Source organism: Choloepus didactylus, chromosome 8 (genome assembly GCF_015220235.1).
Source record: "Choloepus didactylus isolate mChoDid1 chromosome 8, mChoDid1.pri, whole genome shotgun sequence".
NCBI lineage: Eukaryota > Metazoa > Chordata > Mammalia > Pilosa > Megalonychidae > Choloepus > Choloepus didactylus.
The window spans coordinates 63,003,228-63,291,585 of NC_051314.1; the positions used below are offsets into that span (position 1 = coordinate 63,003,228).

Genomic DNA, 288,358 nt, shown 5'->3' on the forward strand with positions numbered 1-288,358 from the left:
CCTTCTTGGCCACTTGCCTTGTGGATGTCAGGCTTACTTAGCCAGCTCCCCAATTTGGCTAAGACAATTCCTTTTAATAAATAAATGAATAGATAGATAGATAGATAGATAGAAAAACCTTTTTCTAATGGTTCTGCTTTTCCAATTGAATCCTTGACTGATATATGAAATAAAAAAGCAATAATTTGTCTTACATGTCATTAAGCAGATTAAAATCTAGATGGCCATCAGCCTTCATTCATTTAATAGTAACTGTTCTAGGGTTGAGAAATAAGCAACAAACAGGTCAGGCATGGTCCCTGTCCTTAGGGAGCAGATGTCCTAGTTGGGAAGGCAGATGTTAAACAATAGTTACAAGGATAATAAGGGTAACAGAGAGTTGCCAGAAGGTGTAAGTAGGAGAACCTCTACAATCTGAGGTGTCAGGGAAGGGACATGAGGGCCCAGAGGAAAAGGTGAGAGAGCATGACAATGCATGAAACGAATTTAGAGTAACCTGTGTAGAGTTGTTCATTGTGTTGGAAGAGATGAGACTGGAGAGGTAAATCACAGAGGGCCCTCCGAGCCAAGATAAGGATGTCTGAGTTCATTTTGAGGGAAAATATTTTTATTTTAAAAAATCATCATGCTTTGGAACCCCATGATTCTTTTTATTTTATGGTGGCACAATGTGATTTCATTTTGAGCCTTTGCAGATCCCATGGTATTAGTGCACTTGCTCCTGTTCTTACTTATTTTTAGCTTTTTTCTAGAGTCCTCTTGTATAATCCATGACACTCTTTTATTGTGCAGGCATCACTTGGCTATTGTCAAACTATTTTTAACTCATTCTCCTGCCTTATGCTTTGAATTCTCATGGCACACCTGTTGAAGGCAAAAGAGAACAAAACCTGAACTCTTCACATTAATTTACCTGACAATTTCCTTGTCTCAATGTTTATTTTCTGTTCTATTAGAACTCAGAGAAAGGGCTTCCAGAGGGTGAGAAATCTGTGGGCCTCCTTATTCATGCCCTTCTGTTACCACCTGAGATGCAAGGAGCTCAGCCCTTCCTTAGGATATTAACCCTTCCTGTCTGCTAAGGGCCCTAATGCTCTAAGAATTTTCTTAATTAAGTAATTCAGCCACATGCCATCCTGGAGAAGTGGGCCAGTAAATACCATTAATCCCACAGGCTAGAGAGGTAGGAAAAATGGGAGTGGAGAAGCTAGAAGCTAGGTAATAAATCCCATCTCAAATCTTGAACAACGTGAGCCTAAATCCACTTTTTGTCTTCCTCTCCCACTCCTTCCCCCCCCTTTCCTCCCCCTTTTCTTCCCCTGTTCACGTCTACCCTGTAGCTCTCACCAGGAAAACAACAAGGTATAGAGGAGTGAGCCAGATTTTAAATCCAGAATGATTTGCTTTGGAAGTCCATTTCTTCATCTGTAAAATGGGGATAACATTATCTCCTTGTCAAATGACATGTACCAAACAACTAGCTTATTGGTTGGCATGTAGGGGGAGCTCAGTAAATATTGGGTATTAAGCATTATGATTTTGAGCAAGTGGCTCTTCTAGAGGGAGACAATTTAACAGCATAGCAGTTTATTTAGTTTACCCTTCCCTTTTGTACACATTTTCATTCAAAAAGTAAGAAGTATCATTAGGCTTAAGAGTGGTACCTGGTCTTTTAGGGTTCAAGTCAGGGATTAAGGTAGACTGGTCAGGTCCATGGGGAGTGATGACACTCTAGAACTTGTCCGGACTCATTTAAAACTGAATTGGAGAGTGGCCTACTGGCTGTGTCTGAGCAGCTCCTCCTCCCTCTCCCAAATGTAGGCTAACTCAGTAATAACTTGACCCATTTAAGAACTGTATGGGGACTAGTGTTCCTAACTGATTCCAGAATGTGACTTGTCAGGTCCACATCTAACCTCCTGATATTACAGATGAGGGGATGGAGACCATGAAAATGTGACTTGCCCAAGGCCATGCAGTGCCCACATCCCCTGAGAACCAGTCCACTGCCGAGGCTGCCATGCCAGGCGACCCATCTGGCCTCTCGGTGGTGAAATGGGGCCCCCTTCATCCTTTCTCCAGGTGCTTGATCCTTGTTTCTAAGGAACCGGTAGCTAAAACTGCAGGACACGGGACTAGGGCACTGGCTTTCAGTCCTGTCATAGTCCTCTCCCCACGAGGCGAGTGAGGACAGTGGTGATGTCTGATGTCTCCTCAGCTTGGTCAAGGCCTCTTCTGTCCTGCCGTCTGAACTTCATCACCAACTCTCAAACCTGCCATTCTGTGTTTTGCTTTAGGGTTTGCATGTGCTGTTCCCTCTGCCTTACGTACCCCTCTCCACTCACATAATTCCTGTTCATCCTTCAGATCTGAAGTGAGACATCACTTTCTCCGGAAAGCTTTCCTGACACCTCCCGTCTATGTTGGCTCAGCCTGGTGTAGGATTTCTTAGCATCCTGCACATCTTTGTGCCTCTCATCACATGTATAATTACTTGTATTCTGTATTCCTTGCCATGCATGAGGGCAGGGTCTTGGTCTGTCCCACCTACCGTTATTTTCCAAGAATCTAGCATAGGGTCTGGCACATTTTTCTTCATTCAAAAAAAAATTTTTTTTAAATTAATCAATCCTGTCTTTTAATGAGGAGAAGATCAGAGATGATGACGCATGCTCACTTGTGTTAACAGGCAGGAGTGGCCAGCATGGGGGGCAGATACTACCTTCAAACCATAGAAGTGGTCCAGGCACCAGCTGATGCTCCGTTGAAAGTATAAATGAGCAGGGTGGAGGGACTGAGCTTCAAAGCTGGCATCTGCTTTGTGTGTATGTGAGAATAAACAGTAAAAGGGCAGCAGAGGATATATAGGTTTGACTGACGGAAATACTTTCTGTTGTGATATTAAGGATTGTTAAAAACGGGACAGAATATAGAGGAAGGTTGTGGAAACGCCTTCCCTAGAGGATTCAGAAAACAGGCCAGAGTGCCATTTCAGCCGGTTATTTTGGGCCTACCGCAGGCAGCAGGGTAGACTAGACTTCCTCTTATGGTGCAAGTGTTCTATTCTCTGACCCATAATAAATAGATCTAGAGACGCGGTTGTCGACAAATACATAAGCACACACACGAGTGGGAAAAGCTTCCAGCCAGTCTCGTGGCTGTAAGTGTTGCTAATTCATTTCCTACATGCTTTCTGAATTCACCTTTTGCTTAGAAAACTACCTTAGTCTTTAAACATGGCTTTTCTATGAAGGACTTGTTCTATATTTTCAAGTGAGCACTGGAAGACATACCAATTTAACTCTTGTATTGACACGCACCTAAAAAAACAAAAGTGAGGAATACAAGCTAGGTAAGAGGATCAAAAAAATAACCTGCTACTCTGACAAAATTTTCTTAGCCTACAAAGAAAATGAACTGGAAGTTGATGGGTGTTCTAATCCCAGTGAGGAGGCTGGGACACATTTTCTCTTTCCTCTGGTTTCAAAGTGAGGGAAGGGAATGGTCTTGAATATGCAAATGAATCTAATTTAATTAACTTTTATGACCATAGCTCCTCTGAGATAACCACTGGAGCCAATTAGAGTCCATTAAAATTCACTCATTTCCCCGAAGCTTCATTGAGGCACCCTGGTCTTCTCCAAGGAAAACAAAAAAATGTGAAAAGATGGAATCAGAAACAACAACAACAAAAGGGTAAGTTGCTGCAGTCGCTCTGTTACTTGCTCTCTCTCACCAGAAGCTGCTTACACAGTCATTTGCTCCAGTTCGTCACCCGGAGCACAGCCCTGCAAGCAGCAGTGGAAAATAATTCCAGGTCAGTCATGTAACTGCTGACCCAGAGTTTATCATAAACTGCAGCTTTGAAAGGTAAAGGTAATGCTATTTCATACTTCCAGGTGTATACTCTATCCCTGTGAGGGTAAGGGAAGAATTGCCTTAGTCCTTTGCAGCCTGGTTGTGTAATATTCTTTCCTTTTTCTTCCCCCTGATTGCAAATGTAACACATACGTATTGTAAAAAATGAAAAGATTCAGAAAGGCTAAAATATGTTCACATCTAGGAAGAGCTGGGAAGGCTGTCCTCCCCAGTTTTGCTCTCTTACTAATGAAATATTTAGAGGACTATAAATGTCTGGGGGTGGGACGAGTAGGTTAGATAAGCATGTGGAGTGGGATTTTCACATTCCAGTTCCTTTCTTGCCTTGTAAAGCTATACCCCACGCTACTCACCTCTCTTGGTTCAAACACTGTACAATTATGTAGCGGCCAATGGTTTTCAAATCCTGTCCGCTGAACCATTCATTGTCAATTGTTAGGTAAACATGTGGTGAATCCGTCAACTGTCTGATGAGCCCTGCAAGTGCCTTGAGATGTGTTCAGCAAAGTGTGCAATTGGGTTTCTGGGAGCTGTTGCCTGCTAGTTCTAGGAATATTAAATGTCATGACTACAGTATGGCAATATTTCCATGACTTCGTAAAGGTGAGCTCTGTCTAAAACAATTATATTTTGGAGAGTGGGTCACAGTGCCAGCATTATGTGAGTATGTATTTGTGCAGGCTACTAATTGGGAAGCAGAGTTGAAGTTGCTGGAGTAGGTTTTCTTTTGTTTTCTTATTTTGTGTTGTTTCATTACGGAAGTTGTAGGTTTATGTTAGGGTTCATCGTTTGTGCTGTACAATCCTGTGTTGCTTTTATTTTTACAATTTTTATTCTAATAGCATATATAGAACCTAAAAATTTCACTTTTAGCCACATTCAAATATATAATTCAGTGCTGTTAATTGCATTTACAATGTTGTGCTACCCTCACCACCATCCCTTACCAAGATTTTTCCATCAACCCAAATAGGAACTCTACAATTTAAGCATACACTCCCCTTTCCCTACCCCCACCCCAGCCCCTGGTAACCTATAGTCTAGATTTTGACTCTATGAATTTGCTTATTCTAATTATTTCATATCAGTGAGATCACATAATACCTGTCCTTTTCTGTTTGGTTAATTTCACTTAAAATGATGTCTTCAAGGTTCATCCATTTTGTCGAGTGTATTAGAAGTTGATTCCTTTTTATACCTGAATAATATTCCATTGTATGTTTATACCACATTGTTTATCCACTTATTGGTTGATGGACACTTGGGTTGCTTCCATCTTTTGGCAATTGTGAATAGTGTTTGGATCCCTGCTTTCAATTTTTTTTTTCCAGGCTCATTAGCATTTTTATTTTTATTTTAATTTATTTTTATTTTGAAATAAATTAAAACTTACAGGAACAATTGCAAAAATAATACAAACCCCATGCACAGAACTCCAGCATACCCAAACCCCCCTCCACCGATGCCCCGATCTACCAACTTTAATATTTTGTCACTTTACCATTTCTTTCTTTCCCTCCCTCTCTTCCTCCCTCCCTATCTATCATCCATCATCTGTTGCTCTGTCTTCTGAACATATGAGAGCAAGTTGCACACATCCTTGAACAAATAATATAATTCACATATGCATTTCCTATGAACAAGAATATTCATTTATGTAATCACATTAAGTGTAGTTAAGAAGTTAAAGAAATTTAACATTGATATAAAGCTTACAGTCTATATTTCATTTTTTTTCCTTATGTCCCAATTGTGTCCTTTTGAGCCTTTTCTCCTCTATTCTTAGATCTCATCCAGGATCATCTATGGCATTTAATTGTCATTATCTATTTAGACTGTCTTTTTTTTTCAATTGTGGAAACATGTCTACAGCATAAATCTTTCCATTCCAACCCCTTCCAAGCATTCCATTTACTAAGGATTAATCATGTTCACAATGTTGCAATGCCATCACCTTCCCACCATCCATTACTAGAAATTTCCCTTCACCCCAAACAGAAACCCTACACTCATTTCTTATTAACTCCCCATTGCCCCTTCCCCCACTTCTTGTAACCTATACTCTACTTTTCATCTCTATGATCATATTCTCTGATACTTTCTTTGTGTTTACCATGGGGCTTAAATTTAAAATCTTAAGTCTAAAACAATCTTGTTTTCGTTGATACCAACTTAACTTCAATAGGACACATAAACTATGTTTCTATACTCCTCCATTCCCCCACCTTTATGTAGTTCTTGTCAAAAATTACACATTTTACATTGAGTCCAAAACCACTGATTTATCATTACACTTTATGTATTTTAGATCCTGTAGGAAGTAAATAGTGGAGTTACAAATCAAAAATACAGTAGTATGGGTATTTATATTTACCATGTGATCTTTACTGGAAATCTTTATTTCTTCATGTGGTTTCAGTCAATTGTTTAGTGTCCCTTCTTTCAGCCTGCACAATTCCCTTTAGCATTTCTTATAAGACTGATCTACTGGTGATGAAGTCCCTCAGCTTTTGATTATCTGGGAATGTTTTCATCTCTCTCTCATTTTTAACCACCAGGTGTTTGTGAATTTTCTAAGTCTCTGACGGTTATTGACTTCTATTTGTATTCCATTGTGGTCAGAGAATGTGCTTTGAATAATTTCAGTTTTTTAAAATTTATTGAGGCCTGTTTTATTTCCCAGCCTACAGTCTATTCTGGAGAAAGTTCCGTGATCACTAGAGAAGAATGTGTGTCCTGGTGATTTGGGATGTAATGTTCTATATATGTCTGTTAAGTTTCTCTATATCTCTCTCTCCTTTCTTTGTTTCTCTGTCAGTAGGACTCCCTTTAGTATATGAAGTAGGGCAGGTCTTTTATTAGCAAAATCTCTCAGCGTTTGTTTGTGAAAAATTTAAGCTCTCCCTCAAATCTGAAGGAGAGTTTTGCTGGATAAAGTATTCTTGGTTGGAAATTTTTCTCTCTCAGAATTTTAAATATGTCATGCCACTGCCTTCTGGCCTCCATGGTGGCCGCTGAATAGTTACTACTTAGTCTTACATTGTTTCCTTTGTATGTGGTGAATTGTTTTCTCTTCCTGCTTTCAGAACTTGCTCCTTCTCTTCAGTATTTGACAATCTGATCAGAATATGTCTTGGAGTGGGTTTATTTGGATATATTCTATTTGGAGTTTGCTGGGCATTTATGCTTTGTGTATTTATATTGTGTAGAAGGTTTGGGAAGTTTTCCCCAACAATTTCTTTGAATACTCTTTCTAGACCTTTACCTTTCTCTTCCCCTTCTGGTACACCAGTGAGTCTTACATTTGGATGTTTTATTTTTCTATCATATCCCTGAGATCCATTTTGATTTTTTCAATTTTTTCCCATTCTTTCTTTTATTCTTTCATTTTCCATTCTGTGGTTCTCGAGGTTGCTGAGTCATTGTTCAACTTCCTCTAATCTTGTACTGTGAGTATCCAGAATCTTTTTAATTTAGTCAACAGTTTCTTTTATTTCCATAAGATCATCTATTTTTTTATTTACTCTTGCAATTTCTTCTTTATGCTCTTCCAGGGTCTTCTTCATGTCCTTTATATCCTGTGCCATGCTCTCATTGTTTATCTTTAGTTCTTTGATTAATTGCTCCAAGTACTGTGTCTCCTCTGATCTTTTGATTTGGGTGTTTGGGTTTGAGTTATCCATATCATTTGGTTCTTTCATATGCTTTAAAATTTTCTGTTGTTTTTGGGCTCTTGGCATTTGCTTTACTTGATAGTGTTTGTGCCAGTTTGAATGTATTGTGTCCCCCAAACGCCGTTATCTTTGATTTAGTCTTGTGGGGCAGATGTTTTGGTGCTGATTAGATTTGCTTGGAATGTGCCCCACCCAGCTGTGGGTGATGACTCTGATGAGATATTCCCATGGAGGCATGGCCCCACCCATTCAGGGTGGGCCTTGATCAGTGGAGCCATATAAATGAGCTGACTCAAAGAGAAGGAACTCAGTGCAGCTGTGAGTGACATTTTGAAGAGGAGCAAGCTTGCTAGAGAGGAACATCCTGGGAGAAAGCCATTTTTGAAACCAGAACTTTGGAGCAGACGCCAGCCACATGCCTTCCCAGCTAACAGAGGTTTTCCGGACGCCATTGGCCATCCTCCAGTGAAGGTACCCAATTCTGATGTGTTACCTTGGACACTTTATGGCCTTAAGACTGTAACTGTGTAGCCAAATAAACCCCCTTTTTATAAAAGCCAATCCGTCTCTGGTGTTTTGCATTCCGCAACATTAGCAAACTAGAACAGTGTTCTTTTAGGATATGTAGGATTATTCAAACCCCAGTCTCTAATTTGTCAGTCTGCGGCTTGGTGGCTTACACTTTCTCTAGCTAACTGGCAAATCGCATCTGTGAGTCACCTATTCCCCTCAAGTTAGTTCTCCCCAACTTTGTCTTTGTGGTGTGTGGGGGTCTGGTTCTTGTGGGGTCCAATTGGTGCACCAAGTTTGGGTGTGTTGTTGGTGCTGTCTGTCCTGAATGTGGGGCATGTGTCTAAGTGGTTAGGGAGGCACGGCACCTTTAATAATCAAACTTCCCAGGTGTTCCTGGAGATTTAAGGCTGTTGCAAGAGTCTAAACCTTCATTTCAGTCTCACCACAGATTATCTCTGCCACTGATCCACAAGTCCTTGGTATTGGTGTAGGGTTCCTGGGATTTCTGAGTGGGTCCCTCTTCCCAACCATGCCCTTCCAGGGCCTCTGCTGGGGGAAGACTGTGCTATCTCACAAATGTGCTCTGTCCCTCAAGGGAGGCCCTAGGCTGCCAGGCCATGCAGTGGCGTTCTCAGCCTGCTGTAAAGATGGCTGAATGTGGCATGTTAATTCCCCCTTTTTGCACAGCTCTGCCTTCCCAGATCCGGGACAATTAGCTGTGGGTGCACAAAAGGCTATTGTTGATGCCTGATATTGCGGTGGGAGCACAGAGTTGTGGGAAACACTTCCTGTCACACTGGGTCCCTTGGTGTGGCGCTGGGCTGTGGCTCCGGCACTGGGCAGGAGCATTCCCAGCCTGCCGGGAAGATGGCTGCAAGAGGTTTGGTTTTTTTCTCCTTTTGCCTCACCTCTGCCCTCCTCGCTCTGAGACAATTAGCAGTGGGTCCACAAAAGGCTATCTTCCATGCCAGATATTGAGGTGTTTGCACAGCCCTTTCCTGCCACACTTCACTGTGTGGGTCTTGTTGCTGTATCTGCAGCTGCTTTTGGGTTTTTTTAAAAAAGAACTAGTCCACCTCCAAATGCTAACCCATGGTTTCCCTGCACCTCAGCATGGCTGCCAGACATTCAGCAGGTTCCCTCACTTGTTTCAGAACGCAAACTCCTGGTTTCACCAGGTGCATGGTCCCTGTGGATTTAGCAGACCTTGTCCAGCTTGTGCATCGCTGGAACTGGTGTTCTGGGTCATTTTCTGGCTTTTATCTAGTATTTTTCATAGAGGTGTTTTTTTGCCCTGTCTCTCCTAGCTGCCATCTTCGGTTCTCCTGCTTTCAATTTTTTGAGTATATTTCCTCAGGTGGGATTGCCAGGTCATATGGTAATTCTGTACTTTACTTTCTGAGGAACCACTGAACTGTCTTTCACAGTGTCTGCACCATTTTACATTCCCAGCAATAATGAATGAGTGTTCCTATTTCTTCACATCCTCTCTAACACTTGTAATTTTCCATTAAAAAAAAAAGTAGCTATTCTAGGGGGTATGAAATGATATCTCATTGTGGTTTTGATGTGCATTTCCCTACTGGCTAATGATGTTGAACATCCTTTCATTTGTGTTATGCCCATTTGTGTACTTCTTTGGAGAGATGTCTATTCAAGTCTTTTGCCCATTTTTAAATTGGGTTGTCTTTTTTTGTTGTTGAAATGTAGGCTTTCTTTATATGTTCTGGATATTAAACCTGTATTGGATATGTGCTTTCCAAATATTTTCTCCCATTATATAGGTTTTCTTTTTACTTTCATGATGCAGTTATATGATGCACAAAAGTTTTAAATTTTGATGAGGTCCCATTTATCTATTTTTTCTTTTATTGCTTGTGCTTTGGGTGTTAAGTCTAAGAAACCATTGCATACAAGGTCCTGAAGATGCTTCCCTATGTTTTCTTCTAGGAGTTTTATAATTCTGGCTCTTATATTAAGGTTTTTGGTCCATTTTGAGTTGATTTGTGTATATGGTGTGAGGTAGGGGTCCACCTTCATTCTTTTGCACAAGGACATCCATTTTTTTCCAACACTATTTGTTGAAGAGATTATTCTTTCTCAATTGAGTGACTTGGTACCCTTGTCAATAATCAGTTGGCCATAAATGTGAGGGTTGATTTCTGAACCCTCAGTTCAATTCTATTGGTCTATATCTGTCCTTGTACCAGTACCATGCTGTTTTGATTACTGTGATTTTGTAATAAGTTTTAGGATTGGTCAGTGTGAGTCCTTCAATTGCATTCTTCTTTTTCAAGATGTTTTTAGCTATTCAGGGCCCCTTACCTTTCCAAATAAATTTCATGATTGACTTTTACATTTCTGCAAAGAAGGCTGTTGGGATTTTGATTGGGATTGAGTTGAATTTGTAAATCACTTCGGGTAGAATTGACATTGTAACAATATTTAGTCTTCTAATACATGAACATGGGATGTCTTTCCATTTATTTAAGTCTTCTTTGATTTATTTAGGTCTTCTTTGATTTCTTTTAGCAATTTTTGTAGTTTTCTCTGTATAAGTCCTTTACATCCTTCATTAGATTTATTCCTAGATATTTGATTCTTTTATTTGCTATTGTAAATGGAACTTTTTTCTTGATTTCTTCTTCTGATTGTTCATTGCTAGTGTACAGAAACACTATTGATATTCGGGTGTTGATCTCATACCTTGCCACTTTGCTCAATTTGTTTATTAAACCTAGGAGCTTTGTTGTGGATTTTTTTCAGGATTTTCTGTATATAGGATCATGCCATCTATAGAGAGGGAAAGTTTTATTTCCTGCTTTCCAATTTGTATGCCTTTTTTCTCATTGTCTTACCTAACTGCTCTGGCTAGAACTTCCAGTACAAAATTGAATAACAAAGGTGACAATGGGTATAGTTGTCATGTCCCTGATCCTGGAGGGAAAGCTTTCAGTCTTTCACTACAACTAACTGCAACCAACTATGATGCTAGTTGTAGGGTTTTCATATATGTCCTTTATCATATTGAGGAAGTTTCATTCTATTCCTATTTTTCTAAGTGTTTTTTCTTAAGAATTGGTACTGGATTTTGTCAAATGCCTTTTCTGCACTAATTGAGAGGATCATGTGGGTTTTTTCCTTTGTTCTGTTAATGTGGTGTATTACATTAATTTATTTTCGTATGTTGAACCACCCTTGCATACCTGGGATAAATCCCACTTGAATATGTTGCATTATTCTTTTAATGTTATGTTGGATTCAGTTTGCTAGTATTTTGTTAAAGACTTTTACATCTATATTCACAAGGGATATTGGTCTGTAATTTTCTTTTCTTGTGATATCTTCACTTGGCTTTGGTATAAGGTGATATTTGCCTCATATAATGAGTTAGGGAGTGTTCCATCTCTTCAATATTTTGGAAGAGTTTGGGCAGGATTGGTGTAAATTCTTCTTGAAATGTTTGGTAAAATTCACCCATGAAGATATCTGGTCCTGGGCTTTTTCTTGGGGAGTTTTTTGGTTACCAATTCAATCTCTTTACTAGTTATTGATTTGTGGAGAACTTTCATTTCTTCTTGAGTCAGTGCAAGTAGTTTATTCTAGGAATTTGTCCATTTCAACTAGGTTATCTAATTTCTGGCATATAGTTGTTCATAGTATCCTCTTATAGTCCTTTTGATTTCTGTGGGGTCAGTACTAATGTTCCATTTTCATTTCTGATTTTAGCTATTTGTGTGTTCTCTCTTTGTTCATCATCAGGAGAATTTTTTTTAATCAAGTAGATTTAAGAACTCAAATTTTATATTACCTTTATTTAGTTTGTAAAAATAAAGCACTTAAATTCTAACAAAGGTACACAATTATAAAATAATTAGAAAGCAAAATGATAATACATGTGGAAAACAGACATAGACACTTCTTTGATGATAAGGGAAAGGAGGGAAAGATGTAATCACAAAACAATTGAAAGCAAATATTTTTTCACTAGTAGTTTCATCTGTCTTTTTTTCAAGCCCTTTAGCTTAACTTGTCCTGGGTTATATCATTTTTTTGCCTGGATTATTGCAATTTCAACAGCTAACATTAATCTTGGGCTTACTACATGCAGGGTACTATTTAAAGCAAATATCAGCTTGTTTTAACTCATCAATATTCTGAAGTTGATTGTGTCAGTTGGGGCAATTGAGTACCCTGTATCCATTATCTCCTCTTCTTGATTGCTAACGGAACTCTAATTTTGCTTGGGGAAGGCCAGTGTGTCCAACTAAATACTTAATTTGCCAACCTCAATCACTGGTAAGATGGCTCTGTTATCTGGTTTTGACAAATGAGACATAAACAGAAGTCTGCTGGAGGCTGCTGCAAAGCTTTTTTGCTTTCCTGATAAAGTGGGGCAGTCATGGCTAGAATATAAACTCTTAACCTACATTACTTCTTTCTGGTTGAGATATAAATGTGATGGCTGGAGCTGTAGCAATCATCTTGTAAACATGAGACAATGAGACCCAATGCTAAGAAAGGTTGAGTTGAAAGGTAGAAAGAACCTGGAATCTTGATGGCATTGTTGATCAGCTGAACCAACCCAAGAAAGTGTTTATTTCTGTACCATTCACATGAGTAAAATAAACTCTGTTTAAGCTAATGTTAGGTGAACATTCTGTTATTTGCAATTGAAAGCCTTCCTAATCCACTTTTCAGATGAGAAACTGAAAGACTAAGTAACTTACTAAATTTATATAACCTTTCAGTGGTGATATGTGGATCTAAACTCATACAGTCTGACTCTAGAATCTAGAGCCTACTCTCTTAGACATGATTCTATATCACATCCTCAATATGCTAGATTGCAAGGTCTACTTATGATTTTCTCAGGAAACTTGAGCTTGATTTTGAGCCTCCCTCTGACTTATCCTTCCCAGAAATGCCACTGCAGTATATCTAAAACTAGATCTCAGCTTCTCACTTTCTTGCTTAAAACCCTCAACATTTTTTTCTTCCTCTAAAAGCAGGGATGCGACCTCAGATGTTTTTAGAAGCAGATAACTAACATAATTGATCAAAGCAAGAAGATCCTAATAAAATCAATTGTGGTGGCATATTAGTCATCTATTACTGTGTTAACAAATTACCCCAAAACTTAGTAGCTTAAAATAACATTTATTTCTTACATAGTTTCTGAGGGTGAGGAATTAGGGAATGGCTTAGCTGTGTGGTTCTGGCTCAGGTCATTCATCAGGCTGCAGTCAAGATGTTTGGAGCTTCAGTCATCTGAAGACTTGACTGGAGCTGGAGGAACCACTTTCAAGAAGGCTTACTCATATGGCTGTTGGCTGGAGGTTTCAGTTCCTCACCATGTGGACTTCTGCTCACAAAATACTATCTAGTTTCCTCCAGAGCAAGTGATCCAAGGGAGGCAGAAGTCACGATATCTTTTCTGATCTAGACTTGGAAGTGGCATAATATCATTTCTGCCATATTCTGTTGGTCGCACATACCAACAAGGGGACTATACAAGGGTGTGCATACCAGAAGCTAAGATTTTGGGGGTCCATCTTGGAGGCTGACTGCCACTGGTAGCTGTTGCCTCAGCCAGTTGTTGCTATAGTGGATCACAGTTCTGGTATTGCTGGATTTTCCCATTTCTCAAATAAAGCCAGATATATAGATTTCTAAGCTAATTCTTGGGATGGTAAATGTTGGCTAAAAGTTTACAAAAATCCTTGCATGGGCCAATACAAATGTAATCTGGTTAGAGTCCATGTGCTATCAGTTTGCAACATCTGGGTCATAGCATGGAAGGCATATGTAGGTCCAGTTCCAATCCAAGTGGCTTCCTGGAGTGATATTTACAATAGGATTGTGAGAACAAATCCAGGCTTAACCAAGAATATGCACCATGATAACTTAGTAATGCCTGCCTTGGATGAGGGAGGGTAGATGATGACTTAAGTGCTTCAGATTGACAGACATGACCATATAATGTATTGCCCAAACTAAGACACTTTCGAGAGTGTAAGGGGATGCTATAATAATTACACTATAAATTGGGACTGGCCCTGGCAAGCCAGGGTGCATGATCACCATTTACATACTCCTTCATAGGATCACTTCAGTGTCCTCTATCACCTGCATCTCTGGTCATTAGGACCTCACCAGACCATCACTTCTCTCAGACCACATGGTGCACCTAAAACCCAATCGCCCACACTCCTGCTGTTCTCGTCATCTTGTCTTTTCTTCCCCACTAGCCTGTTTCCTCCTGGACTTCAGCTTTGTCAAGTCCCAGAAGAAGTGTCATCTTTCTTTCCATTGCCTTCATCTCCTTTCCTCCTTTCCAGGCAGACTGATTGTTCTTTCATCAGGGTTTTGTAGCACATTGTGCATACCCTTAATGCAGCATTTATTACAGCATGTGCATGACCCTAATCTTACTCATTTAGGAGTGTCAGTGCTATCTCAGTGCCTGGCACAAAGTAGTGTTTGATAAATATTGATATTTTATTTTGAATCTCATCTTCCCTCTTTTTCTCTAACCTCTGCAGTGGGAGAGGATTATGAACAGCGAAAATGCCAAGAAGGTAGTAAGAAGAAGGTCATGTAGGAACAGAGAAAACCCACAACTGGATAATTGGTTCTTAAATAGCTGACCATGAATTTAAATAGCTCTCACAGTAATTTCAGATTCTTTTTCTGTCCACTTCCAAGCAAATAGAAGCAGTTTACATTCAGAATGAGTCTCTCTTCATAGTTTGAATAAGTACTATCAACCGTGCTGTAGAGATTGGGAGTAGTTGGCTTATGTATGTGCTTTATAAAAGCCTTATCCCACAGAAGTTCGTAACTAAGCAGTGAAAATCAATCCCAGGCATACACAGGAGATGTAGGAAGAGTTATTCTCTTGTGCACACATCTAACACTTACTAATACTCATGTGCATTGTCTATAAACCTCAGGGGAAAAAAGAAACTGATGGAGAGCAATGCTATCTATAAACACTCATGAATGAAATTGAATTAAGAGATGTTAGAGGTATGGTCCCTATGGGGCTGTGGTGGGTTTCTGCTGGAGGTGGGTAGAGTTGATGGTAAGACACCGTTAGAATCCAGCACATCGTTGTTATGAATTCTAACCTTAAAATCTGAGGTGGGTTGGAGCAAAGGATAATCATGTGGTGCTTCACTTTGGTGGGCTTTCATTCCATCTCCTTCTGCATTAAAGACCCAGGAAACTTGGACCCAGTTCTGGCTCTGGTCCTTCTTGGCTGTGGGATTTGGAGTAAGTCACAACCTTTCTTGGAGCCATCATCCTCTTTAAGATGGGGCTACTAACAACACCTATTTCACAAGGTTAAAGGAAACAGAGTATGTGGAAGGACTTTGTGGGCTGTGATGAACTAAATAAATGGTAGTTATGACTATTATTAGGCTGATGAGCATGAGTAGTGATGGAGAGAGTGGGAGGAGGAACAGAATGGAGAACCATACTTAAGCCGCCCCCGGGCCTCCTCTGAGAAACACTGGTTTATCCTATGATGGCAAGGTTAATAATAATTCCCAGTAAAGCCTGAAGTATTTAGAAATTGGTCTGGGATAAGGTTGGGATTGCCAAGGAGGGTTGGTCCTGACATCACATGCTTTACACCTGTGGCTGGCAGTCAGCCTCTGGCTCTATTATTTGCTCTGGAAAGGGCGAGTCTAAATTGGAGTCCTCTTTCCTCTGTTTGAGCTGCTTCTGCAGAGTCCCATAGCGTTGATTATAGTTCTTACACTCTGCAACTGGCTTTTTCATTCCTGACTCACCTCCAGGCTCATAAATATCCTGCAGAAAACACAGAGGTTTTATAAGTTGCCTATCTTCTAACCTTGTGCCTTGCTGTGTCCTGTGTAATAGCAAGGACATATGTTTTCTTTCCTGCCCTATTATCCCTAAACCTATCCAGGAGCACAAACCTTGATGGAATACCTTCAGGTCTTTCATATGAGAAGTAGGAAAATGGAGAGTTTCTCAGCAGTTGTGTGACTGTGGATGATTTTCTCATCTACAAAAAGGGGGGATAATAATAACTAACTTGCAGGGGGCTGTGAGCGTCTACAAAAAATGTAAAGAAAAGCACCTGGTAAATGGTAACTGTCCAATAAATTTAACTGCTGCCAACTCTGCAATAAACTCACTGCCCTCCCCACTACATGGGACATGACTCCCAGGGGTGTAAGTCTCCCTGGCACCATGGGACATGACTCCAGGGGCTGAGCCTGGCCCTGGCATCGTGGGATTGAGAATGACTTCTTGACCAAAAAGGGGAAAAAAAGTGGAACAGAATAAAGTTTCAGTGGCTGAGAGATCTCAAATAGAGTTGAGAGATCATTCTGGAGGTTATTCTTATGCATTATATAGATATTCCATTTAGTTTTGAGTGTATTAGAATAGATAGAAGGAAATAACTGAAACTGTTGAACTGTAATCCAGTTGCCTTGATTCTTGATGACTGTATAAGTGTATATAGCTTTTACGGTGTGACCATTTGATTGTGAAAACCTTGTGACTGATACTCCCTTTATCCAGTGTATTGGCAGGTAAGTGATAAAATAAAGACAAAATAAATAAATCAATAATGGGGGGATAAGGGGTATGGGATGTTTTGGGTGTTCTTTTTTATTTTTATTTTTATGTTCTTTTTGAGTAATGGAAATGTTCTAAAAATTGATTGTGGTTATAAATGCACAACTATATGATGATACTGCAAGCCACTGACTGTATTCTTTGGATGGATTATATGGTGTGTGAATATATCTCAATAAAATTGCATTAAAAAGTAATTGGCAAAAAATTTAATTGCTGCTATTATTATTATTACTATTATTAATGATAATAACATAGAAGCATACAGAACAAAGCGGCATTTGAAAAGAATCCTGGAAATATTGGTTTATATTTATTCAAGAGGCTGTCTATCATACATCAGTATTTTTCATGAGTGATTTAGAAGAAAGTCCCACCTCAGAGGGAGAGGCAAGGCGTCAGCACGCACAAATCTAAGTAACAATGCGGTAGATGGAGGATGTTTCAGTAGACTGAAGAAATATCAAATAAGATGTTAAGTTGGACTGGTGTACACACCATGATATTTTTTAGTGGAGAAATGCTCTGGGTTTTACTCTATAGTATTTTGAAAATAGCTTTTCATGGTATTATATCATGACTGTGGAACATGACTAAGAGATGGCATCAGAAGCAACCAGCCCTGTATGTGTCAGCTTTTAGACCAGGAGACTGCAAATCTAGGGCCAGGATGTCTTCAGGGCTGGCCAAATACATACTACCCCGAGTTCACTCACCAGTGCTATAAACCCCACCCCTGGGAGTTCCATTTCTTAGTTAAAGGCCTTAATCCCTATTAAAATGGTAAAATCCTTGCTGTCATTGATCACTGACACATTTGTATGAGTGAATTTGGGTCCAGTTTGAAGGGTAAGCTTTCCTGGAGGAGAAGGCTCCTAGGGAAGCTGGGAGAAGAGCTGTCTTCCCCGTCTGACTGCAGAGTGGGAGAGAGGGATGTTTGGAAGCTGGGGCTGAGGAGGGACAACTGCTCTAAGACTGTCCTGTCCAGAGAAGCCCACTGGGCCATCTTGTATCCTCAGTGCAACTTTATCTCCTGTGCCCTTCTCCTGCAAGTTGGCACTGATTATACTTACCGAGAGGGAACATGGATTTTCTCCCTGATTCTTCTATTTGTTCTAGGAACGTTATTGGCAAGGAAAGAAGGCTTCGTGAGTGGTGGGAAACTGCATTTCAGGCCTATTTGTAAGACCTTGCATTTTGATGGTGTAAATTGTCTCCAGGGCTTTAAAATATTGAATAAAACAATAAAAAAGTAATAAAGAATTTTTTAATAGCCCAAGGTGGATAATAGAATTCTTCTTGTGGGAAAATTATTATGTAATGTTAAAAAATCATTCTTTTTCATAAAGATTTTTTTTTAAATGAAGAGGAACTAATAAAGACTGAATTAAGAAAAAGTCTACTGTTTGAATAATACATGATATTCAGGTTTCATAGGCTGTTGTGAATGATTCAAAGAGCTATACCGATAAAGATATATGAAAACTGAAAGTACATTTATTATCAAATTTTATTAATCACAGCCTGTAATTATCTTGTGTATTTGCTTACTGGTTTATTACTAGTATTCTAAGTACAATGAGGGCAAGGACCATTTTTCTGTTCTCCCTTTTTCTATGACTTTAGTTCAGTGATTGCCTGACATCTGTAAAATGACAAATTTATAATCCAGACTTATCCCCTGGCTCAAAATGACCCTTTTTCTAAATTCACTTTAAGTACTAAAATGAGGTACCTGAAGACTGTTAAAAAACAAACAAAACAACTCATCCTAACACGAAACTTTATGCCATAGATTACATTCTCCTGCTGGTCAGTCTCTATATTTTAACATCTGTCATTTTAAAATAAATTATTCAACATTATTAGATTACTTATAAATGACATCAATCAATTAGCACTGCAGGGCTGAGCCTTGGAGGACTTTTCTTAGGGACTAGATTGGTAAATCTCTTAACTCTTCATATTCCCTAGAAAGGATTAAAGCAATATGGGCTCCCACAAAGCTCCCTCTCTTGCCCGTATTGAAGATTTAATGAATTGTGCATGCTATTTGGGATGCCCCTTCCAAAATGACTGGGCAGGGGCAGAGGTATGGTTTGAACAAGAAGAATGAGACTGAAGCACCTCTACCACCCCACCATTAAAAGAGTTAAATCTGGTGAGTCCTTACATTTACATTTAAGGGCAGTGAATCAAAAACTCTGGTGCTGCTGGCTAAACACCGGCTTTTTTTTTTTTTTAATCATCATTTTATTGAGATATATTCACATACCACGCAGTCATACAAAACAAATCGTACTTTCGATTGTTTACAGTACCATTACATAGTTGTACATTCATCACCTAAATCCATCCCTGACACCTTCATTAGCACACACACAAAAATAACAAGAATAATAATTAGAGTGAAAAAGAGCAATTGAAGTAAAAAAGAACACTGGGTACCTTTGTCTGTTTGTTTCCTTCCCCTATTTTTCTACTCATCCATCCATAAACTAGACAAAGTGGAGTGTGGTCCTTATGGCTTTCCCAATCCCATTGTCACCCCTCATAAGCTACATTTTTATACAACTGTCTTCGAGATTCATGGGTTCTGGGTTGTAGTTTGATAGTTTCAGGTATCCACCACCAGCTACCCCAATTCTTTAGAACCTAAAAAGGGTTGTCTAAAGTGTGCATAAGAGTGCCCACCAGAGTGACCTCTCGGCTCGTTTTGGAATCTCTCTGCCACTGAAGCTTATTTCATTTCCTTTCACCTCCCCCTTTTGGTCAAGAAGATGTTCTCCGTCCCACGATGCCGGGTCTACATTCCTCCCCGGGAGTCATATTCTACGTTGCCAAGGAGATTCACTCCCCTGGGTGTCTGATCCCACGTAGGGGGGAGGGCAGTGATTTCACCTTTCAAGTTGGCTTAGCCAGAGAGAGAGGGCCACATCTGAGCAACAAAGAGGCATTCAGGAGGAGACTCTTAGGCACAAATATAGGGAGGCCTAGCCTCTCCTTTGCAGCAACCGTCTTCCCAAGGGTAAAACTTATGGTAGAGGGCTCAACACATCAAACCACCAGTCCCCTATGTCTGTGGTCATGTTAGCAACCATGGAGGTGGGGTAGGCGAATACCCCTGCATTCTCCACAGGCTCCTCAAGGGTAAACACCGGCTTTTATAGAGAAGTCTCTGCAGGGCCTCTACATATTGAAATGAATCATTGTCTCCTATATCAGTTTTGCTTTTCATTTGCTCATGTATTTCATCAGCTTTTAGAGGTGTTTGATCTATTGTACTTATTGTGACACTTATTTATACGTTGGGTTCTCTGCAAACCTATACAAAATAAGTCATTTGAAGACATTTAAGGGCAATTAGCATCCTCCATTGCCAAAGTGTTTGGTTCCACAGACACCTCTTAAAGTTTAGGAGGACAAAAGATTTGCTTTTTATTCCATCTCTAGATTAGGAACAAAGTTGTCCCAGTTTGCAGGGACTTTCCTGATTTTAAAACTGAAAGTCCCACATTCCTTGAACCTCCTCAGTCCTGGGCAATTCGAGAAGGTTGTCAACCCTATCCCTCATTTTGTCAGGAGAACTTTTATGAGAATTTCTTGAAACTAGAGCATGCAATTGATTTTGAGTCCAGCATTATGCTTTAAAGGATAATAAATCTCCATTATGTCAAAGAAACAAAAGTCAATAGGCAATAAAAATATACATGTTTTAAGGAATTGCCTTGTGCAGAGTTCTTTGAAGTCCAACCCTTTGGAACTGGTCCAGGATTTAGACATTGTGCCTCGTTGCTTTTTGGTCCCTGGAACTCAGGGTCAAGTTATACAGAAGCTGTGAAGAATTTCACTAGGCTAAACAGATTATACATTGGTTCAGAATTGATTTCAAAAGAACTGATAATGGTGACCATATTGCAGGTAGCAATGATGCCTTTTGATAGAATGAATTACTGCTGCAAAACAACCTTATAACAGAACCAGCTTTCTCTTCCATGCAAATGTGATTGATCTGGGCATTCGAAAATGCCCCTTTCATTCCTCTTAAATGTGCTCAAGACATGAATGCTGAGGGAAGAAAGTGCTCGAAACCAGGCTTGCCAGGGATTGAGGATACTGTGTCCATGGTTTGAGCACCCTACTCTGCTGTTGTACATGTTAATTCCTTGAACAATAATAAAGGACCCTCTGAATATGTCAATCTGCTTTTTCAATCCCTTTTTTATGATTGACACATAACTGATTCCTGGAGAGTGGAGCGCAAGGATTTGGGGTTCAGATAGACTGGGTTTAAATCCTGGCTCTGGCCAGTCCTAGCTATAAAATGTGGGCAGGTCTCTTGACTTCTTTAGGTCTCAGTTTTACCATCTAAAAATGGGTTTAATCATTCTTCTCATGACTGCTGTGAAGATTAAATAGGATGATCTATGCAAAAGTGCTTAGGAGGTACTGAGATTATCCTAAAAAGGACAAACAAACCCAATACTGTGATGATGTGTTCACTACCTTTGGGTACCCACATGTCAAAGGTGATCTTAAAATGCTGCTGGCTTGGTAAGTATTGGGCCTGAGGTAGAGAAAGCCCTTCAAAGTTGGAGTCAGGGTGTATGGGATCTTCGCTGGGCTCCTGCCTAACTACTCTTGGGCTTTGCTTTCCACTGAGCTGAAGTGGGGGAACTGCATTCACATGACTCCTAGAATCCCTCCCACTTCTAAAATTCCCCGTGTCTCTGAAGTCTGCAGCTTGTGACTCTGAGGCGTGTCTGCAGAAGAGCAGCTGTTGTACTGTTGGTCACATTCTATTCTACGGAAGCCACCACCCTGCATCTATGTGTTCTGCCTCAGGAGTGGTAGCCCCACGCAGCCCTACCGACCAGCCACCATGACCTCGCCCACCCTTTCCCCACTCCCCAGCCATAGCTATTTGAACTGGGGATGGTAACTGAACACACAGTGAGCCCCTTAGAGTCTCTTGCTGGACATCTGGAATTAGAATATAGAAATGTCTGGTTAATAGACAGTGATGCTGGACCTGGAAGGCCACCATGTGGGTGTCAGGAGGCTGAGGGCACTATTTTTTGGAAGCCACGATGGGTCATGTGAAAGCAGAGTAGAGGATGGCAATCTGGGGGTGGGTTTGTTGGGGAGAGAGAGGGAGAGAGAAATGAAATATGAGAGAAGCAGAGGGAGAGAGAGAACGTGGTGATGAACAAAGTAACTTCTTTGGTTTCATTCTCTGTTCCAATCCCCCACAAGTCCTGACTGGAAAGTTGAGTTCCATTGTTGACTCCTGTGAAATTTCCCTGTATTCTCTTTTACCTAAGCAAATGTTTGAGTATTTTCTGTTTCTTATCCCTGACCACACTCTAAGAAATATGGTGACATAGACTGCAAATTGATAATGTAGACTGAGTTTTCCAAAGGCAGAAAGTTTTTCTTGTTCATTTCTGCAATCTTCAGCATTTGGCTCAGCATTCTACACAAAGTAGGGGCTCAATGAATTAATATTGAAATGACCTGAAAATCACATATGTGTGTATGAATAGTGTTTTGATGGCAATTACATAAAAAGGTTTAATGATAATAGATGCTTATGTTTCAGGAAGCATTTCTCTGATCTTCTCAACTGGTCATCATGTATTTATTGCATACTGTCTACACTCTGTCTCCAGGATCTGCATGGGACATAGCCTACTCTAGGCTTTATTTGACAATGTCTGCTGAACCGAATGGTCCAGGATTGTTTCACATAGTGTAGTGATATAAAAAGAAATATGATTTGTGGTTGCTCTACAGAAGTAATTTGCAGTGTAGTTGGAAAGATACAAGAAAAAAAAAAAATCAAACGTGATTTGCAAGAAATTCCAAACAGTAGAGAGAACAGAGGGTCAGCGAGGTCTAGTATATTTAGAGAAGGTTTGTGGAAGAACAGGAAGTTGACTTAAGCCTTGAGGGCTGGGTAGGTTTGGGCATGACAGAGATAGGTGGAGAGGAGGAGGAGAAAAGGATAAGCAAAGACAGGGAGGCAGTAAAGAGAGTTTTGTAGTACTCACAACTTATAATTTAGTGATTCACATTAAGAAATGTAAGACAGAGTGTCAAGTATGGGAGGCAATGGAGCAACATGGCTGAGTTCTGACTCCGGACTTAAGATTTCCTGAGTTCAAATCCCAGCTCCCCCACCTTACCAGCTTTATGACTGAACAATTTGCTTAACCTTTCTGGGCCTCAGTTTCCTCATCTGTAAAACTGGAGATACTATAGCAGATAGGGATGTTGTAAGGATTAAAAGGGACACTATGTATAGAGTTCTTAGATTAGTGCCTGGCACTTGGTGAGCACTTAACCAATGTTAGTTGTTATTCTCTGTTGTTGTAATGAAAATCAGGTGTTAAGATTGAATTAAAAGGACTACCTTATTGATTTTGAGTGGCCACATCAAACGGAAAATCTCCTGGTAATTAAGAAGTCAGGTAATATCTGAATTGCAAATGAGTTTGTGGAGCACTGGTGGGGATTGGTTTAAGGGGGAAGGAATATTGAGTGTGTAAAACTGAGTGGAAGGCTTTGAGAGCTGGGAGAGTAGTCTGGAATTGGTCGACAACGGCTGGGGCATAATCATGTTTTCCTGAGCTGGGGAGTGATGTGATGAAAGTCAGAGGAGAGACAGGGCTAGGAGGTCCAGCAGGGACCAGTACTGGGGCTCTTATGCTAACTCAGCTGTTAGGTGATGAAGGCCAGGGACAGGGTTCTGGCTACGAGGATGAAACGAGGTGGGAAATCTGAGAGACTCTTCAAAGGAAAGGTGTCCACTCTCTGCACCTGTCCTGCCACCACCCTGGTCCAAGCCACCATCACGTCTCACTTGGATTATTGCAGCCTCCTCCTGACCTCTGTCTCCTTCTGGCCTGCAGTCTCAACACAGCCACGCATTTGCTCACAGCCTCTGTGTGTGAGCTGCTGTAACAAAGTTCCACAGACTGGGGAGCTTAAAACAACAGGAGTTTCTTCTCTCCACAGTTCTGGAGGCTAGAAGTCTGAGATTGAGGTATTGGCAGGGTCCTGCTGCCTCTGAAACCTATAGAGAAGATTTCCTTGCCTCTCCCTAGATTTGGTTGCCTAAGGCATTTTTTGGCTTGTGGCAGCCTAACTGCCATCTCTGCCTCCATCTTCACAGGGCTGTCTTCTCCCTGTGTGTCTTCATCTTCGGGTAGCTTCCTGCTCTCTGTGTCTGGGTCCAAATTTCCCTCTTCTTGTACGCACACCAGTCATGTTGGCTTGGGCCCCACTCTAATCCAGGATGGCCTCATTTAACTTATTGCATCTATTTCCAGATAAGGTCACATTCCGAGGTACTGGGGGTTAGGACACAATTCAACCAGAACACCTGCCAACAGTTCCCACCCCATTCAGAGGAAAAGTTGAAATCCTCAGTGGGACCTACAAGGCCTGATTTCTGGGGTGCAGTTACCTCTCTGGCTTTATCTCCTACTATCCCTCCACTTGTTGGACCCGTTGCCTCTCAGAAAATTTGCTTATGCCTGTTCTTCCCTTAAATATCTGCACAGCTAAGTCCTCCTCCTTCAAGTCTCCACTCAAATGTCACCTTATTAGTGACACCTTATTAGTCACTTTGACTACCCTTTTCACAATAGTAGACCTTCTCCACCTCAGTGCACACGGTCTCCCTTACCCTGCTCTTATCCCCGCCAATAGACGGACTGTTTACGTTATTTGCTCCTTGTCTAATTTCCCCACTGCAATGTCAGCTCTATGAGGGCAGATATTTTTGACTGTCTTGTTCACAGATCTATCCCCAGGACCTAGAAGAGTGGCTGGCATACAGTAGGTGCTCATTAAATATGCATTGAATGAAATGTATGACTAAAAAGCAATTAGATTCATGGTGTCAGCCATGGAGCCGGGAGACCCCTCAGAAGCTACTTCATTTGATCCTTGCAGTGACCTTACCAGGTACATATTGCTTCACTATTTTATGAATGACACAACTGAGGCACAGAGAGGTGAGGTGAATGGGGACTTGGAGCTGTTAAGTGACGTGATCAGGAATTGTATCCAGTTCCTCTGACACCGGCTCCTTGGCCAGTATTCTGAATAGCTGAGATGAGATGGGGAGGAAGGAGTCAATATGTTGTCAAGGTTTCTAGCCTCTGAGAAATGGAGGATTGTGGAACCACTAATGGAGATGGGAATGCTGGGAGAGAGGGCCAGCGTTTCAGAAAAAGGAGTTAAGTGAGGAGATGCTGCACCAAGTAAATATTCCAGGGGAAACACTGCTTTTAATTAGGGTGACTAAATAATATATTTTCCAAACTGGGACACTTCTGAGAGCGGAAGAGGGCACTGTTAATAATTAACCTGGAACAACAGGCATGAATTGGGACTGTCCCAGCAAAGGGGGACGAGTGGCTGCCCTGCACTGAGGGGTTGGGATGTCAGTGAGAGGTCATGGCTAGAGATTTAGGTGTTTCCCTTCTTGTTAGACACAGGGGAGGCCACAAGGATGGGGCATCTCATCAGGTAGAGGGAAGAAGAGGACGCCAAAGCCAGCTCTGAGACCCTCCCACAGATAGGAGTGGGAGGAGAAACAGCACAGAGACCAAGAGGCTGAACAGGAAGGAGGGGAAGTGGGTGGAGGCCGTATTTTGCAGGGCAACTTAAAAGTAGGTCAGCTGGAACTTGGCAACAGAAAGGAGAGAGATTAGAGAATCTCTTGCTTTTTGAGTTTGTAGCAAAATCTCCACCACCACCCCCAACAAAGTGCTAAAAGGCATTTATATTTAATTAAAGTAGATTAAAATTAACTTTGATTTGACAACTTTTTTCCTGCTACTCTCCTCATTATCCTTTGAGACTCTCTGGGGTGCCTTCAAAGGCTGGATTAGGAATGGGGGGTTTGTCAACCCTGCCTGGAAGTCACCTTCTCTCTCTGCCTGAGGTACTGGCCTCAGGTACTGAAAGCTCCTACATTTAGAGTGTCAATTGACAGTGATAAAATCTCAGCCCCAGTCGCAAGATGCAAAGGGAAAGGGGTTAATTTTGTGATTTCTTTGGGGTCAGAAGATTGTAAATTGAATTTCTGGTCCTGCATAGGTAATTCAGAAGACTGTAAATTGAGTTTTTGGTTCAGCATAGGTAATTATTGCTTGAAATCTGGATTTCTTTGGTAAACTAGAAATTTTGACAACTTTAGGATCAGTTGGAACCAATATTTTCCTCCCTCAGCCTCTTACTTTAAAGAAGGGAGGCGGGGAGTGGGGAAGGGACCCCAAGCAAAACAAAACTAAACTGAAAGCAAGCGAAACAACCCTAGTTCAAAACATAATTGCAACAATAGTTTTAATAAAAGTGCTGGTGAAGTAGACCAACCAACGAAGGTGTTTATCAGCTGGTGATCTGTGTTGTGGTTGTTACGAAGAGAAAGCTAGGTTGCTAATCACATTTTTGTTTACCCAGACATGGCTTGTCCAGTTGGCTCGAGCCAGTAGGAGCCTTTTCCAGGTGGAGAGTGTGTGTGAATAGCATGGTATAGGGTTCTCTGTTCATTAGGCAGTAAATTCACATAACTACGGCCCTGGAAACAGAATCTCTTCCTTGCTGTTTCTGAAAGTGAGTATTAATAGCTTTATTGGGTAGCAGCATCAGGCAAAAGATAAGCAGCAGGCCTTTCCCATCGTTTCTTTTTATCAGAGCAAAAGTGTTACTGGGCTGAAATTACTGTGGTACATAACTCCTGGAAACCAAAAGGAGACAAGTCTCCCAGGAACTCAAAAGCAACAAAATCATTAGCATTGAGCCAAAGCCCACTGGCATATATCACAGAAATCAAAAAGAAATAGAGGGCTACTCTGAGAGACAAAATACATGGCTCGAGCATCCTCCAGTCGGAGGCTAATCTCAGCAGCCGTGCACCGGTTTTCACAGAAGCAGTCCCTCGCAGCTGATTAGCCTATGTTGCCAAGGCAGACCTTGACAGAATGAATGAGGAAGCAGGAGTTTGTTTTGGCATACCACCCCACCTTTGTCCTTCCCTTCCCGACCCTGAAGACTGAGTCCTATTAAAGAGCTTATGTAAGGTTTAACATTAAAATGATAATTTGTTAGAGGCATATGGTGTGATATCAACAGGCTCAGTACTCCCCTCCTTTCCACTTTCAGCACCTTCTCTGCTCTCCCCTCCTCTCGTTCCCATCTGTTCTATTTCCACTGCTTTTCTTTTTCCTTCTTCTTCCTTCTCTGCCCATTCTTCCTTTTTTTTTTTCCTGAAAGATAAAACAAGGAGAGAGAGAGAGAAGAAAGAGAGAAAGAGAGGGAGAGAGACACCCAGGAAGGAAGGGTATCTGTAGATTGTAAATCTGTAAGATTTGTTGATCCCAGAGGTTTCTTTTTATTGCCAGTTTTGCTTTCAATTGTATAGGGTTGTTGGGAGGATTAAATGTGGAGTATTTAGCCCAGCGCCTGGCATGCAGTAGTGTCTCAATAAACGCTAGTTGTTAGTATTTAACATTTAAAAGTTTGCCCTTAGAATAAACAGCTTCAGATCTCGGGCATTCCTTTTGGGTGGGATTTCTTCTCTCCTCTTCTTCTGCAATCTTTTAGGGTGATTGCTTGTGTAGAGGCACACATGTGCATGCACTCCCCCGTGCCCCCCATGCACATTTTCTTTTCTTGTTTTACATAAGGAACACACTGCAGAGAGAAGCCCAAGCTACACCTTGGCTAGTAAAGTGGCTTTCAAAAAATTGTGACTGCCACGACTGCCACCCACATATACATCTAAATAAAACAGAAAACAAAGTTTCAATAAACAATACTTGTCTTCACTAATTATACTATTATGTACTGCTCTAGTCTATACTCTTTCATTAAAAAAATTCTGATTATCACACACTAAGTTAATTTCATGGCCATCATGGGTTGTTCACCTGTAGTTAGAAAATAATGGTCCAGCAGGTACATGGGGGCTTTGCTGGATCCCACTAGCCATGTCCTAACTCTCGGCCTTCCACCCCTACCCTGACTCTCCAGACTTGTCATATTCTCTACTCTTCCAGTTTCTCCTTCTTGCCTTTCAAGAAATAGCAAATTAGAAATGCCTTTTCTATCTTTTTCTTCCCCTCCCGTATCTCCCTTTCTTTTAAGAAAGGGCTATTAAGATGGGAGGGCTTTCTCCACTCCCTAGCAAGAATGATCATTCTTAACTGTTGCTTCCTGAATAATAATAATAATAACAGTAATATAACAATGCTAACAGTTATAATAATGATATCTAACACTCATTTCACTCCTGCTTTGTGCCAGGTACCCATCGAATGGCCTTACAAATTTTAAATCATTTTGTACTCATATCACCCTATGCAGTAAACTATCCTATAATTACTCTGTAGGAAGCATTACTTGCCCTTTTCTCCCAACATCTTGTCAATGTCAGGAAAACTTGCCCACCTGGGCTAAATATTAATTAAAAATAAATGACAGTACTTATATGGAACAAACAACTTGCTTTCATAAATCCTGATGTGGAAAGAACAGCTAAAGATGATGCCCACAAACCTAGAATCAGCAAATCTGAAGCTTGGCATATTGCTGTGCTTAGGCTGAAATTATTCTTAATAAATTGCAAACTTTAATCTGAAAACATACTATAAAAATTATGTAAGCATACACCCAGAGAAAATTCCTGTAGCATTTATCGTTTGGTCCTTATTTTAATGACTTGTTTATTTAATTTTTAGAAATTTAACAAGTAACATTAATTTTTCTCTGATTATAAAAGTAATACCAGGTTCACTGTTAAAACTCTGGAACAAGCAGTCAAACATGAAAATGAAAATAAAAATGACCCCAAATTCTACCACCCAAAGATAACAACTATTCACATTTTGGTGCAGTGTGAGTATGTTTAGGCCTTCAGAAATATTTCGTTTGGCCTTCACAGTGTTTTAAAATGTTTTGTTTTGTTTTTTTTCACATAAAAACCTAGATTTCCGGCATCTCTTGAAAAAATATCAAGATCTGACCACACTGAGTCCACATTCTTGCAGGCAACAGCTGAGTGCAGCTGAGAGCTGCCCCTTTCAGGCAGGGTGGGGCACACATATTTCATGTACCCATTTTCCCACTCCTATCTTTCTTACACTTTGTCAGCTTCATTCACTTGTTATTCTCATGCCCTGGTAGACATTTGAGTTTTCTCTCTTTTGGTTTTAAAAACAATTCTTTATCCAACATTTCAGGTCAAACACTGTACTTTTCCTGGTGGTAGTGGTGGCAAAGGGTGATGGGTAGGCAGGGGTCCCCCTGGCCCCTTGGTGGAGTAGATTGGGGAGCAGTGGTCTTTTACTCCTGGCTTCTGCTCTTTCTCCCTAGTATATCTGCAATTTAAACATGCTCTATAGCTGGAGGATTAATTTCTTTTAAGACCTTCCAAATCTATTCTGCATGCTATTTACATAACTTTGAACACATTCCTTTGAACTAATAATGCTGATTTTATTATGCTAAGAAAGTGCTTCCTTCTTCCTCACTTTCACACATTGCCCAACACTGAAGGGCACCACGCCATATCCAAACCACTTCTCCTCAATCCCTTGGTTTCTCCTCAGGACTAGGTCTTTCCATTTGACCCAACTACAATTACTTTACAAACATTTCCCCAGGTCATTAAACGTGATTTATGAAAACAAGTTTTAACGGCTGCATAATGTCATTATATGGATATATTACATTTTCTCAACCACCTTTTCTGAGTGAGGGCACAGTGGGAGTGGGCCCGTCGGGAGTGGATGTCCAGTGATGGCGGGAGGGCAGGCTAGGAAGTGGTGGACACAGGGTACAACAACCAGATTCTGGAACTGGTTGCCTTAAGAGGCAAAAGTCTAACATGAGCAGACAGTCCAAAAACTAGAGCTCCAAAATCAACAGGTTAAAGGACAAGTGGGGACCAAGATACAATGTTAGAAATCTGCAAGGAGATTGGGGGAGCAAATGACCAAGGAGTAAGGAAGCCAGTGGATTGGAAAAGTGAACCCATAGTAATTTCTGAGCAGGGGTGCAGTGTATATGCTGCAAGTTTTTTTTTTTTTTTTAAATGAGGTTCCCATCTCTGCTAAGTAAATTTAAAATTACTGAAGCAGCTTATGTAATAACTTATTTATCCATTCCTCTATTGTTGAAAATTTAGTGATTTTCCACTATTATAAATAACCTTGCAATGAAAATTTTGGTGCATAAAGCTATTACATTTCCAATTATCACTTTAGGATAGATTTGTAGAAATACTTACACTTTTTAAGATTATTGAGATATATTACCAAAATGTTTCAAAAAAGACTGCTCACATTTATGTTCCCATCAATAGTGTTTGTTCTGCTTGGACACCTTCAAATTAACTTGGTCACCCATGTAAATCTTCAAGTAAAAAGCTGCCACTGGCATCTGTACTCCATATATGGAATTTTTTTTAGGCCACCGACTTTCAAATGTTTTTTTCCATGACCCACAGTGAAGACTAAATTGTACATAGTGACTCAACACAGACATGTATATGACTGAGACAAAGATTTCACAGAACCGTCATTTATCCTTCCTCTATGTGATGTACTCTGGTAAACTCATTCTGCTCTAATTTTTTTTTGAAAAAGCTGGTCATGACCCATTAAATTGACTTAATAACTCTCTAATGGGTCATCACTCTCAGTTTGAAAGACACAATTCTAGGACAATTTCTGGGACAATTTTCCAGCTTGACTCCTTAAGACTTCAGCTTCTCTCTTTTCCTACCCATTTAACCCCCAGACTTCCATTCTTCACTAATCCCTTTGAAATGATGGCCTGTTTTGGATTTACTCTTCTGAATTTGACCATTACCACCCTTTAGACATTACTTCCAGACTCTGCCCTCAATGTTGAGCACCCAGTCACCACTGCACCTCATCCAACTTCCTCGGATCCTGTCCTGGGCTGGCATCATCTCTTCATGGCTCCTGCCTGACAGGGAGGGGGAATTTGATAGGGAAAGAAAGTTCTTGTCACATTGCACACAGCACTGCATGCCATCATTAAAAACATCTTGTTTAGACCACTCTAGATAGCCACCTGTGGGTGACTCCCTCATTTCCATCAGTCTTTGCTCAAATCCTACCTCCTATTGGGGATTGAATCATGTCCCCCACAAAAGGCATGTTCTGGTCCCAACCCCTGGTGCTGTGGAGTGAACCCGTTTGTAAATAGGGCCTTTGAAGATATCTGGTTAAGGTGGACCCACATTGAATGAGGGTGGACCCCAATCCAGTGTGGCTGAAGTCCCCACAAGCATAGGAAATTGGACACAGAAAGAGAAGCCATGGGAGAAACAAGAAGCTGGAAGACAAGGGAACCTGGAAGAGCTCCTCGGAGAGTCATCTCCTGACTAGCATCTGAAATAGAACCCCTCTCATTCTCTATCCCCTCATCTTGCTTTAGTTTTTCTTTTTAGGTCTTATTTAGTATCTGGGTATCCCCTGCTTGGAGTCATAGAATGTTAGATCAAGGAGAGTCTTAGAGGTCAGATCTGATTAAACTCTCTCATTTTACAGGGAGGAAATGCAAACCCAGAGAGGTGAGTAAGCATTTCTGGTGAACTAACTTACTCATGGCAAAGTTGAACTAGAATTCAGATCCTTAAATACTTCTCAGTTTCTCACTGGCTCATGTTACTATCCTAGTTCATGCTGTGGCCTTCATACTGAGGTCTTTGGGAGTAACTTCGTTCTATAATAAGCTCTCGGATGCACTGCGTTAGACTGAATTATACTCAGTAGTAAATAGTGGGCAAAAATGTTCTGATGTATTTCTCAATGGCACCATAATATATTTACACAGTTGAAAGGTATTTTTCCTCCTCAGATAGCAGCTCCAGCATCAGCACCAGTCCATGGGCCATGGCAGATCTTGAGGGATTGGAACTAGAAATTGTTCTGGGTTGGCAGGTATAGTAGATTTGGTGGTCAACCGGCAAGATGACACACTCAAGTGGGGAGTAGGAGGCGTGGAAAGAAGACAAGTATAGACTAAAACAGTGGTCATCATCATGAATTCAAAGAGTGAGCCTAAGTTCAGAGATGAAAAAAAGTTAATATTATTCTTCATTTTATACATAAGGAAACTGAGGCACTGAGAGGTAAGTAAACGGAGATACCACCCCAGTTCTGTCTGTCCCCCAAACCCATGCTCTGTCAATTAAACTAAACCAAAACCCATGCTCTGTCAGTTAAACCTAAAATGCTAGGTACAACAATCTAGAAGACCAACTGAGGTTGGCAGCCAGAAATTCCATACAGGCAAAGAGAGACTTGAGTTTAAGGGTTCAGTGGGGCACAGGGTTTGATGATGAATGGAACGAAAGGATGAAGATGGAGGCTTGTGTCACAGGATTTGAAAAAAGAGAGAGGGGTTACGTAGCAGCTCAATAGAGTACAAACTGTTGGTTCTGAGCAGAACCTTCAGAATAGGGGGTAAGTTTGGCTGATGTTCAGTGTTCTGCTGGTAACTTTTGCACCTGCAGCAGCTAAATCTTTTGGGGAGTTCTAGACACTCTTCCAAGCAGTACTTTTCCATCCCTGACAATCCACAGCCAAGGGGAAGGTATGAGACCCAGAAGTTAGCCTAAGTGGATGCTCCCTTTGGAACCTTAATCTGTCAGTGTGACAAAGAGATGGAAAACATTTGGAGCTCATTTATTCCACTGGCAAAACACTTTCTAGACCATTACAAAGTTCCTGCTATGTAAACCCTGAAGCAGCCTTACTTTTTGTCCTTCTTGGGGCCTGGTTCTTCAGCATTCCCTTTGATTTTATGAACTATCCCATATTTTTCTAGTAAATTCCCCTTTTTGTTTAAGTGAGCCAGAGTAGATTCCTGCCACAGACAACCAAGGACCTTAAATAACACTATGGGCAATCTGACTTGGGAGTCCCAACCACCTCTTCTGCCAAAGCTGTATGTCTTAGTTTGCCAGGGTTGCTATGGCAAATAGCACATAATGTGTTGGCTTAAACAACAGGAATTTATTGCCCTACAATTTTGGAGGCTAGAAGTCCAGGATCAAGGTTTTGGCAGGGCTTGCTCTTTCCTATAATTGCTAGCACTCAGGCAATCCTGCATCAATTGGTGATTTCTCTCTGTGTCTGCTTCTCTGGTTTCCACTGATTTCTCGGTTCTATTTCTGTGTCCAGTTTCCTTTGCTTATGAGGACTTTAGCAATATTGTATCAAGGCCCATCATCATTCAGTTTGTCCACACCTTAACTAATAGTATCTTCAAAGGTCCTATTTACAAACAGTTCACACCTACAGGAACATGGATTAAGACTTGAATATGTCTTTTGTTGTCGGGGACATGATTCAGTCCCCAACACTAAACTAAAGGGCATACCAATAAACATTTGTTGACTACCTACAAGAGTGCTAGTTGGTATGTCAGGGGCTAGCATTTATGTAATCTCATTTAACCCTCATATCAATACCTCAAGATGGAAATTGTTACTGAATTCTAGATGGAAATACTAGGGTAAATAAACTGCTCAAGGGCATATAGCTTGTAAGTAGCAGAGCTGGGATTTGAACCCATGTCCAGTAGCCTTTCAATAGGCTTGCCTGTTCCTTTTCCTTTTCTCCAACTACAATACTTCTGTTAGGAATATTTTATATCAAAAAAGTTATACTTGTTATTTGGAAAATCTATCAGCTATTAGGAAGATTTAGGGGCCAAAAAGTTTATTTTCAGTCAATATCATAGAAAGCAAGCACCTGAACAATAATAGACTTCCAAAAGATTTATGGAGTTATAGTGCTCTATGACGATAGGGATTAATCAATTTAACTTTCTCATCTTATAGACAAGAAAATGGAGGCCAAAGGATTTCTGGATTGTGAGCTATTACTGCAATTGCTATTTGTTGATAAGGAGGTTTAGATCTAAACCAATTTAGTTTAGTCACAAGACAGATGGGACTGTGCAAATTTTTATAGTTCAATTAAAATCATACAGCTGAAAGGAACCTCCAGGTTGCTTATAATAATGTATCCATCTGCCTCTCTCATGCGAGTTTAGACAATATCAGGAGGTCATCTTTTTCGTTGCAGCCTATAAATAAGGCAATTCAATCACCGTCTTTGTAAAGCATTAGTGTGTCTTTCACACCTCTCAATCTAACGTCAGTTTTACATATAAATTGTGGAGCACTTTATATGCCTATTTAAAAACTAATATATTCTATTTAAAGGTGTTTTAAATTGGTCAGTTGTTTGAAAATTAGAAGCAGCTTTTAAACTAAACTGTATTACTAAGCAATAGAATGGGGTTGTAGTGAGTAACCTCAAGAGTGCTTTCAGAATTGAAAACATCCTAAGCCCTAGGTTTCAAAAGTAATTATCAGGGGTGAAAGATGATTGGGTGATGGGCATGTATTTTTTCCAACCTGGGAAAAGATCAGTTAGAGGGGGTCTATACAATAAAGTCCAAACTGGTTAGGCTCATTTGAGGACCCTCCACAACTGAAATCAATGTAGTTTATAGAAAGCCTCTTTTATGTGAGCCACTGAGCTAAGAACTTGGAGAATACAAAGACAACCAGATACAGTCCCTGACTTCAAGAAGATCGAAAACTTGTTAGGGAAATAATGCAGGTACAAAAATTCCTCTAAAATGCACCAAGTGGAAAGTAGTATCAGGTCCAAGGAAAGGCACTGTAGGTAGTAGGTTAAGGCTACACCTGGCTAGCAGAATCAGGGAATGCTTTTGAGCTGTGTTTTGAAATGTCCCTATATAAACTCTCTATTTTAGGTCCTAAACATGCTTTGCATGCTCTTCTTTGCAATCCCCCTTCTTTGTCTTTCTATCTATTAAAATCCTAATCACATACTCACCTACTTATATAAAAATACTAAAAATGATTGTTTTACAAGGATGAGATTATTGGTAAATTTATTCTCTTTCCTATCTTTCAGTTTTTGTTTGTGAATGTGATTACATTACAGAGAAAAATGTTAAGCTATTGTAAGTATTTCCCTAGGCCAGTTCAAATCCTTCCTCCTCAGAACGATTCCTGACTACTGTATAATGTTAAATTTGAATTGGAAATATCAATATGAATGCCTGATTTAAAGGTAAATCACTGAAAGAGCTCAGAATCAATAACACCTTAGTAGCAATGAATACTCCTAGTACAAAGAACTTGGTTTCCAAATATCATTTTCCACTAAAATGAACCAGGGCTTTTTGAAGAAATTCTGGGGGTGGGGAACACAAGGTGAGCCTGGGCCATGGTATAGTGCCAAAAAGAAAGGAAGTGCTCTAAGACCAACAGGGGCCGATCAAGGAGTCAGCTTGAAGGAACTCCCTCTGGCCAAATTTGGGGAAATTTGGTCATTAAAAAGAATGACCATAGTGATTGAAACATTGAATAATAAAAACCTATGAGTCCATAGTGAAGAGAGAGAAAAGAAGGAAGAGGAGGAGGAGGAGGTGAACAAGCAGTTCATGACTCATTTGCCATCGATGGAGACTCTTACTTTGACAATTGGCATATAAAGGAAAGGAAGTAAACATGTAACTTATTTTTTTTAGGAGGAACTACAGATTTTCCCTGGGTGAGGAGGAAAAGATTCCCCCTGCCCCCAAGAATGCTAGATAATAAATATTTTAATTTGAACCATATGAAATTGCTGATATTCAACCATTCTTAATCTACAAACTTTCATGTGGTTCAACCAAATAAAAGGAGTGAAAGAACTAGAAAAATAGAAAAATCAACATTTTGCAACCCCCAATGGAATAATTGATTCAAGTGAGAATTATCAATGTATGCTCATTAGGTGAAAATTTGTTGGAGAACAGTACATTCCTATGGTGCCGTGTCTCTCCTTGCATCACTTGCTGATTGCAAAAGTAAAAAGTACCTTTACAGTGGTAAGATTTGGCTCAGGAGACTTGGGTGATGGTCAAACTTAGCTTCATTAATAATGAGATGATCTGACTTCATAATTTTCCAGATGTGATGCAGTATGAACTTCACAGTATAATCTATGAAGCATTCTTGCCAAAAATGTTTAAGCTGTGTATTGGTTACCCTCCATTTGTCCTTACACAAGCATTGGGTGCCCATCTCTACCCTTCTCTGTACCCCTGGAGGCTTCCTTCTCTCTTACTTTATCAGGCAGACTCCTTTGCCCTTCAGCTGTTGATTAGATTTGGCCAACAGGAGCTGTGGCAGAAATTTGGAGGCTGGAGAACAGAGATATCAGGGTATTTATTCCCTATCATTGCATTCTCTGCCTGGGTACACTTTTGATGGTGGCTGTGCTCCTTTTCTGACTACAGCTCCCGTTGCAGGTACCTCTTCCGAAGCCATAGTTCTAGAAGTGCTTCAGCACAACTCCGTCCTCTTGCTGCTTCCGGTCTAGGAGTGGTCCTCCCCCAGTGCTTCACCATCCCTGGTTGTGCCCCCCTCCCCAACTCTGTGAATTGTCCATCTTTGAGTGTACCATCTACTTCCAGTCAGGACTCTGATGATGCAAACTGAGCCCAATCAGGACTTTATTTTAACAGAACATCAAGACAAGAGAAACATGTTAAGCAATATCTTGTATCACAGTCAGACAAATCCAGAATTTGGGACAGTTTACAAGAGAGTTGGTTTGGTTTCTTCAAAAGGCCAATATCATAAAAAAAAAAAAAAAAGTAGGGAACTCTTCTAGATTGAAAAAGTTTAAAATAGACTAAAGAGACATAACTACCAAATGCAGTGTGTGAAACTGGTTTGCAAAAACTAGATATAAATCTTGAGGGGAACAGGGGAACAGTTGGGAAAATTTTAATATTGACTAGATATCAGATGCTATTAAGAGATTATTGCCCATATTCTTAGAAATGAAAAAGGTATTGTGGTTTTTAGGCAAATGTTCTTTTTCAAGAGGTACATGTTGACGTAATTGAGGGTCAAGTGTTAATGACTGCAACTTCCTTCAAAATGCATAGCAAAATATTTAGATAAATAGAGAGATAAGTCATATAGCAGAATGTTAATGGTTATTAAATCTAAGTGATGGGGATATGGGTGTTCATTGTACTATCCTTTCAACTTTTCTGTATATTTGAAAATTTTCATAATATGAAAAGTAGAGTGCATTAATAAAGGGAAAAACTTGTGATCACCTACCCAGGAATAATTTCTCCTTTTCCCAAATGCCTGTAGTTATTTATTTTTAACTTAATTAGAACTAAATTAATCAGAAGCTAAGAACTGAGGGCTGTATTTTTTTCTCTATATATAACTTACAGAGGCATGTATAAAAATTGTGTACATTTAAGCCTAAGGCTTCATGGCAAACATAGGACATATGTGGTCAGAAGTTTTCTATTTCTATTTTCATTAATGGAAGGGAAAAGGCACGAGAAACTGGATGGGATGCAGAGTACAGCAATTTAGACACTTTCTTGAAATTTTCAGAAAGCAGTTGTGAGGTCCCTTCTTGGTTGCAATGAAAGCCAGTGAAGACAGACCGCATGGAGGGTGATGCTTCACAATTCCCTAAAAAGTTTTGCAACCTCAGACCAGCCTTTGGAGGATCTGACTTCAAAAAGATTGAGGAGAATTCAGACTTACGGTCTACTCAAGCCAGAGACAAAGCTAAGATTAAGATTAATTTGAGTGTACCACTGAATAGGATCTAGTCCTGTATCTATTGAACTCCTGTTTTGAATTGCATGTCACCACATTAAAATTAATGTACTTCTCTTCCTGGATAATATTTAATCCTTTTTGAAGATAGATTTCCTTGTATGAAAGTATTATTGAGTGGAAACATATGAAATTTTTTATTCATTTGATAATGCTCAAAAGCAGCCAGGAATTTTGGACCACTTGGTTGAATTGCAGGTCTAGAACTTAAGAACCATTGCCCCTCAGTAATTTCTCTTATTGTGTTTTGCTCTTCTAGTGAGGTAGTCTTGCAACATCTCAGCTATCATAACCCACAGGCCCTGAAAACCTGCTGGATCCACTATGGGAGGCCAGGGCAGGGAGAGAGGTACAGAGTCAGCTGAGTGATGGCTCCTGTGTAAATGTGATGATTAGCCACCCAAAAGCCATCTCCCACCTTATTTCCAGAAAGAAAATTCTGAATTTTCAGGAACCAGGTGCGTATATGCGTCAGGGGGTCATGACAACCCTGTCCATTTGCCAATTTTTGATTAACACATGGGCATGCGACACAATTGGGCCAAGGAAACCTAAGGGGCTGTCTGTCATCTGTGAGGCTTCTAGAAAAAGTTCCTTAGCTCTTAAAAAAACCAAAAAAAGATGTATTTGGGAAAATAGATTCCTTCTGTCTTTAGATGTTATTAGGTGAGGATGTGATCCTGTTTTGTGCTGGTTAACTGGCTCTCCAAAAAACAAGAAGCCCTGATTTGGAGTGTTTGCCAATTTTTATTTCCAAGATGTAAATTCTCCCACCATGGAAGACTGCAAGCAACCAATGGCTCAATAATCCACTGGCAAAATTCCTGAATACTTAGCAGTCAGCTCTCAGGACTCTGTGGGAGACAACCCCAGCACACCACTGATTGCTGAGAGCTGCTGGGTCCATCTTGTGAGGTGGGGATGACAGAACAGAAAGACAGAAATATTCTAGGTCCTTAGTGACACCTGTGAGCCATGGAATTAACCAACCCTGGAATCTTCCTATGAATAAATGTACTTACTGTTTAAACCAGTTGGAGTTGATGTGTGTGTGTGTGTGTGTGTGTGTGAGAGAGAGAGAGAGAGAGAGAGAGAGAGAGAGACAGAGAGAGATATTTGGGCTTGATCTAGCTGGTACAGATATCCATGGGGTCCCATCTAGTGGAGGGAGGGGAACACCACAGCCAAAGTGTCCAGGCAGTGGCAAATTGAACACTGGAAAATGGAAACACTTATTGCACTGGCATCAGGAAAGGGGATGGGGGGAGGGCATTGTTGGGGGTGGGGGGAAGGAGCATCCGGTGTAAGAGGACTCTGGCCAGTTGCTGAGAGGAACAGGATGATGGCCAAGGGCCAGCCAGGCCATCAGTGTCTTTGCCAAGGAGGCTGAAGTTCAGGGCAACACTCCAGCGACAGCGGGTGCTGGGGTGCAAGTCAGGAAGCCGGGCAGAAGCCCAGGCCTAGGACAGGCTGCCCTGCCAGGTGCTCACAGTGCAGTGCTATGGGGTGGAGAGAAAGGGGGGCATGGGAGAAGGGGGCAAGGGAGAGAGAGACGTATCATTCTAGATTTCTAGACTATACTCATGGCTACCAATGCTAAAAGGCTACCAGTGCTAGTCAGAATTCACTCAGACTCTAAGCAGCTGAATCTGAAGGTTGGGGGTTTTCAGTAACTGCCATGAGTCAGGCTGAGAAATGCAGAAGGAACTGAAATCTTCTCCAAAGCTGCCTCAGCACATATTCTTGGTGGTGACAGAGAATTGCAGCCTACATTCCTTCTAAGACCTTAAAAAGGGACATCATTACTCGCCTCACCCTGTTACCTTCTCAGTCTCTGGGGTCCTGAAACTTCCATCTGAGGCTGATGTGTGGCTTTCTGAGTAGTGCTCTGTTCTCCCTCATGTGATGAAATCTGTTTGCCTGCCTGTGGCAGAAGCAATTTTGTTCCTGTTACAAAATGCCCCTCAGTGTGATTTCTCTGGTTACTCATTTACTCCCTTTTTAAAAATTTATTTTTCTATCCAACTGATAGTCTATCTACAGTCTCATTCTTCTTCAGCCCAGTCCCATTCACTGAATACAACCCAAGGAAGGACTTTTATAATTGAATTGTATAGAGGAAGTAGGTTCAGAAAGAATGAAAGCTGATGTGTCACATCATTCTCTGGGGATTTTTGGAGCATTATTTTCCTCTCTGACTTAGCTGGAAAACCAAAGGGCAGGAAACTTGGCTTCCTTTGCACTCCATTTCTGCTGGAAGTCATGGTTAGTAACTGTTATTTTATTCAGTGGGGTGAGTTCTGTGACAATTCATTATCATGGCATAATTAAGGATGGGATCAAGCAGGAGAGGAAACCTTCAAGACCAAAGTTCCCCCAAGAAAACGCTGCTTTTCTGCTTGTCTAGAAGAGTTTAAGGAGCTCCTTCAGAATTAGTGGGATGCTTTAGAGAGTGAATAAAAGGAATGCTCTTCCTTGAGAAACCCCATCATAAGTAAAGTCAAAAGACAATCATAAAAAGGAAATATTTGCAACTCATTTAATAGACAAGGGCTAATTTTCTTAATATGTAAAATTTTCTTACAAATAAGAAGAAAAAGACCAATAGCACAATAAAAAAAAAAAAAAAAATGGACAAATGGAATGTCCAGAGAAAAGGGAATACAAATGTTTCTTCAACATATTTAAAGTTTAGTTATCTCAATAATAAGAGAAACAGAAATTAAATTTATATGGGCTTAAACAATTTCCTCTGTTAGATCAGCAATGATAAAAAAAATAAATGACATCCTGTTGGTAAGAGTATGAGAAAACAGAGGAGAGGATTATGGGAAGATGGTGCAATAGGGAGCTCCAGGACTTAGTCCTTTTACCAGGACAACTATTAAACAGGCAGGAACAGTCTGAAACAACTATTTTGAAACTCTGTAGCCATAAGAACCCTGTACAGCATCCAGGGAAGAGTGGGAGGAAGAGGCTGATAAATTTTATTGCATCGTCTTTTTTGGTAAGTAACTCCACTTTTTACTGCCTACAGATCTAAAATGCAAATGCATAATAAGTAATGATAAATCTCTGGTTTTGGATATATAATGTACAAATATATAAGTGGTAATAAGTACAAAAAAGATGGGGGGGACAGAGGGGTATTGAAAAAGTATATGAGTATGCTATTGAAGTTAAGTTGATATCAAACCAAATATGATTGTTGTATATTTAGGATGTTAAATTTTAACCCCATGGTAACCACAGCAAAAATAGATGAAAAATATGTCCAGATAGAAAAAAGAAGGCACTCAATATTGTACAACACAAAAAGTCAAATAAATATAAAAATAGGCATTAATGGAAAACAAAAAGTAATAAGACATACAAGGGCTGAATAGCAAAATGGTAGAAGAGGGTCCTGCATTATCAGCAGTGACTTCAAATATAAACTCTGCAGTCAAAGGCAGAGATTGGCAAAATGGATAAAAAAGCATGACCCAACCATATGCTGTTTGCAAGAGACTCACCTTAAATTCAAAGATACAAGTAGGTTGAAAGTGAAAAGATGGAAGAAAATATACCATGCAAATAGGAAACAAAGGACAGTACAAACTGATAAAGGGGACAATTTGGTAAGAAGACGTAACAAATATAAATATATATGCACCAGACAGCAGAGCCGCAAAATATGTGAAGCAAATATTGATTTGAAGGGAGAAACTGATGATTCTACATGAATATTAGGAGACTTTAATACACCACTTTCAATAATAGATAGAACATCTAGTCAGAAGATCAATAAGGGTATAGAAGACTTGACTGAAACTCTAAACCAACTAGACCTAATAGACACATATAGAACACTTACCCAACCAAAACAGAATACACATTCTTTTTGAGTACACATGGGTCATTCTCCAGTACAGACCGTATGCTAGGTCACAAAACAAGTCTCAAATTCAAAAATATTGAAATCATACAATGTACATTCTCCGACAACAATGGAATGAAACTAGGAATGAATCACAGGGAGAGAAATGGAAAATTCACAAATATGTGGAAATTAAATAACATACTCTGAAAGGATGTGAGGAAACAGATACTCACATACTGACTGATGGGAAAATAAATTGGTACAACTGTTATGAAGAGTTATTTTGAAATATATTCAAAATTATGAATATCTTATCAAAACCAGTTCTAGGAATTTATCCCACTTATATATTCACACGCATAGAAAATAACATGTGCACAGGTTATACACTGCAGCACTGTTTGTAATAGCAAAATATTGGAAACAATCTAAATATCCATCATCAAGGGATTAAATAAATTATGGTATATCCATATAAAGAATACAATGCAGCCATAAGAAATGAGGATAATTTTTGTGTACACATATTGAATGATCTCCAAGATGTTTTGTTAAGTGAAAACTGGATTAAAAAAGAGGGGTAAAATAATAATTATACTAGATATACATAAAATATGTCCTAAAGGATGTCCAAGAAATTGATACTATTCATTACTTAGGTGGAAAGGAACTAGGTACCTGGGGCATAGAGTGGGAGAGAGCTTTTCTTTCTTTACTTTGTAACCATTTAGTTCTTCTTCAGAATGTATTACCAATTCAAATTAGTATGTAACAAATTTAAAAAGAGGAATGCTCTGATACCAATTAAATCCTAAATTACCTAATTTTACCCAATCTACACTATATCTCATTTTTTTCTTTCAACCTTTTTTTATTACTGAATTTAGTGGCTGTCCATTGTACTTTTCTGCAGTTTCCCTGCTCCTGCAGGTGTACACATTTTCTCTGCTTCTGACCTCAGTTAGCCTCTTATTTCTTCTGCAGGTGTCAGGTAACAACCCTTCCTGCTGGATATCACCATGTAGATCTCTTTTTCTATGTGCCAGAACTGGGACAATCACCTCAATCCATGCTTCAACACCTCCTCCCCCTAAAAGGACAGAAGTGAAGTCAAGGTTAGGAATTAAGCAAGAAGTTCGCTGTCTTTACTGGGTACCAGGAAATGGACAGAGTGAGGACTAGCACCCTATGGCCTGTGTGTTGCTAATGGTGGGTGAGTTTATTTTAAGAGTGGAATTGTGGAGAGTGATAACTATATCATGTGAGAGCAAGAAAAGTCCACCCTATGGAGAGAACTGGAGGTTTGGGTTCAAATTCTGGTTCTGCCACTGACTATATAAGTGATTTTTTAGGCAAGTTTTCTGAGCCTTACTTTCCTTCTCTATAAAACCAGTTCTATATTGGTTAATGGAATGTGGACTGCTAGCAGTCCATCAAAATCCATTTTTGTTTTCTTTTGTGATAATAGACATGTAGTTGGCCACAAGGCTCTAACATTACATTTCCAAGTCTGCCTTTCTGTTAGTTATGCCAAAAGACCAATTCCCTGCAAGTGGAATCTGGGTAGACATGTATGTGTCACGTATGGTTTTGGGACATGAGATATCTGGGCTTGCTTCCTACATGCTCTTCTCTCTTCCTTCAAGCTAGAAACCAGAGTAACCCAACTTTGACCTTGGAGATGAGGACAAGGCAGCAGGGGTGGCAAAGCAGTGACTTGGAAGGAACCTGGCTCTCTGAATGACCACATGGATCAGAGCTGCCTGCCCACCTGGAATGCCTGTTACATGAGAGAGAAGTAAAGTCAGACTTAATGGTAGAGTGTCCTTGTTACAAGCCTAGTCTTACCCTAACCCATGTAGTCAAGATTCTTTATGCTGCAACAAGTAGAATATCCAACTCAAATTAAATTAATAAATGGTATTCATTGGCTTCCATATATCAGAAACTTTCAGAAGTAGGGAAACCTTTAAGGTTGTTTGATTCGGTATTCAATGACATCATCAAAGAATTGATTTCTTCTTATCCCTTTGTTTTGTTTTTGCGGAGTTAGCTGTACCCTTAGGCTCATTGCCATCAAGGTGGCAAAATGCCTACAGCAGTTTCAGGCAACACATTAGCTCACCGCACCTTCCAGGAGGAGAGAGTGCAAGTGAGCGTCTTTCCAATACCTCAGCAAACTTCTTATTGGCCCAGATTTGGTCACACGCTTTCCCTGAACTGTGACCAGAGAAAGGGATTATACTGATCGATTTAAGTTCCAGTCATTTGTTCCATCCTTAGCAGCAGGGGCAGCACACTCCTTGAAAATTTATGGGTTGTGTGGAAGAGGAGTGGACACCCTAATCAAAATTGGAGCAGTTACCAAGATAAGAGGGAGCGGATGTGGGAGAGAAAACACCATGTCCTCTACAGGGATATAGTGGTTGTTTTAAGGATGAAATTGAATAAGACAAAACATATAAAGGGCCTAGCACAGTGCTTGGCCCATAGTAGATGCTCAACTCTTCTTTCCTAGATCTGGTTTGCTGTGCCACTAAGTGATAAAGGGTTAGAGAAGATTCCCTTTTCGAGTGTCTGGGGACTGTGTATTTGCTGAACCAGTAAAACAGGATTGTGATGTACATTTCAGTTTCAAGATTTCTGTCACCAGTAGCAATTATTGGTAGGAGTGGCCTATGGTTGGCATCACCAACTCATACTCAGCTCCCAGGAGAATGAATGAAAGAAGACTTGCCTTTCAGTCTTCCTTCCTCCATTGGTCATAGATGCTCACTGGTCCATTAACTTATAAAGACCTAGGTCTGAGATTCCTGCAGGGGCTGCCTGTCCAGTACCTTATGTTGCCCATGCTGCTTCAGGTAGAATGTCGGTTGAAAGATCTGTTTGGACCAGGTGATTGGCTTTTCTGCCTCCATTCACTTACTAGGGTTGGCATAATTCAACGAAAAGACTCCGGGCTTGGGTCTGAGACCTCACTTTAGCATCACCAGCTGTGTTACCTTGGGCTAGTAATTTAATTTCTTTATGCCTCAATTCCTTCAACTGTAAAATAGGGCCTTCACTCTTTTTCTACCAATCATTAAAGGTTGCTGTTTCAAAGAAATGATGGGTTTCTGAGCACTCTTAAATTAAAGGATTAGTAAGCCACAATAATGGAAATACTTTGCTGGTAAATAAGTTTCTCCATACTAAGGGCCAACCAACCTGGGGCTTGGGAAACAAAATCGGTTGAGAGAGAATAGGCCAAGGGGAATGTTTTTGTTCAAGGTGGCTGAATGGGGATAGGCCAGATTTTATTAACAATTATGTATTGATTGCTTAGGTGTGTCTGTTACAGGTATTTCATCTTTGTTAGCTGCTTTAATTCTTTTAATAGCCCCATGAGGTAAATGCTACCAGTTCTACGGATGAGGAAACCAAGCCTGAGAGTGGTTAAGTAACAGGACCAATGTCACGTTAGGAACTAGCAAAGCAAAGACTGGAGAGCTGCATCTGTTTAACCACTAAGGCAAGCAAGGCTATCATCAGATTTAGGCAGGAAAGAGGAGGCTTTCCCCAGGTGGACCAGCTTATAAGACAAGGAGACATTCATCCAGGAGCTTGTGGATGCTCTTTCATGGGTTTATTCATTCATCTAATCCACAAATGTTTAATGAGCAATTCTCAAGTAATAGGAACTGGGCTAAATGTGAAATAAAATGATGAATAAAACACAGTAAATGAGGGTTCAAGAAACATTCGTGCAGCAGAGTAACCTGTCAGACATTCCATCCATCCTCAGTTCAATCCCATTAGGAAAATTGCTCCTATTGCCTGGCCAGTATTGAAGTTTTAAACATTATGGTTCTGTCCAAATGAGCTGCTTACACTTCTTCCTGCCAGAGAATGGCATAAGTCCATAATAACTGTAGATCATATAACAATGATTTCATTTCAGAGGCAACAGCACAATGGTTTTGAAAAGGTAATAATTGACTATTGCTCTGAGATTATCTTATCGTCTCACAATGGTTATGAAGAGAGTGGGATTTTAAGAGGCCATTCAAGTAAGAGTGACAGAAGGAACTATTTTTTACTTTCCTCTGAATGACTCTCAAAGTAAACATTTAATTCAGAGCCCATAAAAGTCTGAATGAACTTCTGTGATAAATTCAAAGTCCTTAATGCTAAAGGGAGACTGGGTTATTGAACAATATGGAAAAGGAAAGGTGGGGCTAATATATATGTGGTGTGTTGTTTGCTTCAAGGGTTCCTGAATGGAAAGAGATGAGCTAGGTGAGACCCACAATTAAAATGACCTCTGAAATGATGTTTTGCATCTTAATTTAAAGGGACTGTACCCTTCTTCTTTGCCAGTATTGTGCGAATAAACAGCCTAGGTCTGAAAACACTCTAGTTTTACCTGCCCATATCAACAGCATTTGATGCACATTTCTTTTGAGGGGAGGACAGCACTTTAAACTCCTATGAAGAACCAGACATGTTAACATGTTACGTATTTTTGCTCATTTAACCCTCACTGCAACTTTGTGAGTTAGGTAGCAGTTTCACTATTTCACAAAGCTCCTTCTCCTACTCAGATTTATTGATTCATGCAACCAATATTTACTGAGTGCTTACTGAGTGCCAAGCATATTGTAGTTGCTGGGGATACAACAGTGAACAAAACCTACAGAAGTTCCCTCTCCCATGGTGCTTTTATTTTTGTGGGTGGAGTCTGAACTCAACAAACAAACAAACATCTCATCTGTGAGCCTTTGGAGATCAGTGTTATGGAGAAAGTAAAGAGAGGATGCGGGGGTCAAGAATACTCGGGTGGCAGGGATAGGGAGATTTTGTGAATTTATATAGGATGGTCACAGTATTCATTATCTATTGCTACATAACAAATCATACCAATACTCAGTGGCTTAAAACAACAAACATTTATTACCTCCCAGTTTCTGTGGGTCGGGAATCCAGGTGTGGCTTAGCCGGCATCTCAGCCTCAGTGTCCCTCAGGAGGTGGTATTCAGTGTGTCGGCTGGCAGTGTTAGAAGGATTCAGTTTGTTGCAGGCTGCTGGATGGAAGGCTGCTGGCTATTGGCTGGTGGCCTCCCTCAGTCCTTGGCCAGTGGACTTCTGCTTAGGGCAGCCCACAACATGGCAGTTAGCCTTCCTCAGAGCAAGCGAGTGAGAGAATGAGAGAGTGTGCCCCAGGTGGGAGCTAGTCTTTTTGTAACCTAATTTCAGAAGTGATGTCCCATCACCCTTGCCCACTGCCTAAGTCTATATGCTGGAAGCAGGTCACTAAATCCAACCCATACTCAAGGGTTGGGGATTACATAATGGCCAGAATACCAGAAGGTGGGGATCATTGGGGAACATTTAGAACCCGCCTACCACAGTCAGGGAGGCCTCTCTAATGAGATGGCATTTTAGCAGAAATGTAAAGGAGGTGAGGGAAGAAGTCGGAATATCTGGGAGAAGAGAACTGCAGACAGAGGGAAGAGCTCATGCGAAGGCTGAGGGGACAGTGGTACAAGATGAGGTCAGAAAGATGGCACTGGGTTAGCGAATGGAGAGTTTTATGTGGGCTATTGTGAGAATTTAGCTTTTACTTTGAGTGAGAAGAGAAGACTTTGGAGGGCTTTGAGCAGAGGAGTGACATGACAACTGATGTTTTAAGAGGGTCGCTCTGGTTGCTGTGTGGAGAATAGACTGGGGGAAGAGGCATTGGTAGAAGCAGTGGGACCAGTGAGGAGGCTATTGCAGTAACCAAACTGAGTGACAGCCATGGCTTGGACAGGACAATAATAGTGGAAGTGCCAAGGAGTGCTTGGATTCTGGATATGTTTCCTAGCAGAGCTGACAGGATTTGCTGATGGTTTAGATGTGGAGTGTGATGAAAGGGAGGCATCAATGAAAGGACTCCAAGATTTTTGGATTTAGCAACTGGGAGAATAGAGTCGCCTTTTATCAAGCTGGAGAATGCTGGTAGAGGAGCAGGTTTTGGCAGAGAAGATATATATCAGGAGTTTTGTACATGCTAAGTTTGAAATGCCTATTAGACATCAAGTGGAGATGTTGAGTAGGAATTGAAATTTGAGTCTAGAGCTCTGAAGAGAAGAATGAATTGTATATATAAATTTGGGAATTCCCAGCATTAATAGGGTATTTAAAACCAGTGGACTGGATGAAAATAGTGAAGGAGTGAGCTTGGATTGAGAAGTGGAAAGGTCTGTGGATCGAACCCTTGTTTTGCACCTTAAGGTTTAGGAATTAGGAAACTGATCAGCAAAGGAGACTGAGAAGGAATAACTAGAATGGGAGGAGGAGAAACAAGAGAGATTATTGCTCTAGAAGTCAAGTGAAAACATGTTTCAAGGGGGGAAAGGGTGATCAACTGTCAAATACTGTCAATAGATCCAGCAAGAAGAAGACTGAGAATTGACCGTGGATTTGGGAACATGAAGGTCATTGGTGACCTTGATGAGACCTTGTTTCAATGGAGAGGGAGAATGACAGGAGAATGAAGTAGAGAAGGTGAGAACTGATGCTCCTGTTTTTGACAATTGATTTATAGCATTACCGGCAATAAGTTTTCCTGGGGAACTTATTAAAAATATAATTTTTGGGATTACACTCCCGAATCTCTGGGGCTGTGACTCTGTGGTCTTCATTTTCTGTATGTACTATAGGTGATTTGGAGACACATTAATATATGAGCACCAATGTCTTACCGTATATAATTTGTCTTATAACTATGAAAGCTGCTATTTGACTTAAGATATTATGAATATGTTTCATTCTGTGTTACCCAAATGAAGTTATTGTGGATGATAGTTTGTCCTGGAGCCTTTCCTATTATTTGCCTTTAAACTTTTTTTCCCCTGAAGTTTTTAAGAAAACCTGAACAAGGAAATTTTACAGCTCCAAAGAATAGTAATAGGTAAATCTCCTTTCTATAATGGCTTCTAGGAACCACAAGAATTTTGAAATGTTCTGAATCAGCATGTTAGCTTCCTGAGGGATCTGGAAACTGAAAGGAAAAATTTATGCAGAATAGGAGGAATTCAATATTTTGTTGGTCACTGAAGTGCTTAATATACTGAGTTACTCCACCTGGAAAGACTGAGGAAATATTCTAGTTAGTAACTGACGGTGGGCTGGTAGCTCCTGGGAGTTCTCTGTCACTAGAGCAAAGGCTACACTGTCCAGCAGTATCTGGAGATTGTTGCTTTCTGATTTGAGACTTTGGCCCTAGGACCAGATATGTTTCAAAAAGAACAATGCAGTGTTGGAGGAACAGGGGTGGTTCAGTTCCAATTTAAACTTGTTTTTCCCTGTATTCTATGCAGAAAAGGGGCTTACTAGTAATTTAGGCTTTGGGAGGAGGGTGTTTTAAGTTGATGGTCCCTCTCCCCTTGATTTCCCTTTCTTTCCTTTTAGCCCCTTTCCAAGATCTCAACAGTTTCACCCATGTCTCTTCCCTCTGGAACCTTCAGCCTTTCTCACAAGAGAAGCTTTGACCCCCTTGGTCTTTTCACATACCTTGCAAACTCCAGGACCTTGATGTCCCAGAAGGGAGACAGATAAGGTGCAAACTAACCCCATAATGAAAATTCCATTTCCAATGTTTCTTTTAGTGAGAACTGCTACTGATTTCCTCCTTAGTTTACTTAAGAAGCAGGTGACCAATGACAAAATTTTTCTTAGAGACCACATTGCTAACAAAAGTACATAGAAATTATATTCCAGTTACTTCTATGTGTATTTATATTATCAATTGTGGCCAAGGCAATCTAAAATATGGAAGAAAGTAATGAAAATCACTATGAAAATGATGTTCTTAAGTCTAGTTGTGGGTGTATGCATGAACGTAAGTTCCTCCAATGACGTAAATGGGTCAAAGCAAAGGCATAAACAGACAAAAAACAAATACACAATATATATATCACAGAAAATCCCAGCAAAGTCCTGCAAATCCAGCAGCTCCTATGTAAACATTAACGATTGCCAAGACCCTAAACTTGTGTCTGTGAAAAAAGTTGATGAGGCTGGAGAGGATTGTTGCTAAGCTTGTATATGTTCTGTGAAGACAGATGGAAAAGCACCATCACAATTTTGAGACTGGAAAATATAAGTTGGGCAAAAATAGGATTCCCCAAGGATGTTTCCATGAGAAAAGAAAGTTACCAGCTGAGGAAGACCCTTCCTTCATCACCTTGAATATATGAACCGGCACCCGTGATATGCAGGCAATGAATGGTAACATCTGGAATCGGGGTCACATCTGAACATGTGTGCATCATTCATTAGAGTGAACACATATTTATTTAGATGGGAATGCTACATCTTTGTAATTTGCCTCAATTCTCTCCCCTCAATTTTGGAGCAATTCCCTTCTCCCGTAACACTTGTGCTTCTTTATCCTTTTGGGAAAAATCCCTGTGAAGACTTGTGATCTTTGAAAATGATCTTGTTAGTGTATGATGTCACAGCTGGTGGGTTTACAGGGTGGTTTGCATTATTAATAGCATTTTTTTCTTGACATATTTGAACTAAGTGCCTCTTTAACTCAATATGTTATGCAAAACAATGTTCAAGCTAACATCACTTGGTATAAAAATAACAAACAGGACCATGGCCCTGGTTCCAGCCAGTGGAAAGGCTTTGAAGTCTGCGCTGATTTAGTTGCTGAAAATCAGTTAATCACTCAGTGACCTGTTCAAATGGGCTCAAGTTAGTTTCTTTTAATAATATATGTGGTTAAAAAACACACAAAATTCTATTGTGTGTTATTTTTTGGTGAGTAGATTTGTCAAACGTTTCCCAAATGTACTTCTTCCTCTTAAAAGATGCAACAGTGACATTAAACAGACAGTAATTGTTGCATAATTAATGTGTGTAGCAGGTGGACCTGGCAATTTCAGTTTGGAATCCCTGCTCCTTAATCCTTAACTGCCTTGCCCTGTCATACTCCCACCACATCTCCCGTCATGCCCGAGAACCTCCCCCGACACTTGTAAATAGCATAGTGGACACAATTTAATTTGCCCTGGAGGGCAGGTCTTAAGTTTACTGCAGAGGGGTAAGGCAAGCACTGTCAGCTAAATACATGTGTGTGCTTCTGTGCAAACACACATTTGCTTCCTCAAACCTCATTCTCAAAGCTCTTTATTACCTGTTCAGTTCAATACACTTCCCTAACATTCTGCTTCCCCCACCAAACACATGCTTCTCAGTTTCTTTCAGTGTTCAGCTACTCTTCAGCAAGTGAAGGCAACCCACTCAAATGATATAAAAGGACTTTTACTTTTTTTTTTTTTTTTTGCCTCTCAGATCCTTTTACTAACACTAATCACATACCATATGCTTTCCAAGATACTGGTTTCCCTGCTTTTGTTAACTTCTCTCCTGTATCACCCAAGGTCAAGTTTCCTTTGTTAGGTACAGACAATACCACAGGGTAGGGAATGGAAGATAGGGAATGAATATCTGCAACCAATACTTCCTGCTTCCTGGGAAGCGTCCCTTTACTTGTGCATGTTGAGGGTGAGAGAGAAGGCTCTGTCAGAGCTCATCAGTCAACCTGCTCTTCTCAGGTATAAGCAGGTCTTCCTTTCCCACTAAGTTACTTCTCTGACTAAAGGGCTACATGAGATGGTCTCAATTTTATCTCTTCTCTAAGCTTTCTTCTTTTCTATCTCCTCCTACCAGCTTTTACTTTTTCAGTTATAATGAAAAGACCTGGTTTTGCTCTGTTGGTAACTACTAATATAACTTCAGGCAACTCATGCAAATAAATGCTCTAACCCTCAATTTCCTCATCTGTAAAAAAAAGAATATTAGAGTAAATAATTTTTAATGTTCCTTTCAGCACTGTAGTTCTTGGAGTTGAGGTAAAATGGCTTAAGAGAAAGATCTGCGTTGCCTCAAAGCTTGTCCTTGCTCAGCAGGATATGCCCTCTCAATCAGCTGGCACTTACTGTGCACCTACTGTGTGCTGGGCACTGTATCAGGTCTTTCCACACTTGGCGTTTCATTTAACTTCCATTGCAACCCAGGAGGTAGATGTTATTGTTATTACTAAAGCTGGTTTATAGATGAAGGTGCTAAAATTCAGAAAGGTTTAAGTAGCACTTTCAAGATCATAGATAGGGTAATTGGCATAGCTGGACTTTGGCCATCAAGCACATGCTGTTAATCGTTTTGCTACTATGCTTCCCAATAAGTCACTGGCTGTTTGACATTGCCTGTAACAAGTCATCTCAAAAAGTCAGTTCATAGCTGCCATCTTGGGGTCAGAAGTCTGGGATCCAGTCTTGGCTTCTTTGTTTACTGTGTCTTCAGCCACATTGTGTAGCCTCTATGAGCCTCAGTTTCCTCATCTGTAAAAGAAGAAAATAGTATCTGCCTCACAGCACTGTGGTAAATATGAAAAGATTTAAGCTGTGTGTCAGCAATTGCCAAGTTCTCTATCTTGCTTCTATCACTTAACTACTACTTGCAGTCTCAACCCCAGTCCAGGCACCAGGACCAATTCTGTCCTTGGTGGGAAGGGCTTTAAAGACCTCTGTGTCAATGCTGAAGAGGATTCAATATCAGTCATCATTCCTGCCACTCTGTGGCTCAGTTGTGGCAAGTAGACCTCTACCCTAAATGCAGCATGGTAGAGTTGCTGAGATGGACCCTGGGACAATATGGCCAGTGTTTTAACCTTAGCTCTGTCCTTATTCATGACCTTGAGCAGGTTACTGCACCTTTCTGCACCTCAGTTTTCCCATCTGTAAAAGGGAACCTTTAGACGGTTGTTATAAGAATTCAATAAATTTAATGATGTAACAGCGCCTGGTATATAGCATTTATTATTGTCATTATTATAGAACTTACTAGATTCATACTTTATAATATAAATGATGTAAATTATATACTTACATTATTATCAACATTAATCAGGTGCCTGCTTGGTTGTTAGAGGCCCTTCCTGGATAATTTGCCCATATTCCTGTCTTCCCAGGGATGCAGTCCTTCCTCAAATCACACACTGGGGCAGAATTCCTGCTACGGAACCCTTCCCTGAGATTTTGCTATCTGCTGAGGACCTCCTTGATATTGGCTGTCCTCCCACAGTCTGAATATTGCTTTCTCTGGTGTTTGCAAGTTCACGCTCTGACTGTTACTCCAAACCTCAGCAAGAGGCAGTTTGGTTATTTGGCTACAGACACCATCAGGTGTTTTCTTTGAAATGACAGGCTCACTTTGTGCATTTGTGAGAAAATATCTTCCAAATGTATAAATCAGAATAAGTTGTTCTTTCAAGTAAAAATGATGTTTTGTGAAAAAAGTGGTTAGTTCAGCTGGCAACTCAAAGAATAACGTGTTTTTCCTGGAGACAACCATACTACTTTGGGGTGCATTGGAGGTGCTTTATGTGAACTTCCCAGTTTGACACAAGGAACATTGAGAAGGCCTGCACTGAAGTGTTGAGATTTAATGAAATTAACACTCTTTAATGCTTCATCAGGGACATTCTTTTTTTTTAGATTCAGTTTTATTGAGATATATTCACATACCATACAATCATCCATGGTGTATGTGCTGGTTTGAATGTATCATGTCCTCCAGAAAAAGCCATATTCCTTGATGGAGTCTTGTGGGGCAGATGTTTTGGTGCTGATTAGATTTGCATGGAAATGTGCCCCACCCAACTGTAGGTGATAACTCTGATGAGATATTTCCATGGAGGTGTGGCCCCACCCATTCAGAGTGGGCCTTGATCAGTGGAGCCATATAAATGAGCTGATGGGCAGAGGGAGCTCAGTGCAGCTGTGAGTGACATTTTGAAGAGGAGCTACAGCCAAGAGGGACACTTTGAAGAATGCACAGGAACTGAGAGAGGAGCTTCAGATGATGGGACAGTTTGAAGACAGCCGTTGAAAGCAGACTTTTGCTCTGGAGAAGCTGTGAGAGGAAAATGCCCCAAGAGCAACCAAGAGTGACATTTTTGAGGAACTGCAGCCTAGAGAGGAACTTACTGGGAGAAAGCCATTTTGAAACCAGAACTCTGGAGCAGACGCCAGCCATGTACCTTCCCAGCTAACAGAGGTTTTCCGGACACCATTGGCCATCCTCCAGTGAAGGTACCCGATTGCTGATGTGTTACCTTGGACACTTTATGGCCTTAAGACTGTAACTGTGTAACCAAATAAACCACCTTTTATAAAAGCCAATCCTTCTCTGGTGTTTTGCATTCTGGCAGCATTAGCGAACTAGAACAGTGTACAATCAACTGTTCACAGTACCACAGGTGATGGTACCACCATATAGTTGCATATTCATCACTGCAATCAATTTTTGAACATTTTCATAAAGGACATTCTTAAGTGAAATTGACTTTCTCTTTTTACTTGCTGGGTTTTTTTTTTTTGTTTTTTTTTTTTTTACTGTGAGTGTGTGGTGGTAAAGAATATGATGACCACTGGGTCTAATTTGGTGCCACTGCCTTGATTTATTCCAAGGTACCAGTGGTTTGATCCACTATTACTTTTGCACAATCAGTTCAAAAGTCTGTGTAGTAAAAAAGGCAAGTCATTTTTTAGTATTATTATTAAAATAATTTTGATGTTAAGGACCCCCTGAAACAGTCTTGGAGACCCCCATGGCTTTGCAGACCACCCTTTGAGAAGGTGAAAGAGAGGAAATGAAAGGATCCAAGGTGAAAGAGTGGGCCTTGGTTTCTGACCCATGGCTGCCTGGGATCTTATGTCCTGAGTGAGCCCTGACTGTCCAGCTCCTGCCAGCTCTCCTGCTGTCCCTGTCCTGGGCTGTCCATGAGGCAATGTGAAAACATTTTTGGGAGCCCCAGGCATTGAGCCTATTTGCTTGCTCTACTTCTAGTCTCTGTAGTGCTGCTACCAAGGGGAAGGAGAAGCTTAAAACTATGTCTTTCTCCCTGTCCTTCTGACTATAAGGATTTAATAATGAAAATACTGATATATCTATATAAAATCTTCAAATTGCTGGATAAACTGTCTCAAAATAGAACTGACCAGAAATGTCTACCCTTCTCCTTGTGGTTGGAAAACGGCTGTCCCTGAAAGGGGGCTGAATTGATTACCTTGAACATTTTCCTTTCACATTCTATTTATACTGGAATGTAACAGAAGAGTTTGGGGAAAAAAAACACTGGCTGTATATGCTGTACATAGGATCAGCCTGGAGGACAGCCTTTCCTTAGCGTTACCACATGTAAATGGATCTGGAAGCTTTGAACTGTGAGCCGATTGGGCTCCCTTCCAAACTCCCGAGGCTTGTTTAATATAAAAACATTACGCTTGGCAACCTATATCAAAGGTCTAATCCCTTATTATGTTTCTATAACTAGCTTAAACAGTATGCATGATAACAGAAATATTTACCTGTGATAAATGATAATTAATAGGATTAAGTACATTTGGTTATTTCTGTTCCAAATATGCTGGAATAAGCTTTTTTTAAAATCTAAAATTCTGTTTTGCTCTTGGAGATTTTAGATAAGAAAATTATATGTTTTCAGAGCCATAAACTTTGGCAGATTTCTAAGAGTCCAAAACTGTGTGTGGGTTTGTTTTTTAAGTTTATCCATTTATTAAAATCATTAATTTATCAAGGGCCTATCCTGTGCCAAACATTGTTCTAGATATGGAGATGGAGCAGTGAATAAGAGAGATGCAGCCTCTGTACTCATGAGGCTTATAATCTAGAATGGAGGGCCAAAAATAACACGTAGAAAACTGAGCAAGATAATTTTACATAGTGACAAGCGTAAAGGAAATATCATAGGATGTGAAGATGGTGAATCACAGGAAGATGGAGTGTGGTAAGAGAAGGCCTCCCAGTGCAGGTGACATCTGAGCTGTGGGCTGAATGATGAGAAAGAGCCAACCATGGGAAGAGCCAAGCAGAAGATCATTTGAAGCAGAGGGGAGAGCAAGTGCAAAGGCCCTGGGGTGGGAATGTGTGTGGTGGTTGTGAGCAATAAAATGAAGGGTGGTGTGGTTTGAGTGCAGTGAACAAGGGAGAGAAGAGTACAAGGTCAGGTCAGATCATGCAGACTTGTAAGCCATAGTCAGCCTCCTGAAGGTTTTGAAATAAATAGACAACCACTAAAAGGTTTTAAAATATGGATTGACATGATCTGAGTTTTGTTTTTGAGTGGCCACTCTAGATGCTGTATGGAGGATGGATTTTAGGGAGGCAAGGATATAGCAGGGAGGGGAATTGGGAGGCTATGATGATGGTATGACTGGATGGTGGCAGTGAAAATGGATGAAGAAGGTGGGTTTAAAGATATATTTTAGAGGTAGAGTCAAAAGGGAGGCATCAAGGATGTAACCAGATTTTTTTTTTTTTTTCTCTTTGAGCTACTGGATGGAGGGTGAAGGCAGAAATTGAGATGGGTGTGTCTGGGAAAGCAACAGGTTTGGGAGCTGAGTTGGAGTTTGGGGGTGGGGTGGGGTTGAATGGCAAGTGCTTTTTGAGGATGGAAATGCCAATTTTTGTTTTGGACGGTATGTCAGGAAGAATTGTGTTCAACAGCAAGGATCTGAAAACCTGACAAACTATTTATTAATTAAATTTATTTGTCATTTGGCAAGCATTCCAAAGATAGGCAGACCTGGCTGGTACTGCAGCTCATGAATGCCACAGGGATCCCAGGCACATTCTCTCTCCAGCCTGGCTATCCTTAGCATGCATCTTTCATTCTGACTCATGTAGCAGGAGTGCTGTAGCTCTAGGCATAGCCTATGTCAGGAAAGCAGAAACTTTTTCAGAACAACCCAGCAGACCTCCACTTTTATCTCATTGACCAAAATTATGCCGTGTGTCCACCTCCAACTGTAAAGGAGGCCGAGCGTTTTAGCTGGGCACATTGGTTCACTGAACAAATTTGGGCATTTTTATAAAGAATAAGGGGCAAATGGGTATTGAGGAGGCAGGCAACCAGCAGTGTTGCCAGGGACACATTAAGTTTAAGATCCCTGTAGCACAAGCAAGTAGAAAAGTCAAGTAAGGTTGGAAAGACAAGCGTGAAGTTCAGAGGGAGGTCAGAGCTGATCATATTAAAGTGAAAGTCATATTTAAAGCCAAGCAAGTAGATGAGAGTACAGATGGAAATGTATTGAGTCTATATTTGTTATTGTGACCTGCCTTTAATTAATTTTATTAATTTAACAAAATTTTGATGGATACTTTCCATGTGTCAGGAATTGTTTCAGACTCTCAGGGCACAAAGATGAAGAACTTGTGTCTCTTGCTTTCAAGGAGTTAAGAGATAGAACAAAAAAAAATCAGCTTTGTTAAATGATTCAGCAGAGCACATATTAAAAATTAATTCATTTATATATCTTTATAGCATTATAACTGAATTATGACAGGAACTACTGCAGATTCACTTTTTAAGTGAGAATTTAAGTAATTTACTAATGTTAGCTTCACCTGTCTATGTATGCACAGTTGCATATTTTAATTTAGAAGTGCATCAAGATAAACTCAGATTTTTGACCATGATTAAATGCTAACCTTATTATTAGAACATTTGCTGCTAAAATTAACATAATCCTTTATGGAATCATTAAGTGAACTTTGAAATTTTACTAGGAAGAGCAGGAAATTACTTGTCAGATGACTGAGTTTTAGATTGGGACTGCATAATGGTTTATTGTAACTCAATTAACTAATGCTACCTATAGTTTCAGTTGGAAAACTCATGGGTGTCTCAAACTTATCATGTCCCAAACTAAGATCTTTATTTTACCTCCCTTCCCCCAAGTGTTCTCCCATATCATGTTTTTCTGTATTCCTTTTGAAGTTAGTGGCACTATTCTTTTGGCTCAAGCCAGAGCAATAGGTATCATTCTAGACAGGTCTGTCTCCCTCATTCCAGTTTATCAGTAAGACCAAGACTTTGTCTCCCAAATATTTCTTGATTCTGTTCCATGTCTCCATCTTGGATTATAATAATCTCCTGTCTGGACTATCAAAATAGCTTCCTAAATAATCCTTCCACGCCCATGCTTTCTCCAGTTATGCACCTTTAAAATTCATCTCTGCAGCTAGACTGATTTTACTAAGGCAAATTGCCCAATTCATTAGTCTTTTAAAAGCCTGACAAAACCCCTCCTGGCATTCTATAAAAATGGTTTCCTGGGTAAAATCATTTCAAAAATATTGGACTGAACTGAAATAAAGAGGTCCTTTTATTGCACGATTTGTCAGAGCCTTTGCTATGCTAATGTACGCTTTGTGAAGCACTAAGAAAGGGTGTAATTTAGGATGTTTCCAAGCAAAAGTCACAGGGGAGCTATTATTTTGAGGAACATCAAGTAACATCTCATGAAATGCATGTATGAACACTAGTACTTTATATTAAGCGGCTTAAGAAATTTGGTCTCCAGAAAGAAATTCCATCACTGTAATGTGGCATACAAGGCCTTCCATGATCTGGCCTTTATCTTCTTCATGAGCCTCATCTTCAATCACTTCCTAACTTGAACTTTGTGTCTAATAATAGCAACCACATCCAGTTCTTGTATACACTATGCTCCTAGTCACTTTGCACAAGCTCTTCCTTCTGGAACACTTTTCTTCATCTGGCTAACTCGACTCATTTTCAACTCTCAGCTAAGAGGCCTTCCTTGAATCTCAGAGCTAAGTGCTTCTCCTCTGAGTTCCAATTACCATAGCGCAGAAAATATAAACTAATCTGCTTTGTTTCATTCCCCACCCCCCACCCCACCCCCAGTTTACCTGGAGATAAAGACTGAGAGACCATGTTATGATGATGATGATGATAGCTAAGTTTGCTGCATACACCAGGTGCCAGGCGCTGTATATGAATCATCTCATTTAAAACTCACAAAACTCCCATGAGGTAGGTATTGTTAGTATCTTCATTTCATAGATGAAGAAGCCAGGGCTTAGAGAGGCTGAGGAACTTGCCTCAGGCTATACAGCCTGGGACTGATGGGCTGAGCTGTGAACTCCAGCAGCCTGACTCCTGAAGCTGCCCCTTCCTCCACTGTGCCTACAGACCAGCATGGTGCCTGGGAGTGGACACTCAATAAATGTTTGCTGATCTAAACTCATATATAACACATCTCAAAACTACTAGTGCTGAGGAGGTTGGACATGATGTCGGAAAGAGAAGCATTTGTTGTTAATTCTCATTTCCTGCAAAACTGGCAGTAGTAAGGGAGGGATGGAGGGACAGCCAGCTCATGCACCAAATCACTATGAGCTTTCTTGTTGTCTTGGACCCATGTTCCAGGGCAGCCAACCCCAGTTTCACATCTGTGTTAGTCTTTGCAAATTCAAAAGCAAGTTAGTGGACTATTAATCTTGCTATTTAATTGAGTAATATCTACTAAGTATTTTCATTCAAATCTCAATGGGAATTTCTAGTTAGAAATGAGTGTTAGGAATATTTTATCTCAAAAATAATTTCGCACATACAGTATGTCTATATGAGTTTGAGAGTGATGTTGAATACTCAATGAAATTTAATGAGTATAAATTGAGCACTTGTCCTGGGCCTAGTTATGAAATAAGTTTGTATAACACAGTTTCTGCACTTCAGAATTTTGCTGTATGATTTGGGAATACCTGAAGTATATTGTAGTAGGTCTCTAAATTGGTATTTTTTTTTAACAAAGAAAAATTCAAATATATTATTATGTCATGTTCTATGATGATCAAAAGCCATCATGACATGATTCTAATTTGAATTATGAGTAAGAAAAATGTGAGGTCAGGATCTCTGTAAGCCTTTTCTTTGCTTGCTAATTACATTTTTCAGAGGATAGAAACATTGAAAATGGAGCACTAGCTTATAAATGGTATGAAAAGGATTGGTACCTCCCATAAGATATGTTTTATGAATTTTGTTTACAAAATGCCTCTTCCATGTTAGATCAAGTATCTTTGTTTAGAATAAAGACATGTATGATTTTCTTTTCCAAATTAAGCTATAAAAGGGAATATACTTGCATTGCCTTTTTCTTCCTCTTCTCTTTAATTTGTGCTACATCATTTGGGATAAATGATTTAATCTTTTTATATCAGAAATCTTCCATGTCTAAAGGATTTCATTATAAAGGATATAATGTAGTTTCCTAGTCTCCCATTCGTTTTTCCCTGAGAAGTTACTAAGCATTTACTCATTGCAGATTGTAGCCTTAGATTACACCTGAGTTCTCACTGTGGGCACATCATTCTTTCTTCATAGTAAATTTCCACCTTTTTGCACATGTGGGTTTTCAAACACCTGTTAATTTACCTGGGAAAGAGCCGTAGACACCATCAGAGTGAGTAGATATGGTTGTTCCATTTTTCAATCTCACAAAGCTATTTTTGGAGTAATGTGCTAATCCTTGTATGAGTGAAGGGTTCAGAAAAATACCTGCTGTTGTGTTGTTTCTTTATTCTTGCGTTAGATCATAGCTTACAGAGAGAAATAAAGGAGTTTTGATTTTTTCTCCTTAACTAAATATTATAAAACTTTAAAGCTCAACTTTGAATAAGCTTTGCACATAGGTTAAATAAAATCCATCAACTCACAATATTTTTCCTGTTGCCATTCACTAGAGAATAATAGAAGCCTGAAAGAAGGACAGTTCTGTGAAAGTAAGATCTTAAATTTGGTTTGGGTTTACAAACTAATAGTCCCTTCCTGCCCTGCTCCCATATTTTTAGGCCCTCTACCTCTGGTCCCAAGGTAATCTGCAAGGCAGCTGTAACAGTTCATCAGAAGTCAGTGGTCTCCCCTCTTCTTTGTCCTCGCTATCTTGCTGGCAAATGTCTCTGTGGTGACCCAACTCTGCTTCCTGTTCAAACTGTATAAACGTTTCCTTTAATTCAATATCCAACTTTTGATCTTATTTGCAAATGTATAGTTTGTAATGCTTCCTCCATTCATGAGCTGATGCATTTTTCTCTTGCTAACTTTTCATTGTTAGTTAACCTTTTCGCTAAATGACATACAAGGGCAGAGGGAGAAGAGGCTCTTTGAAGCTTGTCCTACCTGTGATTTTTATGGGCCTGATATGGAGGCTTAGTGAGGCGGAGGCATGGCTTGGCTGATCAACACCCATTTCCAGCTCTCTTCACCCTTGCCTACCTCTACAGCAGAGAATGGAGAAGCTAAATATTCACTGTCCTAACATCTTCCATTACAAGGAGCAGCCATGTGACAGGGTTCTGGCCAAATGGAGCATAAGCAGAATTCTGTGGAGGATGATTTGGGGAAGGGCTTTTTCTTTCCTCATAAATGAGGCCAGAAGTTGCTGGCACTAATCATTTAATTCCTTTTGGTCTTGAAAATGGTTTTGACGTCTGGCTCTACAGCATCCATCTTGAGCCTTTGAGACATTATTATATAGTGGCTAACCTACTAAATGGTAGAAGAAACCTTGGCATTTATTATCTCATGGAACAACACATCATACAGAACTGCTGCCCTCCAGACTTCTTATATATGAAAAATAAATCCTTATGTAGTGGTTTTAAGATGTGTCCACAAATTCATTGACATTCCTCCCATCAAAAAGTATAGTCTAATTCCCCTCCCCTTGAATATGGGCCAACCTTTGTGACTTGCTTCCAACAAACAGAATGCAGTGGAATAGAATGCATGACTCCTGAGGGTAGGTTGTAAAAGGTGAGACAGTTTTTGCCTGGTTCTGTCTCTCTCAGGATGCATTCCTTGGGAACACTGAGCTGGCATATAAGAAGTCAGGCTACCCAGAAGCTGCCATTCTGGAGAAACCGTATGGAGAGACCACACAGAGAGAGATGCCTGCAGAGCCCCAGCTGTGCCTGTCACCAGCTGTCTGAGTGTTCCCAGCATGAACTGCCAAACATGTGAGTGAGTGAGTTTTCAGACAATTCCAGCCCCCAAGTCTTGGAGCTGCCATAGCTGATGTAAGTGTAGCAGACAGGCTTCCCCTATGAAGGCCTTCCCAAATTGCAGCTTTGTGAACAAAATATATGTTGTCAGTTTACGCCAGTATGTTTTGGGGTGGTTTACTATGCAACAATAGAAAACCAGAACCTTCTATTTGTTTATACCACTGTTAATTGGATGTCCTGTTACTTGCAGCCAAATGTATCCCTACCTGAAATACTTAGCAGTAGAGAAGGTTTAAAAAATAATGGGATGATTATTCATTCTATTCCTCTTAGTTAGGCCACGGTAATCAAATTGACTGTATACTGACATCACACTTTCCCACTAAAGTTGATGCTGATTCAGTTAGGCAAAGGTTTAATTGACAATAGGACTGGGCCAGTAGATATGTAGAAAAGGAGAAATTTTAGTTCACAGTGTCAGACTACTGTTTTCCTGCTCCTTTGGCATTTCAGTAACAACAACAACAAAAAAAACCAGTATCAATAGCAACAACAATATCAACTATGATTTGTTTAGGCCTTACCATGTATCAAACATACATATCTCTAAAATTCACAACCACTCTGTGAAGGGGGTATCATTATCCTATTTTGTTTTTAAATGAGGATGAGGAAACAGGCTTAGACAGGTATACAACTTACACAAAATCAGAAGCTAGTGAGTCACCAAGCTGGGATGTGAACCCTGATCCATCTGTCTCAAAGATTCTTGATATTGGTCACACTCCAAACAGCTTAAAATATGTCCATGGAAAATGGAACATGCTTAACCCAGACCAATGTGTGTAAAATTTTGAATTTCAGAATGGAGATCATTTGGTGCATGGGTTTTCTGGCCCCCTCAAATCATTCCACTCCGAACATACTACTTCCTAGCAGGTAAAGTTGGCCTGAGCCCCCAGTTTGACCAAACTCTTATCAGTGTTATTAATGTCAGAGGCTGTTTTCTTAATGAACTGCTCCTAGCATTTGACAGCTTTATTATTTCATTAACATTTGCAGGTTTTTAAAATCGATGACTATTTAATGCTATGTTTAATGGGCCAGATTCCTTGAAGAAAAATCCCATTAGTTAGTTCCCATTTTTAAAAGAGTCAATGGTCACTAATTATTGTTGGAATTTATTTAAAGGTTTTAATACAGAGTTTTCACCATAAACTCATTTAGGAATCCAGTATGTAGAAATTAGCAAGATTATTCTAGACTAATATTTGTTCACCAATACCCTTGCCTAACACCCTATGGCAATACTTCATTTTTGTACATATTAGAAATAATGTCTAGATATCACCCATTTTTAAGGGGGAATTATTTTTAAAGAAAGTCTCATAAAGTGTTAAAAGGATTTTTGCTCTTATTATTGAAAAACAAGAGGCATGGTAGGAGGAAGGAGGTAATGGTAGAAACTAAAATGTGTGAGAACTGTGTGCTAGTATATCTGCTTGGTACTTTACATATGTTCTCACGGCAACCTCTGGGCTAATTTATTATAGCTATATTTCAAGGGAGAAGATTGAGTCCCAAGAAGATTAAATAAGATAAAGCCAAGGTAAATTTGTGGCAGAGCCCCAAAATAATTTCTATATTTTTATTTCTAGTCCATTGAAATGGATACTTTATTAATTAAAGACCATATCTGAAATTGTTAGATGAGATTTAAAGATGACGAAGCCTTTTTTAACTTACTGAGTCAACTCAATTGCACAAAATCACTTCTAAATACATTTTTTTATACTTAAAGGTATTCTCATCTTTATTGATTTTTATTTTTTCTCTCACGTTTAGCTATTAGCAATAAAATCCCCAAAGACTTCTGGTATTCTTGAACTTTCTCCTCTTTTAAATTTTTGCTTAAATTCCTTTTCAATGCTCTATTTAAAATGATGACTTCCTTCTCCCCCTCCCAGGTAACCCCAAATCTCTTTTCTGTTTTTTTTCCAATAGTGCTTATCATCATATGTTTATTTATCTGTTTGTTTTCCTCTAACTGGAATATAAGCTCTCTAAAGGTAGATATTGTTGTTGCTGTTGTTGTTTTGTTTTGTTTAATATTTTCTATCTTCAGTAGTGCTTGCCACGTATTAGGCACTTAGTAAATATTTGTTGAATGAATGAAGGAATGAATGTTTTCCAAGATAATGATCATAAATCAAATCCAACTCAATGGACATGGATAGCCTTACACGGAAGATGCAGTATAAATTAAAAATGGAAATCTTTTATCCCAAAGTAACATAATCCTATTTGCATTGATGGAAATACCTAATCAGCTTAGCAACGTAGTCTGGGCAATTTACTCATCCCATAGCACTGAAAATTTAAATCTAATGAAACACTAGGTTTTACAAACTGTAACTCCTGAAAGCTGGTTGCACAAAAGCCAATTTCATTTTTGTGTGTTTATTTGCTCCATATTCAGATCCTTAAACTGCTGGCAAATTGACAGCAGGGTGGAGCAGCACATGTGTCATTGTGCTTATGATATGGAAGGGGTGGGTGTGGAGGCTGAGTTGGGGCAGCAGAGGAGCCCTTGCAAAGAGAAATTACATAAGTGGTATCATATGCAGAAGCAGCCTCTAGGGGTTAAAAATAACTGGGCAGGGAGTGTTAGCCTTTCTTGGATCTGACTCCCGGATTTACTATCCTTAAAGGTCGGTCTTATATCCCTGGGTGGGCTGGAGAGTGTTTAAGTGCTCAAAGTTCCTAACAGCAGCCCTGCAAAATAGCTTAAAGAGCCTGGGAATGTCTTTTTTATTTTTGTTTTTTTTTTGTCCCAAGACAGCAAGATGGTTCTTGCAAAAGTTGAACCAACATCTGAACCAGAGGCTGAAACCCAGCAGATGTTCACACCAGGCCTCTAATGTCACTCCCTCCAGTGTGGTTTCCTTAAACAAATAGGAAACACAGAAAAACAGAGAAGACAATGGCTTTTCCATTGGCAGCTCCAAAGCAGATTAAAACAAGCACTAATTTCCCATCCTATTCCTCATTTTCCTGCCTACTTTTTTAGGGAACTGAATTGTTGATGCTGTATCTTATATTCACGAGGCCTGATATTTTTATTTTTGTAAGCTGTGAAAAATAAGCTGTGACCGCATATCTACCCTGGTGTCAGGGTCCTTGGGAACAAGTATCATAATTTACTTGGCACTAAATCCCCATCTGGCACCTGACAAAATATATATAGTGGAAAGTCATAGTAACATTGTGGGAGTGGTGGGAGTAGGGGTGAAATTTAACCAAGTTTGGAAAACAACATAAATTGCGTATTAGATCTGCCACCTCCCCATGGTGACCCCAAGCCCTGAGCGCCCGAGTCTATCAAGAATCATTTTAGAGTCTTCACGTCACTAGGCAGGGGCAGGGTGCTTCTGTTGCTTGGCCATCTGTGCTCTGGATCTCACTTGATGACACCTCTGGATTATAACCCTTCGCCTCAGTCCTGGGTCCTCTGTTGCCCTCTCCTAGCCAAAGTCTTTCCTTTGGTTCTAAGATGCTTGTAGCATTTCTGCCTCATACACTTGGTATTAGCAGGTAATGCCCTTTATTCCACTGTCTCCTCCTAAAGTCCTGCATAGTCACCAGAAACCATACAAACAATCTTCCACCCATGTAAATGACTGTTTTATAGAAGTATTATCTATTCAAGCTGCAACTGACTCCTTCCAGAGAGAGTCCTGAGTTCTCTCATTCCTGGAGCCAGTATTTCTCAAAATGTCAGGATCATCTGGGATGCTTGTTAAAATATACAAATTCCTACAGAAATACAATTACCTACAGAAATAAAATACAGGGTCCTCAGAGTAGGGCTGAAAATCTGCATATGTAACAAATGTGCCATGTTACAAATATGTAATTTTTTACATATAATACATGTAAACATGTAATTACATAAAACATGTAATACACGTTACAAATATGCAACAAATGCTGCTGCTTCCATCTCAAGATGAGGGTCCAGAGAACTAGTTAAATTCATCCCTCCACACATCTGGTTTAGAATTTTTTCTTAGAGATGAGAATACCTTTTCACCAACAGGGCTGGGAAACCTTAGGAAAAGTCTGCCAATTAAAACAACTCTGACACCAGCCAACCCTCCAACTTCAGCACTCCGAAACAACTGAGCTTTGCTCCTTGGGGAAACTCGAGGCCAAAAACTCCACCATATCTGTCATCCTTATTGTCTTTGGCCATCTTCCCCAGGTCCCTTTGAGGAGCTCCTTGCCCAAGTTAGTTGTGCTCTCCTGTACCCTCAACTTTTTATTGCTCTTTGCCTGCTGTCCCTGAAAATCTTCTACTGCTCCCCTTGTCTTACTGCACCTCATATTCGCCCCACCCCACTCCCATTCCCTCTAGACTCTGGGACTTCCCCTCCATGATGGATCCTGTACCTGAATTCTGGCTCTCCTTGGGGATGCTCCTTTCCCATTATTATTCACAGAACTGGGGGATGGGGGCAAAGGGGTGAAGTTGGGAAAGAGGTGGAATACTCTAAACCAGGTGCCAGGAAACTTTTTCTGTAAAGCATCAGATAGTAAATATTTTAGGCTTTGTGGGTCTAAAATAGGCTCGGTAGCAGCTATTCAACTCTGCCATTGCAGGACAAAAGCACCCATAGACTATGTGTAAATGAGCACGGATATGTTCCAAGGAAACTTTATTTTTGGATATTGAAATGTGAATTTCAGATAATTTCCACATCTCATAAAATATTGTTCTTTTTCTGAATTTTTTTCCCCAGCCACTTAAAAATGTTAAAACCATTTTTAGCTTGAGGGCTGTACTTTAATGTACGTACAGTGTACTTAGGATCTTGTTAAAATGCAGACTATGATCCAGTAAATCTGGGGTAGAGTCTGAGATCCTGTATTTCTAACAGGCTGCCAGGTGATATCAATGTGGCTGTTCAGTACATTATACTTTGAATGAAAGTTACTGCAGTCATGCATAGGAACATCTCCTTTGTATGATTAAATAAATTAAAAATAGTTTAATGATATTGGAAAATGCTCATGCTATAGTTCACGTTAGGTAGAAAGAATGGAAAAAAATGGTAGTTGAGAGAGCAGGTTTTCAAACCAGACTCCCACTGACTAGCTATATGAATCTGGGCACATTTTTTTTTTTAGCCTTTTTCAGTTTCAGTTTCTGAACTGTAAATAAAGTAATAATCTTTGTCTCAGACAGTTGCGGATTTTTAACCAGAAAATGTGCTTAAAAGACAGCACCTAATAAGTACTCAATAAATCTGAGTCATTAATATTTTTAAATTATAAAAGACATTTTAAATTATAAAAGACATTAAACTGTATATATCAAATTAATAACTTTAATTTTCAATGCCTTGGGGGATTTCCTTGCTTTCTTTCTCAGAAACATTTGCAAGGGTCATACCCATTCATTCATTCAAGAAACATTTGCCGAGGCCCTACTTTTCCTGCCAGGCACTGTGCTTTGCTGGATCTGCCAAGATGGGTGAAACACAAGTACACATCAAACAATTTTAGCACAGAGTATGTACTATATGAGAATATTTGCAGCATGCTGGGGGAACATAGAGGAAAGAGCCTTGTGATGGTTAAGCGCATGCATCAACTTGGCCAGGCTATTGTTTCCAGGTGTTTGGTCAAGCAAGCACTGGCCTGACTGTTGCTGTGAGCACATTTCTAGACTTAAATCATCAGTAAGCTGATTTGCACCGATGGTTGATTGTATTTACAATCAACTGAGGAGATTGCCTTCAACAACGAGAGAAGCCTTTAAAGGGAGAACTAATGATTTCGGAAGTCAGAACAATTTCCATTTCTACCTCAGCCAGCCAGCTTCTGGGGAACTCATTGAAAACCTTCATTGGAGTAACCAGCTTACCGCCTGCCCTGTGGAATTTGGGCTTGCCCAACCGACAGCCACAGGAGCCAATTCCTACCAAAAAAAAAAAAAAAAAAAAAACCCAGAACTTATAATGTTTACATTATACATATATATACATATACACACACACTCTCACAAACATTGTCTGTCTGTCTCCTGTCAGTTCGTTTCCCTAGAGAACCCTGACTAATACAACATTTCACTCTGCTTTGAGGAGTGGGCAGAGGGATACCAGACAAGAAGTGACAAATAAGCTGGGCCTCAAAGGGTGGCTATGAGTTTGTAAATGGAGCAGGGTTCACACAGGCAGAGGGGAATGCTGGGAAAGTCCCGAGAGCCTAGATCCGGTGGGTGTGTGGGAGTGGCCAGGGACGAGGCACCGACCAATCAGAGCAGAGGCAGGCTTTTAAGTCATAGAGGTTTGCGCTGGCTGGGCGTCAGCCCTGGGAGGGCCATTATCCCTTTCTGAAAAAACATCCCGGCAATGACCATAATACAGCCAGGAGGGAGTCTGAGAAAAGACTGTGCCAGAAAATCTTCGACCACTTTTGCTGGAGTCACAGAAAGACTGGGGGGCCCTGGTGCAGAGCCAAGAATCTCCGGCCTCTGAGGCTTGCCCCTGAGGAATACAGAGCCTGGATGAGGGTTCTCTGTCTCCTGGACCCAACAACAGGAGGGCCAAAGGAAAGGGAGCTCTGTAAGTGGGTCTCTGGGAACCTACTTGGCTCAGTCATTGCAAACTAGTGTCTGTGACAAGTGGGAGACTCCACCGAACTGCTGGGGCTTGCGTGAGGACATCCCGGTGCCTGCCATCAGAGAGTTTGTCTACTAGAGGAAAGAGGATAGAAATCACTACATCACAGGGTAAAGGGAGTACAACTGAATTGAGGGAGGCAAAAACAAAGTCCCTACAGAACTTTACAGGAAGGAGGAAACGATCTTAAGGAGTGGGGGTGGGAGCCCCAGGTGAGCTCCACGGAGGGACCCGTATGTGAGATGACCTTAGAGATGTGCGTTTCTGTCTCCGAGTGTTCCCTTCCGGATCTCTAGTTTGTTGGGGAGGCATTTGGGCCCATTTTTATAAATAAATAGTTTGGGTCAGTGGCACTGGAACTGACAGTAGGTTCCTGACTTGAACTTTTAGTGCCCAGAAGGGGCCAAAAGCTGCCATCTGAGAGGGCCACAGGGAGAAACTTGCAATCAAGGAAGATTTGCTTGACAACTCCAGAATTGAAATTTAGAAACGGTTCCTGGCACTATCTCTTCTATTTTCCCTTCTTGATCCCTTGAGGGATTCTGTCCTCCATAGCAAGGCTTCTGAAGTAAAGGGTCATGTGTGAGACACAATGGGCCTAGCAACAAGGTGGGTAGGAAGGATGGTGGGTTTTTCATTTGGCGTGGTACATTTGGGTCCTGACTCACTGCACCCTAAGTGGCACAGTGCTGGCTCCTGCCCACTCTCCTCTCTGTTAATTCCTCCTTTCTTGGTGGTGTGGGATGGGCTTTTGCCCTGGTACCCTTTTAAACCCTGCCTGATTTTGAATTGATTTTTCTCCATCTCCCCTTCCCTAAATTGAGAAATTGATGTCTAGCCTTATCTGGGCCTGTCTGGTGACCCTGGAGACACCCAGCCAGGTTGCTTAGCCTGAAGGGGGGTGTTCCAGTTTGCTAATGCTGCCAAAATGGATTGGCTTTTTTAAAGGGGGTTTATATGGTTACACAGTTACAGTCTTAAGGCCATAAAATGTCCAAGGTAATGTATCAACAATCGGGTACCTTCACTGGAGGATGGCCAATGGCATCCGGAAAACTTCTGTTAGCTGGGAAGGCACGTGGCTGGTATCTGTTCCAGAGTTCTGGTTTCAAAATGGCTTTCTCCCAGGACATTCCTCTCTCAGCTCCTGTGCATTTTTCAAAGTGTCCCTCTTGGCTGTAGCAAGCTTGCTCCTTCTGTCTGAGCTTATATAGTGCTCTAGTAAACTAATCAAGGTCCACGCTGAATGGGCGGGGCCACACCTCCTTTGAAATTATCTAATCGGAGTTATCACCTACAGTTGTGTGGGTCGCATCTCCATGGAAACACTCAGAGAATTACAGTCCAATCAACACTAATACTTCTGCCCACACAAGATTGCATCAAAGATAATGGCATTTTGGGGGACATAATACATTCAAACTGGCACAGGGGGTTTGCACTTGGGACAGAAAGCTGAGAAGAAGATACGGAGGAGCTGTTCCCCAGACCAGCCAGTGGACCAGGCTTGGACTCAAGGGAGAGGGATCTGCAGACAGAAGCTGAAGGTGCTGTTTTCTTCTTTTTTTGTTTTTTTTTTAATAAGGAACTAACTCTTTTAGGTAAAGGGCCACAAGGTCCAGGTAAGAAAATGCTGCTCAGCCTGTATCTAGACATTGTTAATCCCTTATAGAGCTAGAGCTTAGAGAGTCCTGAACATGTTTCCTGAATTGTCTCAGCTTGGGTGTTCCCATAGTTTTGGGGAAAAGGGACATATTCCCTGCAATAACTCATTTCATGCTGTTGGGTCAAGCAAGCCCTGGACTCATTGTTACTATAAGGGTATTTTGTAGATGGGTTAGCATCTATAGTCAGTTGATTACATCTACAGATGATTGCATTTACAATCAACAAAGGAGATTGCCCTCAGTATCGAAGGGGTTCTCCTCATTCAATCAGTTGGAGGTCTTAAAGCCAGAACTGATGATTTCAGAAGTCAGAAAGGAGAATTCCTGCCTCAACATCAGCCAGCCAGCTTCTCCTGAGGAATTCAACTTCACCATCATCGGAGTTTCTGACGGGAGGCCTACCCTGTGGAATTTGGACTTGCCAGTCCCCAAAGTTGTGTGAGCCAATTCCTATTAAAAAAAACTCTTAATATTTACACACACACGTGCACACACACATATTTCCTGTTGGTTCTGTTTCTCTGTGGAACCCTAACACATTCCCCATAGAAGATAGTTTGCCACCTGAACAGTTGTAAATTGCACCCTAGGCAGGACAGCAGAATTCTTACGGAGGGCTAGCATGAGGCACTGCTCCAAACAGTTGCTTGCGTAACAAACATCACTGATGATGCTGGGATATAAGAACTTAAGGGGATTGGTGGTCAAAGATGGTGGCATAGAGAGGAGTGGAAGCTAAGTAGTCCCCCTGGAACAACTACAAAAAACCATAAATAACTAGTAAATAATTCAGAATAACTGCGGGGGTACAAACGAGACCGTCCACTCATCATACCAACCTGAATTGGGAGGAATTCCCGAGAACACAGCATAAAATCTGTGATATACCAAGGTAAATGCAGATGGAGGGGGATGGGGGAGGCATGTTGGACGCTTGACATTGGTGGTGTTGTCTGATTCTTTATTCTACTTTGATTTAGGGTTATTTTTCCTTTTGCTGCTTCCTAGCTGTCATTTTTTTTCCTCTTTCTTTTGCCTCTCTGCCTTCTTTGACTCTCCCTCCTGCCTTGTGGAAGAAATGTAGATGCCCTTATATAGATAGCAGTGAAGGTGGTGAACACATAAATGTATGACCATGCAGAGAACCATCGATTATTTACTTGGGATGGAATGTATGGTGAGTGAACAAAACCATATTAAAAAAAGAAAAAAATGGGTTGATGACAAAACCTCGAGGGCAATATACTGAGTGAAATAAGCCAGACACATAAGGACAATTATTGGCGGGTCTCACTGATAGGAACTAATTATAATATGTAAACTCATAGACATAAAATATAAGGTACCAAGATATAGGATGAGGCTTAAGAATGGGGAGTGGTTGCTTAGTATGAGCAGAATGTTCAATTAGGATGGACTTAAATGTTTGGAAATGAACAGGGGTGTCAGTAGCAAGATGTGAGAATAACTAACAGCGCCGAATGGTGTGTGAATGAGGTGGAAAGGGGATCAGAGTCATATATGTCACCAGAAGGAAAGTTGGAGGTCAAAAGATGGGAATGTATACAACTGGATCCTATGGTGGGCAATGTCCATGATCAACTGTACAAATACTAGAAATTGCTTCCACGAACCAGAACAAATGAATGCAATACAATTAGAAGTTAATAATAGAGGGTCATATAGGGAAGAAATATATACCTATTGCAAACTATATACTACAGTTAGTAGCATTTCAACATTTTTTCATAAACAGTAACAAATGTACTATACCAATACTATGAGTCAACAATTGAGGGGGGTTGGTTAGGGATAGGGGAGGATTAGAGTTTTCTTTTTTTCTTTTTTCATCTTTCACTTTATTTCTTGTCTGGAGTAATGAAAAGTTTCTAAAAATTGAACAAAAATTAAGTGTGGTGATGGATGCACAACTGTATGAGGGTACCCAGGGGCAAGCGATTGTACACTTTGGATCTTTGGATAATTGTATGGTATCTGAACAATCTCAATAAAAATGAAAAAAAAAAAAAGAACTTAAGGGGCCTGTTTGTGAACATGTGTGAGATATCCTTGGATGCCCCCATGCATAAGTGTGGCAGAACAGACTGTGAGCTGTTATTGTTAATATAACCTCATTTGTACCCACTGGCTGAGAAGGGCTGGAGAAATTTTGAGATACATTTGTAAATGCTTATATATACATCTGAAATTGATGTTGAAAGCATGTTCTAAGAAAGAACCCAGTCATAAAAACTCTGGGGCACACATAGGTCTCGGTGAACAGGTGCCACACTTAATCTGGATATGAATCAGCAAACCTGTAATTATTTCTCATAGTTTCCTAAACCACCTTTGTCAATAAGTAGAGGCAGGGCATGTGACTGGTCCATCAAATGGAGGAGTGCAGTAAGCTGGAATTTTACTTGTAGATGGTCTGTCTCCTCCACTAGACAGTATAATTGAGACTCTGCATTTTGTTCACTTCAGTATCCCCAGGGCCTAGATCAGTGCCTGGCACACAGTAGGTGCTCAATATTTGTGACTGAGTTAATGAAGGAACACCTGGGTTTTATGTATGAGATGGATGCCGTCTCTCTCCTTCTCCGTTCCTGTTACTTGGGTCCCTGGCCTACAGAAAATTACATCTCAGCGTAGAGACTGTGGGTGAATATCTGGGGCATTACGGGTGAGTATGTTGGTGTGGGTTTTTGTCTGGAGGCCCCGGCTCAGTAGACAGCTCCAAAGGCTCTGAGGGACTTTCAGAGAGAATACCGTGCAGTTCATTTTTCTTAAACATGTCATTTTTACCATTATGAAAATAACACATGCTTGTTAAGTAACGATTGGAAACTCTAGAAAGGTGGGAAAACTACCCGTAATCACTTCACCTGAACATAAATCCATCCTCCTTTTTCTCCTGGATTATTAAAACAGGTGTTAAACTTGCCCCCATGCCTCCAGCCTTGCTGTGCTCTAATTTAGTCACGGGGCTGGGAAGAGATCTTTCTGAAACACGAATCTGATCATGTCACTTCCCCCAGCCCACTTTTAAAACACTTCAAAGCCTTCCTGTTGTCCCTAGCGTACAGACTGCTCAATAGGGTTGGCTCTGCTTGTCTCTTCAGCTTCCTATCCTCCGAGCTCCTATCATAGGACACTGTTGCCAAATGGAATTTCCTTTAATTCTTCAAACAAGCTGCATCTTCTCCTGCTGCTTCTGGTCTTTTTCACAAGCTGTTCCCTCTACTTGGAACCCCCTCCATCTTTCTTGGTCCTATTCTTTCTCTTTTTTTGGACTCTGTTTCCCATGTTCATCTGTTTTTCATCTCTTCTCTCTCTGATTCAGAATTTGGATACTGTATTATTTCCCCTGAAATCCTTCACCAACTATTCTCCTCCTTCCTCCTCTCCCTACCAAATCCAAGTTTTGAGGTTTTCCTGAAACTTTCCAAAACCCACCGATTTCTTCTGTCATATGGCTTATCACACAGTATTTTAACACTTCTCTGTGAGGCCATCTCTCTCTCTCCCCAGCACACAGTCCAGCATCCGTTCATCAAATAGATCAAGAAATTTTGTCACAGTGAACTTAAATTGAACCATTATTTACATTTCAGAAACATTTCCTCCTAACCTTTGGTTTAATTACATTGTTGCTGTCCTTTTTATATAAATGTGATTCGATGATATAAATTTTATGTAAGTATAATCATATTATATAATCATTATACGAAGTATTTTCAGTTCTACTCAGTCTTCATACACATCATTTTTAATGACTGCATACTACTCCATCAAGTGAATGAACTTTGGTTTACTTAGTCTGTATTTTAGACTTAAATATTTTATATGTTTTTTGCCTTTTACAATTTATTAGTAATATTGTTATAAATAACTTTTGATACCTTTGGTCATAATGCTTTTTCATATTTTGAATTATATCCTTAGAATGTCAGAAGTGAAATTTCAGGCTCACTGGGCATTTAATGTTCATAATACTTATGTTCATAATACTTATTGCCCAATTGCCTTCCCAGAGGGTCACATCAATTTATACTGCCACCAGCAATTTATTTGAGTGTTCATTTCACTCATCCTCACCAAGCATTAGAAACTCAAAGTACATGCACCTCTCAGAGGCAACAGCACCAAGGACACGGGTGACCTTGGCCACTCTCCTGCCTTCCAAGGGCACTGTCTCAGTTTTAGCTCGTGCAGTGCAGGTTCCTTTCCCAGTCCTCATTCCACTGGGCTCTACAACCTTGAATAGGGTATTACATCACTCGGAGCATCTGTTTCCTCATTTTAGGGGAATGAGATAATCTTGAAGGCTGCTCTGTTTATTCTCTTTTAGACCCTTTAATTGGACACAAGGCAACCTTCACTGGCATTTCCCACTGAGAATTCTGTCAGTGCACACACACACACACACACATACACAGAGCTATGAATAATTTGAAGCCCACCTGAAGGCAATAGCCACTGAGACTATCTTCTCACACACCTCTTTTTTCCTGGTTTTCTGATTCATTTGCTCTTCCTATACGTTATAGCCTTTATTCTCACCCTCCCTTCCTACTTATTTCTCTCCCTCCCTTCTTTTCTCCCTCCCTCCCTCCTTCTTTCCTTCTTTCATCCATCCATTCATCCAATTGTTCAACAATTTATCAAGCACCTATGAGGCCAAGCATAAGTGTTGGGGAAACATGGAAAATTAGGCAGTAATCCCTGCTTTCATGGAGTTTATATTCTTATGAGGGGGAGATAGACTAAAAATAACAACAAACAAACCCATACATTAAAAGTTACACATTGTGATGGGCATTAGAAAGAAAACAGACAGACTATTTTGAATATTGGGAAAAATCTTTAGATTGGGTGATACCTACCTCCCTCCCTTTCTCATAACTCCTTAACTCAGTAAGGGGCTTGTTTTTCTCCACAATACTTCTTGCCCTCTGGTAGAGTATGGGAAAGAGTATTTCCTGGTTTGCTTGTTTATTGTCTGTGTCCCCCGATTTGAATGTAAGCTCCATGAGGGCAGCGGCTTTACTGGCCACACCTGGACCGGCCCACTGAAGGTTCTCAGTATTTGCCAAGGGACAGCCTGAGTGCAAGTCCTCTTGGGAGGTGTGGGGAAACTGTAGCTTCAGGATGAGGAAGAGTAGTCTGTAAAGACAGGTGCTGGGGTTCAGGCAGAGGAAACAGTGTGTGCAGAGGCTTCTGGGGAAAGGGCTGGAAAAAAGCCCAGTGCGGCTGGGTCAGAGTGAGCAAGGAGGACAGGAGCACAAGATGAGGTTTGGCAGGCGGGTGGGGGCACTATCATGTTAGGCCTTGTAGTCTTTGATCAGGGTTTGGATTCCATTCAAAGAGCAATGGGAAGCCGTTGCAAGCATGCTTTGATGGGACACTGGGCCATGCCTCCCTGCATCGGCAGAATATAACTAACTATACTGTGGGGCAAGGGGTGGGGGAAGGAATCCACATAGTGAGTTCATTTACATGATTTTGTCCTCACCCTGTGACCTACAATCTTCCTGCCGAGTGTGGAGGACCAGACCCCTTCCAAGCCTATTGTTTTAGGACCCTGTAATTATCAGGCTGCAAACATGTAACTACTCTCCCCTAGTCATCATGTTTCCTTATGTTTTGATACCCAGCCTCTAGTGGTTGACCCAGATGGGAAACCTCACTCCTGCAGAGTAGTCCAAAGTTGCCTTTTTTAGGATGACAATATATCTGAGGCATATTTGGTGATTTGGGGGAATGTCAGTTTTTGTGTGTGATTTCAACGTGAAAAGTGAAGCCACAGATTGCTCTTGAAATCTGTTCTTTGGCCTGATGACATAGAATTTTGTCCAGGCAGATTTATTTTTCCCCTGACCTGTTTAGGGTCTGGTTGAGAGTCTTGTTGTGAGGATTCAACAGTAGAGGTGACCCTCAAGGAAGATATCCCAAAGAGTGGGGCCAATGGAAAGGCCCTCCAATTCGCAGCCTTTGTCATCCAGCAACCCTTGGAGATGCCTTCTGCATGGCCTCTGACCCCTGAGGCTTTGGTGCCAATCCTTCAGCCATCCCAGTGATTGACCACAGCTCCCTGCTACTTGCACGGGCACCTGTCCCTTGTCTGGCTGCCATATTACTGGCCCTTTCCTTCCAGTCCACTTTATGACCTTCTCGCCTACTTGCTGCTTGGATCCCCTTTGTTTGCCTGTCCTGGAATGCCAGCCATTTGGATCCAGCATTTATCAGCAACCCTCAGTTAAGCCAAGCCATTAGGTGTCCCTGGCGGATCTATTTCCCTTTGTCCAGTCCTTGTCCTTGAGCAACACCTGGGAATCCATGGGATCCGCGGGACTGGAAGGTGTGGGATTAGTACAGAGTAAAACAGAAAGTGTGCGTGGACATTTGGGTAGCCTGCAGATTCAGGAGACTGTAACACGGGACACATTAGAGGCACCATTTCCCTTCTTTCTGGAAGAGATGGAGGGGGGTTGTCATTTTTTTTTTCCATTGTGAGGAAATGGCCCTGTATAGATTTTATTGTTGTAATTGAGTTAAATTTACAACAGACTTAGTCTGCCACATATTTAATAGAATACCTAATTGGTACTGAGTTGCATGGCAATTAGGAACACACTGTAAGCAATTTACTGATGTATTATTTCTTTTATTCAGCTAAACCACAGTTTGTTTTTCTCATCTCACTTTACTTCTCCAGCATCTATATTTGGCATCCATAGTATTCCCCGATAGTGCTGTATTAATAACATGTGATTGCATAGCACTTCGTAGTAACTATTATCCTGAAGGGGAAATTAGACACAGAGTCCAGACGGATAATTAACAAGTGGAAGAGCCAGTACTGGTGTTCTGACTTCAGCTCCTCATTCTTTCAACAACATGAGGTGCTGTTGCATAATCGCTCTCACCCAACACGCCCAAAGGTCTTAGGACCTCATTTGCCAAAGCTGGGGGAGTGGCTCAGGAAGGGTAAGGGCTTTCTTGCCCTAAAGGAGGATCTGAGCTCTAGATCCTGGGGGCTAGTGGTCTTAAGGCAGAGGGTGGGAGGGATGGAATCAAGTATAAAGGAAGTTGGGCTGTCAGCACAACCTCTGCACTAAAAAATGCAGAACAAGTTTATACCGGGTGGGTTTTATTATAATATCAGGAAGAAGAAGAAATTCTCATGCTAAAGAATGGTTCCTCTCACTTGCGTACTTCCCAAAGAGATATAGCATCTTATAAAATTAGAGAGAAAAGGCAGAAAGGAAAAAGAATATAAGGAATCTAGGCTCTGGGTATTGGAGGGGATGGAGGTGGGGAGAATGCCTTAGGAGGATGGGGAGCAGGTAGAGCAGTTAGTGGAAGGGTGTGTGTGTGTGTAGGGGAAGGGAGCTGTATTGGGAGATTGAAGACAGACTTCCTGAGGCAGAATGTTGCCACGCAATCCAGCATGTTACAAAAAGATTAATTTTCTTGTGAGTCTTTTCTACTTCAGAGTTCCACACCTATTCTTTTGGGAATAGGGTTTTTCTCCACTTGTTTCCTGCTGTGGAACTTCCATTAATTGGCTTGCCAAGGGCAGCGGGTCACACTATCTAAGATGGCAATCAGACAATTGCTTAGTGGCCACTGGAATAAGCAGCTTACTTTAGACAGATGGAACAGTGGTAGGAATTTGTACTCTACTTGGTGACAGTCAGGTGGACACTGTATTTTTCTTGGTCATTGAACCCACATACAACCACAGAGCAGGCGACAGCAAAGTGTGAAAAGATGATAAAGCCAGTTGAGCAATCTGTTCTTTGCAGACTTGGGAGACTCAAATGAAAAGCTACTTCCGAATAGGTCAAATGGATGCCCGGCCACGGTTGCTATGGTAACCAACAAACATGTTTGGCTTTGAGAAGCCCTGCCCTGAAGAGGATGATGGCTTTTTTAAATGAAATTTGTGAACTTCATCTATTTCTCCACTATTTATTTATTTTCAGAGTTGTTAACAGTAACAAATTACCTATTACCTGCATGCCTTTAACCTTTTAGCCATCAGTTCCATTAAAAAGAGGATAAAAATACCTGCCCTACTTACTTCACAGGTTTTGTGAAGATATATATATATATATATATATATATATATATATATATATATATATGAAAAGTGATTTGAAAATATTTAATGCATTATAGACATATAAAGGGAGCATAATAATTTAACTTCACAGTCCTTGGATAGAATATTTATTACAGATGACCAATGGGTTTTCTTTTAAGGGTTAACCCTAATTGAACGATAGTGGTTGCCTCTGTGTTGAGAAGGATTCCGAGGCTTCCAAGCTTAGTTGGCCATGGTGGCAAACATTTATGCCTGTTAGGAGTGCAGGAGGGAGGAGTGGCATCACATGCCATGTCCTTGCTATTTGGTTTAGGATGTTCTTCCATTGCTCCTTTCTGCTGCATTTGGAGGTTAAGCACACATTTTTGCTCTGTAGCTTGTTTGGTGCTGATCTGCTATTACTGATTCTTGGGAGGGAAGCTCCTGACATTCCAGGTTGAGACCAGTAATGATTTAAAACAAATAAAAACACAAACATTTTGATTTCTGTTGGTAAAAGTGATAGATGTTCATTACTGGAAATTTGACAAATACAGAGGATTGTACAGAAGAAAATAAGCACAGCCCATAATTCCATTATTCTTCAATAACTTTTAATATGTTGGTTACAGGTTTCTTGCCTTTTGATGGGAATGATTTTTTCAATGGTCACTGTTTATGTGCAAAGAGTGGACTGTAGGCAGGTGAGTGCAGGTGGCCCAATTGGTAGGCTCTTATAGAAGTCTAGAGAAGTGCTGGTGGCCTGGGCAGAGGTGTGGAGGTGAGAGGCGGTTGGATTTGGAATACCTTTTGAACATAGAAACAAAGGGGCTTGCTAATGGATTGGGTGTAGGTATGAGAGAAAGAGGGGATCAAAATGATGCCTTCCAGGTTTCTAGCCCCATTTCTGGTAAAACGATGATTCCATTTACCAAGATGAGGAATGATGGGATAGAAGCAGGTGTGTTTGAGTGTGGGGTGGGGGCATGGTGGTGGAAATCAAGAGTTCAATTTTGCAAATGAGAAGCCTATTAGACGCCTGAGTGAACATTTTGGACAGACAGTTGGATATATGTCAGGATCTCAGTGGGAGAGGATAGGACCTGAGATTTTAATCTGCAGATTATCAGCACAGAGAGTAAAATTGGGGCTGGTTTAGGGAGTTGAATGAAGATAGGGAGGAGTCTGAGGACTGAGACCCAAGCCCCTCCAAAATTTATTGGATGAGGAGGAGGATGCAGCCTGGGAGACCAAAGGAACCAGTGATGGGCAAGGAGGAAAACCTAGAGAGAGTGTGGTGATCTGGAAGCCAAGGGAAGTGGGCAGTTCAAGAGAAAGGAGTCCTCCCACTCTCTCTCTGCACAGAGAAATATTACATATATGTATTCCACATACATACACACATATTTTAAGTGAAAATATGTACATTTGTACATAAATATAATGGTGGTTTTCATTTATTTTGAGTGCTTACTCATGTCCTTGAAAATCCTTCTAAAATATTATTTTGAATGGCTTTAAAGTATTTCATCCTTACGGATGTAACTTTGAGAGAAGCATCCTCATGTGTACATTGTGTGTTTCCTTAGATTAAAATTCCTGAAGAGGAATTATTGGTGGACATGAACATCTTTAAGGCTTTTGACACATATTATCAAATTGCCTTTCAGAAAGGCTGTATCAAGGTTGTACACGCCACAAGTAATCAACTGAAACCAAGTATTACTATTAAAAAATATAAATGTATATTGTATATATAGCCAATTTGATAGATGAAAAATGCTATCAGTTTTTTTTTTCCCTGCATTGCATGCCTTTGATTAGTGAAAGTAGACCATGCTTCAGCAGAAGACTCCTGTGCAGTCTGGGTGGTGAGCAAATTGATCCATGCATCCAGACTTTAAGTATGAAAAAATGAGTGTAAATATCATTCAAGCCAGCCATTCAGGACAAGGGGGATGGGGAGGAAGAGGAAAGCTTGTTCTGAGCCAGTGTCTCGGTGAAGGGTGGAGTAGATCTTCCGTCAGCATTACAGAAGATGGTGTGGTTCCCACAACTCACAGTGCCTCCTCCCTTCCCGGCCCCACTTCCTGTGGGTCCAGCCTGGGAAAGGGCGTGGTCCCCGAGAGGCGGAAGCAGCTCTCCCACGTGCAGCAGCAGCTGCCCAACATCAGATAGGTGGCGGAGTCTCTGTTGCCACGTGAACAAAGCCCAAATTGCTCAACTACACAAGAAACATGAGCCAGAAGGACCCAGGCAGACTGCCCCACGGACAAGCTACACCCTTTCCTGATTGGGTGGAGCGTTTCGGTTCCTAAAAGCCCGCTCTCTGTGTACAGACCTTCTCTATACAGCGTCTCTGGGCATCTGTCCTGCCAACGCTGAAAGATACTGTGTGTTGTGAAACTGCAGCAGGGCATGGCAAATTTCTTTTGGTCTGCGGCATTGCAAGGGGCAGTTGATTACACCATACTGTTATGCTATAGATGCGGAAATTGCAGATACTGAAGTGATAGGAATCTTAACAATGTGTGGAACATAAAGATAGCCTGAAAATGGGGATCGTGGCAATCTTGTATGTTTCTCGCTTCATAACCATGCTGATTGGAATAAGAGTTCTTTAAACAAAAATGCAAACTCAAAAGCAAAAAGAAAGCAGCACAATTCTTTGCTTTTTCAATGGCAGAAAAACCTGTTTAATTTTCTATTGTAGCCAAGGAAGAATTCCTGAAAAAGTAAAACCATATAAATTAGCACCTGTTCAGAGGCCCCAAATCCAAAGGAAATCATTCTGTGAGAAGTTAGAAATGAAAATGGATATTTTTCAATAAAATAACACTGATACTCCATTTCTTCAAATGTTTTCTTAATTATAAAATAATGTTTTCATTCTAAATCATTCAAATAGTGCAGATCTCCATAAAATAAAAACAAGTCTTCTCTGACTCCCTCAAACCGCACCTCCACTCTCCAATAGTTTAGTATGTATTTTCCAGAGCTTTTTTCTATGCAATTACAAAATGTATATGAGCAGATATACATGCATATGTATAGCTTATCAAACTGTTAGCATATAGTTAGGGTTTAATATATATATATACCCAAACACATAATTAAAAAAAAAAAAGTGAGATTACACAATGCAAATTTTGCAACTTGTTTTTTAAGTTTTATTTAAACACATTTTCTCTTTGCCTCTTGGCAGGTAGTTTAATTTTACTTGTGCTTTATAAAAACAAAACACAAAAAATCTTTTTGAGCTAAGAACGATCAGATTCATTCATCAATCATTATTTATCGAGTGCCAACTATGCATCCAGTGCCGTTCGAGGTGCTGGGATACAAGAGTGAACAGAATGATACAAACCCTTGCTCTCATGGAATTGATATGCTAGTGGAGGGAGGTAGACAGTAAATTAAGTATAATATAGTGTTGGATATGGCGACATGGTGGTTAGATATGGTGGATAGAAAAGGTCTCACTGAAAAAGTGACATTTGAGCCAAGATCAGGAGTGGGAAGGGGTAGTGCCATGTGGATGTCTGGAGGAAGGGCAGCCCAGGAAGAAGGAACAGGGAAGTACAAGAGCCCTGAGGAAGGAGGTGTCTCACTTGCTCAAGAAACAGTAAAGAGGCAAGCATGACCGCACAACGATGAGAGGAAATGGTTGGGATGGATCATGTGGGCTGTTTGGAAGACTTGGACTTTTACTCTGAGTAGAATGGGAGGTCACTGGGGGATTTTGAGCAAAGCAGTCTTGTGATCTGATGTGTGTTTTAACATGCCCACTCGGCTGCTGTTGAGAGTAGACTCTTAGAGGCAAGGTCAGAAGCAGAGAAACCATTAGGAGGCTACTGCAACAATTCAGGGGAGTGATGATGAACTTTGGGCTAGGGTGTTGACGGTGGAGGTGGTGAGAAGTTGTTGGGTTCTGGGTAAATTTCACAGGTAAAGACAACAGGATTTGCTGATGGATCAAATGTGTCTGTGTGTCTGTGTGAGACAGAGGAGAAGCCGAGGATGGCTTATCAGGATGAAGCAACACATGGAGTGCTCCTAATGTGACCAATTAGTAAATAAAAGAAACAAAAACATGAGAGTATGGATGACAAGATAGACTAGAACAAGAGAACCCAGAGGACTCTTGTGGGCCCCTTGATCTTCTACATTTTGCCTCCACAATAAGATGTGCTCTGCCATGCATGTGTCTCTTCCATACTAACACTTCTCAACCCTCATGCTGAGAGGCCCCAGTGGCAGAGGAGCCTGAAAATGGTGCTTCCTCCCATTACAGGCAAGACATTGCATTAATGCCTGGTATTTAAAAAGAAATAATGTCAGTTTTGGATTCTGCTCCAAAATATCTATGCATTTGTCTTCATATATTCATTACTTATAACCCAGGAAAGTTGCTGTTGTTGTGTGATGGGTTCTTGGCATACACCATGAATCCATGAGGAGACACTGGTTTTGAGAAGCTCAGGTCCATGCCATGGCCAGCATATGCCCAGGGATGCCACCTCCACTGAAGAGCTCACTTATTCATAAACTGGCTGGTGCCCGAAGCACCCTCGGGACCGTGCTGTATTCCTTGTGCTGAGAGCAGCAATCAACAGTGTTGGGTTCCACACCTAACGCTCTTCTCACCAGCTTGGGCCTTTCTATCTCCATACCATTGTGCGGGCTCTTTCTTACAAGTGGAAATATATCCTTCTTCTTTTTATCTTTCAGCATTCTACCCATCCTTGGCTTTAAAGCTTGCCTCAATTTTCACATCATTATGATGGCTTACCTTACCAAAATGATAACATGCTTGGATTAATTCTTAGAGCATTTCTTTTTTATGGGAGACCTGGTGGTGTATGCTGGAAGAGCAAAGCTTTGGAGTCAGAAGAGCTGAGACTAGGAATCAGACTTATCAATGTTTTAATGCAGGCTCTGCCATTATCTAGCTGTGTGATGTTAGGCAAGTTTCTTAATCTCTAAGCCTATAAAATGGGATTAGAAGCAGGGTTGGTAGAATGATTAAAATGGTTCAGTGAAAAAGTAAACGTTTAACTCCTAGCACAGTGCATAGATGTTTGATAAATATTAGTTCTCCTTCCCCCTTCATCTTTAAATCTGTCACTTCTAATATTATGCCTTTTATGATTGCCATTTCAATTGTTATAGGTTCTATCTCTCTAACTAGACAATAAACTCTTATAGGTTAGAGACCACATCTTATATTTTTTGACATCCCCAAAAGCATCCATCATGGTACCTTGAAGGTGGTAAATGATAAATGTTTGCTGATGGATTGATTGATGGACTTCTTAACAAGGTTAAAGCTGAAGGACATACCACTCTCCAGAATCAAGCACATAGCAATGAGCTTCAGAAAGGAAAATGAGCCTCAGCATTCACAGAGGAAGGTCATTGCTTAGCTTGTCTGGGGGACATGCTGCTGATAGATGAAGGGGGAGCAGGGTGGCTCTGCCGTGTGGGCTGCAAACCCTGCTTGCCAGCTATAGAAATGGTTCCCCATCCAGATGGCGACATCCTGATAACCATGCCATGACCAAGTTCATTAACAAAGCATTACAACAGGCCGTCACAGTGGCACATGGATCGATTGACTGCACAGCTGTTATTGTGTGCTTACAAGGGAAATTAGGAGTAATTAATGGGCTGGGGATTAATAGCAATACTATATTGGAGTGAACGATTTAATTTTCTTTCTGGGTAAAGAAGGGAAGCACAAAGATTTCACCCAGTTGGAGGAGTTGTATCATGGGGCCATAGATATGAGCAACTGCTAAATTTCTTGCTTTACTTATAAAAGTATAATTTTTAGTTTCTACTTACTGTGCGCATGGTAATTCAAACAGTACAAAATCGTACTCTCTTGCTGGTGTCTCAGGCGTTCTTTTTAGGGGTGCCTTAGGCTTCTCTGTGCATGGGTCCATTTGCTAGAGGTGATTTTAAGAATCTGTGAACTCCCCGCCAGTGGCTGCAGCTGTTTGGTCCTTCACTGTATCTCCAGTGGCTAGCACAGTGGCCAGCTCATCCGGTCCATATTATATGGTCGATAATTATTCACAGATTGACTGACTAGATCTGTTTTAGTCAGTGGCTGGCTAGGTAGATGTTAGCAGTTTCGAAATGATTTGCATTAGCTTAGCATATCTTTATTGTGAATTAACCAAAGACATACAATTTGACATGTCTGGAGAACAGAGCATCTTAATTAATTCTAATGTATTGGTACAATAATTTAAAACCACTGATACAGAAACTGCTGGCTTAAATATTCTCCACTGACTGGAGGAGCTCGTTGGAAAATATGTACCACCTGAATTTAAATAAGGACTGGCTAATAAGAAAAAAGAAGATTAAAAAATATGTCAGAACATGTGCAAATTGGTGTGGTTATTAAAGTTGCTACTTTTGGAGGCTCTATACTTTTTTTTTTTTTAATTAGAGAAATTGTAGGTTTACAGAACAATCCTGCATAAAATACAGGATTCTAATACACCACCCCACCACCAATACTTGCATTGGTGAGGAAAATTTGTTACAATTGATGATAGCACTTTTTTCGGTAATTCTATTTTTTTAATTAAATTCAGTTTTATTGAGATATATTCACATACCATATAGGCATCTATGGTGTACAATCAACTGTTCACAGGACCATCATACAGTTATGCTTTCGTTACCCCAATCTACTTTTGAACATTTTCCTTATACCAGAAAGAATCAGAATCAGAATAAAAAATAAAAGAAAGAACACCCAAATCACCCCCCATCCCACCCCTATTTTAAATTTAGTTTTTGTCCCCATTTTTCTATGCATCCATACATATACTGGATAAAGGGAGTATGATCCACAAGGTTTTCACAATCACACTGTGACCCCTTGTAAGCTACATTGTTATACAATCGTCTTCAAGAGTCAAGGCTACTGGAATAGAGTTTGATAGTTTCAGGTATTTACTTCTAGCTATTCGAATACATTAAAACCTAAAAAGTGTTATCTATATAGTGCATAAGAATGCCCACCAGAGTGACCTCTTGACTCATTTGAAATCTCTCAGCCACTGAAGCTTTATTTCGTTTCATTTTGCACCCCCCTTTTGGTCAAGAAGATGTTCTCAATCCTACGATGCTGGGTCCAGATTCATCCCCAGGAGTCATATCCTGCATTGCCAGGGAGATTTACACCCCTGGGAGTCAGGTCCCACATAGGGGGGAGGGCAGTGAGATCACCTGCCTAGGTGGCTTAGAGAGAGAGGGCCACAACTGAGCAACAAAGAGGCCCTCAGGGGGAGACTCTTAGGCACAGTTATCAGCAGGTTTAGCCTCTCCTTTGCAGCAACAAGCTTCATAAGGCTCAAGTCCCAAGATAGAGAGCTCAGCATATCAAGCCATCAGTCCTCAATGTTTGTGAGAAATCAGCTACAATCCAGGGGAGGATTGTAACACTTTGCATTTTCCCCCAGTTCCTCAGGGGGCCCTGCATATATATTTTGGTTTTCTACCCAAATTACTTTGGGATGTGTTGTCATTTCACTCTAACCTATACAAACCTACCATATCTCACTTCCTGTTCCAAGTTCTATGTAATTGTGGTGCTTGAGGCTCTATACTTTTTTAATTGCCACATATTACTGAGGCTGTTGCTCCTTCTACTCATGTTACTATTACCTTTGATACCACTAGGACCATTTCTTGACACATGTGCAAGTGTCTTACATGCATTACCTCATTTGATTTCATAGCAACATTATCGGGTAGAAACTATTACCATCTTCATTTGGTAGATGAGGAAACTGAGGCACAGAATGATTTGGTAACTTATGTTCACAAAGTTAATAAAATAGAGGAATGGTGATTGAAGCCAAGCTTGATGCTAGAGCACATATTCTAATCAATACTTCAAAGGCACACCTCATTTTTGACCAGAAATGGAACATTCTGATTGATCACTCTTTCCATCATTTGCCAAATTTAGCTCCAAGTGACTTTTGGCTCTATTAAAAAGAATACTGTTTTACTGACACCATGGCTTTCCAAAAGATGTGTCCCTTGCTAATGCCAGTTTAAAAAGAGGAACTCCCAAATGGTTTGTATCATTAAAATGAGTTAGCTTCCAAAGTGGCTACTTTGAAAGGGATAACATCCATTTGTGGGTATATAAATATGTGTTTGCTTTAAAAGAAATCTGTCCTCGTATGTATTGTCACATCTCATTTGTTTCTTTTATTTACATAGAGGAGGAGTCAGGGAATTTCCTGCTATATAGACAGAAAATAACAAATTGCCCATATTTCTTCACATTTTATCACTAAAACTTTATAATCCAGATAGTCCTCGGCAAATCTGTAAATTATGCAAAATGTGTCTTGCCACATCCCCTTCTTTCAGCACTTCCCTTTAATTTTATTTCACCATCTACTCTCTCCTCTCCCCACTAAAAAGTTCCAAGAGTTCAGCGAGCCTTGAGAGTTTATGCAGAGCATTCAAGTTCAAGAACCCACCCTGTCCTACCCTTCTAAGTGCTCCTTTCATGTGTTCCAAAATTATCCTTCTCTTTAGCCATGTGACCAAAATCTCATTCTTACAGAATAACCGATAGCATGTAACTTATAGGAGAAAAGAGAGCAGCAAAAACTAATCTACATTAAGGTATAAATGACTGATTGTGCTAGCTTAACATAGAGACCCTGACAGTAGCAATGGCACTGAGAAAGAGGAGCTTATTAGGGTTGAAAGGAGAAACTCCTTTTGCAATGGGTACCGTTCTTGTGCTCCTGCAAAGATAGATCCTACACGGGAACACATCTGTCCTCCCCCAACTGATGAAAATCTTACATCTATGGTTGGACGTTATTCTATGATGACTCCAGAGGCCTACTTCTCCTTTCGGCATGTGAGAGGGGGCACTTATTTACCTTAGTTGGTAAAGGAGGGGGCTGTTGGTTACAGGTGTTGATGGAGGGTCGCTAAGTCTCCCAAGGGGACCCGAGGGATCCCTGGTGGGGATGTGTCCATGAGAAACACATCAGATTGTTTTTAACAGGGAAGAACTGAAAACCTTAAGCCGTCTTCAGCCTGTTGCCTCGAATGTGGCTTTCGACTTATAGAGTGTCTTCGGTTCTCTGACACAACTTTTCTGCTTAAATAATATTTGGGGAATGCCACCTAGTGGCGATAGCATTTGGTTCATGGCTCATTCGACGAGAGTAAATCAAACCCCAGTAAATCAGTCTCCTAGGCTTGAAAACATCATGGGAGACCATCTAGGTCATCCTTCAGCTTTGATGTAAGCAGACAAGTAAATCACCCTTTCTGTACATCTGAGAAAGAAAAGATGGGGCCGCACAAAGTCACTTGTGCTCAGAAGCCACCAGCTTCCAGTTCCCCAGTGAACTTTGAACTGCAGGGCTCCAGGCTCCCACTGGGCCTTGTATTCCACAGGCTTTTTGGCAATCCCGGCAACAAACGCTTGGAGACATTTAGTCCTGACTTCATGTTTGTCCTTGCCCTGACCTCATTTCCTCCCTCTCCCTGCCCCAACTTCTCTGCTGCCCCTTCCTCTCCTCCACATGCCCTGCCGCTGCGTTTAGTGCATTCTAGTGTGCCTAAGAATTGTCATTCAATTCCTTACTACCATAGTTTTCTTTTTAAATTTTACTTTTACTGTTTTTCCCTTGTTATAAAAGGATTTATGTTCAATGCAAAACATAGGTAACAGAAAATCACACACACACACACACACACACACACACACACACACACACACACACTCATTATCACTTAGAGATAATCATTGTCAGCATTTTGGCAAAAATCCTCACAACTTCTTTTCCTTATCTGTGTGTCTGTGTGTGCGTGTGTACCTTTTTAAAACAAAAATGATAAAAATGACTTCTTTTCACTTAATACAAGATGAGTATTTTCCTATGTCAATACATGACCTTCCTTTATATGATTTTGGAAACTGCATCATAAGATGTACCAGAATTTACTTACTTAATTACTGTTAAATATTCGGAAAGTGAGAATGGTAGAGAATATTTTAAATTTCATAGTCATATTCAATTCACACTTTATCAAGCTTCTTTTTGTGCTGTGCACCTGTGTGCAAGGCAATTTTCATATTCACAATCACATTTAACCTTCACGAGATCCTTATGAAGCAGGCACTGTGATGCCAGGTTACAGAAATGAAAATTAAAGGTTGGAGAAGTTAAGTATCTTACCCAAGATCACGTGGTTTGTGAAGAGGAAATGCAGAATGAAAACTTTGGTCTTTGCAGCTATACTCCCTCAGCTACCTACCCCCTAGGTCTTAATAGATATTGAGCCTGAACATAAATTTTCTGAGCATTCTTTCTCTTTGTTCTCAAGATAGGGCCAGAGAGAACCCCTAAAAGAAGGTTAATGTCAAAAGACATTAGAGCTAAGGTGGGGTTTGTGAAATAGGATATGAGAAAGTGGAAGGATTGCTGCCTGGAAGGGACTCCTAGATTTTCACAGCCCCAGGCATAATAATTGCTAAATGATCTGTATATGATCCAATTTTATCCTCACAACTACCCTGGGAACTAGACACTAGTATAACCCGTATTTATAGAGAAAATTAAGGTTTACAGAAATGGTTGGCCCAAGATCACCCTGCTGGTAGAGTGGCAAAGTCAGGATTGGAACCCAGTTAGCCTGATTCCAGAGCTGTTCCGACTGCTATACAAACTTCCTCTCCATATTAATATCATCTTAAGAATTTTATAGCAATGGAGTCACAGGTCCCAACCCTGGTTTAGAGGGTGGGTTTGAAGGAGGTTTAAGGCACAAAGGGGGAGAAAAAGAGAGATAATAGAAGACCAAAGTGAAACAAAGTGGGTGTGTGTGTGGGAACCCCAAAAGAATGCCAGTGGCAAGAGAAGGAACCAGTTGGGAAGACAGACCCACAGTCTTTGAAGCAAAAACTTTGGAAAGAAATGCTAAGCTGTTGAAAAGGTTGGAATTTCCACTTTTTGTTTTGTAAGCAATGCAGGAAAATATGAACACTTGCTAGAAATAGCCTTTTCTCCAGGCAATGCTATAAATTTTCCAAACATGGCTAGCTCAAAATATTCATCAAATTACTTATCATAAGCACCAATGAAACAGTATTCCTATCAATTATTTCACAAGTTTATATGGTAGCATGGAAAATTAACGGCAATATATCTTTTTAGACATTGTGTCCATTTGGACTCCTCCTTAGTTTTTTAATCTGTAGAATAAAATGGATAATAGGTCCTGCTTCACAGGTGTTAAAATTAATGAATAAATGCAAAGAGCTTGGGGAAAGATTTAAAGGGGCTCTGTTAGTATGCTATTATTATAGCCTCATTCCTATTCTGAAGTCATAATGCTCTGATGGTGACACCGTAGTCGTCACCATGGAAACCAATGATATATGCCTCTCTCCATCCTCGGCAGTTTCAGAGGTTGCCACAAAAATGATTTGCTCCCTCTTCTTAACATCTCTAAGTTCCTTAACTAGTGTGCAAATGCTTTCTCCACCCAGCTTTCCCTTGAATGTGTCCTTTTATCTCCACCTCCGTATTTCTTCTCTTGTATTACCCTCCACTCAGACCCATGGCTGAGAGTCTGGACTGCTCATCTTTCCATTTCTTTGTTCTCCTCTATCTTGCTCTTCCTCACCTCTTTGCATGTGGGAACAGACTTTGTTGCGTCGTCAAGTTGTTCCTTATCTCTATTAACTTCTGCTTGGAGACCCCCAGCCAACTTAATGATATTATCTTTGTTATTGCTGCCAATTACTGAAGCTTTGATCTCTACAGCATTTTGCTTCAATTATTAAGAAGTCATCACAGATAGATGGCTTTAATTGTAATTCCTGGAGACGGGTGAAATCAAATCAATAACACTAGTTATCTGTCTATGGGCTATCAAGTGGATATTATACCAGGTTGTCTCTATTAACATTTTGTAAATGAGTTTAATTAGATTTTTTTAAAAGTCTGATATTCTTTGTTCTCTTGAGAGGTGTTGGGCGTATAAAGACAGGATATCCTTATTACAATACTTAATCTGGAGCAACGAAGCATACTAATACCCTAATGAATATTTAAAATACAGTTTTCCATGTTACCAAGTAGCTTTCAGTCATCAAACCAATAGAATAAGGCCCAACACTAGAGTAGCAGAAAACTATTCTCTTGCAGCCAGTGGCCATTTTCAGTGTTGAATTGCCCCTCCCCCACCCCCTTTGGAGTCATTTAAGATGAAAAACAGGAAAAAAAATATGCTGATTTAACAGTCTTTCTATCTCCAGATAATCCCCTTTAAAATGTTCTTGCCCACTTTAGTTTCTCTTTTTCAGTGGGAGGTTAAGTGTCTGACATCTCCTTGCTGCAGAGTGACTGTGAATGTGTGGGAAGCACTACGAAACAGTGGACGTGGCTGGCTAAGCCTCTCTGACAGGGAGAAAGGACAGAGAGCCTGACTGTGAAGTGGGTGCTCTGGGAACAAGTCCTCCTGTCTTTATTGCCTCCCTACCTGCTTTGGTTCTGACTCGAGTTGAGGCCCGGTGAAAGTGGGCCTGATACCTCACTAAGTTCTAGATGGTCCCCAGTTGAGAGGGCCCATGGAAGCTGCCAGTCAGTACTAGGGTGCCAGCCACTCTTCACTTGCCTTGCTCTGGGGCTGGAGTTGAAGAGAGATTGGACTTCTGTCTCTGGCTTAGCTCCTCATCTCCCTCTATCCCCTTTCTCTCCACTGTCAAATGATCTCCCTCTCCCTGCTGGTTCTCAGATGTCGAGCTGAAGTCAGAACAAATCACTGCTTAGCTCTGCTGTACCCCAGCATTTCCAGGGAGTAGACAACCAGATGCCAGGCTGGCTGATGCCTCATTTAGTTCTGGGCTTTGTGGGTACAAAGGAAGTAGAATAAGTTGAATCCAAAGTTAAACCAAACAAAAGGACAGTAAACCTGCTTTGTGGTCTATATCTGCCCTTTTAGAATAAGGAATGGGAAAGTGGCAGCCCCCACAGCCCACAGTGGCCTGTTCTACTTTAACATTCCCCGTATTTCCCTCTGTCACTCTCATTAGAATGGAACCCTACAACACTCACACCTAAATTAGGTGCTTTACATCCATTACTTCATTGCATAAATACAATAAACTATTGCGGTGTTTGTTGTTGTTGTGTTCTTATTGTTCCATTTTTACAGATGAAGAAATGGAGATCCCATAATCACCTTGCAGTTTTGGGGGGGTGGAGCTCAGGGCTTGATACATATTGAAGGTTCAATGATGTTTGCTCTTAAGCTGAAATTTGATCAGTTCTAAGGAAAAAAACCCTGGATTGGCACGAAGGCAAATGTCTTCTTTAAGAATAAGGAAATATCGACTCATTACTAGTCTCTAGGATTCCTCTGGGGGCTACTTTTTTGTCTTTCATTCCACAGCAGATCAGTCTTCCTTGTTTCAGTGGCTGCTTGATTATAAAATCCCTTCTGATTACTCTGTAATGTTCAGCTTTGTTAGGTTCTATCTCAGTACACACCTATGTGTTGATCGGTATAGCTTGTGAAAAGGGCTCTGTGGTCAAATATTTTGAGAAATACTGGCTTAAATCAGGGAAGAGTTTTTTTTTTTTTTTTTTTTTAAATCTTTTTACTGCAGGGCTTCTTGCACCTTTAAACATGCTAATATGCATTGGGGATATTCAAAAGGGGGATATAAAGATTTCACCAATTCTAAGCAGTACTTTCCCCTCACCCTTTATCACCTCTGAAGCTAGGATATTTTTTATGGTCAATGACATCTTACAGAGACTGTTGGCCAGGCTGCAGTTATATCTGGGCATGTGTGAACTCGACCACAGCTCTTCCTGTTTTCATCATGTCAACTGAGTTAAGTACATTCTTAACATAATATATGTGATGTTTAATTGCTTTTTAAAATGTCTTCAGAAAGCGTGCACCATGATCTGGCATTCAAATGACAATGTATGGAAACAGAGCAGTGGGGTGTATATATGATATTAGAACAAAAATTCATCATTGCAAGGTTAATGACAATCTCATTTTTTCCTTGCGAAGCAGCAACCAAGTGCTTTATAGTCTTTAAAAAAGGAAGGTACCCAGCAGTTGAGGCTATGTTATGTATTCAGCAGGAACTGAGAGGGAAAAATAGAGATTCCTCTACTCTTTGTCTATTGATAAAGCATTATTATCTATTGATTATGCCTGCAAGATTTTCACTGTCTCCAGGTTACGAAGATTAAGAAAGAAAGCCACTCTTGGTGGAAGGCCAAAGCATTCCAAGTTTAATCCAAATAAAACTTCAGAAACAGCCAGATAAATACCCGCTACAACTTAGGCCATATATAAATTCTCTGATAGGATCCCTTGCCTTACAGGTTGCCGCTGCAGTGAAGGGGGAGCTAGTGCTGTTTTACATGAAGTTGGGGAACTTTTAGAAATGAGTCCACTTTGCACCTCTCTTCCCATCTTTTGACTAGCTACTGTTTGTGAGATACATTTCAGTGAACCAGATGGACTTGCTGATCGTGTCACGATATTCTGTTGGCTCAGCCCCTAGGGAAGAGGCAGGTGACAGAAGGGTTTAGGCAGCAAAAGGAAGCTGAGAACAAAAGGTGGTGTTATTGCTTGGAGCCACAGTGCTGTTCAGGTCCCTTCGGTTCACATTTCCCAGGCATGTGAACCCCGAGGATGTTTCGGTGCATTCCATCTCCTTAAGAGGCATGAACGGGCTTTTTTTCCCATGTGGGTTGCTTCCTGATATTTCTTTGGCCTTCCTGAGAACTGTCTGACCTTATAAAAGCTGCAAGTGAATACGACAACTATTACCTTATGGTAATTTAAGGAAATTATATCTTCAGGAGACAAGATGCTGTTCGGTTGCTATTTAGCTGTGCCAGTTGGGTAAGAAAGGGAAATGGTTCACAGCCCGGTCCAGTGGGACCAGTCAGGGGCTTGATTACACCTTGGTTCCAGGCTGTCTTGTGGAGCAAATGCCTTGGCATTAGCAGGTTCCAGAAGGACTGTAATGCTGACACAGTCCAAGTTTTAACTTGGGCATCGGCTCTTATGAAAGGGAACACACAGGCGGTAGACCAGTTGGACAGGGTCTCTTCTGTTCTTCACCCAAGATGGACAAAAGAAATGGATTCTACTGTAAACGTGTGACTCATAGCCCCAAAGAAAATCAGATGGAGATGGCTTATCTTTATGGCAGTTTGCTAAATGGCAGTTATTTAAATAAAAACAAAGGATACATTACAACTCCTTAGGGCTAAAAGAAATTTAACAAACTGAAAGAAAGTTCTAATGCCTTAAAATGAGTCATCTTTGGGTACAATAGCTGTGCCACACATATATTATGGTACAAATATATTGGTAATAAAATGTTGACAGGTTTCATTACACAAAGTTTATAAATCAAGCTTCTGGATTTATGCATCAGAGACACTCTTTGTTCTGGGAAGCTGCAAACTAGAAGGTACGTGATAAGAAAGTGCTAGGAAAGAGTCCAGCTGTTAGCTATTATCGTGTTTCTTTTGAACATATTGTACAAGGCATGCATAGTTACAAAGAGAGTATCTGAGGAGATTAAAAACCATGGTTACATTAATGCACACCTATCTCAGGGGAACTGCATTCACTTTTCTCTCACAATCTATGCTTCCTGCAACTTTTCTGCCCAATCTGGCAGCCTGCCTTTGGGATGTGCAGTGCCTCAAGTTAAGGCAGAACAGATGCTAGGGGCAAGACAGCTAATAATCTGCTTGATTGTCAGTTAAGGACGTGTGTGGCAGCTGAAGCATCCTCTTACACAAATATTTTGCTGGCACTATAATGACATACAGATAAGTGCTGGTTCAAAGCAATGTTAACTATCTTTAATATAATGAAATTTGAAGTCTTCTACCCATATGAAAATCACATATAAGCTTAGAGAAAATGTATTTGAATATCAGTGAGGTGGTATAAAACACTGATTATATTACAAGGTTTCTTAATTCCCATTTCATTTCACTGTGAGCAAAGGTTACAAGAACTTAGTAACCAGGTTTGCACAGCCTCCAAGTGACAACCAGGGCAGACACTCTAAAGGGCAAGCCTCTCAGTGGGCAGAATTTTCTGAGCTAACAGGCCACTAGTCTTCCCTCTATCACTAACAAAAAGCCAAGAGATGCAGATTCCTACTTAGGCCACAGGAAAAATGACTGATTTGTTCAACCCGGAGAGACTCACCACCTCAGTCTTCTGCTGGAGACTGGCTACAGCCTTTCTTCACACGGGGGAGGTGATAAGCGTTGGAAGCAAGAGCCCAGCTTTTGGGACTGTTGTTTTCAGTGTTAGAGTGCAGGGTTCTCGGCCATTGTGGGATCGCTGAGCCCCTCCATACTTTCTTCTAAAGAGTGAAGATCTAGAATTCAGGTAGATGCAGATAAGCTGTTATGGGGGGGGGGGGTTGACTGATTTTAAAAACAGACACAAGTTAATATAGCACTTTGTTATTCGCAACTGTTCTTCGTAATAAGGCAAAGGAGAATCACGTGGCTTTCAGAGTCCCCAAGTAGCACGCGTTTCCTTCTAGGGCAAGGGCAGTTGCCAATTTACAATTTCATGGTGGACTGATGGCTGTGGTTGGATGAGCTGTGAGAGCAATTCTGGTGGCCTCACTTATGACATGTGGGGGTGGGACCAGATGATTTTTTGGGTCTCTTCTGTGATTCATTTGGAATCACAGAAATAAAGAAATGACACATTGCATCTTTAAAAAAATATATGATCCCTACTTATTCCTTTCCCTTCACAACCCAGAAATATAGCTATTTTTGTGTCACTGAATGAGGGTGAGTCCTTTGATTATTTTCCTCGGGTTTTCGATAGATTAGTTTTCACAATATAATCTTTCTAGACTGTATTTTTCATTTCTTTACATATACCACATGTGAAGATTATTCTTGGTCAGTGATCAATCACTCTCTGGGCCTCAGTTTTTTCCGCTGTCAATGGAGACAATATTTCTAACTTTATAGAATTATTTTGAGGATTAAACTAATATATGTAAAGCTCCTTAGTCCTTGGCATATCGTATGGTGTTTACTATTATTATTCTCACCAAGGTTTTCTGAGCCTTTAAACTTACTTGTGGATTTTCTAGATGCAGAATGGGGATAGGGTCAGGCAGGGACACTGAAGTTGAGGAGATCATCACAACTTTCTAGGCCTTTATAATCTAATACACACAAAAAAGAGGCTTAGAATATTTGAAATGCCATGGAATATTATGCGGCAATAAGTTTTCTGGTTTTAGGTACTATAATAACTAGAAAGAATGAGATCCAGTGAGTTTTTGCACTTCAGGGAGAAGGCCTGAGGATGAGCTGGGCTGAGGAACAGGTAGGCTTGAGACAGGAGAGCATTCCAGATGAGAACAGAAAGCAGAGAGGCCAGAAAGGGCAGGACATGGTGCTGGGGCAGTGGGGAGTCAGAGCTAGCAAAGAAGGTGAGTGGAAGGAAATAAGACCGGTCAGAGATGAGCTGGATTATTGAAATTCTGGAAAGTTAGGCAGAGGATTCTTCAGCTGATGGGAATGAAAACAGGAAGGAGCTGAATGTTTCTGAGTGAAGGGGAGAACGACAGGAGGGGACTTAAAGAAGATTTCCTTGGTTGTGGGGGGACGCTCAAGCTCATGGAGACTCAGGGGAAGATTGTCTCTCTGGCTCTCTTAGTGTGAGGAAACAGCAACGAACTGGGGCATAGCAGACCGATGAAGAGGAAAGAAAAAGATTTACGTGGCATTTCAAAGAAAAATTGGTAGGAAAATAAGCAAGACCTGTCAGTCGACCGACAGGGTAAAGGAATTGAAGTAGCGGGTAAGCCAAAGATTATTACAGATGTCATGTTGGGAAAACTAGAGAACTGATTAAAAGGAAAGAGCAGCAAATGAGGAGCTTGGTAGTGAATAAATTGAGTTGGTGGAGATAGGTGATCTCCAGTAATGATAGCTAACATTTATTGTGTGTTTACTGTGTGGCAGGCACTAAGTGTTTTACACCTAGAAACGTTTACTCCTCATGGTAATTGTTTGAGGTGGGTATTATTGTGATCCCCATTTTACAGAGGCACAAGAGGTTAAACATTTTACAGTTGAACTGGGATTTAAACCCAGACCATCTGATTCCACCACTTTGCTTAGTTGCCTCTCAGGAAGTCCAAACACTGACAAGAAGTGAAGACTGAAAGTAACAGTTGGGAGTTATCAGGGCAGTGGTGTTAACTGCAGTTACGAGAAAGGACGAGCTTTCTGAGGGAGAAAGCATGTAGTTAGGAGAGCAGATGGCTGAGAATGAATCTGGGTTGGAGGGTGGGGGCAGGCAGTGGAGCTTCAACCACAGGGAATGGAGCAAAGCCCCAGTCAGGGTGAATGAGAGCAGAGAACAGCCACTGATTGGCCCTGAAAGAACTGGTTGGAGAAGGCAGTGGAGAGAAGTCAGGGTTAAGCAGTGAGAGCTTTATCAGTGACTGGAGGAGGAAGAGGCAAAGTTTTGTCAGAGAAATGAAGAACAGGATGTTCTGTATAAAGAGTTGGTCTTTTTTTTTTCTTTTTCCCTTCCCAAACAAGAGAGGTCTATACCTCAAGAAGCAAGAGGAAAGAGGGAGAATGACAGTGTGGAAAAGGAAGGGAATATGTGTCAGAAAAAAAAGATACTGCAGGAATCAAAAAGGGAGGGAATCAGCTCTGAGGTTTGACCATCCAGTAGTCCTCTCTTCACAGAGTAAAAGCTATTGATTCTCTCCCTTCATGACCCTGTTTTTTTTCCCCTCCTACACACAACCCTTTAGGAAAATTCTGTCTCCTGATCCATGAATCTCTAGGCCTGATGCCCTGTTGTCTTTATCACATTGTGTTGTAGTTTGAAGCTATATGAACCCCAGAATAACATGTTCTTAAATTTCATCCATTGCTGTGGATGTAGCCAGTTGTAAATAGGGCTTTTTGATGATGTTACTTTAGTTAAGGTATGTCCCACCTCAACCAGAATGGGTCTTAATCCTACTACTGGAGCCCTTTATAAAAGAATGAAATTCAGACAGAGGAAAAAACCCACAGGAAGAAAGAGGCTGGACATCAATGGAATGTGGAAGAGAAGGGAGAGACCAGGAGACACTGCCCTGTGCCTTGTTGTGTGACAGAGGAGCCCAGGATCACTGACAGCCAGCATCAGAACTCTGGTCTTCAGGAAGAAAGCATCGCCTTGATGACACCTTGATTTGGACTTTTTCCCAGCCGCAAATCATGAGTGAATAAAGTCCCATTGTTTAATCCAACCCATTTCATAGTATTTGTTTGAGCAGCCCAGGAAACTAAAATACCCTAGTATTTCTTTTGTCTTTTTATTGACTTCTCTTGGAGTCCCTGTTTCTTAAATTATGAGTTTTTCTCTTTCTTGGTGTGGTGGCCCGGGGCCCAGGCCCCCTCCTGTATGGCAAGTAGCAAGCCTGCTTTAGCCAAGGACAAAGATCAAAAAAGTAAACAATCTCCCCGGAGGGGCAAGAAGGTAATCACAGATGTAAAATGACACTGATGGTATCTTAGTCTTAAACATTAATCTTAAAACATCAGATCTTAGGCCCCTTTAATGATTATACAAGAAATCTGATGTCCTCATACTGTATGGAATGTCTTCGTTCTAAAATCATATATTGCTCCTTGCACCCCCCATCCCACCACGCCAAACCCCATTCCTTGTAAGTCCTAATAAATCTATGTCTACTTCTCTGCCTGGTGTGTTTTTTGGTCATGCAGCAGCACCAGCCTTTGCTCTGCACAAACCCAGTCTGGGCCCAACACTTGGTTTATGTCTTTGTTTTGATGGGTCACATCCTTCAGTAGCTTCCTGAGAACGGAAGGGATTGTTTTAGTTTTTGTGTGTTTGAAAAATATCTTTATTATATGCTCACTCTTGATTGTTATTTTGATTTTGATAGAATTACAAGTTTGAAAAATAATTCCCCATGCTTTTTGAGCATTATCTTCTACCTTTGAGTGTTGTCATTGTCTTATGCCAGTCTGATTCCTGAACCTTTGTATTTACCCTTGTTTTTTTTTTTTTTTTTTAATGTATCTTCTCTTCCTTTTCTAAATTCATGAGATTGAATCACAGATTTACATCTCTGTCTCAGTCTTTACTCTGAACTCCATCGACTCTTTGGCTTCTCTGCTGGGGTATCTTTTAGGCAGCTCAAATCAGTTCCTCTAGTAGTTTTTCCCTCAAAATCCATCCACCATCATAATCAGTTCCTCTAACAGTTTTTCCCTCAGTGGATGGCAACTCCATTCTTGTAGTTGTTTAGGCCCCAAACCTTGACTTTGTCTTTAACTTTTCTCCTCTCTCACATATGACATCTAATTCATCAGTAAATCTTGTCAGCCAGTTCTCTCTTTAAGATTTATCAATATTCCAATCACTTCTTACCACCTCCCCTGATACTACACTACTGTAAGCCACTGTTGGCATTTGTCTAGACTAGCGTGGTCTCCCTGCTCCTACCCTTCTCCCCTTACAGTCTATTTTCCTCCCAGCAGCAAGGGTACTTCTGTTATAATGTAGTTGTATCATGACACTCTGATGTTCAGAATCCTGCAATGGATTTCCATCTGTCTCAGAATAAAATCCAAAGTCCTTTTCATGGCCTACAAGGTTATCATCTACTATTTTCCCTAAAGCTTCTTTTGCTCAAGCTACACCCACATTATTAAACAAACCAAGGGTGTTCTCAGGGCCTTTGCATATGCTGTTCCCTTTGCTTTGTTTCATTCATTCAGCAAATATTTCTTAAGTGCCTCCTGTGTGCCACTTACTATTCCAGGCAGCTGGAATACTTCAATCAACCAGGCAAAGATCCTTGCTGTGCTTATATTCCAACATGTCCACCTATCTTGCTCCCTCTGTGCAAATGTCACCCTACCAGAGAGACCTAACCCCACTACATCACCATTTCATACTAGTTTATCCTGGTTTATTTTCCATAATAACACCTATCACCATCTGACATATCATGTAATCATTTCTTTGTTTATTACTTGTCTCCCCAGTAGGATGTAAGCTCTATAAGCTTACATTGCTTGTATTAATCTCTGCTGCAGTTCTATCATAGACCCTGGTGCATAGTAGGTGCTTTCAAATATTTATGAATGAGTTAATGCATGCTTTGGGTGAGCACTTTTAATTTTATTTTTTCTCTTTCTGGGAAATTTTCTTCCATTATTTTTTGGTAATTTCCTTCTCTACATTTTTTTTTCTCCTGTTTCCCTTTTTTCAAATTCCTATTACTGGAACTTCTTGATGATTATTTATTGTATTTTTAAAAATTTATTTTTATCATTTTTTTCTTTTTGATTTGACTTCCAGGAGGTGTCCTCAACTTTATTGTCTAACTCTTAGGTTAAATTTTAAAATTCTGCCACAATATTTTTAGCTCCTAAGAGCTCCTTCATATTCTCTCATTGTTCTCCCATTGTACTATTATATTGGTAAGATCACTTTATGTACAAGCTGGATTCAATAGGGCAAAGCAGAAATCAATTTTATTTTTTCCCATCTCTTTTTGTGAAATCCCTTTTCTTTATGCAATCTTAGCTAGTTCCCCAAATTTTCCAGTCACTCTTCATAGGAAAAAAATCCCTTAGTCTCTTAGTTAGAAGAACAGTCTCTTTTTAGTGATTTTAAAGTCCCCACAGAGTATTAAACTCTGATCCAAAGCTCCTTTTTAATTCCTTCTGTTTCCTTACCCCACTCTTACCCTTGTGCCTGACTGGACTTGGATAGCTGTAGTCAGGGAGAAGTGCATCATTGACTTCTTCTTTACTTCCTTGTTTCACTTCTTCCTTCTACTTCTCCTCTGCTTGTTAGATGTTGATTCTGACCTTTCCTGGGCTGAGCTGAGGAAGAAAAGGGATTAATGAAAAATGCCCCTTGTGGTTTGTGCAGTTTGTAATCTGATGATTTCCTCTAGAGGTGACAGATGCACAATTGTTGGCTCTTTCTCTTGAGAGATTTTTTTTTTTTTTGATGTCTGCCCACCTAGGAACTCTGGCAGAAGCTCCCTTGGCACAGCCACCCATGATCCTCCACTTAGTACTGGGACTTCTGGAAATCCACCTTTGGGTCACATTTCCCCTCCAGGCAATGCTCTCAGGAACTAACATGACCTAGGGTTGGTTCCCTCCCATCTGTCTAACTTGGCCCACAAGGGAACACATACATTCTTGTCCTACTGCTGGTGGAGTGTACTTTGTTCCTAATGCAACCAACTTTCTTCATTCTGCCATAAAACCATCAACTCTAGCACAACCTTTCTCCTTTGCGCCTCCCCAGGCAGGAATTAGATAATAGCTGTTCTGTTTCACAAAGTCCAGGGAGCAGTTCAGTTGTCAAACTTTCCAAATGGTTCCCTTGAAGCTCTTCTTACGAGGCCAGAGGTAATGGACAACAGATCCTTCCTTCTCTCTAAAAGGAGAGTCCAAAGGAGCCTTGTGTGGGGCACAGTGCATGGAAAAGACTGGAGAATTGAGGAATGTAGTTATTAATTTTTTCCACCCAGAAGAGGAAAAGAGACTTTCTGATAATACAGCTCTACGAACTACCTAAAGTTTACCTGCTCCTGAGGACAGCAGAAATGTCCCAGCTCAGCCCCAGTGGAGGCATGAGTGCCTGACACATCACTTGAGTTCTGAGATCTGTATCTCTTACCCACAGTACTATAGAAAAGCCAAAACTTATGCCTCTGGTACTCACAGCAACTGGAAGATAATATTAAAAGAAATATTATGACAGAAAATCAGATGCAGATTTTAAAGGGTTGTTAGAGAATGGTTGTTGAAAGTATGATCACGGGCATCAGGCAGACCTGGGTTTGAGTTTTAACTCTGCCTCTTAGTGGCATGTGACCGAGGCAAGTTATTTAACATCTCAGAATTTTACCTGCCTCCATATGTTAACAGTCACACCTGCCTTCTAGGTGTTAGAGTTGTTTGTGCTGCATTGTCTGTTGATAATAACCGCCATTCCTGTCAGAGGCTGCGAACTATCTTTTCCGGAATCCCTTTCGCATGAGACTCTGGGTTGGAGTTTGTGAATGAGACTTTGAGTCGGTGACTTGGAAGGCAGTAGTGAAGGGAGACCATTGTTCTTGGGAAAATTGTTGTCAAGACGGCTTCGTCTGCTGTGGGGGCTCACAGTCCTGTCTGTGAGCTCACTCTGTGGTTATAGCAGCTTCTCAGATTTCTCCCATGAGCTTCAGTTTCTCCACCCACACTCCAGGGCTTCAGCCTGAAGTCATCAGTGTCTATTTCCCCAGTCCCCCAGCTGCTGGTTTCCAGACGCTCATGCCCCCAGCTCCTCTCACATTCATGTGAGCCCTATTTTCTATTATAATAAATCCCTGATTCCTGTACTACTTATAGTGTCTGTTTTCCTGACTGGATCATTCTGATATACCATATAAAGTTTTAAGACATGTAGCAAGCATTCCAGAAGTATTATCTAATATTAACAATAAACATAATAGGTATTGTTTAGAATAAATTTGAGACTAATAATGTTAAACTATGTGAGTTCCACTGTTTAGGAACAGCAAAGAAGAGGAGTGGTACAAAAGGACACCATTCTTAACAGAATGCTCACATATTTACAGAGCTTTTCAATTCCAAAGTGCTTGCACATGCCTCATTGTGTTTGGCTAAGAGGAAACGTATTGGAAATGGACAACACTTGCCTTCTTAACAGTTAAAGCCCATGATCAAGAGAACAGCACAATTGAAATAAGAAAGGTGTTTACATTGTAAAGAGAACATTTATTTGAAGCATGGATTTGTTCCACTGGGTTTTCCCTCCACAGAAGAGAGTTAATTGCCCTCTGACCAGCATGCCCTCTTATGCTATGGGGTGAGGCCAGGATCACAAAGAAGACGTAACAAACCATAATGGCCGTCCAGTTAATTGCAGAGTTTACTTTCCCAATCACTTAATTGAACACACACTTTACGAAATGTACAATTGTTATTGTGCTGCATGGTAATTAGGCATAAATGATAGTAGCTAGCTTGTAAATCACTGTAATTGGAATTAATTTTTTGAGAGCCAACTTTTTTCCTCCTCTTTGTTCTCTAATATTGACAATTTTCCTTCATATTGTGCTTTATATTTATGCAGGTAAAAAGTCAAGTCTTGGACCCAATTCCTTAGGCCCAGCTCCTTCCCTCCCCCCACCACCTCCTCTCGCCCAGGGCTGGGATTTCTGTGCTCCTCTCCATCCCCAATTTCCATCCTTCCTTTGCCTGTGGCTTCAGAAGCAGAATGTCCTGCTAGACCCAGGATCCAGCTTTCCTAGCTGTTTGAATGACACTGACACCACCAGAATTTCTAGAAGCACAGGGATGTGGATGGTCTGCTCCAGGGGCAAAACAGAAGCATCCACTGTGCTATAGGGAAGGGTAGGAAAGACCAACCCTGAGAAAGGAAAACGCACAGTGAGATTCAGATGCTCTGTTTTGTCTCTGGGAATTTTGAGCTGAACTAAAGTTTGGACAGGTTTAAGATGAAGGGATAAGGGCTTCTTTCTAGGATACTGCCAGTGCTAGGGGTCAATTCTTTGCTAAAGCAGTAACCTGAAAGGAGGAGGCAGCGTTTGATGCAGGTCCACATGGCTAAAGTACTGACAGATACTCTCCTGTCTTCACACCTGAAGGTTTGGGGACTAAGCCTAGCCCTCAGGGGGGACAGAGGAATTTTTGTATATGACTACAATATTAAAAAAATTGACTGCTTAGTAGGAACAAGTTTACAGTGATGCACTGCTCCTACCCTGCTCCAAGGAAGGATGTGTTGATGCCGCTGCTGGCAGTGCCCTCTGCTGTCAGCCCTTTCACGGCTTTCTCCTACCACAGGCAGCCACCCTGCCCAAGGCCACACTCCTCCCAGGGAGGTCCATTTTGGCCTATGCAGGACAACTCTGACAGGGCTCCCGGAGGCCAAGACTCTTGTTAGGCCTGCCTTGCAACTGAACTTCTCCTTCTACTGGAACCTGCTTCCATCCTCTCCCTTCCATGGTGTTGATCCCGAGGGACCTTACTCATAAATACTGGGCACATTAAACTTCATCTCAGAGTCTGCTTTCCAGAGAACCCAGCCTGCAAAGAATCTGTTCTCCAGATCTCCAATATTTGTTTATTTCTTTATTTTGCAGTTGTCTTTTCTGCTATTCTTTTGACCTCAAGGGTTTATACTTGATTTACTCATTTATGGTCATTTTATGGAGTTTTAAGGAGGAATAAAGAAAAATGCATGTGTTTGGTCCACCATTGTCAGGGATAAATGGTAGAGAACATAATTCATTCTGGCTATTTAAAACAGAAAGGGTATTTTCAGGGTATTCAGTGATGGGGTAGATTTACTGAAGTAGCTTCAATTCTTCACTACTTCTTTACAATGTGACTTTGTAGCTCCTCCCATCAAGAGGTTGCATCCATTTCCCCTGGAATCTGGGCTGGCCTTTTGATTTGCTTTGGCAAACAGTGTAGTAGAAGTGATGGTTTTCTGGTTTGCTAATGCTGCTGGAATGCAAAACACCAGAAATGGATTGGCTTTTATAAAAGGGGGTTTATTTGGTTACACACTTACAGTCTTAAGGCCATAAAGTGTCCAAGGTAACGCATCAACAATCGGGTACCTTCACTGGAGGATGGCCAATGGTGTCCAGAAAACCTCTGTTAGCTGGGAAGGCACATGGCTGGTGTCTGCTTGTTCCCAGGTTGCATTTCAAAATGGCGTTCTCCAAAATGTCAGCATCAGCTTCCAACGGCCGTCTTCAAAATGTCTTTCTTAGCTACAGCTCCTTCTGTCTGAGTTTTCATAGGGTTCCAGTGAACTAATCAAGGCCCATACTGAATGGGTGGGGCCCCACCTCCATGGAAATTATCTAATCAGAGTCATCACCTACAGTTGGGTGAGTCACATCTCCATGGAAACAACCTAATCAGAAGGTTCCAATCTAATTGACACTAATATGTCTGCCCCCACAAGATTGCATTAAAGAATATGACTTTTTCTTATATGCAAACAGCACAGATGGTGTGCCATTTCTAAACCTAGGCTACAAGAGGCCTTGCACACTTTGCTCTTCCTCTTGGAACTCTTCCTCTGCCATGAGAACAATCCAGGCCAGCGTCTGGAAGATGGGAGACCACACAGAGCAGACATGAGTTCTCCTAGCTGATGTCATCTGAGTCCAGCCAGCCTCTAGATAACCCATCAGCTGACCACAAATGCATGAGCAAGCTCAGCCAAGAGCAGCAGTACTGGTCACCTGACCCAGATTCATGAGTAATAACACATAATTATTGGGCTTTTTTTTCCTTGGCTTTTTTAAAATTCAATTTTATTGAGATTGTTCACATACCATACAGTCATCCAAAGTGCACAATCAATTGCTCATGGTACCATCACACAGCTGTGCATCCATCACCACAATTAATTTTTTTCAATTTTTAGAACATTTTCATTACTCTAGAAAAGAAATAAAGACAAAAAAGAAAACTCAAATCCTCCCATACCCCTAACAACCCCCTCTCCATTTTTGACTCATAGTATTGGTATAATACATTTGTTACTGTTGATGAAAGAATGTTAAAATACTACTAACTGTAGTACATAGTTTGCAATAGATATATATTTTTTCCCTATATACCCCTCTATTATTAACTTCTAGTTACAGTGTCATACATTTGTTTTAGTTCATGAAAGAAATTTCTAATATTTGTACAGTTAATCATGGACATTGTCCACCACAAGATTCACTGTTTTATACATTCTCATATTTTAACCTCCAACTTTCCTTCTGGTGACATAAGTGACTCTAAGCTTCCCCTTTCCACCTCATTCACACACCATTCAGCACTGTTAGTTATTCTCACAATAACATGCTACCATCACCTCTGTCCATTTTCAAACATTTAAGTTCAACTTAGTTAAACATCTGCTCATAATAAGCAACTGCTCCCCATTCTTTAGCCTCTTCTATATCCTGGTAATCTATATTTCATGTCTATGAGTTTACATATTATAATTAGTTCATTTCAGTGAGACCATACAATATTTGTCCTTTTGTGTCTGTCTGACTTATTTCACTCAAAAGAGTGCCCTCAAGTTTTCTTCATCAACCCATTTTTTTAAAGATGGTTTTGTTCCATCCTAAGTAAATAATAAATGGTTCCTTGTATAATCATGTATTTATGCATTCACCACCATCATCACTATCTATATAAGGACATCTCCATTTGAAGAAGGAGGAAGAGACAAAGAAGGTAGAGAGACAAAAAAAAAAAAAAGAAAGAAAAAATGACAGCTAAAAAACAACAAAAGGAAAGATAGAATTAAACTAAAGTACAATAAAGAGTCAGACAACATCATCAGTACCAAGGGTCCCATACCCCTCCCTTATATCCCCCTCTTATAGGCATTTAGCTTTGGTATATTGCCTTTGCTACATTAAAGGAAGCATAATACAGTGTTTCTGTTAACTATAGTCTCTAGTTTGCATTGATTGTATTTTTTCCCCAATACCACCCCATTTTTGACACCTTGCAAGGTTGACATTCATTTGTTCTCACTCATGTAAAAACATATTTGTACATTTTATCACAATTGTTGAGCACTCTAGGTTTCACTGAGCTATACAGTCCCAGTCTTTATCTTTCCTCTTTCCTTCTGGTGTCCCACATGCTCCTAACCTTCCTCCGTCAACCATACTGACAGTCATCTTTGTTCGGTGTACTTGCATTGTTGTGCTATCATCACCCAAAATTGTATTCCAAACTTCTCACTCCTGTCTCTTCCTATCTATAGTGCTCCCTTGTAGAGCAGGTACGGTACGTTGTTCACAAACTTTGTCATTGTCTGTCAGAGAATATTTTAAGCTCTCCCTCAGTTTTGCCAGATATAGGATTCTTTGTTGGTGGTTTTTCTCTTTCAGTATCTTAAATATATCACACCATTTCCTTCTTGCCTCCCTGGTTTCTACTGAGAAATCTACATATAGTCTTATCAAGCTTCCTTTGTATGTGATGGATCGCTTTTCTCTTGCTGCTTTCAGGATTCTCTCTTTGTCTTTGACTTTCGATAATCTGATTATTAAGTGTCTTCGCATAGGTCTATTCAGATCTATTCTGTTGGGGTATGCCACACTTCTTGGATCTGTAATTTTATGTCTTTCATAAGAGAAGAGAAATTTTCATTGATTATTTCCTCTATTATTGCTTCTGCCCCTCTTCCCTTCTCTTCTCCTTCTGGGACACCCATGATATGTATATTCATGTGCTTCATGTAGTCATTCAATTCCCTGAGATGTTGCTCATATTTTTCCATTCTTTTCCCTATCTGTTCTTTTGTGTGAAGTATTTCAGGCATCTTGCTCTCCAGTTTCTAAATGTTTTCTTCTGACTCTTGAAATCTGCTGTTGTATGTCTCCATTGTGTTTTTCATCTCCTGTGTTGTGCCTTTCATTTCTATAGATTCTGCCAGTTGTTTTTTCAAACTTTCAATTTCTACCTTATGTTCACCCAGTTGTTTTATTTATATCCTTTATCTCTTTTGCCATATGTTCCCTGAACTTGTTAACTTGGTTTTTGAATTGACTTAGTATATTTCTTTGAAAATCTTTAATTGATTTTTTCATTAAAGTGAAACAATATCTCCACTGTATCTCAATTGAGTGTAAATTTGTTCCTTTGACTGGGCCATAGCTTCATTTTTCCTAGTGTAATTTGTAGTTTTCTGTTGTCTAGGCATCTGGTTTCCTTGGTTACCCCAATCAGATTTTCCCTGGCCAGAATGGGTTCAGGTCTCAGAATGGGGCTATATTCAGTGTCAAGTTTCCCTGAGGGTGTGTGTTAGAAGACTGACAGACTTTCCTGTGAGGCCTCTAGCTACTGTGCTTTTTCTAACCTGCTCAGCAGGTGGTGCTTATCAGCCTGTCACTCCCCACTGGTGTAAAGAGGTGTAACCCCTTTAATTCTTAGCTTAAGTTGTTTCTGGTTTAGTTGTTTTCCCCCAAGCCCTGGGGTCTGAATTCTGAAGGGAGGGGAGGCACTAGAGCTTGGCCCCATCTCCTTCCTCTTAGGGAAGATACACCCCTAGGGAGTTTTCTTCTGCATTTGAATTACTCCTTTGTCTCTCTGACTCTGTTAACTCCACCCCTGTCTGTGTCAGAGTGCTGCAAACTGAAAATTGCTGAGGCTTTCTCCATTGAGCCATTCAGGTTGAGAGAGAGAAAAAGGGAAAGAAAGCCTCTTTTCAGAGCCATTCCATGGCCCCCCAGTTTTGCCCATTGGCAAGAGAGAGCACCCAGTCTTCTGAGCTCCCTTTGCTGAGGCACAGGCATTTTCTGGCTCTCTAAGGTTAGTTGTCTCTAAAAGCCTCTGTATTTTTTCTTTAATTAATTTTTTTTCCATCAGCCCCACCTCTTCTAGTGACCTCAGGGTACTTTGCTGCTTGTTAGGGGTTTGTCTACGTTTGTAGCTTGTATTCAGCAGTTCACATCTGTTAATTAAAACTCCAGTTGGAGCTAGGTTGCACTATATTTGCTTGCTCTGGGAATGCAGCTTTCTCCCACAGCAAGGTCTTGCAGCTCAGCCTGCCATGGGGGGAGGGGGCTCCTGGTGCAGTTCTGCAGTTTTTACTTATGCTGCAATCTCAGCCATTCCACCCATTCCAGGTTGCTGTACGATGTGTGGACAATCATGGTTGTCCCCCAGCAGTTGTTCCAGATTATTTACTAGTTGTTCTTGGTTATTAGTTGTTCCTGGGGACTAACTAAATTCCACACTTCTTTTATGCCACCATCTTGCCCCCCCATCCTCATGATTATTGTTTTAAGCCTCTGCATTTGGTGGTAGTTTGTTACATGGCATTATTGTGGCAATAGACGATTGATACACATGGCTTAAGGAGTCATTGGGAAGGCAGAAGTAGTAGAACCTAGGGCCACATCAGAGAACAGACTTACTAAAGGAGCCTGCAGTCAGGAAGTTGTAGAGCCAGGAAACTGCCTGCTGAATTGAGGAGCCACTTGCTAAAACCACTGGTTCCAGAACCACATTATCTCAACTATGATCATGAAGCTGCTGATAAAACTGCTGACTCCAGCGACTCTAGCACCATGCTTCTGCTCCGCCATGAGTTACACCCTCACAAGATGCCTTGTGCTCTGCCTCTGTCTCATCAACTCCATTCATACAAGGGCTTCTGATCAATGGAATGGAAATTACACTGGAACCTCAGCTGCAAAGGGGTCTGTGAAATGTAGTTTTTACTTTTCCAGCTTCTGCAGTACATGAGAAGGAGGTTGGAATGGATTTGGAGTGAGTTAGTTCTCAATGTCTGCCACAACTATGATGAACTAAAAGAAGCATGATTTCTAAAACATATTTCATAGATAGTAATCAATGATACTGAACCAATTTCTTTAAATTTGTATACCTTATTTTACAATTGGGCATACCACTCTCCACACTGTGAAACATCGTTAATTCAGTTACTAGAAGTTGAGAAACCTAAGGATGAACAACATGGTACTAAGATTTCATGAACTTTTTGCCCCAGCAAAATTCATAGAAAAACTTCTAAGTCACTGAGGAGAGAAACTGCCTTTATGTTCTGAAAAACTCTTGGTCTCTTATTGATACTTGATATAGTATTACTATCAGAACAGTAATCTCTGAAGGGATAATGAGAGCATTTTGGTCTTGATCTGCAATTACTGAGGTGCATATACACTAACCAAATGGTAAAAGAACATTTCAAAGTCTATTTTGATGTAACTGTAGAGATTTATGAGGTTCTTAGGAAGGTTGGTGGGTAGTATCCTCTAATCTGGCCTGAAGACATGGCATGTGGATTTAAGTGGTCAGAGAATTAATGCTTGCAAATCTGCAGAGTTAACAATTCTAGAAAACTCTGTGTTCCTTTGGGTGCTTTTGTAGGAATGGCAATTTAAGACAACAGATAATCAGTGAAGAAAATGGAAGGCAATTCTTAAGATAACAGAATTATCATCAGTGAAGGTGTTAAAATGAAAGGAATTTTGTGCCCCCAGATTTTGTTACCCGTATCTTGCTCAGCTGAGGCACAACATATTTTATGGCATGTGAGGCTTGCAGTAGTTTATGCCTTACTAAGAATCATTTTAGTCAGCTTGGCCTTGTATGGAGAAGAGTCCTTCAGGCTCATGAAAAAAAAAACAATTTTAAAGGCCCTGTTGTCAAGAGAACCCTGGAGTTCCTCCAAAAGGTGCCCTACTGATCCAAAAGCCAGACACTCCTTTGTAAACAAAGGCATCCCGTGGCTAAAAGTCTGGAGGGAAAATTGCACTTGGCTCATCGGTAAGTCTTAATCACAGGCCCTGTTTATTCGAATCTTATTGAAGTAAATGTGAGGAATCAGCAATTTTGCATCTGAGACAGAATCCATTGATTTAATTTTGTCATTTTTTTTCAGTTGTGTGGTCAGAAATTTATTCATACTAGGAAAAAGCAATTAATAACTATGGAAAATGCAAAAGAAAGTGGTTGTCAGACGGCTTGCTTTTTGGGAAAGGCTAACTACAAGATTTACTAAGGAAAGCCCATGTTAAGTGAGACCCAAGAGGAAGTTACAGGGCTAAAGAGAGTGTTTAAGCTTAGAAACTGGAATTTCAGTTACTTTGTAAGGTATTTCCAAGAAGAGTACACATATGCAATTACAAGGCTGGTGTATCACAAAATTGATAAAACGGTGGTTCCTAAAACAGCTATTATTATAATTTCTGAAGCAGCAACGGGAAAAAAAGATAGAGAGAGAAGCTGAGCGCTCTAAGCATGACAGAGAGCAAGTAAGTTACCTTTTTGGGACCTGATCATGAGCAAATGTTAGTTAAAATCTTCCCAAGGAACTTCGGGCATGGATTCAGCTACTGAAGGCAGAAGAAAAGAGAAAGTGAAAGATCCTCTAGATCAGGTGTTTCCCAGGATGGAATTTAAAAGCAGCTCCTTTATCCTGCCTGCTCTTTAGCCCCAATCTTGGATCAAATTTTCTGGCACTAAACTTAAAAGCATCTTCAGAATATCAGGGTACTCACGGTTAGTCCCTTCCTTGCGTCCTTCTTTCTATTCATTACCTGTGCTCTTTCCTTTCCCCATTAGACTGTAATCATATTTGATGCCAGGGTCCATGTCTTACTCATCTTTGTGCCTTTATTGTCCAACAGTATTTTGATCTTATCAGGTATAACACATTTTTTTTGTTGTTAAATAAAAATAAATACAGACAGAAGCAAATACAATTCTTCCATGTGTCAGTTGCTACTGAGGAAATGTTGAGAGATTCTTAGATTGTGAAGTGATCAAGTTCTACTTTTAATAGAATGAGTACTATATGAGTATATTTATACTTCAAGGACAAATACAAGTTGCTTTAAAGGATTTTGGTGTTTTTGTCTCTGAAAGAAGCAACTGCCTTCTTGTGATACATGTAAATCAAAATGAATATTAGAGTCAATGGAAGGAGTTTTTTGATGTAAAGAGAATAGCCTTAACAATAAGTGCTATCAATACCTTGAAGTTTCCATATATTTATAAGTAAGCTGCTGCTTTGAATTAGTCTTATGAGTAAGGGAAAAAGTGCCTGTGAATGTTGCCATTATGTGACATCACATGACACCATTTTTTTCCTTTTCTCTCTCTTTTAAATCTACATGCTCTTTTATACCTTGCTTCTTTCTTTGAGATGGTTCCATAGTAGTTCTTTCTTTGAGATTGTCCCATATTAGTTCATAAAGAGATACTTCTTTCTTTATAAGGGTTGTATGGGTGTGTACAACTTAATATGCTATTGTCTTTCAGCTCCAATCATACCTTCTATACTCTGCATTGTGAAGCTTGGTCTGGGACTCTTCAAACCACGTGGCTGGCTCTCTGTTAGGTCTGTGACTAGAGAACATGAGAGAGAAACTGGAATGTTCTTTATTTGCTTGCTGTTTCTCTCAGCATCACTTTAATAATGACCTGTTACCCCACAGTGGTGGTAGTTTGAAAAATCCCTCTCTCCCTCCTTTCTTCCTTCCCTCCCTTCCCTCCTTCCTTCTTTTCTTCCTGTCCCCCTTTGTTTCCTTTTCTTTCTTTTTTCTTTTTGCATTCCTAGAACCTGCCCCATTTTGTCTCCTCAGAAGCACCATCACCAGCTGGGCAGTGACCCTTTTGCAGAGGGCTGACCATCTCTGTGAGGACTCTCCTGCAAACCTCTGAGTTCTAACACTTTTGGGCTCACTTAATAGAGGGTAACAGATGACCACAAGGGTTCAGCAGGTCAAGGAGACTTCGTGTATCTGTCCAGTACCTACGGTCAATGGATACTCAATAACAGCAAAAGTGGATGTGATCATCCACAGCAAGAGAGTCAGCTACGGTTGTGTGACTTATCGGTAAGTGGCAATGCCGCTGGGAACACTGTATATGCTAGTTTTACACATGTGACACATCCCCTTTGGGACTCTCCCAACACTTGGGTACTGGGTCTGTTTCCTGCAGTAGCAAAGGCTAAGGGCTGGCAAAACACAGGCGACAATTCTCAGCTACTAGTTTGTCTCTTTTTTCATTTCTACATCTTCGCCTCATAAACGGGTAGGCCTTTGTTTAAAAATAACAAAGTAAACTGCCCTTCTGTGAGCCCTTATAATGAGTCTTCAGCAAACCTAGATTATAGCTAAGGTGCTTTTACTATCTGCTGTTTGATTTTATTGTCGTTTATTCCCTACTCAGCAGAGCTCTATTGCAGCTATCATTGCTCTTATTTAGTCAGGGTATAGCGGTCTGCTCACTTATACTTATTTTACCTTAGCATTATGTGGTAACAAAGCTGTGTATACAACCAGAACTGTGTGTTTCTTACCCTGTAAGATCTGGGATGCCTTTCTGCGGAAGACTTTTATGTTCCATGGTGTCTCCTTTGCGCCATTCTTAATTTACACGACAGAGCTGCTGTCATCCCCAATTAACATTTATCAAGGGCCCCCTGGATGCCTGGCTGCATAGGGACTAATTAAATATTCTCTTTGTTTCAGATATCATGTAGCTCCTTCAAATGAATTTTTAAGTATCTCACTGCTGATGAAGAAGAACAGAGATATCAATTAGGATTCTGGAATACAAGTCTTTGCAGAAAATGCTTAAAGGAGAGCACCCAGGATGGGTGTTAATATTTGAAATCTTAATAGAGGGTGTACTTTTTTTCGTTCAACAAATGAGAGAAATAAAAGGCACTTGTATTCATTGTTCCCGGAATTCTGGGGCCTGGAAGCATTCTTTTCAGGCATTAAGCCTTCGATCATCCCATTTTCCTCTTCATTTATTCAAGTTCTTCAAATCTTCAGGGCTGAGTCTGAATATTTCTTCCTGAGGTGTTTTCTAATCCTCTCTGCCCTCAGGGATGACTCTCTCTTCCAAATTCCTGTAGCTATTATCATTTACACATCTCACCTGGAAACCCAGCACATGCTACACTATGCTCGGTATTATTGAATACACACATGTTCATTTTTCCAAACTATATTAGAGAACTGTCCAGACAATTTATTTCTTTCCCAGTCCTCAGGGTCAACACCGTGTTCTGTCAATGGTAGAACACCAGAAATACTTGTTGATGGTGATGGCCATAGTCTATTAAAATTAGACGGAATTTTATTTTTAAAAAAAGGGTAAGAGGAGAGACAAGCCTAAAGCTTTGCAAGCAGTGACTCAGGAGAATCTTTAATAAAAGTTTCCTAATATAAGTGCTGAATGTACATTTTTGGGGGAGCAGTAGGATTGGGGATAGAAAGAACATCATTGGGAGAAGACAGCAGTTTGTCTTCAAGATCCAATACAATTTTTTTTCAACCTGCCTAAGCTGTATTAATTTTTTGGCCCATCCCTTTTGATGTCTCAATAAGCAGTGTAATGTGGCTGTCCGTTGTAGGAACTGAATATTCAGAAGAACAGACTTGACATTTTCTTTTCACAAAAAGAACCATTCGGTTTCATCACACACTTTGGAATTAAGAACAAACCATCATGTTTTATGATATCAAGAAGTTCGGCTCAGCGAGGGCAAGCTCATTCCACCAGAACGCAGACACGTTGTTGCGCAGCAGTCGCAGTACTAAAAACCTTCCATCCCTCCCCAGGACGAAGCTCCCGCGTGGCCCCGCCCATCCCGGTTTCCCGAGCCTCATTGGTGGTTCTTCCGCCCGCCATCTCTTTTTAGACTCCTGCTTTGGCACGGGAGATGGGCGTCTCCCTTCCGGGCGCTGATTGGTGGAATTCTAATAACTGCACGGGAATATCCGAGTCTCTATTGGTCCTTAGGCTTGAGAATGGGCGGGGAGTGACAGAGCGACAGGGCTCAAGGAGGAAAACGCGGAGTGCGCCGGCGCGTAGTCTGGGACGCCGGGTTGAGGCTTTTGCTAGGGAACTTAGTGTTGTCGCCCCGCCCCCTCGGGGCTCTTTGTCCCGTTAACTGTCGAAGTGGCGGGGGCTCCAGCGCTGGGAGACATGCCGGTGCGCTTTAAGGTGAGGCCGGGGTCCCCGGGCCCGAAGGCGGCTGGGAAGAGCCGCGGCGGGGCGGGTGCCGGGCCACTCGGGCTGTCTGCGCCGCTGTCCTCTACCCGGCAGAGGCTTCCAACCCCGGAATCTCCCGAGGTCCAAGAAGGTGCTCGTCGCCTCGTACTTAGCTCTTGAGCTCACACAGACTTCCAGGTTGCCGTGTGAAAGCGTTGGATGGTATTGAGATAGGGTTATTTTGGGTGATCAGGGGAGTGGAGATGGGAGGAGGGCTCTTTATAATGAGAAGTAAATGCAACTTCAGATTGGGAAACATATGGCCCGTGTCAGACTAGTATTTAACCCCTCTTTCTTTTAAAACTTTAAAGTCTGTGTGTCTGTGTGTGTGTCTTAAAGGCTTGAGAAGTGGTTCCTTAGTAGAGGCAGGATATGAGAAATACGCTTTTTTTTTTGTTTTTCCATAATTGTGCATTTGCTTGTTAAACGGTTTGTTAAAAGTTCCAGGTAGCTGGTAGCTGTCAGGGCCTAGCCCCTTTCAACAAAACAGGTGACCACAGCATTCCACGAATCCTGTCTTATTCTTGTATCTTAAGGGGTTGTATCCAGAATCGGATGGGAGTTTGTTTTTCTTTGGTTGACATTGCCAAAATTTCTAATAGTACTAGGCATAATTGATAATCTTGTGTACTAGGTGAGAATTTAGATATGATGAGGATTTAGATTGTCACCCATTATCAGACATGAACTCAGGTTTTGGAATCAGCCAACCAGAGAAAGAAAGGGTAGCCTCTCTGAGTTTTGGATTCCTGCCAGTATCTGCCTGGAGTGCTTGTGAGCATTAAAGGAGATAAAGCATGTGAACTACTTAGCACAGGACTCAGTAAATATGAATGCTCACTAAGGAGCTCTTCTGTGTTTATCAATTTTTAAGGCTTTGAACTCTTTGGAGGTTCAGAAATTGTTTTTACTGATGTCTGCTTTACAACATTCATTAATTGCATTGTACTCAAATTGTACTTTGCATTACAGGGACTGAGTGAATACCAGAGAAACTTTCTGTGGAAAAAGTCATATTTGTCAGAGTCCTATAATCCTTCAGTGGGGCAGAAGTACCCATGGGCTGGACTTAGATCAGATCAGTTGGGTAAGTTGAACAAACTAATTGTCATTATAACTTGAGTAAACCTTGGTCTAACTTTGCAAAACCATTTATTCTAAATTATGAAGCATTAGTGTTGTTCACGTGACCTGGTTGACCCACTTATTTGTTTAACAAATAATTATTGAGGGTTTACTATGGGCCAGGACTGTTCCCAGCTACTAGGGATATAGCCCTGACCAAATCCCTTAAATATGGGGAGAAACAGACAGTAAACAAGTAACTCAGTAAATAAACAAGGAGATTTCAGATTGTTATATGAAATCATGGGGTAATGTGATAGATAACTTGGGGAGGGTTGCATTGGAGGAATACTTTATATGGGATGGACAGGAAAAGCTATTCTGAGGAGGTGACGTTTGAGCTGAAACATGAAATCTGAGAAGGGACAAGCCTGGAGAAGAGTATCCCCAAGGTCTTGAGGACGGGAAGCTTAGGTAGGTTAAGTAGTTTGTCCAATGTTCACAACTAGGAAGTGGCAGAACTGTGATTTGAAATCAGATCTGTTTTGTTAAAAGCCCATGAGTTTAGAGCTCACATTCTTGTCATCATGTGTGAAACATGCTCCTCCCTGTATCACTATATGCCAGGGAAGTCAGACCCCTGGGCCAAGGTTTCCCAGAGTGTGGTAGAAGGAAAGGTAGATAGACTTGACTTTTGAACTTGCTTGCTTGATTGTCCCTCTATAAAAGAATATAAGATCTCTGAGAGCAGGGCTTTGTTTGTCTTATTTACGACCCTGTTCCTGCCAGTACTTAACAGAGGATCTTGTCATACTCTATAGTGTTTATTAAAATTAATTTTTGGAAGAATGAATCATCATGAGTTTGAATCCACAGTAGCTGTGTTACCTTGGGCAAGCAGCCTGTTTCACTAAGTAGAATAAGGAAGCCCACTGCACAGGATTGCTGGGTGGAATTAAATGAGATTGTGCATGTTAAGGGCCTGGCGCATACTCGGATCCGTGCTTGGTGCCTAATGTGTGGCATGTGTGGGGAGAGTGCCTTGGCATGGGGTATGTAAGCCCCTCAGATGTTAGGTGTTTGAAGCCAGGGAAGTTAGTAAGATGAGGGAAGTGTTTCCAGGATTAGATATGGAGAACAAAGGGAAAGGTGGGCTAGAGTGGGTGGCTCTTTCAGGGTTCCTCTTAGTCTAGGGCTGGACTTCAGAGACTGGGTGTCCCTGCTTCTCCAGCATGGTGGTGGAAATACCCCCTACTCATAATCCTCTTTCCAAATGACCAGAAATTCATGGTTCCTTTAGATTCAGAATCCAAAATTAATCTCTTTCAAAGTATAAATATTCAGCAGAGGGCCTAAGGGGATATTGTGACACAGAGGAATTGATTAACTAGATAGCTGCCTCCAATAACATTTTAACTTAGATCAGCTACATTTTGGGTAGGGATGAAGAAATGAGACAGTGGAAGCAGGGTTGCTTTGGAGCATGGTACATTATGAAGGAAGGCATGACTGAGGTGAGACACCTTAATGGAGAATTTTAGGTAACACGTGGGCTCTGCATACCTAGGTGTTGGGGATGGGAGTGAGAACTCCAGAACATAGAGAAAGGGAGGTGGGCAGTAAGCAAAGAACAACAGCAGTTTTATCCTTTTGAAGTTGTGTCTGTTTTTCCCTGGAGATTTCTGGTGCTGGGAGACAAGAGTAGATGACTTGAGAACCTCCCCCTTTCATTTTAATCTTCTACCAGAAACCTGGCTCTGCATTAAAGCAGAGAAGTCTAGGGCAGTGGTCGTCAAATTTTTTGCTTTCGTACTCCCTAAAAGATTTTGAAAATCTTTGTACACCCACCCACATTTTTAAGCTGCTGTTTAATTTTGATTGTGAGTTTAATGGAAAGTTTCAAAGGATGTAATTTCCAATATATAGGATACTGTGTATATATGCTTTACATATATTTTGTTGATACTTTGGAGCTGCTGATTTAGCTAATGCAATTTATAGAAGATGTTCATCACATAATTGACAAAGTCAATCCTCATTGAGAAATTAACCAGACAAATCAGATTATCTGTGACAAAAAGGTCCAACTTTAATATTCAGTTCAAATAAATGTGTTAATATGTGTTCCCCGTGACAACCCTCCTCTCACACATGAATTTTTTTGATTCTAAGATAGGTAGATGGAAAATGTGTGGAGTTGCATGAAGTAAAGTGCAGCCCCTTTGTTATTTTTAATCTCTACCTTCTTTGCTGTCAGTTATTCTCCCTCAGGAGTTATGCTTTCTCAGATTATCTCTTTCTTTGTCCCTTCCCCCCCTGAGATTTTTTAATGCCCTGGGGTGCTGCACTGTAATAAGTTTCAGCTGATTGTGAGATGTGCCTTTCTTTTGTGAAGTGGGAAAAGTAAGATTATGAAAGAGGCAGAGGGAAATAAAACTGCAGCTGGCAGGTGCAGATCGCAAACAGATCAGTTTTAGAAAAAAAAAATTACATATGGAAGTTGACGATTTAGGAATTTATTCCCTTCAGCTGCCCATTCCTAATTACTCCCTTGACATATATGCACCCAATTTGAAGACCACCAGTCTAGAGAAGCCTCATAAAGATGGGGACCCTGGGTTTAATGAGCAAAACATACAAGATAGAGGCTAAGGAACTCTGGATATTGCCCCATGCCAGATTTTCTGTCCACTTCCTCTTTCCTTCCTTTATGGTCTTAATCTTCCTTCCCTACCCTGCACAGTCTTCTTTCTTTTTAAAGAATGGCTTCAAACTAGGACAGTATCTCAGTAGATGTCTTCTGCAGAACTCCTTTTACCTGGGGAGAGTGTTAAGTTTTTTAGACATTTGCTTGCCAGGCAGAACTACAGAGAAGTTGTATCTTAGCTCTTGTTAAAAGGGTTCATTGTTTTCAAGTCTCAGGAAGTCAAGGCTAATATAGGACTAAGATCCAGCATAATGACATCTCATCCCTTCTTATCTTGGTCTGGTCTGCATAAGAGAAGCTTTGTGACAAGTTCCAAATTTTGACAGCACTAGGGCCCATTGTTCTATTAAGTAGCACAGGAAAGTAATTAAAAACTGAGGCAGCATATGCTACCTGGCCTGCCAGGTCCATTACGTTGCGATTCTAGTGACTTCTATTAGGATAACTTGAATGTGTGACCCCAATTTTAAATTTTTTGTTATCATCAAACTTTTAATACTTCTTTACGGTAAAATTTAAAACTGTATGTCAAAAAACTATTTTTTTAATCCTGTAAGCTGAAGAGTATTTTATATATATAACTTTTTAAATTCTATCTCTTCTCTCATAGGTGTTATTAAAGCTTGTCTTGGTAATTCTGTGCTTTGCAGTTGCTATTTTTGTATACTATGTTTTATAGGTATCACGAAAGAACCAGGGTTTATTTCAAAAAGAAGAGTCCCGTACCATGACCCACAGATTTCAAAATCTCTTGAGTGGAAGGGAGCTAACTCAGAGAACAATGTGGTTTTATCACCAGAATCTAAAGGCTCAGAGACACCAAAAACACAAGAGGCAGATCACAAAGAAGATGTTAACCAAGGAAAAGTTCTCACACTGGAAACCTTCAGGGTTCCCAAGAGAACCAGATCTCACTCTGCAGACTCCCGATCTGAAGGGGCTTCAGATCTTGTAGAAAATGATGAGGATGTAATAACACACCCTACACCAATTAAAGAAAATGCAGAACTGGAACACTCAACCAAGCTAGCAGACCATACATCAGTTAATGAAGAAGGAGAACTGGAAGTCTCTACCAAGCTTCTTTCAGAAAAAGTGGATAATGGGGTAGGCATACTCACTATATACTTCTTTTCAAAAATATAGATTTCTTGTGGGATTCGTCATTTCAGTAATGTTACATTTTGTGATTAAAGATTTTCCATTGTTGTTTTCCTGTCTAATTTCTATAAGAGGCTGTAAGAGACTGAAGTTCTATTCTTAAGACTTACTATTTTGTATTGGGTCTATTAAGATATCCCTTCATTGGGCGGGCAGCCTGCCTCTGAGTTTTAGTCATCACTTGAGTCCTGAGGGAGAGATGAAGTTGAGGCAGAGAAAGGGAGTAGGCCATTACTTCTGGCAGCAGTGGTGAGCTGAACTTCTACCTAGCCCCTTTTTGGTATCTTATTGTGTACCAGCAGGAAAACAAACAGAATCTCAATTGACAAAATGCGAAAGGAAGGAGAGTTCTGGCTGGATCTCAAAGATCTTGCCATTCTGCTCTCTTATGTTACAGCTGGCCTGTGGAAGGCCCCCGAGAGCACTTAAACAGAGGCTGCAGGGACCCATGCAGGGATCTCGCTGCTTCCCACATTTCTTTCTCCACTCCTCTGCTGCTTCCTCGTTTCAAGTTCACTGCTGACTGAAACTACGGAGAGCATCTGTGGCTTTTTGAGGAAACCTGGGCTCTCATAGTAGAAGCAAGGGAGGTGATGTTTGAGCCTGGTGGACAGGGGAAGGGGTGCCCACAGAAATGATGGGTGGATAGGACAAGGTGCTATTATTTCTCAGTAACAGATTTAATTACAAATAATTGGTAGGAGGGGACTGGGAGGTGTATCTTTTTCTGGGATATGTAATAATTCCTTGGTACTATTAAGAAAGGAATCGGAAGTGTTTTGACATTTTAAAAGAGATTTTTTTATTTGTTGAAAAAGTTTGAATAGAAATTCTTAATGCCTTTGAGTGGGAATTTTTTTTCCAACAGTTGGATAGACTTCTGCAGAAGAAAGCTGGATTGACTGTTGTTCCTTCACATCATCCTTTGAGAAATTCTGAATATCAAAGGCAGTTTGTTTGGAAGACCCCTAAAGAAGCTGCTCCAGTTTTTGCAGCCAATCAGGTAGTTTAATGGATGTAGTACATATCATTTGCTATATTGATGCAGACTAACATAGAACTAAGGGATGAAAGAAAGAAATTCAGTACTTCTGTAGGCCTAGAAGTAGGTTCTAGAAAAGTAAAAGTGAGCATTTTGCTAAAACTGTCCTATAACTTATGATTTATAGTGGTAATATTATACTGTCCTAGGCTACTGATGATCATTGTTGCCAGATCCATCAAATATTCTAAATATGAGACAGGGTAATGAAAACTTTGAGGACTGGTAAGTTTTTGCATGCTGTAAGATTCTTTTATTTATAAAAGCAAATATATTAAATTGGTTTCTTTCTAAAATGTGTATTTAGTTGACTATTACATTGCATGTTTTCTGTCTTCTAAGAAAGGCATGAATGCTTTGGGTATTTATTTTAATAAATACAAAGTGTGTTCCAAGTAACATAAGATATATAATTTTGTCCTTGTATTCAGACACACAATAATGGCAATTGTCAGTTTAAGTATACGTGTAAAATTTAAAAACCATAATGATGAACTAAATGTGATATTGGATGTTACTGTACCCGTTCACAATTTTAATATTAGATGACCATTACTAATACATGCTCTATCGTATTACTACTATATTCTTCTATATAGTTCTTAGGTCTTAATTCTTATGTATGTTCCTAACGATACTCCCAGGCCTAGGTAGGAAATGCTTCCACTAACTGCCTATGGCAATTTCATCTTTTCTTTCTCCTGGTCTTTGTGTTTTTCTTTATAGACACACACACACACACACACACACACACACACACACCTTCACACATGCTCACACACCCTCACATTCATTTTCTTCTGTATCTCAGATTCTCTTGTGTGGTTTATATACCCATAAGGACTGAGAAGATAATCAGATTCAGTGAGACAATAACATCAGTTATCTTGCATTAAGATAATGATACCACTGATCCTATAAATTGTGGCAGCTTTGGACATAATTGTTATTCAGTCATTTTAAAAACTTTGAAAATTAATATAGTATGTCAGGAACATATGAAATAATATAAAATGATATGTATTCATATCAACCTAATAAATAGGAGCAGCACTTCCGTTGCTTGCTTACAGGTGACTTACATGATTAGTGAACTTACAAAATTATTTAAACCTAGAAACTGATTTTTCAGGCTTTTAGAGTATTTGACCTGTATATTTGACCTGTAAGCTAGAGCTGATCCAAATCAAAGCCCTATGGACAACTTTTATATATGTCAGTGAAAGCATTTGTGTAGAATTGTTATTTTTATAGGATCAGAGTACCATATAAAATAAATCATTACCAATATCTTCACTAGTAGTTCTATGGCTTTCATTAGTGAGAGTTTCAAAGAACTTTTTTTAAATGCAGTTACTCTTTGTTAGTTCAAAGCATATCAGTTTCGGAGTCTGTGAATTGAAGAACTCTGTGACAGAAGCTTTCAGTGCTTGTTGACAAGGGACCTCTAAAAGAACCGTTCAGTTCTATTTTATCAAACACCTGCTTTCTGAAAAGATGTCTTTTATTAACATGTAAGGAAGTCAGAACAATTTTCTAGCAGGGAAGTCTTTGAGGTTATACTGTACCAAAACAAGATGTATTGTTTGGATTTGATCTGTATGAAGATGTGCTTTTCAGCATTATAAAGCGGTAATATATATTATTTGAACTCCATATCTTTTTCAGTTGTTTCCTTGTAAATTGTGGTGATATAGCATAAAATGGAAACCATATTGTGAAATAATAAGTTTAAAAGGAATCATTTAAAAATAGAAGTAATACTTGCCCGCAGTTCCCTGTCTTAAGAAAAAAGCTAAAAATAAGCAAGCAAAGAAAAACAGTGGAACAAATCAAACATATCAGATATTTAAAATGTTAAAAAATTTTCCTTTGTTGCAGGAAGAAAAAGAATTCATGTAAGGAGGAAAAAACCTGTTATACTAAACAACAGAGTTGCCTTATAAAAACAATTTTAAAAGCAGCCACTTGATTACTAATGCACCTATCATAGCTAATATCTGCTCATGTTCTTAAAATGAGCCTGTTATGCTTATCCCATTATCAAACTGAGGGTGGAGGAATGGGGAACTTTGGGGAGAAAAGATAGACACAGGTGTTGCTTATTTTTTTTTTTTTTTTTGACTTAAGCATAATTTGATTACATCTATTATTCAAACAAGTATAGAAAGTTGACCTTCAGTTGTTAAATATGTGAAATGAGCTTACAAACAATCATATACAATTTTGCTTGTTTTGGATCCCATAGTTCAACTTTATGAATGAGATTTTTTTTTAAGCAATTTAAGACCTAAGTTCTGTATATTTAATCAACAAAAATCTAAACTAAAGCAATTTTTGTTTTAAGGTTTTCCACAATAAAAGCAAATTTGTTCCACAATTCAAAGGTAATTCAGTCATCCATGAAACTGAATACAAAAGAAATTTCAAGAGCTTATCTCCAGTGAAAGAACCAAAATTAAGAAATGATTTGAAAGAAAATGGCAATCTTGAAACTGCATTCCCTGAAAATCAGAAGGTATTCACCAACTGTTAACCTTAAACAAAACAAATACCCATGATTTTAGACCCTCATATTTTCTTTCATTTACTACAACCTGAGGTTTTTCTTTTTAAGCTAATTCATTAATTCATTTGTTCATCAAATACCAAATGTGCACTGAGCACCTACTAGGAGCCATGCACTGGGTAGGTACTGAGAATTCAGGGATAACAAATATGCTAAACACCAGCAGCTCTTGGGCTAGTGGGGAGACAGATATGTAAGTAACTGAATATAATAGAGTGTGATGAATGCTTAGCCACACTGTAGGTAATTCCACAATGGAAATGTCAAATGATTGCCTTATAGTAAAATGAGCTCCACAAGTGATGGAAACACATTGTTAAATTAAATAATGGAAATTAAACATATAGACATGCACATGTATTTTAAACCAAAGCTTTAGCACTCCAAATTATAGCCAGTGTAATTCACATGATTTACTTAGGATATAGAAACACCTGCTTCTGTGTGAAATTATAGCCATTTAGCTTGCCGTGTCAGGCTACAGTTGTTATAGATTATAGGTAAATGAGGTGTAAATACTATTTTTGTATCACCTGGAATGTTGATACCTGATATTTTATGTGTTCCCAAAATAGAAAGTTTATGACTAAAAGTAAAGTGATTTCCATATATATTTTTTCTTTTGGACTTATGCCATTCTTGGGGGGAAGAAAAGAGTTGTTAACTTTTTAAGTAAAACAATGTGGTAACTTACTTATTGGACACTACTTTTAATCATGGTAACATAATTACATGTAATTTTAGGATACCAAGGGCAATGTAACAACACTGTTCAATAGATGGTAACATCAAGTTTGTTAATATTTTAGTGTTTTTTTTCCCTAGCCAAGGATCTAAAATCTTTATTGTTGGAAAATGAAGCTATATCCTGAGCTACACTTCAAAAACAACTAGCCAGATATACTAGGTTTAAAACTTTCTTGATTTCTTGATTTTTTTTTATTAATTTATGCTTTATCTTTAGTAGTTAAAACTTTCCTAAAAACAGAAATGTAATACAGTATCTGATTGTAACTTTATATGTGTTTTTACTTTACTGTATCATGTATTTTAAGTGTAAAAAGTTTAAATTATCTCCATTTTAGTGTAATAAAAAAGATGATCCTTTAAAATCAGAAGCAGAGATGGAATCAAAAGACTCAAACCAGCCTAAAAAAAAACTTATTCCTTGGAGACATCAAAGACTTGGGTATGTATTTTATAAGAAAAATATGGTATTTAGATGATCAACATTGCCGAATATTTACTTTCATTTCATTTCTATTAGGAAGGTGAATTCTGAATATAGAGCAAAATTTCTGAGCCCAGCTCAGTATTTATATAAAGCTGGGTCTTGGACATACGTGAAAGAAAACATGCCAAATCAGGTGAGTATTTACAACCTCAGTAAGAGCCCACATTTTCTTTCAGGCTGCATAACAGTTTAACTTCACAAGTTTCATTTAGTATAAGCGACAGCAATGTAAAGATCTGTCATAAAATAACAGCACTAAAAGTAGCAGGAATTTATAGTTATATGTATTAGGCTATGATTTATTTACTTTTTTGTACCACTGGCTTCTTAGACATTAATATTTATTATTATTCAAGTTTTTAAAGTTAAAAACACTTCTAACAATCAATTTATTGTGTTAATAAACTCAGTTTATAGAATTATAGTAGTATAAATTTGATTATTTTATAGCACATAGACCTGCAATCTCTAGACTGAAAATGATTTTCAAGATTAAATCATTTGCCTGATAGTGGCACCCACTGTCCATGTATACTGCTACAGTGTGTAAAAGTAAAAGTAAGGGTTGGGCTGCAGTGTTAGAGATTGTGTTGGGATCCCATGGTGTCTGGGAGAAATTCCGGGACTCTTAAAGAAAGGTTTGAGGGAAATAGTAATCCTAAAGTTTGCAAGTTCTAGTATAGTAGTAGCCTTTTACAATCAAAGGATAAACAGTGGAACTTTTTTGGTTATTATCTAAACAGCATCTTTTAAACCGTATTTTGGCATTTTTCTGCCTTTTCTTTGTGAATAAGCGAAACATTTTAGTTTAGATTAGACATCAGTAAACACCCCCTTCCTTCACCCCTTTCTCCCTCCCCTCACCCCCCACCATGGTATTGTGAAGAGAAGGATAGTTTGGATGGGAATGAATCTTTTATTTAGCTCAGTACTTAAAATTATCCATTATCAGGCTCTGGGGTAAGGTGCTGGCTCTGAGCTTTTGGCATTTTGAGCTGGTGACTACTGCGTTGTTTCTGGAGGTTATTTGATTCCTTCCACTGTGGCTGCCCTTGGTGTGCTTTCTTTGCAACTTGAGTGTGGCTTAGAGGATGCACAGACAGAGTAAAAGACAAAGCTCGAAGGTGTTCACCCTGGTGAAATCAAATTAAAAATACGAGGATCAAGAGCAGCCATGATGGATGAAAGGAATTGAGCCAGCTGAATCCCCAGCAGTTTATGGCCATGGCAGACCTTGGTGAGGAGCTCTGTGTGTGGGGAGTCTGATGGGCTGTGAGGAAAAGCCAGGGGCAAAGGGAGGACCCAGACTATGGCCACAGGGGGCTGGTGTGACAACAAACAAGTCAGCCCCAGCCTGTGGCGCTCAGGAACTTCACTAGGTCTGGGTCGTGAGGAGTTTTGGAAAGATCGTCTCTTAATCTCTGAGACTTCTATAAACTAGGATGAGTTGGTATTTAGGCCTCAGAACTAGACATTTAATACACTGAGAGGATTGTTACCTCTGATGTCTTGATAAGGTGAAATTCTTAATACCCTGCCCTGGTAGAAGAGAACACTTTTGTTGTTAATTTAAGATCTGTGTTTTCAAGGTTTCTTCTTATGATAACTTGGTAAAGTGATTGTGTGTATTTATTTTATTAATTGCTATTGGTGGTTTATTTAAATTAAAGCTACAGTTTTTGGTTAAAATAATTAAAAAAGTATATTGGAGTTAGAAAAGAATAAGAATTTTTAGCTAAGAAGTCAGTTATTACTGATGGTAATAACAATTTTAGTTGGCTAAATTATAGACACTTAATCTGGGCCTTTTTTTACTTAAATCTTAAATTTTTTTACTGGAAGACATTTACTGTATGTGGTTTATTACGTGATACCTGATATAAGGTACCTTCCCTCATCTTCCAAATGAGAGGATCCATTAAAAAAAAAGTTTTAATCTACTTCCATATATATATTTTTAGCGATAGTTGTTTACTTTTATATTTCATTTATTAACTTAGACACAATTAGAATCACATATAAAGTAAAAATTAATCGGTAAACACAGTCCCCCACAACTTTTCATGAAGGAATATTATTCAAACTTTTCAAATACACTTTTGACATCAATGTCTGTGTTATCATTAGAATATTAACTCACTTTTTGAATTGTTACAGTTTTCTAGTCTATATATCATCTTCATTTTCTTCTGTGTTGTTTGAGATATTTTAGTCTGTTGAATCTATTTGTAATATAGTCATTGGATATTTTATCCTAATTCCCAAGTAGCCATTCATGTAACATTGAGATGAGTGTATATTTGTCATCTCCATAATTTGCCTTTAAGTGAAAGAAGCAATTCTAGCAGATAGTAACCATTTATTCTTTTAATTTTACTACTCCATGTTTATGATTGGGAATATTATAGTTTTTTTTAGAATAAACAAAGATTATTTTAAACAGAATTGTAACAGTAAAGCTGCAACTTAATTTTTTTACTTTGTTGAATTTTACTTAGGAAAGCCAGCAGGTGGCAGTATACTGTGTAAAATGAGAGTTTCAGAGGGTTGTAAAGGCTCCTTTCCATATTTGTTCACGTTATTCATGTTATTTGCATATTAGGGAATGCCAGTCACCTTAAAGTTCGATAGAACATTTAAAAAATATTCTGTCACTTGGTTGAACATATTACAATTATTATTTCATAGGATATTGTTTTAAATTAAATATTTAGTACATTTTTAAAAAGTCAGGGTTTGCTCATTACAAGAAAGCGTTAAAGAATTTGGAGAGAGAAGTCTCATAACTACCTAAGTGGGGGTTTCTATAGTAGTAGCAGCTGTATATAAAGACAGGAAATAAAGCCTGATTTAGGGGTTTCTGGCATGTCAGTACTCTTCCAGATGTGAAGAAATCAGAATAGTAATTAGGTTACCTGTCATCAGCAGCATTCCAAGTGTGCAGGAAAGTGGCTAGTTTTCAAGGTAATATTAAGAGATCTTGATTACTGAATTGAAAATTACTAAGAGTACTAAAACTGTTAATTTATAAATTTGGTATAAGTTTAGAAAGAAGAATAATAAAGTATTTCATTGATTCCCATTAATATTCAATTATGGCATTAACCTCTCATTAAGTATGTTTTTGTATTCCTCCCCATAGGGTTCTCTAAATGCCATGTGGTATGCAGAGGTTGGTTGCTTTTGAGTTTCTAAAACTATAATAATGTCTAGAGTTCTTGTATAATTTCAGTTGGAGTAAGAAGTAGTTATCAATGTTTTTCTGAGCTGCTACAGATCTCTCCTTGCCTGCTGGCTTGAAGTGAAATAACTGCATTGTGCTTTAGCTTGACTCATGATTTCTGCTTAAAAATGCCCATAGCCAGATTTATGTATATGGCTATTAATGCCTTTTTTCCTCGTTGGTCTCTGGCTGTATTTGTGCAATGGCTTTGTTATGCTGCTTGGTGGCACTTGCAAAGGAGCACCTGCAGTAATGTGTGATGCCTGAACTTTTCTGCATAGGTGAAAGAGCTCCGAGAGAAGGCTGAATTTTATAGGAGACGAGTTCAGGGAACACATTTTTCTCGGGACCATCTGAATCAGATTCTCTCTGATAAAAACTGCTGCTGGGATGTCTCCTCAACCACGAGCTCAGAAGGAACCATTAGTAGCAACATCAGAGCTCTTGATCTTGCTGGGTGAGATGTTCTTTGTGGATGGTGAAAAAGTGTACTGTTGCTTATAACAGATCATGGAATTATATAGGAAAATGACCTGATTGTTCAAAATTTGTCTTCTAGTCAAATGGAAATGTGCCAGCCATTTATTAAATTTCGTTATTTTCTCTGTGAAAAATAAAGCTAGCCATATTTGCCTTATGCACTTGTGTATACGTAATATATAACGTAAATCCAGAGGCTTGATTATATAATATTCCTTGTTAACAATTAAGGGCAGAATAGGATAATTACAGTAGATACAAAAGCACTTTAACAGTGAAAGAGAAAGGAAGAAAAAGCAACAACAAAAACTGAATATAAGCTATTAGTTCATAATCTTATCATTCATGAATGGGTTTTGTGACTAATATGGAACGTAGGCCCTGATTTTTTGGGAGAATTCTCTCCTGTTTGGGTATTAAAGTGAACATGACTTAAAACTATATGTAAGAGAAATAGCACTTTAACATGTAGCAAATAAAATAGTTCTTAGCTGCTGCAGTATATTAATATAGACATGCATATCAAATTAACCTAGCAATTTTAATTGTCATCTGATTTAAAAAGTTCATCAAGATATCTGTTATTTTCTTTAACAATGACCTGAAAAGATGAATCTATCTAAAGCTTAAGTTTGAATCAGCTTATTTGATCATAACTATGTTTGAATTTCTGCACAAAACCCTGATTTGATTAACTAAACAAATTAGACCATGTGGGATCCTAGTTTATTTGCCTAAATGCCAGTTTAGGGGTAAATATGAGTTTTGTCAGCACGTGTGCGAGCATGTATCATGTGTAAAGGCAGGAGTAAGAGGAGATAAGTGTATTTTACTTTGAAATGTTAATAGAGACTCTTCATTAAAACTTTCATTTATTACACTGTTACATCTTAATTAGATGTCTTTCTTCAATATCTAGGGCAAGGCATACATCTGGGAAAATTATGTATTTGTGGACAGTTGAAGGGGGTAGACTCACTAATTACTATAAGCTAGAAAATTCAAACTACTCAAGTTTCAAATAAAACTTGTTTTATTATGCAGAGATCCAACAAGCCATAAGACTTTGCAAAAATGTCATTCTACAAAACCAGAAGAAAAAGGACCTATCTTGGAAGAACAGCCCCAGAGAAATGCTGTGGAGAAATTGGGGGTGTCAGATGCTCCCACCATACCTGTTAGAAGACGGCTGGCTTGGGATGCAGATAACACCGGTGAAGATATAGAAAAGCAGCCAAGAGGGAAGGCAGAGGATGAGGAAAGTGAAAGGGGAGAACTAGAGAAGTTGGGAGAAAATGAAAAATCTAAGGCAGACAAGATAAAAGAAGGGTGAGAGTTCTAAATGAACCATTATATAGAAGTGTTGTTGTAAATGCTTAATCTGTATTTTGTTTTGTCACTAAGTATTGTGACTTATATCTTTGGTTTTATGACTAATAACAGATTTTACTTTATTTTTAATGAAACAGGCATTCCTATATCATCTATAATTTGATTCATTGAGTTATTTGAGCCCACCATTAATTGCTAATTGAATACTTGAATGCTGAGCTAGTTGGGGAGGAAGTTGGGTTATCTTCATTTATGTTCTCCTAATTATGATTTGCTAGATTTGTAAATGTGTCTGGAAGAATGATTTCCTTGATGACTTAAGAAAGATTGCTGAAGTTCTTTAATATCAGATGGATATAGCAAAAAAGAAAACAAACAGTTATGTAATATTTTAAAAAGTGATTGCTGCAAATAGCTAATTCCTATTGATTTATGTACAAATTTGCTTTGGAGATTGGTCCTCTATCATTGATGATGGTGCTTTTTGTCCATAGTTCAAACCCTTGTCATTCACTCATGGGTTTTGAGGCCAATATGGAAGTTAGGCCCTGATTTAACAGGAAAATTCTCTACTGTTTTGTTGCTGGCTTGCAGTGATCTTGCTTCTTTTCCAGTACTCAGTGACTCTTAACTGGTTATGGATTTGATTGTAATTTTTTCAGAAACAAATGACCTTGTCTTCTAAGTTTTATACTTTATTATATGGTGATGGCAAAGTATTTTTGCTCATATTTTCTGTAGGAAAAACTTCTTAATAGATTGTTTCAATTTGCAGGTCAGAATCTTCTCTGTCCTCAGGCAAAGGAGGCAGGCTTCCTACTCCAAAGCTGAGAGAACTTGGTGGAGCTCAGAGGACTCATCACGATCTTACCACTCCAGCTATTGGTAACGAGCTATCACTGTGCAGTTCTTATTTGATATTTTTCTACTTGATAATTTAGTTTAATTGAAACCTGTCGTCTTCTGCATTTTTTCTAGGTGGTGCTGTTTTAGTGTCGCCATCTAAAGTGAAACCTCCAGTTCCAGAACAGAGGAAGAAATTGTCCCCTCAGGATGGCGTAGACATTTCACAGAATGATTTTAGTAAGGTAAAATATTTATATTTTGGGGAAAAGCGGGTTTCAGGAAGTGATTATGTTAGTCTTATGTAGTTAATGGAAAGGTCCAGATTTTAGAAAATTTTGTGTATCATAATAACCTACTTTTTTTTAAAGCAAAGGCATTGAGTTGCTTTTTTTCTGGTGGTGACATTGCATCTGCTGCTGATACACTTTCAGATCTTGTCAGTAGTAACCCAATAGGAGGAGAGAGAAGAAAAATAGTAATACTTATTGCGCATCTACTGTGAGACAGGCATGGTATTCCCTACATTCATTCATCACATTTTAATTTTATTCCAACTATGTTCAAGGCACTGGACCTATAAAGCAGTGAACAAAACAGACAAAATCCTGACCTTCATTGAACTTACATTCTAGTGGAGAAGAGAGACAGTAAATAAGATAACTAGGTAAAATGCATAATATGTTAGATAATGATAAGTAATAAGAAAAATAAAGCAGGATAAGTGACTAAGAAATGGCCATGTGAGTCTTCACTGGGAGGGAGGCATTTGAGCAGAATCTGAAGGATGTGAGGGGTTGACTCATATGCAGGCCTGAGAAGGCACTGTTGGCAGAGAGGGCAACAAGTGCAAAGTCCCTGAGGTGAGAGGGTCCCTGATTTCCTTGAGGAACAGCTGGGAGGCCTTGAGCAGAGAGCGAGGGAGGGAGAATAGTACAGACGGTGAGTTCAGAGATGTAATGAGATGCTAAGTTGTGTGGGGCCTTGTAGGTCATAGCAAAGACTTTGAATTTTACACTTTACAATGGGAGCAGAGGAGTGACGGGATTTCATTTAGGTTTTTTCAAGGTCTCTCTGGCTCCTTTGTTGAGAATGGACAATAGAGGGATCCAAAGCTAAGGCAGAAAACCAGCTGAGAGTCTATTACAATATCCAGGCAAGAGGTGATGGTTGTTTGGATTATGGGGAAGTCATGTGATAAAGTCTGATTCTGGGCATGCTTGGAAAGTATAGCTGACAAGATATGCTGATGGATAAGATAATGGGGTGGAAGAGAGAAGAATCAAGGATGTCTCAAGACTTTTGGCCTGAGTGACAAGGATGGAGTTGCCATTTAACTGAGATGGGGAAGAGCGTGTGAGGAAAAGATTTGTCAGAGAAGATCAAGAGTTATGTTTCGGACACGCTAAATTTGAGAAACTTATTAGACATACTAGTAGATGTGTTGAGTAGGGAATTGATAACACGAGTTTGGAGTGCAGGGGAGAGGGACTCTTGATCACATAGTTGGTACAGGTACTTAAATTTTTGAGAGCGGAAGGATTCATTAAGGTTGTGGGTATAGAAGGTTGGGTGTAGCAAGGTCTGAGCCCCAGCGTTTTGATATGGGGGAGATGAGAAGTAACCAGCAAAGGAGACTGTAGTGAAGTAGAGGGAAACAGGAGACTGTGGTGTCCTGGAGGTGTCGAGGAAGATGGAGTATCAATCCTATGATGGTTCAGTAAGGTCTGAGAATTGATTATTGGATTTAGAAACATGGAGGTCATTAGTGACTGACCAAGGTCATTTTTGGTGGAGGGGAATGACAAAGCCTAAATGCAAGTGGGTTCAAGAGAAGAGTGGAGAGGAGTTGGAGATAGCCATTTGGATACTTCTTTCAAGAGTTTTTCCAAGAAAGGAAGCAGAGTAATGGAGTGATGATTGGCCATAGAAGTTGAGTTGGTAAGGGAGGGGAAATAGGACTTGAGACTGTAAGGTGCAGTGAAAAGGGGACAGGATCAATGAATGGAAAGTCTCAGCTTAAAGTCTTGTTGGAATTGTGGTACGTGAAGGGGGTTAGTGGGTTAGTTTTAAAGTTAGGAGGTGGTGGTCATAAATGGAGATTGTGGAGAGGCTGCAGTTATCAGTAATGACAAAATTTAGCATGTGGTCATGGGAGTAAGTGGTTTAAGTAGGATAGAGAACAAGATAATTAAAAGAGAAGGTAAAGGAATTGAGATCATCTGTGTAGATACTGAGATTGCCAAGACTTACGCTAGTCTGACAGTGGAGAGAGTATTAGAACTAGGGACTAGAATCTTTAGCAGATAGGAAGAGTGACTCAGTGATTATGAGATAACTGCAAAATGATAGAGGAAGTGGATATAGTTTAATGCTGCAAGAGTCAAAGCTTGGCATTTTTAAGGAGGAGTAAGGGATAGAATGGTCCTGAAGAGGCATGAGGAGCAAGGAGGATTCCTGTGCCAGCCTCAGGTATGGACTGCAGGATAACAATCTACCCACTTAATCAGAGCAAGACAATGAAACATTCAAAGAAGAGGTTTAAAATCTAAAGGGGATTTTACTGCTGACTCTTTGTGAGTTCTCGAGGGCACAGTTTAAAATTATAATAAGAGCATAAAACAAAACCAGCTAGTAGAAGATGTAATCATAAAGATGTCAGGTCCTCTCATATAATTTCAGCAAATTTAATGATATTCCATTTATAATCCTGACAAACTTTATTTCTTTTTATTTTAATTTTGGGAACTTGGCAAACTGATTATAAATTTTATTTGGAAGAATAATGTGGGAAAATTAATAAAGGAAACTTTGAAAAACTAGTTTGAAAGACCCTGCTTCCCAAATATCCATATGAACCACAGTGTTAAATTAACATCCTATTTCTTACACAGAAATAGATAAATAGATTGTTGGAGTCAGATGAAGATGGGTTATTTGAAAAATGATTTTAGGACAATTGGTAGTCTTATTTGGAAAAAAATAGATTATCCCTACCTCAAATCATATATAAAAATATGTTTCAGATGGATTAAAAAGCCAAATGTAAAAACAAGCTAAAGGAATAGAGGAAACTACAGAAAAGTATTTTTAAAAATCCTAGGATGGGGTAGGAATTCCCAAGCCAAACACAAAGCCCGGAAGCCATATGGAGAAAAAATTGATCAGTTTTAAATGAGCAGATTTTAAATGTCTGTACTTAAGAAAACAAAACAAAACAAAAAAGAAAATTGGCAGTTTAGAAAAAGGGTTAATATTTCTTGTATATAAAGTGCATCTACAAATCAAAAATGTTAAAAAGGGACAGAAGATATGAAAAAGTCAATTCACAGACTAGTGGAAATTTTTTAAAAAATGAGATATAATTTTTCATCTATCAGGCCCAAATTTAAAAGAACAGTAGCATCCAGGGTTATAAACATGTGGAAAAACAGGCAGTTTTATATACCTTTAGTGGAAGTATAAATTGATACAACTGACTTTATGAGTTTGCTTATTCTAATTGTTTCAAATTAGTGAAATCATACCATATTGTCCTTTTGCGTCTGGCTTATTTCACTCAACATGGTATCGTCAGAGTTTAGCCATGTTGTCACATGTATCAGGACTTCATTCCTTTTTATGGCTGAATAATACTTCATTATCTGTATATTCTACATTTTATTTATTCATTCATTGGTTGATGGACACATGGGTTGCTTCCATCTCTTGGCATTTGTGACTAATGCTGCTATGGACATGGTCGAGTCCCTGCTTTCGATTATTTTGGGTATATACTTAGTAGAGGGATTGCCAGGTCATATGGTAGGTCTAAGCTTAGCTTTCTGAGGTACAACCAAACTGTCTTCCACAGTGGCTGCACCATTTTACATTGCCACCAGCAGTGAATGAGGAGCAGGACAAGTTAACCAAGTAAAAGGGGAGGGGAGAGGAGGAGTGTAGAATCCTGTGTCAGGATTCTGTGGAGAGAAAGAGCAAAGGATTTTAAGAAGAAAGGATCAGTGTAGCTTGACTGTATGGTATAAGGTGAGCTTGGAAAAGAAGGTAGGGTTTAAACTGTAATATTGAGAATTGTTTTTATTATCTCAAAAGCAATGGGAAGCCATTGAAATGTTTTAAATGGGGGCGTGATATGATTGGATTTATGTTTTGAAAAGATCTCCGTGGCTGCCATGGAAGGCAGGAGTAGACTGGATACCCTTAAAAGCCCATTTTGATAGCTTAGATAGTCTTTTGTTAATAGCTGGACTAAGAAGGTGGGTCTAGATAGAGAAATGGATGAAACTGAAGAATTGTGTAGAAGGCAGTGATGTAAAGACTTGGTGCTGGGTTGGAAAATTGGGGATGAGGGATAAGAAGGTGTTATGAATGATGTCTGCATTTCTGGCTAGCCCACCAGGATTGATGGGTGGTACCATGCATGAGTGAGAGAATTCTGGACAAGAACACTTGACAGAGGGGAATATCAGTTTTATTTTCATTCACTCAATTCAATATTTAATGTGCTCTTACTATGTGCTAGGCACTGTTGTAGGACCTATGAGTCATTGGTAAACAACACAAAATTCCTAACCTCACGGAGCTTACATTTTAGTCAGGCAAAGTAGATAATAAATACTTTTTAAAAAAAGATAATTTCAGAGAGTGGTAAGTGCTATGAATTAAGTAAAACCAGATACTGGGATGATGAATGACCCCTGGGGGTGGATGAGGCTACTTTGGTTCGTGCCCTCAGGACAGGCGCCTCTGACGAGGTGACCTTTTGGCCAAGACCTGACTAATGAAGGAGGTGCCCATGCAGAGATCTGGGGCAGAGATTGTTTTCTAGGTAAAGAGAACAAGTTCTCAGCACAAGAACAAACAGCAGTTTTGAAGAGAGAAAAAAGGCCAGTGTGGCTGGAGCACAGTGAGGGAAGAGGAAGAAAACAGTAGGAAATGAGGTTGCAGAGGTGGGCTGGGGAAAGGAGCTTGGATGTTATTCCGGCAGCACTGAGAAGCCCTTGGAGGGTTTGAAGCAGTGAAGTAAATATGATTTAAGGATAGATAAAATCACTCTGGCTACTCGTTGAATGGATACGAGAAGGGGTTACTTGGGCCAGAGCCGAAGCCGTTAGGCCTAAAACAGATACAAAATCAGTTAAATTAAACCTGGGAACCCCATGGGTTAAAAACACTTTACCCATTTCATTGAGAGATCTTTTTGACAATAGTAAAACCAATTTGATGGAAATCCCAAATTCTCTAAATATTCCTAGGCAAAAAATTCAAAAGAACAATTTTTCTTTAGAATTGTTTGTATTCTACTAAGTGGTACTTGTAGTTATCAGGAGAAGCAAGTGGAAAATTTGTGGTTTCATCCTATATCTTGATTGAAAATTTTTAATGGTTGAGACCGCGGGCCATCTTCACTTTGAGGCAGTGAACTCTGTTAATCTAATCTAATTGCAGAAAATAGTACCTAAGGTCAAAAAGCAATTTTTAAAAAATATTGGATTGATCAAGTTAATAAGTAAAAGCAACAATTACAGGGAGTAATCAGGAAAGTTTGGAACTGTATCTGATTTCACTGATTTGCATTCCTCTTAAAAATAAATTATACAGAGACTTTTAGGATAGTGATACATCATCATTGTAGAAAATAGAAAATGATCAAACTAAAAAAAGGTAACAATTTGTCTCACACCTGTGCAGGAGTATCTACTGTTGATTTTTTTAGGTATTTAGATACATGGGTGTGTTTGTGTATTTATTTAAAAAACCCTTATACTGTAAGGTTATAATCTCTTTTTCTCTAGCAGTGCCCTCTGAACATGTTTCCTTGTTTTTTTTTTTTTTTTTTTTTTTTTATCTTCATTTTATTGAGATATATTCACATACCACGCAGTCATACAAAACAAATCGTACTTTCGATTGTTTACAGTACCATTACATAGTTGTACATTCATCACCTAAATCAATCCCCGACACCTTCATTAGCACACACACAAAAATAACAAGAATAATAATTAGAGTGAAAAAGAGCAATTGAAGTAAAAAAGAACACTGGGTACCTTTGTCTGTTTGTTTCCTTCCCCTATTTTTCTACTCATCCATCCATAAACTAGACAAAGTGGAGTGTGGTCCTTATGGCTTTCCCAATCCCATTGTCACCCCTCATAAGCTACATTTTTATACAACTGTCTTCGAGATTCATGGGTTCTGGGTTGTAGTTTGATAGTTTCAGGTATCCACCACCAGCTACCCCAATTCTTTGGAACCTAAAAAGGGTTGTCTAAAGTGTGCGTAAGAGTGCCCACCAGAGTGACCTCTCGGCTCCTTTTGGAATCTCTCTGCCACTGAAGCTTATTTCATTTCCTTTCACATCCCCCTTTTAGTCAAGAAGATGTTCTCCGTCCCACGATGCCAGGTCTACATTCCTCCCCGGGAGTTATATTCCACGTTGCCAGGGAGATTCACTCCCCTGGGTGTCTGATCCCACGTAGGGGGGAGGGCAGTGATTTCACCTTTCAAGTTGGCTTAGCCAGAGAGAGAGGGCCACATCTGAGCAACAAAGACGCATTTGGGAGGAGGCTCTTAGGCACAGCCATAGGGAGGCCTAGCCTCTCCTTTGCAGCAACCGTCTTCCCAAGGGTAAAACCCATGGTAGAGGGCTCAACCCATCAAACCACCAGTCCCCTATGTCTGTGGTCACGTTAGTAACCATCGAGGTGGGGTAGGCGAATACCCCTGCATTCTCCACAGGCTCCTCAAGGGGGCACTACATCTTTTTTTTTCCTTGTTTTTCTTTTTTTTTTTTTTTAACTTTCCCTTCTTTTTTAAATCAACTGTATGAAAAAAAAGTTAAAAAGAAAACAAACATACAATAAAAGAACATTTCAAAGAGACCATAACAAGGGAGTAAGAAAAAGACAACTAACCTAAGATAACTGCTTAACTTCCAACATGTTCCTACTTTACCCCAAGAAAGTTACCTAATATAGCAACATTTCTGTGAACTTGCTCCTACTATATCCATCAGAAATTAACAGACCATAGTCATTCCTGGGCATCCCCAGAACGTTAAATAGCTTATCTGTTCTTCTTGGATTATTGTTCCCCCTTCCTTAATTGCTCTCTACTGCTAGTTCCCCTACATTCTACATTATAAACCATTTGTTTTACATTTTTCAAAGTTCACATTAGTGGTAGCATATAATATTTCTCTTTTTGTGCCTGGCTTATTTCGCTCAGCATTATGTCTTCAAGGTTCATCTATGTTGTCATATGTTTCACGAGATCGTTCCTTCTTACTGCCGCGTAGTATTCCATCGTGTGTATATACCACATTTTATTTATCCACTCATCTGCTGAAGGACATTTGGGTTGTTTCCATCTCTTGGCAATTGTGAATAATGCTGCTATGAACATTGATGTGCAGATATCTGTTCGTGTCACTGCTTTCCGATCTTCCGGGTATATACCGAGAAGTGCAATCGCTGGATCGAATGGTAACTCTATATCTAGTTTTCTAAGGAACTGCCAGACTGACTTCCAGAGTGGCTGAACCATTATACAGTCCCACCAACAATGAATAAGAGTTCCAATTTCTCCACATCCCCTCCAGCATTTGTAGTTTCCTGTTTGTTTAATGGCAGCCATTCTAACCGGTGTTAGATGGTATCTCATTGTGGTCTTAATTTGCATCTCTCTAATAGCTAGTGAAGCTGAACATTTTTTCATGTGTTTCTTGGCCATTTGTATTTCCTCTTCAGAGAACTGTCTTTTCATATCTTTTGCCCATTTTATAATTGGGCTGTCTGTACTATTGTCATTGAGTTGTAGGATTTCTTTATATATGCAAGATATCAGTCTTTTGTCAGATACATGGTTTCCAAAAATTTTTTCCCATTGAGTTGGCTGCCTCTTTACCTTTTTGAGAAATTCCTTTGAGGTGCAGAAACTTCTAAGCTTGAAGAGTTCCCATTTATCTATTTTCTCTTTTGTTGCTTGTGCTTTGGGTGTAAAGTCTAGGAAGTGGCCGCCTAATACAAGGTCTTGAAGATGTTTTCCTACATTATCTTCTAGGAGTTTTATGGTACTTTCTTTTATATTGAGATCTTTGGTCCATTTTGAGTTAATTTTTGTGTAGGGGGTGAGGTAGGGGTCCTCTTTCATTCTTTTGGATATGGATATCCAACTCTCCCAGCCCCATTTGTTGAAAAGACCATTATGACTCAGTTCAGTGACTTTGGGGGCCTTATCAAAGATCAGTCGGCCATAGATCTGAGGGTCTATCTCTGAATTCTCAATTCGATTCCATTGATCTATATGTCTATCTTTGTGCCAGTACCATGCTGTTTTGGCAACTGTGGCTTTATAATAAGCTTCAAAGTCAGGGAGTGTAAGTCCTCCCACTTCGTTTTTCTTTTTTAGAGTGTCTTTAGCAATTCGAGGCATCTTCCCTTTCCAAATAAATTTGATAACTAGCTTTTCCAAGTCTGCAAAGTAGGTTGTTGGAATTTTGATTGGGATTGCATTGAATCTGTAGATGAGTTTGGGTAGAATTGACATCTTAATGACATTTAGCCTTCCTATCCATGAACATGAAATGTTTTTCCATCTTTTAAGGTCCCCTTCTATTTCTTTTAGTAGAGTTATGTAGTTTTCTTTGTATAGGTCTTTTACATCTCTGGTTAAGTTTATTCCTAGGTACTTGATTTTTTTAGTTGCTATTGAAAATGGTATCTTTTTCTTGAGTGTCTCTTCAGTTTGTTCATTTCTAGTATATAGAAACATTACTGACTTATGTGCATTAATCTTGTATCCCGCTACTTTGCTAAATTTGTTTATTAGCTCTAGTAGCTGTATCGTCGATTTCTCAGGGTTTTCTAGATATAAGATCATATCATCTGCAAACAATGACAGTTTTACTTCTTTTCCAATTTGGATGCCTTTTATTTCTTTGTCTTGCCGTATTGCCCTGGCTAGCACTTCCAGCACAATGTTGAATAACCATGGTGACAGCGGGCATCCTTGTCTTGTTCCTGATCTTAGAGGGAAGGCTTTCAGTCTCTCACCATTGAGTACTATGCTGGCTGTGGGTTTTTCATATATGCTCTTTATCATGTTGAGGAAGTTTCCTTCAATTCCTACCTTTTGAAGTGTTTTTATAAAAAACGGATGTTGGATTTTGTCAAATGCTTTTTCAGCATCTATTGAGATTATCAATTGATTTTTCCCTTTTGACTTCTTAATGTGTTGTAATACATTGATTTTCTTATGTTGAACCATCCTTGCATGCCTGGAATGAACCCAACTTGGTCATGGTGTATGATTTTTTTAATGAGTCTTTGGATTCGATTTGCAAGTATTTTGTTGAGGATTTTTGCATCTATATTCATTAGGGAGATTGGCCGGTAGTTTTCCTTTTTTGTAGCATCTTTGCCTGGTTTTGGTATTAGATTGATGTTAGCTTCATAAAATGAGTTAGGTAGTGTTCCATTTTCTTCAATGTTTTGAAAGAGTTTGAGTAAGATTGGTGTCAGTTCTTTCTGGAAAGTTTGGTAGAATTCCCCTGTGAAGCCATCTGGCCCTGGGCATTTATTTGTGGGAAGATTTTTGATGACTGATTGGATCTCTTTGCTTGTGATGGGTTGGTTGAGGTCTTCTGTTTCCTCTCTGGTCAGTCTAGGTTGTTCATATGTTTCCAGGAATTTGTCCATTTCTTCTACATTATCCAGTTTGTTGCCATACAGTTGTTCATAATATCCTCTTATAATTTTTTTAATTTCTTCAGGATCTGCAGTTATGTCACCTTTTTCATTCATTATTTTGTTTATATGGGTCTTCTCTCTTTTTGATTTTGTCAGTCTAGCTAGGGGCTTGTCAATCTTGTTGATCTTCTCAAAGAACCAACTTTTGGTGATATTTATCCTCTCTATTGTTTTTTTGTTCTCTATGTCATTTATTTCTGCTTTAATCCTTGTTATTTCTTTTCTTCTACTTGGTTTAGGATTGGTTTGCTGTTCATTTTCTAGCTTCTTCAGTTGATCCATTAGTTCTTTGATTTTGGCTCTTTCTTCCTTTTTAATATATGCGTTTAGTGCTATAAATTTCCCCCTTAGCACTGCTTTTGCTGCATCCCATAGGTTTTGGTATGTTGTGTTCTCATTTTCATTCGTCTCTATATATTTAGCAATTTCTCTTGCTATTTCTTCTTTAACCCAGTGATTGTTTAGGAGTGTGTTGTTGAACCTCCAGGTATTTGTGAATTTTCTAAGTCTCTGATGGTTATTGACTTCTAATTGTATTCCATTGTGGTCAGAGAATGTGCTTTGAATAATTTCAATCTGTTTAAATTTATTGAGGCTTGTTTTATGTCCCAGCATATGATCTATTCTGGAGAAAGTTCCGTGAGCACTTCCGTCACACTGGGTTGTCTGGGGCAGTTCTGGGCTATGGGGCTGGCGATGGGCAGGGGTATTTCCTGTCCACCAGGATGATGGCTGTGAGCGGACACCCCCCTTTTCTTGGGAAGTTGTGGTGTTTAGTGAATTTTCTCAGCCACTGGATTATTGCGTTTTGTCTCAGAGCTCTCCTAGTTCTGCTCTTGACTTGACCTGCCCAAATTGCAGGTCTTTGAAGCTTTCTGTATTGGGCTTCTTAGAGTAATTGTTTTAGAAAAAGAAAAAAGGATTAAAAAAAAAAAAAAAAAAAAAAAAGGGCCCTCCTCAGAGATCTAATGGGTTATTGAAATGCTAAGAGACAAAGCAACCAGGGCCATTAAGGAAAGGTCCACAGGGCAGAGAGATCAGCTTTTCTTCGGGATTTGCATATGCGCCTCAGGGCCTGAGCTCAGGCCTTAGCTCTGCCCTTCCCCCTTCTATGTTCACCAGAACTCCAGAAATCCTCCGCTTTTATTTTGGAGTTTTTCGTGTTGTTTTTTTTCTATGCCTGTCTCCTCTCTGCTGGGCTGGCTGCTCTCAGATTCTCTGGTGTCTGGTCTCCGTCTATCTATGGTTGGAGTTTGGATCAGCAGAATGAGTTTCCGATAAGGGCTGCCGCTGCAGTTCTCCCTTCTCCTTCCTGGAGCTGACAGCCCCTCCTCCCACGGGACTGAGCCTGGCAGGGAGGGGCGCGGGTCCCCTGGCCACAAAAACTTACAGATTTCGCTGATCTCAGCAGTTCCACGTTTTCATGAGTGTTGTATGAAGTATGCCCAAAGTCAGATTGCTCTGTGGTGTCCAGTCCACGCAGTTCCTGGCTTTCTACCTGCTTTCCTGGAGGAGTAACTAAAACATACAGCTCACCAGTCCGCCATCTTGCCCCGCCTCCTGTTTCCTTGTTAAATATCTTCTGTAATCTTATTTTTAATGGCAACATGATATGCAGTCTATAGTTATACCATAATTTTTAAAAAACAGCTGCCAATTGTTGAAACATTTAGGTTATTTTTTAATTTTCTTCTAAATAATGCTGTAAAGAATATCCATCCTTTAGCTACATTTTTGTTTATATTATGGTCATCTATTTTTATATAAATACTCTCCAAGTATTATTAAAAATTTTAAAGCTTTTGCCATGTATTGCCAGCCTGCCAGGCTATGCTCCCACAGATTGTATTCCTACCAATAGTGCATGAGAGTGCTGATTTTTCCACAACTTTGCCAGCTCTGGGTATTATAGTTTTTTAAAAAAAGTAACCTTTGTGCTTTGATAAGTGGAAAAGTAGTAACTCAGTGCTTTTACTTTGAAAGTATTTGATTGTTAGTGCGGTAGAATATGTTTGCTGTTTGTACTTTGTATATACATGAATTGCTAATTCATATCCTTATTCTAGTTTCCAATTGGGGTTGTCTTTTTTTCCTATTACTTTTTAAGAATTATTTATGTAGCAATGATAGTAATTCTTTGTCTTTCATATAAGTTGTATATTTTCCCCAAGTTTTCGTTTGCTTTTTAATTTTATTTTTTAATGCATATATATTTTTTATGTAGCCAACTATGTTTGTTTATATTTCTTATTATTTTTATAAAACTTTACCTTCATGGAGGTTACATAAATTTTCACGCTTATTTTCTCCTACTGCTTTTATGGTCATAGTTTAAAAGTTTAAGTGTTTGGTTTATTTTATATATGTATACACCACACGTTCTTTTTTTTTTTACTCATGTAGAAAGGAAGTCGTGCTTTGTTCCTACTCACTTCTCCAGCTGCTGGTAAAAAAACAGTTGATCCTTTACCTTTGAGGGAAGATTCTGAAATCAATATCCCCAAATTTTATGAGACAACTCTTCCAGTGTCAAAAATTCCAGAATATCCGGCAAAGACCCCTGGGCACTCTCTGCCACCACATGCTCCTTCCTACTGGCATCCTTCTCGTCGAATTCAGGGCTCTCTAAGAGATCCAGAATTTCAGCATAATGGTAAGTATTTTATTTCATTGTCTTTTAAAATGAAATAGAAATAAAAACTTCAAATATGTACTGTATATTAATAAATCACAACATTTAATTTTTTTAGTTGGCATAATAAATTTCCTTAAATAGGAAAAATCTCATCTTTGGAACACTGCAAGTGTTAAATACAGTTAAATGTGCTACATTTAAGTTCACTTTTATCTAAGTATGAAGTATCTCTCAGGTTCTTTCCCACGTACCTACAGACATTTCTCTAGATGCCAGTAACACTTCTTCCCCAGGTGTAACAACCAACAGTGTCTTCAGATGTTGCCATGTGTCCCCTGGATAAGGAATTCAAGGTCATAAATTATTTCCCTTTAGTTTTTTTAGGTATTACTCTGCTGTTTTCTAACTTTCACTATTAGCATAGGTAAGTCTGGTGCTATTTTTATTCTTAATCCTTTATGTGTCTGTGTGTATGTGTGTGTTTTTTTCTTTCTGGCAGTTTTTGGGATCTTCTCTTCACACCAAGCTAATCCTCTATAATTTATAATGATGTACTTTGGAATGGTTTTCCTTCTTATGTATTTTGCTGGTAACTTTTCCATCTGGAAACTCATGTTCTAAGAAATTTTCATGAATTATTGTCAGTAATAGCTTCCCCTCAATTTTCTCTGTTCCCTCCTTCTGGCACCCCTGTTATTCAGATGTTGGACTTGTTGGATTGATCTTTCTTTTCTTTCTTATCTTACCTCTCCTATTTCCCATATCTTTCTTTTTATTTTACTTTCTGAAAGGGTTCCTCTTTTTTTTTTATCTTCTACTCTTCTTTTGAGTATTTTTAAAATTTTTGCCATAGTATTTTTAATTTCTAAGAGTTGTCCGTTTTTAAAGTTGTATGTTCCTTTTATAGAGAATCCTGTTCTTGTCCATGGATGAAATGTTTTATCTCTCTGAGGAGATAAATGATAGTTGTTTTTCTGTTCATTTTGTTTTTGTTTTGAAGTTTTCTTTTCCCTGAATCGTCTCCAACTTTCTTTTTCACTTTGTTTGTTTTAGTTCTATAGTAATTTATGGTTGTCTTTGGATACTTAAGAATAGAGTGCTAGAAGGCTGATTTGGAAGTGTTGAATGTGTGGGTGCTTCTTAGTGAATAGTTGGCATCTTGTAGAGAGATATATGGCTGGGCCATTTCTGGACCTCAGGAAATAGTATCTGTATGTCTTTTCTATAGCATGCTGAGAGTCCTTAGAGAAGGATCTTATGGAATTCAAGTGGGGAATAGCACTGGAAGTTCCAAAGTTCAGTGTATAGATTTTCACTAATCTCCCTGTTGCTCTCAGTTGAACCTGGGGTCCTTCAGTCACCGCCCGCAGCTCTGATTTACCTTCTTTAGAGAAGAAACCTCCATTCTTCTTTTGAGAAAGTGTCACTTACTCAGCTGTATAAATTTAGGAAAAGGATCTGGTGGGTCTAACTGTTTTGTAAAAAGTCGTTCATCGAATTCTCCTGGTACAGACTTACCCTCCCTCCAACTTTCAGTGGTACCTAGTACCACCAAATGCTGCAACTGTTAGGAGGAATCACTTGGTTGCTTCTTTGACTTCCCGCCGCTGCTGGCTTAAGATTCACCTTGCTTGGGTATGATAACACACTCTCTACTCTTTCATTTGCTTTTCCACCTTCCAATATTTTGTAGCTGTTTTCTTGTCACACATTTTCTTTGTCCTTATAGGTTTATTCCATTTTTAAATGTGTATATTCAATCTGCCATCTTTAAACAGAGGCCTACTATGTTTCTTTAAAATTAGCATAGGTCAATATTATCATTGAAAAGAATTCTGAGAACCTATCCATAGTTTGTTCATAGTTTATTTACCTACTTGCTAAGCACATTATAAATTAATGAATGACCCTTTGATACTAATTTCTATCAAAACATAAAATTAATAAAATTTCTGAAGTCCCACTTTAGGGTTTACTGTAAATAAAATGTAAAGCTGTTTGGTGGCTTTGAAGGATAATTTCTTATTTTGTTTATTTTTCTTTAAGTGGGAAAAGCAAAGAGGAACGATTTCCAGTTACCTCAGCATGAAGGCTTTAATGATGAAGGTATTTCAGTAGTCAATATAAGATAAAATTATGGGGCTCATTATGGGGCTCTATTATATGGTAGTTTAAAATAGTAATATGATTTTACATTTGATTATTAGTTTATAGTTTATGAAGTACATCCACATGTGTTATTTCGTTGGATCCTTGGAATCCTGTAAAACGGGGTGAAATTATCACCATCTTACAAATGAGAAAAAGCTAAGGTAAACAGATGAGGTAAACAGATAATAAGATTGTGTTTATCATCATACCTGAGGCCAGTACTCTGTTTTTCCACTCTACCTAGCCCAGGGCTCAGGAATTTGGCCTAGCATCATGCTCATCATTTTTTGAAATATCTGTATATTCTTGTTAACTTTCAATTCAGAAAAATAAATATGATTAGGGAAAGTGGACTTTTTGTCCTGTGTAATTTTCATTCTGATACATTCAGATGCTTCTAATGTGGCAGGAGGAATTTTGAATTCTTGTTGTGAACAATTGAAATTACTATTTTAATTCACACTAAGAAGTGTGAAATTACTGAATTTAAAAATTTTGAATTGTAAAATAAATTTGTATTAATACTTTATATTATAAAGTTCGCACTGATTAAAGGTTTTTTTCCCCACTGTAGCAAGTTTGGGACTTTTTTTTTTTTTCAGATTCAGTGAGCTAGAAATTAAGTTATGATGTTTTGTAATGCAGATATCTGGCAACTTTGAATCCAGTTTTCTTTTTAATTGAAGAGCAATATTCGAAAATAACCTTATATAACCTTATAGTCGATTTACTTAGAATAAGAAATTCCAAAATAATGAATGGTAGCACATTAAAATCAAACATTATTTCTGTATTCAGTGAGATTATTTTAGAAATAATCTACATGGTAAGTACCATGTTGAACATATTCACTTATGGCATTTTGTTTTTGAAAAATTTAAGGAAGCTTTTTGCTTAGAAAAGCTCTGCTTTTAAAGTTAAAGTAGGACAAGACAGTATGATGACAAATTGTTTCCAGGTACTATAGTGCTGAAATCATAGGCCATGTGTTTCAGGTAAAAACATTGTAGGATCTCAGAAAGGGGAAAAATGCTCATTTAACATTAAAATGTTTGATTTCTAAGTATGATAAACTGGAAAAATTGTCAGCTCTCCTGTAAATGTTACTTCACATTTTAATGGATTATTTCTTTTCCTTACAGAGCCAATATTGATATTACAGAGCTTGATGCTTTTAATCTTCTGTTGATTTTATAAAATATAATGTTTATATAATATTCTTTGTATGGAATATAATTTTGGGGTTCTTTCATTGCAGATGAGGACAGATTGTCTGAGATTTCTGCTCGCTCTGCAGCTTCCAGTCTCAGGGCTTTTCAAACTTTGGCACGAGCTCAGAAAAGAAAGGAGAATTTCTGGGGCAAAACATAATTAAACATGTACCGTAGCTGAGTTACTTTTGTGTAGTGAACCACTGGCATCATTTTTCTTTATTGCTTACTGTGTTAAGATTTTTCAGGTGTTTGGAATTTTTTTCTAACATTTTCTATTTAAAAAGAATTATTTGAATTTTTCAATAGTCAATTGAATTTACTTGGGAAATTTTAACACAGGGTTATACAATTTACATTTTAAAGAATTCTTGTTACATGTATTCCAGCTTTCAAAGAGTTAGAATACACAGTTCTTCACATGTTCTACCTTTTGTATTCTGTGTAGGGATAACTGGTAGAATTGAAATTTCACCCATCCAGAGAATATTCCAAGATGAACAAAGTGAAGTAAAAATTAAGATCCAAATTTGAAATATATATTCTGCTAAGATTGTTATGTGTGTCTTTATATATATATATTTATATAATTGTAGATGTCATAAAATGAATTCGTTTTCCTTTAACTTTTATTGTATTTTTTTATTTTAGTACCTTCTGTGTGGTTACAATGTTACGATAATTGTACTTGATGTATATATTTTTCTTATTTATGTTACAAAGTTTGCTGAGAGAATATGTATATTTTTGATCTTCATGTGTACTCTATTTGTATCAGGTGTTTGGTTTACATTTTAATAATGTCTGAATTTTGAAAAATTATTTGTATAATGCTGAATTAAAACTTTGTAGATATTTTGAAATCAAAATTGATCAAGTATTTGCCTTCTCCAGAAAGTTATTACATGGAACAAATAATTATCTTTTAGAAGCATTTTTCTGCTTATAACACGCTAATCAAAAGTTATACTTCTTTTGCATCTGTCAGAATGCAAAGCTGAGTCTACAATATTTTTGCACAGATACAGAAAAAATATAGAATTTCCAAGGCAGATTCATTTTTAAAAAAATTTAACACAAACTTTTTGACTACATCTCTTCACTTATAGAACATATTCTCATGTCTTACTGTTAATTTTATCTTGCAAATCATAAATTTTCTAAAATATATGGATTTTATAAAATATATTACTTAAAATCTTTACAATAATACATATAAGATACTGAAGATAAAATATTCAGAATATTCCTGCCTTTTGGTTAGAAAACAAGTGATAATCTGTAGTAAAGGGCTTATTTGGTTGAAAGTGTTTTGCAAATCATATATTCACAGTAAAGTAGTTGGTTAAAGATCTTAAGTTATCATGAATTTAAAAAAAACTGTGGGCATATAACTATTTGCCTACCTTTTTAAGATAGTTTTTAAATTAAAAAACATGAAAGCACTAAAGATGGAAATAAAAATTAGAAATTAGTATAAAACTGGATTTGGGGAAACAAATTGTCTTGGCATCTATAAAATGTGTACTGTGTACTGAGGCATATTAGTTGTGAATTTAAGTTTGGAACTTACTGTCTCTCTAAAAGCTTAGAGGTATCTTCTTTCTCAAAGGTTGGTGAGTTTGGTTGATTAGGGCAGAGTTTTCAATAGTTGACCTCTGATCTAGTAAGTTTTAAAACAATTTTATTGAGGCATAGTATTATGTACAATAAACTGCAACCATTAAAAATGAAATTTTGAGAGTTTGGATGTACACACCTGTGAAATCACTATCAAAATTAAGATGCAGACCATTTCCATCTCCCTAAAAAGTTTTTTTGTTTCCTTTGCAGTCATCTCTCTCCACCCGCCAGACTCCAAGTCAAACACCAATCTGATTTTTGTTAGTATAAATGAATGCAAGAATCTTTGTGTCTGGCTTTGAGAACCAGGTAAAGATGTACAAACACACATATATGGGAGGCTTTGCATGTAATTCTGGTGTCATCTCTGGACTTCTGTTGGAGTCAATTCCAAATTGAGAACCCTGGAGAATGATTTTCAGGATTAAGGATAAGACTATGATAATATACTTGGTACACATGTTACAATGTGATTTAAGCATAACATCCTCTTTCATAGATGAGAAAACAGACTTAGATTAAATGACTGGCGCAAGAGATCATTACGAGTGCATCATGTTTTTGAGAGCCATTCATGTTGTAGTAAGTATGTGCCCTTTTACTCCATTCACCTGGTGGACATTAGGGTTGTTTGCAGTTTGGAACTATTATGACCCACACTGCTACTAACATTTTTGGACAAATGTTTTCATTTCTCTTGGGAAAATGCTTAGGTAATTCAGTTTTTATTAGAACTTCTACTTCGAGTATTCAGTATATAGCCAAATAATATTATAAACTGGTGGCTTGGTCTCCTTGTCTGAGTTGGTGATTTTCACAAGCCAGACTGGGGAGTGAACAACTCAGAATCACAATGGGAGGTTTTTCTGAAATACTCATCCTACCATTCTGCTCCTGTTTCCTCCTATTGTCACCCCAGATACTGAGATTCTCAAGTATCCCTTGTTAAGAACCAGGTATAGATACACAAATACATATATATGAGAGGCTTTGCATGTAATTCTGGTGTCACCTCTGGACTTCTGTGGGAGTCAATTCCAGATTGAGAACCCCTGAAGATTGATTTTCAGGATTAAGGATAAGAATATATGTATGTTACAATGTGATTTAAGCATAAACATCCTCTTTCATAGATGAGAAAACAGACTTAGATTAAATGACTAGCCCAAGAGATCATAACCAGTGATTTAAATCTAGGTCTTCTTACTCGAAATCCACCCACTCTGCCTCCTCTGGAGAGTTTATGCTCAAATTGTAAGTCCTTCTGTGATTCAGCCCTCACTGGTTCATTCATTTGGGAGTTATCTTTCTACTTTACCTTTTTAGAAGATAAATGAAACGTCTACTTTTCTTTTCTAGTCAGGAAAGGGCATGTGGGCATTGAACTACTGTACAAATGATTTCAACCCAAATGAGAGCAAGTTAACATTCAAACTGAGTTTGTCCTTCTATAGAGTAGTGTTGTGACTGACAGGGAGCTCAGGGATGGACTGTGGATCTTTGTTGTAGTTGTACATGCACAGAGCAGATACCAATAAACATCCTGGCTTCTAGACGTTTATAAAGAAATAAATAATCCACAATGGTAGGTAGCCCTAGAATAATATATATCTGGTTTTGGAGTATGTTGTTGATACCTTTTCTTGCGGTGGTGTTAGTCATGTTAGCATGCTCAGGCTCAGACTTTGTCAAATCGCCATCTTCACTCAAGTTCCCAAGGCCACTCTGCTGCACAAAGGCTCCTCCAGGCAAAAGAACAGTCTGGTCTTCGGACTAGCTAGGGTTGTGCCTGCTGGGCCTGGCCACATGGGGGCTCTGAGAAGCCAGCCGGCCCTTCCAGTTTAACTCATGCATTACAAGCAGGCCAGTGGTCTCCTTAAGCACCTTCGGGTAAAGTGCTAATGTTGACCCTGTGAGCTGATCTGACCGAATGCATCTTTCTTCTGTGGTGAGCAGAGACACAGAAAGAACCAGTCCTTTGCCCTCAGGCTAAAAGCTGAGTTTCCTTAAGGCTCCCACTTCACACCCTGGTTCTGCAAAACCTGTGGTGGGCAGCAGCGTCTCCCAAGCAGGGCGGTTTCCGCATCCTACTGCCCCTACCATATGGGAAAAGAGCAGTCATCCTAAAGATGACACCATCTTCTCTTCCACTAAGTGTTCCATCCATTAGTCCCATCACGGCTTCATTATGCTAATTCCATCATGCTCCGGTCCCATAGCAGAGTGTCTCCTTGGAAACTGAGTGAGAGATGAGGACTTGGGGGGATACCAAACCCCATTTTGGAGGTCAGAGCATGAGGTAAACAGGTAGAGTGGTGTTTGGGAAGTAGTTCATAACCAATTCAGACCACATGATGGATAATGTACGTAATGCTGGGAAATTTTTCAGTTTTCCCCTTGTATATTCTGCACCCAGTAGTGTGCTGGAGTCAGCTCATGGGCTGATTGTTAAATATGCCAAATTTCGTAAGCAAGTTGTTAAACCTTCAGGAGTTTGAAATTGGCCACAGTGGGAGTTTTTGCGCCATGGAAATCAGCAAAAACCACATATCAGCTCTGCACCTCATTGCCTGCCCCAGTCCCTGCTCCAGGAGCAGTTTACTAGCCTACCACTACAGCCTCTTTCATCAGTCTCTCTTTTTCCTTTCCATATCATTTACCTGATGGAGAAACAATTCCCTTCAGAAGGAAGCAAGGACACAGCTCAAGATAAGTGGCTGTAAAATTTATTATGCAATATGCATTTTCTTTGGCCTATAGAAATAAAGTACTTTGGCTTAGTTTCCTTGCTTGGCTGAAGTCCTCCAGGAAAATAAAGGCAAACCACAAATAGCAGATAATATTCTGTAGAAGGAGGCTAGCGCAGATAGACCCATGGAGCTACCCAGAGGTGGGGCCAAGGAATCCGTATGTGTAATTTCTCAGGTGATTCTGATGTCCAGGTAGTTTGGGAACCACACTGGCTTTGGGGTTATAGTGTCCTGTGGTCTAATCACACTTCCACTTGGAACAAGCTGGTTATCTTCTTTGAGCCCATGTTCCTTACCTTGCAGATGAGGGTAATGGTTGCTTCGCAGGTTTAGTTTAAGATTAAATGGCATAAGGCCTATAAAGGTGTTTCATGTGTGCTATTCAAACGTTATTCAATTCAAAAAGTTCTTTTGTGTTGAAGAGAAATTTTCATTAAAATAATGGGAAGAAGAGTTTGTTTTACAGAGCTTAAAGTTAAATCTAGAAAGCAGGAGGCAGTGTATCCTGAAATTGTGGCATCTTACCTCACAGACCCATCGTCATGACCTACATTCAGCTCACACAGAGCCAGTTTTGAGTAAGGGTGCCTAAATGATTTGTCTATTTCCGTTGTGTGGTAAAGCAAAAAAAGCTCTGACTACAGTGTTGTGACTCAGCGACTCGGCAAGGTGGAATCAATTACCTGCTCTACGCAGACTACATCAGTGTAATCGTGAATTGGAGATGTGGATGTTCTGAGTCAGGAGGAGATAAGGGACCCACAATAATCACTAATGAAAGGAAAGATAGACAAGGTGGGTCCCTGAATGAACGTATGCCCAATATCGAAGATGTCCTAAGTTTACTACAAGCTGTTGTTTTAAAACAGGAATTAAATAAAACCCAGTGGTTTGTAATTTCAAGAAGAAAATATAAATAAGACTAAATGACACCCATTATGGGAGAATGTAGATGTAATTTCAATTACAGTCAGAGTTTGGATATTTCACTCAGGAAAATTTTGCCCACAGTGAGGACCTTAGCATTTGATGTTCCCGTTAAAAAAAAATTATTCAGGTCAAAACAGTTAAGGTTCTGGGAAAATCAACAGAAAATTGAAAATAGGTGTGTATGGCAATAACACTTTGGTTCCATAATGTTATCGTTCCAATAATGTTATGAAGTTTGCCGACTTATTTTTGCAAAGATGAAACATTCAAAGTGCTTTGCTAATTAGAGAGCATACACTTGGCATTGGCAAATACCTAGCCCGATCACTTGAATTAATTAGTGAATTGTGGTCACTGAGAATTAAAGAGAAAATCATGCATCTTTATTGATGCTGGAAGCACACATCAGTTTCTTTTATCATTCAGAATCAAGATGTGGTGACCAAGATAAAAAGTCTTATTCAGGTTTATTTTTATAATTTGAAGAAATATACCCAATAGTAGAGAGTAATATATCAACCTGTACAGTTGCTGAGTCACTAATTAAATAATATAATCAAAATAAAATAAAACTTAAAAACACTGAGATCAGAGATGCTTCTAGAAAACATCAGATGACCCTCCTTTATTTACAGATTTACTAATTATTTTCATTCATTCATTAGAAGGTGCATGCAAAAATTTCACCTATATTTACAGCTGTGCACAACACATTTATCTTAGTGTATCTTTAGGTAATAATCCTCTTAAAGTCACAGCAGCAAGTCACAAACTAATTTACTAAACATCTAGCTATTTTTGTTGTTGTTGTTAATTCCATATAAGGAGAAAGAGCATTTGCTGCATAGATTTTCAAATTTTTCATGACAACTTATTTCCATTTCCTTCTTCTTTATGAAGGGCAGCATAGCCAGCCAGTGAGTCGTCTTTTTTAGTGTGTCAGAGCCCCTTTTAAACTGTATCTTGGTCTCTAATAACAAAAAATCCATCTAAGCCACAGGACATATGTGGTATGCATGTTTTGTGTGCATGGGCCTATGTGCATGTGTGTTGATAAATAATGACATACGGTCATTTTGTCATTTACTGCAGTTCCTTTATATGCACTAAAAGTAAAATAAAAGTTAGACAAATCTTATATTCTTTTCCTTCTGCCAAATCAACCTGCTTTAAAGGACAATTGCCCTGTCTTTGCCCTTCTGGTTCTCCATGGAAGCATGGAACACATTCCTGTCTACGCTGTAGCACTGGTTGCTCTAGACCTCCAGAACTCAAATTGTCCCTTGGACTCTGCAGGGCACCTTTAATGTAGACATGGCGGTGACACGAGGGCAAATGTGTTTATATTCAATACCATATTTTTCTCTAGGTGAATGATTCAATCTCTTTAAGGATATTTCCCTACAATGGATTTTCTTTAACAATCTTCACAAGACCACAAAGGAGCTGGGAAAAAGAAACACCCACGAATATTAATTTTAAACAGAGGTCACACTCTTGGGTCAGACGAGGATGTTTGAAACTTGGTTCTGTTACCTAGCTGCGTGATCCTGGGCAAGTTACATAACTTCTTGGAGCTGTAATGTTGGATATGTTAAATAGGGATGATAATCATAAATTGTCTCAAATAGTTGTGAGAATTAAATAATTTCATGTATGTGAAATAACTTAATACTGGCATACAGAGCTCAATAATTGTAAATATTTTCATTTTTTAATCTTATTTCCAACAAATATCTGGAATCTAGAGGAGATGAGGGATATTGGGAGGAGCAACAATTATTTTAACTTAGTATTTTTAATAATGTATTTAACATATTTAACGTGAAGCAGGAAGACAGGACAGCGGCCTAAGAACCAGGAGGGTCAACCCTAACAGGCATGCTACAGTGCATTCACATTGTATTGTCTGGACGCTGGGCACAATTTTGCTGCATCCACTGAAGCACTTGCTATGGGGAAATGGGTAAGGACTGGAAACAAATGGTATAATCCTTGGCAAGTAGTGCTGGCAGGTGGTTTTTGGGAGGTGAGAGAGAATGAATTCTCCATAATATAGTGAGAGATTATTTTGATATAGTAAACAGTTCCTCCCACCCTCATTCCCCAGCCTGTTATTTTCTGTTAAACTAGTTTTCTCTCCCAATTCAGCACTAGACCATCAGTCATCATTACCATTAGAAGGTTGTCATGCATAACCAGAGAAGTAGAGTCAAGTTTCTGGCTTTTGCTTTCAAAAGCTGTGGTCCAGATAAAAGATAAAAATTTGTGACTATGTAATCAAGCAAAGCCAATGTTTCCAGCCCTCAGGAAATTCAGTGTCCAGCCTGGGGATGGAAAGGGGAAAGAGAAGGGATAGATGTCTGTGGGTTCACTGGGCTGTTCCCTGTGACTTCCAGAAGGAGCCACAGATTAAGTGAGGATTATAGATATTTCAGGGACCCGCTGCTTCACTTCCCATGTGGAGTCTAGAGAGGTGGCAAACCTTTGGAAATCTGCCAGCCTTATTCCCCTGTACCTGGTATAAAGTAGAAATGACTTCATGGTCTGTGGCCTATTTAAGCAGAAAGTTCATCAGACAGCATCTAAGGATTTCCTATGGCCCCAGAATGGCATGGAGAACATTCAAATTTGTCCAGTACTTTTGAGAGGTGCTCAGAAATAATTGCAATGGGATCATCCTCTGGGCATTGATGATCAAGGATCAGAAAGAACAATGTATATCTCAGCAGACAGGAGACTGGGGAGGTGATGACAGAATTAGGTTCCTCCCTGTCCCCACTGTTGAGCAGGAATATAGAGGCCACCCCAGAGATGATAGAGAAGTGAGAATGATGCTTAACTGATTGCAATTACCTGAAGTTGACTCCATTCTACCACCCGACTCAATGGAACTTGAAAGGGAAATTAGTTCAGCTATAGAGAAAAACAAATGAAATTGTGTCGTATACCTGGGCATGCAGCCCGAGCTTGTTCTCATCACTGTAACTCTTAAAGTTGTAAAACCACTTGGGGTATCTTTGCATGAATTAGTTGAGAATCACTTCTCCAAGTCCTTTAGGTTTAAAAGTTCTAAATATTTGATAAGTAAAAGCAACAGTATAAATCTACTTGAGATCTCTTTTTTATTATTAAGTTATTTATTTTAAGATAATTTACAAATATCTTGCTGTTTTCAGTATTTTTAAACAATGAACCAACAGTTTCTTCTGACAAGGACAGGTAGTAAGCGAAACAAAATCTGCTGGCTTAATTTCTCTTCTTTATCTCTTATCTGAGGATGAAACTTGATTTTCATGAATCCAGAGCTGCTGCACCAGAGATGATTTCAATCAACTGTTTCATGATGACAGCTTGGTGGGTGCGATTGAATGTCAAAGTCAATTTGTCTGTCATCTCAGAAGCATTCTTGGTAGCATTGTCCATGGCCACCATCTGTGCACTTTGCTCGCTAGTAGCAGACTCCTTTGAGTAGTAGATGATGTCTGCCACATTGTATTCTTGGTAATTTTGCAGCACATCAACATCAATATCATCATAGATACTCATGCTCTCGGCACTTGCAATGGTATTAGGGGAAAAAACAGGCTTGTCTTCTCTCTTACAGAAGATGACGGACCTGACTTTATTAAAGACAATAGATCCTTCATTAAATTCATATCCATAATTTAATAATTCAAGGGCAATAACTGATGCAACTCCAAATGTGGGGGGTTTCCTTCCCACTTCTTTGAATGTCACCAGAAACTGATCAGAATGAGTCCTATAAAGTATGCCCCTGATCTTATCACCAATTCCAACAAGCATAATGTCTCTTCCAGCTGCTGAGTTTGAGGTCACCTCTGTTTTTCATCTGTTGAGCAACTGAGGAATGAATAGTACCACAAAGTCCTCGATCCAAGGATACACCAATGATAAGTGGTGTTTTCAGGCCCCTTAATATCAGATTTTCATACCAAGCCAAAGAACCTACTCAATATACTCGAGCTGGTTTCAGCTCCCTTTCAGCTCTAGTATATTTTGCTGCTGTTACCATTTTCGTAGACTTGGTAATTTTCTGGATGTTTCTGATTGACTCTACTCGCCTGGTAGTATCTTTCAAAGTACCTGTATTTCATGGAGTGGGTCCACTGCGGTTGCCAGGCCCAGGCCGAGACCCCAGGGAGGATCACCGACGGAACACGGCATAGCCGCTCTGCTGAAGGGCGGTCAGGTGGGCTTCACCACGCATGTGCAGAAACTCCCCGCAATGCCCTGCACACCTCACGTTTCCCTTCAGTCTCGCATCCTCCCACCAAAGCTGTGATCTCTTTCTGTAAAGCCATTCCCGGGGGCAGCATTGTGGCTAAGCACACGGGCTGTGGAATTAGAATGACTGGCTTTAGATCTCAGCTTTGACATGCACAATGTCAACTAGGGAAGTTGCTGAACTTCTGTAAGCCTGTGTTTATCCTCCCCTAAGGATTAGATAAGCAGGTCCGCATAGGTTGCCTACACTGTGCCTTGACACAGCCAACATTCAGTAAATGCTAGTTCTTATTAGAAGACAAATGTCAGTAATCAAATGCTTATCATGTGCCTCATCCTTTACCTACACTATTTCATTCAATTTTCTGAATGATTTTATAAGTATTTTGTCTCCCTACTGCTTCCAGTAAGAAAATTGAGGCTGAGAGAAGTTGGTATCCAAACCCAGGTTGTCTTAGTTTGCCAGGGCTTTTGTAACAAAGCACCACAGACCAGCTGGCTTGACCGTTAGAAATATATTATCTTGCTGGAGGCTAGGAGTCTGAACTCAAGGTGTCAGCAGGGCCACGATTCCTCTTAAAGGGGAGACTCCATTCCAAGCCTCTCCCCTGGCTTCTGTGGGTGACCAGTAATCCCTGGCGTTCCTTGGCTATGGCAGCATAACTCCACCTCTACCCCCGACACGTGGCCATCTCTCTCTGTGTCTATGTCTCTCTTACTGTGTCCAAATTTCCTCTTCTTATAAAGACACCAGTCAAATTGGATTAGGTCCACCCCAATCTAGTTTGACCTCATATTAACTAACATCTTCAAAACTCTTATTTACAAATAAGTTCACATTCACAGGAAAGGAGGTTAGGACTTGGACATATCTTTTGGGGGACAAAATTCAACCCATAACACAGATCTTTCAATTCCAAAGCCATGTACATTCCTCTCTGCTGCCACAGACAGCAAGTCAGTGGCAAGCTGGTAGTTAAATGCCGGAGTTAAACTGATGGTAAGAGATTTCTGGCTCTTAAAATCATGAGGAGTAGGAGGAAGACAGAGGCATAGTGAGGAGTGGAAATTAGTTAGTCCCCCTGGAACAACTAATAAACAACAGGAACAACTAGTAAATAATCTGGAATAATTGCTGGGGGACAACAATAACTGTCCACACATCGTATACCAACCTGGATTGGGAGGAATGCTTGAGAGCACAGCATAAAATCTGTAAGTAAAAACTGTGGACCCAAACCAGGACCCCCCTCTCCCCAGGCAGCCCAAACTGCAAAATCTCACTGTAGTAGAAAGCAGCACTCTCTGAACAAGTGAATATACCTCAGTCCAGCTTCAACTGGGGTTTTAATTAACAAACGCAGACTGCTCAATACAAGCTACAAATCCCCAACAAGCAGACAGAGGCTTTTAGTGATGACTGACCTTAAAGAGACAGAAGACTTCTCTGTCCCAAGAGGGGAAGCCCAGAGGACCAGGTGCTATCTCTGGCCAATGGGTGAAACTGAGGTGGGGGGGAAGGGGGGTGTCGGCATGGACTGGCCCTGAAAGGGGGCTTTCTGTCCCTTTTTCTCTCTCTCAACCAGAGTGGCTCACTGGAGAAAGCCTCAGCTGTTTTCAATTTGTGGTGCTCTGACCCAGACAAGGGTGATGATAGCAGAGTCAGAGAGAGAAAGAATCTATTTAAACGCAGATAATAACTCCCTAGGGGGTGTATCTTCCCTAAGTAGAAGGAGGCAGGCTCAGCTCTACTACTGGCCTTCCATTCAGAACCAGACCCCAGAGCCTGGGGGAAAACAGCCAAAACAGAAACTAAGCAGGCCACACCTCTTTACACCAGTCAAGAGCAACAGGCTGACAGGTGCCACCTGCTGGGCAAGTTAGGAAAATCACAGTGGCTTGAGGCCTCACAGGGTGTGTCAATCTTCTAAGAAACACCCCCAGGGAAACCTGATACTGAATATTGCCTCCTTCTGAGACCTGAGACCATTCTGGTCTGGGAAAACCTCACTGGTGTAACCAAGGAAACCAGATGCCTAGGCAACAGAAAACTACAACCCACACTAAGAAAGTTATGGCCCAGTCAAAGGAACAAACTTATACTTCAGTGGAGATACAGGAATTGAAACAACTAATGGTAAATCAATTCAAAAAGTTTAGGGAAGATATGGCAAAAGAGATGAAGTGTATAATGAAAACACTGGGTGAACATAAGGTAGAAATCAAAAGTTCAAAAAAAACAACTGGCAGAATCTATGGAAAGGCACAACACAAGAGATGAAAGACACAATGGAGACATACAACAGCAGATCTCAAGAGGCAGAAGGGACCACTCAGGAACTGGAGAACAAGACACCTGAAATCCTACACACAAAAGAATAAATAGGGAAAATAATGGAAAATAGGAGCAATGGCTCAGGGAATTGAATGACTACATGAAACAGATGAATGTACATGTCACAGGTGTCCCAGAAGGAGAAGAGAAGGGAAAGGGGCAGAAGCAATAATAGAGGAAAGCATCAATGAAAAATTTCCCATCTCTTATGAAAGACATAAACTTACAGATCCAAGAAGTGCAGCATACCCCAAACAGAATAGATCTGAATAGACCTACACCAAGACTCTTAATAATCAGACTATCAAAAGTCAAAGACAAAGAGAGAATTCTGAAAGCAGCAAGAGAAAAGCAATCCATCACATACAAAGGATGCTTGATAAGACTATGTGCAGATTTCTCAGTAGAAACCATGGAGGCAAGAAGGAAGTGGCATATTTAAGATACTGAAAGAGAAAAACCGCCAACAAACAATCCTATATCCAGCAAAACTGTCCTTAAAATATGAGGGAGAGTTTAAAATATTCTCTGACAAATAGACAATGACAGAATTTGTGAACAAGATACCTACTCTACAGAAAATACTAAAGGGAGCACTACAGACAGATAGGAAAAGACAAAAGTGGGAAATTTGGAACACAGTTTTGGGTGATGGTAACACAATAATGTAAGTACACTGAACAAAGATGACTGTGAGTATGGTTGAAAAAGGGAGGTTAGGATCATGTGGACACCAGAAGGAAAGAGGAAAGATAAAGACTGGGGCTGTATAACTCAGTGAAACCTAGAGTGCTCAACAATTGTGATAAAATGTACAAATATGTTTTTACATGAGGGAGGACAAATGAATGGCAACCTTGCAAGGTGTTAAAAATGGGGTGGTATTGGGGGAAAAATACAGTCAATGCAAACTGGAGACTATAATTAACAAACATTGCATTATGCTCCCTTTAGTGTAACAAAGGCAATATACCAAAGCTGAATGCATATAAGAGGGGGATATAAGGGAGGTGTATGGTACTCTTGGCATTGGTGATGTTGTCTGACTCTTTATTCTACTTCAGTTTAATGTTATCTTTCCTTTTGTTGCTTCCTAGCTCTCATGTTTTTTTCTTTTTCTTTTTTCTTTTTCGTTCATCTCTCTACCTTCTTTGACTCTTCCTCCTTCATTGTGGAAGAAATGGAGATGTATTTATATAGATAGTGGTGATGGTGGTGAATACATAAATATGTGACTATACAGGGCACCACTGATTGTTTATTTAGGACAGAATGTATGGTGTGTGAACAAAACTGTCTTAAAAAAATTGGTTGTTGAAGACACCTTGAGGGCACTATATTGAGTGAAATAAGTCAGACACGTAAGGACAGATATTGCAGGGTCTCACTGAAGTGAACTAATTATAATATGCAAACTCATAGACATGAAATATAGGTTACCAGGATATAGGAAAAGGCTAAAGAATGGGGAGTGGTTGCTTATTATGAGCAGAATGTTCAACTAGGTTGAACTTAAATGTTTGGAAATGGACAGAGGTGATGGTAGCACTTTGTGAGAATAACCAACAGTGCTGAATGGTGTGTGAATGTTGAGGAAAGGGGGAGCTTAGAGTCATGTATGTCACCAGAAGGAAAGTTGGAGGTTAAGAGATGGGAATGTGTAAAACACTGAATCTTGTGGTGGGCAATGTCCATGATTAACTCTACAAATACTAGAAATCTATTTCATGAACTAGAACAAATGTATGACACTATAACTAGAAGTTAATAATAGAAGGGCATAGATGGAAAAATATACCTATTGCAAACTATTTACTACAATTAGTAGTACTATAACATTCTTTCATCAACAGTAACAAATGTACCATACCGATACTATGAGTCATCAATGGAAGGGGGTTGTTAGGGGTATGGGAGGATTTGAGTTTCCTTTTTTTGTCTTTATGTCTTTTCTGGGGTAGTTAAAATATTCTAAAAATTGAAAAAAAATTGTGGTGATGAATGCACAGCTGTATGATGGTACTGTGGGCAATTGATTGTACGCTTTGGATTTTTGGATAATTGAATGGTGTGAGAAAAATCTCAATTAAAAAAAACAGCAAAAAAAAAATCATGGGGAGCTACATAAAATCTTTTTGATTTTTCATTTGAAAAGAATAAAGAAAAAAGCCAAGTTTATCCTAAGCAGGCAAAGATAGCAGTTTATTTCAGTATCAGAAAGGTTTTACAATGGATGCATGTATTTATTTTTATTTAAAATAAATATCACTGCAAATGATATATTCTTTCTTTTTACTAAGCAGTTCAAGTTTGGTGAAAATAGTTTCCCTGGATATTTAATAAAGTTATATTTCATCTACACCTGGAGAAACCCAGCCAGCTGGTGTTCCATGGAGCCTGAGGCTGAGATGCCACTACTCCTGTGGTAGCAGCTACATAAACGTCATGCCTGGTGACCTAGATGGAAAAAAAATAGCCCAGCGAGGCTTGTCCTTAAAAGTACAACCCTATAAAATCGTATATGTGATTGAGTTGTACTGGGAAATGTTCCACTTGCTTCTTCAAGACAACAAAGTTTAAATTAAAAGATGCTTAAATTAAATTATTAGATTGAACCACATGAGACTGACATTTTTGTAGGTCCAAATGATCAAATATTATCAGCTTATGTTGTTAAAGCTGTGGATTAAATTAAAACATTGATTCCATATTAGCTTCTCTTGTCCCCTTAAGTTAGGACTAGATAGTAATTCTATTTTTGTTTTCCCAAGTGCTTATGGTTGTTGAGGTGTTCCTATGCCTCAAGTCCTAGTCTATATGTTTTAAATTCGTTAGCCCATTTAACAGAACATTTGTTGTACAAAGTAGGAACTATTACCACCATTTGGCAGATTTTTCAAGTTACATAGGGCAGTCTTATCAAATAATAAAAATGCCTCTATTTTTGGGTACTTGCTATAGGCCAAGCACTGTTTTCAATGCTCTTCCTATATGAGCTCATCACCTATAGATAAATGCTACTGTTTTTCTCATTCTCCAGAGGAGGACACTGAAGTGAGAGAGAATCAGAAAATTTCTCAAGTTCACAAAACTATTAGGGGGCAGAGAGGGGAAATTTGACATGAGATTGGTCCAGTTCTGAACCTCAGTACATTACCACATAGCTACACTGTTTCCTTCCATTGACTAGTCCGTCCTCCCTCTCCAAATGAAAGCAGCACACCCCACCTTCTCTTTAACTGGTCTCAGAGTACTTGATAAACATCCTTGCATGCACATCAATTGCATGTGCAGCTGATTTCTGAAAATGCAGCATTTCCACAGCAGTTTTGAAACTAGGCCAATCTTACTAAATTTGATCCACCACCACCTCCTCCCACCCCTTGTACAAGTGTGAAATGGCCTTAGAAAGACCACTGGAGTTAGGGACATTCAATTTCCCTAAATCAGATTCTCAGAGAAGCACCTGCCTCTTAGAAGTTGTGATGTCTCGGAAGACAACAGACAAATGCCTCTGCACATTTGTGGCAATGAAATGATTTTTCTGGGTAGTGGCTTAGTTCTTAGTCACCATGTACAGTATTACTGGGTCTCTTCTAGGACACAAATATTACTGTAACCATAAACAATGGAATGAGAAAATTGAAGAACCAAGGTGAATATAAAAGACAAACCGTGGAAGCAAACCTGGCTATTTAGCACCTTTATTGAAAAGATTTTCTGAAGCCAAATGATTTAAAGAATTTGCTGAGGGGATTTAAAGAATTTGCTGAGTTTAGATTTTCTCCCACACATGGTTAAATTACGGAGTGGCTGCTTTCTGCTGTAACAGGGCAGCCATCCAGGCCCACAACAAGAAGGGCAGGACTTGGAAGACGTGCCACACTCGGGAAGACTTGCCACACTCACACTCATGTGGTTCCAATAGGAGCCGTGCCAAGAAGAGTTTTACTTTCTTTAATTTAAAATATGAGTTTAAATGAAAAATAAAATGAGAAGGTGATGGTGAGGATATTTGGTATCACCCTTTCAAAGCTGCAATGCCTGTGCAAGATATTTTGCCCTACAAGTTTCAGAACAATAAGCCCCCATGAACACTGGCAGAATAATAATACTATCGGCTACTATTTACCATGCATGTATTATATGCCAGGCATTAGGCTAAGTGCCTATGTGTTACTAATATTATTTATTCTTTAGACATCTGTATTTTACAGATGAGGAAATAGAAGCTTGCAGAAATTGAGTTCACAGGCCATGTAAATGGTATACTTGGGTCTGGAACCTCGGCCTTGTTGACTTTGGGGACCCCAGTCTTGAGTCCCGCGTCTAATACTTTTCATAGGGAATGTGACCAATAAGAAGTAAGGCTGAACCCACAAGCTGCAGTCCCTTGAGTGTAGTGTCTTGCTTTGTTTAGCTCTCCTGCAGCGTATTGCCCAAATTCCAGCTCTCAGCTGAGGAATTTCAGTGGTTGTTTATCCCCAGTCACACCCAACACTTCTGTGCCCTGCCTTCCCTTCAAATCCTGAGTCTTCCTCTGATCACATTCCTGTACCTGAGGATCCTCGAACAAGCCTGTCCAGCCTGTCTGTGACGTTATAACACTTCCTTCAACCAGGAAAAAAGAGGGACACAATAAGCCCCATAGTCTGGCAAGAGCTGCACAGATTTGTATCTGAGGATGTGATTTACATGTTAAAATAAGGGCGGAACAGAAGCATGGGATGTTGTTCAGTCTTTTTATCTTAATCCATGCCAATGCTGTTTCTTTAAAAGTTAAAATTTATTTTTGGAATAAATAATATATTCATGTGATTTAAAATCAAAATATAAACAGGTTATATGTATAGTTGTTATATTCCCACCCTTTGTCCTTGTTCACCCTGATTCTCCCTCCAAATTAGTAAGCATTTTTATTAGTTTCTTGTGTATTCATCCAGTGTTTTTAGTGCAAGTATAGACAAATACAAATATATTTTCTTCCTTTCTAAACAAAACTTCACTTTTTCTCTTTTTACTTAATACATCCTGGTGATCTTTCTGTATCTGTATGTGGAGAGCTTCTACTTTCTGTTTTTTATAGCTACATAGTATTCCATTGTGTGGCTATACCATAGTGTATCTAACTAGTCCCTGTAAATAGATACTGTTTGCAGCCTTGTAATTAAAAACAATGTTGCAATGAATATACCTGTATAGTTGACTTTTTAAAAATTCAGTTATATCTGTCGGATAAATTCCCAGAAGTGGGATTTCTAGGTGAATGTGTTTGTTTTTTAGTTTCAAAACTAGCATTGAAACTTTACTTGTTTTAGATAGTAGAAAGGTGAAATGAGTTAGGAATTGAATGAATTTCAAAACCAAGGTTCATATGGAAATTACTCCTGAAATACAGATAATCTATTTAAAAATTTCAGTTGGTGAAAAGAAGTAACATCTGCAGTCCAGTCAGTGAAAACTGAAAATATCAGGCTATAAATACTTCACTTGGCCCTAAACTTTTAGATGTTTTCTATACTTTAAACACATGGTGCTGTAGCTTATGTTTGGAAAGACACTGGGAAACTGAATACTTTTAAAAAGGCACACTTCTTTCCAGAGCCCACTTACACAGTTTGCTTTATCTACCAGTACAAGGTTAAAAAAGAATAATAAAATTGATTTCATTCAGTTAAAGGAGTTTTGGTATTTCTTTGTCCCATACCAAACTCCTTCCCCCCCAAATAGGCTAGTGAAGTAAAACAAAAAAATAAAGAAAATTTTAAATAATCCCTTCCAGTTCTCAGAAATTTGTTTTATGCTATACAAAATTATCATCATTTAGGGTTGATCTTTCACCAGACTTAAATTTGCAAAGCTGTAATATACTACTTAAGAAACCTTCTGTTTAACAGCTTGATGATCTCAGTCCACAAATGAGCATAGACTTTGCTGTGTTACAGATACTTGAATTGGGGGGTGGGGGTGGGGAGGATAACATGATAGGCTAAATAATCACAGCTCATGAAAGACCTGAACTGTTGAATATTTCTTACAACACAGAATAAAGATGGCAAGTGATTTACCATGAAGTGGCATTTGTCAGTCTATTAGCACTTATGTGGTCTTTCCTAGTTACTCAGATTTAGATTTGTGCTAATGTAAAGCTTGGATCAATTAACAGAAAGATGAAAAAACACAACTATCATTTGGGATATTCAAAGAAATTAATTCAATAAAAGAGGATGTGTCCCATAATTAAGGAAAGCCATAAATATCAAACTGTGCCATAACAGCGAATTTAGAGTTTCCTGCTAATCAATCAGAAACAGTTGGGAGACTTAGATCACCTTTCAACTGAGAGTGTGAGAAGGCAGAGAGTAAACACACTGACTTCAGTAGCAAGAGTACTGCTTCTAAAGAAACTACGTTAAAAGAAATGTCACGATAAACAAGTTGACTTTTACCTCATTTGATGCCAAAATATGTGTATACACATTATAATCTACAAGGAGTGATTAAGGGCAAAAATATAGCTTATGAGCATTTGAAAAATATTTATGCTCTAAAACTAAATAAAATCTTAATAATAGGGCTGTTGTGAGTCTGGTGGCATCTGCTCCAGAGGGCCCTATGCTGGCTTCAGAGGGGGTGTTGCCTGTCTAGGTGGATATGTACTGCAGAGTTCACTGGAAGATAGGCCACAACTGGGAAAGGCAAAGAAAAGCTTCCTTTAACTTCCATTAATTATCCTAGGATACTTGTTCTTGGAAATCTTCAGCCTCCTTCTAAAGTATTAATCCATGTCTTCTAAATAAACAGACCTTTTTTTCTTGGTGGAGCTTTCCTCTTCTGTTGATTTTAGCACCATCGTTTTATCAGCTCTGTCCGCCCACTGCTTTTTCTGGAAATACTGGTAGAGGACCACCACAATTACTGCTAGAACCATCAATGCATGGGAGGAGCAATGGCCAGAGCCAGGAAGTGGATCTCAGAGAAGGGTGCAGTGTGCAGGACACTGAGACGGATCCCCCCTATCAGCCCATCAACATCAGGTGGGTTCTTCACGTGGCAACTGTATGTCCCATTGTCATCAAACTGCAGCTCCCAGAGGATGATGGAGTCGTACTACAGCTCCGGGTCCCCGTCCCAGACCACCCGGTGCTTGACCCGCCCACTCGTGGGCTGGAAGGGCTGCATGTGGTAGGAGTACACAAACTGCTCAGGCCCCGCATCTTGAGGATGGAAATTCCAGGTCACTGTTAGAGCGTCACCCACAGGTGCAAAGCTGGAGAAAGTGCATTTTAACCGAACGTCTGTCCCGTTAACAGCCTGCAGCACTGAAAAGTAAATTTCCACAGCTGCTACAGGCCAGAGTGCTGTGAGCTGTCCCGAGGAGAAGCAGCCCCGCCCGCGTAAGGGTCTTGCCCTGTATGACGGAAACCCAGCCCTGGCCCCCGACACCCGACCCGGCTGACTCAGGGCTCCAGCACCCCGCCAGGGTCACTCCCGTTGGAGCGCACCGCCTGGTTCTCGGAGAGAGGAGGCGGCGCCGTCCCCTCGCCTGTAGGAATCCGCGCGCGCGTGCTTGTGACTCACTCCCGCTGTGGCTGTGCGCCCTGCTGGAATCGTGAATGCGTTTTTTATGGTTATTGCCAAATTGTCCTTCATAACGCCCCCCCCCCCCCCACCGGTAATATAAGAGAACCTCTTTTTCCACCGACTGCAGAGTGTGTTGACACGCTTTTGACTTTTGCCAATCTGATAGGCAAGAAATGGCAGTTTTGATTTGCAGTTATCTTCTATGACTGAGGCTGAGAATCTTTTCAGGTATTTAAGAGCATTTGTGTTCCCTTTTCTGTGAAAAATATATATTGGGATACAGGCTACAATTTTTTTTCCCCAATTTATCAATTACTTTTGACTTTGCTCTTGATTTTTTCTTTTCTTTTTTTGTCTTTGCCATTCAGAAGGCTTTTTGTTTTGTTTTGTTTTTGTTTTTGTTTTTGTCTGTGTAGTTGAATGCAGCATTATTCTAGCATTATACTTTCTCATGCCTCTGGATTTTGAGTCACAGCTAGAGAGGCCCTCCCTACTCCAATGTTATAATGGAATTCACTCAAATTCTCTAGTAGCACTCTCATGGCTGCTTTTTGCCTCCCTGTTTAAGTCTCTGGCTTACTTGGAGTTTATCCCAATAAGTATTGTGTTAGTTATGGATATAGCTTTGTCTTTTTGCAACTGACTTCCCCATTACCCCAGTACCATTTTGTTAAAAGTCTATCTTGACCCCACTGATTGGAGATGCTGCCTTTAGCATATGCTAAATCCCTATAGGCATCTAATTCTCAACTTTCTATTCTTTTCCATTGGTCTATTCATTTATTCATCTAATAACGTCAAAGTGCTTTAATTATTGAGACTTTATGGCACATTCTAATATCCTTGCAATATTTCTTTTAAGAGAGAGAGGAAGTCCTTCTCTTAGTACTTCAAATGAGAAAGGAAGGTGTCCTTATCAATTACCTTCAGTATAAAAGTCTCACCTTTTTTACACATCAGTATGTGTTAGTACCAGGGTACCTCTATCACTAATCACCTTGCAAGGGAAGCAGCAGTGGGAGCAATATGTGCCTGAAGCTGGATGCTGGATGATGCTGTTTTACACCTCCTAAGATGGGGTGTGGCACGAGAAGTATGTGGAGTACGTGGTGGGGGTGAGAGGGGAGGTGGTCTCCTCTTTAAATTAGACCTTTGAAACAATTCCAAGTGACATCGAATTACTGCCAGATGTTATCTTTGTTGAAAGTCTAATGCCTGACATGTATCCCAGAGTTCTAAACTTTTTGCTCACTGCCTTTTGAAAAGATCCTATTAATTTAGAGCCTAGAAAAGAGAAGGGAGTGCCCTCTGAATTTTGGCTAACAAGCCCCCTAAGCCATCTTTTGTCCACTATGTTCTTAAGAAACATAACCACTGTGTAGGAAGCTCCCTAGCATCGTCTTCAGGCAGAACACTTCCAAATCAATGCTGTAGAACAGCATCTAATTAAGAGAAAGTGTACATGTAGCACAAATTACATCTGTGAATTCTCCCCGAGGTGCATACAATATAAGAATTGCCTTTTCACTCAGCTACTATAATAATGGTTTCTTATGAGTCTCTGGCTCATCATCACTTCATTAAATCCTTGAATGGCCCTGATGCAGTTAGCTCCAAGAGGTTTAGGCACTTACTAGCTGTGCACTCAGCCGGAGCGTGGCCGAGCTATTTGTGCGTGCATTGTGAATGTGAGCTGGGCAAGGAGGTGGGAGTGGAGGTGGGCAGGAAACCCTCTATTCTTGATACTACAAACCTCTAAGTTTTCTTTCTCAGTAGGTGCCCATATTATTAATCCCTAGACTATATGTGGTTTGCTTTTAGCACACTCTAGGCCCCCGCAGTGGGAATGCTGCCCCATTTCTTCCCACCGCCTTCTCTGTCTTGCACTTTGCAGTAACTTTTCTATCTTCTCCCATTCTCCTTCAAAATCCCTCTGGTTTTTGAGAAGACTTTCAGTGGCTCTTTGGGGGTGTGGCAGGTGTCCTCACAAAACTCATTTTTCCCTCTGGCTAATGATCCACTTATTTCCTACCTAGGCAACTCAGCACAATCCAGGTCTGAGAGGGATGGACTTTCCACTGTGGTCCACAGGCATTTCTTTTATTTGTTTTCCTCTTGACAAAAGTAATATATACCCATTAGATAAAATTAAACCATTGCAGAAATATAAATGTTAAAAGTGAAAGTCCCTTGTAATCCCACCCTGCAGTGAAAACCATTTTAACAGTTTAGTCATCCCTCATTTTTTCAATACGTGTGTGTTAACTAGACAATTCTGATTTTACAAAGATGGGCTCATGTTATACACACTGTTTTGCAGTTTGCTTTCTTCACTTAAGAATCCTACCCAATTTCTTTGTATGCTGAAATCCCTGTTGCCGTAGCCAGAGAGCTCTATTTTTTCTTTTTCTTTTCTTCTTCTTCTCCTTCTCCTTCTCCTTCTTTTTGATTCCCATCCATTTCCATCCTCCTATCTTTGGACCCATGGTATAGAAAAAATACTACACTGTTGTAAGAGGGAGGAGTCTGGTGATTATGACCCTAATTCTGCTGCTGGTTAGGTGTATGACTGTAGACAGACTGCTTAACCTCTTGGGCCTCAGTTTTCTCATTTGTAAAATTAGGGAGTGGGCACCTGATTTCAAAGTTCCATCCCCCTCAGCTCTCTCAGACCAGACCCACTAGGAACATATATGAATTGAACACCTGCTACATTCCAGACACTGTTCTAGGTGCTGAGGAGGCAGCAATGGATACAAGAGGCAAAAAATCTTGCCATCATGAAGTTTACATTTCAGTGCTGAAGGTATTGCCCTCCAAATAGCACAGCCAAGCTTCTACAAACAGTTCTGTCTACCCTTCTTCCATTTTCTCTTCTCAATTATTCTCTAACCTACAGCAACTAAGTTCTGCCTCAACCACTCCCAGGAAAGTGCTCTAACAAATGCCACCAATTACCTTCTATTCACAATATACAATGGATTCTATTGAGTCTGTGTTTTATTTGAGCTCTATGTAGAACATGACATTATTAATTATTTTTCCTTTACCTTTTACTAATAGTTTGCTTCCATGGCAAGATTTCTCTCAAGAATGATCAGTCCTCCTCCTGAATATATACATATTCATATATGTTTTTAGTCCAGCTCTTCTTTCTCTACCATTCTTTAAACACTGAAATTCCTTGGGGTTATGCTCTGGTCCCACTGTTCTTCTTATTCTGTAAGTCCCCCTTCTATGCCAGAAAGGACTCCAGAACTTTCTGTTTAGCTCTATACTTGTATATCCAACTGCCTAAAGGTATTCTAATGGCCCCCCAAATTCAAAGTTCAAAATTGCACTTATGACCCCCATTGACTTGTTCTTCCCAGAATGGTCTCCAGTTTAAAAAATGGTGCCACAAACCAAGGCAAGTAAGTCAGAAATCGGAGAATCTTTCTTGACTTCTCTGATTCCCTACCCCCTCCCTCCAGCCCCCAACTGGTTGATCCTCTCTTTAACACCTCTCAGCTTGCTCTCTTCTTCTCTGTTCCCACTGTTACCTCTAAAATCTGGCCCCATGGTTGCCTGCTTGGAATATTTCACTGGTTTCTCAAGTTCTCTCCCTGCAATCAGCATTGTACCTCCACTCCTACTCCTATGATGGCCCATCTTTCACACTGAGTCCAGAGTGAGAGTTCTATTATTGTAATAACTAATATTTATTTTGTATCTCTCTATACCAGGCACTGTGCTAGAGGCTTGACACACATTGTCTGTATGTAATCCTCACACTATATACACTTACACTCATTTTCCATGAAAGGAAAATGATATTAAGAGAGGATGAAATCCTAACTACTAAACAATAGAACACAAGAGGCTTTGTGATTTAGTCCCTGGCTACTTCTATACAGTCATGTCTTATCAAAAATGTCAGGCAAAAGTCATTAACTTTAGAATTTGTCTGTGTATCCTTTCTAAAAAGAGTAGTAGTTTCTTATTAATGCACTAGATGAAAAGTACATAACATGCTTCAAAGCTTTCAACAAAAAATGTAATAAGCAAGTATTCATATAGTAAGTGGACAGATTGTTTCATATCCTATACAGCATCATTTAAATAGGAAAATTGAATGTTAGCAAAAATTAAATGCAGAAATATGGCATGATATGGCAGCTTTTCACCAACACTAGGTACTTATGGAGGTAGGGAAATACATTCAGATGGCAAAATTCTCTCTCAGCTAGAGAAGCTAACAGAATAGAGGTCAAAAAGCTGCAATGATGATTGTGGAGAAAATGATAAAGACTTAGCCAATACTTAATATTTTATCTCTTCCCTTCATTTAGTTGCACAAAGAATTTAACAGAAAGGAATTCATTCCTTTTTTTTTTCTATCAACTACAGTAGCAACTATGATTAACTTTACTCTTTCTGAGAATTGTTAAATTGTTTTTTATTATCAAATGCCTGGATTTACATTTGAATTAAATCTGGTGACCTGAATTCCCTAGTTAAACAAATTTAGTTACAGTGTATGTTGGACAGCATATGACTCAAACAACTGCCTTACAATACATTTATTCCACATGTAACAAACATTTATTGAATGCCTATAGTGAGTCTATTTCTCTGTAAGCATTACAGTTATTAATATGCCATTTAAATTCTAGTTTCTCTTAGTACCTATTGGTTGGAAAACAGTAACATTTATGTTTGGGGGAAGAAAAAAAGAGTTGTTTCACAAGAGGGGGGAAAAGTAAATCTGTAAGCAAAATGAAAAGCACTTATTACTGACAGGATTATAGAATTATAGATGTAATTTTAAGAATTGCTCCTAGCAAGTTAAAAATGCATAAAATATGCAATTTTTATAGGCCTTTTTAACAATCTATGTTAGTAGTAAATTATATCATTGTTGTAGTTACAACCATCTGTATATAACTTTAAATACTTATTAGGTGGGGTTCAAATTGAGTGGAGTAAAGTATAAAGTAAAAGTCTACAATCATTAGCAGGTTATCTAATAACTCAGGGCTTATGAAATGTAGTAAAATTATTAAGAAAATAAAAGATGAAAATTCGGGTACACACAGCTGACCACTGATTTAATCTTAAAAAACAAAGTCAGTTTTGCCTGTTACCACTAACACTAATAGAGTCTGGAATCATGATTCATCGAATTTTTTTTTTGAAAAAAAGAGCTTAATTTAGTATTGTCAATATATAAAGGTAGTATTCTGTGTGCATGTTTGATATTTTGCTGAATAACAATAATTGTTCAATGTTTAAGAAGAGTATCAAGAAATGTAAAGATAGAGTTTAACGCAGTGTGCTACATTTTTAGCACATCGAAAACTCTTATAACCATTAGCTTTATGTTACTTTAGGCTGCTGACTCTTGTGCCCTTGAAGATAGTAATAGTGACCAAAATATCTGTGCAGTTAAGGGTCAATTTTGATTATTGTTATGAAACCTGATTTAAAAAATAGTCATCAAAACATACCTCGTGAATTTGCTATCTGCTCTGTTTCTAGTTAAAAAAATAAAGATCATCTTCCTGTTAAAAAAACAAAGCAATCTGTCTGCTACTCAAGCCAGAAAATGTAGTCATCCTCAACTTTTTTCTCTCCCTCAATCTCCATGTCCCATCAGTCTTTAAATTCTACTTAACCTAGACCTATCTTATTAATATGTTTTGCATCCATCTCCTCTCCACCCCAATAGAAGCCGCTTAAGACCACTCTCATCCTGTAATCTTTTGCCTAAATTATTGCATTTAGATTCTCTACCTCCAATCTTTCCCAAACTGTTTTCTTCACTCCCACCAGAATGTCATTCTGAAAAATAAATGGAATCGCATTAGTTCCCTGCATTGTAATTCTACGGTGACTTGCTTTTGCTCACAGGGTAAAGTGCAAACTCACAGGAATCGCTGAACCTTTCATGACATGCTCTGTGCTTTTCTCTCCAGCCTCATCTCTCTCTGCTTACCCCTCTCAGCCTCACCTAACAAAGATAGCTTTGTGTATGGCGTCCTCCTTTTTGGGATGTACTTCCCTCCCCTCTTTGGCTGGGTGACTTGTATTTTCCTTCAAACCTCCACTCAGAGGATCTCTAGTTCATAATGTCTCCTCTATTCTCAGAGAATGCCACCTCTGACTTTTCACCGTGGACTTTAAACAACTTGAAGTTATCTTCAGAACATAGCCAAAATCCCAGCATGTAATAGGTGCAGAACAGATGTTTGCCAAAAGAAGGATTGAGCTGATTTTGAGGGCTGACCATGTGCAGTTTTTACCCAGTGTATATATGATTGATCAATGGATACGATCACAAGTCATGCTAGTAACTAGCTTCTCTTACCGCATCATGGGCCACATTCCCTGGAAAGAAAATTCCTGGAATTATAGATGATCTCCCTTTCCTTTGCCTTGTGGAACATAGCTAAGCTTAGCCAGTCTTCATTTCATTCCCCGAGTTTCAGCAACAACAACCATCATCAGCACTGAAGAAAAATCCAAATTGCCTTAAAGTAGGTAAAAAAGCATCTTTTCCATAAAAAAGTTTTACATTACTATCTTTTGGGGGAAATTAATGGGCTTACTGAGGTAACCATGGTTGTAGGGGATGTGAACTCTCAGTGCTATTTGGTGATAATCTGGAGCCACTAAGGCACAAAAATATTTTTTCCCATGTTTTGACTTTTAAAAAAAATAGTTATATTGAATGAGGCTGGACCTTAAACACATACACACACATGCACACACAAGGAATCAAACAAAACAGCATGCATAGCATGACTCCAGTTTTGTAAAATAAGAATAATCTAGTTGCACACCCAATGAAAAGAAGTGGAGGAATATACACTAGACTGTTAAAGAGGTTTTTGTTTCATGAGTGGGATTACAGGGCACCTTTACTTTTTGTCTCATGGGTGGGTTTACAGGGGACCTTCACTTTTAAGATTATTTATTTCTGTTTAAGTGGTATGAAAATGTGCAGAAAGCTCTAGGAAAAAATTTATGGTTTATTCTGGAGGATTTTGCTTTTCTTCAACCTCGGGGTGGAAATGTTGTCTGAAACAATCAATTAATGATTTGGTTAAGCACTGTAGCTGATGCTATTTGGCTTTCCCATGACACTTGAAAGTATATTTTCTAGCTTTGTCCCTTCTCCCTGCAATTGTTACAAAAAAACACACTTTTGTTTAAATATTTTGGTATTTGTTATTCTCTAATAATATGATTGCATTGTAAAAGTCTTAGATCTTTATAGCTCAGTGTAGAATGCTAAAATTTACAAATTACTTACAGCAAGTTATTTTCAAGTTGTGAGATAATTTCAACCATGGCTGGAACTCTTGGGGGAGGGAGTCACATCTCTAGCAGTGAAGCTTGTGCCATTGCCATCTGGGTCACACTCTGAGTCAGAAAGGACCTCAGAAACATGTAGCTCAAAAGCCCCAACCAGTGCAAGAATCTTCTCTGCAAAGTCCATGGCATGCCAGACACTTGTTTAAGTCATTGATGGCTACCCATGTTTCCTCAGGCAAAGTCCAAACTTCTTGACATACTCCAGAAGGCCTTCCACAGTCTGGCCTCTCCTTATTCAATTCCAGTTCATTAATTCATTAATTCACTTTTTTACTCTTCTATTTACCTATCCATCAAATATTTTCTGAGTGATTACTGTGTTCTAGGCACTGTTCTGAGAACTGGGGATTTATAACAACAAATTCTATTGTTATTCTATTGTTATTTATAACAATACTCTACTGTGTATTCTAGAGATACATTTTTAAATAATTGCTTGAATTAGAGAAATTGCAGGTTTACAGAAAAAATCATGCAGAAAATACAGATTTTCCATATACCCTCATATTCTATATATTTTTATATTCTAGTGGTCTAAGACAGGCAATAAACAAGTAAAACATAGATTATGTCAGGTGGTAATGAATGCCACATGGGAAGGTAAAGCATGGAAGATGTAGTGATTTTAAATATGCCCACCCACTCTTTGATTTTCTTCTCTTCAAGAGGCTGAGCTAATTCTCCTTTCTTCAAGTATGGGCTGGACGTAATGACTCACTTCTAACAAATAGAATAACGCAGAAGTGATAGTGTGTGACTTTGGATGCATAAAAGGCACTGCAAATTCCTCTTCTCTCTCTTAGATCACACACCCTGGGAGATGTGAGCTGCCATGTCATGATCAGCCCTAGAGAGAGTCCCCGTGGCAAGGAACTGCGGCCTCCAGCCAGGTGCAGTGTGGGGGAGCCTCCACGGATGGGGGTCCTCCAGCCCAGTCGAGTCTTAAGATGACTGCAACCCCGGCTGATGGCTTGACTACAATCACATGAATGACTCGGGGCCAGTGTGAGATAGAAAATGTTTGTAGTTTTAAACAAGTAAAATTTTGGGGGCAATTTGTTACACAGCAGTAGATAGCTAATACAGAAAAAAAAAAAAAAAGTGGGGATTGGAAGTTGCCAGGGTGATTAGCGAAGGTCTCACTGAGAAGGAGCCTTGCAACAAACACCTGGAGGAGGTGAGGGAGTGAGCCATGTGCACATCTGGGAAAGACACTGCTACTTTTCCTGCTGCACTGGAGTCATACTAAACTCATGTCAGTCATTTGAACACACCACTTTCCCTCTCAGTTCCAGGCCTTCCCTCATGTTATTTCCTCACTCATACTTCTCACCATTACCCATCACCCCACACCACTCCCCGAAACTGGCACCCTCATATGCTCTTCATTTATCCATCAGGTTTCAGCTTAAGTGCCACTTCTTCCAGGAATATCTACCTAGTCTGGGGTAAGTACAACTTCTGTGTGCTTTTACAGTGGACTGAGCTTACCTCCTCTCATAGCGCTTGACACACAGTATAAGAATGACCCTTTCATCTGGAGGTCCTCTTTGCGAGGACAGGGTCATATCTATTGCAGCTGTTACCACAGTGTCCAGCAGAGTGAAGAACACTCATTAGGAACTCGGTAAATATTTACTAAGTGAATGAAGATATTCTGCTTCTGCTTGGACACAGCTCTACCACCAAAGAACTGTCACATAAAACTCTGAATGCCAGACTCCTTATCACCCTCTCCTCTCTCCCTGTCCCCCTTTCTTTCCTCCCTCCTCTCTCTCCCTTCCTTTTTCTTTCTTTCTTTCTTTCTTTCTTTCTTTCTTTTCTTTCTTTCTTTCTTTTCTTTCTTTCTTTCTTTCTTTCTTTCTTTCTTTCTTTCTTTCCTTCCTTCCTTTCTTTCTTTCTTTCTTTCTTTCTTTCTTTCTTTTCCTTCCTTCCTTCCTTCCTTCTTCCCTCCCTCTCTCCCTCCCTTCCTCTCTTTTTCTTTCTCCCCCCCTTCTCTTTCTTTCTTATATCTTCTTCCCCTTTCTTCCAGGTTTATTAAGGTAAAATTTACTATAGTAAAGTTTACACCTTTTCAGAGTACAGATCTATGAATTTTGACAAATACGTAGTCTTGTAACCATGACCAAAGGGTTTCAACTCTCTCTTGGTTCTCTATTGGTGACAGTGCAAAGCAGCATACAGTTCTTACTTACACTGCTTCCACTCTGCTTAAATGGGATTCTCTGATTGTATAAATGATTCTGGTTGGCTTTCTCAGAGTCTGGGGACTGGGCATGCAAGGGGGTACCAGTGTTTCAGCTGTGTCTTGGCTGGCCTGCATGGTGATTATTTAAAGGAATGTTATTACATTGCATTCTGCTTCCCTTTCTTCCTGTCTCTGGGGGCAGAAATTGTGAACAGGCAATGATGACTCTTTAGCTTCACTTGGACACTGAAGGGCAAATTTCTTTCTCTTTTCTAATAGAAATAGAAAGAATAACATGGCATGAGTTCTAAGCAAAGAGGGATTTTTAACAATAAATTTACAACTTTAAGTTTCTCACTCTGATATGAATCTCTATCATAGTTGATGTCACTATTCTCTTTGTCAACATAATGCTTCACAATTGCTTCTTCTCTGTGCTTATGTTTCACTAATCTGATTAGAATACGAGAAACTTTTCCTTATATTTCTTTCCTCCTATGTAATGGGGACTAGCACAGACTGGGCACACAGTAGCCACTCAATAAATGTTCTTTTGAGAAACTGGCTTGTAAGGAGAAGTCACCTTTGGTAAATTCATAGAAAGGTCATTTTCAGATTGATCGGAATTTCAGGGCTGATCTTCCCCTTGGAATGCCAGTTTTCATATATTAATGAATGAAGCATTTGCCACTTTGACTATGGTTTCACTAATGAATGAAATAAATTGTCTAGCAATCCAGTGTAACAAATGTAGACATCTAGGAAGGTGGATTATCTCAAAAGATCAAGGTAGAGTTTTGGTTCTATCTGTGGGTGAGAAAACATGAAAGAAGGAAACATTTGTGGCTCTTGAGGTAAGGTGATGCTAGCTTCCAGTTCTTTCCCCCAATCCTCTCATTCTATAAGTCATTGTCGAGAATACTAAACCACCAGAGTGACACGGGGGAATCCCACAGGCAAACATAACATTAGAGCACATTCTCAGAGCAGTCTCAGGAAGAGGTTTCTGGACATCCTGGGGAGTTAAGTAATCGCTATCTGGAAGGAAGTATGCCATAGGGTTCTAGAAATCAACTTTGGGGTCAAATGATGCACGCAGACATTCTGGAATCCTATGCAAAAATATCAAAGTACCTCTTACTCTTTCTCAATTGCAATGAATGCAACTGCAAATATTTCCAAAGAGGTCTTAGAAATTTTATTGGTGTGAGAAAGTCAGAAAGGCCTAGCCCAATATGTATGTGTAAGAGATGGAAAATTGCAAAGAGGCACTTATCCAAAAACTTTCCTCTACAGGCCTGTTATGTCGTCCACAATTTTCAATCAATCCATTCCTTTAAGCTAAGATGTTAAAGAATCTTGTGAAAATGCTTGTCTGCATGTAGGTTTTCTTAACTATTAATGCCTAGGTATGGATTAGTTGGCCATGATAGGGTTGGTTTCCTTGACTCATCTTGGGTGAGAGAGAGTAAAAAGGGATAAATCAGAAATCTGTGTGCCCTAGGCAGGAGCCTCTCACTTCCATGATATTTTTGGATAAAGTCCTACCCTGGGGTAAAATTCAGCCACAAATCACCTCTGGGATGCTTTTCTGTACTGGCAGTGCCTGGGGGTGGGGGGAGCAGGCATTGAAGCCAAAGAAATCAGTCTTCATTACTCAGTTACCTCCTTATTGTCTGAATCTCTGATGAAGAACAAAAGTGTTTTGATCTTACTCAGTGCACGCATGATCTTGCTCAGGTTGTGTCGAGAAGTTGCCAAAAAACAACTAGTAGAAAACAAAAAGCCTCTGCCAACCAACTTACTGTTTTGTTTGCACTAATATTTCTCTCACTTAGGTCCACAGGCCATCTCTGCGAAGGCGAAATCCCCGAGGAATCCCCGAGGCACCACCTCCCTTTGTCCTCTTTTCCCAAACACCTTATCTCGCTGCCCTCAGCAGCCCTCTCCCAGTCTCACACCCCTCTGCCCTTTCAGCAGGGGCAGCAGGATTTAACCTCTACTCCCAGACGGGGAGTAAGGCCAGAAGACAAGATGCGAAACTTTGGGCCCATGATCAGTCAAGAGGAGAGAGGCATTTGCACAGCAGGTATAATCAGCGATTCTGCCCAAAGTCTTCAAATATGGTCTAAATTTCCCTCTGAGTAAGAAGTTCCCATTCTATTTGTCTTTTTCTTCTAAGAAGCAGCATCTTTCCCAAGAACTTCCCTCTGCCATCTTAGCATTTTGGATATGCCAGTCATTTGCTAGGTCATTCTGACTGAGCACCAGCACTGTATGGGACAACTCTAAAAATTACTCGTTCCCCGAACACCTTAACACAGTTGACATTTTTTTCTACTGAATTGCCTCAAAGTTTTAAAAGAATGTTTTGAGTCACGGACTTAAACTTGTGTTAAATCTGAAGCTTACCCATCAGTGGCTCAAGTGTTTTTGGGTACTGGGCATTGTCTACATTGCTTTTCACCTCACTAATAGTAACAAATGACTCTCATGCTGGTGTCTCAAGCCTCCTGGCAGGTTATGCTGATGCTGGTTGCTGCTTCTCCAATTCACGTTCTGATAACTTTCAGGCTCTCTTCTTATGCCTTGCTTTATATGAGTCCCTTCCGTGCTCGACTGCTCATAACAGCTTTCTATTGCCCATCATATCAACTCCAGACTGTTCTGGATGGCAGCCAAAGCTGCTTATAAGCCTATTCTCACCCTCCCTACCCACCTTTCTTTGTAAGCACCACCCAACACATACATTCCGCATTAATCTAAGGAGTCTTTTCTCTTTCTTCTACCAACCCCATTGCAAGCTTTTGTTTCTGTTGTTTCCTCTTCCTGATAGCCCTCTTCCTTTCTTTCAACTGGTCCAAATACTAATATTTAAAATTTCTCTGGAATCCAATGTCTTCTTTGAAGTCTTGGGATGAGTTTTCAATATCAGTTTCTAATCAGGTGCCTTTTTGCAGAGGTTGTAATTTCATTGTAACATATTTTATTCTATTTAATGTTAATTTATATTTGTGGGATAATATCATGTAGAACCTTAATTTTTCTTTTTGATTAAGTGTCATCTCCCCTGTACTCTGAGTGTTTCAAAAGCAAGAAACATGCCTTTTTCATTTGTGCAACCCTGGTGTCCAGTCCTGTGCCTGAGGTATAGCATTTGCATTAAAAATGTGGTAGAATGAATTATATTAATAAGCTCCTTAAGTACAGGGCCATGTCTTAGTCATTTTATATCCCCCAAAGCCTAAGACAGTACTAAGCATATGGCAGATAGTCCACAATATTTGTCACATTGAGTACAGAATAAAGGCATATTAATTAGCTAATGTCAGTTAAATTTAAATTCCAATTCTCTGATCAGTATTTACATACATCAATGTTTTGTCTCAAAAGTAAGCTCACTTTACATTAATCCTAAGGCCACTCCAACACAATTACTATGTTCTCTATTACTGTATATTTTTTTTAAGTATTAAAAATGAGCCCAAGAATCCCTTTTTGATGAAACATTAGAAGAGTAAAAAAAAACAGATATTTGTTAAACACAGTAAATTATTATTAGCTTAGTTTATTTGATTGTAAGAATTTGGAAGAAATAATAAAATTGCATCTCTTTTAAAATATACTGCCTTTCAGACCTGCCCCTAATTCAGAATGACATCTCATTCAACTAAGCCAGATCAGTAATGCTTCACCCTATTTGTGGCATAGACACAGTTTTTGAATTAGGACAGTGACAAAGAGAAAGGAAAAGGGACATTTTCTCAGGATTGACCTTTGTGATGTTTTAAAACCAAATCATCTTGAAATTGAGAACTGTGTTTGTTCATTCATACTTTAAAAAGTTCAAGAGAGTTGTGAGAATATAGGCAATGTCTAGTTCACATGGCTCATAATTTTCCTATCAGAAGCTGAGCAGGTTTGGTAAAACTGCACCAGAATACATAGAGTTTTGAATATGAATTTTTAATATTAGGTTTTAAATAATGCTAAATAATAATATTCCACCTGTGCAAAATGATCGTGAGAAAAATTAATGATCCTAGAATTTGTTAGAGAACTGGGATAAAGTAATCATTGATAATAGTTAATTAACTATGCATTTGAATCTCTATGGTATAAGCAAATGTGAATTATGAATTTTTTTTAACCTGTTTACTAGTCAAAAGAATAAATAAAAAGAGGGAATGAGATGTACTTATGGTCTTTTAAAATCAATGACAGTAAAGGGAAGATATTAGGAAACAAATGCCTAATTCTGTTTCTACACGTAACGTAGTAAAAATTTTGCTTAAATGTTCTTTCTTCTATCATTTAAATTGATTTCAGTACTTGGTGTTACTAGAGAGGAGAATCTACTTGTTTGTTTTATGACTTATTCCAGTGTGTATGGTCTTCCTTTTAAGATGAGATGGAGCACTGATTCATAAGCTTCACCCACCAGGAAGCAGGGAAAGGTGGCTGTGGTTGACAAGTGTCTTTGTGGGCAGGGTGTAACAGAGAAGGTGTGGGGTGGGCTGGGCATGATACGAAGTGTCCTGAATACCGTCAGGGCCAACTTTGGGCAGAACAGTGTAGTAAATAAACTTTGCCATTGGAAACCCCAGTTTCTGGCTTTTGTTCTTTGCTGGATGCTTCCATGCCCTCCCTCCACCGACCCTGGAGAGAAGCTCTCACTCTCCATGTTCTCAGGCACGAGTTTTCCAATGATCCTTTTCTCCATATTCATTCACACCCTGGGAAATGTGATTTCATGCCTGCTTACCACTTCATTTCTCTTATAAAGTAACTAAGGATTAAAAATAATGTACAAAACTTCAGCAGAGAACATTTTGAAACACTAACAAAGGGTATAAAAAAGACACTACAAAGTAGAGAGATGGTTAATGCTCTTAGATGGAATGAGTTCACATTACAAAGATATTAATTCTCCCCAAATTAGTCTGTAGGTTAAATGACAACACAATAGAAATTTGTTCGTGTATTTTTCCAGGAACCTGATACATTTATTATAAAGTTTATATAAAATATATGCGAGAGGTCCACAAATGGCTAAGTCAACCCTGAAAAGAGGATAGACTTTCCCTTCCAGATATAAAGCCTCAGTAATAAAAAACAATGTGAGACCTGTTCAAGAACAAAGAAAAAAAGAAAAAACTAATGGGACAAAATAAAGACCTCAGAGATAGCAGTCTATATATGGGAAATTCATACATGATAACGGACTCACTGTTTAGTAGCTTGCGTTGGGAAGACTGGGTCATTATGTGAAGAAAATAAAATTGGATTCCCTAGTTTCCAGTACATTCAAAAATGCATTTAAAGCCCAATCATGAAAGATAAAACCATAGAGTAAATAAAATAAAAGATATAAGAGAAAATAAAATATATTTAAATAAATATAAAATAAAACCTATCTGTGACTTGGGGTGAAAACAAAACCTCGAAAAGTACAAACCATATAATGAGAACAAGTCTTTGATTACATCCAAATTAGATGTTCTATTCAACAAAGAACAAATAAGCAAATTTAATAAACACAAACTGGAAGAAGAGTTTGTTATGCCTAAAACCAACAAGGGAGGAATATCTAGAATATATAGGGAACTCTTAAAAATCAGCAAGAAAAAGACTAAATGCCTGACACAAAAATGGGCATAAAATGTAAATGTCAACTCACAAACGTGAGAATCCCAACAAGTATATTAAGAAAAATGCAAATTAAAACAAGATGATATCACTTTAAACCGCCAAAGCTGGCAAAAGAGTTGGTTAATTCTAAGCATGGATAATACTAAGTATTGTAAGGAAGCGGAAATCTTGATTCACAGATGTGAGAGAAATGAATGCTGCCTTTCCAGAGAACAACCTGGCAGTATCTAGTGAAAGTAAATAAACATATTCATATGACCTGGTCAATATACCCCTAGACGACTATTCCAAAGATACTCTTGCAAAAGGCCATTAAAAGGACTTGGATGAGGTTGCTCAGTGCTGTAGTGTCTGCAGAATGGGCAAGTAGAGGCAGTCCAGGTGCCCAGCAGTGGGGTAATAAGTGCATAAAATATGGTGGGTGCACACTATGGAGTGTCATGTTGGAAGCATGAGCTACACAGGGCAACACAGAGAGCGCAGAGTGCAAAAGTAAGAAAGAACATTTCCTATAAAATGAAAATACCTACACAAACTAAAGAGTACCTCATGATTTATAAGGATAAATACATATTCAGAAATGCATATCAAACATATTAGAGCACTGGTTTATGGCAGGGGTAGAGGTGGAGATGGGGGTGGGAGGTGTTTGGTGGGGAGGGAAGGAGAACCATGAGAGTGGAGACACACACAGACACACATGCACACTTACAAGAGGGACCGTGTGTGGAACAATGTGCTTTGGGCTGAGAAGTATGACAATCTCAAAAATTTTCACCTGAGATATCAGAAAAGGCTTCCTTCTCCTAGTGAGTAGGGAAGTAATTTAATTCATGCATTCACTGAATCTTTATTCATCATCTGCTACATGCCAGCCATGTTTAGCTGCTAGTGATAGGATGGTGAAGGAGACAGAAAAAGCCTACTTTCTGCTTGGGGATTCTGGGTGGCTTTTTCAGACATAGATTGTTGCTTGCATCCAAGATGAACCATGGGTTTATCTAGAGTGAAGGAAGTACCCAGGTTTTAGGAGAGACTTGAAAAATGACAAGGAAACAACTGAAGAGAAGGCTCTTGTGATCTGAAATTATTCAGTACTCATATGTCTCCAGTTATTTTTTTTTTTTTTCAGGAGCCATTTTATGTGATATCCATAATCTTTTCTAATATTTAACATTTTTCAGACTCCTAGTATTCAGGAATCTGCAAACAGCCCAGAACAGTTTTTCACTTAGTCAAGTGCACTAAAACCTAAGATCTTGGCCTCATTAACAAGTTGGGCCATCGGGAACATAATGAATATCATATTGTTGCTATTAAAGACAGCTTTGCAATTTTCTGGCATTCTATTCTCATTGCACAGCTATTTATTTCCTATTTAGGAACAATAGTGAAGTTGGGCAAATAGGACTGGCTTGAACACCAATTTGAGAAGTACTGTGAAGACAAGTCCAGAATTACCTTTATGTGTGTACCCTAAGATATTTAGTAAATTGTTTAAATTCATGTATCTATTTGTCTATTTATTCCATATGCTTTTAGTGAGTCCTTCCTACCTGGACAGCACTAGCCTAAGTGTGGGAGACACAAAGATGAGAGAGGCAGAGAACTTCTTCTCAAAAGCTTGCAACTCAGTGAGGTCAAAAAACATTTCTCCCGGGGAACAATATTACTTATATTTCTCAGTTTCCCAGGCAAACCAACAAAAACCTATTTAATTCAATAGTATAGCTTAACTCTAGTGCATAATATAGCTTAATTGGTCAGAGTTCTGGGCAAAAAATGGCCACATTCATGCAATAGAGAATTGGATAAAGAAAAGTTTCCTTGTCTTTCTTGGGCTCATGGGCAGCCCCAAGCAAAAGTTTGGAACAGACCTAGTTTTCATTTTTCTCTGTAACCTTTCCTGTTGCATCTTTCTCCTTCCTCCTAAGGTCAGCTTTCCAAATGCTCGATGTCCTCAAGCCGTCCTAACCCATCACTATGGCACCTTACCTAGATCTGTGCCATCGAACAAAATGCTCAAGATTGTACAACTCATCCCTTCCCTTCCTCAGTTCTCCAACACTCCAGATCTTAACTAGTTGAGAGGATAAACATCTGGTTAAACTAATCTGCACTAACTCACATTCCTTTTCCCAGCAATAGATAGTTGTATTTTGAAAGCAGTTTGCTTGTTTACCAAAAAGTACCACTTGTTGATGAACAGATAGTTGTGGAAAGAAAACAGTGAGTTTCCCAAGTGAGGAGAAGAGGACTAAGTGGTAGGGGCAACCATGTGGGCAAGTCTGCCCTGACTGGACATCTGTGTACATTTTAACTTTTGCCAACTTCTTTTTGTCACTTTTGAATCTAGTGACTTACTTAAAACTTGTTTTCTGCCCCTATACCTCAGGATGGTTTCCAGCCTAGTTTTTAGGTGTTATTTAGGATTCAATGTAGTTTTAATAATTTAAAGCAACTTGTATCCATTATATTGCCAGATTCTTTTCTTCAGAAATCCATTTATATCATATAAGTGATGATGAGAGGTGTTTGGAAATATTAATTTGAAACTTAACTTGTGTGGTATTTAGAATGAGCCCAGATAAAATAACAAAAGGAGCTCATATCTACTGTATCCTCTGTATTCTTTGATTAAACAATACTTGCATCTTAAGAAAAATGGTGACCAGAGTGCTCAGCATTATTATTTCCAGATTTAGCTTGGTATTGACTATAATTCAGTGAATAAAATTTTAAGATAAATTTAAAGCTACCATAATTGTTATGATTGCTTTTTAAAAAGTCCCAGAATGGGAAGAAAACAGTACTTAGATTAGCCAACACTGCTGTTTTAAAAATATGTCTTGTTTAGGATTCCACATGTTAAAAAATTGAGACAAAAATGTTTTAAAGAAATGGAATCACCTCCAAGCCACCATTACCATTGCCTTTGAAGCAGAGGATCTAGGACATGTGTCCTTTATTTCTGAACACGTCTAATGAGATAAAAATCTATGAAGCTGGTAGGAAAATGAGTCCGTGACCAAAATGCTTACTCAGTTACTATAGGAGATCAAAGAATACCATACTGAATCTGGAATGTATGAAGACAAAGCAATTATTTTCTTTGAAAAATATGTAGGGTTAAGAAAATTTCTAGGATATGTCTGTGAAAGCACCTTCTGGGTCCTAATAGTGACGTTTTAGGGAAACACTTGCATCTCGAGGTGGGAAGGATGGGAGGTGGTGTTTTGTGGCCTCCGATGGTGGTTAGGTAGTTCTCAGAAGACAGTGCTGGAAATTAGATAATTGCTGATGTCATATTTTTCATGATTAAAAAAAATGGTCTCCTGGGGGCTATAAAAGCGGCGGCTTTTACCCCTCTCATCACAAGAAGTAGCATCGAAACAGGTAAGTGTTTCAGCAAACTTGCTAAATTGATTTGTTTGGTGTGAATGACTTTTTTTTTTTCCCTCATGTCATGCCTGTCTTTTGTTCTGTTGATACCAGGTTCTCCTTCTCATTTGCCCATTGCTCAAGTTAGAGCTGTCTACAATGACCACCCAGAAATCTGTGAGTTCTTCCCTTATGGGTGCTCTGGCTGCCAGCTGCCTTCTTCTCATTGCCCTGTTGGTGCAGGGAGGAGCCGCCGTGCCCATCAGTTCCCACTGCAGGCTTGCCAAGTCCAACTTCCACGAGCCTTATATCACCAACCGGACCTTCATGCTGGCTAAGGAGGTACTCGTCTCAATCTCTCTCTTTCTCATCTTATCTACTTGGAACCTGAATAAGCCTTAAATTATTCTTTACAACACCTTTAAGATCTTTAAGAACTCAACATTTACCCCCACTGGCAGATCAAAGATAATTTCCCATGTCCCTTCATAGACTGTTTAGGGACCTGGTTTTACCAGAGGACCTTCCATTTTGGCCTTTAGAAGAGATAACATTGAGTTTTACCCAAAAAGGAGCCATTCAGCAGCCCGTCTAACTATTCATTACCCCTTCTACTCCTCAGTGCATTCTTTTAAACTCCTGCACATATCTGAATTGTTCCTGTAGTCTTTATAGGGTTGCTCTGGGGAGAGGGGCTGGAAGGTAGAATACATCTCTACTTACAGACTTTTCTTCTGTCTCCTCAGTGTCCAGGCACTTAGTCTTTTTTTCTCTTCCAGGCCAGTATGGCAGACAACAACACTGATGTCCGTCTCATTGGGGAGAAACTTTACCACGGTGTCAATGTAAGCTATGATAAGCAGGGCAGTGTGCCATCCACAGTTATTTGGAGTGGTGGTGATGATGGTTTGCATCTTCTGCATGTCCTCCTATTGTGACCCCTGCTGTTTGACTTTGGCCTTGCAGATGAGAGAGCGCTGCTATCTGATGAAGCAGGTGCTGAACTTCACTGTTGAAGATGTGCTGCTCCCCCAGTCTGATAAATTCCAGCCCTATATGCAGGAGGTGGTATCCTTCTTGACCAGGCTCAGCAACAAGCTAAGCCAATGTGTAAGTTCTTCTCCCAACCTAAATCCACCCACCTCCAGCTGCCTTCTTCCACTGGGGTCCCCTTCCCACCCCATTGCCATTCTCCTCCACCTTCTCCCTCCCCTAGAATGCTGGCAGTAAGAGGTGCCTCAGCAATATTATTCCCAGGAGAGTGTTTGTTTTGCTTTAATTGAGTCACATTTTGAGTTTATGGTGGTGAACGGGGGGTCTGAAAAACAAGTGCATGGAAGCCTTATTTGTTTGGCTCTGGATAAAAGCAACTCAATTCGTATATGATGAGGAAGGTGTTGAGAGCTATAAGGGGAAAAAAGAAACCCTAGATGTGGAAATGGGTCACTGATTAAAATGTGCTGGGGGGTGGGGATAGGAAGAAAGAGAAAGTGAAAGAGAAAAAGAGGGAGGTGGGAAGGTTTAACTGCTGCTTTTTGATGTCATGGGAAGTGACAAAATCAGAGGCGTGTGAGTCCGATGCCTCTGAACATTTAAAACTATAAAAAAAGATTTAAATGGAGTAGGCAGAGGGAAGGAGACCTAGTATTTATTGAGGAGGGTCTACTTTTCATGCAAGCTGTTTTATGTACTTTTCTTGTTCTGATCACGTTTTTAATGAGGTATGATTTGGGTTTTATTCCAGAGATAATCTGCATAAACTAGTCCACTCTTTCCCCAAGCTTAAACCTCAGTAGGATTTCCTAAAGATGAATAGACGTCCCATGTAAGGGAAGTGACTGGATGTTGGTGTCCAGAGGAATTCAAAAGCTCAGAAAATCTAGGCCACTGGTGGAATCTAGGTCACTGTGGGCAAAATTAGTAAGAGCTTCGATTCCAGGTGAATTGTAACGCCCCTCAGACAGACAGGCTGAGGTTCATTAAGTTTGAGCACTACAATGTTAAACTAGTTACTCTTGCTTTTATTTTGTAGCATATTCAGGGTGATGACCAACATATCCAGAGAAATGTGCAAAAGCTGAAGGACACAGTGAAAAAGGTATGGCCATGAACTATTAATGCCAAACCTTTGAATAGGAGAGACAAATGCCATTGTCTCCTTTCTTTTTCTGCTTTTGGGATTTCTACTTGATTCTCCTAGTATCAGGTTGATTATTTAGGTGCCTGCATATAGGGGTGTGAATATATATTTCTTAATAAATTTTCAAATTGTGCACATCATAGAATTCTAGAGCTGGCTGGGAGCTTGAGTCATTTATCCTCTTTACCCCATAACCTTGAGATGTCGAGTGACAGAGCCAGGGCTAGCACATGGGGCTTCTGAATTCTGGGTCAGCACTTTTTTTCCATCAGCAATAGATACTTGGTTTTAGTACTATTAATTCTTAGGGAAATTTCAGATTCCTGTTGACTCATGTACTTTGAAGAAACACTTGTTCAAAAACAGAGAAGTGCCTTGAGCACATTTATGGGAAGTGAGTTTTGAAGCCATTAATTTGATGATTTAAAACTTAGAGAAATAGACTTAAATCAATAACAAAAGAGCTGGACTTGCCATAGAGCAAATTTCTGGGGTGACTGATACTTAGATTTAATTATCCTAATGTAACCTCCAACAGCTATTAGTTTCAGTTTAGAAGCAGGAGTGAACAACCTTCATATTTTTTATACAGTTTCACATAGAGTGAAAACATTAGTAATGGATTTATCATAGTGAAATGGAAGTCCGAATTGGATATTGTATTTTATTTCTCTCTCCCTTCCCCCTTCCTTTCTAGTTTTCTTTCTGCCTCCTTCAACAAATCCTAGTGAGACTCTATCTACCTTGAACTAGCACACATTTCTGCAATGAATGATATCCTCAGGGGGCTATTTGGGGAAAAGAACAACAGTAGATGCCTCAGACTGTCAGTTGTGACTCATCACAAAGCTAGAGGAGTCATTTGTAGCTTGAGAAAGAGATGCCTTTCTATGCAGGTGTAATTAAACACTTAGAAATAGGAAGGCTCTAGTTGATGGACTTTTCTGTAACAAGCCTAACCTCAAATCGCGCCGCCCCCCCAATTCAATCTTAATTTTTTAAAAAAGTGTATTTTCCTGGGTATATTTTAATGAATATGATCATTTCTTCCTTTGATAATCTAAGGCTTTGTAGTTTTCCATTGTGAAGATGAGTTCTCTTGTTAAAGAACTATTACTCAGATGTGGAGGGATGAATATTAGTGTGCTGTAACCAAGAAGTTTTTTTGGTTAAAATTCCCAATGTCAGCTTATTTTGTTGTCTTTATAAAAGGGGAGTGAAAAACATTTGCTGGTGATCTGTGTGGGAAAACAGGTTTTAAAACCTTTCATCCATTTTAGAGAGAATCAACTTTCATATTTGCAATGGGTTGCCACATAGAAGAATGATTGTGCTTTTTTTTGGTAGTTCCAGAAAGCACACACCAAAGTGAAAAGTTACTTAGAGAAAACTCAACTAGTCAGAGATGGCTCAAATGGGAGAGCAGTCTTGGGAGGTATAAATTTCTGTCACTTCAGTTATAAAAGCAGAGAGGACACTGGATATAGCCTATGGTTCCTAGAGCAAGAGGAACTTTAAAATTCTTTGGAGTTTTGGAAGCATCCTTTGGTACTATGCCGAAGGAAGCCTGGAAAGGGGATGATGGAATAGAGGAAGAGGAGAAGATTTTTCTTGAAATAATTGAGAGCAAGTTTAGCCAATTAAATGAATTTCAGAAGAGGATGTTTTAGCTTGAATTTGGGTTCTCTATCCCATTGAATTTTAAGGTTCATTTTCATACTACTTGGAAGAAAGAGAAAGGAATTGGATGTTAGGACCTGCATCTTGCTTTCTATTAATTAAAACAACTGGAAAGGACTTATTTGATATTTTTTCCCTTAAAAGTGAAAACCTGTTTTTTTTTTTTTTCTTTGCCAAATACGTGGGAACAGAAAAAGCATAAATGTGTTGCTAGATGTGTGGTTTTGGTTCAAGGCTGCTTGAGCTGAGATTTTATACGTAATTGGTCATAGACAGTTGACAGGACAAGACATAACTGGTGGTGCTCGGGATCCCCCAAATCCCAGCATAGCTTTGACATGGTCGCTCTGGTTAGCGTGTCCAGGTTCATTCGTATGAGGCCCTGTTGCAATTAATGCCTGCCGCTGTTCTCTCCATTCCCATAACCACAGTTTTAAGGTCTTTGGCAAAACATATTATACTTTTGCTAAAAGTGTATTATTAATCTTTTTCAAAAGGCTAAAAATTAATTTCTGTTTCCAGAAACCTAATCATGCTGTCTCCCTCTAATTTGTTTCTCTTTGGAAAACACAGTGTAAATGCTAAAATACTTTCGTATTCTTATTTTCACAGCTTGGAGAGTCTGGAGAGATCAAAGTAATTGGAGAACTGGATTTGCTGTTCATGGCCCTGGGAAATGCCTGCATTTAACCAGAGCAAAGCTGGAAGATGAATGACTAACCCTTCTTGCCTGTTAGAAATACCAATAAGATCCCCTAAAGTTTTCTTTTATTAAAAGGAAAATATGAATCTAAATTCCATCATCATGGAACCCCCTGCTTAGCTTAAAAAGGAAAACAACATAAATTGTGTTTATATGATCGGAAGGTGGACCTCCAAGCATAAAGAGACTTATTGATAACATTTTATTTTAGCTGGTGTTTTACACCCGATAGTAATTTGTTTTAAAGCAATTGTCTATCCCCACACACAAAAAAATTGCTTCCCATTCCTTTAGAGGAAGAAAACTCGCAAATAACTTCATGCTTATATAATCAATATCTTGTATTTATTATTTATTTAATGTTATAAATATACATTTTATTTATGCAATTTTATTATAATGGATTATTTATAGAAACATTATATATTGCTATTTGAGTTTAAGGCTAATATTAATATTTATGACAATAATTATGGAGCTAAACTATGTTTTTTGACCTTAATAAATACTTTCATTTCCTAAATTTTGTGGCTTTGTGAATTTTTTTTCCTTTAATATCACCATCATCACCATCATCTTATGATATAGTCATTGCCATTTTCTAAATGGGCCAAGAACCTCATATAAATGACTTTATTCTTCACTCTAAGCAAATGAGGTAGGTAGGCATTATCTGCATTTTGCAGGTGAGAAAAATGAATCAGAGACAGGTTAAAAACTGTAATTAGTTGACCCTCATTGAAGCTGGTCTTTCTGATTTCAAAGCTCTCTGCTATATTGCCTATATAGATTTATAACATTGATTCAGCATGCAGGTCTGACAGAAAGTAAGACATCGAAAGGAATGTGTCTTCATTGCTTGCAGTTTGCAGATAAAGCTAAAGGAGCCGTGTTGCTGGGAGAAATTCTTGCAATGTCTGTGGCTGTAGATGAAATGCTTAAGTCCTCCTTTCTTTCTATAATGCAGGCAGTAAAGTAACTGAGAAGCTGGTTGTGTTTTAGAATCTTCCCTACTAGTGGGGTTCAGCACTGGGAGAAAAGTCTTGTGGGTAGAAGATAGGCAAGGTATAATGAAATGCACAGACAGGGAGGGAGGTAGGGAGAGAGACAGAGAGAGAGAGAGAGAGAGAGAGAGAGAGAGAGAGAGAGAGAGAGAGAGAGAGATGGAGATAAAGCTGTAAATCTTTAAAATATGCACAGTGGTACAGAGAAGGGAAAGGAGAGGAAGATATGAAGCTGGACTAGTTCTGCCTAACAGAACAGACAAATGACCCGGGCACTGAAGAATGGTACCTTGGAGGCAAGGAGCTTCAAGAGATTGTGCAGATCTTTTCACAGAAGGTGAAAGTCAGTGGTCAGCCATCTAAAGTGTTTCCATCTCCAGCAATCAGAAATCATGGTTCCCCCTGCCCCCACCCTCAGGTCACTCACCAGTTGTTTGCCAAGTTCCTGCCAACATTGAGGCAATCTCTTTGGTGAGCATATATCATGTAAACCTCAGGTTCACACATGGATAAAGTGGAGTTGACAATTCTGCATTTGTGTCCCAAATGCCGAGAGTTTCCAAAGCTAAGCTTCAGAACGTGATAGAATTATGGTAATATCTGGGATCAGTTGGGGTTTCAGACTCTCTTGTCTCTTCTTCCAAATGTATATCGACATAATGACTTGAACAAAACTTGGTATTGTACTTGTTTTTAATCAGTTGTCTAGAAAGTGAGCCAAAAGTAGAAGAATTTTTGCCCCTATGTTCTAGTTTGTCCTAGTTTGCTAAAGCTGCAGAATGCAAAACACCAGAGATGGATAGGCTTTTATAAAACGGGGATTTATTTCACTACACAGTTACAGTCTTAAGGCCACAAAGTGTCCAAGGTAACACATCAGCAATCGGGTACCCTCACCGGAGGATGGCCAATGGCCTCCGGAAAACCTCTGCTAGCTAGGAAGGCAGCTGGCATCCGCTCCAAAGCTCTGGCCTCAAAACGGCTTTCTCCCAGGACGTTCCTCTCTAGCAAGCTTGCTCCTCTTCAAAACATCACTCCCAGCTGCACTCTCTGAGTTTCCTCTAGCTGAGTCAGCTCATTTATATAGCTCCACTGATCAAGGCCCACCCCGAATGGGTGGGGCCACGCCTCCATGGGAACATCTCATCAAAATGATCATTACCCACAGCTGAGTGGGGCACATTCCAAGCAAATCTAACCAGCACCAAAAACGTCTGCCCCATACAAGACCACAAAGATAATGACATTTGGGGGACACAATACACTCAAACCGGCACACCCTATAATCGGAGAGCTTTTCTAAGAGATATTTAAAACTTTCCACAACGTCAGATACATTTCAGAAGGAGCGATAGTCAGTTTTGGCTTCTCCTTCTCTCGACCTGCACATTGAATGTATCAGAAATTCTGTTAGTTTTAACTCCAAAATAATGACAGAATCTTCCATTGTCTCATTCCTTCAATGGCTAAATCCTACTCAAGCCTACTGAATTGCTGCAGTATCTTCTAAATGTCTTCCTACTGCCTAATTTGTTTAACTTTTTATTTTGAAATACTTTCAAACTTACAGGACAGTTAGAAAAATAATGCAAACCCCATTCATAGAACTCCAACATACCCCTAACTCCCAGATACCCAGATCCACCAATTTCAATGCTTTGCCCCATTTGCTGTATCATTCTATCTATCTATCTATCTATCTATCTATCTATCTATCTATCTATCTATCATCTATCTATTTTTCAATCCATTTTCAGAATACTTGATTGTAGGTTGTATTTGTCGTGCTGTGTGAACACTTTTTACTGTCTATACATTTCCTAAGAAAAAGGATATTAACTTATGTAATTACTTTAAGTGCAGTTATCAAGTTCACAAAACTTAACATTGATATAAAGCTTATAGTCTATATTCCATTTTTTTAAATTCCAATAATGTCCCTTTGAGCCTTTTCTCCTCCCTTGTTAGGTCCCATCCAGAATCAGGTACTGCATTTAATTGTCATTGTCTTTTCAGTTGTTCTCTCTTTCTTTCTTTTCTTTCTTTCTTCCTTCCTTCCTTCCTTCCTCCCTCCCTCCCTCCATCCCTCTTTCTCTTTCTTTCTTTCTTTCTTTCTTTGTTTCCTTCTTTCTTTCTTTCTCTTTCTTTCTTCTATGGGAATACACACACACACACACACACACACACACACACACACACACACACGCACACACGCAACACAAATTTCCCATCTCAACCACTCCCAAGCATACCATTCAGCTGGATTAATCACATTCACCATACTGTAGTACCCTCACTACCTTCTATAACTAAAATTTTCTCACCTCCCCACACACCCATTATACATTAACTTCCCACTCCCCTGGGTCCCCTGCCCTTGGCAACCTGTATTAATTTCTGGCTCTATGAGCTTGCACGTTCTCCAATATTTTATCTGTAGTTACCATTGGGCTTGAATATTTTTAATATATATAATTTTTATTAGAGAAGTTATAGGTTTATAGACATGTCATGCAGAAAATACAGAGTCCCCATATACCCATCCCATTCATAACACCTTGCATTAGTGTGCTACCTTTTTTTTCAAATGGTAAAAGAATATTCTTATAATTGTACTAATAACTATAGTCCATAGTTTACATTAGGGTTCACTATATTATACAGCCCTGTGTGTTTTTTTTTTAATTTTTATTTTAGTAACATATAAACTACCTAAAATTTTCCCTTTTAACCACATTCAAATATATAATTTAATGCTGTTAATTATATTTACAATGTTGTGCTACCATCAATGTCATCTATTACCAAAATTTTTCCATCACTCCACCAGAAATTCTGTATCAGTTAAGCATTAATGCCCATGGGACTTAAATCTAACATCCTAAATCTACAACAATCTCATTTATTTTGATACTGACTTAATTTCAACAGCATACACAAACTATATTCCTATACTTTTCTGTCCCGCCCAACTTTATGGAGTTCTTGTCACAAATAATATATTATACATTATGAGTCCAACCAAAAATACAATGGCACTGACATTTATATTTACCCAAATGGTTACTCTCACTGCAGATCTTTATGTCTTCATGAGGTTTTGATCTATTGTCTATTGTCCTTTCCTTTCAACTTGCAGAATTCTCTTTAGCATATCCTGTAGTCTAGTGATGACGAATTCCCTCAGCTTTTGTTTATCTGGTAATGTCTTAATCTCTGTCTTACTTTTGAAATGGTTTTGCCAGATATGGATTACTTGGCTGACAACTTTTTGCTTTCAGAACTTTAAATATGTCATTCCATGGCCTTCTTGCTTCCATGGTTTCCAATGGGAAAACTGGCATTTAATCTTATGGAGGCTCCCTAGTATGTAACACGTTGCTTCTCTCTTGGAGCTTTCAGAATTCTCTCTTTATATTTGGCATTCGATGGTTTGATTATAACATGGTGTAGTGTGGGTCTATTTGGGTTTATCTATTTTGGTTTTTGCTGAGCATCTTGGATATGTACATTCATGTTTTTTTTTTTTTTTTTGTTAAATTTGGTAAGTTTTCAGCCATTATTATTTTTTTAATATTCTCTCTACCCTTTTCTGTCTTTCTTTTCCCTCTGGGACTCCCACAATGTGTATGTTGGTATACTTGAAGGTGTCCTACAATTTCCTCAGGCTCTGTTTACTTGTCTTCATTCTTTATTCTTTCTGTTCCTTAGACTAAATGATTTCTATTATCTTATCTTCAAGTTCATTGATTCTTTCTTCTGCCAGCTCCAATCTGCTGTTGAACCCTCCTAGGGAATTTTAAATTTCTGTTACTGTGGTCTTTAGCTCTGTTTGGTTCTTTTTCATAATTTTCATCTCTCTATTGATATTCTTGTGTTCATCTATCATTTTTTCTGATTTCATCTAGTTATTTGTTCATATTTGCCTTTAGCTCTGAGCATGTTTAGGACCATGTTTTAAAAGCCTTTGTGTGCTATGTCCCCGGTCTGATCCTCCTAGTGCTTTAATCGTCCCCTTTGCCTGGGCTGTCACTTCCTGTTTCTTTGAATGTTTTATAATTTTTTGTTGAAATCTGGAAATTTTGACATTTTAATGTGTTATTGCTGGAATTCAGACTTTGAAGCATCTGTTCCTTAAATTTGTATCCAGATAGTATTATGGCGGAGCTCTCCCTGAATTCTAGGAGCTAACAGAAAACGCAAAAGGAAAAATAGAAAACACTTTTCCCAGTCTTGGCAGATTGACCTGTGCAAATGCTCTCCTTTGGGGTCATTCATACTAGTTTAGATAAGAGCTCCAAGCCATAGCATAGAGGCCTCCCTGAACCTTTCTGTGCATGCATCTTTGCATGCTCTGGTGGCCCTAGGAATTCCCTCATTTACATGGACCCTGGGAAACAGTTTTCTCATGGTCCTGGGCTGTCCCAGTTTGCTAAAGCTGCTGGAAATGCAATATACTAGAAACGGATTGGCTTTTACAATGAGGGTTTATTTGTTCACAAATTTACAGTTCCAAGGCCATGAATGTGTCCAAACTAAGGCATCAACAAGAAGACACCCTCACTGGAGAAAGGCCAATGGTGTCTGGAACACCTGTGTCAGCTGGGAAGGCACGTGGCTGGCATCTGCTTGTCCTTTCCTCTTGGATTGAGTTGCTTTCAGCTCCTGATTCCAGTGGCTTTCTCTTTAAGCATCTGTGGGTTCTCACTTAGTTTCTCTGGGCAAACTCTGGGCTTCATTTCTTAGTTTAGCATCTCCAAACATCTTTCTGTGAGCATCTCCAAAATGTTTTGGGCATTTTTTCTCTAAGCATCTGTCAGCTCTCTTCAAAATGTCTCTCAGCTTCTCTGAGTTCTCTCTCTCTAGTAAGCTCTTTTAAGGACTGCAGTAAACTAACAAAGACCCACCTTGAATGGGAGGGGTCACATCTCTATGGACATAATCTAAACAAAAGGTTCTGCCCACAATAAATCTGCACCCACAAGATTGGGTTAAAAGAACATGGCTTTTTCTGGGGTGGATAATAGGTTCAAACCAGCACATGGGCACTGCACTGTATGTCCTACAGCCAACAATCCCTTGCCCCAGGCAGCACAACTTGATTGCTCTCATGCAGCATTCTGTAGGAGAGCTCTGTGAGTCACTTTCTATATGCAGGGCAAGTTCTGGGAGAATGAATCCCTTGGGCCACCACCAGACAGATTGGGCTGAACTTACAAGCTCCCAGTATGTGCATGAGGATTATTCTGCTCCCTCTGGAACTGGGACCAGGATCCACACTGGCAGTGCAGGCTGGCTCCACACCAAGCCTGTGAGGGGGATGAGAGGGGCAAGCCAGGGCACTTGGAGATCCTTTCCTTTTTAGATAGACTTTTTCTTGATTCAGCATTTGTCCTGTTACTGCAATCCTTTAACAGTTTTCTTGAGTTTTGAGAAAGCTGTTTCTGCCAGTTTTTGCTGGTCATTCAAAGTTTCTGTTGGGGGACGAAGCCCTGATGCATCTCACTCCATTATCTTGACTGGGGTGGGATCTCCACTGTATTTTTAACCCAGCAACCAGAGTAAATTTAAAAAGCAAAAACATTAGATTGTGGCACTTCCTTGCTTTCCCCAGTTACTTCCCTTCACAATGACAATGAAATTCAAACCTCTGACCATGGCCCCTGACTTCTCCCCAATGCCATCCCACCACCCTCCCCTGGCTCCCTCTGCTGCAGCCACCCCAGCCTCCTTGCTTGTCCACATATACAACAGACTAGCTCCTGCCTAGGAGTCTTGCACTCACTGTCCCTGATGCCCGTAATATTCTTCCCACAGGCATTTCATTGTCAATCTCTCCCTGCATTCAAGTCCTCACTCAATGTTACCTCTTCAGGGAGACTTGCCCTGACTACCCTATTGTCCTAGTTTGCTAATGCTGCAGAACGCAAAACACCAGAGATGGATAGGCTTTTATAAAACGGGGGTTTATTTTGCTACACAGTTACAGTCTTAAGGCCACAAAGCGTCCAAGGTAACACACCAGCAATCGGGTACCTTCACCGGAGGATGGCCAGTGGTGTCCAGAAAACCTCTGCTAGCTAGGGAGGCAGCTGGCATCTGCTCCAAAGCTCTGGCCTCAAAACGGCTTTCTCCCAGGACGTTCCTCTCTAGCAAGCTTGCTCCTCTTCAAAACATCACTCCCAGCTGCACTCTGTTAGTTTTCTCTCTCTGAGTCAGCTCATTTATATAGCTCCACTGATCAAGGCCCACCCCGAATGGGCGGGGCCACACCTCCATGGGAACATCTCATCAAAATCATCGCCCACAGCTGGGTGGGGCACACTCCAAGCAAATCCAACCAACACAAAAACTTCTGCCCCACAAAACTACAAAGATAATGGCATTTGGGGGACACAATACATTCAAACCAGCACACCTATCAAAAATAGCCTCTTTACCATCTCTCCAAACACCCTCTGTTCAAGTTTGCTAATGCTGCCGTTATGCAAAATACCAGAAATGGATTAGCTTTTATAAAGGGGGTTTATTTGGTTACACAGTTACCAACTTAAGGCCATAAAGTGTTCAAGGTAAGGCATCAACAACTGGGTGCCTTCATTGGAGGATGGCCAATAGTGTCCGGAAAACCTCTGTTAGCTGGGAAGGCATGTGGCTGGTGTCTGCTCTGGAGTTCTGGTTTCAAAATGGCTTTCTCCAAAATGTCAGTGTCAGCTTCCAACAGCCATCTTCAAAATGTGTCTCTTAGCTGCAGCTCTGAGTTCCTTCTGTCAGCTGTTTTATATGGTTCCAGTGATTTAATTAAGACCCACCCTGAATAGATGTGGTAACACCTCCATGGAAATTATCCAATCAAAGGTCTCACCCAGTTGATTGAGTCACATCTCCATGGAAACACTCAATCAAAGATTCCAACCTAGTCAACACTAATAAGTCTGCCCCCACAAAATTGCATCAAAGAGAATAGTGTACTGGGGGACATGATACATCCAAACTGGCACACCCTCCTATTCCCATTACCCCAATTCATTTTTCTTTGTATTAATTACCACATGTGAAATTGTTTATTTGCTTTGGCCATTTATTACTTTTTCAGCATATACTTTTAGAGTTCACCTTTATGTCAGGAGCAATGATGGTGAACACCTTGCTAACAAAACCCCTGTCCACATGGAGCTTACATTCTAGTGTAAATGTAATGGAGAGATCCATGCTATAATAACATCCTATAAGTGCTATGATGAAAAACTAAGCAGGGCAGGGGGATAGAACTTGTTGGGGGTGGCTATTTTAGATAGACAGATGAGGGAAGGCCTTCTCAGAGCAGATACCCACATAGAATGGAGGTATGAGCCATGGGAATATCTGGGGATATGGCAAGAGATAAGCCCTGGGATGGGGCAGGTGTGGAGTATTCAAGGAATAGCAAGGGGTCCAGGGCTGGAACAGGGTGAGTGAGGGGCAAAGTCATAGATGAGGACAGAGAGTCTTTGTTGGCCAGGACAGGACTTTGGATTTTGTTCTAAGGCAGACAGCCAACCACCGGAAGTTTTTGAGGTTGGAAAAAAATTGATCTGACTCATGTTTTCTATAGATCACTCTGACTGCTGGGTGGAGAGTAAGACTAGAAGAAAGGCCAGTGCAATAGTCTGGGAATGAGACAATGATTGCTTGGGTTGGGTGATGGTAGTGGGGGGTGGTGAGAAGTGGTCAGATTTGGCATTTTGAAGGTGGAGCTGATGGGACTTACACTGAGGTATGTGAAGAAGGAAAGGAGTCAAGGACGATTTTTAAGGTTTTGGCTTCAGCAATTGGGTGAATCTACCAGGCATTTACCAAGATGGGGAAATAAAAGTCAAAGGTTGTGTTATAAACATGTTAAGTTTGAGATGTCTTTTATAGACGTAGGGGCAGTTTTTTAAATAGGGAGTTATAATATGTTAGAATTTAGGAGAGAGGCCAAAGCTGGGGACATAAATGGAGTCAATGAAGAATAGGTCACACCATTGAGATAACTTAATAATAAAAGTATTAGTTAACATTTATTGAGTAAATTGCCAAGCATTGTTCTAATTGCTCTACATGAAATAACAATTTTATCCCACAATTCTAAAAGGTAGGTAATATTATTATCTTTACTTTGTTCGTGTCACTGCTTTCCGATCTTCCGGGTATATACCGAGAAGTGCAATCGCTGGATCGAATGGTAGCTCTATACCTAGTTTTCTAAGGAACTGCCAGATTGTCTTCCAGAGTGGCTGAACCATTATACAGTCCCACCAACAATGAATAAGAGTTCCAATTTCTCCACATCCCCTCCAGCATTTGTAGTTTCCTGTTTGTTTAATGGCAGCCATTCTAACCGGTGTTAGATGGTATCTCATTGTGGTCTTAATTTGCATCTCTCTAATAGCTAGTGAAGCTGAACATTTTTTCATGTGTTTCTTGGCCATTTGTATTTCCTCTTCAGAGAACTGTCTTTTCATATCTTTTGCCCATTTTATAATTGGGCTGTCTGTACTATTGTCATTGAGTTGTAGGATTTCTTTGTATATGCAAGATATCAGTCTTTTGTCAGATACATGGTTTCCAAAAATTTTTTCCCATTGAGTTGGCTGCCTCTTTACCTTTTTGAGAAATTCCTTTGAGGTGCAGAAACTTCTAAGCTTGAGGAGTTCCCATTTATCTATTTTATCTTTTGTTGCTTGTGCTTTGGGTGTAAAGTCTAGGAAGTGGCCTCCTAATACAAGGTCTTGAAGATGTTTTCCTACATTATCTTCTAGGAGTTTTATGGTACTTTCTTTTATATTGAGATCTTTGGTCCATTTTGAGTTAATTTTTGTGTAGGGGGTGAGGTAGGGGTCCTCTTTCATTCTTTTGGATATGGATATCCAACTCTCCCAGCCCCATTTGTTGAAAAGACCATTATGGCTCAGTTCGGTGACTTTGGGGGCCTTATCAAAGATCAGTCGGCCATAGATCTGAGGGTCTATCTCTGAATTCTCAATTCGATTCCATTGATCTATATGTCTATCTTTGTGCCAGTACCATGCTGTTTTGGCAACTGTGGCTTTATAATAAGCTTCAAAGTCAGGGAGTGTAAGTCCTCCCACTTCGTTTTTCTTTTTTAGAGTGTCTTTAGCAATTCGAGGCATCTTCCCTTTCCAAATAAATTTGATAACTAGCTTTTCCAAGTCTGCAAAGTAGGTTGTTGGAATTTTGATTGGGATTGCATTGAATCTGTAGATGAGTTTGGGTAGAATTGACATCTTAATGACATTTAGCCTTCCTATCCATGAACATGGAATATTTTTCCATCTTTTAAGGTCCCCTTCTATTTCTTTTAGTAGAGTTATGTAGTTTTCTTTGTATAGGTCTTTTACATCTCTGGTTAAGTTTATTCCTAGGTACTTGATTTTTTTAGTTGCTATTGAAAATGGTATCTTTTTCTTGAGTGTCTCTTCAGTTTGTTCATTTCTAGCATATAGAAACATTACTGACTTATGTGCATTAATCTTGTATCCCGCTACTTTGCTAAATTTGTTTATTAGCTCTAGTAGCTGTATCGTTGATTTCTCAGGGTTTTCTAGATATAAGATCATATCATCTGCAAACAATGACAGTTTTACTTCTTCTTTTCCAATTTGGATGCCTTTTATTTCTTTGTCTTGCCGGATTGCCCTGGCTAGCACTTCCAGCACAATGTTGAATAACAGTGGTGACAGCGGGCATCCTTGTCTTGTTCCTGATCTTAGAGGGAAGGCTTTCAGTCTCTCACCATTGAGTACTATGCTGGCTGTGGGTTTTTCATATATGCTCTTTATCATGTTGAGGAAGTTTCCTTCAATTCCTACCTTTTGAAGTGTTTTTATCAAAAACGGATGTTGGATTTTGTCAAATGCTTTTTCAGCATCTATTGAGATGATCAATTGATTTTTCCCTTTCGAGTTTTTAATGTGTTGTAATACATTGATTGTTTTTCTTATGTTGAACCATCCTTGCATGCCTGGAATGAACCCCACTTGGTCATGGTGTATGATTTTTTTAATGTGTCTTTGGATTCGATTTGCAAGTATTTTGTTGAGGATTTTTGCATCTATATTCATTAGGGAGATTGGCCGGTAGTTTTCCTTTTTTGTAGCATCTTTGCCTGGTTTTGGTATTAGATTGATGTTAGCTTCATAAAATGAGTTAGGTAGTGTTCCATTTTTTTTCAATGTTTTGAAAGAGTTTGAGTAAGATTGGTGTCAGTTCTTTCTGGAAAGTTTGGTAGAATTCCCCTGGGAAGCCATCTGGCCCTGGGCATTTATTTGTGGGAAGATTTTTGATGACTGATTGGATCTCTTTGCTTGTGATGGGTTGGTTGAGGTCTTCTATTTCTTCTCTGGTCAGTCTAGGTTGTTCATATGTTTCCAGGAAATTGTCCATTTCTTCTACATTATCCAGTTTGTTGCCATACAGTTGTTCATAATATCCTCTTATAATTTTTTTAATTTCTTCAGGATCTGCAGTTATGTCACCTTTTTCATTCATTATTTTGTTTATATGGGTCTTCTCTCTTTTTGATTTTGTCAGTCTAGCTAGGGGCTTGTCAATCTTGTTGATCTTCTCAAAGAACCAACTTTTGGTGATATTTATCCTTTCTATTGTTTTTTTGTTCTCTATGTCATTTATTTCTGCTTTAATCCTTGTTATTTCTTTTCTTGTACTTGGTTTAGGATTGGTTTGCTGTTCATTTTCTAGCTTCTTCAGTTGATCCATTAGTTCTTTGATTTTGGCTCTTTCTTCCTTTTTAATATATGCGTTTAGTGCTATAAATTTCCCCCTTAGCACTGCTTTTGCTGCATCCCATAGGTTTTGGTATGTTGTGTTCTCATTTTCATTCGTCTCTATATATTTAGCAATTTCTCTTGCTATTTCTTCTTTAACCCAGTGATTGTTTAGGAGTGTGTTGTTTAACCTCCAGGTATTTGTGAATTTTCTAAGTCTCTGATGGTTATTGACTTCTAATTGTATTCCATTGTGGTCAGAGAATGTGCTTTGAATAATTTCAATCTTTTTAAATTTATTGAGGCTTGTTTTATGTCCCAGCATATGATCTATTCTGGAGAAAGTTCCGTGAGCACTAGAAAAGTATGTGTATCCTGGTGATTTGGGATGTAATGTCCTGTAGATGTCTGTTAAATCTAATTCATTTATCAGATTGTTTAGGTTTTCAATTTCCTTATTGGTCTTCTGTCTGGTTGATCTATCTATAGGAGAGAGTGATGTGTTGAAATCTCCCACAATTATTGTGGAAACATCAATTGCTTCCTTTAGTTTTGCCAATGTTTCTCTCATGTATTTTGTGGCACCTTGATTGGGTGCATAGACATTTACGATTGTTATTTCTTCTTGCTGAATTGCCCCTTTTATTAGTATGTAGTGGCCTTCTTTGTCTCTCAAAACATCCCTGCATTTGAAGTCTATTTTATCTGAGATTAATATTGCTACACCTGCTTTCTTTTGGCTGTAGCTTGCATGAAATATTTTTTTCCATCCTTTCACTTTCAGTTTCTTTGTGTCCCTGTGTCTAAGATGAGTCTCTTGTATGCAACATATTGATGGTTCATTTTTTTTGATCCATTCTGCGAATCTATATCTTTTAATTGGGGAGTTTAATCCATTTACATTCAACGTTAAAACCGTGAAGGCATTTCTTGAATCGGCCATCTTATCCTTTGGATTATGTTTGCCATATTTTTCCCTCTCTCTATTAATATCCTTTATTGTACCCATACCGAATCTCTTTAGTACTGAACCTTTCTCCAAGTCTCTCTGTCCTGTCTTTGTTTCTCTGTCTGTAGGGCTCCCTTTAGTATCTCCAGTAGGGCAGGTCTCTTGTTAGCAAATTCTCTCAGCATTTCTTTGTCTGTGAAAAATTTAAGCTCTCCCTCAAATTTGAAGGAGAGCTTTGCTGGATAAAGTATTCTTGGCTGGAAATTCCTCTCACTCAGAATTTTAAATATATCGTGCCACTGCCTTCTCGCCTCCATGGTGGCTGCTGAGTAGTCACTACTTAGTCTTATGCTGTTTCCTTTGTATGTGGTGAATTGCTTTTCTCTTGCTGCTTTCAGAACTTGCTCCTTCTCTTCTATGTTTGACAGTGTGATCAGTATATGTCTCGGAGTGGGTTTTTTTTGGATTTATTCTATTTGGAGTTCGCTGAGCATTTATGATTTGTGTATTTATGTTGTTTAGAAGATTTGGGAAGTTTTCCCCAACAATTTCTTTGAATACTCTTCCTAGACCTTTACCCTTTTCTTCCCCTTCTGGGACACCAATGAGTCTTATATTCGGACGTTTCATATTATCTATCATATCCCTGAGGTCCATTTCGAGTTTTTCAATTTTTTTCCCCATTCTTTCTTTTATGCTTTCATTTTCCATTCTGTCATCTTCCAGGTCACTGATTCGTTGTTCAACTTCCTCTAGTCTTGTACTATGAGTGTCCAGAATCTTTTTAATTTGGTCAACAGTTTCTTTAATTTCCATAAGATCATCCATTTTTTTATTTAGTCTTGCAATGTCTTCTTTATGCTCTTCTAGGGTCTTCTTGATTTCCTTCATATCCCGTACTAGGGTCTCATTGTTCATCTTTAGTTCTTTGAGTAGCTCCTCTAGGTGTGTCTCTTCTGGTCTTTTGATTTGGGTGCTTGGGCTTGGGTTATCCATATCGTCTGGTTTTTTCATATGCTTTATAATTTTCTGTTGTTTTTGGCCTCGTGGCATTTGCTGACCTTGATAGGGTTCTTTTAGGGTTTGTAGACCAGTTGAAGTCCTTATCTCTAATTTATCAGATCTACAGCTTCGTGGAGTACACTTTCTCTAACTAACCAGCAGGTGGCGTCCACGAGCCACCTGTTCTCCACAAGCCAGATCTCCCCTGCTTAGCCTTTTTGGTGAGTGGGGGAGTGAGTCTTGTGGGGCCCAATTGGTGTCCCAAGCTTGCGTGTGTAGTTGGTGTTGCCTGCCCTGTATGTGGGGCGTGTTTCTGGGCAGTCGGGGAGGGGGGGTGGCCCTAACAATCAAATCTCCCTGATGATCCTAGAGTTTTAAAGCTACTGCAATAGTCTAATCCTTCAGTTCAGTCCTGCCACAGTTTGTCTCTGCCACTGACCCACAAGTCTTTGGTATTGGCGTATGGCTCCTGAGACTTGCAAGTGGGCCCCTCTTCCAGGCTGTGCACCCCGGGTCCTCTGTTGAGGGATGACTGTGCTATGTCACAGGTGAGTGCCGTCCCCCCAGGGCAGTTCTGGGCTGCTGGGCTGTGTTGGGAGGCTCCCAGTCTGCTCAAATGATGGCTGAATGGGGCTCTGTTAATTCACACTGCTCCCCCTTCCCAGCTCTGGGACATTCAGCTGAGGTTGCAGGGAAGGCTAATGTCCACGCCCAGTTTTGTGGTGTGTGCCTGTTATTTGAAGCACTTCCGTCACACTGGGTTGTCTGGGGCAGCTCTGGGCTATGGGGCTGGCGATGGGCAGGAGTGTTTCCTGTCCACCAGGATGGTGGCTGTGAGCGGACACCCCCCTTTTCTTGGGAAGTTGTGTTGTTTAGTGAATTTTCTCAGCCACTGGATTATTGCCTTTTGTCTCAGAGCTCTCTTAGTTCTGCTCTTGACTTGACGTGCCCAAATTTCAATTCTTTGAAGCTTTCTGTATTGAGCTTCTTAGAGTAATTGTTTTAGAAAAAGCAAAAAGGATTTAAAAAAAAAAAAAAACAAAAAAAAAAACGGCCCTCCTCAGAGATCTAATGGGTTATTGAAATGCTAATAGACAAAGCAACCAGGGCCATTAAGGAAAGGTGCACAGGGCAGAGAGATCAGCCTTGCTTCGGGATTTGCATATGCGCCTCAAGGCCTGATCTCCGCCCTTCCCCTTTCTGTGTTCACCAGAACTCCAAAAATCCTCTGCTTTTATTTTGGAGTTTTTCGTGTTGTTTTTTTTCTATGCCTGTCTCCTCTCTGCTGGGCTGGCTGCTCTCAGAGTCTCTGGTGTCTGGCCTCAGTCTATCTATGGTTGGAGTTTGAATCAGTAGAATGAGTTTCCGATAAGAGCAGCCACTGCAATTCTCCCTTCTCCTTCCTGGAGCTGACAGCCCCTCCTCCCCCGGGACTGAGCCTGGCAGGGAGGGGCGCGGGTCCCCTGGCCGCAAAAACTTACAGATTTCACTGATCTCAGCAGTTCCACGTTTTCATGAGTGTTGTATGAAGTATGCCCAAAGACAGATTGCTCTGTGGTGTCCAGTCCACGCAGTTCCTGGCTTTTTACCTACTTTCCTGGAGGAGTAACTAAAACATACAGCTCACCAGTCTGCCATCTTGCCCCGCCTCTCCACAGTCTATTATCTTTACTTTGAAGATGAAAAAACCAGTGTACAGAAAAGTTATGTAACTTGTTCAAGATCACACAGCTATTAAGTGGCAGAGCCTACATTCAAATTCAAGTCTTACCACAAAGTCCATTTGTTTCATCAAAGTCCATGATGCTTCTCCACCTGAGAGACCTCTGAGGACCCATCATGGGGCTCTCCAACCTTTAAAAGTGGGAGTAGAAGGAAGACTTAGCAAAGGAAACTAAGAAGTTCAGCTACTGAGTTAGGGGAAAACCCACTGAATAAACTACCTATAAAAGGAGGGAGTGATCTCTCTCTAACCTGGAATGTAAACTCCATGAAGACAGGGACTTCTGTCTATTCTATTCAGTATCCCCAAAGCCTGGAACAGTCCCTGGTACATGGTAGGTGCTCAATGATTATTTGTTGAATGGATGAGTGAATTGCAGCATTTAAAAATTAGCAAAGAGTTGGAATAAAAAAAAATGGGATTATTTAAATAAATTATGGTATAATGCACCTAGCCCTCAGGAATTCCCAAATGCTTCAATCCTAGGGCAAGGAGTCTGAAATGAAGAGATTTAAAATTCTGAATGCTGAAGGACATAAGCCATTAGGTGCCAGTCTTTTCTCAGGTCTGGAGGGCAGTGCTGGCAATTTTGGCAGCAGCACGACAGCACAAGAGAGTCATGACTGTTCACAGGGAGACTTGCATAGTTATTGTTTGGCACCTGCTGGAGGAAAGCTGTCTTTTTGGGCATCACTGGCAGTGGCTCGCATTTAGCTGGCACCATCAGCATTGCTTGTGCTCCTGGCATTGGCAGAGGTGTTGGATAGCTCCTTTCCCAATGACAGATGGCAACACCCAGGTATTCAAGAAGGCTAATCTGTGAGCTTGTGTGAGACACCTCCTGGAGATGCTAACCACCATTTAGAAGGACTCTCAGGGTGCCTGGCGCTAGAGACGGTGGGAAAAGAGCCAGAGAAAATTGGTGTGTGCCTGTTACTGTGATACTTGGCTTGGGATGCCTGAGAAATAAGAGCTCTGTATGACTCATATTTACTAACAAGAAGGGTACTCTTTCACTATTTCCACTAGTCCTTTATATTATATTGTTCATTAATGTGCAGTTCTTCATATAGGAACTGAAATGGAGACAGGGAGATGATTTTGTTCTGAAAGGAGGTTTAAACTATAAAATTTGAGAGGAGATACTTTTATCAGGTGAGGAGGATGAAGTGGTTCCCAGGCATGAAGGCTGAAGTCCTTTTTTCTCTGGCGCAACCATAGCCACAGGGAATTTATCTTTAAAACAAACCCTCAAGGACTGTTTATTGTTGAAAAAACAGTCAGAAGGCTGAGATGACTGACCCTGCTTACCAAGAAGAAATTATATTACTGCTATGCAATGAGGGCCAGGTGGACTATAACTAAACCACAGGGATTCGCTGGCTGCTTCATAACCAGCTTTGCTCAATGATCTGGTCAATGGAAAACGTCATCAACACGAATAGAAGAGATCATCAGAGACTCAGTTCCTACAGGAATGAGGGTTTGAGTTGCTCTCCTAGGCGATGGTCCCCATTCGATTGAGATGCAGGAACAGGGTAAGGGGAATGTGGATTGAGTGGTGGGAATAATCCGTGATTTTCACCTTAGGTCTGTGAACAGCTATGAAAGCAGGAACTGTAGCAGATAGGTTGTATGTTAATGTTTTTCCTCTCCTCTCTTTCTCGCCACTACCTTATATGAGGAGTACCGTGGTGGCTAAAGATTTAGGTTTCAGGAGGGAATATGACCAAGTCGACATCAACCTATAATGATATGGTAGCTGACAAGATTCTGTGTCTCCTGCGTTGGGTTACGCACATTTCCTTTGAGGACCAAGGGGAAGAATTGTGCCCAGCTAGCCCTCCAGATTCATACTCTATTTGTTTGCACTCAACTTTGTGCCCAGAGAAGCTAACATAAATGGATTGCCCCATATACGCCCTTGCTCTCTGGGTTTTGATTGCATTTGGCTAATGGAAGAAGGTGGCAGAAGACTGAAGGGTGGGCAGAGGATAAGGCCAGAGCGTTTATCCCCTGGACCTTTCCTTGTCAGGGTGCCACACAGGTTGGCTGTATCCTTCTACCAAAAGCTCCAGCTCCTTGCAGAAAACCCTATCCATACAGCCTCTTTCTACATTCTAGAAACTACTCTCAAACCTTGCCCCTAACAGGCTCCCAGCTATTCTTAGCCTTGGGAATTGTACTATTTCCTGGTTTCCTTAAACCCTTTTCCACACCTTAAAAAAAAAACAATCCTTTTTAAAACTCTTCTCCCTTTCTCCAGCGCAAGTGTGCCATATGTTACCCGCTGGAACTGTGACTTATACATGGCTCTACTCCTTCTATCAGCAAGCTGGAGTCTGGTAATTTAGATATGATCATTTATGGACAATAAATAAAGCTAGTTTTTGGCATATTTGAGTTGTGTGTAAATTTTTGACTCTGTAATAAAACAAAATCAGAAGCAATGCTATTTTGGTTTCTAAAATTAAAATACTTCCTTTAATAATTTTGTTTCCTATTTTTCTAACAGGTAAGTAGAGGTACTTATGTCAAAGTACACTATTACCTAAAAGACTGAAAGAGCTCTTGTCTCTCCTTTGGTCCAGGAGAGTCTTTGCTCCTTTCTGTGGCTGTTCTTTTCCTCCCCTCTTTTCCTACACAGCAGGCAAACACAGGGGACTTCTCTTCTAGTCTGGCACTATACTAGCTAGAGGCTGGGAGAATGATTATGCCTGAATAATTCTGACTTCTTGACCTCACCTTGCATTTTGGCTGCTTGTCTTGTATGGGGTCCTTCTTTCTTCTCTTTCCCTGTTGTGCTAAGGATATTCAGGGTGACCCTACATGTCTCATATGGTCACAATGCCTTCTTTATTTCTATGGGTTTAACTATCTGGGGTCATTCTCTGCAGCCTGTAGTTCACCCCGGCAAAGCGTGTGCAGATAACTGTTAACATCACTCAGAAATTGACCAGTTGGTGCTCTTGTTAGTAGGTGCTGTTTCTTTTTGAAGTCAGCAGGCTGTAAGATGCTTTTCTGAGTGGTTGTTTCATCCTTGACATTTTCATCTTGTCATTGCTGCAGATGCTATTTGTAGGCACGACTGCCCAGGAACTTTATGAATCTTTCATTGCTCCTTGACTAAATGACACCCAATGACATTTCCATGACATTTCAATTTAATTTGTTTCCATAACCAGCTGTTTAGTTCATAGGGTGTTCATGATCCTGTGTTAAGAGCCATGAAATAGAAGGTTAGATATAATTTAGATGCTGTCCTCAAAGAGCTTGCAGTCTTGTCAAGAAAACAAGCCAAAAACTGACTAGAGCACACCTGGAAGGAAATGAGCTATAGGAGTGGCACCCCCAAGGCAACAGCCATCACTGGGGAAGGTGCCAAAAGTTAGATTTGGACTGATATTTTGAAGGATGAGAGGGATCTCCATTGGATCAAACATCATCTCTCTGAATCTTCCCTTTTCTTCCCTTTGCAACCTGGGCATAGTTAATTGCTCCATGGCCAGAACTCTAACAGCCTATTTTCCATATCCCTCTAAGTATTTATCACACCACAGTTTAATCATTTGTCATGTGTCCGTCTCCAGAGCTCTTCAAGGACAGAAATTGCTATTCACATTTGTGTTCTCAGAGCCTAAAAATTCTTGGCACTTTACAGGTTCCTAATAAATGTTTGATGGATGATTGCAGAAAGGATTAAATGGCATTCTAGGTCCAAGGACCTGGATGAGCAAAGGATTGGAGACATGAAAGAGGATATTGTACCCAGAAAAAGGCCAGAGCCATTGTGGCTGAAGCACAGTTATGTGGACTGATGCATTGGGAAATGATTAGTAAGAACATTAATTCTATACAATTTTCTATTTCTTGTGTTTGGAAATTCAGTTATTGATAGGATTTATGAAAAGGAAATTCAGTGGAGTAACAGGATTTTGGCTAATACCATGCATCATCTCCCGGCCTGCTGTGGGCTGATAGAATAATTGCATCAATACTCTGTACTTTAATTTTCTCTTACTTGAGGTTGGGTAACTGGTAGCATACTGCTTCACAGAAAACCTGTGAGGACACATGTGAGAAAGATGTTAATTTTTACCCAGTTCTCCATATGTGCTGTGTTAATGTAACTCCTCCATACTGTAGTTAAAGATAGTACATTTAAGGGGTTTTTGATTGACATACCATTTCAGTGGGACATGATCCAATAACCTACCCACTCCACCCACTAATACTTCCCTCCACTAAATGCCTCACAAGGATTCATGAGAAAGCTGGCATTGCTGATGGGATGAGGCAACATTCGTACAAAAAGCTAAATACAAAGCAATTAAATAGTTTCTGACATAGCTGCACAAGAGATGTTACCTCACAGGGAACATTCAAACTGTAGGAGACCCATCCACAGCCTGGGTGAAGCACCTTAGTGGATAATCACTGATGAGTGAAGGCTGCTGGGAACCCCCTTAGCTAAAGCCATAGTAGCATCCTCCTGAGTTCTCCCTCCATGATTTTGTCAAACTCTCATGCTTTTGTCTTCAGAAGGTGGTTTGTTCCCAAAGCACATAAGATCTGCATGGTAATCTGAAGCTGTATGTACCGCAGAAAAGGTCATGGTCTTTTAATCTATTCCTGTGGGTGTAGACCTATTGTGGGTGGTACCTTATGATTAGGTTATTTCAATTGAGATGTGACCTGCCACATTCAACATGGATAAGAGGATAAAGGACACACAGAAAAAAGAAATGAAATTAAGAGAAGCTCACAGACAAACACCCAGAAAAGTTTAGAGAAAAAGCCACAGGCAAAGAAGACAGAAGCTGAAGCAAGGAAACCTGGGAAAGAAGGACAAACAGACATTGCTGCATTCCTTGCTATCTGACATAGGAACCAAAGCTCACTGGTAACTGGTCTTCAGAGAAGGCATTGTCCTGTTGATGCCTTAATTGGGACATTTTCACAGCCTTAGAGCTGTAATTTGTAAGCTAATAAATCCCCATTGTTAAAATCTTTTGGAACATTGGCATACTTGTGGTATATTGCATTTCCTTAGCTTTAGCCATCTGTTCTTCACTGACTCACAGTCTTTGAACTGCAGATTCCTTGTACCTAAAATGAGAATGACACCTACTATCAAGTAAGAATTAAATGGGATAGTGAAATAATTAATGAAAAACACGTTTTGTAAAGTGTCTGGCTTGATAAATGGTGTCTATTATTTGTTTCCAGCATCAAGATTTAGGAATATTGTTCTGATAGCCGTATAGACAAGGATATGTGAGATTAATTTGCAAGTTGCAAGTTGTACTCACTTCACAAAGAACTGTGCTAGGAAGATACATGAAAGAAGGGAGGTTTTTTGTTTTGTTTTGTTTTGTTTACCAAAAGTATAGTTTTGGGGTTTTGAGGAGGCAGGAAGAAAGGGTTTTTGCCTTAACTTTTCAGAAGGGGAAGAATTTTAAATGCAGGAAACATGCTTGAACTGTAGCAAGAACAAAACACAGGAATACACTGTTAACCCTAACCAGTTTTCTATTTGTCTTTGACAGTATACAAATTACCTTTTCCCATAAAAATAGAAAATAAGAATGACAAAAAATTAGGAGCATATTTTTACCTCTCAGAATATTTTTTGTGATTCTGTCTATCTGCATGGAGCCATGGTAGACTGCAGGCTACCTTAAGAGAGGCAATGCCCAGAGAGGAGCAGGTTAACTCACATGAGAGCACACAGCTAGGAAAGTGGTGAAGAAACAACTTGAACTTTGGGATCAGGGAACAAAGCAGCTGTTTGGATGATTTCATGAAAGAAGTGGTTTGCTATTAAGATGGAGAAGTGTTTTATTCGAAGGGTTGCTATTGAGGTATACAGAAGGAAGAAGCAGCTGGAAAGAAGTTTTCTGACTCCCGTATTATGCACTGGACAGTAATTATAATTATCTTTAATTAAGGATCTATCCACAGATACCTGGGCCAGAGTTATGGTCATTCTGAATAAACAGAAGTAACTTAGGAACCCACAAAATGTTATTATCAGCCCCCATGATAGAAAACACTTCTGGAAAGAAAACCACGGGAGTGAAACCAGCAGCTGCATCTTGCTATTTGTGGGATGGATATGAACTGGATAATGGAAACACAGCAAAACCGAGAAAGAAAACTGAACAACTGCTTCTTTTTGCCCACAAATGTTTAATTATGCAAATTTCTAAGTACAAAAGCTCACACCATTTTTAGGTGTGGAGAATAGGGTCAAACCTCTTTCCTTGGTCAGTATTACCATGGGGTTTTAGGAAAGCTGGACCTGATCATCCAACAATTTGCTCCTCAGTGGCTTAACTGAAGCCTCCACACATCAATGCTGAGGCTCAGGGGTCTGTAGCCTTAAGAATTGGGGGGAAGGAGAGGATAGAGAAATTGACTAGTTATAATACTCATGTTCAAAGAAATATATGTCCAGAAGGGACTTAGATATTTCTTTAGGAAGGAATATGTTTTAACCATTCTAGTTTGATAAGGATGACAAATGAGTAAGACGCTCAAACCTCGTCTGGTAATACATTCACAAGCCCTTACTTCCTTAGACTGTTTTAATATTCCTTCTGCTACAATTTAAGTCCATTTGCCCTAATGATGAATTTGTTGAATTGTAATTATGAACCAGCCTTCCATATAATTATTTTTCTATATTTGGTAACAATTTGAATTTAATTTTCTGAAACTAATAAACTAATTACCTTAAAACTGAGGAACATAAATGCTCCCTAAAACAATAGCAACAGCAGCAATAATAAAACAGCTAATGCTTTTGAGTAATTGCTCTGTGCAAGGCAAAATGCTAAATGCTTTATGTATAATTTCATTCTCACAATGAACCTACCAGGTGGGAAATATTATTTTTCCCATTTACAAATAAGGTAACCGAAGGTGCTGGACATTTTTGTATTCCTATAAATACTTTTGAACTTTGTCGTGGTATCTAGTTAAGTTACTTGGAAACAGTTTGCTTCTCTTGGGTCTTGCTTTTAAGATTTGTTGGGCACACCAGAGTAGCACTTATTTTAGGGCTAATTACTCCCCACTCCTGAGGTAAGACCCTACGAGTACTCTACCCAATGTCCTGTGAATTACGAGGACTTTTTTTTTCCCCCAGTCTGGCTGGTGGGAACAGTCACCAATTCTCAGCCCTGTGTGAACTCCAGTTACTGGTCCTTCTAATCCCTTCAGGCAGTTCTTTCCCCAGCCTTGGGTGATTTCTCCACATACATGTGCTGTTCAGTAGTCAGCTGAATATTTGAAGTAGATCTTCTTCACATCTCTGGAGTTCTCTCTTTGTGCCATTCTCTCCTCTCTAGCACTCTACCCTGCAAATTCCAGCTGCCTTGATCTTCTTGAGCCCTCGGCTCTGTCTCCTCAACTCAGGGCATCCTCTGGTTCTAGCTGGCTTCCCCTTCCTTGCACTGCAGCTGGAAACTCTCTCAACACAGTAAGCTGGGCAATTACAGGGCTCTCTTTGGTTTCCCATCTCTCATGTCCTTCCATGTCCAATATCTAGAGAACTGTTTTTTCTTATTTTGTCCAGTTTTTCTCTTGTTTCAGGTGGGAGGGTATGGTTTGTTCACCCCAGAACCTCAGAATGTGAACTTATTTGGAAATGGAGTTTGCAGGTGTAAAGTTAACATGAGGTCACGCTGTATTAGGGTGTGCCCTATATCCAGTGTGACTGGTATTCTTATATGAAGAGGGAAATTTGGACCTAGAGACACAGACATGGAGGGAAGAATGTGACAAGGAAGGCAGAGTTTGGAGTGATCTATCTACACGCCAAGTAATGTCAAGTATTGCTGGCAACCACCAGAAGCTAAAAAGAGGCGAGGACCAGAAACAAAGGCAAACACTATAATGCCTCACCAATATGGACTAACTACGATGTGTAAACTCAGAATTGAATCTTAGAGCACAGCCTAACAGGGTAACCATTATTTTAATGGTCCCTAGATCGTAAGCTAGTACAGCAGTCACATCTATTCCTGAATTGTAATGGCTATCTCCAAACTCTGAGATGCTGATCCCTTTGGGTATAACCTGATTGGTCTCAGGAACGTTGGGTGTCTATGTGACAACTGAATCTCAGAGCTAGAGCTTGGCAGATATGAATGTCAGTACTAGCACATACAGCAACTGTTAAAAAAAAAAAAAAATCTGAAAAAGAGCCTAGACTTCAATTAGAGATATGAATGAAGCAGATCTGGTTAAGACTAGGGCAAATCAGGCCAAAGGGTAAAGATCGAAACTGACTGTGTTTTAAAACTTCAAATTCCATGTGAGATCAAGGGAAGAGATGCTTATTTGGTGCAGAATCTATATTTTCTAAACAATATAACTTCTATAGTCAGTTTGTTCAAACAACATAACTCATGGAACTTTGAATAGCAAGTGAGATGTGGTAGGTTTGTATAGGTTAGAGTGACATAGCAATACATCTCAAAGTAATTTGGGCAGAGAATAAAAATATATACACAGGCCCCCCCTGAGGAGCTGGGGGGAAATGTGGAAGTGTTGGACTTCCTCACCTGGGTTGTTTGCTGATGTTCTCACAAACATTGAGGACTGATGGTTTGGTATGCTGAGCCCTCTATCTTGGAGCTTCCCTTATGAAGCTTGTTACTGCAAAGGAGAGGCTAAAACTGCTTATAATTGTGCCTAAGAGTCTCCCCCGAGTACCTCTTTGTTGCTCAAATGTGGCCCTCTCTCTTTAGCTAAGCCAACTTGACGGGTGAACTCACTGCTCTCCCCCTCTATGTGGGACCTGACTCCCAGGGGTGTAAATCTCCCTGGCAACGCAGGATATGACTCCTGGGGATGAACCTGGACTCAGCTTCATAGGATTGAGAACATCTTTTTGACCAAAAGGGGGATGCAAAATGAAATGAAATAAAGTTTCGCTGGCTGAGAGATTTCAAATGGAGTCGAGAGGTCATTCTGGTGGACATTGTTCCGCACTATATAGATAACACATTTTAGGTTTTAATGTATTGGAATAGCTAGAAGTAAATACCTGAAGCTATCAAACCCGAACCCAGTAGCCCTGACTCTTGGAGACGATTGTATGACAATGTAGCTTACAATGGGCAACTGTGATTGTGAAAACCTTGTGGATCGCACTCCCTTTATCCAGTTTATGGATGGATGAGTAGAAAAATGGGGACAAAAACTAAATGAAAAATAGGGTGGGATGATTTGGGTGTTCTTTTTTACTTTTATTTTTTATTCTTATTCTGATTCTTTCTGGTGTAAGGAAAATGTTAAAAAATAAATTGGGGTCATGAGTGTATAACTTTATGGTGCTACTATGAACAGTTGATTGTACCCCATGGATGACTGTATGGTATGTGAATATATCTCAGTAAAACTGAATTTAATTTTAAAAAAAAAAGAGGCAAGGAAGGATTCTTCCCTAGTGCCTTCAGAGGGAGCACTGCCCTGCTAACACCTTGGTTTTGGTCTTCTAGCCTCCAGAACTATGAGAGAAAAAATTTCTGTTGTCTTAAGTCACCAAGTTTGCGGTACTTTGTCCCTATGCCCTAGGAAACTAATAGAGAGGGTAAATCTGGTCCCTGTTACTGCATCTTGGCTGGAAGTGGAATTCTCTAAATTGAATTCTAATGGTGTTCAGAAAGGACAAATAGTGTGCAGCACTCCACAGCTCACTTCCCCTCCCCTCAGGATGGAGTGTAGGGAGAAGCATATTTACTCTACCAAGCTATGGACCCACTCCAAGCAAATGTACCTTTTTGACCAGAAATGGCTCATGTACTCATAGCAATTATTGGTTTAGATGAGGGGTCAGGAAACTTTTTCTGTAAAGGGCCAAAGAGTAAATATTTAGGCTTTGTGGGCGATATATGTTTTTTTTTTTTTAACATATTCTCTTCCTCTTCCTCCTCCTCCACAACATTTTAAAGCTTAAATCATTCACAGTTCATTTTTTTTTTAATTCAGTTTTATTGAAATATATTCACAAACCATACAGTCATCCATGGTATACAATCAACTGTTCACAGTATGATCATATAGTTATGCGTTCATCACCACAATCTATTTCTGAACATTTTCCTTACATCAGAAAGAATCAGAATAAGAATAAAAAATAAAAGTGAAAAGAGAATACCCAAACCATCCCCCCATCCCACCCTATTTGTCATTTAGTTTTTGCTCCCATTTTTCTACTGAATTTTTTTCAATTTTTTAACTTTGTTTATCAAAAAATTAAAAACAAACAGGCAAACAACAACCAAAAAACCCCCACAACATTTCAAACAAAGCAATGGATTAAGGAAAACAAATAACCTAAAATAACTACTTTGCTTCCAACATGTTCCTACCATACCCCAAGAAAATTAACAACCTCTAAGAAAACAAAGGAATAAGAGAAAAAAAAAAAACCTAAAATAACTCTATTGCTTCCAACATGATCTTACTATATCCAAGAAAGTTTACAAACCATAATCATTCCTGAGCATTCCCATAACATTGAGATTACCCTCCATAGTTTATCTGTTCTTATTAGATTATCATTCCCCCTCCACTACTTGGTATCTCTAGGTCCCCTACATTCTACAGTATAAAACATTGTACATTTTTCACAGAATTCACATTAGTGGTAACATACAATATCTCTCTTTTTGTGCCTGGCTTATTTTGCTCAGCATTATGTCTTTTTTTTTTTTTTTTTTAATCTTCATTTTATTGAGATATATTCATATACCACGCAGTCATACAAAACAAATCGTACTTTCGATTGTTCACAGTACCATTACATAGTTGTACATTCATCACCCAAATCAAACCCTGACACCTTCATTAGCACACACACAAGAATAACAAGAATAATAATTAGAGTGAAAAAGAGCAATTGAAGTAAAAAAGAACACTGGGTACCTTTGTCTCTTTGTTTCCTTCCCCTATTTTTCTACTCATCCATCCATAAACTAGACAAAGTGGAGTGTGGTCCTTATGGCTTTCCCAATCCCCTTGTCACCCCTCATAAGCTACATTTTTATACAACTGTCTTCGAGATTCATGGGTTCTGGGTTGTAGTTTGATAGTTTCAGGTATCCACCACCAGCTACCCCAATTCTTTAGAACCTAAAAAGGGTTGTCTAAAGTGTGCGTAAGAGTGCCCACCAGAGTGACCTCTCGGCTCCTTTTGGATTCTCTCTGCCACTGAAGCTTATTTCATTTCCTTTCACCTCCCCCTTTTGGTCAAGAAGATGTTCTCCGTCCCACGATGCCAGGTCTACATTCCTCCCCGGGAGTCATATTCCACGTTGCCAGGGAGATTCACTCCCCTGGGTGTCTGGTCCCACGTAGTGGGGAGGGCAGTGATTTCACCTTTCAAGTTGGCTTAGCCAGAGAGAGAGGGCCACATCTGAGCAACAAAGAGGCATTCGGGAGGAGGCTCTTAGGCACAACCATAGGGAGGCCTAGCCTCTCCTTTGCAGCAACCGTCTTCCCAAGGGTAAAACCTGTGGTAGAGGGCTCAACCCATCAAACCACCAGTCCCCTATATCTGTGGTCATGTTAGCAACCATGGAGGTGGGGTAGGCGAATACCCCTGCATTCTCCACAGGCTCCTCAAGGGGGCACTGCATCTTTTTTTTTTCCTTGTTTTTTTTTTTTTTTTTTTTAACTTTCCCTTCTTTTTTAAATCAACTGTATGAAGAAAAAGTTAAAAAGAAAACAAACATACAATAAAAAAACATTTCAAAGAGACCATAACAAGGGAGTAAGAAAAAGATAACTAACCTAAGATAACTGCTTAACTTCCAACATGTTCCTACTTTACCCCAAGAAAGTTACCTAATATAGCAACATTTCTGTGAACTTGCTCCTACTATATCCATCAGAAATTAACCATAGTCATTCCTGGGCATCCCCAGAACGTTAAATAGCTTATCTGTTCTTCTTGGATTATTGTTCCCCCTTCCTTAATTGCTCTCTATTGGTAGTTCCCCTACATTCTACATTATAAGCCATTTGTTTTACATTTTTCAAAGTTCACATTAGTGGTAGCATATAATATTTCTCTTTTTGTGCCTGGCTTATTTCACTTAGCATTATGTCTTCAAGGTTCATCCATATTGTCATATGTTTCACGAGATCGTTCCTTCTTACTGCCGCGTAGTATTCCATCGTGTGTATATACCACATTTTATTTATCCACTCATCTGTTGAAGGACATTTGGGTTGTTTCCATCTCTTGGCAATTGTGAATAATGCTGCTATGAACATTGGCGTGCAGATATCTGTTCGTGTCACTGCTTTCCGATCTTCCGGGTATATACCGAGAAGTGCAATTGCTGGATCGAATGGTAACTCTATATCTAGTTTTCTAAGGAACTGCCAGACTGACTTCTAGAGTGGCTGAACCATTATACAGTCCCACCAACAGTGAATAAGAGTTCCAATTTCTCCACATCCCCTCCAGCATTTGTAGTTTCCTGTTTGTTTAATGGCAGCCATTCTAACCGGTGTTAGATGGTATCTCATTGCGGTCTTAATTTGCATCTCTCTAATAGCTAGTGAAGCTGAACATTTTTTCATGTGTTTCTTGGCCATTTGTATTTCCTCTTCAGAGAACTGTCTTTTCATATCTTTTGCCCATTTTATAATTGGGCCGACTGTACTATTGTCATTGAGTTGTAGGATTTCTTTATATATGCAAGATATCAGTCTTTTGTCAGATACATGGTTTCCAAAAATTTTTTCCCATTGAGTTGGCTGCCTCTTTACCTTTTTGAGAAATTCCTTTGAGGTGCAGAAACTTCTAAGCTTGAGGAGTTCCCATTTATCTATTTTCTCTTTTGTTGCTTGTGCTTTGGGTGTAAAGTCTAGGAAGTGGCCGCCTAATACAAGGTCTTGAAGATGTTTTCCTACATTATCTTCTAGGAGTTTTATGGTACTTTCTTTTATATTGAGATCTTTGGTCCATTTTGAGTTAATTTTTGTGTAGGGGTGAGGTAGGGGTCCTCTTTCATTCTTTTGGATATGGATATCCAACTCTCCCAGCCCCATTTGTTGAAAAGACCATTATGACTCAGTTCAGTGACTTTGGGGGCCTTATCAAAGATCAGTCGGCCATAGATCTGAGGGTCTATCTCTGAATTCTCAATTCGATTCCATTGATCTATATGTCTATCTTTGTGCCAGTACCATGCTGTTTTGGCAACTGTGGCTTTATAATAAGCTTCAAAGTCAGGGAGTGTAAGTCCTCCCACTTCGTTTTTCTTTTTTAGAGTGTCTTTAGCAATTCGAGGCATCTTCCCTTTCCAAATAAATTTGATAACTAGCTTTTCTAAGTCTGCAAAGTAGGTTGTTGGAATTTTGATTGGGATTGCATTGAATCTGTAGATGAGTTTGGGTAGAATTGACATCTTAATGACATTTAGTCTTCCTATCCATGAACATGGAATATTTTTCCATCTTTTAAGGTCCCCTTCTATTTCTTTTAGTAGAGTTATGTAGTTTTCTTTGTATAGGTCTTTTACATCTTTGGTTAAGTTTATTCCTAGGTACTTGATTTTTTTAGTTGCTATTGAAAATGGTATCTTTTTCTTGAGTGTTTCTTCGGTTTGTTCATTTCTAGCATATAGAAACATTACTGACTTATGTGCATTAACCTTGTATCCCGCTACTTTGCTAAATTTGTTTATTAGCTCTAGTAGCTGTATCGTCGATTTCTCAGGGTTTTCTAGATATAAGATCATATCATCTGCAAACAATGACAGTTTTACTTCTTCTTTTCCAATTTGGACGCCTTTTATTTCTTTGTCTTGCCGGATTGCCCTGGCTAGCACTTCCAGCACAATGTTGAATAACAGTGGTGACAGCGGGCATCCTTGTCTTGTTCCTGATCTTAGAGGGAAGGCTTTCAGTCTCTCACCATTGAGTACTATGCTGGCTGTGGGTTTTTCATATATGCTCTTTATCATGTTGAGGAAGTTTCCTTCAATTCCTACCTTTTGATGTGTTTTTATCAAAAAGGGATGTTGGATTTTGTCAAATGCTTTTTCAGCATCTATTGAGATGATCAATTGATTTTTCCCTTTTGACTTGTTAATGTGTTGTAATACACTGATTGATTTTCTTATGTTGAACCATCCTTGCATGCCTGGAATAAACCCCACTTGGTCATGGTGTATGATTTTTTTAATGTGTCTTTGGATTCGATTTGCAAGTATTTTGTTGAGGATTTTTGCATCTATATTCATTAGGGAGATTGGCCGGTAGTTTTCCTTTTTTGTAACATCTTTGCCTGGTTTTGGTATTAGATTGATGTTAGCTTCATAAAATGAGTTAGGTAGTGTTCCATTTTCTTCAATGTTTTGAAAGAGTTTGAGTAAGATTGGTGTCAGTTCTTTCTGGAAAGTTTGGTAGAATTCCCCTGTGAAGCCATCTGGCCCTGGGCATTTATTTGTGGGAAGATTTTTGATGACTGATTGGATCTCTTTGCTTGTGATGGGTGGTTGAGGTCTTCTATTTCTTCTCTGGTCAGTCTAGGTTGTTCATATGTTTCCAGGAAATTGTCCATTTCCTCTACATTATCCAGTTTGTTGCCATACAGTTGTTCATAGTATCCTCTTATAATTTTTTTAATTTCTTCAGGATCTGCAGTTATGTCACCTTTTTCATTCATTATTTTGTTTATATGGGTCTTCTCTCTTTTTGATTTTGTCAGTCTAGCTAGGGGCTTGTCAATCTTGTTGATCTTCTCAAAGAACCAACTTTTGGTGATATTTATCCTCTCTATTGTTTTTTTGTTCTCTATGTCATTTATTTCTGCTTTAATCCTTGTTAATTCTTTTCTTGTACTTGGTTTAGGATTGGTTTGCTGTTCATTTTCTAGCTTCTTCAGTTGATCCATTAGTTCTTTGATTTTGGCTCTTTCTTCCTTTTTAATATATGCGTTTAGTGCTATAAATTTCCCCCTTAGCACTGCTTTTGCTGCATCCCATAGGTTTTGGTATGTTGTGTTCTCATTTTCATTCGTCTCTATATATTTAGCAATTTCTCTTGCTATTTCTTCTTTAACCCACTGATTGTTTAGGAGTGTGTTGTTTAACCTCCAGGTATTTGTGAATTTTCTAAGTCTCTGATGGTTATTGACTTCTAATTGTATTCCATTGTGGTCAGAGAATGTGCTTTGAATAATTTCAATCTTTTTAAATTTATTGAGGCTTGTTTTATGTCCCAGCATATGATCTATTCTGGAGAAAGTTCCATGAGCACTAGAAAAGTATGTGTATCCTGGTGATTTGGGATGTAATGTCCTGTATATGTCTGTTAAATCTAATTCATTTATCAGATTGTTTAGGTTTTCAATTTCCTTATTGGTCTTCTGTCTGGTTGATCTATCTATAGGAGAGAGTGATGTGTTGAAGTCTCCCACAATTATTGTGGAAACATCAATTGCTTCCTTTAGTTTTGCCAGTGTTTCTCTCATGTATTTTGTGGCACCTTGGTTGGGTGCATAGACATTTACGATTGTTATTTCTTCTTGCTGAATTGCCCCTTTATTAGTATGTAGTGGCCTTCTTTGTCTCTCAAAACATCCCTGCATTTGAAGTCTATTTTATCTGAGATTAATATTGCTACACCTGCTTTCTTTTGGCTGTAGCTTGCATGAAATATTTTTTTCCATCCTTTCACTTTCAGTTTCTTTGTGTCCCTGTGTCTAAGATGAGTCTCTTGTATGCAACATATTGATGGTTCATTTTTTTTGATCCATTCTGCGAATCTATATCTTTTAATTGGGGAGTTTAATCCATTTACATTCAACGTTATAACCGTGAAGGCATTTCTTGAATCAGCCATCTTATCCTTTGGTTTATGTTTGTCATATTTTTCCCCTCTGTCTATTAATATCCTTTATTCTACCCATACCGAATCTCTTTAGTACTGAACCTTTCTCCAGGTCTCTCTGTCCTTTCTTTGTTTCTCTGTGTGTAGGGCTCCCTTTAGTATCTCCAGTAGGGCAGGTCTCTTGTTAGCAAATTCTCTCAGCATTTGTTTGTCTGTGAAAAATTTAAGCTCTCCCTCAAATTTGAAGGAGAGCTTTGCTGGATAAAGTATTCTTGGCTGGAAATTTTTCTCACTCAGAATTTTAAATATATCGTGCCACTGCCTTCTCGCCTCCATGGTGGCTGCTGAGTAGTCACCACTTAGTCTTATGCTGTTTCCTTTGTATGTGGTGAATTGCTTTTCTCTTGCTGCTTTCAGAACTTGCTCCTTCTCTTCTGTGTTTGATAGTGTGATCAGTATATGTCTCGGAGTGGGTTTATTTGGATTTATTCTATTTGGAGTTTGCTGAGCATTTATGATTTGTGTATTTATGTAGTTTAGAAGATTTGGGAAGTTTTCCCCAACAATTTCTTTGAATACTCTTCCTAGACCTTTACCCTTTTCTTCCCCTTCTGGGACACCAATGAGTCTTATATTTGGACGTTTCATATTATCTATCATATCCCTGAGGTCCATTTCGATTTTTTCAATTTTTTTCCCCATTCTTTCTTTTATGCTTTCATTTTCCATTCTGTCATCTTCCAGGTCACTGATTCGTTGTTCAACTTCCTCTAGTCTTGTACTATGAGTGTCCAGAATCTTTTTAATTTGGTCAACAGTTTCTTTAATTTCCATAAGATCATCCATTTTTTTATTTAGTCTTGCAATGTCTTCTTTATGCTCTTCTAGGGTCTTCTTGATTTCCTTTATCTCCCGTACTATGGTCTCATTGTTCATCTTTAGTTCTTTGAGTAGCTGCTCTAGGTGCTGTGTCTCTTCTGGTCTTTTGATTTGGGTGCTTGGGATTGGGTTATCCATATCGTCTGGTTTTTCATATGCTTTATAATTTTCTGTTTTTTTTTTGCCTCGTGGCATTTGCTGAACTTGATAGGGTTCTTTTAGGATTTGTAGACCAATTGAAGTACTTATCTCTAATTTATCAGATCTACAGCTTTGTGGAGTACACTTTCTCTAACTAACCAGCAGGTGGCGTCCACGAGCCACCTGTTCTCCACAAGCCAGTTCTCCCCTGCTTAGCCTTTTTGGTGAGTGGGGGAGTGAGTCTTGTGGGGTCCAATTGGTGTACCAAGCTTGCGTGTGTAGTTGGTGTTTGCCTGCCCTGTATATGGGGCGTGTTTCTGGGCAGTCAGGGAGGGGGGGGTGGCTCTAACCATCAAATCTCCCTGGTGATCCTAGAGTTTTTAAAGCTGCTGCAATAGTCTAATCCTTCAGTTCAGTCCTGCCACAGTTTGTCTCTGCCACTGACCCACAAGTACTTGGTATTGGCATATGGCTCCAGAGACTTGCAAGTGGGCCCCTCTTCCAGGCCGTGCACCCCGGGTCCTCTGTTGAGGGATGACTGTGCTATGTCACAGGTGAGTGCCGTCCCCCCAGGGCAGTTTCTGGGCTGCTGGGCTGTGTAGGGAGGCTCCCAGTCTGCTGAAATGATGGCTGAATGGGGCTTTGTTAATTCACACTGCTCTACCTTCCCAACTCTGGGACAATCAGCTGAGGTTGCAGGGAAGGCTAATGTCCACGCCCAGTTTTGTGGTGTGTGCCTGTTATTTGAAGCACTTCCGTCACACTGGGTTGTCTGGGGCAGTTCTGGGCTATGGGGCTGGCGATGGGCAGGAGTGTTTCCTGTCCACCAGGATGATGGCTGTGAGCGGACACCCCCGTTTTCTTGGGAAGTTGTGGTGTTTAGTGAATTTTGTCAGCCACTGGATTATTGCGTTTTGTCTCAGAGCTCTCCTAGTTCTGCTCTTGACTTGACCTGCCCAAATAGCAAGTCTTTGAAGCTTTCTGTATTGGGCATCTTAGAGTAATTGTTTTAGAAAAAGAAAAAAGGATTAAAAAAACAAACAGAAAAAAGAAAAACAAAACGGGCCCTCCTCAGAGATCTAATGGGTTATTGAAATGCTAAGAGACAAAGCAACCAGGGCCATTAAGGAAAGGTCCACAGGGCAGAGAGATCAGCTTTTCTTCGGGATTTGCATATGCGCCTCAGGGCCCTTCCCCTTTCTATGTTCACCAGAACTCCAAAAATCCTCCGCTTTTATTTTGGAGTTTTTCGTGGTTTTTTTTTTTTCTATGCCTGTCTCCTCTCTGCTGGGCTGGCTGCTCTCAGATTCTCTGGTGTCTGGTCTCAGTCTATCTATGGTTGGATTTTGGATCAGTAGAATGGGTTTCCGATAAGGGCTGCCACTGCACTTCTCCCTTCTCCTTCCTGGAGCTGACAGCCCCTCCTCCCACGGGACTGAGCCTGGCAGGGAGGGGCGCGGGTCCCCTGGCCGCAAAAACTTACAGATTTTGCTGATCTCAGCAGTTCCACGTTTTCATGAGTGTTGTATGAAGTATGCCCAAAGTCAGATTGCTCTGTGGTGTCCAGTCCACGCAGTTCCTGGCTTTCTACCTACTTTCCTGGAGGAGTAACTAAAACATACAGCTCACCAGTCTGCCATCTTGCCCCCAGTCTCCACAGTTCATTTTTGGCACTAGGCACGGTTCTGTGAACTAGGCTAAAAGGGAATGGCTTTGTGGGCAACTGATAAGATCTGCTATAAATGGCAGAATGGTAAATGTATTCAGCATCAAATCTGACCCATAGTTAACAAAATTGCATTAAAATTACCTGTGCCATGACTATAAAACTGTTTCCTCTTCTTAGCCATTTCTTGATTACAATGAATTTTTTTAAACAATAGAAAGTAAATCTTTGAATCAGATTCTCATGGGCTCTCTTGTTCCCAGCTACCACTGCAGAGAGCAATTTGGGATTAGATAAAGTTCCGTGGGTTGGTTGTAGGATCTGTCTTCCTCTTGGTTGCTGAAGCAGCCAGATATTACCCAGAGGTGTGAAGTTAACTCCAAATGGGACTAACCTTCATGGGAGGAAGATGGCTTATAATTTTCATCTACTTCCTTCCTCCCCTTGGTCTGATCCAAGGCTTGGTATTTCTATACAGACCATCTGTAGCTGTCCTACATGGCCAAGAGACTGATTGCCTCTTGTCATAAAGCACTGGTTGACTCAGCAATGCACCTCCATGAATTTGCTTCCCATCCTGTTGGTCTCATTTCTCTTTTCTCTCATTCTCACTGCATCCTAAGAAACAGTGCTCAAGCTTTGCCTCCGTTCTAGTTTCTGCTAGAATCTGGCTCCATGAAGATAAGGATTTTGTTCTATTTCACTTACTGGCTAGAATAATGCCTGACTTATAGTAGGTTTTCAGTAAATATTTTTTTGCATGTTGAAAGAATTAATGAATGTATTAATTCAGGGCAGTCACCTGGAAGACATGAGTACCAAGAACAAGTTGCATGAGAGCTCCCAGTCCTTGCAATACAAAGAACACAGATGTATTTAACTGCAGTAAGGTGACCAGCTGATGTGTAGGAAGACATGAGAGAAACGATACACAACAAATAGAAATATCCAACATCACCTAACCCACAGCTGCACTAGAGGTTACCAACTAACCCAGCTGCTCAGCTGGTCTGACCCTCCTATACTACTGGTTTGGTTTGAAATGCTGAGGAAAGACAGGAAATAATGATGAAGGCCGGGGAGAGGATGCCCAATGTGGGCTTTATAGACCTCACAGACAAAATCAGAAGATAAAGAGATGCTTGTGGCTGACCAACAAAGCTCAGAAGTGGGTCAAGGAGAAACATCTAGAGATGCCTTCCCAGAGCAGAGTTTCTCATCTTCATGTAAGCACCAATATTCTTCCTGCCTTCCTCTCAGAGCCCTGATTACCCTTTGGTCTTTTCTTTCCTCACAGGGCATTGTGTGGTGATCATATGGGGTATATCCAAGAAGCCAACAGGTATTTATTGGGCACATACTATGTGCCAGTCCCTTTTCAGAACTGGGGAAACAGTAATGGACAAGAAGACAAAAGTCCTTGCCCTGATAGAGCTTAGATTTTAGTGAAGGGAGATAGACAGTAAACAAAAATATATAGGCAAAAATATATGGTAAAATATATGGTATGGTTAGGAAACGATAAGGGCTTTGGAAAAAATAAAGAAGAGAAAAGTGGAAAGGATAGGCAGTGTGATGAATTCTAGTCAGGGTATGTAGGGAAAACCTTGCTGAGAAGGTGGCACTTGAGGAAAGACTTGAAAGTTTTGGAAGAGCTAGCTTTACAGAGGTCTGGGAGAATAGTACTTCTGGAGAAGGAACAGCAAAGGCAGAGGCTCTGAGATACAGGCATGCTCAGTGGGTCTGAAGAGCAGCGAGGAGGCTACTGTAGCTAAAGTGGGTGAGCGAGGGGGAGAGCAGTAGAAGAGGCCAGAAAGGTAAGGAGAATAGGCAAGATCCGGTAGGACCATAGGCTATTTGTGAAGAAGCCCTTCAGGGAGACATCGTATCGCTAGTTGTTTTAGTTTCCTAGGCAAGTGCCAAGAAATGGGTTGGGTTCAACAGTGGGAATTATTTGCTTATTGTTTTGAGGCTTGGAAAATGTCCAAATCAAGGCATCATTAAGGTGATGCTTTCTTCCTGATCAGTAATCTTTGGTTCCCCTGACACATGGTAGCATCTGCTGATCTCTCCCTTCTCTTCTGAGTTCTTTGATTTCAGCTTCTTGCTTCTGTGGCTTTCTCTCTCTTTTATTCTCTTATAAATTATATTCCCTTATAAAGGACTCCAGTAATAGGAATAAAACTCATCCTGATACTCATAGTACAAGACTAGAGGAAGCTGAACAACAACTCAGCGACCTCGAGAACCACAGAACGGAAAATGAAAGAACAAAAGAAAGAATGGGGAAAAAAATCGAAAAAATCGAAATGGATCTCAGGGATATGATAGATAAAATAAAATGTCCAAATATAAGACTCATTGGTGTCCCAAGAAGGGGAAGAGAAGGGTAAAGGTCTAGAAAAAGTATTCAAAGAAATTGTTGGGGAAAACTTCCCAAACCTTCGACACTATATAAATACACAAGGATAAATGCTCAGCAAACGCCAAATAGAATAAATCCAATAAACCCACTCCAAGACAAATTCTGATCAGACTGTCAAATACTGAATAGAAGGAGCAAGTTCTGAAAGCAGCAAGAGAAAAGCAACTCACCACTACAAAGGAAACAACATAAGGCTAAGTAGTGACTACTCAGCAGCCACCATGGAGGTGAGAAGGCAGTGACATGACATATTTAAAATTCTGAGAGAGAAAAATTTCCAACCAAGAATACTTTATCCAGCAAACTCTCTTCAAATTTGAGGGAGAGCTTAATTTTTCATAGACAAATGCTGAGATATTTTGCTAATAAAAGACCTGCCCCTACTTTCAGATAGTAAAGGGAAGCCCTACTGACAGAGAAACAAAGAAAGGAAAGAGAGATATAGAGAAATTTAACAGACATATATAGAACATTACATCCCAAATCACCAAGATACATATTCTTCTCTAGTGATCAGGGAACTTTCTTCAGAATAGACCATAGGCTGGGACATAAAACAAGCCTCAATAAATTTTAAAAAAATTGAAATTATTCAAAGCACATTCTCTGACCACAATGGAATACAAATAGAAGTCAATAACCATCAGAGTCTTAGAAAATTCACAAATACCTGGTGGTTAAAAATGAAAACATTCCCGGATAATCAAAAGCTGAGGGACTTTCATCACCAGTAGATCAGTCCTATAAAAAATGCTAAAGGTAATTGTGCAGGCTGAAAGGAAGAGACACTAAACAATTAACTGAAACCACATGAAGAAATAAAGATTTCCAGTAAAATCACATGGTAAATATAAATACCAATACTACTGTATTTTTGATTTGTAACTCCACTATTTACTTCCTACAGGAACTAAAATACATAAAATGTAATGATAAATCAGTGGTTTTGGACTTAATGTAAAATATGTAATTTTTGACAAGAACTACATACAGGTGGGGGAATGGAGGAGTATAGGAACATAGTTTATGTGTCCTACTGAAGTTAAGTTGGTATCAAAGAAAACAAGATTGTTATAGACTTAAGATGTTAAATTGAAGCCCCATGGTAAACACAAAGAAATTATCAGAGAATATGATCATAGAGATGAAAAGTAGAGTATGGATTATGAGAAGTGGGGGAAGGAGGCATTGGGAAGTTAATAAGAAATGAGTGTAGGGTTTCTGTTGGGGGTGAAGGGAAATTTCTAGTAATGGATGGTGGGAAGGTGATGGCATTGCAACATTGTGATGTGAGTAATCCCACTAATGGAATGCTTGGGAGTGGTTGGAATGGAAGATTTATGCTGTATATATGTTTCCACAAACTGAAAAAAAAAGACAGTCTAAATAGATAATGACACTTAAATGCCAATAGAGGATCCTGGGTGAGATCTAAGAATAGAAGAGGGAAAGGCTCAAAAGAATACAATTGGGACATAAGAAAAAAATGAAATGTAGAATGTAAGCTTTATATCAATGTTAAATTTCTTGGACTTCTTAACTACACTTAATGTGATAACATAAATGAATATTCTTGTTCATAGGAAATGTATATGTGAATATATTATTTGTCCAAGGATGTGTGCAACTTGCTCTCATGTTCAGAAGACAGAGCAATAGATGATGGATGATAGGGAGCGAAAGAAAGAAATGGTAAAGTGACAAAATATTAAAGTTGATAGATCAGGTTATCGGTGGGAGGGGGGTTGGGATATGCTGGAGTTCTGTGTATGGGGTTTGTATTATTTTTGCAACTGTTCCTGTAAGTTTGAATTTATTTTAAAAAAAACAAAAACTCATCCTGATTGAGGTGGGTCAACACCTTAACTGAAGTAGCCATCCTCAAAAGGTCCTACTTACGATGGGTTCACAAACAGAGGAAGGGATTAACTTTAAGAACATATTTTTCTGGGGTACATACAGCTCCGAACCACTACACTAGTGACCCCCTCAGATGCCTGAGGACAGTCTATCACTTGCTTATGCTGATCACCCCAGGACACAGGGCTGAAGAGATGACCAGGAATTAAAAAATTTGATAAAAAATTCTAAACTCCACCTCAAATCTTGCTGTTATTGCTCTATTACTGTGAACGTTCTTTTTGATGCACTTGGAAAATGAGATGCAATGGCTATTTTCAAGTCATATGTGCTTGGGTGTGTGCAGTGTAAATCCCTTTTTTCCTTTTTATTCGTGGGCTAAGAGCAAAGAGAGAGAAACAGAGACCTGTTTTCTGTAATCCTTTGTGGTGGGCTGTTATGGGAAGTCTGCTTCTGACTTTATGTTTGAAATCAGGGTTAAGGTACCATACTCTTGACAGGCTCTGCTGATGATGTACCTTTCATTAGTCAGAGAATGAATGATCAATATGTATCCTTCTAATCTAAAATATACTAAAATAACCAACAACCTACAAAGTATAGAGTTGACAACAGCACATTATTGCATAATAGCTACTGGAATGTGCAAACAGTTTAAGGTAGGTTTATTCTCACTGCCTACAGGAAGATCTTGAAATCATATATAGCTTATATTCATTTATTCACCTAGAAGCAAGATGGTACAGTGGAAGGATCTCTGGATTTGTGGTTCAAGACCTCAAGGTTTGCTACCTCTTGGCTTTGTGACTCCAGGCAGGTCACTTAAATTCTTTCAGCCTCAGCTTTCTCACCTGAAAACTAGAGAAAACAGACCTCCTTTATCTTACAACAGTGTGGGAAGACAAAGAAAAGGAATGTCTTTGTGAAGTACTATAATAAAAATTAGATATTGTTATAATGTGCAGTTGATCCTCATCCTCATCATTTGTGGATTATGAATTTGTGAATTTGCCTACTTGCTAAAATTTGCTTGTAACCCCAAATCAATACTCATGGTGTTTTTATGGTCATTTGCAGACAAGCATAGAGTGGCGAAAAATTTGAGTCACCTGACGCCCACGTTTCAGCTGAGGCGACGTTTGCCTGCTTGTTTCCACTTATACTGTAAGCAGCATTCTTTTGGTGTTCTATTTAGTGTCATGTTGTTTGTACAGTTCTGCTTTTTGTGGTGATTTGCTGTTTAAAATGCCCTCCAAGCACAGTGTTGAAGTGCTGCCTAAAGTTCCTGAGCGCTGTGATGTCCTTAGGGAGAAAAATTCATGTGTTTAAATAAACTTCTTTCAGACATGAGTTTTAGTGCTGTTGGGCCGTGAACTTGATGTTAATGAATCAGCAACATATCTTAAATAAGAAGTCTTTAAAGCAAACCCACATAAAAACAAGGCTATGTATTGATTGTCTGATGAAAATGTGTGATCACAGGCTTGCAGGAACTCCCCCTGTATTTTCTCTAGGAGCGAGGACTTAGTATTTGCTTATTCAGTGTTCGTGGTATTGGAAATAATGAGACTCGACTGCATATGTAAGTACTATAAAGCACCACAAAAATTTAAATTTAGTATTCCTGAGGTTGTTTCTTCTTGTTCCATCCCCTCCTTTTTGCTTAGGTCACTGTTTTATGTAATGCACCCACAAGTCAGACACTTCTTTTGCCCTGATCTCCAGGTGTGGTGGGAGGCTGCACAGACAGTGGGAAATGCCTGGGCCTGAACCCCCATTCCTTCCTCTGCAAAGCGGAGCTGCTCTGAGGACCGCTAGGTGCAGAGAACCTGCTCTGAGGACTACCTACAATCCTCAACTGTAATACGAAGTATTTCATTCTGCCCTGCATTTTAGGATTTAAAAGTTGCCTCACCTAACTCAGCCAAAGGAATATTGAGTTGGTCACACACGACAGTCAAGGCCTCTCTCTTAGTTCCACTAATTTCTGGTTGAACTGAGAAATAAGCAACCAGGTCATGCTTTCACTTCTTCCAAAAGCATAAATATGACTCAGGCGTCACTTCCTTCTCTCCTGCCATGTCAGCAGCTGGGCTCCCTTGTTTACTGTTGCTGTTTTTCATTCTTTTCTTTCTTTTTTGTTGAGGTGCTAGTCCATAATATGAAATTAACCATTTTCAAGTGAACAATTCAGTGGCAATTAGTACAGTCAACAATGTTGTGCAACCTCCACCTCTATCTAGTTCCAAAACATTTTCATCAACCCCAGCAGGAAACCCCATACCTATTAAGCAATACTCCCCATTTCTGCCTCCTCCAGCCCCTGGCAACCACTAGTCTGCTTTATGTATATCTGGGTTTACCTATTCTATAAATGGAATCAGACAATATGTGACCTTGGTGTCTGGCTTATTTCACTTAGCATAATATTTTTGAGGTTTATCCATGTTGTACCATGTAATCAGTACTTCATTCCTTTTTTTTTTTTTTTTTTTTTTTAAATTAGAGCAGTTGTAGATTTACAGAAACAAATCACGTAGACACTTCATTCCTTTTTATGGCTGAATATTCCATTGTATATTTGTATATCCATTCATCTGTTGATGGACATTTTAACCCCTCTGCTCAAAACTCCCCACATGATCCAGAGTAGAAGCTGAACTCCTACCAATAAACCGAAAAGGCTCTGCGTGATCTGGGTTTGTGTTTCCTCTCTGACGTCACATCCTTCCCACCCTCCCACACCATCCTTGCTGGCTCAGTTCCTACCTCACAGGCTTCCTTGCAATATTGAACATGCTAAGCATGTTCCTTCCCTAGAGCCTTTGCATTGACTGTTTCATTTGCCGGCAAACATGTTTCTCCGTAACTTACTTCCTTACCTCATTCAAGCCTTTGCTTAAATGTTACCTTTCCAGTGAGGCATTTATGAACACCCTACTTATAGTGATCTCCTTCCACATCTAACTACCCCACATCCCTCCTACCCTCTTCTATTTTTCCAAAGCATTTATTTTCTAACAATGTATAACTTACCTATCTATAATGTTTATTTGTTGTCTGCCATCACCATCACCTCCACGACTGCTGCCACTGGAAAGTTTTATGAAATCAAATATTTTTGATGATGAAATATTTTTGATGATGAAATCAAAATATTTTGTCTGTTTTGCAAGTGGATGCATCCTAAGCCCCAGTACAGTGCCTGGAAGATACCAAGCACTCAATAATAGTTGGTGAATGAGTGAATTAATGATGTAGTATGAAAACTTGTAGCATAGGCAGGGGCTCTCAGTGAATGTTCGTGGCTTCTCATCTTCACTTGCTCCACTTACCCAGTTTCCACACATCCTTCCTTTCCTGCCCATCCATTGCCTTCGTTCTTCATTCTTCCCAAACCCACTCTATTCATCCCTCTAATCAAGCACACATGATATAAATAAGTTCCCTGTGTATAATTATTCAATAGAGAGGGATTCTAACTCTTCTGGAGAGACAAAAGCAAGGTATCATTGACTTGAACATATTTTTTTGTCTAAAACTATTTCTTTTCCTGCTACTTCCTTTGGTTCTATCCAGATCTTAGAAAAAGATTTCAGCTTTTTTTTTTTTTCCTTTTTAGCATGATTGAATTAAATAGATTCATTTACTTCTTGTTTATAGCTATATTGCTTTTAGGATTTATGACCCTAACCTAATCACTGAAGTCATTAAACATTGTATTGCAATGAGTTTAAGATACCATGTATTGGAAATTGAACCATTATTTTATTAACTACTGAGAAAAGAAAAAGCACTGCTAATTAAGCTATGATGTAATACTTTCTTAACATTTAATACTGTGTTGTTTTGAAAGACAGTATGTAATTTGGTCACTCTTCCAAAGACAAATATTTGCTTATCTAATATCAAATTTGCACCCCCACTGCTGTTCTATACCTTTCAGTGACCACAGTAACTTTTGTTTCCATGATGTGTAATTGTGACGGCCAATTTTATATAGTCAACTTAGCTAGATTATGGTGTCTGGTTGTTTGATCAACAGTGGCCTACTTGTTGCTGTGAAGATATTTTGTAGATAGGATTTGCATCTATCATCAGTTGATTGCATCGAGAATCAACAAAAGAGATGGCCTCAGCAATGTGGTAATCTCCTCATTCAATCAGTTCAAAGGCTTAAACGCCAGAACTGAGAGTTTCAGAAGTCAGAAGAATTTCTGCCTCAACTTCACCATTGGCTCTTGTTGGAATTTCCAGACAGCAGCTTCCTCTGGGGAATTCAGACTGAGGACTTCAACATCACTTTTACTATGGGAGTTTTCAACCTGCGGCCTGCCCTAGGGAGTTCCAGCTTGCCAGCCCCCATGATTGCATGAATCAATTTCTTTACACTAAATCTGTTGCTTCTGTTTCTCTGGAGAACCTTGAATAACAGAGTAATCTTTCTGAAGTCATTCGACTGAAGAGATTTGAAACAGCAATTAAACTCAACACCTGGAGCAACAACTGTGCACACAGTTTAAATGAACTGATGAAATCATTAACATTATGAACAAGTTCATGACTGCACAGGAAGATGACAGCATATGGGCTGCTGACTGGATTATAGATAATTCTAATTTTGAAGATAGAAAGTGTGAAAAAATTGTGTCATAGAGTTAAGCAAATGGGTTAGCAATTTAAGAATCTCAATTGTTTGTTTTTTTTTTTTGTTTGTTTGTTTGTTTTTGTTTTGTCCCACAGAAGAAAAAGAACAGGTGTGAAATTGTGTCAGAGAAGGCTTCAAGTAAGCTGTGATTCTCTGAGTTGGTGAGCTCATCTTACTCATTGGAAATGCTTAGTAATCAGAGAGTAGCAAGGATTCTTTTGGATGGGAAGGGACTTGAATTTAAGAGAAGTGACTGCCATGCCATCTGTGCATTGGGGCAGTCAGTTCTGTTTTTGGGTACATTGGTGGTTAGAATGTTCTCCCATATGTTACACAGAAGCAGTTTCCCTTAAATATCCACTTAATAGTCCTAATCTGCTCTCTGGACTTGTGTGGATAAATTGAATTCTTCATGCTCACACATTCTTTGAATCTTGTCATGTTGTTGGTCATCCTTTCCTTTCTCACTTACTTGAACCATTTCACAAAGGTTTTGAAGGCTTGAGATGAACTTCAACATTATCAGAGTACCACACATGCATTTATTATTTCATAAATAATAATGAAACAGCTACCACTTTCAGGTGTCTCTACAACTGTCATTGTGTTAGGCACTCTATATTACCATATTTTTTCACATGACAACCCTCTGAAGTAGGTGTAAGTATTAATGAAAAATACTGAAGCTTAGAGAGGATTAGTAACTTTCCCAAGGCTATACAACTAGTGAATGTTGGATCTGAGCTTCAAAAGCAAATCTCCTTGTACTAATAACAATTTTTATACATTTCTCTGTAAGAAACATAAGAAAGTGATATAATAAATACATCCAGATGAGCAAAGAATTTTCTTCAAAATAAGTGCCCCCAAAGATGCACTTACTTTAATGGTTCTCCTGTTATTTAGGACATTTTGGAGGAATCTCCTTTGGAAATGCCATCAGGACCTGTGTTTTGAATATTCCTTATATTTTTCACTGTTCATCCTTTGAGGTCAGAATTGACTGTTTAAAAGACCCCAAGGAGACAGATCTTTTCAATAAGATGTAGGATTACTATGATGTGGTGATATAGTTTTCAGTTAATAAAAAATGACCACAGTTTTCTTGAGTTGGCTGTAAACCAAGCAGAGGCATCCTTGAAATATGTATGATTTGAGGAATGCAAGACATTTATGAAAATGCAACTACTGGAGGTTAAAAAACCAAACAGTTCACATAACAACTTTGTTTATCAATATTAGCAATTCAAGTTGCCTGTAAGTTTTGTTGGTATGCAACATGGACTCCAAATTGGCTGCTCAAGGCAGTCTATGGCTCCTGGAAGTGTTTTGTGTGGTCCTTTGATTGCACCCACTAGGAGTGTTTAATAGGCTATTTAATGGGGCAGTTTTTAGGCTTGGTGCAATATACGCAAGACAATCACCGATTTTCCTATATCCACCCCACCCAGGGTGTTTATGTTAATTCCCATACCCTCTGAAGGCATTTGAGCTTTTGATCCCTGGTGTTCACATACTCCTTCCAAAGGAACTTTAAATACTGGATATTCCTCTGCTCAAAAAACCTTCAAGTTTTTCATGTGCCAGTTTCAAATACCTTTAAGTCACTCCAAGGTAAAAACATAACACTTCATTTAGAAAACATTTTTTTAAACAAAATTTCAGTGATTCTCATTTTGCACTTCTATTGACTATCTTTTGTTACAGCTCTTTGTGAATAGTTCTCATCTCATTTGATAGGGCTTGCCCTTCATCAGACTTCTTTAAGCCCAGCAGAGAAAGGGGTCTTTCACTGGAATTGAAGCTTGTGGCTCTGGCCTTCAAAAAGACCCACTCACTTTTTGAAAAGCAGAAAATAGCCTCAAGTTTTTGACCTCTCACCTTATACTTCTCTTCTTTCTCCTTGCTACTTTGTCAGTCCTGCTTGCCTAGATTTAGAACATAGTCTTGGGTTCTGATGCTTGTTAATAACCCTGCCTAATCTTGATGAAACTCTTAGAACCAGATTCCTAGTTGCTGACTTGTCCTTGCTATTACGGCAACTCTATGCTGGCTTTGGGGACCTCTCCCTGCTTCTCAGTATCCTGTCCCTGGGCTATATCCATCTCTTATGTTGGAGTGGATACCCCAAATGAATCACATTTACGCCATAGGAAGAAATGGAATGGAATCGAGGGTGGGAGTCCATGGAACATCCATCTTGGTAGCCCCCTAGTACCTAAAACAGTTCTTTGTATAGGTGGGTCCCTAACAATGGCATAAATTAAAAAAACAAAGTAGTTGTCATAGTATCTCCTGAGGTGGGAAGAGAAGTGTTCATTTGGACTAATACCAGATGTGCCTCTTTTTTAGATGAAGCACCATGGTTGAGGCTGAGGCTTCAAAGATGTCAAAATATGGTCTCTTTCCTTCAAGAATTCACACTCTGTTGGGAACCCACAGGTAGATGGAAAGTCTGGGTGATAATCTTGGACAGAAATTGTGGAGAACCTATTATGTTGTGGGCTTTTATCCCAGCTCCAGTTCTAAACAAATCTTTGAATTATGTTAGGGAAATCACAAGTTCTGAGTTGAAAAACATTCTGAGAAGGGTGGACGGCTTTTCTCTTGGGCTTTGATGCTAGCCTAAAAGGGTTAATTTCTGGGGGAATGGAGGAGTGACAAGAAGGATTTGGCAAGTGGTAAAGTAACACCCATTTGGAGTCATGAACAGATCACATAGGGCTGCCCCATTCTATCCCGTGGTTAAATTGTTCTGGGATATTGGTTAGAAAAGGACAGTTTTTTTCATACAGGGAATTATAAATTTTTTTTTTAATCACATGGCCTTCTGGAGATCAGGTCCTTTCATTGGCATGGCGTGACTTAAAATAATGAAATCTGTTGTGAAACGCAACTGGCGTTCTGAATTTTGGGGGAAATGGAGGCCTAACCTTACCAGTAAGACTGAGTTTTACTTGACATCACACGTGGTGTGGTTAGCAATATTTGATTATGAAGCAAGCTCTAAAAAATAGAGCAACCAACTGATCTTCCTCTATATAAACTGTAAGTTATCTCTCACAGCATCTCATTGGAGAGGCAGCTTTGAGGGCTAAAGTAAGTAGGTTATCCTTTCATCTAACCAACACGAGCAACTAACTGTCTGCTACTGTGAGTAACCAGTATAGAGTGGGGTGTTGGGAAATGCAGGTGAATTGCCTTTTGAGGTCTGGGTTGCTGTGTGTCACTCTGTCTCTTGCCATTGCCAAGCACAAGCAAGCTTCCTTCAACAAAAGTTGTTACCTAAAGGGAACACTATTGCAAGCTGTCGACACCCTCTATGTTAAGGCAGCACGGCTCAAAGCAACAATTCCGGTAAGTATTAGGCCCTGCTTAGAATGATGACCTAATGGACATCTGCAATTCTGGATAAAATGTGTTTCTCTTTGTTTTATTGTAGGAAGACTACATCAAAAATATAAGATTATTAAAAAAGAAAACAAAAAAGCTGTTTATGGTAAGCCTTTTTTTCATTTTTCTTTTCCCTTTTTCTACTTCATTGATGCTTTTTTCCTGCATTTTAAATTTTTCCAGATGGTCATTAAGTAATAATCAGGGGCATGTTTCAGTGATATTTTAAAAAAATAAAATGGACTGCTGTTTTGCCTTATGCAATGTCTTATATCTTATTTATAGAAAAGCTGCAGATTTCAAGAACAGCTTCTGTCCTTCTTCATGGAAGATGTTTTGGTCACCTACAATTACAAGTTTGCAAGGAAATACACTTTGTGGGAGGAATTTCATAGCCTTAGGCAGAAATTGAGCCGCTGTGTAAAGTATGGCACAGCAGACCATGGTGAGTTGATTCTAGACCACCTGACCGGGGAAACAGCATGTAGGAAGCTGTTCCACACCAAAGGGTCAGTAAAGGGGGTTGTCTAATATTGGCTTGTAGTTCCATGGAGAGTCCATTGCCAGGGAAATAGCATCAATATCGGTGCATAATTCATAATGCCACTATTTATTATCTCCCAAAGAATGGCAAAAACCCTATGGAAGAGGATTATCTATTTTTTTAATCATTCTCTCGTGTGATTCCTAAGTAATTCATTTATCAACTAACAAATTATTTGTTGAACTATGTGTCTGACACTAGTTTAGGCTGTTATTTTTCTTTTTTTTTTTTAAAGTCCCATAATGATGAGAGCTTTTAGATATTTTTTCCTTACTTATTCAAATTTTATAGCTCTCTCTTTTTAAAGCATAGTCTTAGGTCAAACAACAACAAACAAAAATAAAATAAAAGAGGAGTATATGTCTTCTTTGGTACCTAAATGATTTGCCACGACAGTAGGGTCGCTGGTGCAGGAAGCAATGGGGAATTAAAAAAGTGACCACATTTCTAAGAAGTCATTAACAAGTAATAAGTGACCAATGCAAAAAAAAAAATAATAAATAAAAATTTAGGTTCAGTGCAATGTTAATTGAATTGCCTCTGTAAGGAGAATCGACTTTCCTGTGACTTTGTATGGCTCCACATACAAAGGTGGGATAGTGATGATTACTACAATCCTTGGCATGCCAGACAGAAAGAGTTTTCTACCCTCAGGAGTCACTGTCACGGAGACTTAAATGCTCGGAAGTTGGAGGTGGATTTTTTTTTTTTTTTTTTTTTAATTTTAATTTAGGATGTCTTTTTCTTCTGTTCCATTAAGTGCCTAATTCCAGCCCATAGTGCAGGGTTGTTTCATGAGTGTGAGCTGGTCAGTCAAGTAAAAAATTTCAGCAAATCTACATTCTTTTTTTACTTTGGTTAGTTTGTGTTTAAGCTATGTCCTTATTTGGGACTTAGTTTACATGGCGTCTCATAAACTCTCATATTCCATTAAAATAACAACAACAATAAGAATTATGCTCTGGTTCCTCCTTGTAGAACCCAGGGAGGAGAGTCTGGACATATTCATTTGCCTGGAAATAATGGAAAGATCTTCAACTTATCTTTGGTATATTTTAGATTAACCTAAAGATCATATTATTAAGGCAGGAGAGTATATCTATTCTCTTAAATTTAAGTTGAATAATTATATAATTTTATTTTTACTTATCACCAAGCTGATTAGATTATTATCACACAAGTAAGAGAGAGTTTTTGCCACTAAAAGACTCTAAGAGGAGGACAATAATCTGTTGAAGGACTCGATATGGGGGAAATAATGAGAACTTTGGTATTCACTATAGATTGGTGGAGTGATCCCAAGGGACAAAAATTCTTTTCCTTTCGGTATTTGGAGGTTGGAGGCCCTCTGCAGTCTTTTTTATAGGTATTTAAAATAAGTCCCTTCAGTTCCTGTTCTGCTAGAGTCCTTGATTTCTCTGCTTGGACGTGGTGTCCATTGCATTAGCCATGTTTTTCTAAATTAAATGTGTTAATGAGGGTGTGGCACTAGAAAAAAAAAAAGCCTTACCTGATTACAGTACAGCATAACTGGACACCTGAAACTTCCAAACCCACATCTGTTTTTTACCATTGATTTGTTTCCTTGGCTCAAACAGCTATAACCCTAACCAAGCAATGTTCTAGATGAAAGCCTTAGAAAACAGATCTGTCTGGGAACTCTGGTCTTCCTTTATTTGTTTTTGGAGACATGTTTCCCCCAGAGCAACTCGCACTGTCAAATGAGATGGCTTTTTTAAGGGACTTGGAGCACAATGGGGTCAGAGCAGTGCGGCGCGTCGCCGGCTGGATGTCGCTGCTTACCAAAGTGTCTGGCTCCCCCCTATGGCAAATATGAACACATCATCCGATCGGCGCCTCCTCAAGTGCCACGTAACTCAGCGCTCTCCTTACGTTCTCCCACCTCAAGCAAACCCTTGTGAGCTTCTTGTTAATCTGTCCTAAAGTTGTGGACTTCATGTCCTTGGGTAACTAGCCACCCCTGTGAAACTGTGAAAATTAGAGCGGAATGATTAGCCTGAACTCTAGAAAGCCTCCTCAGACGTTGCTCTAGGAAAACAGGTGCTTGCCTTGTGTTTACTCTTTTGGACCAATCATAAATCTATATTTTTAGCAACACAGGTTGTATATGTTTAATATAAATTTACGGAACATCTGAGAAACTCTGAATTAGTATTTGGGGGGTAGAGTTTAGCAGGGAGAAATTATAAAGCACGAAGGCAGACAACATTAATTTAAATGAGATAGTTTCTTAATTAAAAATGGTCACTAAAAATAGTCAATGTGTAAAACAGTCAACATATAAGAAATAATTACTTTTGCTGCATTTCTCCTGGTGCCCCTGCTGTTGGGGGTGCTGTGGGGAAAAAATGAGTAAAACACAGACCTTGCCTTTCTTGGAGTTTGCAATGTGTGTGTGTATGTGTATATTAGGGGAATGGTCCTGAGAGGAAGGAATGGGACTACAGAGTAATTCCACAAGCACTTCTATCAAGAGGAAGAAAGTAAAAGTACCACAATAAAAATACTAGCAAGCCTCCGGGGATTCAGATCAGGAAATGGTCAAGTTTGAATGGAACAGAAAAGGTTTCAGGAAGGAGGGGACTTTGAGAGGTACCCTGAGTTCTGTGGGTGCTATTTCCACAGAACTTCAGCATATATCAAAATTGGCCCAAACCTTCTTCCATGCTCAGGAAACAGGAGGAAATGGCTCAACCCCTTTTCCAGGACCAAGGCTCTGGAATAATGCTTTGGTTAGTGTGATTGCTATAGTCTAAATAGGATTTTAAGGGGTTGCTTAAAAACCAAAGCTGAATTTATAATGTTTGCCATAGTCAAATGCTGTCTGAGTCCTAAACAGTTTGATTTACAGCCAGAATTTTGGCATATAACCCATTTGCTTAATGTGTGCTGTTACTTGGTATTTGAATTTATGCCAACAATTAAAGCATTGGCATGTGCTTTTCTGAAACAAATTGTTTTGTAAAGAACTTGGAAACAATAAAAATGCAAAACAATGATGTGGATTGCTTTACATAGTTTAGAGAACCCAATAATTATTTATTTTGGAACTTAATAGGTTTGAAGACAAGAGATTACTATAGCTCTTATAAATTGTTACCTGTAATAAGGTACTTTTAAGTGTCTGGTTCTGTGTAGATGTTTTACTCTGTTGATAATTTTAATGGACCCCCAGCATTGTTAAAAATGATTACTGTGCTAAAGATGCAAAGGTATTTTAATTTGTGATAACAACTTTTCTCATATCATACTCTGCCCTATTTTAACAACTAAGATACGACTCTGAGTGAATTAGTTGATTATATGTTGAACTAGGTGGAATGTTTCACTTATCAAAGTACTGAATTCCTCCTTTAAAAATTTACAATGGCCTTCCTTTGATATCTTTAGGAGCATTTGGGTTGGGGAAATATTGTAAGTCCAGTGATGGAATTTTGATGTATATACCAAATCTCATTATTTGGAGTTTAACTTGAGTTATATCTGAGTTATCCTCGGTGGGTTTATTTATTTATTTACTTTTTTGTATCACCAGAGAGAAAACCTAAAGATTAACTCTAGTACTATCAGGAATTAGATAGTGGCTCAGAAATTGTCAGCTGGAGAGGAACAATATTTTTTTTTCCCCATTTGGCAGTTCACTTACATGGACTTTATGATTATGGTTATAGATAATGGTACAACATTATCTTATTGACATATCATCAACTGACCATTGAACATCTCTGGGCTTTAACTTTCTTAGTTCAAATCTCAGATGTAAAAATAAAATATTGATGGGAAGTTAATAGTCTTGTTTTTCCCCCATTTGTTCTTTTCCAGGGAACATTGTGTCACTCATTACTATTTGATAAAGCTGTGGGGTACAAGTGGGAGGAGAGTCAAAGGAGTTTTGTCAAAGGAGGTGATGCTTGAGCTTAATTTCCAGGAGAATAAAGGGGAGGGGTGGCAGGGGAGAAGCTTGAATAAAGACTTGATGGTATGAAACAACATACCATATTCAGGAAACTGAGTTTGAATGTAAAGTGGCTGTGAGAAATGCGAAGAGGGTGTTGTTCAGATTTTATCCAGGTGATGTTGATAGAGGTCAGGTAAAGGAAGGTGTGTAGGACTTGCTAAGGAGGTTGGAATTTGTTCTGATGTAAATGAAAGCCTTTGAAAGGCAAGGCATGATTAAACACTCTGTACTTGAGAAGGACCTCTTCGGTGGCTAAAATGGGGGGAGGGTGGGGAATTGGTGGCTCTAGGGGCTGAGGCTCAAGACAGAGGAAACAGTGAGAAGAGCATTTCAATAATGTGCCTGAATTTAAGTGGTGACACCTTCCCTGTCATGGGGAAGGGCAAGAAGAGTGTGAGGAAGAGAGTAGCGTCTGGGATGAGCCTCAGGTTTCTTCTTGGGGCTGGTTGGATGGTGGTGTCATTCACCGAGAATTCAGAAGTAGAAAGCAGGCAGGAGGGTGAATAGGTTGCTTTAGACCTGATAAAAGTTAAAAGTCACCCCATACAAAAGTGTATTCATGAAATTATTCTCTCTCTCTCTATCTCTCTCTATTTTGTATGTTTAATATTTATTGATGAAATAGCACATGCTCGCTCACTCTATTTTGTGGGCTTAATATTTGTTGATACATTTATCTCTTTATTAACAGATTTATTGAGGTGTAATTGACATACAATTAACTGTGCATATTTAAAATATACAATATGATAGTGTCAGTTCCTAGGGCTGCTGTAATAAAATACCACAAGCTGTGTGGCTTAGAAAAACAAAGTTATTGTCTCATAGTTCTCAAGGCTAGAAGTCTGAAATCACGGAGGTGGCAGGGCCATGGGTCCTTTTCGGAAGCTGGCAGGGCTCTGGAGGTGGCTTGCCAGCAATCCATGGCATTCTCTGGGTCGTGACATAACTCAATCTCTGCCTCCATCGCATGACTGTCTTCTCTCTCTCCCTGAGACCAAATTTCCTCTCCTTATAGGGACACCAGTCACATTGGATTAGGGACCACCCTAATCCAGTTTGGCCTCTTCCTAACTAATACCACCTTCAAGGATCCCATTTCCAAAGGAGATCACATTTGCCAGACTGGAGGTGAGGACTTGAACATATCATTTTTGGGGACACAATTCAATCCATATAATTTTGACATGTATACTTTTGAAACTACCATCACAATTAAGATAATGAACATATTCATCACCCTTAAAATTTTCCTTGTGCCCCTTTGTTTTTTTTCTCAATGTTTTTTAGAATTTTTTAGTGAAGTCATTTGAGCCTGGAGTTTTCTTTGTGGAAATATCTTAAACTATACACTCTATTAAAAATTAGTTCTAAGGCTATTTCTTCTTGTGTGAGCTTTGGTAGTTTGTACCTCTCAATGATTTTGTGCATTTCATCAAATTTTTCAAATTTATAGCCACTTCTCTCATTTCTGAGATTAACAATTTTTGTCTTCTTTCTTACTTTCTGATTTGTCTGGTTTCTGATATGTCTGGTTCATCAATAATATTGATATTTGCAAAGAACCAGCTGTTAGTTCCATTTCTTTTCTCTATTGATTTTCTGTTTTTGATTCATTGATTTCTGTTCTGATTTTTTTCATCTCCTTTCTTCTGTTGAAAGGAAAACTTGACTAGACTCATAAAATAATTTGCCTAATTGCTAGTGATCAAAGTTGAAAGTGAAAAAAAATTTCCATTAGTTTTCAAGATTTCATCATCTGCTTTAATTAATACTTGGAGAGCCTGAACAGTAGTTGGTAACTAGAGAGACATATTTCTTCATATTGATTGTGTATAATTAATTAAAAAATATGATAAGTCTTGGCAGATAGAATATTTGTGTCTCCGTTTCTTGTAGTGGGGTTGCCAAGTAATTTGTATCATCTATTGCAACTAGCTTATCAACTTGTAAACAATGCCAATTATTCAGTCTTTAATTTCAGATATATGTATATTTCAGATATTTATATATTTTGACTGCAATTGGTTGAACTGATAAAACAAGAATTAGAAAATGAGACCAACTCTGTCTTATTCTTTGGTTAAATGCAAAGTCCAAAAGCCTATGTTAAAAAATTCTGAATGTGCATTAGATTTCCTGTTTAGAAGCCAGATAGTAGAGATAGACTTAAATTCAAATCTCAGCTCTGTCACTTGCTCTGGCCTTGCATAAGTTTCCTTATTTATCAAGGGCTAAAAACAACAATGATAATAACCTTATCCTGTGGATTTGGGAATAATTAAGTGAAATAATATGTAGGTGTCTAGCAGGACACCTAGCATGCAGTAGTTCTGCAAAATTTTGTCTTTCCTCATGATTTCCATACACAGAACATTATTTTATTTCCAATTACATTTTCCCAACATTTTCCAAAGGGGTGGTTCTCTTAATCAAATGCCTTTTTAGTGCCTAATGTTAGCATTAACACATGTAATGTGTATAATTTACAGTACAAATTTAATTTAAAGAAACAAGATCATTTATGAGTAATTGGTTTTTAATCTTGGTAAATATATTCTCTAATTAGGTTATGCAAGCTCTTTGCTGACAAATTCATTCCTTGGTTAATGATATACAACTTCACTGTCAAAATTATGGGGCACAGCTCTATCACTGAGTTAGGAATTTTTCTCATGTGTGAAATAACATGAACTCATAAATGATACATTGAAAATTTAAAAAAATCGGCGGTAAAGTCTTCCTACTCCAGTATCTGTTTAGGGCATTTAAAGACCCTTTCCAGGTATATTTTTCTATAATTGGAAAATTGAGAAATGATCTGTGATGGTCCAAGATTATTCTAGGTAAGTGAGATTGTATATGCTTATCTATGTCAGATGACATGGGAATTATAGGGAGTATAGAAAGAGGGTAATGTTTTTTAAACTCTTCTGATATATATGTACTCTGGTGCTGAGCATTTGTAATTTTTTGTTGACATTAATGTCTGATTATGAATTCAGTTTTGCAAAGAGACACTTGGCAAATTGGTTAGTCACTCTTTCCTCCTTTCATGAAAACTTGGTTGCAGATATAGTCATGCTTTCCTCCAATAAAGCTAATTTGGTTTTTTTCTTTCTCAATTTCCTATAAACCTTTCTGGTCTCAGTGGTTTTGTGTTGGTGTCCTAGTGCCTTTCTTTTTGCCAAAATGACATTTAATTTTTTTGTGTTTCTATTTTCAAAAACAGGCTGCACCAACGTACTTTCTTAACTGCTGTTTTAAATGAACCTCAAATAATATTTGTAAAACCTTACATGAAAAATTGGGCAGTTATTCAGTGGATAAGATTTTAAAACTCTACGTCTGCTGTCATATAACAAAATTAAATTAATTTAGTCTTTTAATCTAATCCTTTATCTGTTATTTGTGTTTTGGGGAAAAATAGCTTCAGGAAACCAATACTATGGCCAGAGTAGGAACTATCTTAGCCACTAGGGTAATTATTTTAGTCACTCAAGTAAACTTAAAAGAGGAATAAAAATATGGTTGAAACCAGTGGGAAGTTATATGCCCAGATAAATAAAATGTATAAGATCTTAAGTATGGTTTTACATTCTCCCAATGGCTGTGAGAATACCATTCTGTTTATAATATAATATAATCCTTTTTCTAGAAAGGATTTGAGGCCATTCTTTTGAAAATGTAGCCTTGGTGGTTAGTTCTCTGAAGGACTACAGTCTGTGTAGCTGCTCACACACTGACCCATGTATCTTGTTTCCTCAGAATCATTAGTGGAGAGTGATTTTCCACGTTTGCTTTAGTTGTCGTACACAAAAATATGTTTGATTTTTAAAACACATGTAAGCATTGGGGATACAAACTAAGTTTTGTATTGATTATTTATTTATTCAGTTGCTTTTACCAAAGGTATAAAATTCACTAACACCTAGGATATGCTTCAAACTATTATTAAACCAAAAGACTTCTGCAGGCTCTGAGGAAGTAAGTTCATGCTTGCAATACATTCACTGATTCATGCATTCATTCACTCAAGAAACATTTATTGAGTATCTAGTACTTGCTGAACACTATTCCAGATGCTGAGGATTCAGCAGGGATTGACAGATAATGTCTCTCTTGTTGTAGACCTTATTGGAAAGACTTTCAGCCAGTTTCAGCTAGTTTCAGATTGTGGTGGTGCTGAGAAAGGAGCAAGCTCCAGGATGTGTTGCAGCAGGGTTTGGGGTTAGGGGCCGTACCTTAAATAATTTAGTCTTGGAATTTCAGCTGAGACTGAAGGGTGGTAAGTCATTTCTGATCTCTGCAGCCTGGGGGCAGCTTGCTTCCTCTGCATCCCCTCTCCCGGCTCCTCCCACTTTATCTTACTGATCCTTCAAGATGCAGCTCACTTGCTTTTTCCTGGAAACCTTTTGGGTTTCTGTAGTCTGGTTGTTCCTCCTCTGTCTCCCAGAGAAATTGTTTTCTTTTTTAATCACAGTATTTATAACTTATTGTAATTCTGTATCACTGTCTGCTCTCAGTAGACTCTGAGCCATCACTTACGCCCCGAGATGATTTTCATCACATAGAGTACTTTTATATATTAAATAAATCAGTGCTTTGTGGGAAGAGACACTATTGTATGCCTAGCATATAGTGCCCAATAAATACATGTTGATTTAATGATGAATGATTAGGCTGTGGCCTGTGTGTTTCTGGGGAAATGTTTATTTCACAGTTTTCTTTGAACTGGTCTTTAGTTATTCTCGCCCTACTAATAATTTGCCCTACTAGATTGCATCTGTTTCAACTGAGTTTGTCAAATCATTCATCCATTCATAAAATTGCTGACCTCCTTTGTCATGCAATTCCATTTCAGCAACTACAACTATACACTGAAATATAAGGAAAAATAAACCCTTCTTTTATGAATTCCTCTTTCTTGGCAAAGCAATCTGAATTATGGCAGTAAACGCTGGGCTGTCTCACTGGGTCTTGGTAGAAGAAGCCTGTGGACACATTTACAACAGTGAGGAAAATGAAAACCTTCTGGGTCAGATCTTTCCTTAGGGTCATTTATAGAAAATGGAGCTCAAAGCTCCAGAAAGCATCCAGTAAACCTGAGGGTAGCTCTAGTGGCAACCCTGGCACTGTTCGGTTTTCTTCTGTCCAGGCCCTGTTTTTCTCCTTTTCTACTGTCGTTGCTCTTCCTGTAGTGGTATGTGCCTTTGACACTCGGAGGCCAGAAGCCTTTCTTATACTTCCCACCCTGCTGTGGGATGCATTCATTGCCAGTGAAAGTTCTTTGGCCAGAGGACATAGTCGACAGGAATGCCTTAATGTTACTTAACTTCTGTACCTTCCAGAATTTGAATGGCGTCTTCAAACTCCTACCTCAGTGTTGAGTCTTAACATTCTAGCACAGGAACATTTGATATTGTGCCATGTGACTTGATCTTCCCATCTGAGCGTCTTCTATAGCATCCTTAAGATTCAGCAGGAATTGACTCTCTTTATGAACACTCTTTTTCCAATTGCAATATTTGGGCCAACTACTTTGATATTAGATAATTCCAGGCTAGAAGGACTTAGATAGCATCTAGTCCAAATCACCATTTATAAAATAATGGGCAAACTTCTATAGGCCTTCCCACTAGCTTCTTTCTTGACTGGGACTAGACTGGCTATTTCTAAAATTTCCTTTTATAGTTCTAATCTGACAAACAAATGTTCAAAGAAAACAAAAGACAGATACATACACACATACACACACACACACACACAAGCGATCTCTCCCTTTGTTTATTATCACATTGTCTGTCTTCAGGTAACTCTGCCCCACACCCCTCTGACACTCAATTCAATCTTTTAAAGTTGTTTTCTATATTCCTCCCCTATGTAAGACAGATTAGAGATCTTTGAGTCAATCTGTCTTTGTAACTGGATTTTGAAGGTTTTCAAGCAGAGATTGAGTTAGTTGACTTAGTTCCAATATAATTTAGTGGTTATAAATGCAGACTTTGTAGCCAGAATGTTTGGCTTCCCATCCCAGCCCCATTTGCTCACTGTGTGAACATATGCAAAATATTAACCTATGCCTCAATTTCCTCATCTGTAAAATGGGAGATAATAATTGTACTACCTCAGAGGGTTGTCGTGAGGACTAAATTAGTTAATGTAATCAAAGCCTTCTGATTAGTGCCTGGCACATAATACTAACAAAATAAATGTTGACCATCATTAGCTTAACCTAATAATCTTCTCAATATTTCTGTATTGACTTGAAGGAGAATTAGAATAAAGAAAAGAACTCCTGGAACTGCTGAATTTTTACCTTCTCATTGTTGTATTTTGTTGATTTCTCTATTTACAACCATTTTATTTGCTAACTGTCTTCTGCTCATCATTATATCTCTGTGCCTAGCTGAGGGCCTGGCATAGTAGCACACTATGAAGGTTGTTTAATGAATAAGGAATTCCTTCCGACTGTATGCTCTGACACTGGCTGCTTCCGTCCTCAGTGGCTGATGTCCCTTCTTTCTCTATTAGCTTGGGCACTGGCTTATAAAGACCAGCACCTGGAATATTTATCTTTGGAGGAAAAATATGGATTTCCTTGTAGAGTAATGGGAAAAATGTAGTCTTATGGTTGTAAATAGAAAACTAAGTCTATAATTATAGGAACCGAGCCAGGCAGACTGGGTTAATTAGCTGGCTTTCAGAACAGTTTGCCGAAATGGAATGGTATTTTGACTGTATTGAATTAAGAGTTTGTTCATATCTTGTGTGTCGTCACCTCGTCTAATACAATTTTATTACTTGTGGAAATAAAGGGATCCTTATAACATAGTGAGAAAAATAATAGGTTTGTCAAGTAGTTTTACTTCTGAGGGAAATGATATTTTATACTAACATGAAGAATGACACAATTCTTATAAGGAGACTTACTTAGCAGCATTAGACGATGAAGACAATGTTCTTCTTTAAGTTCACCTACACACTAAAGACAGAATAGAACATTCCATCCATCCCAAAGGAAAGGAAGAACCCATGTTGCAAAAGTTGGTGGAAAGGTAACATGAAATTCAGGAAGTATTCTGGAAGGCAAGGAAGGAGTGTAATTGGTCATTTGGGCATGGAGTTTTGACTCTTAAGAGTCAGGGTCACCAAGTTATTATTGTGAAGAGTGTGTGAGAGAACAGGCCTTGCACTTAATAAGTCCCTAGGAAATGTTGCCTATTATTACTATTAATATTTCAGCTCATATATTGTTATAGAATAATATTTCAAGTGACTTCTTTACTTGGAACTGATTTTGAACGTACCAAATGGATTTATGGAAATGATTATATCCACATTGTGATGAAAACTAACTTCAAATTACTATGTCACGCAGAAATAATAATAGCTAACATTTAGTTTTGCATGGCTTTATGATTTGCAAGGCATTATGCTAAGGACTCTTTATGTATTATTTTTTAGAGTCCTCAAAAAACAGTCTTTAAGGTAAGTACTTTTATCACTTTTGATGGATAAGGAAAAGGAGGCTGAGAGAGGTTAAAGTAACTTATCCATGATCACTCAGCTGGTAAGTGACAAAATCAGGATTTCAATCCAGGGCTGCCTGATTCAAAGCTGGGGCTCTTATCCATTGTGTTCCACTGCCTTGCTGTACTTACAGACCACAGGTCAGCAAATCATAGCCTGTGGCCCACATCTGGCCTGCCACCTGTTTTTGTATGGCTCACAAGCTAAGAATGGATTTTACAGATGAATGTTTGCAATCAATTTGATAATAGGGAACACTAACTTTGCACCCTAATTAAGCAAACTGTTAGTTCCCCAAAGAATTCTTTTCTCATTAGAGCACTTAATTGCAAAAAAATTGTACTGTACTCAATTATTATATTTTTGAATTTTGTCAATAAAAGGTTTCTGAAAATGTGTTGACTCTCTTGCTCCGTAAGTATTTATATAATTTTATACATATTTATATAAGTATTTACACAATAGTCTTTTGACCTGCAAAGCCTAAAATGTTTATTTTCTGGTTCTTTTCAGAAAATGTTTGCCAGTCGCTGATAGAGACCATACATAGAATATCTGGGGTGTATGGAGGGTCCTGTCTGATTCCTCGGCACTAATGCTGAGGGATATAACCCTTCAGCAGTGTGGCTGGGGATGGACTCTGTTCCAGTCCTGCCTGGAGGCATCACATATTAAATTTTTGACCCACTGGATTGGAAGGGACTGGAAAGTCCTATTATTAAATTCAAGGCTCTTATCACAGGGAGTGCTAGCCTGTGCTTGTGAATCCTGCAAAATGCACCTTAATTCGAACATTCAGTGTCTGTAGCTGCTGAGCACAGTACTGCGGACCAAATTTTGTAATACAGGGGTGCTAATGAGAAAATGGAATTCTTTAGGGAATGACATTTCATTTAATTGGGGTTCCATGTTCGAGTGCCTAATCAGGAAAGCCCCTTGCATAAGAAAGCCTCTTCGTTCCTCCCTGAGGTTTCACCTGAAGCCGCAGTCCCCACTGGGCAGAGCCATGACAGGGTCACCGCCAGGAAGCCCCTGCAGTTGTGGTCGGTGTATGACTGTGTAGTCATTTTAGTTCTATTGCTTTTGACAAGAAAAGGAGCCTGAGGCACCCGCCTCCCTCCTCTTTGTTTCTGACCCAAAGAGACTCATAGGTTGACCTTGGCAGTTTTTATTCATTTAAAAAAATCCTATTGTGATAGAATACATATACAGTAGGACCTCCTTTTACACGACCAATGCATTCTAAGACCCTCTGCTTAAGTTGAAAATCATGCATAATAGTGAACCCCATTATTTATTATTTCTTATATGAACATACCTATCACACATTTTATACATAAGGCAAATAAACAATCTAGTAACAATAAGTAAACAAAATGAACCACAGAAATAATTTTTAAAAAATTTAGTTCTCTCTTTCTCTGCCTTTATTTTTTTTTGATTGCCAATCACATATGCCTGAATTTGCATGTGTCAAGTTTGTGCAAAATGAGGTCCTACTGTAACACAAAACTTGCCACTTTAAACAATATAATTGAACAATTCTATGGCATTGAGTACATTCACAATGTTGCAATCATCACCACTAAACATTTCCAAAATTTTTCCATCAACTCAAATAGAAACACTGTACCTATTAATAACTCCTCATTCCCATCTCTTCACAACCCCTGGTAACCTCTAATCTACTGTCTGTCTCTATGAATTTGCCTATTCTAGATATTTCATTAAGTGGAATCATACAATATTTATCCTTTTGCATTTGGCTGATTTCATTTTGCATAATGCTTTCAAGGTTCATCCATGTTGTCCCATGTAATAGAATTCATTCCTTTTTATGGCTAAGTAATATTTCATTGATTTCATTGTGGATATACTATATTTTGTTTATCCATTCATCTGCCAATGGACATGGGTGATTTCCACTTTTTGGCTATTGTGAATAATGCTGCTATGAATGTTGTTTTATTCATTTCAATAGATATTAAATGAATAACATCATTTAGCTCTTGTGTTTCCTAAGTTTTAACTGATCTTCATATTTTTTGGATGTACTTCTGCACTAATTTACCACTAGGTTTGGACCTCTTGAGACACTGTGGCTGAGTGAAATCTGGACATTGGTTTCTTTGTCTCTAAATTTAGAAGAATTGGTCTGTATTATCTCCTTGGTCTATTCTAGTGCTAAAATTTTATGAATAAAAACTAAGTAGATAAATTGAACATTCTTATCATTTTCTTCCCTTCCCTTTTCATGAATTAATCTGACAGGAAAATTTGTGGGGAGCAGAAGGGGATGTCAGTTTCCCTGTGCTTGACTCCTGAGCCATTCTGGTGCTCAGGTGGGGTTTGAAAATTCACCTCTTCAAAGGAGCCTGGCAGTTTCTACCAGCCAGGAAAACCACAAGCCAGTTTCTTAAGATGTCAGAATCTTGTCCTAATTTTAAACCAATATTAATTTTCCAGGTGCTTTCTCCTGGCAAACTACAGCTGAATGTCATACTGTGTATTATGCATAGTAGCCACAGTGATTTTTTGAAAGACATATTTAGTCTTGCCATTTCTGTTTCAATGCCTTTGCCCTGCATTTATGACAAAATCCCAACTCCTAACCTAGCCCCACATCTCTCATGCCTCTCTCTCTCGCTCACTTGCTCCAGCCAGGCTTGCCTCCTCTAAGTTTCTGCAAAGCTCTAAGTTCTTTCCTGCCTCAGAGCCTTTGCAACACCTTTCCCTCTGCCTGAATTGTCCTCCCCGGGCATCCTCCTCACTCCCTCTTCCTCTCTTTTCATTTCCTGACTCCTTCTCGTTTTTTACATCTCAATTTAAATGTCATCCTTCAAAGGATTTTCCCTGACCACTCTATTGAAAGTATGTCACCCCTACGTTTCTGTCATAGAGTCATGTATATTACAAATACAAATTTATCATTAATTGTAAATTTTTACTTTTTGTTTGTTTCTTTATTTACCATCTCTCTCTACCAGAAGGCTGTAAGCCCTGTGAGGACAGAGACGATGCAGTATTTAGCTGCCAGTGCATGTAGTACATGCTTAATAGATACGAAGAGTGAATATTACTAGTGCCTTTTCAATAGTATTATCTGTATGTACTTTTGATTTCTTAGATTTCCTGTGCTTCATCAGCTAGAGAGATGAAATCCATCACCAGGATGAAAAGAACATTTTATAGAGTATGTATTCCAAACCCTTGCTTTCAAACACTTTTCTTTTTAAAGTATGAAAATGTTCTACATTTATATTTGTACTTTATCTGCAGATTGGAAACAAAGGAATCTACAAAGCCATCAGTGAATTGGATATTCTTCTTTCCTGGATTAAAAAATTCCTGGAAAGCATTAAGTAAATCAAGAAGCCAAGAGCATTAATTTGATAGTTGTTTTGAAATACTGCATGAACCACCAGAAACAAATTTAAATGGTATTTCCTTAAAAAAAATTTGTATCCAGTATTGCTAGTAACTTCAGAATAGGTTAGAGGAATTGAATGTTTTGAAGTTTAGAGATAAGTAAATTATCAAGAATACATATATATTTTCTGTATTTTTAAAGAATGTTTTCATCCTGAACATGTTTTGTTATTCACAAGTATGTTGTATAAATTTAATTTAAAGTCATACAACCTGAATCAGTACACGTAATATTTATAGAGGGAAAATGACAATATAAGGTTATAGAGACTTATGTAGATGCTATGTATATGATTATTATATACTTAAGGGTTTGATGATTGTTAAATATGTCCAATTGTTAAATATGAACTTAGCTTTTAGCAGAAATTAATTTTAATTAAACAGTTTCTTTTTCCTGGATGTATTAGAATTTCAATAAGTGCAATGGATAACAACCAAATCAGATCAGATAGGGCATACAGCCAACTAATTGCTTTGAATGATTTATCAGAAATATTAGATAATCCAAGCTACAAAGACCACAAGTAACCAGAACTGAAATGATGCCAAAGCTTGATAATGCTTGTTCCGGGAGCTGTACAATAGGAAAGTGGATAGAGGCCAAATAAGAGCCTAAATGCAGCTCAGATTCCACAACACACATTTCTTATTGCCTAAAGCCTTTATTTGCACGGTTACCCTTTCGGTTAAATGAAAAAATTGGCGTGACCATTGTTTGGCTTTAAATGGACTCTACTTCATGGCTATCTGGCATACAAGGCATGGGCAGTGTCTGACAGCATGTCCTGGGCAGCCGGCCAATTCAGTTCCACAAGGCCTTTGCTGTGCCCCTGCTGCTCACGGTTCTGTGGTTTGATGTCTGTGATCCTAACAGGCAGAGTTTCCTTGAGACCTTTGCTGATTTTGCCCTTAATGCCTCATCTCTTCATTGCTTTTCCACCTTCTAGTTCTCCTTTTCAATCATGTGGCCATTATCCTGTCCACAGGAGTTCTTTCTTCTGAGTCAGTCCATCAAGACTACCCTCTCCTGATTTATCCCTATTCCAAAATTACCTCTTTGTCTCTTGCACTTCACCTTCCTCCCTTCCTCATCAACACACTGTGCCTTATGTCTGTTGGTGATCTTATTACTGGAGAAATCCATAGGAAAGGAAAGGCGCAGTGGGTACTGGGGAATTGGAATAGGGAGACTAGAGAACTCTCTCTTCATCTCTTCCTGAGGAGTCAGGGCTTCCCTGGCAGGTTTCTAGGTCACCAGTGGTGGAGAAGCCTTCTTTCTTTAGGAGCATGTGGAAGAATGGAACTGGGATCTGGAGAATCAGGAACCTACCCTGGGTTTTGCCATGGCTCCTAGAGGAGATAGTGTGCCCATGGCCTCTCATTTCTCTTCATTTAGGGCAGTCAGTAATTCTAGGAACAGGCAACCTGCACATCTGAGTTGGACTGTGCTGCAGATCCGCAGAGCCTAGGGTTTCCAGTCTTGGTTGCTCATCATTCATAAGCTGCCTCATTACTTGGGGTCTCTAGACATCAGAGGGGCTGAGTAACATTCACTTACCAGTCAGCAAAGAATAATTTGTTATACCCCTTCAGGTCCTTAGGAATAAAATTCCATTTGCCTTCCCCAATTTTTTTGGGTGATTGAACTCAGCTTTTTGTTGCTTGTTTGCTAAATTCTTTGGCTTACCCAGAACAGTCAAAAAGGTTGCTGTTAGAAATTTCGGTGCGCAATCATAGAAGGCACAGAGACTAATTGACTTCAGGCAGGAAAGTTTTATTGAGCAGCAGCATGGTGGGGGTTGGAAAGAAAAGTGCCATCAGCATGGCGGGGCTCTGAGGTAAAGCTTCAGCCTGCTTGAGACAAGGGAGAGCTGTATTTATGTTCAGCTACTAGGGGTGGTCAGTTGGTCAAGATGGACAGAGATTTAGCTGGTGGGCCAAGTGGTGATTGGGCCTGGGGGTCTGCCAGGGTGGGTATTGAGAAGGAATGGAGTGGAGCCAATGGCTGAGTAGTGGGGTTTTTTGCCATTTTAAGTCTTGGACTGTATATAGCTGGAGAAGGGGGGCTTTGGGCAGGATGCAGTGGTCGCAATATGTTATTCTGGCCACCAGGAAGTTTAGCACAAAAGGCTTGTCGAATGTGCTGTCTGTGAAAGCCTGCATTGGAGTGGAATTCTCCACCATTTGCTAAATGCAGGCTCAATATAAGAATTCAAAAGGTCTCACCAAGTAAAAAACAATATTCATATGCTGATGCCTATTTACAAACAGACTTTATTGAAATGCTGGGAAAGAAACCAGTTTTATTTTGTGAATAAAGACTGATACACAGAAAAGACGGCTAAGAATAAGCTGGCATCCTGGTGCACAGAGCGGAGACGTGTCTTGGTGGGGTCACCGTGGGCTCAGGCGTCAAGCCCTCAGATTTACAGCTGGAGGGCAGTGCTGGCAATTTTGGCAGCAGCACGACAGCACAAGAGAGTCATGACTGTTCACAGGGAGACTTGCATAGTTATTGTTTGGCACCTGCTGGAGGAAAGCTGTCTTTTTGGGCATCACTGGCAGTGGCTCGCATTTAGCTGGCACCATCAGCATTGCTTGTGCTCCTGGCATTGGCAGAGGTGTTGGATAGCTCCTTTCCCAATGACAGATGGCAACACCCAGGTATTCAAGAAGGCTAATCTGTGAGCTTGTGTGAGACACCTCCTGGAGATGCTAACCACCATTTAGAAGGACTCTCAGGGTGCCTGGCGCTAGAGACGGTGGGAAAAGAGCCAGAGAAAATTGGTGTGTGCCTGTTACTGTGATACTTGGCTTGGGATGCCTGAGAAATAAGAGCTCTGTATGACTCATATTTACTAACAAGAAGGGTACTCTTTCACTATTTCCACTAGTCCTTTATATTATATTGTTCATTAATGTGCAGTTCTTCATATAGGAACTGAAATGGAGACAGGGAGATGATTTTGTTCTGAAAGGAGGTTAAACTATAAAATTTGAGAGGAGATACTTTTATCAGGTGAGGAGGATGAAGTGGTTCCCAGGCATGAAGGCTGAAGTCCTTTTTTCTCTGGCGCAACCATAGCCACAGGGAATTTATCTTTAAAACAAACCCTCAAGGACTGTTTTTGTTGAAAAAAACAGTCAGAAGGCTGAGATGACTGACCCTGCTTACCAAGAAGAAATTATATTACTGCTATGCAATGAGGGCCAGGTGGACTATAACTAAACCACAGGGATTCGCTGGCTGCTTCATAACCAGCTTTGCTCAATGATCTGGTCAATGGAAAACGTCATCAACACGAATAGAAGAGATCATCAGAGACTCAGTTCCTACAGGAATGAGGGTTTGAGTTGCTCTCCTAGGCGATGGTCCCCATTCGATTGAGATGCAGGAACAGGGTAAGGGGAATGTGGATTGAGTGGTGGGAATAATCCGTGATTTTCACCTTAGGTCTGTGAACAGCTATGAAAGCAGGAACTGTAGCAGATAGGTTGTATGTTAATGTTTTTCCTCTCCTCTCTTTCTCGCCACTACCTTATATGAGGAGTACCGTGGTGGCTAAAGATTTAGGTTTCAGGAGGGTATGACCAAGTCGACATCAACCTATAATGATATGGTAGCTGACAAGATTCTGTGTCTCCTGCGTTGGGTTACGCACATTTCCTTTGAGGACCAAGGGGAAGAATTGTGCCCAGCTAGCCCTCCAGATTCATACTCTATTTGTTTGCACTCAACTTTGTGCCCAGAGAAGCTAACATAAATGGATTGCCCCATATACGCCCTTGCTCTCTGGGTTTTGATTGCATTTGGCTAATGGAAGAAGGTGGCAGAAGACTGAAGGGTGGGCAGAGGATAAGGCCAGAGCGTTTATCCCCTGGACCTTTCCTTGTCAGGGTGCCACACAGGTTGGCTGTATCCTTCTACCAAAAGCTCCAGCTCCTTGCAGAAAACCCTATCCATACAGCCTCTTTCTACATTCTAGAAACTACTCTCAAACCTTGCCCCTAACAGGCTCCCAGCTATTCTTAGCCTTGGGAATTGTACTATTTCCTGGTTTCCTTAAACCCTTTCCACACCTTAAAAAAAAACAATCCTTTTTAAAACTCTTCTCCTTTCTCCAGCGCAAGTGTGCCATAGTGTTACCCCGCTGGAACTGGTGACTTATAACATGGCTCTACTCCTTCTATCAGCAAGCTGGAGTCTGGTAATTAGATATGATCATTTATGGACAATAAATAAAGCTAGTTTTTGGCAATTTTGAGTTGTGTGTAAATTTTGACTCTGTAATAAAACAAAATCAGAAGCAATGCTATTTTGGTTTCTAAAATTAAAATACTTCCTTTAATAAATTTTTGTTTCCTATTTTTCTAACAGGTAAGTAGAGGTACATTATGTCAAAGTACACTATTACCTAAAAGACTGAAAGAGCTCTTGTCTCTCCTTTGGTCCAGGAGAGTCTTTGCTCCTTTCTGGTTGGCTGTTCTTTTCCTCCCCTCTTTTCCTACACACGCAGGCAAACACAGGGGGACGTTCTCTTCTAGTCTGGCCACTATACTCGCTAGAGGCTGGGAGAATGATTATGCCTGATAATTCTGACTTCTTGACCTCACCTTGCATTTTGGCTGCTTGTCTTGTATGGGGTCCTTCTTTCTTCTCTTTCCCTGTTGTGCTAAGGATATTCAGGGTGACCCCTACATGGTCTCATATGGTCACAATGCCTTCTTTATTTCTATGGGTTTAACTATTGGGGTCTTCTCTGCAGCCTTGTAGTTCACCCCGGCAAGCGTGTGCCAGATAACTGTTAACATCACTCAGAAATTGACCAGTTTGGTGCTCTTGTAGTAGTGCTGTTTTCTTTTTGAAGTCAGCAGGCTGTTAAGATGCTTTTCTGAGTGGTTGTTTCATCCTTGACATTTCATCTTGTCATTGCTGCAGATGCTATTTGTAGGCACGACTGCCCAGGAACTTATGAATCTTTCATTGCTCCTTGACTAAATGACCCCAATGACATTTCCATGACATTTCATTTAATTTGTTTCCATAACCAGCTGTTTAGTTCATAGGGTGTTCATGATCCTGTGTTAAGAGCCATGAAATAGAAGGTTAGATATAATTTAGATGCTGTCCTCAAAGAGCTTGCAGTCTTGTCAAGAAAACAAGCCAAAAACTGACTAGAGCACACCTGAAGGAAATGAGCTATAGGAGTGGGCACCCCCAAGGCAACAGCCATCACTGGGGAAGGTGCCAAAAGTTAGATTTGGACTGATATTTTGAAGGATGAGAGGGATCTCCATTGGATCAAACATCATCTCTCTGAATCTTCCCTTTTCTTCCCTTTGCAACCTGGGCATAGTTAATTGCTCCATGGCCAGAACTCTAACAGCCTATTTTCCATATCCCTCTAAGTATTTATCACACCACAGTTTAATCATTTGTCATGTGTCCGTCTCCAGAGCTCTTCAAGGGACAGAAATTGCTATTCACATTTGTGTTCTCAGAGCCTAAAAATTCTTGGCACTTTACAGGTTCCTAATAATGTTTGATGGATGATTGCAGAAAGGATTAAATGGCATTCTAGGTCCAAGGACCTGGATGAGCAAAGGATTGGAGACATGAAAGAGGATATTGTACCCAGAAAAAGGCCAGAGCCATTGTGGCTGAAGCACAGTTATGTGGACTGATGCATTGGGAATGATTAGTAAGAACATTAATTCTATACAATTTTCTATTTCTTGTGTTTGGAAATTCAGTTATTGATAGGATTTATGAAAGGAAAATTCAGTGGAGTAACAGGGATTTTGGCTAATACCATGCATCATCTCCCGGCCTGCTGTGGGCTGATAGAATAATTGCATCAATACTCTGTACTTTAATTTTCTCTTACTTGAGGTTGGGTAACTGGTAGCATACTGCTTCACAGAAAACCTGTGAGGACACATGTGAGGAAAGATGTTAATTTTTACCCAGTTCTCCATATGTGCTGTGTTAATGTAACTCCTCCATACTGTAGTTAAAGATAGTACATTTAAGGGGGTTTTTGATTGACATACCATTTCAGTGGGACATGATCCAATAACCTACCCACTCCACCCACTAATACTTTCCCTCCACTAAATGCCTCACAAGGATTCATGAGAAAGCTGGCATTGCTGATGGGATGAGGCAACATTCGTACAAAAAGCTAAATACAAAGCAATTAAATAGTTTCTGACATAGCTGCACAAGAGATGTACCTCACAGGGAACATTCAAACTGTAGGAGACCCATCCACAGCCTGGGTGAAGCACCTTAGTGGATAATCACTGATGAGTGAAGGCTGCTGGGAACCCCCTTAGCTAAGCCATAGTAGCATCCTCCTGAGTTCTCCCTCCATGATTTTGTCAAACTCTCATGCTTTTGTCTTCAGAAGGTGGTTTGTTCCCAAAGCACATAAGATCTGCATGGTAATCTGAAGCTGTATGTACCGCAGAAAAGGTCATGGTCTTTTAATCTATTCCTGTGGGTGTAGACCTATTGTGGGTTGGTACCTTATGATTAGGTTATTTCAATTGAGATGTGACCTGCCACATTCAACCTGGATAAGAGGATAAAGGACACACAGAAAAAAGAAATGAAATTAAGAGAAGCTCACAGACAAACACCCAGAAAAGTTTAGAGAAAAAGCCACAGGCAAAGAAGACAGAAGCTGAAGCAAGGAAACCTGGGAAAGAAGGACAAACAGACATTGCTGCATTCCTTGCTATCTGACATAGGAACCAAAGCTCACTGGTAACTGGTCTTCAGAGAAGGCATTGTCCTGTTGATGCCTTAATTGGGACATTTTCACAGCCTTAGAGCTGTAATTTGTAAGCTAATAAATCCCCATTGTTAAAATCTTTTGGAACATTGGCATACTTGTGGTATATTGCATTTCCTTAGCTTTAGCCATCTGTTCTTCACTGACTCACAGTCTTTGAACTGCAGATTCCTTGTACCTAAAATGAGAATGACACCTACTATCAAGTAAGAATTAAATGGGATAGTGAAATAATTAATGAAAAACACGTTTTGTAAAGTGTCCTGGCTGATAAATGGTGTCTATTATTTGTTTCCAGCATCAAGATTTAGGAATATTGTTCTGATAGCCGTATAGACAAGGATATGTGAGATTAATTTGCAAGTTGCAAGTTGTACTCACTTCACAAAGAACTGTGCTAGGAAGATACATGAAAGAAGGGAGGTTTTTTGTTTTGTTTTGTTTGTTTACCAAAAGTATAGTTTTGGGGTTTTGAGGAGGCAGGAAGAAAGGGTTTTTGCCTTAACTTTTCAGAAGGGGAAGAATTTTAAATGCAGGAAACATGCTTGAAACTGTAGCAAGAACAAAACACAGGAATACACTGTTAACCCTAACCAGTTTTCTATTTGTCTTTGACAGTATACAATTACCATTTTTCCCATAAAAATAGAAAATAGAATGACAAAAAATTAGGAGCATATTTTTACCTCTCAGAATATTTTTTGTGATTCTGTCTATCTGCATGGAGCCATGGTAGACTGCAGGCTACCTTAAGAGAGGCAATGCCCAGAGAGGAAGCAGGTTAACTCACATGAGAGCACACAGCTAGGAAAGTGGTGAAGAAACAACTTGAACTTTGGGATCAGGGAACAAAGCAGCTGTTTGGATGATTCATGAAAGAAGTGGTTTGCTATTAAGATTGGAGAAGTGTTTTATCGAAGGGTTGCTATTGAGGTATACAGAAGGAAGAAGCAGCTGGAAAGAAGTTTTCTGACTCCCGTATTATGCACTGGACAGTAATTATAATTATCTTTAATTAAGGATCTATCCACAGATACCTGGGCCAGAGTTATGGTCATTCTGAATAAACAGAAGGACTTAGGAACCCACAAAATGTTATTATCAGCCCCCCATGATAGAAAACACTTCTGGAAAGAAAACCACGGGAGTGAAACCAGCAGCTGCATCTTGCTATTTGTGGGATGGATATGAACTGGATAATGGAAACACAGCAAAAACCGAGAAAGAAAACTGAACAACTGCTTCTTTTTGCCCACAAATGTTTAATTATGCAAATTTCTAAGTACAAAAGCTCACACCATTTTTAGGTGTGGAGAATAGGGTCAAACCTCTTTCCTTGGTCAGTATTACCATGGGGTTTTAGGAAAGCTGGACCTGATCATCCAACAATTTGCTCCTCAGTGGCTTAACTGAAGCCTCCACACATCAATGCTGAGGCTCAGGGGTCTGTAGCCTTAAGAATTGGGGGGAAGGAGAGGATAGAGAAATTGACTAGTTATAATACTCATGTTCAAAGAAATATATGTCCAGAAGGGACTTAGATATTTCTTTAGGAAGGGAATATGTTTTAACCATTCTAGTTTGATAAGGATGACAAATGAGTAAGACGCTCAAACCTCGTCTGGTAATACATTCACAAGCCCTTACTTCCTTAGACTGTTTTAATATTCCCTTCTGCTACAATTTAAGTCCATTTGCCCTAATGATGAATTTGTTGAATTGTAATTATGAACCAGCCTTCCATATAATTATTTTTCTATATTTGGTAACAATTTGAATTTAATTTTCTGAAACTAATAAACTAATTACCTTAAAACTGAGGAACATAAATGCTCCCTAAAACAATAGCAACAGCAGCAATAATAAAACAGCTAATGCTTTTGAGTAATTGCTCTGTGCAAGGCAAAATGCTAAATGCTTTATGTATAATTTCATTCTCACAATGAACCTACCAGGTGGGAAATATTATTTTTCCATTTACAAATAAGGTAACCGAAGGTGCTGGACATTTTTGTATTCCTATAAATACTTTTGAACTTTGTCGTGGTATCTAGTTAAGTTACTTGGAAACAGTTTGCTTCTCTTGGGTCTTGCTTTTAAGATTTGTTGGGCACACCAGAGTAGCACTTATTTTAGGGCTAATTACTCCCCACTCCTGAGGTAAGACCCTACGAGTACTCTACCCAATGTCCTGTGAATTACGAGGACTTTTTTTTTCCCCCAGTCTGGCTGGTGGGAACAGTCACCAATTCTCAGCCCTGTGTGAACTCCAGTTACTGGTCCTTCTAATCCCTTCAGGCAGTTCTTTCCCCAGCCTTGGGTGATTTCTCCACATACATGTGCTGTTCAGTAGTCAGCTGAATATTTGAAGTAGATCTTCTTCACATCTCTGGAGTTCTCTCTTTGTGCCATTCTCTCCTCTCTAGCACTCTACCCTGCAAATTCCAGCTGCCTTGATCTTCTTGAGCCCTCGGCTCTGTCTCCTCAACTCAGGGCATCCTCTGGTTCTAGCTGGCTTCCCCTTCCTTGCACTGCAGCTGGAAACTCTCTCAACACAGTAAGCTGGGCAATTACAGGGCTCTCTTTGGTTTCCCATCTCTCATGTCCTTCCATGTCCAATATCTAGAGAACTGTTTTTTTCTTATTTTGTCCAGTTTTCTCTTGTTTCAGGTGGGAGGGTATGGTTTGTTCACCCCAGAACCTCAGAATGTGAACTTATTTGGAAATGGAGTTTGCAGGTGTAAAGTTAACATGAGGTCACGCTGTATTAGGGTGTGCCCTATATCCAGTGTGACTGGTATTCTTATATGAAGAGGGAAATTTGGACCTAGAGACACAGACATGGAGGGAAGAATGTGACAAGGAAGGCAGAGTTTGGAGTGATCTATCTACACGCCAAGTAATGTCAAGTATTGCTGGCAACCACCAGAAGCTAAAAAGAGGCGAGGACCAGAAACAAAGGCAAACACTATAATGCCTCACCAATATGGACTAACTACGATGTGTAAACTCAGAATTGAATCTTAGAGCACAGCCTAACAGGGTAACCATTATTTTAATGGTCCCTAGATCGTAAGCTAGTACAGCAGTCACATCTATTCCTGAATTGTAATGGCTATCTCCAAACTCTGAGATGCTGATCCCTTTGGGTATAACCTGATTGGTCTCAGGAACGTTGGGTGTCTATGTGACAACTGAATCTCAGAGCTAGAGCTTGGCAGATATGAATGTCAGTACTAGCACATACAGCAACTGTTAAAAAAAAAAAAAAATCTGAAAAAGAGCCTAGACTTCAATTAGAGATATGAATGAAGCAGATCTGGTTAAGACTAGGGCAAATCAGGCCAAAGGGTAAAGATCGAAACTGACTGTGTTTTAAAACTTCAAATTCCATGTGAGATCAAGGGAAGAGATGCTTATTTGGTGCAGAATCTATATTTTCTAAACAATATAACTTCTATAGTCAGTTTGTTCAAACAACATAACTCATGGAACTTTGAATAGCAAGTGAGATGTGGTAGGTTTGTATAGGTTAGAGTGACATAGCAATACATCTCAAAGTAATTTGGGCAGAGAATAAAAATATATACACAGGCCCCCCCTGAGGAGCTGGGGGGGAAATGTGGAAGTGTTGGACTTCCTCACCTGGGTTGTTTGCTGATGTTCTCACAAACATTGAGGACTGATGGTTTGGTATGCTGAGCCCTCTATCTTGGAGCTTCCCTTATGAAGCTTGTTACTGCAAAGGAGAGGCTAAAACTGCTTATAATTGTGCCTAAGAGTCTCCCCCGAGTACCTCTTTGTTGCTCAAATGTGGCCCTCTCTCTTTAGCTAAGCCAACTTGACGGGTGAACTCACTGCTCTCCCCCTCTATGTGGGACCTGACTCCCAGGGGTGTAAATCTCCCTGGCAACGCAGGATATGACTCCTGGGGATGAACCTGGACTCAGCTTCATAGGATTGAGAACATCTTTTTGACCAAAAGGGGGATGCAAAATGAAATGAAATAAAGTTTCGCTGGCTGAGAGATTTCAAATGGAGTCGAGAGGTCATTCTGGTGGACATTGTTCCGCACTATATAGATAACACATTTTAGGTTTTAATGTATTGGAATAGCTAGAAGTAAATACCTGAAGCTATCAAACCCCGAACCCAGTAGCCCTGACTCTTGGAGACGATTGTATGACAATGTAGCTTACAATTGGCAACTGTGATTGTGAAAACCTTGTGGATCGCACTCCCTTTATCCAGTTTATGGATGGATGAGTAGAAAAATGGGGACAAAAACTAAATGAAAAATAGGGTGGGATGATTTGGGTGTTCTTTTTTACTTTTATTTTTTATTCTTATTCTGATTCTTTCTGGTGTAAGGAAAATGTTAAAAAATAAATTGGGGTCATGAGTGTATAACTTTATGGTGCTACTATGAACAGTTGATTGTACCCCATGGATGACTGTATGGTATGTGAATATATCTCAGTAAAACTGAATTTAATTTTAAAAAAAAAAGAGGCAAGGAAGGATTCTTCCCTAGTGCCTTCAGAGGGAGCACTGCCCTGCTAACACCTTGGTTTTGGTCTTCTAGCCTCCAGAACTATGAGAGAAAAAATTTCTGTTGTCTTAAGTCACCAAGTTTGCGGTACTTTGTCCCTATGCCCTAGGAAACTAATAGAGAGGGTAAATCTGGGTCCCTGTTACTGCATCTTGGCTGGAAGTGGAATTCTCTAAATTGAATTCTAATGGTGTTCAGAAAGGACAAATAGTGTGCAGCACTCCACAGCTCACTTCCCCTCCCCTCAGGATGGAGTGTAGGGAGAAGCATATTTACTCTACCAAGCTATGGACCCACTCCAAGCAAATGTACCTTTTTGACCAGAAATGGCTCATGTACTCATAGCAATTATTGGTTTAGATGAGGGGTCAGGAAACTTTTTCTGTAAAGGGCCAAAGAGTAAATATTTAGGCTTTGTGGGCGATATATGTTTTTTTTTTTTTTTAACATATTCTCTTCCTCTTCCTCCTCCTCCACAACATTTTAAAGCTTAAATCATTCACAGTTCATTTTTTTTTTAATTCAGTTTATTGAAATATATTCAACAAACCATACAGTCATCCATGGTATACAATCAACTGTTCACAGTATGATCATATAGTTATGCGTTCATCCACCACAATCTATTTCGAACATTTTCCTTACATCAGAAAGAATCAGAATAAGAATAAAAAATAAAAGTGAAAAGAGAATACCCAACCATCCCCCCATCCCACCCTATTTGTCATTTAGTTTTTGCTCCCATTTTTTCTACTGAATTTTTTCAATTTTTTTAACTTTGTTTATCAAAAAATTAAAAACAAACAGGCAAACAAACAACCAAAAAACCCCCCAACATTTCAAACAAAGCAATGGATTAAGGAAAACAAATACACCTAAATAACTACTTTGCTTCCAACATGTTCCTACCATACCCCAAGAAAATTAACAACCTCTAAGAAAACAAAGGAATAAGAGAAAAAAAAAAAACCTAAAATAACTCTATTGCTTCCAACATGATCTTACTATATCCAAGAAAGTTTACAACCATAATCATTCCTGAGCATTCCCATATACATTGAGATTACCCTCCATAGTTTATCTGTTCTTATTAGATTATCATTCCCCCTCCACTACTTGGTATCTCTAGGTCCCCTACATTCTACAGTATAAAACATTGTACATTTTTCACAGAATTCACATTAGTGGTAACATACAATATTCTCTCTTTTGTGCCTGGCCTATTTTGCTCAGCCTTATGTCTTTTTTTTTTTTTTTTTTTAATCTTCATTTTATTGAGATATATTCATATACCACGCAGTCATACAAAACAAATCGTACTTTCGATTGTTCACAGTACCATTACATAGTTGTACATTCATCACCCAAATCAAACCCCTGACACCTTCATTAGCACACACACAAGAATAACAAGAATAATAATTAGAGTGAAAAAGAGCAATTGAAGTAAAAAAGAACACTGGGTACCTTTGTCTCTTTGTTTCCTTCCCCTATTTTTCTACTCATCCATCCATAAAATAGACAAAGTGGAGTGTGGTCCTTTATGGCTTTCCCAATCCCCTTGTCACCCCTCATAAGCTACATTTTTATACAACTGTCTTCGAGATTCATGGGTTCTGGGTTTGTAGTTTGATAGTTTCCGGTATCCACCACAGCTACCCCAATTCTTTAGAACCTAAAAAGGGTTGTCTAAAGTGTGCGTAAGAGTGCCCACCAGAGTGACCTCTCGGCTCCTTTTGGATTCTCTCTGCCACTGAAGCTTATTTCATTTCCTTTCACCTCCCCCTTTTGGTCAAGAAGATGTTTCTCCGTCCCACGATGCCAGGTCTACATTCCTCCCCGGGAGTCATATTCCACGTTGCCAGGGAGATTCACTCCCCTGGGTGTCTGTCCCACGTAGTGGGGAGGGCAGTGATTTCACCTTTCAAGTTGGCTTAGCCAGAGAGAGAGGGCCACATCTGAGCAACAAAGAGGCATTCGGGAGGAGGCTCTTAGGCACAACCATAGGGAGGCCTAGCCTCTCCTTTGCAGCAACCGTCCTTCCCAAGGGTAAAACCTGTGGTAGAGGGCTCAACCCATCAAACCACCAGTCCCCTATATCTGTGGTCATGTTAGCAACCATGGAGGTGGGGTAGGCGAATACCCCTGCATTCTCCACAGGCTCCTCAAGGGGGCACTGCATCTTTTTTTTTTCCTTGTTTTTTTTTTTTTTTTTTTTTTTTAACTTTCCCTTCTTTTTTAAATCAACTGTATGAAGAAAAAGTTAAAAAGAAAACAAACATACAATAAAAAAACATTTCAAAGAGACCATAACAAGGGAGTAAGAAAAAGATAACTAACCTAAGATAACTGCTTAACTTCCAACATGTTCCTACTTTACCCCAAGAAAGTTACCTAATATAGCAACATTTCTGTGAACTTGCTCCTACTATATCCATCAGAAATTAACCATAGTCATTCCTGGGCATCCCCAGAACGTTAAATAGCTTATCTGTTCTTCTTGGATTATTGTTCCCCCTTCCTTAATTGCTCTCTATTGGTAGTTCCCCTACATTCTACATTATAAGCCATTTGTTTTTACATTTTTCAAAGTTCACATTAGTGGTAGCATATAATATTCTCTTTTTGTGCCTGGCTTATTTCACTTAGCATTATGTCTTCAAGGTTCATCCATATTGTCATATGTTTCACGAGATCGTTCCTTCTTACTGCCGCGTAGTATTCCATCGTGTGTATATACCACATTTTATTTATCCACTCATCTGTTGAAGGACATTGGGTTGTTTCCATCTCTTGGCAATTGTGAATAATGCTGCTATGAACATTGGCGTGCAGATATCTGTTCGTGTCACTGCTTTCCGATCTTCCGGGTATATACCGAGAAGTGCAATTGCTGGATCGAATGGTAACTCTATATCTAGTTTTCTAAGGAACTGCCAGACTGACTTCTAGAGTGGCTGAACAATTATACAGTCCCACCAACAGTGAATAAGAGTTCCCAATTTCTCCACATCCCCTCCAGCATTTGTAGTTCCTGTTTGTTTAATGGCAGCCATTCTAACCGGTGTTAGATGGTATCTCATTGCGGTCTTAATTTGCATCTCTCTAATAGCTAGTGAAAGCTGAACATTTTTCATGTGTTTCTTGGCCATTTGTATTTCCCTCTTCAGAGAACTGTCTTTTCATATCTTTTGCCCATTTTATAATTGGGCCGACTGTACTATTGTCATTGAGTTGTAGGATTTCTTTATATATGCAAGATATCAGTCTTTTGTCAGATACATGGTTTCCAAAAATTTTTTCCCATTGAGTTGGCTGCCTCTTTACCTTTTGAGAAATTCCTTTGAGGTGCAGAAACTTCTAAGCTTGAGGAGTTCCCATTATCTATTTTCTCTTTTGTTGCTTGTGCTTTGGGTGTAAAGTCTAGGAAGTGGCCGCCTAATACAAGGTCTTGAAGATGTTTTCCTACATTATCTTCTAGGAGTTTTATGGTACTTTCTTTTATATTGAGATCTTTGGTCCATTTTGAGTTAATTTTTGTGTAGGGGGTGAGGGTAGGGGTCCTCTTTCATTCTTTTGGATATGGATATCCAACTCTCCCAGCCCCATTTGTTTGAAAAGACCATTATGACTCAGTTCAGTGACTTTGGGGGCCTTATCAAAGATCAGTCGGCCATAGATCTGAGGGTCTATCTCTGAATTCTCAATTCGATTCCATTGATCTATATGTCTATCTTTGTGCCAGTACCATGCTGTTTTGGCAACTGTGGCTTTATAATAAGCTTCAAAGTCAGGGAGTGTAAGTCCTCCCACTTCGTTTTTCTTTTTTAGAGTGTCTTAGCAATTCGAGGCATCTTCCCTTTCCAAATAAATTTGATAACTAGCTTTTCCAAGTCTGCAAAGTAGGTTGTTGGAATTTTGATTGGGATTGCATTGAATCTGTAGATGAGTTTGGGTAGAATTGACATCTTAATGACATTTAGTCTTCCTATCCATGAACATGGAATATTTTTCCATCTTTTAAGGTCCCCCTTCTATTTCTTTTAGTAGAGTTATGTAGTTTTCTTTGTATAGGTCTTTTACATCTTTGGTTAAGTTTATTCCTAGGTACTTGATTTTTTTAGTTGCTATTGAAAATGGTATCTTTTTCTTGAGTGTTTCTTCGGTTTGTTCATTTCTAGCATATAGAAACATTACTGACTTATGTGCATTAACCTTGTATCCCGCTACTTTGCTAAATTTGTTTATTAGCTCTAGTAGCTGTATCGTCGATTTCTCAGGGTTTTCTAGATATAAGATCATATCATCTGCAAACAATGACAGTTTTACTTCTTCTTTTCCAATTTGGACGCCTTTTATTTCTTTGTCTTGCCGGATTGCCCTGGCTAGCACTTCCAGCACAATGTTGAATAACAGTGGTGACAGCGGGCATCCTTGTCTTGTTCCTGATCTTAGAGGGAAGGCTTTCAGTCTCTCACCATTGAGTACTATGCTGGCTGTGGGTTTTTCATATATGCTCTTTATCATGTTGAGGAAGTTTCCTTCAATTCCTACCTTTTGATGTGTTTTTATCAAAAAGGGATGTTGGATTTTGTCAAATGCTTTTTCAGCATCTATTGAGATGATCAATTGATTTTTCCCTTTTGACTTGTTAATGTGTTGTAATACACTGATTGATTTTCTTATGTTGAACCATCCTTGCATGCCTGGAATAAACCCCACTTGGTCATGGTGTATGATTTTTTTAATGTGTCTTTGGATTCGATTTGCAAGTATTTGTTGAGGATTTTTGCATCTATATTCATTAGGGAGATTGGCCGGTAGTTTTCCTTTTTTGTAACATCTTTGCCTGGTTTTGGTATTAGATTGATGTTAGCTTCATAAAATGAGTTAGGTAGTGTTCCATTTTCTTCAATGTTTTGAAAGAGTTTGAGTAAGATTGGTGTCAGTTCTTTCTGGAAAGTTTGGTAGAATTCCCCTGTGAAGCCATCTGGCCCTGGGCATTTATTTGTGGGAAGATTTTTGATGACTGATTGGATCTCTTTGCTTGTGATGGGTTGGTTGAGGTCTTCTATTTCTTCTCTGGTCAGTCTAGGTTGTTCATATGTTTCCAGGAAATTGTCCATTTCCTCTACATTATCCAGTTTGTTGCCATACAGTTGTTCATAGTATCCTCTTATAATTTTTTTAATTTCTTCAGGATCTGCAGTTATGTCACCTTTTTCATTCATTATTTTGTTTATATGGGTCTTCTCTCTTTTTGATTTTGTCAGTCTAGCTAGGGGCTTGTCAATCTTGTTGATCTTCTCAAAGAACCAACTTTTGGTGATATTTATCCTCTCTATTGTTTTTTTGTTCTCTATGTCATTTATTTCTGCTTTAATCCTTGTTAATTCTTTTCTTGTACTTGGTTTAGGATTGGTTTGCTGTTCATTTTTCTAGCTTCTTCAGTTGATCCATTAGTTCTTTGATTTTGGCTCTTTCTTCCTTTTTAATATATGCGTTTAGTGCTATAAATTTCCCCCTTAGCACTGCTTTTGCTGCATCCCATAGGTTTTGGTATGTTGTGTTCTCATTTTCATTCGTCTCTATATATTTAGCAATTTCTCTTGCTATTTCTTCTTTAACCCACTGATTGTTTAGGAGTGTGTTGTTTAACCTCCAGGTATTTGTGAATTTTCTAAGTCTCTGATGGTTATTGACTTCTAATTGTATTCCATTGTGGTCAGAGAATGTGCTTTGAATTAATTTCAATCTTTTTAAATTTATTGAGGCTTGTTTTATGTCCCAGCATATGATCTATTCTGGAGAAAGTTCCATGAGCACTAGAAAGTATGTGTATCCTGGTGATTTGGGATGTAATGTCCTGTATATGTCTGTTAAATCTAATTCATTTATCAGATTGTTTAGGTTTTTCAATTTCCTTATTGGTCTTCTGTCTGGTTGATCTATCTATAGGAGAGAGTGATGTGTTGAAGTCTCCCACAATTATTGTGGAAACATCAATTGCTTCCTTTAGTTTTGCCAGTGTTTCTCTCATGTATTTTGTGGCACCTTGGTTGGGTGCATAGACATTTACGATTGTTATTTCTTCTTGCTGAATTGCCCCTTTTATTAGTATGTAGTGGCCTTCTTTGTCTCTCAAAACATCCCTGCATTTGAAGTCTATTTTATCTGAGATTAATATTGCTACACCTACTTTCTTTTGGCTGTAGCTTGCATGAAATATTTTTTTCCATCCTTTCACTTTCAGTTTCTTTGTGTCCCTGTGTCTAAGATGAGTCTCTTGTATGCAACATATTGATGGTTCATTTTTTTTTGATCCATTCTGCGAATCTATATCTTTTAATTGGGGAGTTTAATCCATTTACATTCAACGTTATAAACGTGAAGGCATTTCTTGAATCAGCCATCTTATCCTTTGGTTTATGTTTGTCATATTTTTCCCCTCTGTCTATTAATATCCTTTATTCTACCCATACCGAATCTCTTTAGTACTGAACCTTTCTCCAGGTCTCTCTGTCCTTTCTTTGTTTCTCTGTGTGTAGGGCTCCCTTTAGTATCTCCAGTAGGGCAGGTCTCTTGTTAGCAAATTCTCTCAGCATTTGTTTGTCTGTGAAAAATTTAAGCTCTCCCTCAAATTTGAAGGAGAGCTTTGCTGGATAAAGTATTCTTGGCTGGAAATTTTTCTCACTCAGAATTTTAAATATATCGTGCCACTGCCTTCTCGCCTCCATGGTGGCTGCTGAGTAGTCACCACTTAGTCTTATGCTGTTTCCTTTGTATGTGGTGAATTGCTTTCTCTTGCTGCTTTCAGAACTTGCTCCTTCTCTTCTGTGTTTGATAGTGTGATCAGTATATGTCTCGGAGTGGGTTTATTTGGATTTATTCTATTTGGAGTTTGCTGAGCATTTATGATTTGTGTATTTATGTAGTTTAGAAGATTTGGGAAGTTTTCCCCAACAATTTCTTTGAATACTCTTCCTAGACCTTTACCCTTTTCTTCCCCTTCTGGGACACCAATGAGTCTTATATTTGGACGTTTCATATTATCTATCATATCCCTGAGGTCCATTTCGATTTTTTCAATTTTTTTCCCCATTCTTTCTTTTATGCTTTCATTTTCCATTCTGTCATCTTCCAGGTCACTGATTCGTTGTTCAACTTCCTCTAGTCTTGTACTATGAGTGTCCAGAATCTTTTTAATTTGGTCAACAGTTTCTTTAATTTCCATAAGATCATCCATTTTTTTATTTAGTCTTGCAATGTCTTCTTTATGCTCTTCTAGGGTCTTCTTGATTTCCTTTATCTCCCGTACTATGGTCTCATTGTTCATCTTTAGTTCTTTGAGTAGCTGCTCTAGGTGCTGTGTCTCTTCTGGTCTTTTGATTTGGGTGCTTGGGATTGGGTTATCCATATCGTCTGGTTTTTTCATATGCTTTATAATTTTCTGTTTTTTTTTGCCTCGTGGCATTTGCTGAACTTGATAGGGTTCTTTTAGGATTTGTAGACCAATTGAAGTACTTATCTCTAATTTATCAGATCTACAGCTTTGTGGAGTACACTTTCTCTAACTAACCAGCAGGTGGCGTCCACGAGCCACCTGTTCTCCACAAGCCAGTTCTCCCCTGCTTAGCCTTTTTGGTGAGTGGGGGAGTGAGTCTTGTGGGGTCCAATTGGTGTACCAAGCTTGCGTGTGTAGTTGGTGTTGCCTGCCCTGTATATGGGGCGTGTTTCTGGGCAGTCAGGGAGGGGGGGGTGGCTCTAACAATCAAATCTCCCTGGTGATCCTAGAGTTTTAAAGCTGCTGCAATAGTCTAATCCTTCAGTTCAGTCCTGCCACAGTTTGTCTCTGCCACTGACCCACAAGTACTTGGTATTGGCATATGGCTCCAGAGACTTGCAAGTGGGCCCCTCTTCCAGGCCGTGCACCCCGGGTCCTCTGTTGAGGGATGACTGTGCTATGTCACAGGTGAGTGCCGTCCCCCCAGGGCAGTTCTGGGCTGCTGGGCTGTGTAGGGAGGCTCCCAGTCTGCTGAAATGATGGCTGAATGGGGCTTTGTTAATTCACACTGCTCTACCTTCCCAACTCTGGGACAATCAGCTGAGGTTGCAGGGAAGGCTAATGTCCACGCCCAGTTTTGTGGTGTGTGCCTGTTATTTGAAGCACTTCCGTCACACTGGTTTGTCTGGGGCAGTTCTGGGCTATGGGGCTGGCGATGGGCAGGAGTGTTTCCTGTCCACCAGGATGATGGCTGTGAGCGGACACCCCCGTTTTCTTGGGAAGTTGTGGTGTTTAGTGAATTTTGTCAGCCACTGGATTATTGCGTTTTGTCTCAGAGCTCTCCTAGTTCTGCTCTTGACTTGACCTGCCCAAACAGTAAGTCTTTGAAGCTTTCTGTATTGGCTTCTTAGAGTAATTGTTTTAGAAAAAGAAAAAAGGATTAAAAAAAAAAAAGAAAAAAAAACGGGCCCTCCTCAGAGATCTAATGGGTTATTGAAATGCTAAGAGACAAAGCAACCAGGGCCATTAAGGAAAGGTCCACAGGGCAGAGAGATCAGCTTTTTCTTCGGGATTTGCATATGCGCCTCAGGGCCCTTCCCCTTTCTATGTTCACCAGAACTCCAAAAATCCTCCGCTTTTATTTTGGAGTTTTTCGTGTTGTTTTTTTTCTATGCCTGTCTCCTCTCTGCTGGGCTGGCTGCTCTCAGATTCTCTGGTGTCTGGTCTCAGTCTATCTATGGTTGGATTTTGGATCAGTAGAATGGGTTTCCGATAAGGGCTGCCACTGCACTTCTCCCTTCTCCTTCCTGGAGCTGACAGCCCCTCCTCCCACGGGACTGAGCCTGGCAGGGAGGGGCGCGGGTCCCCTGGCCGCAAAAACTTACAGATTTTGCTGATCTCAGCAGTTCCACGTTTTCATGAGTGTTGTATGAAGTATGCCCAAAGTCAGATTGCTCTGTGGTGTCCAGTCCACGCAGTTCCTGGCTTTCTACCTACTTTCCTGGAGGAGTAACTAAAACATACAGCTCACCAGTCTGCCATCTTGCCCCCAGTCTCCACAGTTCATTTTTGGCACTAGGCACGGTTCTGTGAACTAGGCTAAAAGGGAATGGCTTTGTGGGCAACTGATAAGATCTGCTATAAATGGCAGAATGGTAAATGTATTCAGCATCAAATCTGACCCATAGTTAACAAAAATTGCATTAAAATTACCTGTGCCATGACTATAAAACTGTTTCCTCTTCTTAGCCATTTCTTGATTACAATGAATTTTTTTAAACAATAGAAAGTAAATCTTTGAATCAGATTCTCATGGGCTCTCTTGTTCCCAGCTACCACTGCAGAGAGCAATTTGGGATTAGATAAAGTTCCGTGGGTTGGTTGTAGGATCTGTCTTCCTCTTGGTTGCTGAAGCAGCCAGATATTACCCAGAGGTGTGAAGTTAACTCCAAATGGGACTAACCTTCATGGGAGGAAGATGGCTTATAATTTTCATCTACTTCCTTCCTCCCCTTGGTCTGATCCAAGGCTTGGTATTTCTATACAGACCATCTGTAGCTGTCCTACATGGCCAAGAGACTGATTGCCTCTTGTCATAAAGCACTGGTTGACTCAGCAATGCACCTCCATGAATTTGCTTCCCATCCTTGTTGGTCTCATTTCTCTTTTCTCTCATTCTCACTGCATCCTAAGAAACAGTGCTCAAGCTTTGCCTCCGTTCTAGTTTCTGCTAGAATCTGGCTCCATGAAGATAAGGATTTTGTTCTATTTCACTTACTGGCTAGAATAATGCCTGACTTATAGTAGGTTTTCAGTAAATATTTTTTTGCATGTTGAAAGAATTAATGAATGTATTAATTCAGGGCAGTCACCTGGAAGACATGAGTACCAAGAACAAGTTGCATGAGAGCTCCCAGTCTTGCAATACAAAGAAACACAGATGTATTTAACTGCAGTAAGGTGACCAGCTGATGTGTAGGAAGACATGAGAGAAACGATACACAACAAATAGAAATATCCAACATCACCTAACCCACAGCTGCACTAGAGGTTACCAACTAACCCAGCTGCTCAGCTGGTCTGACCCTCCTATACTACTGGTTTGGTTTGAAATGCTGAGGAAAGACAGGAAATAATGATGAAGGCCGGGGAGAGGATGCCCAATGTGGGCTTTATAGACCTCACAGACAAAATCAGAAGATAAAGAGATGCTTGTGGCTGACCAACAAAGCTCAGAAGTGGGTCAAGGAGAAACATCTAGAGATGCCTTCCCAGAGCAGAGTTTCTCATCTTCATGTAAGCACCAATATTTCTTCCTGCCTTCCTCTCAGAGCCCTGATTACCCTTTGGTCTTTTCTTTCCTCACAGGGCATTGTGTGGTGATCATATGGGGTATATCCAAGAAGCCAACAGGTATTTATTGGGCACATACTATGTGCCAGTCCCTTTTCAGAACTGGGGAAACAGTAATGGACAAGAAGACAAAAGTCCTTGCCCTGATAGAGCTTAGATTTTAGTGAAGGGAGATAGACAGTAAACAAAATATATAGGCAAAATATATGGTAAAATATATGGTATGGTTAGGAAACGATAAGGGCTTTGGAAAAAATAAAGAAGAGAAAAGTGAAAGGATAGGCAGTGTGATGAATTCTAGTCAGGGTATGTAGGGAAAACCTTGCTGAGAAGGTGGCACTTGAGGAAAGACTTGAAAGTTTTGGAAGAGCTAGCTTTACAGAGGTCTGGGAGAATAGTACTTCTGGAGAAGGAACAGCAAAGGCAGAGGCTCTGAGATACAGGCATGCTCAGTGGGTCTGAAGAGCAGCGAGGAGGCTACTGTAGCTAAAGTGGGTGAGCGAGGGGGAGAGCAGTAGAAGAGGCCAGAAAGGTAAGGAGAATAGGCAAGATCCGGTAGGACCATAGGCTATTTGTGAAGAAGCCCTTCAGGGAGACATCGTATCGCTAGTTGTTTTAGTTTCCTAGGCAAGTGCCAAGAAATGGGTTGGGTTCAACAGTGGGAATTTATTTGCTTATTGTTTTGAGGCTTGGAAAATGTCCAAATCAAGGCATCATTAAGGTGATGCTTTCTTCCTGATCAGTAATCTTTGGTTCCCCTGACACATGGTAGCATCTGCTGATCTCTCCCTTCTCTTCTGAGTTTCTTTGATTTCAGCTTCTTGCTTCTGTGGCTTTCTCTCTCTTTTATTCTCTTATAAATTATATTCCCTTATAAAGGACTCCAGTAATAGGAATAAAACTCATCCTGATACTCATAGTACAAGACTAGAGGAAGCTGAACAACAACTCAGCGACCTCGAGAACCACAGAACGGAAAATGAAAGAACAAAAGAAAGAATGGGGAAAAAAATCGAAAAAATCGAAATGGATCTCAGGGATATGATAGATAAAATAAAATGTCCAAATATAAGACTCATTGGTGTCCCAGAAGGGGAAGAGAAGGGTAAAGGTCTAGAAAAAGTATTCAAAGAAATTGTTGGGGAAAACTTCCCAAACCTTCGACACTATATAAATACACAAAGGATAAATGCTCAGCAAACGCCAAATAGAATAAATCCAAATAAACCCACTCCAAGACAAATTCTGATCAGACTGTCAAATACTGAATAGAAGGAGCAAGTTCTGAAAGCAGCAAGAGAAAAGCAACTCACCACATACAAAGGAAACAACATAAGGCTAAGTAGTGACTACTCAGCAGCCACCATGGAGGTGAGAAGGCAGTGACATGACATATTTAAAATTCTGAGAGAGAAAAATTTCCAACCAAGAATACTTTATCCAGCAAAACTCTCCTTCAAATTTGAGGGAGAGCTTAAATTTTTCATAGACAAATGCTGAGATATTTTGCTAATAAAAGACCTGCCCTACTTCAGATAGTAAAGGGAGCCCTACTGACAGAGAAACAAAGAAAGGAAAGAGAGATATAGAGAAATTTAACAGACATATATAGAACATTACATCCCAAATCACCAAGATACATATTCTTCTCTAGTGATCAGGGAACTTTCTTCAGAATAGACCATAGGCTGGGACATAAAACAAGCCTCAATAAATTTTAAAAAATTGAAATTATTCAAAGCACATTCTCTGACCACAATGGAATACAAATAGAAGTCAATAACCATCAGAGTCTTAGAAAATTCACAAATACCTGGTGGTTAAAAATGAAAACATTCCCGGATAATCAAAAGCTGAGGGACTTCATCACCAGTAGATCAGTCCTATAAAAAATGCTAAAGGTAATTGTGCAGGCTGAAAGGAAGAGACACTAAACAATTAACTGAAACCACATGAAGAAATAAAGATTTCCAGTAAAATCACATGGTAAATATAAATACCAATACTACTGTATTTTTGATTTGTAACTCCACTATTTACTTCCTACAGGAACTAAAATACATAAAATGTAATGATAAATCAGTGGTTTTGGACTTAATGTAAAATATGTAATTTTTGACAAGAACTACATACAGGTGGGGGAATGGAGGAGTATAGGAACATAGTTTATGTGTCCTACTGAAGTTAAGTTGGTATCAAAGAAAACAAGATTGTTATAGACTTAAGATGTTAAATTGAAGCCCCATGGTAAACACAAAGAAATTATCAGAGAATATGATCATAGAGATGAAAAGTAGAGTATGGATTATGAGAAGTGGGGGAAGGAGCATTGGGAAGTTAATAAGAAATGAGTGTAGGGTTTCTGTTTGGGGTGAAGGGAAATTTCTAGTAATGGATGGTGGGAAGGTGATGGCATTGCAACATTGTGAATGTGAGTAATCCCACTAAATGGAATGCTTGGGAGTGGTTGGAATGGAAGATTTATGCTGTATATATGTTTCCACAACTGAAAAAAAAAGACAGTCTAAATAGATAATGACAATTAAATGCCATAGAGGATCCTGGGTGAGATCTAAGAATAGAAGAGGAAAGGCTCAAAAGAATACAATTGGGACATAAGAAAAAAATGAAATGTAGAATGTAAGCTTTATATCAATGTTAAATTTCTTGGACTTCTTAACTACACTTAATGTGATAACATAAATGAATATTCTTGTTCATAGGAAATGTATATGTGAATTATATTATTTGTCCAAGGATGTGTGCAACTTGCTCTCATGTTCAGAAGACAGAGCAATAGATGATGGATGATAGGGAGCGAAAGAAAGAAATGGTAAAGTGACAAAATATTAAAGTTGATAGATCAGGTTATCGGTGGAGGGGGGTTGGGATATGCTGGAGTTCTGTGTATGGGGTTTGTATTATTTTTGCAACTGTTCCTGTAAGTTTGAATTTATTTTAAAAAAAAAACAAAAACTCATCCTGATTGAGGTGGGTCACACCTTAACTGAAGTAGCCTCCTCAAAAGGTCCTACTTACGATGGGTTCACAAACAGAGGAAGGGATTAACTTTAAGAACATATTTTTCTGGGGTACATACAGCTCCGAACCACTACACTAGTGACCCCCTCAGATGCCTGAGGACAGTCTATCACTTGCTTATGCTGATCACCCCAGGACACAGGGCTGAAGAGATGACCAGGAATTAAAAAATTTGATAAAAAATTCTAAACTCCACCTCAAATCTTGCTGTTATTGCTCTATTACTGTGAACGTTCTTTTTGATGCACTTGGAAAATGAGATGCAATGGCTATTTTCAAGTCATATGTGCTTGGGTGTGTGCAGTGTAAATCCCTTTTTTCCTTTTTATTCGCTGGGCTAAGAGCAAAGAGAGAGAAACAGAGACCTGTTTTCTGTAATCCTTTGTGGTGGGCTGTTATGGGAAGTCTGCTTCTGACTTTATGTTTGAAATCAGGGTTAAGGTACCATACTCTTGACAGGCTCTGCTGATGATGTACCTTTCATTGTCAGAGAATGAATGATCAATATGTATCCTTCTAATCTAAAAATACTAAAATAACCAACAACCTACAAAGTATAGAGTTGACAACAGCACATTATTGCATAATAGCTACTGGAATGTGCAACAGTTTAAAGGTAGGTTTATTCTCACTGCCTACAGGAAGATCTTGAAATCATATATAGCTTATATTCATTTATTCACCTAGAAGCAAGATGGTACAGTGGAAGGATCTCTGGATTTGTGGTTCAAAGACCTCAAGGTTTGCTACCTCTTGGCTTTGTGACTCCAGGCAGGTCACTTAAATTCTTTCAGCCTCAGCTTTCTCACCTGAAAACTAGAGAAAACAGACCTCCTTTATCTTACAACAGTGTGGGGAAGACAAAGAAAAGGAATGTCTTTGTGAAGTACTATATAAAATTAGATATTGTTATAATGTGCAGTTGATCCTCATCCTCATCATTTGTGGATTATGAATTTGTGAATTTGCCTACTTGCTAAAATTTGCTTGTAACCCCAAATCAATACTCATGGTGTTTTTATGGTCATTTGCAGACAAGCATAGAGTGGCGAAAAATTTGAGTCACCTGACGCCCACGTTTCAGCTGAGGCGACGTTTTGCCTGCTTGTTTCCACTTATACTGTAAGCAAGCATTCTTTTGGTGTTCTATTTAGTGTCATGTTGTTTGTACAGTTCTGCTTTTTGTGGTGATTTTGCTGTTTAAAATGCCCTCCAAGCACAGTGTTGAAGTGCTGCCTAAAGTTCCTGAGCGCTGTGATGTTCCTTAGGGAGAAAAATTCATGTGTTAAATAAACTTCTTTCAGACATGAGTTTTAGTGCTGTTGGCCGTGAACTTGATGTTAATGAATCAGCAACATATCTTAAATAAGAAGTCTTTAAAGCAAAACCCACATAAAACAAGGCTATGTATTGATTGTCTGATGAAAATGTTGTGATCACAGGCTTGCAGGAACTCCCCCTGTATTTTCTCTAGGAGCGAGGACTTAGTATTTGCTTATTCAGTGTTCGTGGTATTGGAAATAATGAGACTCGACTGCATATGTAAGTACTATAAAGCACCACAAAAATTTAAATTTAGTATTCCTGAGGTTGTTTCTTCTTGTTCCATCCCCTCCTTTTTGCTTAGGTCACTGTTTTATGTAATGCACCCACAAGTCAGACACTTCTTTTGCCCTGATCTCCAGTGTGGTGGGAGGCTGCACAGACAGTGGGAAATGCCTGGGCCCTGAACCCCCATTCCTTCCTCTGCAAAGCGGAGCTGCTCTGAGGACCGCTAGGTGCAGAGAACCTGCTCTGAGGACTACCTACATCCTCAACTGTAATACGAAGTATTTCATTCTGCCCTGCATTTTAGGATTTAAAAGTTGCCTCACCTAACTCAGCCAAAGGAATATTGAGTTGTCACACACGACAGTCAAGGCCTCTCTCTTAGTTCCACTAATTTCTGGTTGAACTGAGAAATAAGCAACCAGGTCATGCTTTCACTTCTTCCAAAAGCATAAATATGACTCAGGCGTCACTTCCTTCTCTCCTGCCATGTCAGCAGCTGGGCTCTCCTTGTTTACTGTTGCTGTTTTTCATTCTTTCTTTCTTTTTTGTTGAGGTGCTAGTCCCATAATATGAAATTAACCATTTTCAAGTGAACAATTCAGTGGCAATTAGTACAGTCACAATGTTGTGCAACCTCCACCTCTATCTAGTTCCAAAACATTTTCATCACCCCAGCAGGAAACCCCATACCTATTAAGCAATACTCCCCATTTCTGCCTCCTCCAGCCCCTGGCAACCACTAGTCTGCTTTCTGTATATCTGGGTTTACCTATTCTATAAATGGAATCAGACAATATGTGACCTTTGTGTCTGGCTTATTTCACTTAGCATAATATTTTTGAGGTTTATCCATGTTGTACCATGTATCAGTACTTCATTCCTTTTTTTTTTTTTTTTTTTTTAAATTAGAGCAGTTGTAGATTTACAGAAAAATCACGTAGACACTTCATTCCTTTTTATGGCTGAATATTCCATTGTATATTTGTATATCCATTCATCTGTTGATGGACATTTTACCCCTCTGCTCAAAACTCCCACATGATCCAGAGTAGAAGCTGAACTCCTACCAATAACCGAAAAGGCTCTGCGTGATCTGGGTTTGTGTTTCCTCTCTGACGTCACATCCTTCCCACCCTCCCACCCTCCTTGCTGGCTCAGTTCCTACCTCACAGGCTTCCTTGCAATATTGAACATGCTAAGCATGTTCCTTCCCTAGAGCCTTTGCATTGACTGTTTCATTTGCCGGCAACATGTTTCTCCGTAACTTACTTCCTTACCTCATTCAAGCCTTTGCTTAAATGTTACCTTTCCAGTGAGGCATTTATGAACACCCTACTTATAGTGATCTCCTTCCACATCTAACTACCCACATCCCTCCTACCCTCTTCTATTTTTTCCAAAGCATTTATTTTCTAACAATGTATAACTTACCTATCTATAATGTTTATTTGTTGTCTGCCATCACCATCACCTCCACGACTGCTGCCACTGGAAAGTTTTATGAAATCAAATATTTTTGATGATGAAATATTTTTGATGATGAAATCAAAATATTTTGTCTGTTTTGCAAGTGGATGCATCCTAAGCCCCAGTACAGTGCCTGGAAGATACCAAGCACTCAATAAATAGTTGGTGAATGAGTGAATTAATGATGTAGTATGAAAACTTGTAGCATAGGCAGGGGCTCTCAGTGAATGTTCGTGGGCTTCTCATCTTCACTTGCTCCACTTACCCAGTTTCCACACATCCTTCCTTTCCTGCCCATCCATTGCCTTCGTTCTTCATTCCTTCCCAAACCCACTCTTATTCATCCCTCTAATCAAGCACACATGATATAAATAAGTTCCCTGTGTATAATTATTCAATAGAGAGGGATCTAACTCTTCTGGAGAGACAAAAGCAAGGTATCATTGACTTGAACATATTTTTTTGTCTAAAACTATTTCTTTTCCTGCTACTTCCTTTGGTTCTATCCAGATCTTAGAAAAAGATTTCAGCTTTTTTTTTTTTTCCTTTTTAGCATGATTGAATTAAAATAGATTCATTTACTTCTTGTTTATAGCTATATTGCTTTTAGGATTTATGACCCTAACCTAATCACTGAAGTCATTAAACATTGTATTGCAATGAGTTTAAGATACCATGTATTGGAAATTGAACCATTATTTTATTAACTACTGAGAAAAGAAAAAGCACTGCTAATTAAGCTATGATGTAATACTTTCTTAACATTTAATACTGTTGTTGTTTTGAAAGACAGTATGTAATTTTGGTCACTCTTCCAAAGACAAATATTTGCTTATCTAATATCAAATTTGCACCCCACTGCTGTTCTATACCTTTCAGTGAACACAGTAACTTTTGTTTCCATGATGTGTAATTGTGACGGCCAATTTTATATGTCAACTTAGCTAGATTATGGTGTCTGGTTGTTTGATCAACAGTGGCCTACTTGTTGCTGTGAAGATATTTTGTAGATAGGATTTGCATCTATCATCAGTTGATTGCATCGAGAATCAACAAAAGAGATGGCCTCAGCAATGTGGGTAATCTCCTCATTCAATCAGTTCAAAGGCTTAAACGCCAGAACTGAGAGTTTCAGAAGTCAGAAGAATTTCTGCCTCAACTTCACCATTGGCTCTTGTTGGAATTTCCAGACAGCAGCTTCCTCTGGGGAATTCAGACTGAGGACTTCAACATCACTTTTACTATGGGAGTTTTCAACCTGCGGCCTGCCCTAGGGAGTTCCAGCTTGCCAGCCCCCATGATTGCATGAATCAATTTCTTTACACTAAATCTGTTGCTTCTGTTTCTCTGGAGAACCTTGAATAACAGAGTAATCTTTCTGAAGTCATTCGACTGAAGAGATTTGAAACAGCAATTAAACTCAACACCTGGAGCAACAACTGTGCACACAGTTTAAATGAACTGATGAAATCATTAACATTTATGAACAAGTTCATGACTGCACAGGAAGATGACAGCATATGGGCTGCTGACTGGATTATAAGATATATTCTAATTTTGAAGATAGAAAGTGTGAAAAAAATTGTGTCATAGAGTTAAGCAAATGGGTTAGCAATTTAAGAATCTCAATTGTTTGTTTTTTTTTTTTGTTTGTTTGTTTGTTTTTGTTTTGTCCCACAGAAGAAAAAGAACAGGTGTGAAATTGTGTCAGAGAAGGCTTCAAGTAAGCTGTGATTCTCTGAGTTGGTGAGCTCATCTTACTCATTGGAAATGCTTAGTAATCAGAGAGTAGCAAGGATTCTTTTGGATGGGAAGGGACTTGAATTTTAAGAGAAGTGACTGCCATGCCATCTGTGCATTGGGGCAGTCAGTTCTGTTTTTGGGTACATTGGTGGTTAGAATGTTCTCCCATATGTTACACAGAAGCAGTTTCCCTTAAATATCCACTTAATAGTCCTAATCTGCTCTCTGGACTTGTGTGGGATAAATTGAATTCTTCATGCTCACACATTCTTTGAAATCTTGTCATGTTGTTGGTCATCCTTTCCTTTTCTCACTTACTTGAACCATTTCACAAAGGTTTTGAAGGCTTGAGATGAACTTCAACATTATTCAGAGTACCACACATGCATTTATTATTTCATAAATAATAATGAAACAGCTACCACTTTCAGAGTGTCTCTACAACTGTCATTGTGTTAGGCACTCTATATTACCATATTTTTTCACATGACAACCCTCTGAAGTAGGTGTAAGTATTAATGAAAAATACTGAAGCTTAGAGAGGATTAGTAACTTTCCCAAGGCTATACAACTAGTGAATGTTGGATCTGAGCTTCAAAAGCAAATCTCCTTGTACTAATAACAATTTTTATACATTTCTCTGTAAGAAACATAAGAAAGTGATATAATAAATACATCCAGATGAGCAAAGAATTTTCTTCAAAATAAGTGCCCCAAAGATGCACTTACTTTAATGGTTCTCCTGTTATTTAGGACATTTTTGGAAATCTCCTTTGGAAATGCCATCAGGACCTGTGTTTTGAATATTCCTTATATTTTTCACTGTTCATCCTTTGAGGTCAGAATTGACTGTTTAAAAGACCCCAAGGAGACAGATCTTTTCAATAAGATGTAGGATTACTATGATGTGGTGATATAGTTTTCAGTTAATAAAAAATGACCACAGTTTTCTTGAGTTGGCTGTAAACCAAAGCAGAGGCATCCTTGAAATATGTATGATTTTGAGGAATGCAAGACATTTATGAAAATGCAACTACTGGAGGTTAAAAAACCAAACAGTTCACATAACAACTTTGTTTATCAATATTAGCAATTCAAGTTGCCTGTAAGTTTTGTTGGTATGCAACATGGACTCCAAATTGGCTGCTCAAGGCAGTCTATGGCTCCTGGAAGTGTTTTGTGTGGTCCTTTGATTGCACCCACTAGGAGTGTTAATAGGCTATTTAATGGGGCAGTTTTTAGGCTTGGTGGCAATATAAGCAAGACAATCCCGATTTTCCTATATCCACCCACCCAGGGTGTTTATGTTAATCCCATACCCTCTGAAGGCATTTGAGCTTTTGATCCCTGGTGTTCACATACTTCCTTCCAAAGGAACTTTAAATACTGGATATTCCTCTGCTCAAAAAACCTTCAAGTTTTTCATGTGCCAGTTCAAATACCTTTTAAGTCACTCCAAGGTAAAACATAACACTTCATTTAGAAACATTTTTTTAAACAAAATTTCAGTGATTCTCATTTTGCACTTCTATTGACTATCTTTTGTTACAGCTCTTTGTGAATAGTTCTCATCTCATTTGATAGGGCTTGCCCTTCATCAGACTTCTTTAAGCCCAGCAGAGAAAGGGGTCTTTCACTGGAATTGAAGCTTGTGGCTCTGGCCTTCAAAAAGACCCACTCACTTTTTGAAAAGCAGAAAATAGCCTCAAGTTTTTGACCTCTCACCTTATACTTCTCTTCTTTCTCCTTGCTACTTTGTCAGTCCTGCTTGCCTAGATTTAGAACATAGTCTTGGGTTCTGATGCTTGTTAATAACCCTGCCTAATCTTGATGAAACTCTTAGAACCAGATTCCTAGTGCTGACTTGTCCTTGCTATTACGGCAACTCTATGCTGGGCTTTGGGGACCTCTCCCTGCTTCTCAGTATCTGTCCCTGGGCTATATCCATCTCTTATGTTGGAGTGGATACCCCAAATGAATCACATTTACGCCATAGGAAGAAATGGAATGGAATCGAGGGTGGGAGTCCATGGAACATCCATCTTGGTAGCCCCCTAGTACCTAAAACAGTTCTTTGTATAGGTGGGTCCCTAACAATGGCATAAATTAAAAAAAACAAAGTAGTTGTCATAGTATCTCCTGAGGTGGGAAGAGAAGTGTTCATTTGACTAATACCAGATGTGCCTCTTTTTTAGATGAAGCACCATGGTTGATGCTGAGGCTTCAAAGATGTCAAAATATGGTCTCTTTCCTCAAGAAATTCACACTCTGTTGGGAACCCACAGGTAGATGGAAAGTCTGGGTGATAATCTTGGACAGAAATTGTGGAGAACCTATTATGTTGTGGGCTTTTATCCCAGCTCCAGTTCTAAACAAATCTTGAATATGTTAGGGAAATCACAAGTTCTGAGTTGAAAAACATTCTGAGAAGGGTTGGAAGGCTTTTCTCTTGGGCTTTGATGCTAGCCTAAAAGGGTTAATTTCTGGGGGAATGGAGGAGTGACAAGAAGGATTTGGCAAGTGGTAAAGTAAAACCCATTTGGAGTCATGAACAGATCACATAGGGCTGCCCATTCTATCCCGTGGTTAAATTTTTCTGGGATATTGGTTAGAAAAGGACAGTTTTTTTCATACAGGGAATTATAAATTTTTTTTTTAATCACATGGCCTTCTGGAGATCAGGTCCTTTCATTGGCATGGCGTGACTTAAAATAATGAAATCTGTTGTGAAACGCAACTGGCGTTCTGAATTTTGGGGGAAATGGAGGCCTAACCTTACCAGTAAGACTGAGTTTTACTTGACATCACACGTGGTGTGGTTAGCAATATTTGATTATGAAGCAAGCTCTAAAAAATAGAGCAACCAACTGATCTTCCTCTATATAAACTGTAAGTTATCTCTCACAGCATCTCATTGGAGAGGCAGCTTTGAGGGCTAAAGTAAGTAGGTTATCCTTTCATCTAACCAACACGAGCAACTAACTGTCTGGCTACTGTGAGTAACCAGTATAGAGTGGGGTGTTGGGAAATGCAGGTGAATTGCCTTTTGAGGTCTGGGTTGCTGTGTGTCACTCTGTCTCTTGCCATTGCCAAGCACAAGCAAGCTTCCTTCAACAAAAGTTGTTACCTAAAGGGAACACTATTGCAAGCTGTCGACACCCTCTATGTTAAGGCAGCACGGCTCAAAGCAACAATTCCGGTAAGTATTAGGCCCTGCTTAGAATGATGACCTAATGGACATCTGCAATTCTGGATAAAATGTGTTTCTCTTTGTTTTATTGTAGGAAGACTACATCAAAAATATAAGATTATTAAAAAAGAAAACAAAAAAGCTGTTTATGGTAAGCCTTTTTTTCATTTTCTTTTCCCTTTTCTACTTCATTGATGCTTTTTTCCTGCATTTTAATTTTTCCAGATGGTCATTAAGTAATAATCAGGGGCATGTTTCAGTGATATTTAAAAAATAAAATGACTGCTGTTTTGCCTTATGCAATGTCTTATATCTTATTTATAGAAAAGCTGCAGATTTCAAGAACAGCTTCTGTCCTTCTTCATGGAAGATGTTTTTGGTCACCTACAATTACAAGTTTGCAAGGAAATACACTTTGTGGAGGAATTTCATAGCCTTAGGCAGAAATTGAGCCGCTGTGTAAGTATGCACAGCAGACATGGTGAGTTTGATTCTAGAAACCTGACCGGGAAACAGCATGTAGGAAGCTGTTTCCACACCAAAGGGTCAGTAAAGGGGGTTGTCTAATATTGGCTTGTAGTTCCATGGAGAGTCCATTGCCAGGGAAATAGCATCAAATATCGGTGCATAATTCATAATGCCACTATTTATTATCTCCCAAAGAATGGCAAAAACCCTATGGAAGAGGATTATCTATTTTTTTAATCATTCTCTCGTGTGATTCCTAAGTAATTCATTTATTCAACTAACAAATTATTTGTTGAACTATGTGTCTGACACTAGTTTAGGCTGTTATTTTTCTTTTTTTTTTTTAAAAGTCCCATAATGATGAGAGCTTTTAGATATTTTTTCCTTACTTATTCAAATTTTATAGCTCTCTCTTTTTAAAGCATAGTCTTAGGTCAAACAAACAAACAAACAAAAAATAAAATAAAAAGAGGAGTATATGTCTTCTTTGGTACCTAAATGATTTGCCACGACAGTAGGGTCGCTGGTGCAGGAAGCAATGGGGAATTAAAAAGTGACCACATTTCTAAGAAGTCATTAACAGTAATAAGTGACCAATGCAAAAAAAAAAAATAATAAATAAAAAATTTAGGTTCAGTGCAATGTTAATTGAATTGCCTCTGTAAGGAGAATCGACTTTCCTGTGACTTTGTATTGGCTCCACATACAAAGGTGGGATAGTGATGATTACTACAATCCTTGGCATGCCAGACAGAAAAGAGTTTTCTACCCTCAGGAGTCACTGTCACGGAGACTTAAATGCTCGGAAGTTGGAGGTGGATTTTTTTTTTTTTTTTTTTTTAATTTTAATTTAGGATGTCTTTTTCTTCTGTTCCATTAAGTGCCTAATTCCAGCCCATAGTGCAGGGTTGTTTCATGAGTGTGAGCTGGTCAGTCAAGTAAAAAATTTCAGCAAATCTACATTCTTTTTTTACTTTGGTTAGTTTGTGTTTAAGCTATGTCCTTATTTGGGACTTAGTTTACATGGCGTCTCATAAACTCTCATATTCCATTAAAATAACAACAACAATAAGAATTATGCTCTGGTTCCTCCTTGTAGAACCCAGGGAGGAGAGTCTGGACCATATTCATTTGCCTGAAATAATGGAAAGATCTTCACTTATCTTTGGTATATTTTAGATTAACCTAAAGATCATATTATTAAGGCAGAGAGTATATCTATTCTCTTAAATTTAAGTTGAATAATTATATAATTTTATTTTTACTTATCACAAGCTGATTAGATTATTATCACACAAGTAAGAGAGAGTTTTTGCCACTAAAAGACTCTAAGAGGAGGAAAATAATCTGTTGAAGGACTCGATATTGGGGGAAATAATGAGAACTTTGGTATTCACTATAGATTGGTGGAGTTATCCAAAGGGACAAAAAATTCTTTTCCATTTCGGTATTTGGAGGTTGGAGGCCCTCTGCAGTCTTTTTTATAGGTATTTAAAATAAGTCCCTTCAGTTCCCTGTTCTGCTAGAGTCCTTGATTTCTCTGCTTGGACGTGCTGTCCATTGCATTAGCCATGTTTTTCTAAATTAAATGTGTTAATGAGGGTGTGGCACTAGAAAAAAAAAAAGCCTTACCTGATTACAGTACAGCATAACTGGACACCTGAAACTTCCAAACCCACATCTGTTTTTACCATTGATTTTGTTTCCTTGGCTCAAACAGCTATAACCCTAACCAAGCAATGTTCTAGATGAAAAGCCTTAGAAAACAGATCTGTCTGGGAACTCTGGTCTTCCTTTATTTGTTTTTGGAGACATGTTTCCCCCAGAGCAACTCGCACTGTCAAATGAGATGGCTTTTTTAAGGGACTTGGAGCACAATGGGGTCAGAGCAGTGCGGCGCGTCGCCGGCTGGATGTCGCTGCTTACCAAAGTGTCTGGCTCCCCCCTATGGCAAATATGAACACATCATCCGATCGGCCTCCTCAAGTGCCACGTAACTCAGCGCTCTCCTTACGTTCTCCCACCTCAAGCAAACCCTTGTGAGCTTCTTGTTAATCTGTCTTACAAGTTGTGGACTTCATGTCCTTGGGTAACTAGCCACCCCTGTGAAACTGTGAAAATTAGAGCGGAATGATTAGCCTGAACTCTAGAAAGCCTCCTCAGACGTTGCTCTAGGAAAACAGGTGCTTGCCTTGTGTTTACTCTTTTGGCCAATCATAAATCTATATTTTTAGCAACACAGGTTGTTATATGTTTAATATAAATTTACGGAACATCTGAGAAACTCTGAATTAGTATTTGGGGGTAGAGTTTAGCAGGGAGAAATTATAAAGCACGAAGCAGACAACATTAATTTAAATGAGATAGTTTCTTAATTAAAAATGGTCACTAAAAATAGTCAATGTGTAAACAGTCAACATATAAGAAATAATTACTTTTGCTGCATTTCTCCTGGTGCCCCTGCTGTTGGGGGTGCTGTGGGGAAAAAATGAGTAAAACACAGACCTTGCCTTTCTTGGAGTTTGCAATGTGTGTGTGTATGTGTATATTAGGGGAATGGTCCTGAGAGGAAGGAATGGGACTACAGAGTAATTCCACAAGCACTTCTATCAAGAGGAAGAAAGTAAAAGTACCACAATAAAAATACTAGCAAAGCTCCGGGGATTCAGATCAGGAAATGGTCAAGTTTGAATGGAACAGAAAAGGTTTCAGGAAGGAGGGGACTTTGAGAGGTACCCTGAGTTCTGTGGGTGCTATTTCCACAGAACTTCAGCATATATCAAAATTGGCCCAAACCTTCTTCCATGCTCAGGAAACAGGAGGAAATGGCTCAACCCCTTTTTCCAGGACCAAGGCTCTGGAATAATGCTTTGGTTAGTGTGATGCTATAGTCTAAATAGGATTTTAAGGGGTTGCTTTAAAAACCAAAGCTGAATTTATAATGTTTCCATAGTCAAATGCTGTCTGAGTCCTAAACAGTTGATTTACAGCCAGAATTTTGGCATATAACCCATTTGCTTAATGTGTGCTGTTACTTGGTATTTGAATTTATGCCAACAATAAAGCATTGGCATGTGCTTTTCTGAAACAAATTGTTTTGTAAAGAACTTGGAAACAATAAAAATGCAAAACAATGATGTGGATTGCTTTACATAGTTTAGAGAACCCAATAATTATTTATTTTGTAACTTAATAGGTTGAAGACAAGAGATTACTATAGCTCTTTATAAATTGTTACCTGTATAAGGTACTTTTAAGTGTCTGGTTCTGTGTAGATGTTTTACTTCTGTTGATAATTTTTAATGGACCCCCAGCATTGTTAAAAATGATTACTGTGCTAAAGATGCAAAGGTATTTTAATTTGTGATAACAACTTTTCTCATATCATACTCTGCCCTATTTTAACAACTAAGATACGACTCTGAGTGAATTAGTTGATTATATGTTGAACTAGGTGGAATGTTTCACTTATCAAAGTACTGAATTCCTCCTTTAAAAATTTACAATGGCCTTCCTTTGATATCTTTAGGAGCATTTGGGTTGGGGAAATATTGTAAGTCCAGTGATGGAATTTTGATGTATAATATTACCAAATCTCATTATTTTGGAGTTTAACTTGAGTTATATCTGAGTTATCCTCGGTGGGTTTATTTATTTATTTACTTTTTTGTATCACCAGAGAGAAAACCTAAAGATTAACTCTAGTACTATCAGGAATTAGATAGTGGCTCAGAAATTGTCAGCTGGAGAGGAACAATATTTTTTTTTCCCCATTTGGCAGTTCACTTACATGGACTTTATGATTATGGTTATAGATAATGGTACAACATTATCTTATTGACATATCATCAACTGACCATTGAACATCTCTGGGCTTTAACTTTCTTAGTTCAAATCTCAGATGTAAAAATAAAATATTGATGGGAAGTTAATAGTCTTGTTTTTCCCCCATTTGTTCTTTTCCAGGGAACATTGTGTCACTCATTACTATTTGATAAAGCTGTGGGGTACAAGTGGGAGGAGAGTCAAAGGAGTTTTGTCAAAGGAGGTGATGCTTGAGCTTAATTTCCAGGAGAATAAAGGGGAGGGGTGGCAGGGGGAGAAGCTTGAATAAAGACTTGATGGTATGAAACAACATACCATATTCAGGAAACTGAGTTTGAATGTAAAGTGGCTGTGAGAAATGCGAAGAGGGTGTTGTTCAGATTTTATCCAGGTGATGTTGATAGAGGTCAGGTAAAGGAAGGTGTGTAGGACTTGCTAAGGAGGTTGGAATTTGTTCTGATGTAAATGAAAGCCTTTGAAAGGCAAGGCATGATTAAACACTCTGTACTTGAGAAGGACCTCTTCGGTGGCTAAAATGGGGGGAGGGTGGGGAATTGGTGGCTCTAGGGGCTGAGGCTCAAGACAGAGGAAACAGTGAGAAGAGCATTTCAATAATGTGCCTGAATTTAAGTGGTGACACCTTCCCTGTCATGGGGAAGGGCAAGAAGAGTGTGAGGAAGAGAGTAGCGTCTGGGATGAGCCTCAGGTTTCTTCTTGGGGGCTGGTTGGATGGTGGTGTCATTCACCGAGAATTCAGAAGTAGAAAGCAGGCAGGAGGGTGAATAGGTTGCTTTAGACCTGATAAAAGTTAAAAGTCACCCCATACAAAAGTGTATTCATGAAATTATTCTCTCTCTCTCTATCTCTCTCTATTTTGTATGTTTAATATTTATTGATGAAATAGCACATGCTCGCTCACTCTATTTTGTGGGCTTAATATTTGTTGATACATTTATCTCTTTATTAACAGATTTATTGAGGTGTAATTGACATACAATTAACTGTGCATATTTAAAATATACAATATGATAGTGTCAGTTCCTAGGGCTGCTGTAATAAAATACCACAAGCTGTGTGGCTTAGAAAAACAAAGTTATTGTCTCATAGTTCTCAAGGCTAGAAGTCTGAAATCACGGAGGTGGCAGGGCCATGGGTCCTTTTCGGAAGCTGGCAGGGCTCTGGAGGTGGCTTGCCAGCAATCCATGGCATTCTCTGGGTCGTGACATAACTCAATCTCTGCCTCCATCGCATGACTGTCTTCTCTCTCTCCCTGAGACCAAATTTCCTCTCCTTATAGGGACACCAGTCACATTGGATTAGGGACCACCCTAATCCAGTTTGGCCTCTTCCTAACTAATACCACCTTCAAGGATCCCATTTCCAAAGGAGATCACATTTGCCAGACTGGAGGTGAGGACTTGAACATATCATTTTTGGGGACACAATTCAATCCATATAATTTTGACATGTATATACTTTTGAAACTACCATCACAATTAAGATAATGAACATATTCATCACCCTTAAAATTTTCCTTGTGCCCCTTTGTTTTTTTCTTCAATGTTTTTTAGAATTTTTTAGTGAAGTCATTTGAGCCTGGAGTTTTCTTTGTGGAAATATCTTAAACTATACACTCTATTAAAAATTAGTTCTAAGGCTATTTCTTCTTGTGTGAGCTTTGGTAGTTTGTACCTCTCAATGATTTTGTGCATTTCATCAAATTTTTCAAATTTATAGCCACTTCTCTCATTTCTGAGATTAACAATTTTTGTCTTCTTTCTTACTTTCTGATTTGTCTGGTTTATCTGATATGTCTGGTTCATCAATAATATTGATATTTGCAAAGAACCAGCTGTTAGTTCCATTTCTTTTCTCTATTGATTTTCTGTTTTTGATTCATTGATTTCTGTTCTGATTTTTTTCATCTCCTTTCTTCTGTTGAAAGGAAAACTTGACTAGCTGGACTCATAAAATAATTTGCCTAATTGCTAGTGATCAAAGTTGAAAGTGAAAAAAAATTTCCATTAGTTTTCAAGATTTCATCATCTGCTTTAATTAATACTTGGAGAGCCTGAACAGTAGTTGGTAACTAGAGAGACATATTTCTTCATATTGATTGTGTATAATTAATTAAAAAATATGATAAGTCTTGGCAGATAGAATATTTGTGTCTCCGTTTCTTGTAGTGGGGTTGCCAAGTAATTTGTATCATCTATTGCAACTAGCTTATCAACT

General features: G+C 39.4%; 4 protein-coding genes and 2 pseudogenes across 8 annotated transcripts in view; 4 read left to right on the forward strand and 2 right to left on the reverse strand.

Moving 5' to 3' along the window:
* The first annotated feature begins 40,323 nt into the window (after positions 1-40,323).
* Positions 40,324-146,479, forward strand: MDM1 (Mdm1 nuclear protein). 3 transcript variants are annotated; one of them, XM_037845951.1, is made up of 17 exons: positions 40,324-40,435; positions 110,912-111,166; positions 111,806-111,933; positions 114,312-114,426; positions 117,791-118,218; positions 119,141-119,275; positions 121,662-121,832; positions 122,969-123,072; positions 123,151-123,250; positions 126,260-126,289; positions 126,622-126,797; positions 127,865-128,149; positions 128,928-129,037; positions 129,131-129,240; positions 141,151-141,400; positions 143,429-143,488; positions 144,792-146,479. In XM_037845951.1, the coding sequence occupies exons 3-17, from the start codon at positions 111,907-111,909 to the stop codon at positions 144,902-144,904; spliced, it is 2,214 nt and encodes a 737-aa protein (XP_037701879.1). In that variant the 5' UTR covers positions 40,324-40,435; positions 110,912-111,166; positions 111,806-111,906; the 3' UTR covers positions 144,905-146,479. The 3 variants fall into 3 exon arrangements, with proteins under 3 accessions (XP_037701879.1, XP_037701880.1, XP_037701881.1); XM_037845952.1 differs by lacking the exons at positions 40,324-40,435; positions 110,912-111,166; positions 111,806-111,933 and adding an exon at positions 113,140-113,291; XM_037845953.1 differs by lacking the exons at positions 40,324-40,435; positions 110,912-111,166; positions 111,806-111,933 and adding an exon at positions 113,140-113,291 and having other exon boundaries at positions 117,911-118,218.
* A 6,862-nt stretch (positions 146,480-153,341) lies between these two features.
* On the reverse strand, positions 153,342-154,387 carry LOC119542655 (annotated as a pseudogene).
* Positions 154,388-163,408: 9,021 nt separating this feature from the next.
* On the reverse strand, positions 163,409-173,141 carry LOC119542656 (annotated as a pseudogene).
* Positions 163,635-187,741, forward strand: IL22 (interleukin 22). 3 transcript variants are annotated; one of them, XM_037845955.1, is made up of 9 exons: positions 163,635-163,667; positions 172,377-172,463; positions 172,974-173,021; positions 175,600-175,850; positions 182,909-183,136; positions 183,574-183,639; positions 183,761-183,904; positions 184,827-184,892; positions 187,227-187,741. In XM_037845955.1, the coding sequence occupies exons 5-9, from the start codon at positions 182,954-182,956 to the stop codon at positions 187,302-187,304; spliced, it is 537 nt and encodes a 178-aa protein (XP_037701883.1). In that variant the 5' UTR covers positions 163,635-163,667; positions 172,377-172,463; positions 172,974-173,021; positions 175,600-175,850; positions 182,909-182,953; the 3' UTR covers positions 187,305-187,741. The 3 variants fall into 3 exon arrangements, with proteins under 3 accessions (XP_037701883.1, XP_037701882.1, XP_037701884.1); XM_037845954.1 differs by having other exon boundaries at positions 175,739-175,850; XM_037845956.1 differs by lacking the exons at positions 163,635-163,667; positions 172,974-173,021 and having other exon boundaries at positions 175,739-175,850.
* Positions 187,742-233,433: 45,692 nt separating this feature from the next.
* IL26 (interleukin 26) lies at positions 233,434-249,062 on the forward strand. Its single transcript, XM_037845001.1, has 5 exons — positions 233,434-233,604; positions 233,690-233,746; positions 233,926-234,060; positions 248,824-248,889; positions 248,976-249,062. The coding sequence occupies exons 1-5, from the start codon at positions 233,434-233,436 to the stop codon at positions 249,060-249,062; spliced, it is 516 nt and encodes a 171-aa protein (XP_037700929.1).
* A 32,606-nt stretch (positions 249,063-281,668) lies between these two features.
* LOC119543489 (interleukin-26-like) overlaps positions 281,669-288,358 on the forward strand; it is a 15,659-nt gene continuing 8,969 nt past the window's right edge. Inside the window, exons 1-3 of the mRNA XM_037848343.1 lie at positions 281,669-281,839; positions 281,925-281,981; positions 282,155-282,289. Coding sequence (XP_037704271.1) covers positions 281,669-281,839; positions 281,925-281,981; positions 282,155-282,289 — 363 coding nt within the window. The remainder of the gene's footprint in view (positions 281,840-281,924; positions 281,982-282,154; positions 282,290-288,358) is intronic.

What these genes read in the sequence shown, in the direction of transcription:
- MDM1 (XM_037845951.1), top strand. Translation starts at nt 111,907, where the DNA reads ATGCTTAAAGGAGAGCACCCAGGATGG. An exon ending in CAGAAAAAGTGGATAATGGG is followed by an intron (nt 118,219 to 119,140) that starts GTAGGCATACTC and finishes TTTTTCCAACAG; the next exon opens with TTGGATAGACTTCTGCAGAA. An exon ending in CACAGAATGATTTTAGTAAG is followed by an intron (nt 129,241 to 141,150) that starts GTAAAATATTTA and finishes TTACTCATGTAG; the next exon opens with AAAGGAAGTCGTGCTTTGTT.
- IL26 (XM_037845001.1), top strand. Translation starts at nt 233,434, where the DNA reads ATGCAGGTGAATTGCCTTTTGAGGTCTGGGTTGCTGTGTGTCACTCTG. An exon ending in GGCAGAAATTGAGCCGCTGT is followed by an intron (nt 234,061 to 248,823) that starts GTAAAGTATGGC and finishes TTGATTTCTTAG; the next exon opens with ATTTCCTGTGCTTCATCAGC. An exon ending in TGAAAAGAACATTTTATAGA is followed by an intron (nt 248,890 to 248,975) that starts GTATGTATTCCA and finishes CTTTATCTGCAG; the next exon opens with ATTGGAAACAAAGGAATCTA.
- IL22 (XM_037845955.1), top strand. Translation starts at nt 182,954, where the DNA reads ATGACCACCCAGAAATCTGTGAGTTCTTCCCTTATGGGTGCTCTGGCT. An exon ending in CCTTCATGCTGGCTAAGGAG is followed by an intron (nt 183,137 to 183,573) that starts GTACTCGTCTCA and finishes TTTCTCTTCCAG; the next exon opens with GCCAGTATGGCAGACAACAA. An exon ending in TGAAGGACACAGTGAAAAAG is followed by an intron (nt 184,893 to 187,226) that starts GTATGGCCATGA and finishes TTATTTTCACAG; the next exon opens with CTTGGAGAGTCTGGAGAGAT.